Below are 288358 nucleotides of genomic sequence, written 5' to 3'. Positions count from 1 at the left end.
AATCAAACTTCTATTCTAGAAAATCTCATAGATTCTGAATTTTGCAGTAGCATAGGAGTAACAATGTTACTTCTAAAGAAGTGTGTTTCAGAGTTGGTCATCTGCGTTCAGAGTCTGTGTGGACCTTCACTGGGCTTTTAGAATCTCAAACTTTCAGAAAGGTTGAGCAAATTGTAAGTTGGGAGCCCCCCTGTTGTCTTGTGGGATGTAAGCAGGTCCTTGCTGGAGAAATAACTGGGGTATTTGGATATCGTTTCTAATACAGCGCAAGAAAGAACGTTTAAGAATTTACAATCTCCTGATATAATCAGTGTGTTTTTGTGCTCATACTTCAAAAAATATTGTCCTATTCTGACTCTGCAAAGAAGATGTTCTTCCACAAACTAGACCTTATTCAAGGTAAGTGATGAGAATGGTGTCGTATTTTGCTTCTTAGCTAATTACAGGTCTAATAGGTGAATCATCATCACACATTCATTGTATAACGACCATTTCTCTCCTATGCTCTATGTTTAGATGAAGTAAAATAACCTCTTTATTCTTTTATAGTATGACCTCATTGGATAAGCAGATAATAATAAATCATTTACTTCATTTTAGCATGTAATAAAAATGTCCGAATTATTTTTCTTCTTCTAGATTTTATTTCATCAAAGACAAAAATCTTTTGATTGTAGCTGCTGAGAAAAAAAAGAAAATGGCCTGAACTAGAGAGCTGCTAATTTCTACTGTGATTTCAGTTTCCTCTGGCCAGGAAAGTGAATGCTGCTTAGAATTAATGCCCAAAAAGGGAACCCTCAAAACAAGGCTAATAAATATTTCACTTCCCTTCTTATGGCTGGATATATACCCATCATGACATAGGGAGATGGGTGTCTTTCCACCTTGGCAGGTGCAGTACGTATGCAAATTTTATCCCATTTTACGTCTGTTTATAAATTTCCTAACATTTGGTCATCTTTGTGATGGGTCTTTAGCTTTTCTGCTTATGTGAAGCAAAATATTTGGCAGCTAAGTGTTTTGGTGAGTGGCCACATCTGTAAATAATACAAATTAATAAAGTTTCTTTGCCTTCCCCAAAGAAAGCCTGATTTATGGTGATATTAAATTCTATCATTAACTGAAGACAGTACTGTCTAGTGGGGTAGATGGCAAATTTCTGTTGGATGTACTGGGAGACCAATATAAGGCCATGTTTTGATCTTTCCCCCCCCTCCCCCCCCAGCCCTTGTGTGATTTGATATTTAAATTGACACATTTCTGGTGAAAAGCCCTACAAAGTAGAACACTGTAGATACTGCACTTCATTCGTGAAGCTTTATTAAAACAGGCTATTAACTGGAATATCATGTCTCACCCTGCGGATTCCTGCTAACTCAAGTGAAGTCAAGCACAGCTTTGGAATAAACTGAGGAAAGCAAGGTTTGTTTTAACACCTTTGGTCCCATAAGTTTCCTTTTTATTATGAACCACTGTGTAGCTGGAGCTTCTTTCTTGGGCAGGTCAAAGGTAGATCTCTGCAGCCCGGGCGGGAGGCCTAGGGGCTGGTGTGCCCAAAGAGCCCGGGATGGGACCGGGGATGCCTGGCTCCAGCTCCCAGCACCTCCGCCGTCTGTCTCATTGTGCAGAGTGCAGGTAACCCATCAGCAATTCAAACTTTCCAAATACTAATTATGAGTAATTAAAATCTTCATCAAGCCATTAACATGATGACACGTAAGCAGGTGACTGTGGCCAGTCAGTGCCGGCATAAATTACTGGCGACTTCTATTTTTAAAATGAAAAAAATCTAACAGCAGACACTTCATTCTGGGACGAGAAAAATATCTTTGCCATAGTGTTGTATTGTACATATTTTTCCACTTCAGTAATAAGGCTAGCCAAAAAGCATGAAAAAAAATCCGCAATTAGCTCCAGCCTTGTAAGTATAAATCCATATGTTAGCCTTTTAAAAAGAGCTATTTTATGTTAAATACATTAAAACTTCCCCATTTAAAAACTGAGCACCCATGGATTAGTTTGACAGAGAAAAACTTTTGGAGCGTTTGCTGAGATTTGGCTTAGTGTGGTCCTCACAGGAGTGTTACTGCCAGTTACTTCACCCAGCCTAGTCACAGCCCTGGAGCTCAGGGTCATTTGGTTTGCAGATGATGAATTGTGCTCGTCCGAACTGTGGCTTGTGGCTGAAGTCCCACTATGTAGTTACTTTGAGTCCCAGCAGAATTCACATGTTAAGTCTTACCCATCCTCAAACTAGCCTAGTTCAGATTGGAGGCATTTCTTAAAAACATTTAGAGTTTTCTGTGAATGAATGCAAGTCAATTTAGTGAAAACACATATGCTTGTAACTTGAGCTAACAGTGCAATGATGCAAGGCTGGGTAAAGATATTAGTCTCCCTAATGTAAGCAGCTCATCAGAAATGTTCACAAACTTACTGATCAAATTCAGCTTGTGAGGCCTAAAATTTTTCATTCTATGGTGCAAAATCATAAAATAGGCTTCTGCTTTTTCTTATTTATGCCAGAATAATTCCCCAAAGCATCTGTAAGTGCCTATTCCACTGAACGGAGAGGCCTGTGCATGATGGAGGATGCTAAAATATGAATAGGAGGTACAATTTTAAAGCAGTGCTAGTCTGCTGAAGCAGAGTTCTTCATGTTATCATGAATTTCTGAGCTCTTCCCAAAAGCTGCAATGCTGAATCCAATTTCTTGTTAGTTTTCTTTTGAAGCAGCTTAGATCATGAGCTAAATGATCTGATTAACTGAGTTAGCTGCATGTTGGGTTCTGCACAGTTCAGCCCCATCATGGGGTTCAGGGAAGTGCCTGATACGCCTCTTCATTTGTCTAAGGAAGGTATTAGTTCTTTTGCTTCTTTATTAGAAGCAAGTGTGCAACGAGAAAAAAAAAATGTTATAACACTGAAGAAATACTTATAGTAGAGTTATATAAATAAATTCTATCACATTTTGACTAATATTCCCTGCATTCTTCACATGGTTAATTTTTCATAGTTTTGGCTTGTACCTTTGCTTTCCCTGCATTGTTTTCTCTAAAATTAAAATATAAGTGAGTAAGAGCTTATGATTACTACCCTGTTAATTACCACCCAGACTCAGCTTGATTGAGCTGCAAGAGGTGTGTGAGGGGGTGGAGAAGGCTAGAAAGAAAACAGGCGAAAAAAAAAAAAAATAGTTGTATTGCCATAACCTTAAAATGCCTGCTGAAACACATAAAAATTAATTCTGTTGTGAAGAATATTGTACTTCCCATCCCATGGATACTGCAGTTAAGATACTTTTTTTTCCCAAATCTATTTATAGTTCCTAGATTATCTGAAATCTTTATGAAATTGTTTAGTACCCATGGTTACCAAAAGCATTTCATAAACTAACACAATCCTTGTGCGATGTGATACATCAGCAGGCTTCTCTTTTTCTTGCAATATTTTTCTTATACAAATCCTCACAGTTATAAATAATAACCTCCCAAATTATTAATCTAAATTATGTTTGCAGTAATCTGTATTTAATGTTACTGCTTCTGCATGGCTTTACCTTTAGCATGGTATCATGGCATTTTGGAAACATAAGTGTGCTTATTCTGATTTGTATTCAACTGAAAATAATCTATCTTTAGGACATACCATTTCTGAGAAGATGAAAAAAGGCTGAATTCCTGACTGAACCTAAAATGGAAGCCCCACCTAAGTCACGTTGCACAAATCGAACTCCTGGTTTACTTTCCTTTTCTACTGGAAATGTGAGTGTCAGTTGCTGTAAAGTGAAATGTAACAGTTGTTGTAAGCAGCCGCTGTTGCAGCTGTAGCATTGTGGTCCTGTGATACTCCCTTGTCTTTCCCGCTTTCCTTGTGTTTCCTTCCTTGCACCAGTGTCCAGGCAGCGTGTGAGCCTGACGTGGGGGTGCCGCAGCATCTCCTGCTGTGGCTCTGTGAGTGTTCATCAAAGGTTTTTCCACTATAAAAGAATTTCTGGTGAAGGGAAGCAAACTCACATAATCAGTATAGTACCATGAAATTAAAACCATTCTTTCTCTCTATATATACAAAAACTGTGTGATGGTACTATGAGGTATAGTAAGAAAAATTAATATATACCAACTCCATTAGTTTTTTTTTTAGTTCCTTTTCTCTTTTCCTCTGACAGTTTTCCCATGAGTATTATGTATATCTAATAGTCAAGTAGCAAAAGACAACTTGAAACACCTGAAACCTGTATGTGTGAGTAATTAGCAGGTACAGTTGGACTGCCAACAACAGTGGGTAATATTTTGGCACTAACAGGCAGTTACAACAGTTGGAAACAACTGGACATTTCAGTCTCAGCATTGCTTTTGTGTATTAATGTTGCCCTGTGCATTTTCTGCTTTTCTTGCTGACTACAGCTTGAAGTAAAACCTCAGCTGATCCAGGCAATCTACTTGATCCCAATTTACTCACTAAGGAAAAACAAAACGAAGAGTAAAGTATTTGGGGAAATACATTTCAAATATAAGGTTGTCTCATCCCAGGCTTGTATTGTTTTCCATTATAATCACTCTAGTTGTTTTTAAACAAAACCTTACAGGAATCCATTCAATTCACAAGGGAGCTACAAAAGTGTATTGTGTACATTTGTACACACTGCTTACTGTGTTACTTCTATTTATCTCCCCCTTTCAGATGTGTGTGTTATACAGTAAATACTGGAAACTGGAAATATTCTGAAATGCCTATTAGTCATAACTGATTTCTGGGAAGGGGCGAAATAAATAGTAAAATAGTAAATCTGTAACGCTATCTGTAGAGCATAGATCCTTATTCCAGTTCTGCAGTCTTTCCTAAGCAGAGCATAGAGACTGATAGGTGATGGTAATAGATAGGAAATAATTTACTTCTCACTGCAGCCATCATTTATGCTGTCACTAAGGGTTAGGGGACTGAGGTAAGGAGAGGTGCTTAGTGTCCAAACAGGAGGCAGCAGTTGCTCCTGCCCCAGCTTGGCCTTCTCCCCGGGGCTGCACCCGAGCACGTTCCTTTGCAAGGACTGTGCAGAGCAGCTTCTGTCACGAAGGACGAAACAAGCGCCCATGGTGTCTGTATAGGGTTGCTGAGGAACAGAGAGACTACTTGATCTTATATTGCAAACCTCTTTATATCTAGTAAAGAAAGGGGATTTTCCTTTCTCTTTTTAGCCTGGCCTTGATGCTTAACACACTTGGCAGAGGTAAGGCATGGAAAGTCTGTCTGTGGGTGGAACATATCAAATGTCTTGAGAAATAAGATGCCAACAGTTATAAGCTTCAGTCCTGATCTTCTACTTGCTTTGGGAACAGCATGTGAGAGCAGACCAGAGCTATGAACAGAAGTGTATGTGAAATGCCTAAGCAGAGCGAAATGCGGTGCGATTGGCTCTGTTTGCAGGCCTGCATGCTCGCGTGCTGCTCCTCACCCAGGCACGGCATCTCGCTAATGTGGGAAACGGGCAGCCACAGTTGAAGAATTAGCACGTGCTAAGAGTCGAGGAGGCCTCGGGTGCAAGGCGAGGTGCTGCCTGCCGGCTGATAGCCCCAGCTGAGGGGCAGCAAGGGCTGCCTTCCTAGTCTGCTTCTCCCGATGCACTTGTGCAGCCCAGTTCAGTGCAGCCGGGCGCTGAAATCACTGCTCGCTCTGTCCCACCACAGGCCCCGCACGCTAACGCTGCCTGTAGCAGCTGCCATGCAATTTAGGAAGCTGTTCTTCACTGCTTTCTAGCCAAATCTTTCTTCACAAACTTCAATTCTAGGTTATCCCAAGCTAGAAGGTTTTTGTGTGGCTGCTTAGGATATGTAATTTCAGGACCAAGGTAGGATGACTGAGTGTACATGGGCTGTTGGCAGTTTGGCCTCCATGTTAGATGAGCAAGGCAATTGGCATGTCATGACCTTGTCTGGCATGAGGGCAAGCTGGAGGATGAGCACACTGTGCAGATGAAGATAAAGCCATGAATGAGCTTTCCATTAATGTCACTGGAAGTCTGTCCATAGGAAGATCATGCAAAGGTGATACTTCTCATAAATCTTAAAGATAGAAGAAACACACGAAACATGTCATGAGTGTCTTGAAAGCAAAGACTGGAGGGAAAAAAAAAAAAAAGGAACGGCGAGAAGTATGTTTCGCGCTATGTGGGCTCTGGACATTGTTCTTACTTTACAGCACTGTTATCTGGGTTGCGTGAAATCATTGCCAGTATGGACCTAGATGACTGAAAAGTTTTTTAACTTTCATCATTTGAACTATCTATCTAGAGTGTAGTATAAATAATTTAACTGCATTAAGAATGAATGAAACTGTACGTATAATCACAGAAAAAAGATGATAAATTGGAAGAGAACTGAACGATGCCCACTCTGAATATGAGCTTTTGGATCTATAGTGTCTATGTTTTAAAATCCATGCAATCAGTGTAATTTACTGATGAATAAACCAGCAACTGACATCTAAGAAGTGTTTGTGAACTTCGTATAGTAACAGGAACAGCTCGGTTTATTTGCAACACTGAACAAATACTTTTCTAATTGTAGGGGGCTTCTTGCAGGTGACGTTCTCATCCATGATATGTTTGTGCCCATGTCTGGACACTCATAACTGCCAGTCCACTTTCAAATAAGCACTACTCAAGAGAACTAACTAGAGTTTTGAATTTTACTTTCAGGAGTCTCAGTTTACTCCTTCTTCTAAACTTTTTCAATTTTACCTTGACAAAAATAATGAAATAATAAGGTTCAGTATCTATGATGTGAACTAGCCTTTTATGACTTTTAATTGGCATTTTATGGAAGACAGTGATGAGATTTCCCGCCTTGTATTAGAATTCTTTAAGATGCTTTTGAATTACTGTTGCACTCAAATTTCTACATTGCAAATTAAGATTCTGTGAATTGTTTTTAAAGAGAGATGAAGTTCCCAAATCTCCCAAATCTTTTTCTTTTTTTTTCCTCTACTGAAGTGATTATTCTGTTTCTTTTGTTGTTATTTGAATGTGAGTTTCATTCCAAAGCCAAGTTTTTCCAGTTGCTTACTTGGGAGAATGAATCCTGAAAGACTGGCTAGTTCAAACCTATCACCTACATTTACATAGGACTCACTGGAAAGCTCATTCACAACATGGACTTTGCATCAACCATAAGAGAATTCAGCTTGGCTCAAAGTATTGCAATTTTAACACAATGCTGTTCCTCCCTCCTTTTTTTTTCTTACTTCAGTTTCTTTTATTTGCATCTTTGGACTTCTTGCCCTTTGCTTCACTTTATCTCCATTTTGGTTTCCTGTGAATAGGTGTTGTTCCCAGTAAAACTGGATTCAAGTTAACCTTTTAGAAGCACATTTTGGCTAGGTTTTGTATTAAATAGCATAAGTGCATTTGTTTCTTATTTTACATTCTCATATTTAAGGTGAAAATCTTAAAAAGTTTTTCAACCTGAAAATGAACACTTTTGTGACTTGATTTAATAATAAAAAGGAAGAAAAACACCTAGAAGTTTTTTTCTAATCATATAAACCTGAACAGCTTTGTGCCATAAATCATACTCATAGTACTGTAATTTCAGACTATAAATCTATAAAGTATGTATTAAAAATGCAGTCCGTGACTCTTACTGTGCGCTGGGATCACATTTTTCAAACTTTTCCAAGTATGACAAGAAGTCTCCTGTGAAGGTTTCTGGTATTAGTACTACAGAATGTGTTGGCAGTGTTTGGGTAGAAGTCCTGATACTACCTGACACTACAGGTCAGTGGTCAGAAGCGGAATTTTAATGGTGGGCCGAACTAACAGAGGGTGTATATCGTGGTCTGTGAACGATAATCATAGTCTTGATCACTTGCAGAAATGCTTAGTTTTGGGGTGGGTTTTTTTTTGCTTTTTTTCAGGATGTTCCTTTGAAAGACAGTGTGTGGCATTCTACTGAGTGCTGATCATGACGCTGAAGTCTGGCAACCTCTACATGCCACGACGTGGTCCTGGGTATGATGAGCAAAGAATGGGAGCTCCCTAGAAGATGGATAATTTACCTCTAGCCAGGAAAATGCTGTAAGTTATTTTTGTATTTATTAATGCTGGAAAATAAGTTATTTGCTATGTTAACAGAGTATTTTCCTGAACTTTTGTCATAGTAAGTCTTCATCTCAGCAGACGCTGATCTTACTTTCTCAAAAGCCTCCTATCATCTGAGACGAAACTGCCTATTTTAAGTCTCAATTTTATCTTTAGCTCCATTCTTTGTATTGTTAAAGGCTTGGACATCTTTTAGCCTAGCATCTCTTGAATATACTGAAACAAAATACACCAAAGAGGACTTTATTTCAGTGGGAATTAGTACATGTTTCCTTTTTTTTTTTTTTTTTTTTTTGTTTGGTAATTTGTCTTGAATTCATCAGCAGATGCAAAATCTTTTCCTAAGAGCTTTTTTAAAGACTTGCACTTGCTCACTTCTTCACTGTGCTATATTTTCTTTAAGATCTCAGGCACTTTAAAAATGTGTTATTGATAAAGATAAAAGATTTTTTTTTTCTTTTTTCTTAATAAAATTTTGGTGACTTTGGCCTCTCCTTTATCATCATGAAGTATGTAGAAACTCTTCAAGACAATTGTCCTGAGTGCTGGAAAGCTTTAAATCTCTGGTAATCAATTTGCCATTGTAATTGGCGAGTAAAAGACAGGACCAAACAAAAGACAGACTCCGAGTCAGAAGGTGAGGTACCATCAGATAATGTAGCTAAACAGCAAATCCAGCACAGATTAACTGTGAATGATTTCTTGACCTGTCATCTTTTCTGTAACCTGCTTGTCAAGGTGAGGTGTTTTATCATCTTTCAGGTAATACTGATTTTTACTTTTTCCCTAAATGTTTAATCTTGATTTTTTTCTTTTTTTTGTATTCAGTTCTAATTAAGATTTGCTACAGTCTGATATGCCTGCAGGAATGCAGAGAGCATACTGCACAAAAGAAAACTCTCCTTGGATCCTGCTTCACTGTTTGTTTTCTTTATTTCTCTTTTGCCACCTGAATGAGCTGATCATTGCTGCAATTTCTTTTTCTTTCATTTTTCTTTTTCTTAGCATTTTTATCAATTTTCTAATGTAAAAAATGGAGTATAGGATTTATATGAAGGTCTTAGAATGACTCAACTATTGGCTTGCTTCTCTGTAGCAGAAGGCTGTGGTTTCCATTTCCACTTCATGTACTAGGCTCATACCCAATGCTTGGCACTGTATCTCTGTGACAGGGAGTGTTTCATTACAGGAGATGTCATCCAGAAGATGACATGATGAACTTGACTCTATCTTGTCTCCATCTGGAAAATGAAACCCCCAAGGAGTACTTCAAAAGCAGCAGAAGTTTACCTTAGAGCCCTGCCAATCTTTCAAAAATAAATCCAGTTCCTGTGGGATTGTGAGATGTTGGTCAGTACAGTACAACCATGTTTCTGCACCGGCATTGTCCACACCATTTTCATCATTGCACTGCATCATTTGAGACATTTGTACAACAAGATTTCAATTAACATAGCAGGAATTTTTCTTCAGTGCTAGGCACAGCAAGTGTAACCAGTCCCAACTTTGCTGCTGCCTCCTCTTCCCACCTTTGGACTGGCTCATTCTTTCTGCAGCTGCTGAGTGAAAGACAGTTACAGGAGTCAGTGTGTGGCACTGCTGGAGCATTTAAATGCATCTGTCAAGAAGAATCCTGTAGTTGATTGCACCTTTTTCAGTGATACTGAGCAAGAAATTCTGTAATTATGGTACATGATGGAGGCAGTCACCAGGGACCCATATTGACAGTTTATAAATCTCTGTAGCAAAGGATCTGGGTATATCTAGACAATATAGAAGTTTTTTGTACATTAACATATTCTGCTTACAATCTATAGTTTAAAAAACAAACAAACTCCATCTTCCCAAAGTCTACATAGTGGCTGCCAGCTGTGTGTGTTCTTATTTTGTCCATCTGGCCTTTTTTTTTTTTTTTTTTTTTTTTTTCCCTGAGCATTTCCATACTTGGCTGTAATCTTCCAGTTCCCTGCTCTTGTGCCCTTTTCCCACCACAGCTTCTCTTTGAAGAAAGAAAGAAAAAACACATTTCAGTTCTTCCATCCCCATTTGTTTCTTTTTCATTCTATTTGAAAAATTCAGAAAATATTTGACCGACCGTACCTAATGAAACAGTGATAGATGAGGAACATGTACACACATATGTACATATGCTATATAGATACTATCTGACTTTTCTCACGTTTAATCACAGGAGCATCAAAACTTTAAAATGCGGTCATGAAAATAGTTTGAGTGTAAGCATCAGGCTGATGGATACAGTCTGCTGTTATGGGTTTATTCTGTAGCAAATGTAAATATTCTCAGCAAAGTATACAAAAATACAGAGGTTTAATGTGTTCTTGGGACAACTCACTCAAAAAATGTGCAAAACTTTTCTTATTCTCCAGGCTAAAAAAAAAAAAAATCAACAAGTGTTTATTGTATTGGTAAAATAGGTACTAAGCAAAGTTACAATCACTGATACCTCACTTTATTACAAATATTCTGCAACTAGGCTGCTTAGGCATTTTGAGCTTCAGTAGCTTTGCATATTAGAGCACCTGCAGCTGAAAAAAGCAGGAATAGAGACATGCTGTGAAGTACTCATCTTGCTGATGTCAATGGAAAACTCACATGTTCCTCTTTTAAGCACAAATCTGATTTTAGAGAGCAATTAAAATTGTATTAAAAATTTATTTTAAAGGTACGTTATTGTGGCCTGGTATTCCGAGGGCAGGGGATACCAGGATCATACCAAGGATACAGCATATTCTAAGCCCCTAATAGTCACAAATTCCTGGCAGTCCCTTTTGAGAGCTGAATCCTCTTCTGCATCTCAGCTCACGAAATAGTTCTTAATGGAGCTTGAGGAAAATCACTTCAATTTCTCCTGAAAGGAATTGGCAAGTAAGACAAAACATGTTGTTTTATATCATCAGGTAGAACATCTTACATCTTTTCAAGTAACTTAGAGTTTCATGTAATATAGTCTTTTTCTCTGCACTGCACCAAAAAAAAATGCAATTGGAACCCCAAATTATTTGGTAAATTCTTCTTAAGATCCTTAATCGAAATGAGGGCTGCCTTTTTCAAGAGAGTCAAATGCATGAGCAAAGTCGCAAGTAAAATAAGCTGTCGTTAGGGATTTTAAGTAGTTTTCTCCTTTAGGGAAAAAAAATGAGAGTTAGGTGTTTTGCCAAACTTTTAGTGAGTTAGAACACAAATTTATAGAAATCTTGAGGAAAAAAAAGCAACCTGATGTTATTCAAAGTGGGATTCACCAAAAGGTGTTAAAGTGATGGTGTAAAGGAAAAAAATGGAATTTTGAATAGCAAAGAATTTTCCATCTTCATTGCTTACTTTATGGTTTTCCTTTTTTATGTTGTGTAGGTATTACTAAATTGCAGGTAGCAGATGGGATTCTTGTTCTTCATTAGGCTTTAATATTACTTCATATATATTTAAAGTTTGTAGCAGGTCTCATGAATTCAAATAAGATGTTACAATCCACAGCCACAACTGCAATAACAATTTTACAGTTTTTAGAAAATAAAACAGCAGCCTAGGTCTTGGCATATTAATATTTATAGACATCAGTCATCAAGGAAGAAAAATACAATTTGGATATGATATTACAGTAAAATGGATAGGAAACACCCTATATTAGAAATGATCCTTAACTTCCCCATCCCTTCTCCCAGAAATGGGATAGGACGTAGGGTTCACAAAACAGAAACATGATGCAGGGAATAGGTATTTGTCCTCAATTTGCAATTCTTTTCTACACTTAAAACACAGAGAAGAAAAGCAGGAATTTTAAGCCACTAAGAAAGCTATCATTTTATGCAGATCAAGAAAATAGAACTGAAAAACAGAACTGGAACTTAAAATTTAACTGTTTCCCTGTTCTTAAATATTCTTCATGAAACCCAAACACCTGAAGAGAAATATGTTCATGGCAATAGAAAGATGCTTTGAAATATGTTCATGGCAATAAATATGCACAGAACTATATAAAAATAAATGAGGTACATATTTTATTGATTTTTAAATGCAAGTAAAATGTTATGAAATGTGATTGCTCAGATTGTTGAGAAAGAACCAAATCTCTGTTCTGTTTCCTAGTGAAATGAGATGGATGGGTAAATCCTGCAGACCTGAGGCATCTACTGTACACCTCTGCCCGTCATTTTCTTGCATTGACAGGTAAGATATTAAAGATCTGATGTTTGTATTTATTTCACAGTGAATAAGGAAAACATGAGGGGTGTGACTGTGACCAAGTTAGTGTGTGCATTTTAATGCCACAGTTGTAGTTGTCTGCCCGCACTCTCCACGTGGGCGTCATCTCCGGACAGGCAGGGACGTCTCTTGGAGTGCACGTCAGGTTTACACAAGCAGCGAGCTGGAGACTGGCTTCTTGCAGCCCGTTACCCACATCCAGCCCATCAGCTGTGTAAGGCCCTCTGTGTTTTCTCCTATGATCCCTCTTTGTATTTTGTCTCATTATTGTCCTCCACGTTTGGTTTGAAGGAAAGGAATCTATTCCAGGTTTCTGTACATAACTGTTCATTAACCAAATTTAGATTAGAACGTAGCTAACAATCATCTTATGAAGTTATCCTCTGACCAAGCCATCAAAAAGTGAATTGTGTGTAGGCTGGTAGCTTGAAAGGATCCTTTTGATCTGTACTAAGTCTCAGGCAGACTCAATCTGGGTATGAAAACATTTGCTCCCATCAATTTGTTGGGCTTCACTCCAGCAAAGTAATGCTTTTGCAGCTCCGGCTGGGAAGTCTTGTCTGTCTATTTTCGGAGTTAGGGAATTGCAGTGAAATATGGAAGATAGTATATAAAAATGCAGTAGCCAGGAAAGCTGAGAAGAAATGGCTTTTCATCTGTTCGTTTCAAAATGACAGCTCTCTGGCAATGGAGAAGAGGAAAATTGGTTTCATGATGAGATGATATTGCTATTACTTAGAGGGCCTGAACTTAAGGCACTAGGATTCTGAATGTATTAGGTTGTCTTTTGAAAAACTGCAGTGAATTTCTAGAATAACCTACAATTGCAGGAGGGATGTTACTTGGGAAAAAAAAAAGGAACTTTTTTTTTTGAAAATGCAGCAAAAGCAATAGTTTAATTCACTGAAAGTATCTTGATCATGTAGTATATGAAGAGTTTTGAGTAGCCGCATTATTATTTGTCATAAAGTCTTTGAGTTCCAAAAGATTTATTGAAAACACATGATGTTATTTCATCATTCTTCCATTTCAAATATTTTGCACTTAATTAGGCAACACAAACAATATGTGACTATGCTGTTTAAGTTTAAAACCAGGTTTAGTCAAAGTTAACAAGTAATAGGCTTTCTCATAGGCTTAAATATGAGGCAGATAATAGTAGGTAAATAGTTCTAAATAAATAATGCATTGATGGGAAAAGAATTAGCTTGCGCATTTTTGGTAATGCACAGCAGAACCAAGAAATAATTGTTGAAGTTCTGTTTATCCAGGACAACTGTGTAGTGAAAGGCAATCGGTTGTCCTTGGGTACTGGTGTGGATGCATGCATATTGGGAGTGATTCAGCATCTAGTGATGGATTAGCATCAGTGATAGTGATAACTAGTGACAAAGGGAGTTAGACTACATTTTGCGACCTAAGATCGTGATCATGCCATCTTCTGAGCTGGCTTTGAAAATCAAGGTCAAAGTAGGCAGTAGCAAAAACTCTGTAATACTGTTTTATGTCTGTAAATATCATGGGTGTCTTTGCATCCACAGGGAATGTGTTTTATATTTGCTTAATAACTCTGACAGCTAGCAGAAATCTGCCATAACTAGTGAAAAAGGTTATTGCATATTAACTTCTTACAGTTGCCTAAATAAAACAGACGAGGCAGTCAATTTTTCGTGGACACAATGACAAGTGAGAAGACTATAATTAGGTTACTTAAAAACATTCATCTGCACTCACATCTAAATCCTAATATCTTCTGTGTAATAATATAACATTCAGCTGTATGTGAGGCGATGTTGAGACCTCTGTGCTATGCTGCTATTAGCAATCCTAACTAAGTACTGCTCAAAGAGGAAAGATGTTTTAATTCACATCTTCCAGGCAATTATCAACCAAACGTGACAGAAGAAAGACAGCTGAAGAGGAGGATATACTCTGTGACTTACTTTGTTGCCATGAGGTGTTTTTCCCTTAGTTATAGTTTCATGACTCTGCACTACTGAGGTTGATAATTTACAGTACACAAGAGTGATAGGCTTGTGTAGAATCCGGTTATGTTTGGATCTTAAAAAGAAATGGGGAAGTTGAAATGTGTGTCATGTTCAGTTTAGTGAATCAGATATAGTTCTCCAGAGAGACCATAATGTTCTGTGAGAAGATCTAATTGAAATGTACTGGCAATGCATTTGTTCAAAACAGCAGTGCTTGGGAGGGACGTGTTCCCTAGTAACGCAGCAGTGATACCAGTGCAAAGTAGCTTTGCCCGGCCCTGCAGTGCACTTAAACTCTTGCAGAAGGGCTGTGCTTGCACCTAGAAGATTTTTTTTTGCCCCAGCAGCATAGCTTCGTTTGAGGAAACACTATTGTAGGCCGGACATCTGCGTGAGTGTTTCGTGCCTGCAGCATGGCTTGGCGAGGACTAAGGAATCAAAGCAGGAGCAGGCCGGGAGGGGATGGCCGGTTCCTTCCGAATGGCTGGCTGCGTCCGACAGGAACGAGCGTCTGTGGCAGGGCCATACCGCAGCGTGGCCAAGCAGAGCTGGGCCGCCCGCCCCGGGCACGCAGCACCGCTGCTCCGCACCGGCATCGCGAGCCAGCCCTCGGGGACAGCCCAGGGCCCTGGCCCGCCGTCCGGCCTGGCCCGCCGTCCGGCCAGCGCCACGTCGGGGCTGCCGCTCCCCCTCGCGGCTGAGGGGCCCGCGCAGCCCGGCCCTGCCTAGCGCTGCGGAACTGCAAAATACCCTGCTCCAAATGTGCTGGAGAAGTGTGAACAGTTGCTGTCAGTACAGCTTATGCTCCTTTAAGGAACAGCACGTTTATTTTCATCTTTCCTCCCAGCCATTTTTTTCTGTTTGTCACTGATAGCAGCAGCTGTGAGCGTGAAGAAATCAAAGCAGGCAGTGCTTAAATGCAGTAATTTACCTGTGTCTTGCGTCCAGAGCAAACACTCTGAGTGGCTGCTTTGATGCCCAGTCACGCTCGGGGGGAGGCTTCAGCTTCAGCCCCACAGATAACACTCTGTGCCTATGGTTTCCTGAGGATCATTATGCTGAAAGCAACCCCCTGAGCACTCCTAGTTTCCAAGTTGGGTGCCTGCGAAGTATTTTGAGGGCATTGATCTGTTTTCATCACACCTAGGTTAATCTGTCCCTCCAGCACCTTAGCAGGCGTGCAGCCTTTAGAAGCTGTTTCAGACTGCTCCCACGTAGGATCATGGTAGCAAACAAACAGCACAGCGGAGCCAAGAGCACTGGAACTGCAGAGCAGAGGGGTTTGTTGTTGAAACTTTTATCTGCCAAAGTAGTTTTTACTTAGTATACAATTTAAACGTGCATGTAAATTCAAAAAGCAATGATATGCTTTTGGAAAAAAAAGCCTGACTCGAGAACAAGCATATCAGAAATTCATATGTAATTTAATATGTGTTTTTACTGTGCTGTTACTCATCAAGTGGGAGCTATGAGATAAATTGATTTAAGGAGAAAAAGTGACAGATACATAATTCTTGTGTTTAATATTAAAAGCCAGACTGAATAAAAGCATACCAAAATAGCAGAAAAATGTGGGACAGTAGCCTGAGAGAGTATATTTGAAGAATTTGTGGAAAAGAAAGGCAAGTCAAAAAAAATATGCTAAAAGAAAAGCTTGGGTATTTTCCTTAATCTTGTATAATTTCGTCACATCTAAGAGTTAAAGTTTGAGCCATAAACTTTGCTTCCTAACACTGGAAGCAAAATGTAAATGGGAAATAGATTATAAAACTTTGATTCATCTTACTTTTATGCCCACATGATGCTTTCAGTGATCAGTATTACTTGAAATACAGTTTAATGCTAGTTTTTAAATTTTTTTCAAGACCGATGCTTAGCATATGATTAGCACTGTTATTTGTGTCCTCATCATCTTAGAATATGTATTCAGGATTTTGTTCTCTTACCACTTCTTTGCTGAACCAAATAAATGCTTGGTTTTTGTTTAGGAGGAATTAAAAAGAGGGCATTCACAATGAGAGCTTGTTAATTTTTTAAGAGTTTTATTTTCTGCCCCAAAATCTTGGGTAGAAGACAGGTCTAAGGATTGGGATAGGTTCACAGCTTTATAGTTTTTGAAAGGGTATGCGCACATTTTAGAAACTCTGTCTCTTGACTATGAAGTTCAACTATTGCATTCAAAAGCAAAGTTAGGAAGAGGAAGTAGGGCACTGTGTAATAACAAACCTATTTAACTTAAACACAGAGCATTAGGAAATGGTGAGAGAAATTAGTATGGGAATGGTGAGTAATTTGACTTGTTTGTCTTCTGCTCGACTGTGTGCCCTAGGGTAGGATTTAAAGTACAAAAGAGCACAGAGAGGCCTAAAAGAGCAGTTTTGAGACCGTGTTCCCAGGTCCGACCCTGAGTTGTCTTTCAGTGGACGTTAGCAAGTTGTCAGCCAGGAAATCCTTTGTAACAGCAATGTCATAGTAGAGCAGATCTGTTGGATTTGGGTCCCAGGAAATTGATAGACATGATTATTTTTCATAATCATTTACCCTACTCAGCAGGTTCATTTGTCAGGTCTTAACCAATGTAGTTCTCATCGATCCTGTCTGAGCAGCTGGAACACTGATCTCGGTATGCAACAGCACAGTTAAAATAAAGAAAATGAGCTGAAGTTTAATTTGTTGTTTTTGTTTTGTTTTAAGAAAAAAATATATTTTTTTAAGCTAATGTCATGAGCTTCTGAGTAAAAGTCATCATTTCTTTTAGTGCTTATGAGACAAAATACTAGATTAAAACTAGATTGAGATTTTCTACAGTGTGATTGCAGAGTGCGCTGCTTGAGGCCAGAGTGGGTCTGGTCTGCCCTAACTGCTTGCAAGTGGCACGAAATGCTGCTTTTTCCTCAGGATTTGCATTAAAGATGTGCAGCTCAGTTCCTAAGTTGTTGTTATTTGTACTCAAAATGTTAACGCAGGACAAAAGATTTTAGAAATCCTTTCTTTGTCAGTTCACTTTCAGTTGTAAGAGAAATGGCTAAGCAGAAATAATGTGGTAATCAGGTTGCATATTAACTTTTTTTAAAAAGAAAACTCAGCAAGAGGCAATTTGTTATTAAAAAAAAGGCGTAATTCAATAGGTTTCTCCAGTAACTGCTACCCGTAAGTAAGATTGTACTTCCTGAAGTGAGGAAATACTCTGACTGCCCTTTGATCACAGCGTTTTCTTTATCCATACTAGAGTTTTAGGTTTCAAGGATTTTGCATTTGTATACATTTCATAGGACAAATAGCATGTAGACATTTTATATAGATGAAGTACTACCTTTATCTTAAATATCTGGAGAACAGAACAAAATATGGTGTTAAAGGTGGCTAACTATATAAGGTAGCTATAAAAAAGACAGCAAAATGGGGCAGAAATGGAAGCTGAGACAGACAACTTTGGTTGACATGTATTATATGCAAGTAAAAATGCATTTTCAAGCACATTCACAACTTTTAGTCTCCTATGTGACATTAATTTACATAAATTATTCTCGAGTGTATCAGACAATTCTCAATGCCAGAATGAGCAGGAATGAGGAGTGACTCACATCTGACTTTGTTAGGCCTTTCTGAAGCTGAAGCAAGCATATTTCTGTAATGGTCTCTGGGGAGAGCTTGTTAAAAGTATGAGTGAGTTAAGGGAGGTATTTTAACCTCCTCTTCTAATGACGTGACAGAACAGGAGACAACAGTAAACCTCAAGTTACTAGTTTCTGAAGCTGGTGATTGAAGACCTGTAATTGAGAAGGCTGTTATCATACATAGAAATAACGCTTTCGCTTTTGCCCTGTGAGGGGTGACAATAAGTTACACGTAACAGAAAAAGCCTTATAAAACGACTGATTATAAAATATTACAATAGCTAGCGTAAACATTTGCTTAATATATTTTGCAGGTGGAAAGGAATAGAAGAATGATAATTCCTTCAGTCGTAGGCTGCGTAATCTTGGCATATAAATATAGCCTTCACCTGGGTGCATCCTCTCATGATCACTCCTCACTTATCCCATTGATCCCTCTTGTGCTTTGTGCGTTCTGTGTGCTCCATAATCCATTTATTCTCTCTATGACTTTGCAAACAGACTCCATAATATTTTGAAGATTAATCCTATAATTAAAGGACATGGTTAAATAATGAAAATCTGACTTGCTTATTCTTAAGCAGCATGTACAATCGTCAACCACTAAAGAACATCTAGAAGCATTTTTCACTTGAAGTAACATAGTGTAAGCTAATATTTTCAAAAGAAGGCTTACAGCAGCTGCTGCATGACATACCAGATAAGATATTCATACTTATGTGGTATTATGCTCAAGTTAAAATATACTTCATGAGATAAAGTTTAATTCATCTCTGCTATTGTTATTTAATGCTAGAAATACCTCTCTTGCTTATTAAACAGGAAAGCCTTAATTTTAAGAGTATGCCAGGGTAGTATCTCACAACTGATTGAAGGTGCGGTATGCACTGAATCAAAATCTAAATATCCAACAGCACAGGTTGTTCCAAATTCTGTTTGAAGCCTATTCTGCCTATAGACAGGCAGGCCATAAGCTCGCTTGAGTGGAATCCTATTTCTTCAGCTACTAATTTGTTCTCATAGCTGCCTTCATCTGAGAAAGTCGTCCCACATCTCCTGCCCTAACAAAGTCTTCCTGCTGGCTGAACAATAATAGACTAAATAATCCTGCCTGCTGCCAGTGTTCAGCAAGGCACAGATGGAAGCTCCAGTCGTCAGATGTGTGGGCAGCAGAACACACTGCTGCTAGTCATTTGTGCTGAAGTGCTTCACCTGGGGGATAAGTTTATCCACTTGATCTCTTCAATTCTGGCTTGAAATGGAGCTCTGATGATGACTTTTTATAGTTAATGGTCCATTAGATTTCATTAGGACTTCCCTTAACTTGCAGGTAGGGGAAACAAAAAAGACATATTTAGATCAAAGATTAATTCTTTATCACATTTTTTTTTACCCCCCCAAAAAAGAAGAAGAAAAAAAAAAGTGTTACAAAAATACTGAGCAGGCTACTGTCTATCCTGCAAGTAAAACCCCGAGGCTAGAACCGACTAAATCGTAACAAATGTTTCACTAACTGCCAAAATATCTGTAGCAAGCATGACCTTGTTGGATAACTATGCACATGTAATTCTGAATAAAGTCGGGAATGTCATATGCATATTTGAAAAAGGTTGAACAAAATATTGCAAGCTATTAACCCTCTGCAGGGTATGGAAAGGGGAATCCCAAGCAATGCGAGGGAAAGAAAAAATGATGGAAAGAGTTTATTGAGTCTGGGACCTTGACTGGGGAGGAGGGGATCAAGGGAAGACTTAGGAGCTGCAGGTGTAAATTTGATGAATGTCCCAGGTAGTTTGAGCCCTGCTCAAAAGTTCTTGGCATCAATATAACAATAGCAATCTAGCATTGTTGAGCTACTATGGTAGGGTGAACTGTCACCCCTAGATATCTCCCCTTCTTTTTCTCCCTCTCTCTCTCTCTCTTTTCCTGTTACCGTAAAATATTTCTCATACCTCTTGCTACTCTTCATAAGGTCAAGTTGTGGGATGTGTTTATTAAGTTAAATTAAATTCACCAGGTTGAATGAAATTGTTCTGGTGTTGTTTTGCTGTGGTTTCTCAAATTAACACAATTGATTCGTATTTTTTTAGCAGCTTAGTCAGCTCTTGTAACATATGGTCTGTAATTAAATTCCCTCTAAATAGAGTCTATTTTCTTAAAACATTTAAAGGGAACAATTATCTACTACAGAACGTAAGAGGAAATGACCTCTGAAAATGCTGCAAAGCAATGATATTTAGTTAAATGTGATAGCATAATATGTTTTTGATGCTTGTTGAGATTACCACATAATAAGAAATGCCTTTTCAAATGAATTGAGGACAAATTTATCATATGCTGATGGATCTGTGTTAAAATAGTCTGCCTGAAAAATGAAGTCATTAAAAAACAGAAATGCTACCAGTTTTAGACTTTGAAATCTAAGCTGAAATATCTAATAGTGTTTATATCTAGCAGGGTGCTGCAAAGTCCTGGAAATCGACACAGGTACTTGCCTGAGTCAAAAGCAGGCTAAAAAGGAAATGTAAAAAGAAGCCTCTGATAGATGAACAGGAATTTGGCATTAGATTTTTTTGAAGGATGTGATGTATGACTCTTATTATCCAGATGTATGTCCAGATGTATCATATGGTCCATATGATGTATGAATCTTATGGTACAGATCAGGACCAGTGAAACTCCCATATTTATTCCATATGATGCTCCAACTTCTTTCTTTATATCACCCTTGTAACAAACTTTCCTCTGAATTGTGCTGCATTTAGTTTAGAAGATGGAGTCCTGTTCTCTTTCCACATAATTGTTTCTTTGCTGCTTTACTTTCCAGCCCAGTGTCTCAGCTGAAGCAGGGATATTTGTGACACATCCTTACAGGTAACCATTAAAGTATAAATGTCTCTTATTTTGCAATGCAGTTAATCTGAACAAATTCTGGTCAATCCTTTTAAATGGAAGCCTTTGGGCCTTATGTTTGCCACTTCGATTTTCCCATAGTACATTAAACTGGAAACATAGCGTTACCCTCCATATAACAGCACCTGGACAAGTGCAGCACTGGCCCTTTCACCTGAGATTACCAAGATGACCCATAAACCTCCCTAGTCAAAGAAGCTGGGCTTCTTGCAAAGTGACTAATGTCTTTCATGTCTCTCTTAATTCTCTTCTTTAAAGATGATGGTACATAATTTGCTGAAGTTTATGATCACCAATTTCTGAAAGCATTTGCACTTAAGTATTAAATGTGGAACTCTTACTTATATACCAGTTGCAGTATATATTCATATTTTATTTTGAACTCTAGCTATGAATTTTAATTCTTCTTTCCTGAGACCAGTACAAAATGCAGTCATACGTTTATACTGTCAACATGGGAACCTTGAAACATTTTATAAATGACTGTCAGGACTAGAGGAAGATGATGAAAACAGGTGGGAGAAGGATACAGTTGTGACTGCAAGGTGTGAATACAAAAAGGGTAGTAATTTTAAAGCATGTGCTGTGATACAATGAATACAGCAATTCCTTTTCTTAAAAAGATGCCTATGAAGACTGTGGTTACACTAACAGCTCACTAGCACAGAAGATGAGTAGAGACTAGCGCTAGAACTTGAGTTAGGAGCATTCAGATATTCAAAATTTTCTTACTAGAAATTGTACATGCCTCTGAGAGCAAGTTAGACAAATTGAGTGTTACATGAATATGAAGTAAGAAATGCTCAAACAGAAAGAAGTGTTTGAACGTTTATTTTTATGATCCAGCAGGACCTGTCTGAAAGAGAATAGAATAAAAAATGTATCTACGTTTGTTGCAAATTTTGAATGCATGTAGGTATACATATAATTCTCATTGTAGATGCCTAGTATATCTTTTTTTTTGCTATTTATAGTGTTACAGCATATGAGTTTTGCTTTGCATCCAGATATGATTGCAACTAATTTGTTAAGCAGTTGAATGGTTCTGCTACCACCAGTTTCACATCCTCTTGTTTTGGTGCCACCCTTAGATGATAATAGCCTTTTCTTATCTGACTCAAACTTTCCAAAAATAGGAACCAAATGCATGTGTACTAACCCAAGAATGACTTGCCGGGAAGAAATGGGAAGGATGACCTTAAAGGAGAAGAGATGCATCAGTATGTATTTAGAATTTTTACATGGTTCTAACTTTTTAATAACCCAGAATTGCTATTATGTATCATATAGTGCTATACATTTTTTTAAAAAAGTTTCTGAAGAATTAGGGATTTAGAAATCCTTAAACTATGATAAATGTTGAAGTCCTAGAACAAAAAACAAAAGCAGTGTTCAAAATTCAGGTGGAAGGTAGCTGTGTTTTAGGACCAGGTACCGCAGCCATATCAGCTTTTCTTTTAAGCCATGATATTTAAGAGATTGAAGATACTGTGCTTTCCACATCCTTACACAGAAGGGCAACCTTTGAAGCACTAGCTCCCTTGAGATCAGAGGGAACAAACAACTGGGATCAGTACCCTCCTTTAATAACCAATATGAGAAGAGTCGACTTTTGGGTGCCTGAGTAGCTCTGGCTTCTAATAGTGCCAAGATGTTTATTTCAGTTAGGCTGTTTTAGGGATTCTCAGCATCACTGTTACTCAAAACCTTGTCCTTAGGCTACATTATTACAGCAGCTGAGTTAGTAACTTCATATGTTCTGTTTTTACTGATCTGGATTGCATGGGTAAATCATTGCCGTTAGAAAGTACCTGGAAATACTTATCTAGAAGATAAGTATACTGCCGATGTGCTGTAATGCTATCACTGCTGGGGTAGTATTATGAGTTACTAGTAACATTGTGTTTACTAAGCTCTAATAGTTTTTGAAAACTGGGTTATAACTCATGAAAATGTTCATTATTAAACTTATGGAAAAAATCATGTGTGAAACTGAGAAGAAGCATAATCAGTTTTCTTCCACTTCTATAGATAATATGGAAAATCTTCTACAGCCGCCCATAATCAGCTATTCAAATTAGATAATAGAAGATAACAGCTGGAAGCAGGGGGGGAAAAAGCTAGAAATTCCAGATGTGGTTTGAAGAATATGAAATGAACCGAATATATTGCAGAAGAAATCCTTTCTATTTGAATTTCAAATTCTGGGTTTCTGCTAAATTCAGCATGATGCAAATTAATTCTGGCATAGGAATGATTCAGAGCCTTTATAGTCCAAGGAAATATTTTCATTGCTTTCCTTAGACTTTTGATCAGTCCTCAGTGTGGAATTTATATAGGCTTAAAATTTCAGCAGTAGCTTACACAAACATTGTTTCTGGTGTTACCAAATGCTCCAGAAGCCTGATTATGATACGTGTTTGATTTCTGTTATGCCATATAGTAGCTGTGTCAGTTAATTAGCTATCAGCAGAAAATCCCTTGTTTGTACAACATGTTTACATTGAACTTTTTTTTTTCAATTTATTTATTTAAATAACTGAACTAAAGTGGCATACAGGAGAAATATGAGATTAGTTTATTAAATGCATAGCATACAAATGAAAGATTGAACCACAAAATTAGTTCAGCTAAGACTTCTGCAAAGTGACAGAAAATATACAATAAGTAACTAAGTGCTCTCTCTGTCTTTAGTTTTCATTCTAAGTTTTAACAGTGAGGCTGTACTTAAAAACAATGAGATATATTTATTTAGATTTAGAATCTGTATTTGCATAAGTAATATTTGATTACGTATGTAGTATACTGATGCTGAGTTTAATCTAAAATATGGCAGTACATTAAATGCATCTAAGGCAAGCCATATTTGAACAAGGATCTTTCATACTTTCTTTTTTCTTTAAAGAAGACTCCAAAGCATATAATGTGTAGTCTATCTCCATATTTTCCAGTAAAGCTGGAATCATGTCAACTTTTTCTTTTTCCATGTTCTCAATAGGTAAAGTGATGAAAGGCCAAAGTAAGGGAAATTCTGTAGAGAAACACATAGGACAACTTGCATGTTTTGTATGAGTAATTCTTTAGCTCTGTGATCTGGCTGAACTGGAAAGAGGTTTGATTCTCTCAAGTTCATTTCCTAGGTACTATACTTAGAGTACGCAGTTCAGAGGGGGAAAAAAAAACCACAACTGCTTTTTATCTGCCTTAGAACTCAGGTCACTCCCTCGTAGCAGGAGATTCTTCCAGGGTGCAGTGCAGAGTATTGTTCCATTTCTGTCAAAGCATAACTCTCAGGGCAGATGATAACTGAAATATTCATCGTTTTACAGAGGTTTGTCCATCTATGGAGTTATCTTTATTGTGTATTTGATTTTTGTTGTTGTTGCTAATAGTGTTTCTGTCGGTAAGTTACGGAAGTGAGATTTACTTCCATCTTTTTCACCTTTATACAGCAGAACTAGTGACATCTATCATTAATATCCTTACTTAGGTCTTGAAATTCTCAGAAGACTGTTGATAATTCTTATGTATAAGCTCCTTATTTTCCATTGCTTATTAGGCAATGTGTGTGCAAGAATGATTTGCTGTGTTTTGTTTGCCAGGTGACCCCTGCATCGGTGCTACTTTGCACATTGTGCTCTAGTTTGTGTGGTTTATGGTTTCTCCTGTCAGGTGTGTGGCTGTTCTGGATCAAAGTGATTTAAATACTTACGGGTGAGTCAAGCTTTTTTTCATATACATTTATTTGAACTGAGCAATGGAGCAGTCACTTATTACTCTTCCCCTCAAAGTCCTTTATAACTTTTTACTCCAGTGCTTGCAGAACATTTTATTATTATTCTGAGTGTCTGAGTCTTCTCAGGTGTTTTTCTAAATGTACTTTGCCACCAGATATCCAGAGCTGCACTGTGGTTTTCCATTTTTGCTTGTCATGGTGTCCCTGGAAGCAGCGTGGACACAGAGGGTAGCCCTGTGCATGCCTGTTTGCCTCCCAGATCTGGATACTTCATCCCATTCCTCACCACTAATGGCAGGAATTATCTCTCAGGGTATATGCTATACAAAATTCTTATCTCGCTACTGCTATCCCAGGACAGGTGTATTTTCTCTCTTGCTTTCCAAATTTTCCTCTCTGGAAAAGTGATTGCAAAGGGCATCTAATGCCCTTCTGTGCAAATGTAAGGAGAAAGTAAATGCATGTTTGCACAACTGTCCCTTGCTCTTTTCCTGAGAACAGCAGAGACGCTGATAAGGATACTAAAGAAAGATAGGGAGACAGAGATAAAACAGTAGCAATTTTCTAGCCAGAGGAGTCTCTGGCTTAGCCAGTCATAGTGATAAAAGTCTAGACATGCTTCTAATAAGGCCATTATTAACTCACCATAATTATTTTACCTTAAGGTAATACTAATCCATCACCATGGCATTACTATAAATAAAATATCATCACTTCACATTTTCTAATAAGTTAAATATATTTTGAAATTAAATAAGGTAGTAAAATTTGTGATTCCACATAGTAACACATAGTGGTTGTTACTCATCACAGAAACCTCTCTTTTTAAATACAATATTAAGATTCAGTGATGATAGGAGTTTCAGAAGAGAAGCATCATCTTCTCATATCTCAAAGGATAACTGATAAAATTGCAATAAAACTAGCTCTGCAATTGTTCAGTGCACATGGAAAATGGATTACTATGTAAATTATCCTACTGTTAAAAAAGAAGTCCACTGCATAGCACAGATGTCTTTTCACTGTTATATTTCCTCCCATTAGGCAACTTTGCAAAGTCCGATCTTGCAAAGTTGCACAGAAGGTAATGTCTCATTCCCTACTAAGCAGTTTTATTAAGGCCAAAAGAAAGACCTAAAAAGCCACTCTAGCAATTATCAGAATTTATTCTGATATTACTGTATAATATCAGCGTTTATTATATAACTAGAAATGTCTGAAAATTTTGAATATATTCAGCTCAGGAATTCCAGTTCAGGTCCACAAAATTCAAATTTTGTCTTCCGCAGCTATTGTAGAGATGAAGTAGAGGATTAGGATTTACTTTGGCTGGTGGTTTCAAGAGCAATCTGCAAACGTTTACGTGCTTTACTGCTGTGAAACTGAAGTAATAGTTTGCTTTATTTGCGCTGCTTCTCTTCATGCAGCTCATTGGATCCTGAAAGGTAGGCTGTATGGGCCGAAAAAGGACAATGTTTACAATTACATACAGATGAGCCATGCAGCTGAGCTATTGCATGTCCTGTAGTGATGGGAAGTGATGGTATAAACCAGGGGCGATTACTGCATATGGGTAAACTCCTCCAAGAAACCACACTTCCAAGAATTACTGCAGCTTCCTCATTACCCCTTCCTCAGAGCTGTGAGTGAGGCCATTCACCAGGTTTGTAGTAACAACAGTGCAGTGTAAAGGGTGCCCCAAAGCCTTCTTGTTCGGGACCCCTTTGATTCTGACTCTAGGTTTCCAGAGTAGTAGTACAGAGTTGGAAGCTCATTTAAACTTTTCATTTGAAAACAGTAGTACTCAGCTGAACTGACATCAAAGTAAATTGGCAAATGAGCTATGTAATTGGTATGCAGTGTGCTCACATTCAGGTCACTTGGGCAAATAGTGTGGCCTTGCTCACCAGGCTCCTAGAAGCTGCTGAAAATAATTCAGATATATTGTGCTCCTGGGCCTTCTTCCTTCTCCTGTCCCAGAAGGCTTGATTGATGGGAGAGAAATATTCAAAACTGGAATTTGTGAAGGTTACTGAAGACTTCAAAAGCTCTTCATTGCCAAGCTGCTGGCTTCTCTGAAGGAGTCGTCAGAGATCAGTGCCATGGAATAAATAGCAGCTAGCCATAAAAAAAAAGGCCATTCACTGAAATGAATGATATACAGGCAGGAGAGGTGCTTGGGAATGTAGGAGGTGAAATACAAAACCTCAAAATGGGATCAGAGGGGCGCTGAACAGGAAAAACCCTTTGGGATGCCTAAGTGAATAGATGCATCCTGTATTAACATTATTAAATTAGTGACTCTTACATCTATCTATCTATCCCAGGGTTATATGTCACTTGGAATAAATGCGCATATTGCTTTATACATAGTCCATGTTTCAAATTTAAGTAACATTTTGGACAGTGTTGTGCAAATGATATTCCTGTTAAATTTGTAGTGTATCATGGTAACAAATGTATTTTAACATTCCTGTTTGGATTTCATATTGTGGGTTCTCAGCCACATGCCTTTTTCTTCTCTCATTTTCTCATTAGTGAAAATTAATATTCTTGCATTCTGCCCTTCTTATCACTTTTAGACAAACAGAATCCATCTGTGCTGTGTAGTCACTTGCTGAAAGCAAATGAACTTTCCTTCTCAATGCAATGTGATAATAGTGTCAATAAATCTTCTCATGATCTTATTTATCTTGCATTGTCAGCTGTTTGTGAAGAGCTGTGAAGGATCCTGTGATTATCTAAACATAGGTTAGAAAATATTGGCAGAAAAATATTAAGAGCTTCACCTGAATGAATGAAACTGTGATCTCTTCCATATCCCTCAGAATATGTCTCCTTGGCATTTGTCTCATTTAAACCAATATGTTAAAATTAGGCTTCTAAAAAAGATGGATAGGTTTTCAGAAGTTCTGGAAACCTAAAAGCTGTCACTGAGGTCAGTGAAAATTTGGATTTCCAGATTTTCCAAAAGCCAACCATTGTCTTTGGTTTCTAATGAAGGAGACTATGGGCACTTGTGGATTTAATCATGTTGAGAGTGGGTATAATAATGTGGACATTGCTCATACTGGAGGAATTGCCAGTGTACTCCAGAGAAAAGTCTTTGCTGGAAGTTCACAAGGAGTATCTTTCCTGTTTTAATATTGTACTTCACTTTGCATTAAAGATGCAGAGCTAAGGAGTTCTGTGCTAACACATTAGCAATGCTTTCTTACATTTTTCTCATTACTTTAAGATATCATTGGCTCACTCAGTAGAACGATCTAGTGTTTCAAAATCCTGGCTTTGAAAAATCTTGGCAACTTCTAACTTCTATATTTCTGACAACTACCTTTAAGGAGCATTAAGGATTCATTCCCTGCTATTTTTTTAAGTAACAAACTTTGATTTCTAACGAGTAATGATGATATCAAAGGTTAACAGCAGCAGTTCATTGTGCCATGGATAAGCCTTTGTTTGTTTGTTTAAGGTCTGATTTTGATTGCGCCTGCTGGAGAATTTACAAAAAAAGGCAAAACTTTATCTGCCTCTGCCCAATCTTCAAAGGGGTCCCATACAGAGGAGGCATGAGGGAGAAATCACTTGTTCTGCATTACTGGCCATCCTTATTGCAAGAGCGTACAGATGTGTCTCTAGGAAGCCAGTAAAGCTCTGGGGCTTTATCTAAGCAGACCAAACCTACAGCAGCATCTGCTTCATTGCCAAGTTGTGAAAATATTCCAAAACCTTTAAGAAACTTAAAAGTGTTTATGAAACAGAGAGGATGATTAAGTGAAAACGTAAGAACAAATTATTTTCATGGTTCATGTTTCTGTGTTACAAAGTCAATACAAATCAGGAGGTAAAATCTTAGTGCAAAGTAGATGATACGAGCTACAGTGCTGTTATGGTAATTTCTGTAAGTCTATGGTAAGTCTTTCATGTCTATGCAAATTTTAGGTGTTTGTTTTGTTGTTTAGTTCAATATTATCTCTAACTCGTTCTTAATCCGCAGCCTGAAAAGTCAGTGGGAAGCTTTACAGTGTCTTAATTTTGTCCAGCCACATATACGTGCTGGAGTTAACTCCATTTTCAAAAAGATCCTTAACTGCTGCAGCCAGACTAGCTCTTGTGTCTGGGTGATGATTATTTTAGGTAAAAAAAAAAAATAGAGGGGTAATAACTATTTTAGGTAAAAAAAAAAATATTGGCAGCAATAATTTGTTGGATTTGTTCCTTCATTTTTAGACATTCCTCTAATAGTAACACCACCATCTCCAACAGTTCAAAAACATCTGGTTTACAGTGTTAAACAAGCCCATTTGCCAGATGGATGATTAACCAGGCTTCCTGTTACTTAAATTAAGTATTGAGCTAAACTAGAGCTAAGTTATTCATTCTAAGGCTTTTGAACTGTGTCAGAAATTACATAATAAATAACTGGATGGAATCTTGTAGAACGGCAGAAAATAGCGAACAAGTGATTACTGGGATGGCATGGAAATGGATTTGGCATGGACATACATGTATTTGAAGAGAGATGTGGATTATTTGGTAACCTCTATGAAAGTGATTCAATTCAATTTCTGTGCAGGAGTTAACAAGGTTGCACATCGCTGAATGATGCTAGCTATTGATTTTATGCAAGATTCATAAATATGAATTAGTTATTAAGAAATCTTGTGTATTCTCAGTACTACTTGTTTGTGTTTAATCTAACAATCTCTGTAAATATGCATCCTTAGTCCAGGGCTTGTGCAAATCAGTGCAGATTTAGTGCAAATCAAGTCTAGCTTTCATGCTTTCTTCTAGCATTAAGTTCACAGAAGCTGTGGATTGAAACATAAGCACAGTCTCTTAGAGACCTGTGTATGTGGGCATGCTTTCTGTGTGCCTGGACTGGAGATGGCTTGTCGGGCAAAGATGGGAAGGAGGAATCCAGAGAAAAAGGAGATCTCACGTATGGAAAAAATATATGTTCTTTTGTACTTGTTCACACATCCATCTTGACTGGTAATAATACCTAACTATTTTCTTGTTAAAATAATTTTTATTGAAAATGCTATTGTTTTGGTAGATCACATAGAGTAACTTTTTGAGACAGCCTGTGAAATCTGAAGTTCACAATTGCTTATAGTTACAGAGGGCTTGATGAATAAAGCTACCAGTATCATACATCAATTTAAAATGAGCAGATGTGCAGGATTATTTTTCAATTAATAACTTGAGATAGCCATTTCTAAATGTCCAAAGAGTGCAGCAAAGAGAGTAGCCTTGGTAGAGATGAAGTGCATTTCTTCTTCTCTTAATTTCTCGACTAAAAAATCTGAAAATATTGGTCCTAGGAAAGAAATATAGTTTTGAATAAATATGCAGTTAGGTCCTGTTGCTGCTGAATCTCATATATTTTAAGAATTTCTCAAAAACAATACTTTTTGTGTACTTTTCCATTGCCTCCAACAGACCTGCGTGGCAAGAGACTCATCAGGGATAAAGAGTTGGTAAGTATCCCAACTATGTACTACTTAAATGTTAATAAAAATCTTGGAATGTATCCTAAAGGAAACATGGCTTTGCAAATCAGGACGGGCTTTATTTAGTATAGCAATTTTCTTTAGAGATTGCTCATTAATTCTTTAAATCAGCATATGGTTACAAGTGTTTACTTAAGTTTATGCAATATAAATTGCATAACTACAACTACTACTCAAATTATTCATTATGAATAATGTATTTCAACAAATATAGGCCTTTTATGTGTTTGCAGTTGATTTGCAATCAGTTCATAATTCTTATGTCTAAGCTCATTTTGTTCAAGTTGTTTACTAGCTCAGGTTACATGAAGTGGAATTTTACGTAAGTCCAAGTATTTATTATGCAATTTTCAGGGTCTGTGACTTACTGCTGGAGATGCTTTTTTTTTTTTTTTTCTCCTCTTTTTTTTGAAAGTCTCTGTGAGTCTACCTGTTAAACAGCCTCCTAAAATGTGTATTATGTTCGGGTTTACTGTGCAGGTAGTGGAAAGAGAAGTTTAAACTGCTGGCAAGCACTTTTCTGCTTCAAATCATCTTGAGTAAATATTAATATGTGCAATTGTTGTGCTATCTTCTAAGAAAGTTTTGTTCATTCTTTGTAAATGAAAATGCACAAGTCCAAATATTCATCACCACATTAACAGTAGTATGTGTGGCTTCTTTTTTTTATGAAAGTAGTAGAAGGCAGAAGGGTTGCTTGTCTTTTTCTTGAAGGAGTGGTAGCAATCCCTGGTCTGGAACAGGCAGCCACCAGGTTTGTGTTAAGGTCAAGTCCTGTGGAAAACTTCAGAAGTTTCTGAAAGGCCTTGAGACGAACTGTGCTTTGAGCACGAAGGCAGGAGCAGCGTGGGAGACTTTGCACCCAGTATGCAAGTGGTCAAAATGGGACAATTTGACTCCAGCATTTCTATCCATTTTCATCAGCCAGTGCCAGGCATATGCTGTGGGAAGGAGCAGCAATTAATGTAGCAGGTATTTGTCCTGGAGTGGCATTAATTTGCAGTAAGGCTGCTTTAGCAGAAAGGGTAATCAAGTCATTACACACAGCCAGGGAGAGCTGAACAGGGACTGGTGTCCAAGGCAGGAGGTTGCAGCCCGAGCTCCCTGATGAATGCCAGAGGGTTTGTTTGGGCTCTCATCTGGGACTGCTCATTTACAAGTGCCTTCACAACCTCCCTGGAGCAGGGCTGGCTCTGGTGACTGCCTGGCTCGCTCTTTGTTTAAGATGTATATATTGAAAGCTGTACAGCTCTTCAGAGCTTTCATTCACCTTCTTCTGAAGAGCCACTTAAATATGCTGTGCCATTTTTATCTGTGGTCTGTGTCATGGCTGGGTTGACTTATATTGTGATACGGTTTTCCAGAGCTATTTTCCTCTCCTGATGAAATGTCCTTGATGTGATTAGCTAAAATAAGTGTCTGTAAGGAGGCTGCCTATTAATATGCTTTGTAATTAATTATGTCCCACATCTTTGTTCAAGTGGCAGAATGAGAGTCAGCCTCTCTGGTGCCTGGGACCCCCTTTGCTGTGAGGTAGGGGGAAAGGCCCTGTCAGCAGGGGCTCTGCATCTCTCTTCCAGAGCCCTCCAGTCTCTAAGAAAAATGACTCATGGATCAGTTTGCTCTGATCCCCTCACTAATATGGGGAGACTTGTTACCAAGACAACTGTTGCCAAGACAGACTAGTTTCCCTTGGGAACAATTTCCTTGCACTATTTCCGTAGAGTGAACCGTCTCCATGGTTCCCCCCACAAGGAAGTTCCCCCACAAGGAAGTTCCATTCTGGAATATGAGCTCACATAGGCAGCCAGGAGCCAACAGGTAGGGCAGGTAAGCCCCATGATCCAAGAAGAGTTTGCAGACTTGTGTGGATCAACACAAATTCGTGCTCTCTGAGACCATACATGCACTGTGCAGACCTGGGCCCCGAAGCCTGCATGGCAAACCTTTTCAGGCCAGGACACCAAAGTGAACTCAGAAGCTTACAGTAATTTTCAAAAGTACAGCTGGGAACAGGCGAGATCCTTAGGGGTATTCTGTATTTTAGTACGTCACTATAACAGTTCTTACAACTTATTTCAGTGGCTCTGATGAACATCCTTGTGTGTGCTGAAGGCACTGTATTCCACTGCCGGTCCCTATCTGCAATAAGCTTGTGCTTTTTGGAGAGACTCATAGGTGCTCAGAGAACCTCTGTGTTCCTGTTGAAATTGCTTCTGGGCTTTATATCACCTGACAAATTCTGGGTTTTTTATCATTGGACATTTAATTTCTTTAATTTCATTAGTGGCATCATGTTAACACCTGCAGAAGTCAGGAACCTCTCATGTTACAGTGGCTTCTAAAGCTGATGATGCAACACCTTACCACTTCTTTATTAGTTTCCAGCATTTGCATTAAAAAAAGCTGGCTCAGTGAAAATCTGCTTTGATTGTTGTGTAATAAGAGACAAAAATGCAACTGAATGGATGCAAAGCGTTTGAATGGCTAAGCTCCTTTCCTTACAAACACAAATTTAACACTCCTGTTGTCCACCAGAGGTCACCTGCAGGCCACTTGATTCGTTATTGACTGTACTTTGACTTGCCTAGTTTTTAAATTTGCCCCGTTCGCCACTTCTGAACCAGCGGTCCAGATGCATGGTGCAGATGCATGACTCTACTGTAGACTTCAAATCTTATCTTAGAATCATTAATATTTAACACAGAAAAGCAAAATCCCGCATAAACATAAGGAAAATCACACGCACACACAAAATTATTTAATTGGCCCCATAATTTGTCTAACTCATCTCACTAACTACCCCATAGCTGCCTTCTGCCAGTAAAAAGGGTGAGATTTGGCATATTACAGTGTTATTCCTATTTATCTGTGCTATGACTTTGCTCCTAGTGTGTCTTGCTGTACAAGTCCTCTGCTCTCTAACAAGCAAGTGATACTCTCGCCTTTTAACGCATGCACTGGACACAGGAGATCCAAAGTTACTTTTTATCCTTAATGAGGATTGAACCAAACTATCAGCCCAACATAGTAAGCAGCTATTCAGCCATGTAGTCTCTAGGGAAGATTGACAAGTGAAAAGAAATAGATGAAAAGCTTCAGCTCTGCTCTATACTTCTTACTGTGCACAAGGATGGTTGCATGGTAGGTTACACAGGCAAGGAATAAATTACTATTCATTCAGAAGAAAAAGATCCTGCTCCAGGACATCATCCATTTGTGTCTTGCTATGGGCTTTAATTAAACTTAGTAGGTGCCTACTAAGAATGATGCCCTATAATGCCTGGTCTGAGATTTTTCTGAAACCAGGTAATTCCTAGGGTTTTGTTCTTCAAAGCTCTTTTATCCTATCTCTACTTGTCTCAATGAAAAGTCTGAAATACTTTTTAAACTCTTGGTTTGGAGATAAGAGCAGTTTGTTGGTTTGACATCAAAGAGAATCAATGAGCTTGCCGTGCATCTCAATCCACTGCTTTAGCCATATATCTTTTGCAAGCTTCTGGAAGCTGTCACCCTGCTATGTCATGATGAAAATAATTGGATGTGGTTCCCACTTCTGTTTTTCCCATAAGATGCTGCTGCTGGTGAAGAATACTCAAAGCTGATGCCCCTCCAAAGGCAATGCTGAAACTTCAAAAGCAAAGTGTTCTTGCATGTTGGGCTGCTCGCTTCTCCAAGCGATTCTTCGGAGAGCTGCACTGTGTAATAAAGAGCAGCCAGATATGAGACCATTCCTCAGAATAAGTGGTATGTAGACTGGTAGCTGAAAGTGTGTTTAGAAATCTAAATAATGAGGCACTAAATACTCCCCTGGGAATAAAGAGAACCAAATAATTCTGGCAGAAGGGAAGGCAGCATAGAAGAAGGAGGAAAAAGATGGAATTACATGTCCAATAAGGAGAAACTTTTAATAATTTGTGAATACTATGCCATTTGTCTGTCTTTATTTGACATTTGATGTAGGAATTTACAGGAGTGGTTATAGATACTACATATAAACATGCTGCTTTGCCACAGGTGAGCAAAATTTTTACTTTGTGACAAACCACATGTCAGTGAAATGCTCCTCATGATACTCTTTTGCATCTTAAGCTGGTGAGAATGAGGGAAATGGAAATTGCTGTTGTCCCCAGGTATTTTGTACTTTCACATTTGAAGGCAAAGAACCTTCAGAGAAGTTCAGGAAGGAAATACAGACAAGACATTATTGTGGGTTGCAAGGTTACAAGATGAGCCTTGGATTGTGAGTGTTAGCATATTTATACCAGGGTCTGATTCTTGGCCAAAATAGCATGGGTCAGGTTCCTATTTTGCACGTCCCTATTTAAAGAAATAGATCTCTAATTCTAAATCTGTATATAATGATCTTGGCTCTACGATGTTTTTAGCCATTCATGGCTGACAAATAATGCTGTTCTGAACCGATTTTTAAATTTTGATTTATTGCAATTAAACTCTGGCTCCTGAAGGCAAGAAGTGCAGAGGCAGTCTGACCAGCCACAGCATCTCCCTTTGATTCCACCAAGTTGGAGAACAGCCCCAGAAATAGGATCTTGGGTACAAAATCAGCCCTGCCTTTGCCACGAAGATGGAGAATTCTGGTTGACTTTTGCTCCTGGAGTTACCTGGCAGAGCAGCTGCTGTGTAAGAAAGTTTTCTGCTGGCATAAGTGTCAGGACACCTTCCTCAGCACTTAATTTTGTTGTTCATTTCACAGAGGTAGCCATGGTAGTTTCCCTGTACGCACTATTGCTGCCACTCTCGTTTTCATGTCCACGCAATAGTACCTTAACTAGCTGTACAAATCAAGCTGCACTGAAAGACCTAATCTAATCAGTAGCTGCGTCACTAGCATTATAGGAAGACAAGTGTTAAGAAGTTTACTTAAAGGTCGAAAGTTTTATTCCTTCATCCCATGTTGTTTCTTCAAACCTATATTCCTGCTTTTAAAGACAAATGGGTAGGTTTGAGTTGGCCAAGGGTTTTCCAGGGATAATTCAGAGCACGCTGCAGGGAAGGCAGTCACTAGGCTCAAGTAGGATGCAAGTCAAACTGCCTTCCCCCTCCTAGGTTACTCAAAAATGGATCCATTGGCTGAATAAAGCAGAAGAATCTTGTAGCATAGCGAATCAGCAGGAGAATGGCTGAATAAAGTAGAATCTTGCAGTGAAAATGTTAAGTGCCTGCAGGTGTTGTGGTTTTTTTTCGTTGTTCAGTTTTACTGTAAACACACAGCCAGCGTCCGTCCAAGGCTAGGCAAAGAGCAAAGGGCTTGCTCCCAGAATGCCAAATGCAGTACCCATTAATAGGGGTGATAAGGCTCAGTTAGGCAATAGCTAGGGTTGTGCAAGATAGAGATAAGCTATTAAACCACATCTTCCCAAAAGAAAGCAGAGAATTACAGAGGTTAATGGAAATGTGGTCAGTTTGGTCGTCATCTTTCCTTTTTTTTTTTTTTTTTTTTTTTTTCTTTCTGGATAGGGATTTCAGCAGGCTTGTCCTGAAGATAAAAATCCAGCAAGTTTGCATTTGTGTCCTGCTGCATTCTGTTATCCTGGCAGGATACAGGATGTTTTTGTGACGTCCCATGCCAGTAGTACAATAGAGTTCTCTGTGCTGATCAAGTAAAGGTCTTGGTAACTAATACAAGCTTTTGGACTGGTAAGTATTTGACCCTGCTAAGGCTATAGGCCTCTTTTAAGTACGGATAGGCAGTTGCCCTATTGGAGAAGAAATTCTTGAAATAAGAGTTCCTACATCTACTTCAGAACTCGCAACCTTCTAAATGTAAAAGAAGTTTCAGTGCAACTTTGGGGGTCTAATTCTGTTCTCTCCTTTGATAAACTCTGCAAATGTGTTAGTCTTGAGACACAAGGACTATATCATTGCATCCACAGTGATTCTCCAAATGTTCTCTATCTCCTCTAAAAATGTATGTGGATAGCAAAATTTTGGGGGGTATTTCAGCTCCCTAGGATTTTACCCTGGGAAATCTGGAATATTGTTTGAAATTCTCAGATGCTTTTTTTCTTTGAACCATTTTTGTTGCAGATTGCTATCTTTTTCATCTACTAGGAAACAGTGTTGCAAAATGTAATACAAGAAGTAATCTGCAAAAGGTAAACAGGCAGTTCAGCTCTCCTAGGATAAAGGACTGGCATGTCCACTTGGTAAACTTTGTAGATACCTGCATATTACCCTCCGAAGGAGGTGAATGCAGGCAAAAACAAAGCTTTATGTGAAGGGGAATCTCTCCAGTGAGATGACTTTTCTGAAAATTTAACAGTTTGTTTTCAAGTTTTCTTTTGCTGGGCCAATATTATGAGCGTTCTTTTGTTGCCTTCATGGAAGATAGCAGAGATGTCAGCTTTTCTGGTACTGGGTGTTTAACATAATATGGAGTAAAAAAAAAAAAAAAAAAAAAGGCAAAAAGAAATCAGCAGAGGCATGGGAAGATGTGGCTTGAGACCATAAAACTAAATAAGAAATACAAACCTGGAATCAGGCTTCTCAATCTTGTTGACTAAAAACTTTTCCTTATTTTATTTTATTATACACAGTTGACATGAACCTTAAGGAAGCAGCACAGAGAAGTATATGGAGAAGTGGCACTTTTTAAACTCTGATTTTTAATGATAATTTTCTTATAGTAATATGATAGTGATTATACTTTTTATTGTTCTTTATCAGATGGAATACAGCAGGACTGGCTACTCCCTGTGGGCAATCTTTTGTGAAGCTTCATATAAAAAGAAGTAATTGAAAGGTGTTTTATAATTCATGCTGGATGTGACTTTTCTCTCCTTCCCCCAGTATGTCAACCTAATGATCCTTCCTTGGACTTGTTTTTGGTTTCAATTTGGCCGATGGAAGAGAGAGAACATCAGGCCAATTGACTTCCTTGTGTGCCTCATTTACTCTAAAAGTTTGTCAGCTGATGTTTGTGCTAGGGTTTTTGTTTGTTTTTTTTCAGTTAAATGCAAGCTATATTAGACATTAAATTTGACCCCCCATATTAAATCAAGGATAATTCTGTGGTACAAGTTGTCAACATGTTATACAGAACTTTTTGCCTTATGGTGCTAGTGTCTGTTTATGTTCTGCTCAGAAAGGGCAGCAAAGTATTGCACTTCTGAGATCCAGAATTACTATTCAGCACTGAGGCGTAATACTGAGGAAGAAATGCATCTTACTAATATATGAGCTCTGAAAGGAAAGGGAATGGGGAGCAGTCATATCATGACTACTTAAAAGCACTTAAAACTTTTGTAATTCAAGATATGGGTGTCTGTTGCTAGTGGAGCTGCTATCTTGAGAAATACTTAAATCTAAGTTTACATACACATTAATCCTGATAGCTGTGGAGAGAAGAGTCTCAGGAGAGGTGCAGTAGCTGAAGGATCAGTCTCAGACTGGAACTCTGTATGATGCTGTGGGCATAAAGCTAAATCCTTTAAATTTAGACATACAAGAAAGAAAACATTAAAATGGTTTTGCAGATGACTGTTGCTATTAGGTATTTTCATTGCATCTTGAGATTTTGAGAGTCCTATAAGCTTGGTTGGTTTTCTTCCAGTTTTCATACGTACAGATCATGCAGACACAGTCAGAGGCTAAATGAAACTATTTAGGTGGTACTCCTTGTTTTTGCTGTTTTGACCAGAGAGAGGAGTGTATTTTGCCAAAAAAAAAAAAAAAAAAAAAAAAAAAACATTTTTTGATAATCTCTGGGCATTTCTTGGAATACAGGAAATAAGGTAAGGATTTAAAAGCAACACAAAAGAGAAATTAAGCCCAAGAGCCTGGTGGTAAAATATATTTGTTGTGGAGTTTAGCTCATGCAGAAAAATAGCAAAGGTCCTTATTCATGCAAATTGGTCTTGGTCCTAAATGTGGGAGATGTGATACCACAGGCTTTTAGGATATTCTTGATAGTAGCTACTTTCAACTAAAATGAAACTACAGAGAGCCAAACTACAGACTGGATTAAGCAGGAAGAGATGAATACCAGGATAGTGAAGGATCATGAAAGGACCAGAATTTTTATCCACATTCAAATTGCAAAATTTGGCAATTAAAAAAAAAAAAAGGTTTTTGTGCAAACTTAAAAGTTTTAACCTGAGAACAATCTTTCTCTTTTGCTTAGTTTAAGAAGGCTTTAAAGCTAAACACCTCAATAGAAAGAAGGCTTTGGTGCAGAGCATTTGGTGCTGAGGACCTTGCATCTACATTATATTCTTCTTAAGCATATCTCCTTGACAGACTGCCAACCAGCATTTGAAACATAGCTTCCTGCTCATGTGGCCTAGTATTTGGTCTGGCCTATTGACTTACACTATACTTCATGAGCTCTTGAAGACAAAATATGAACCAAGGTAAATGCTATGCTTTTAAAAATATGGAAATGTTTACTGAAGATAGGGCATTTCAAAATTAGTTCATGTAATATAGTGATTTTTAATAAATAAAAACAGGCTGATGGCCAGCTGGCTGGAGAACAGCTTTGCAGAAGAGGCCTGGGAGTCCAAGTTGGTCATGAGCAGCAATGTGCCTATGTGGCAAAGAAGGCCATTGGTATGGTGGGCTGTGTTAGGAGGAGCATGTCCAAGAGATCAAGGGAGGTGTTTTTCCCCTTTGCTCAGCACAGGGATCCAACATCTGGAGTGTTGGATCCAGTCCTGGGCTCCCCAGGATAAGAAAGAGACGGAGTCGCTGGAGCAAGTCCAGGGAAGGGCTGTTAGGATGATGAGGCACTGAAGCATCTCTCTTATGAAGAAAGGCTGAGCGAGCTGAGATTGCTTAGCCTGGAGAAGAAAACTCTCAGAGATCTTTATCAGTTGTTTAAACATCCGAAGGGAGGGTGTAAGCAAGACAGGGTCAGACAGAACAAGAGGCAGTGGTCACAAGCAGAAACACAGAAACATCCTTCTGAATCTAACTTTGTCACTTGTTGTGCTCCTGTGAGAGGTAATGAGACTTACTAAGTTGTCAAGTGCCACCTCCTCAAGTGTTTGTGGAAGGTCTTGCCTATGCTTCCAGCACACCTGTGAGTGCACAAACATGGGTAAGAGGCAAGGCACCTTCCCATCCTTTTTCTCACTTTCTCTGACGCAAGATTAAGTGCTGTTGTATAAAATATCTAGATTACAGAGTCAACCATAGCAGCTAAAATGCAAGGACAACATATCTGATGGCTGTCATGCTTGTTCACAATAAACAGTAGGGTTTCTGTGTTTGGCCAGAGACTTCGCTCTCACCTAACTGTACAAAGAGGCTGCATATGCAGCCTGGAGAAACTGAGCAGCCTCTGGTATATTTTACAGAGCAGTGTAAAGTGTAAAATGAAGTGTAAAATACAGAGTTGTCTTAGTGTAGTTTAGGAGAGCCCTGATGTTACAACAGTTTAATGCTATGTCGGTGTCACAAAAAAAAAGATATTTTAGGCAGTAATCATCTACTTCATATGCCCAAATCACTTGCTTTATGGGTCTGCCTGTGTAAGTAGTGACATTTCTATACAGCAGGTCATACGGGTATAGTGCAAAAGTAATTACTAGCATTGGTGGATGGAATGAATTTTCTAGAGTATGAAATATCTGCTGATCTGCATCGTATTCTGCTTGTCATTACTGTAACACATCTGCAATTCTCAAGCGAAGTTGGTGTCCTGCAGCTATGAAAACGAGAGGCTTTTAAAATTTGCCTGGGAGTTTTTAATGAATATTTATTATATGGAAATGCAGCCTATGCTGCAATATTCAAAAAACAGATTTGGGTTGATTTAGGACACAAAAGAGACACTCTAGGGAGTAAGTGAAGTCCTGTTGTGCTTCCAGGTTTAGGACTCAGTGATAATTCAGTCTCCAGCACATTCATTTTGAATGAATGAAAACTTGAATTCTACTGTGAGAGTGTGTCCAAAACCACTGTGATACTTTTTTTTACCATTTAATTTGGAGCTGCACTCAAAGTCATGATGTATTGTGCCTGCAATTGGTCAGCCAGTAGATTACAGTGACCTAGTTCCTGATTTTCACATGGTTTGGAATAATATTTTGCAGATGTGAATGGTTCTGATTCCCCTGTCAATCACCTGAACCGTCATCTCAGCAGCATCCCTTGACTGATGTTCAAGGTCTTCACAGTGAGAAAAAAAATGAATATGTGCAAACGACATGTCCAGAACCACTATGGAAGGCAGCAGAGCCAGAATCTTCAAGCAGCAGCAACTCATTCCAGAAGGACAAGCAGATCTTCTCAGACTGGAGAAAAGTCCACAAGGCAGAAACAAAACCTGCAAGTAGTAAGTGAACTTTTACTGTGTATTGCTGTAAGGTGCTATCTGGTACACCCTGAATTTTGTCCTTCTTCACAGCATGTTAGGGACACATTTCTTCTTCTTTGGAAGTGTTTTCTGTTTGCTTTCAAGAGAGTTACATCAGCCTCTCTGACCGATTCACTGTTCATGAATTACAAACTGATCTGTATTTTCTGTTATACCACTGATATAGGAACTCCTCATTTGGTGCTAACATGACCTCTGCAGACCTTCAGAGTAATTCTTCAGAGGGCAGCATTCATTAATCAGCTGCTGGATTTAGCTTTATAAGACACAGCTCTAATTCAGACACTGTCAAGTCTGAAAATGCAGAATTCCTGAAAAGCTCTTTTTCTTCTCTTTACTTTTCCTGTGGCTTTTTTTAATTTGGAACTACAAGAAGACAGGAAGTGATTTCATTCAGTAGCAACTTCAACTTGCAGCTTTACTTTTTATATGTTTTTGATGTGTTACAAAGGAAAGGAGTGGACAACTTATGCTCAGAGCTCAGGAGAAGTGCGTCCTTAGTTCTGGCATGTTTGCTGCTGTGGAAGAAGGCATCGCTTTCCTCGGCCTGTGCTCCGGGCTCCCGTGAAGCGTGCAGGGAAGCGTTACACAAGGAAGTCTGTGGCCTTAGCACACTTCAGTGGCTGTGCTCTCTGGCCCAGCACCTGGTGACATAAGGGCGGAAAAGTGATTCCCAGATTGTAGCTTGGCCGGTGTTCTCCAGGGAGAGAAAGGCTGCAGGAGAGCCTGGGAGCCCAAGTGCAGTCCCGTGTCTCATTAAAGCTCTCTGGCAAACCTCTGAGCATTTGCAGCATGAGTGGCTCTCCTGGATTAGCTCTAGGGAATGACTGTATCCTGAGGCACCTGCACTTACTGTCCCTTGTTATGGTCTGTGACCCTGGTGGTGTTTCAGGCATCGGGAGTTTGAGTTGTTTAGAGGGGGCTTCAGGGCAGACAGCGTGAAAGCTGTTCCTGGGCTGGCTCTTGGCTCCCTTCGGTTCGGGTGTTCAGCTCATCCTGCAGAGCTGAGCGAGTGCCTTAATCCTGCAAGAGGCTTCTGGCAGCTCTGCACTGGGAGGAAGATCCTGCTTTTATAACTGGTTGGCATCCTCTCCCAGCCCTGCAGAGTGTTTAAATACAGATAAAACTTCAAGCAGCTGGAGTGTGCTTGGGACCAAGTGTACAAAATGTGAGAGGAATAGTCAGCCCACACTTGGGTGTCTGCTTTCAGGAAGCCTGGGCATGCTAGCATTTTTTGGCTTCTAGCTTGCATCTGCTCAGCAGTGCTGCAGAGACTGAATCTCAGTGTGTTTCATTGCAGCTTTAGCAGAAATCAGTAGTACAGAGCCACAAAAAACGTGTGAGGATGTAAATTTTCTCTCTGAATTCTGCTTTGTGCAGCCTTCACCCATGCCAAGTGTTATTCCCAAGCATATTTTTCATTCTGAGACAGATAACTGAGGATTATAAAAGAGCAGAGGCTGCTCTACTGCAAGTTTTTTAGCTGAGATGGGCACAGCACTTCCCAAATGTAATTAGAAATCCTGAAACCTCTTATGAAGCAGCGTAATTTCTAAGGAATAATTTGGTGTTGATTATGTTATTCTACCTTGCCCTTTAAGGGTGCTGTCACCTATGCAAGCACGTCGCACTCAAATGTATTTGGGTCAATGCAGCTTTTCTTATAGATCACAACCTTTTGATTCCTCCTCACACCTTCTCCATCCTCCCTCCCTCCACAGATATATGTATATACAGAAGCAAGATAAAGAGGGTAAATTTTAGGAAGGAGAAAGGAAGAAGAAATGGAGTATTTGTTTTAAAATTTACTTAGGGGCACCTGACAGCTAAGCTGAAAAGGGTGATATTAATGGTGTCTCCTAAGCTAAACAGATCTTATGATTGTGCACCAAAAACTAGTAAAGCAAATATTGCTGTGAAACCTCACATTTCGCTCAGTGCACTGTCATTTTCTAATATCTGGTATTTAGCTTAAAAGTGCAGTTGCAACATTTGGAGAATCTCTGCTTTCATTTTCAAGACCAAAGCGCATTTTGAGTTTTCATGGCAGTGATGGAAAAAAAGCTTACAAGGCTCTCATGTGAAAAGCCCTATACAAACAAATGGCTAGTTTCTTTTTTTTTAATCTCATATTTTGAAGCCTAACTTAAGGCAGATCCTCTCTTTTTTAACGAATGAAGATCAAGTGTCAGGAACAGCAGGAATCTGTGTAGCATGAAAGGTTGCAAGCCCATCACACAGTAGCAGCTGTAAAAGCTATTTAAGGAATGTTTCAAATGTTCTGTACAAGGCTTAAGTGTATTATATGTCAGTTCACTTAAAAATCATGTTCTACCCACTGTGTCATGTTATAGGCAGCTTTTTCAGTGCTTCTGTATACTGCCATCCTGATTTTTATCTTTGTCTAATGCTGTCAGAAGAATTCTGAGTTTGGCCTTTATTCTAGCAAATTGTCTCAGTCCTTGGTAAGTATAATAGTTTACATGGTTCATCTCAGTTTCATTGGCTCAGAATGCTTTCTTTGGAAAGGTAAAAGAAGCATAAAATGTGTAGGTTACTAGAGAGTTGTGCCCCATTTCTGTGGAAATATAGCTGGGAAAAATAGATGCCAGAACAGGTTCATGGGGGGATCAGTATTAAGAGCCCCAGAAGGGGGTAGGACTGAGACTGTGAAGATTTCATGCACTCATTAGAGCGACACATCATTTGTGATAACGCTGTACTGCAAGGACGATTATTTTCTGTAGGTTTTGAAGTTTATTTTTAAGAGTTAACACTTGAGGTCCACTTCAGCTTCAGATGCTTGCCCAAGATGACTGTGGAAGAGGGCGGCCGTTGCGAAAGGGGCCCCGTGTGCTCGGCCCGGCGCAGAGCCGGATGGCAGGAGGCAGCTGAGCCCGTGCAAGGGTCATTGAGGCCCAGCTCTCCTGGCTGCACCCGCTCTTCACTCCGAGAGATTTCTCGCGTTGTGCAACGTGCACACAGCTGCAGTGGCACCGTTTGGCCCTGCACGTGGATGAAGACACTTCTCAAATGGCTATGAAAGACTAGACCTACTGTGCTTATGTTCTGGCTTGAATCCCTGGAGCACTCTGGTAAGCCTGAAGCTACCTTAAGGACATTTGAAGCTCTCCTGTTAAGTGCTGGCTCCCACCCAGCAGCAACACCTGACAGGCATATTGCTTCCTGCTTGTCCAGATGTTAACCTCTGTTGCAGTTGCTTCCCTCTGAATTGAGCACGGCAAGATACCCAAGATACCATAGTTTTTGTAGAGGCTATAGCCTGCGTCCCTCCCGTGAATGTGGGCAAGAATATTTAGGGAATGATTGTAATACTTTCTGGAGTTTCTCTTGTATTACAAGGAAAAGAACTTTTAGGTTTTACAACAACGTACAAAACCTCTGAAAACGCCATAAGGAGTAACCCTCATGGAATAATAAAATCATATTTTAAAGTTACGTAGGTGGCACCCATGCTTGTTGAATTTCTCAGGGTTATTAAACATTCTCTCTGATTTGTCATGCTAAATTGTCTGCTGTGCTTTAATAACCTGCTAAACAGTTTTATTTTGAATTGTTCCAACCTGAAGCACTATTGAAGATCTCCCAGTTCGTTTCAGGGGGACTTTGAGCTTCTAGGGGTCTGTTTGTTCCCTTTGGTTTTCTTTCTGTTTCTCTGGATCTTCATCTGTCTCATTATCAGCATGATGAACTCTAAGGAGTTCTAGTCAGCTAACTAAGAAAAGAAAATACACTGCAGAGTGGAAAGAAAACAGTTGGAAATGTTTCCTAATGGAGCTTGCACCAGAGATTGCAATGAGCTGTGCGTCAGCATAAATAAAATAGCAGTATCTGTTATCCGAGACTGGCTTTTCCTATTTTCCTTCTCAGTATCTGATAAAGTACCTCCTCCCACTGGTTTCCTAGACCTTCTTTTGGGTTTTCTTTTATTGTCTTTTTTATTTCTGCTCAACTGCTGGTGTGCCTAAGGTGGTTTCCAAAACACAGTTCCAAAGGATACCTCAGAAAATCTGAAAGCTGCTGTTGTTACTTTCTGGACTCAAAGGAAGTTACATATTCCTATCTTATGATTCAGTATTCTCTCAATCATTCTGTTCAGCAAAAAAAAAGGATTCTAGAGGTTTTTTTTTTAAAAAAAAAAAAAAAAAACTCACTTATCTAGCGTGAAGCCCCCAGAGATTTACGCTCAGAAGCTATGGATACTTTTCATGGTAATTGAAAGTAACAAAAAGCCATAATATCGGTCCAGTACCTGAAAGATCTATGCTTCACCTTTGTATGCACTAATAAGAATCTGAAATATGCCATTACAGAAGAAACAGATTCGGTATAATAAATACTGTATACTTCAGTATAATTAGCTAAAGCATGTAGAGTTTTGGTGTTCAATCTGCTGAAATGTTCTGTGCAAAATGAAAATCCATAATGCCTATTTTGTCTTAATTTTCAGCTCATAACAGCAATAAAAATCATAATATGTGATGTTTCCAGGGAATTCATTGCCACTTTGGTTCCCTGCAGTAAGTTGCAAAGCAGCTTCATTTTATTGTGACCATCAGACCTGAACAGCAGCTCGGTGAGTTTATTATTTTGCTGTATAACTCTATTTTGTGCCATGTGTTTTCAATAATGAGTTTTTTGCGAAGGACTTTGAATTTCAATCACGAATGAAATAAATGTTGACAGTGCTTTTGAATATATATGTTGAAACACTTATCAGTGAGACATTAGATGGGCCATTTCCCAGCAATAACAACGTAATAACAGCTTAGTGTGGTGTTTTTTTTTTTTTTTGGCTATCTGCAAGCTTGATTATCTTTATTTTAAATTGACAACAAGGGCCAGGTGGCTGTCTATAAGGGCAAGATATGAATTATGAGCAAATGTTTCCAAGGTAATTTTGGCCAGTGGCTGTTCAAGCATAAATTGCTTCCTATTACCGCTTTCAATAGGAGGGACACTGTACAGCTCATCTCCATGGGAACTATAACACAGCAGGATAGTTCTGTGGTTACTATTCTAGTTACTATTTCTACTAAAAAAAGACATATTTAGCCCATTGAGACACTACTAATTGACAGTGCAATGGGTATTTTTGTTGTGTTGTTGAACAAGATCCAGCAACTACTTCTCATGCTGTCATGTACTATTCCCATACTGGAGCTACATGCCTAGCAAGAAGGAGCTCAGCCTCATTGCCCTTCACTCTTCATGATTTAGCTTTCTTGATCATCTCCTCAGTCTTGCACTTCATTTCTTGGCACCTCAGTCTCTACCATGTCAGACATGGTATCCACTGTGGAAGGAAATAAGAAGAACGCTTGCCATTCTCTCGTTATTCTTAAGTATTCTTTAACTGTTCTGTCCAGTTGCAGTAGCTGAAAAGCTGTAACTTTTGACCTGTGTTCTCTACTGTAGGCTAAGCTCAGTCTGTACTTTTCAACTTCTGCATTGGCAGGAGCCTTTAAATGTATTCTTTCTGGAGATACAGGTAGTGTTAGCGATAACCTCCTGTGTCAGAGACTAAGAAATAAGCTCTGATAAAACTGCAGTATGCCTCTCCCTTAAACAATTCCTTTTTTTTTTTTTTTTTTTTTTTGCAGAAGTCCATCCCAGTTATTTCTAACTTACCGAGACAGTAAGCTCCTCAGGTCCTGTGGTATGCCACTGTGTGCATCTGCGGTTTAGAGCAAGTGCCTCAAGTACATGAGAAAGGAAATGGATATAATATGAAGATAGGGGGTAAGTAGATTTTCTGTTAAAATAGTTTCAAGGTTACCTATTTTTGACAGGACAAAACCATGCCTGCTTCTCTCACAAAAGCTGTGACAAACCTTGCCCTTCCTTATCTGGATGAGTATAATTGGAATTTGCTTTTCCTGGAACAGAAAATAGGAACAGAAAAGGACTTTCTTTTTAACCTTTTTTTTTTCTCTTCTTTCTTAAACTTAAATTTTATGTTCTTTGCTAGCACAGTGCTATGAAAGGATAGTTCAGTACAGTCTAGGGAACAAGCCCTTAAAATCAGGTCCTCTGACCTTTGTTCCCTGTCACTGCTGTCCTTTTCTTTGGGAGTCTTGTTAGCTGTACTCAGCAGTTCCTTCTCCTTCTCCATCCACTCACCTACATTTGGACTTAGAGGTGCCCTGGGCCCCCAAACCCCAACGTGCGAGTAAGCTGGCAGTACCTCACTCTAACTGGAGGATAAGCATCTAACAGGGGGAATGTAATGGCTACTGAGCTGTATTTATGTTTATGAACAACCCCTGTTTAAGTAGTATGAGTCTTGTGGGACACACAGCAATAATACCCAATAAATAGTGTAGTTTCATCCCTACTTTTTTCACTCATAATGCACTTAATAAATGTACTTTAACTAGTATAAAAGTGATTTTTATTGTTGTTTACTTTCTTACCTTTTAAAGTGAGAGAGACTGTTTTATTTTGATTTCTCCCAGTTAATTTAACCCAGATGTGGTGAAGAGGGCACATGCTTCATTGCTTGCTGCTTAGTAGGAGATAAAGTTTAGAAGGCTTAAGCTGATGTTAAAAAGTCTTTTTAAAATGGACTGTAGGCACCTACATCTGGTCTATTTTAACAGCAGCAGAGCAGTTAAATTGCTGTAGAAATATTAGGCAAATATTGGAAATTATTATCATTCGGAGTAGGCAAACATGGAGAATCAGCTGCCTTCCATGCAATTGCAGTGTCAAGGACAAACTACAACAGCAGCTATCAGGAATTTGCAGCAACATGATACATTTAAGATTAATGTCTCTCAGGCAGCTAAACTAAACTAGTGTGGTTATATTGCATTCTCTTGTGTATGAAAGAGCACTGTATAGCTTTATCCATGTTGGGCTATGATAAAGTTGTTTGTAACGAGCTTTTCAAAGTGGTGAGCTGAGGGAAATGAAGAGTTCAGCTCTTTTTCAGGGGGTTAGAGATTTAAAGGCTATATAAAAGAAAGTGATTCCAGCTTTGAAACCTCCTTAATAGTTATTAGTATTCAAACTACTTATGTGAGGACAGCATGCACAGCTGCTACTTAAATAAGTGATCTTTCTGGGTACACTGGCTCTTTGAACATTAGGTTCCTTTTTTTCCCACATTTTCCTTTGCTCCTAGCTGAGGAGGCCCATTGGGTTAGGTTTACTGGCACTGACAAAACAGTGTAATTCATGCTTTCTACGTCACCAGAAGGACTCTTGTTGTTCTGATTCATGTACTTTCCTGAGAAAGAAGGATCTGAGTCCAGATGAAACGCTGAAGTATCCCGGATGGTTTCTGCTGGTGCTGCCCCTCCCAAAGGCATTACCACAAAGGGCTTTCCTATGGATTTCAGAACCTTGAGCCTCAGAGTTATTGAACAGTGATGCCAGCTTGTAGAAAAAATATTTGCTTTCTTTCTTTCTCAATCCTTAGTCTATTTGTTTTCTTAAACCTCTGCCACTTCACAAAGGAAAGTAAATCTAAAGAATTAGTAATCCGTAACACTGGATGATGTTTTAGATCTCTTATCAGCTTCTGTTGTTTAAATATAATCTGACTCATGGTAGAAAAAAAGGGTACTGAAACATATGTTTCTTTGGAGGCTAGGTAAAAGATAATAATTTATACAGCTTTTCCCCATCTTAACCCATCACAAGCCACATTTTCTTCATTGCACACTTCCCTGAATGGACAGAGATATGTTGCTGGTGGGGTTTAGTGACTTCCCTACTTAATGACTGCAATACTTATGTAAATCTTTGATGTATAAACTGTGTTAGCTGCAAGAAATAATAGTAATTTGCTATAGCTTATAAAGTTGCTTGAATATTAAAGTATGCATGAATTCATATACAAATGATATAACAAAGTGGTATTAACCATTACAAATGTTACAGACTTGCCGAAAAACTGAATCTATAGGAGATGCTATAGGACATGCTGAATTCACAGAAACTTGGACTACTGATCACTTAAAATGTTTCTTCTCCAGTCTAGGTTCATTAACTTCATCTTGACACAGCAGAAGCCTCTCAGAGCTGTAGCCACCTCGGAGCTCAGCTGCCATTCGGAAACGGAATTACCCGTGTATTGACTGTGCCAAATTGGTGCCTGTGCCATTCCAAGGATGCGACAGGATTCCGAAATAAGGTAGGGAACCTGCAGGATGCTACCTAACCCTTCTTCACTTACATAACACCAGTTGTTTTCAGCTGCTTCCTTGAGACAGTATAGAAGTAAATGTTTCAGCTGGAATGATTAGAGGTTTTATAAAATGACTCCATCTGCATTGAAATCCTTGTTGCACACCAAGCAGGGGAATGTTTTGAATCTGGGTCTTTGGGTAACAATTGTTAAAGTTAATCATTTGGTAAAGGGACATCGATATCTCCACAATTTGCTTGTCCTGTTCTTATGTATATATATAGATAGATATATGTATACATAGCTCTCATTCTGGGAAATCATAAGACAACTAGGCCAGCTACAGAGACGACAAAAAAAGTTTAGAATTCTGATTATCAAAGCAGACTTTATCTAGAAGGCAACAGTGCTTTCCCTAATTTATAAGAGCACCTTTCCTTCAATGAAAGCTACTGGTGAGCACATATCATTTTTACTCTTTTAAAACAAGAAGAATCTAGTTACGATATCAACTAGATTTATTGCAAGTGTCTTTCTTTAAATTTCTGTATCTTTTGTATGAGTATATAAAGCTGGAGTTATATGTTCTCTTCAAGATTGGGTTTTTTTTTTCCATTAAGAATAGAAATTAGAAAGCTTGCTTTCTGTTCTTATAAAAGGAAAAAAAAGAAAGGTCTCGGCCCTTAATATTGTTCTCGGTCTTTGCATAACAAGTGTGTAAGGAAAATACACAGGAAAATCATTCGTGCCCTACTTATGCAGTCTCCACTTCAGCACTTTGGCATTTAACAAGCAGCACACTATAAAAAGGGGACTTCTGAGAACTTCTCTTTCATTTCACTTTGAAACTGAAAGGTAAGCTGAATTTGCTTTTTATAAATAATGAGGACTTCAGCTAGATGGCAAACCTGTTCCTTTTCTTCTGTGGTTGTATTTGCATTTTTTAATTACATTTTCTTTTATTACTGTTTTTGTACTTTGCTTATATTAACAATTCTACTAGATGAGGAGATGCCTGAAGGACACCAGATTGCAGTGACTGATGAAGGTCATTAAACCTGAAGAGTTGTTTTTCCATCTTACTATGTGACTGATCAGGACTCTGACTCTGCATCATGATCCAATTATGAGTTGAATGCGGTAGTCATTCGAATGTCATTCACTGATTGATCAGCATCAGAGGAAGAGTACCTGATGTAATTACATTTCCTTATCTCAGGAACAAGTATTTCTAACCACCTACAGCAGGTCTCTGTTAGAGACTTCAATAGTCTGTTCTCTGGAGCCAGTGGCCTGCAACTGTCAGATGTCTGAGGTCCAACCCACAAAACTCCCCGATGCTTTCAGTACACGTGTGTTCTGAGGTGCTTTTCATGTTCTCACAAAGAGTGAATGTTCTTGACAGTAGGGACAGAAATCTGTGCAGCTTAAACAGATTCTGTGCACAGTTTAACTGCTAAAATTTATGGCACAATTGAATAGTTTCGTGATCAAGAGCGTTTTCTTCTGCGCTCATTTCAGTGAGACATTTCTCTGTACAAATACATGTGAACTTTGCCCTTACAAATAGCCATTTTTGAGGTGGATTTATAATGAAGCCAAAAGCCTACAATAGAGTCAATCTGGAAGACAAAAAGCACACTTCAGTCTTTAAAGCACTCTCCAGTGTGTTAATGTATTTCTTAGGGAATTATTCCCTGACAAACATGTTCTTGACTCTATTTTACAGCTGCCCGGAGCAATCATGTTGTCCTGTTCATTCTACGTGGTCGCAGCAGTAGCAGCTCTTCTCGGGTCCTGCCATGCAGAGGAAAAGTGCGCAGGAATACCCGGGCTGCCGGGTGCTCCCGGGGCTAACGGGCTGCCTGGAAGGGATGGAAGGGACGGTCTGAGAGGAGAACCAGGGCCACCAGGTAACTGCAGTGCTTGTCTTCACTCTACTCCACATGTACTAAGGAGGAGTACAGGAAGGAAAGAGATGTCTTGTTGTACATTATCTTTTCACTTAGACAAAGTAAGGCAATAGTACTTTTATTTCAATGCCTATGGGTTGCCAGTTCCAGTAGATTTACAGAGTGATTTTTTTGCTCTGTAATCAGTTGTCACCTATTTGCAGTCCAAGCTAACAACTTCCTGTTTTGCAACAAATCTCTTGTGATGAAAGCTGCAAGAAGAAAGACCCTCAACACAGAGGAGCAAGAAGAGGGAAGAACGGAACGGAGGAAGTGATCAGTTTAATTTTTCTTTCTGAAAGATAAGATTCTTTTCTGGTCAAAGAGAGGAAATGAACACGTTATAAATACTTATATATATATATATTTAAGTATCAATCTATATATGCATATATATGAATATATTAAAGTATCAATAAATATAAGAATTGATATACTTTATATGTATTTATCAATATATTAATAAATACATATGTATGTATATCCAGTGCTCTTATTTTCACAGCAGAAAGATTTTTTTAAGTATGAAGAAAATATTATTCCAATAAGTAGGAGTGTAATTAAAGAGCTTCTGATATGTTTTTACAGTAGTGGAAGGCAGCATTTGTGATAGCAGTCTGGTAAGGAACACACCTTAACCTTGTATAATTTTATCTCCAGAAAAAATGCTTTTTCCAGGTCCTGAAGGTCCCAGAATATGCATCTATTGGAAAAATATATATATAAAATCATTTTATTTTCGTGCTTCTCTTCCAGGTCCCGTAGGACCCCCTGGAGGTGCAATGGGGCCTCCTGGAAGAGATGGACCTCCTGGACCTCCAGGGCTCAAGGGAGAGCGAGGAGAGAAAGGGGAAAAAGGCAACACTGGACCACCAGGTAAAAAAGGCTGATTTCTGTGTAAAGGCTCTCTGTTGAATGCACTGTTATTGGGTCAAATATTGCACTTTAGAGTCAGTGAGAAACACATAAGACAACTCTAAATGTCACCAACATTCTGGGCATCTATATTCCCCTCCATTTTAGATGTGAGCAGTGGCAACGCAATCACACGAGCACCCTCATGACTTCCTTCTGCATTCAAGTCTGCTGTTGCCAGTGGCTGTTTGTATGAAAAAAAGCATCTACCTTGGCCATCAGTGCTGGATTAGCTGTACATGTTTCACACAATGGAGGGTGCAGAAACCCTCCTATACTGGTGTTTACGGTTCACATTAAAGTAGGATCCCACTGTAAAACTACAAAGGATCCATTAAGCTGACTGAAAGTGGTACGAGCTGAATTCTGTTTGATGCCGTAACACAAGTTCCCTCCCCAAGCTCTCCTTTGTGCCTGGTCAGTAACAATCACTGGAATGAAACAAATTCTCTTTGTCAAAGACACAGTCAAACACACTATCTTAGCATCTTTGCACTTTCACAGGTATGTCAGAAATGTGAGCCTGCAACCTAGAAATATGCATCCCATTTCTCTCGCAGCTTTTCCTAGGCCTCCTTTATCTATACGTGAATTATCAGCATTTTAGGGGTGGGGTGGGTATTAGGCATATAGATTAACTACCCTGTGAAAAAGTAATGGGGAAATAATTGTTTTCCTCTAGGTGATGCAAGAGAAGCATGTTATGCATGAGTTAGCTTTCTAAAGTGATTAGTTTTGTTCAGTGAATTGTTCCTCTCAACAGAGCCTGATTTTGGCTTGATTGTATAACTTTTTTTTTTCTTTCTTTTTTTTAATCTGTGTAGGTCTACCTGCTTCTCTTGACACTGAATTAGGAAATGTTTTAGCAAGTTTAAAACATCGAATTGGCAGACTGGAAGGCGGTAATGTTTCTGTTTTTACTGTTTTAGTTCACAAACAATTTTAAAAGAAAGACTGCGCAAAACATTTATAATTTTTCTATTTTTCCTGGCTCAGAGATGAAGCAAAACTTGGCACTCTTTCTGAAGTGCACACAAATAAATAGGGCTGATACCATATATAAGGAAGTGGTAGTGGCACGTCCTTGCTTATAGGCAGTGATGGCAGATGGTTGCATGCAACATAATATACTAACTAATGAGTTCATAAAATTTTGAACAGCTTCTTTTCTGTTCATCCTTTCCTTCATTTTCATTTTCTTGCCCTCATCACTTTCTTCTTCCTTTCACTTCACAAATTTTAATTTTCTCCTCTCCTCTTGATTTTTCTTTCTTCACTTTCCCATCACTATGCCAGAGGAAATAAATAAATAAATAGATAAATAAACCTAACTAGCTCTTTCCTTTTCTATTTTTAGTGCTTACTTTGAATACAAAAATAACAGAAGTAGGAGAGAAAATACTTGCCAGCAATGGGAAGGAAGTTAATTTTGCATCTGCACTAAAATCCTGTGAAGAGGCTGGAGGAACTCTTGCAACTCCCATGAATGAGGAGGAAAATAACGCTGTTTTGGGTATTGTAAAGCAGTATAACAGATATGCTTACTTAGGCATTAAGGAGAATGAGACTTTAGGTCAGTTCAGCTATATGAATGGCATGCCTGTGAATTATACCAAGTGGCACCAGTATGAGCCAAATGGCAAAGGGAGAGAAAAATGTGTGGAGATGTACAAGGATGGAAGCTGGAATGACAAAAATTGCAACCTGAATCGCCTCACAGTCTGTGAATTTTAAAAAATGACATTTCAGCCACCTGAGAATATGAAGAACATGAAATATTGTCTCAGCTTTGAACAGTAGAATTTCTGCAATTTTTCAATGCCAGAAAATGTTAAATGAATCATGTTATGTTTTTTGTATCCTTTAAAAATTGCACATGATTAACTTAAATGCATCAAATTAGGCACATTAGAATTATCTCTGTTATAGAGGGTTGGAAATAACTCAGAGTTCATGGTTTATGACAGACACTGTCTCAAGGTGTTGTGCCTATATAGAGATTAGAGGGAGATTCCTGAGTCAAAGGTTTATCTTGGAATATTAGAAAAGTCAGACATTAAAATATTCTTTTGCTTCACAGTGCAAATACTTCCAAGCATTTATTTTTGCTTTGAGAGAGAGGCACTGTGGCTGACCTCACTGTAGCAATGATGGGCTCGGGATTTGTACATCGCTTTGAAATGCAGGGCTTGTGTTATGCTGTATCAAAGTGTGCGTTGATAAATTCAGCATCCGTATAGTAAAGGCACCAATTACAGCTCATTTTCCTAGTTAAATCAGAAGGTACTGTCTATAAAACATCAGTTAAACATTGCATTTTATCTATGTAAACATGAAAAAGTATATAAAACATTAAATGTTGCATTTTGTCATTAAAAGATTACATTCCCTCACACTACCTCTCTCTTGAGTTTTCATTATTTAGTAACATCTAACAAGCAAACCTTCTTTAATCGGTATTTGTCTTTCAAACATACAGCTGCTTTTTTTTTTAGAGCAAGATGATTAGCTAGCATAAGCAGATATCATGCTGGAGAAAGAGCCCTAAAATTCCTATACTCACGTGGCCTTTTATGATCCAATCCATTTACACAGATCTCCAACAATATTTGGGGTATCCTGTTCAATCGGCACTGATGTATTTCAGTTATATCTCTGCTTACAGGATGACTATACAAAAAAAAAATTAAAAATTTTTAGTGTTTTAAAATCTCATAAATGACTTACCAGAATGTATCACCCGGCTTTAAATAGATCAGCACTTCAAAACATTTTGATCATATTTTTTGAGTCTAAAGCTCATCTTTTATCATGTCAGCAAGCAAAGATTGTAAGCTAGGTTTCCAAGTTCAATTCTTTCTTCCTAAACCATTAAAATTACCAAAGCAAAAACAACCACAAAAACAGACAGACCCATGCTGCTTAAAAATAAAAAATCCACCTTCCTCTTATGTTGTTGAAAAGCTGCTAGGCAGTAGTTTCGTCTATATGGTCTGCAATGTGATTGGTAATGCCACTAAACTTTTCAGTTATTTTCATAGTTATAGCATCATACTCCTTTCTTCTTTTTCTGTGCTTTAGCATTCCCTTTATACCATTCCGAAGTGGGCCTCCTTGTTCTGTGTCCAAAATCCTGACTATATCTCATGTATAAAACAACATATATCAAAAAGAATGTCCCTCAGTTTCCTGCCTTCTCTTCAAACAACTGTGCCAACTTTTCTTTTTGCACATGGTCTTTTGTTCCCTAACTTCAATGGACTGAAAGTTGTCCAGGCTCAACTGTCATACATGGACAAAATAAAGAATATTTTCTAATAAAAGGTATGGTATAGATACTCTAGGAATTCACTGATTTTTCATTAGATTTTTATGTACTTTGAAAATTTAAATTTGGGTGAGGATATAAAAAAAAATTAACTACCTATTTACCCACTGAATCCAATGTTATCATTGTGCTTATTCTTTTCCATTCCATCGAGGAGCAGAAAAAGTAACCTGCATACATTATACACAAGGTAAATGCTAGCTACAAGAATAACATAACTCAGTTTAAATGACATTTAAAATACTTGTAAGTATTATTTTCAGTAAAAGAAAAAAATCTAACTTATGAGTTTATGCATTAATGAAGCCCTTTTATAAAATGGAAAAAAAAAACCCTGGGTCAAATAGAAGCAGAACAAATTGTTTCTCCGTCTGTTTTAAAAGCTAAATGAGTTTGATAAAATCTTTCCTTAAAAATACATCAAGCAAAAATAATTGCTGGTGCATCAGGACACCAGGCACAAGACAATTGGATTTTTTTTTTATTAATTTATAATACTTTGCTACAGCAAAACAACCTAACAGCAGGGCTTTTCAATTCAGACAATAACTTTTTTCTTTTCTCAGTGTTATAAAAACAGATTTTGAGAAGCAGGGTCTTAGAGCAAATAAAATGTTTAGAAGCTTTCAGTCCTGTGTTATCTTATAACTATGTAATTTGATTAGGTGTTTTAGCTTATAGCTGTTTGCTATGAGTAATTTGTGCATTCAAACCCTCTCATATCCCCTCATAATCCCGATTGCATGTAAGGAAATTGACCTTTCTAAAGTAGCTAAATAAGCTAAGTACAGCCTTGGTGGCCTTTTGATTTTTGTGGAAAAAATGTTAAAAACAAGCCTCACAGTTCTTGGAAAACTATTTTCTAATTCAACCCTAAATGAACATAATTGATAGGACAGGGTCATAGGGCTACCCTATCTTGTATAAATCATGATCAGTACCTCCTTTATATATATGTGTGTGTGTGTGTGTGTGTATATGCAGTTTTATTTTGGTTTGTTTTTGTGTGTGTGTATCTGTGTTTTAATATACTTCGCTTCCAAATTAAATACAGACATTTGTCATTTGTTCTTTTGTTCTTTTCAGGAAGAAGTACTTAATGTCGCAACATCCTAGCAGTGCAGTGAGTACCACGATGGATAAAGGTTAATCCTGCATTTTACATTAATGGGGGGACTTACACTAGCAAAAGAGTAAGTGGAAAGGGGAGAAATACTTTCCATCAGGAAATTTGATAAGGATGGTGAAAAAACTAATGGCCTATTGCAACTCATGAACCAGAGGAAAACGATGTTCATGGGCGTATTGTGCAATGAATTAACAGACACGTTTACCTGGGCCTGAAAGAGTCAGGTTGCAGGCAAATTTCATTATCTGAAGTAGATACTTATAAAATTGTATTAATCCACAGTCACACAAACAGACCAAGATGCTTGGAAATTAGAGTAGCCGATGTTCAGAATAAAGGGCTGAAGGAAACTTGTTTGATGGAACCTGGCTGCAGCTACCCAGGCCTTTGCACGAGGGAGCCACGCAGCGAGGGCCCACACGCCTTGCAGCAAGACGCCCTGAGGATAGTTACATGAGTAAAGGCTACAAGGAGCAGCTTAACCTTCCTTTGGAGTCAATTAATAATGGAGGCCAACTGCAGAGTATATAGGAAAAAAAGCATTTCCTCTGGTTCATAAGCATAAATTGTTCTTTTTCCTCCCTCCCCTTAGAACCCTGTTTTCTTATTAAGAATCATTTGTGAGACGTGTTATTATTTTCCACAGATTATAAACACAAAACTACTGTTCCTTCCTGTGTCTCTCAACTGAGTTAATGCTGCATGATGTTCCAGGGGCAGCTGGTGACCTTCACGTGTAGGTCAATAGACCAAGATGGCAGTTGCATCAACATAACTACAGGTAAAACTAAGACTTTTTGCTCTAATGTGCTGCTCCTAACTTCCCCCAAAAGCTATGCTAAAGCTTGTCTTATTGGATGTCCATATTTTTCGGAATTCTTTATTTCTTGTTCTTAAAGCTTAACAAAAAAAGCCTCGTTACTGCTGCCAAACTCAGAACCAAGGTGAACAGTGAACATGCAGGAGGTCCCACATGCTCTGAGCTCTCTCTCACAGCCCCCAGCATACAGGAGCTGCTGGGAACAGTTTGACAATAATTTAGAATAAGACATGGAGAAAAGGGGATTGCAGAAAGGACAGGGCTGTAAAGGGATAGAATGGAAACAGCAACAGCAGAACAGTATAGAAACAGTGTAAACAGCAAATATAAATGCGGCCTGGACTATTTAAATACAAACTGAGAGACTAGGGGAAGACTCTGTGGGGTTATTTGTTTTCCCTCATGATGCTAGCCCCACCTCAATCAGATTTCTGGAGATTAAATGTACAGAGGAAAAGCTAACACACAGGCTTGTAGGAGAAACCCAAAATCCAAAACTGACATTAAACTCTGTATTTCTCTAAGCAGAGAGGAAAGTACTGCCGACTGAAGCCTGTCCTTAGTATGTTTTGTATTTACCTCCTTAAGTTGCGCAACACAACCTAATCTCAGAATCTCCATAATTTGTTTCATTAGCATTTTAATTTAGTTATAAAACTGCTCATTGAGAGATGGAGAAGCATGGAAAAAAAAGTCATTTTAATACTCAAAAATTCTGCCTTGTGTCAGTTTTATAAAATATCCTTGCGTCTTGCTTAGCTTCTGGGGCATACTGCTCAAAGCCAGATCAGCAAGTAGTTTATAGGAATAATTCTTACAGATAATGTTAATATCAAGCTATTGATCATAAACAAGAATGATAGAAATGTGAGTATGTAGAAGTATCTATTTCCGCTTGCTCCATCTTATCAATATACTGATAAAGAACAGAAGTTTTAAACATACAAAATCAACATCAACTCTTTTCAGAATGGATCTCTTGCACAAAAAACCTGATGTTACCTCTATGTCACCCTGCACAAACCGCACCTCCTTCCAGATGAAGTTCAAGTGCCAAAGTTCTCCTGACCATGGCTGCCAAGGTCCAAGTTTTGCAGTTGACCTTTACCAGAGCTCATGTGGCCCCCAGGTAATAGCATGTCCTCATATTCTCCCTTTGTTTTTCATAAAACAATTGGAAAACATCAGCCAAAAGAATGTTAAGAGCATTAGGTCAAACACTCAGAAGTTAGGAAACTTTAAATTTAGTGGGAAACTTTAAACAAAAGTTGCTCATGCAAATTTAAATTGGCCCTGTTCTATCAGGCTACAAATGACCGGGTGCTGCATATTTATCTTTTGCAGAGTGGGGTGCCCGTTGCAGCGCACGCGCTAACGTGCTCTGGGAATCCATGGGGCGAGCATGGGAAGCTTGGGGGTGCAGGGCATGGTCTGCTGTGTCTGTGGAGGTGATCCCGGCTCACTTCCAAGAATTTGGTGGGTTATTTAAGTATGGGCTTGGGAGGCTGTTACTTCTACCAAAGCCACAGATGTGCCACTGCCATTTGGCTTGGTTTCTGTTGTCATGAGCCTCTGTTGAGGCACAAGCTTTCAGTAATTGTCACTTACTATCCCTCAGTCTCCAACAAAAAAGAGTAGTGCAGAGATGCTGCTGGTGCATGTTATATTTCCTGTGAACTCTGTTTTTGATTATCTTCAGTGACATTTAAAAGGGAATTATGTAGGAACATTAAATATTTAAAACAAGTCTTGACAAATAACTTTGCTTTACTCTGTTTTTAAGGTGAAAGTATTTTTATACAGCAGAAAAGTACGCTCAAATATTTTCCTCGCACTTTATGTATGTTTGCCTCTCGAAGAAAACAAATCGTTAGCACACAATTAAAGTCCTTGACATTTCTATTCATATGCAAATTTATATCACATTACCTGCTCCCATAGATAACAAAATAAATCTCCAATTACAGGCCCTATATATTAGACCATGTAGTGAAAGTTTCTTATTTCATATTGGAGCAGCTAGGTAAGTTGAACATATTTAAATAGCCTTTAGTTTAAATCATACCGAATGCTTAAACTGCATCAAACACCTTTCTATTTCAGAACTTTTCATTGTCTTTTAAATTTTTTTTCATGAATATTGTATCCTACATTCATGGAGTATGTCACTTGAGATGTAGATGCTTTAAAAGATAGATTATTGTTGTAATGAAATAATAAGTCTTAATAATTGTTTCTCTCAAAACAAACAATTAAGAGAATGTGTTCCATTTTATCTTAACATGACTTCTCTCACTAAAGCAGACATATCTATTGCTCCTTTTTAAAATTAACAAAAAAAAAGTTTTTTTCCTAGGGGAAAATAGCAGTATTGACTGAACAAAAAAGAAAGGATTTGAAAGGGGTGGGGTGGGTTTTGGTTTTTTCCCTCTCTATAACTTAGACTGCTAATGCACTGCAATATAGATTGCTTCTTCTGAGAAAAACAATATTTGAGTTATAGCTATAAAGTTATGTTATTTCAAATATCAATGACATTCATTTCACTGAGAACAGAGCTTGTGGTTCAAGGAAACTTTGAGAGAGCAAAATTTTGAAATGTTGCTATTTTTAAACATAGGAATCTACACCAGAGAGTAGAAGTTTGTTTTACAGTTGGCTTCAAATAATGCTGTCACCACAGTTGTTCCACAAGATTTTTGGCCTGGCGGTTTTGCTCACACACTATGTTCAAGGTAACCCTGTGGCAATTCCTTCTGTGCCTGATTTCACGCGCTTGCGTGAAGCAGGGCTAGATGAAGGCTTCCCACCAGGTATTTGCAGCTACCTCTATTTTTATTTAGATGTAATGTTGTATTCCATTTTTGTTTCATGAACCAAGTGTCATGTTGTGTCATTTGTCATGGGTTCTACCACCTGATATAAAATAATTAAGTATTAGTTTCTCTATATCAAGATGTTTATATCCCTCCTACCTAATCATTTCAAATGGGTCACTCACAGAGGAAAGATATCATTTTCTAAAATGTAGGGAAACAAACTTTTTGCTAGTTCAGGTGTTAGTTGTGTGATCAGCAACTTCAACAGTTTGAGGGACCCTGTCAGCAGTTTTAAGAAAGCATTAAAAGTCAGCTGAGCCTGTTGCACAGCTGCCAGTCTTTTGCCATGCAGTGAGGAACAATCCAGGGATTGTTATTGGAGTTTTCCATTAGTTTCACTGCTCCACAGTTATTTTCCAATAATTTATTCCCTGTTTTTCCAAAGATTAGTGTGTGAAAAATGCCTTGTTAAAACAGATAATTAGGCTAAAAGAGATCAAACAAAACCTTTAAGTTCATATTAATTTCACACAGCTATCTTTTTAATTTCAAGATAATGTGTAATAGTTGTTTCTGTTTTCAGACTCCTCATCACTTGCTGATAGTGAAATGGAAGATGTTATCCTTCAGTTAGACCATCGCATTTCCAGACTTGAAGGAGGTAATTTATCTGCCTTTCAGCTACAACAGGATTGGTGGACATAGGCAAAACGTGCAGGAAAAAAGCTTCCTAGCAAACAGCAGCATTTTCTGAGTTTTTGTTGCACTCCCTTTGTGTTCTGTTCCTCAGTAAAGAGGTGAGTGATTAGTTACAAATTGTAGGAGGGGTATGAGAATTGTTTCCATAACTAGTGAAAGATGCCTAGGTAAGAGCAGTGAAACATGGATGCAAGTCAGAAACTTTTATCAAACAAATTCTTGCCTCTGTAAAAGTGCTCCCTTGTCATCTCATGCTCACATATAGCATGTCACATATAGACCAAATGCTAAAAAAAATGCTGTAATAATCCCAACAGGATCCTATCTAAGGTTCTACTCCCTGAAGTACTGGCATGCTCTTACACTCTGTAACCATCCCAAAGAACTTAGGAAAAGAGACAAAGAAAAAAGTTACACGGTTGGTCTAAATGTGGAATTCCTCATTTCCTCCTCTCCATCCTCTTGGTTCTCCTCATTCATTGTCCATAAGTATATCTTCCTTTCCGGCCCACCCCCCCACATCTTTTCAGATTTCTTTTTTTCTTTGTTTTCCTCTCCTTTCCTTTTTCATAGGTTAAATCTGAAGTTATGGAGGAATATAGACAGTCAGAACTACTATTGCTAGCAAAAGGACTAGAAAACAATACATAAGAGATTATCCTCTTTTGCTTATCCTGTAGCCCTCCGTTTGGAAGAGAAGATAACCACATCTGGAGGAAAAATATTTGCTACCAATGGGAAAAAAGCTGACTTCCACACTGCGGTGCAGAAATGCAAAGAGGCCGGGGGCTCCCTGGCCGCCCCGCGGACAGAGGGCGAGAACGCTGCCGTGCTCTACTTGGTGAGGCGCTATAACACGTACGCCTACCTGGGCATAAAGGAGTCCCTGATTCCAGGCAAGTTCCACTCCCTCGGCGGCGCCGAGCTGAGTTACACGCACTGGCACGTAAGGGAACCGTCCGGCAAAGGGGAAGAGGAGTGTGTGGAGATGTACACTGACGGCACCTGGAATGACAAGAAATGCAACCAGAATCGCCTTATTGTGTGCCAGTTTTAGTGCCTCCCCTTGTGCTCTGTCCTATCCCTCCTCTCTACCCTCTTGGTAGTTATCAAACACTCATAATGCAGCATGAAAAAATAAAAGTCACTCCTGGCTGTTTCAATTTGGCTTTTAAACAAGCGCCACCCCCAAAGGGGAGATTATGGGTAACCAAAGTGCCCATTTGCGAGTTTGTTATTGATTGCTTCTCCTGGGCCTGCTGAGTCCCTGTTCAGGTCTGAGTACAACAGACTAGCCCCATGTGGTGTGGGCAGAGGTGCTGCGTCCCCACCTCATGCTCTTTATCATTGACTTTTTTACAGCAACTGTAAAAAAAAAAGTGAGTTTTCACACACACCCCCTTGGTCAATGAGCCTCAAAGCTGAATGTGTTTTAATCCCTTTTCCTAAACTTCTCCCACCAAACCAATGCATACAGCATTGCTGTTGCTCCCCTGCCTTTCTCTAGCTCTTTGCACCTGCACCATGAGTAAGCAGTGCCTCTAGTGTGGCCTAAGCTGTAAGCACAAGGGCTGTAAGCACCTGTAGATTTGCTGTGGGAAAACTTTAGAGGCAGCAGCTCTTTGTCCCTCTCACACCTGCAAAGCAGCCATCAGGAACTACCTGATTCAAGCCCCTCCAGCAACTGCTAATCCCATTCCTGACTCTACATTAGGAGCTCAAGGGACCTGCTTGGAGCAAGATGCTTCCAGCCTCAGCTATGCACGTTGCTCTAAATAAAGAGCAGCTACGTTCCCGAGATGGCTGAAATTCAATGAGTGGAGTATTTTGAGTGCACATGTTCACCACTTGTTCTGGGATAAGGCATAGGTCTTCCTGGCCCAAGTTCAGCCCTCTGCTTCGTGTCATAGTCTGTGAATTACTCTTGCTGCTGTTGTGAGCAAATTAAACAACTTATCTTAGAAGTATTTAATAGGGATGATCAGTACATCAGGACTAACGGCAAATCAAGACATCTTTGTTTGAACAGTGTGGAGTCTGCACATTGCCTACACTCACAAGTTGCTTAATACATTAATTTTAGCAATATCCAGTTCCTTCACCATGCCCTATGTATTTAACAGGATTATGTTTCCCTGTTCCTGGATCTGTAAAGTCATCCTAGCTATGCCAAGTAAAATTGGGAGCAAAATCCTTGGTTGAGCCCATGGATCTATTGAGCATGTGAAGAGTTCACAAGCTGCTAACTAATGCTCTATTTATTTCAGACAACCTAGTCAGAATATTAATCTCTGCTATGTCTTATATCAGACAAGGTCTATGTAGACTGTTGTGTTGCTATGTTAGCCCGGTTTGGAACAGGCACGTAGAGGGGAAATGGGAATCAAAAGTCCATAGGGACTTTTACTTTCAGAGTTTTCTCACTTATTGCAAATGTTTTAGAGCTTACCAGGATCCATCCACAGTCATCAGCTCCCCCGCCCACAACTTCAGCCTTGCGTGACTCCTGTTGTGAAACAAGCCCTGCCACTAAGCACGAGGAAACAAGAACCCAGGTATCACCTCATACAGTAGATTTCCACTCATCATGTTCCAGAAAAGTTCACAATGATCAACATCAGCCTCAGACCAGCACTGAAGCCTCCAAACATTTAAAGCAATGGTAAGTTTTTAATTTTATGCCATCTACTTCAAGATTTTAGGTTTTGGTGCCAGATCATCTCCCTGCTTATATACAGGGGTTTAGAGCCACAGCAAAATTTGAGTTAATTTTAAATAGCTAAAAATGACCTTGCTGTTCTTAGTGTACTTCAGATGAACGCGTGCATGTCCCAATGCCACCCACTCCCCAGCATTTGGAAACTTCCATGTGGGGGCCTCCCCAGGAATGAGTGAAGCATTTGATGTGCTACTCCACAATGTAGCTAGATGCTACCCTGTCACACCACACAGTGAAGATTTGTGGTCCTCACTGAGGATCAAAAAGCTTGAGTAGAAGTCACTCTTACTTGCTGGGAGTTCTTCCCTCTAAAGATCTGCCTGCAGCAGAGGTGTGAACCGGCATTCTGGGTCCTCTCCCAAAAAGCAAAAGTTGGGGTTTGGGCACCAATTTTTCCAAAATTTGAGTAGGAGGGCAGTAGAGCATTATCTGCGTTGTAAAAAGAGGATTCATCCAGGTCAGGCAACTCTATCATCTATGGTAACTTCTTAGTTATTTTCTGAAATGCTTCTGAACTTGTTTCAAAAGCCTAATCTGCTCCGTATCCTGAACCTGGAGGGTAGTTATACCTGCCGTGACTGCCACTTGGTTAACCTTGCCCATAGCAGCTCTTGCACCGGCGCTCACACCCGCCCAGCTTGCTGACAATCCAAACAGTCATTTGTTGTTGAAGTTTGTCAATTGAGAGCACCACTTCTACAGAGGTCATGATAATGCACTGTAAGGTTTAAAATCTCGCTCATCTTAACAGCTTTGGGAAAAACAAGATAAGCAGGTTTCATACCAGGAAACTTGGGGGGAAAAAAAAAAAGGAATGTGTATCTGGCAAGATCAAGTAATATCAGCAGTGAGATGAAATGTCAGTTTGGGGGTCAGATCTTCCTCATTTATCCTTCTGTCCTTGTACAATGGAGGAAAATTGCCCCCAAAGACAAATCACACTCAGAAAATTTTATTTTGGAAATCCATAAAAATAACCATTACACCCAAAGGGATTCTTACTGATCATTATTTCCTGTAAAAATATCCTAGCTGTTGTTCTGCGCAGTTTCTAAGAGATTTATTATTGCCAGTTAGCTGACTTTGAGCCCTTGAAGACTTCAGAAAGGGTCTACCCATCTGTTAGGGCAGGTGCAAAACACCTCAAACAAGTATATTATCCTAATGGCAAGGAGGCAGTGGTGCAGACATCAGTGTCCTCAAAGTGCTCCTGACCCAAGCTGCACTCTGGCCCTCCCTTCTTTCCTTGTTTTCAGACAAGTGCCTCCTCTGAGCAAATGTACTGTCACTACAGCTGGTTTCAAAGAGCCTCTGAAAGGAATTTCTCTGGGTTTGGTACTTTCTACTCAGTGTAGTAGGTACTGCAACAGCCTGACCATACCTGTGATTTTTAAAAGATTTAGATTAAGCTTAGTTTGTACAAAACAAGTATGCGGGACCAAAATAAAGGAGGACTGGGCATGTGAACCCATGGATCTGGAGCAATCTTTAGGGTACCAACCTTCATACTCTGAAGGCTCCATGTGCTGATCAGGCTTTTTTGCAAATATGATGATGTATAGAGAAAACCAAAGTGGTTTCCAGGGGGAGGGGGGGGGGGGGGAAACAAAAAACAGGGGCGGGGAGCCATCATTTATGCTTACAAGTGATTGTCTCCTAAAGCAGTTCTTGAGCCTGGGTAAACACCAACTACTGCTTTAGTGATGTGAAACAAGCCCTAAGTGTTAGTGCTCAGGCAGGACTGCTTCAGTATATCTTTGCAAGGATTGTGCCTCTTTAAGAACCCAGGGGGAGGCAATGCAGGCACCGCGGTGCAGAGTTACCTGCGTGGCTGCAGCGCTCACCTGAGCCTCACGCCTGCCAGGGAACCTGCACAGCCCGTGCTTTCTGCCACAGGTCAAGCACCACCTCTAACACACAGACCAGCAACGGAGGATGGAAGCCCATGCAAAGCAACCTGGTGTCATCTGCGAGACTTGCAAGACACCCCTAGGACACTAGAAAGGTAAGAGCGGACAAGAAAGCACAGAATTGCTACAGGGTCATCACACGGATTCATCACCTTGCCCGTATTTTGCATTAGAGAGAGGCAGAAATTACTTCAGATTGTCAGGCTGAGAGAAAGAACCAAACATTCAACTCAAATTCAACCACTTATGAACAATTCTGAAAAAAAAAACAAAGGGATAGTAAGCTTCCTTAGAAATATCTAAGGGAGCAGGGAAAAATATCACAGTTGCCATTTATGCAGTTTGTATTAAGTTCACTAATAGCAAAATAGCTAGTTGATTAAAAATATACAGTCATGTCTACAAGTGCATTGCATCTGACAAGTCTTTATTTTGCCTTTAAAGTTAACAGACCCACAGCTTCTGTAAGTTCATTCAGAAGTTTTTAAAGGCTAAGCATTTCAGAATAGGAAAAGTTGGTTTTACTTACAGTTGTATATAGCTCCTCTCTGCAACAATTTCCAGGGTCAGAACACTAATATGCTTGTGGCAGAAACACCAGGAAAACACAAAGCCACTTTATTAGATCAAGTATGAGAAAAATTGATCAGAATTTACATATTTAGGAAAAGTGATTTATGCATATTTTAAACAGCACCAGAGAAGCACTTATCTGTTATATTTTAACTTTTATTGTGGTCGCTTGCTTATGTGGAAAAGCAAGGTGAAGAACAATGCAGCCAAAGGCGCTCACAGTAAACCTCCAGTGTTCTGCACTGTCTTTGTGGTATTAACTATGTTGTGTCTTCATCAGACATTTCTTTTTAAACATTTTTAATGTGTTATTATACATCACATTACACTTCTGTACCCAACCTTCATATTGTTTTCATAAGCTGGATTTCCACCTCATTAGTGGCTTTACTCACAGAATGGTAAATAGGGAGTTTTAAATAAAAGCAAACTACTAGAGCCTTTAGGAAGAGGCTGAAATCCCTTTAAAGTGAATACTGAAGTATTTGTTATAACTATCTCTTTAGTCAGTTGCAAGTTGTAGAGGGCATTTGTAACATAAGCAAATTCAGAGAGACCGCTTTGAATATTTTATGACTCAGTATTTTCAAACCTCTGCCATGACCCTTGTTACTCTGTTACTCTATTTGCAAAGTTTAGCCCCTTGAGGGATCAGTACATGTTATTAGATCTGTCTGAGGTTTTATATAGTTAAAATATGGCTTTTTCTCTATGTAATTTAACATAGCCGTTTGATTTCTCTTTTTTTACAAGTGTTTTTAATGATATTTTGACTTACGGTGATAGTTATTTCTCACCTGTCACCTTCCCTTTGAGTATAACACTGGGCAAGAACTCCAGATTTCAGAGCTTTTCATGTTCTTCCTGTTTCGTACACCATTTTAACAAACGGTCACAAAAGTTGTACAGGAACTACTGAGTTTCCTGGTTCTTAATAGCCCTGTACTGTAGTAGTAAGCAGTGACACTTCTTACAAGTCACAGTGCAGACATCGTAGCAGTGATAACCTCTTCAGAAGACAGGTCTAGGCGCGTGTAATTACGTTTAATTATCAGTAGGAAGTTGTCGGTTCTGTATGAGAACAGCTACACAGTAGCACTTGTTTACCCTATTCCAAGTCTAAAGATTCAAATCACTGTGTTAGGGGCACAGGAAGCAGAACAAGTTGTTGAAGTTTTGGCCATTTATTTGTTCCTTCATTAGGATAACTATGTGCATGGGAGAGATGTTTATCTTTCCAAAACAGGAAGTGTTCTGCAGCTCCAGCTGTGCTAAAGCCACAGGGAGTCACTTTGTCTAAACGGGCAGCTCACATCTAAAACATTATGCAGGAGGAGCTTTAGGAGCTATGGGCTCTGTTTGTATAAGATGCTCAATTTCTGGTATCACATCTGGTTTATCTGGATGCAGTTAATTGTTATATTTTAGTAGGATTGACGGCCTCCTAAAATGTCAAAATATTTGTGTAAGGTAACTAATATCTGTACTCTAAAATTTAATATATTTGTTAACACTGTCAATATGCTTTACCCCATCTGACTGTATTAGTCTCCACCAGGACAGCAGGCTAGTGATCAAGCACTTTGCTTACTCAAAGACTGGTCTGTGAGCAAGACCCAATATTCTCAAAGGTCCCAAGCTGCACAGAAGTTACTTGTACTGTCCACTGTGGATTTAGTGTGTTTTGGTAAAATGCAAATCCAAGCTCCTACTAGAGGCTCAGGCCTCTACGGATGGGGAGAAGTAAAAGGGCAGGATGGAGTCTCAGCTGTGTGTTGCTGAACAGACAGCAGCGCTGCCAGAGCTCCTGCAGAAACCTGCCTCAGCTGCTCCTTTGTAAAGCCACCAGCTCCACCACTCCGTGGAAGGGTAGTTTGTGTCCCCTGCCAGCCCAAAGCAGAATGAGGACAAGAGGCCAGCAAACAAACTGGAGTTCCTTAGTGAGGTGCCTGACAAATGCCCCCCACCACTACCTGCTTCAGGGACAGCAGAGTCAGACCTCCCAGTTAACAGGTGTCCCCAGCCACATCCTGGTACATGATGTTTTTATTAATGGGACCCGTATGCCTGTGTGTGTCAGTGTCTCCTTCCCTTGCGGTGTCAGAACATATAGGAAAGAGCCCAGTGCTGTTGCTATGCATTGCAAGTGAAATTGGAAACAGACTAGGCCACTCAGCACAAAATTATACACCATATTCACCTGCTTGGACATTAGTCTGCTAGTTTCCTTGGTATGCTTCTATAAATACTCAGTCATGCAAGTCATGCATGTGTCAGAGCTTAACATATGGCTATGCTTGCTTTACAGACAGTTAGCAAAGGGTTTATTACTCAGTAAGAGCAGCTTTAGGTAGTTTACTGGGTGGGAACCTCAGCATTTGCAACCCAAATTCCCACCAGCCTGAAGTTACCACCTGCCAAAGCCATTTAGGAGTCACAGGACTTGCATAGATTCCTTTTTCCCAAAAACGTGTAAGTCTGGTTTACTGCATTGGGGGAATACCACACTGGGGAAAAATGAAGAAATGGCAGTTTTGGTTAGAATTGAAAATGAAGAAACAAATAGTCCTTACTCACATTTCTTTTTTGCTTCCAGCTGTGTCTTTTGCTCTCAGGTGCTTTGATTGACATTTAATGCCAATTAATGAGAAGGAAATTACTAATGAGAAGCATATCCTGAGACAGGAGAAGATATAATTAAATTTGCTGTTATGAAATTGGCCTTGTGGACTTCAATCCGCTCTGCATTTTGGTGACTGCATTTAAGAATCTACTAGGCTCCCCAAGGAATATTTAAAACCTGTTTTTTTTATATTCCCAGGTACTAGTCAGCTGTGCTAGATTTGTGACCTCTCCAAATGGGGAAAAAAATAATTCCAGATAGCCAAGCACTTTGAAGTCTGAAGCCAAATTAGATCCCAGATCATCTTTCTGCCCCATGCAAGGAATCTTCAGAGGAATCACTCCCCTGAGCAAATATCTCAGCCTGGCCGACCATCGCCTCCCACAGGCATCTCACCCGAGGGCCTTTGCATATTCCTGTGCCCCACGAGCATGGAAGGCTGCTTTCCAAAGCTTTACAGGTCCTCTGCAGCCTGCAAACCAGCCTGTTTGACACAGAATTATTGCAGCCCCTCTAGCATGTGGCCTCATGGCAACACTGAGGCAATGTAGCTTTACTTTTTCAGTTGTGGTAGGGGGAAACAATGCATCATTTTTTTCAGAAAGTTTTTTTGTTGTTGTTTTGTTTTGTTTTTTACTCTTCTCTAAAACTGAAAAATATTCATGAGTAACTTGGGGGCAAAAATCCAAGATTAGCACAAAAAAGATCTAGCTTTTTTTTTTTTTTTTCTCTGAATATAGGCTAGAATCAAAGATAACAGTCAATGCAGCAGTGCTTGCAAAAGGCATGGCACATGCTCTTAAATAGCATCAACTGGTAGGGCTAAATTCCCTGCAGGGCGGAAGCCACAAGGCAGCTGTCTTCTCTGCACCCTGCCCACCCTGTTTGCAGGCTAAGTCAGTAAATCACCCCTTTTTACAGCTGCTATTTTTTGTTGTTGTTGTTTTTTGATTGTTTTTTTCTAATCAAAAATTAAAGCTTCAGATCAAATGGCCCAAACAGAGCATTTCCTGGCTTTTATGTTGTGACAGGTTGTGGGGTTGGCAGACCAACATTTCTCCTAAATATACTGTAAAGCAAGTGTGTTCCCTGCTTCCATAGTGTTCAGCAACACTTGTGTACCATGGTCTTAAAGACATTACATTGCATAAGTAAAGTTGTGGTAAGATAAGAGGAGCAGTGAAGCAATCTCCACTCTTCAAGACTTGCATTTTTACAAGGCCTAATTTAGATTGCTTGATTAACTGCATATGTTTAATGTAGGCAGCTTCATTCCTGTCTGTCACAGGGTTATAATTTTATTCTCTGTGGAGGCTGAATCACAGAATCAGGATTGTTTTTAGAGAATTCAGTCCACCTTATGCTATGAAAATCTTAGAGGCCAAGCAAATAGGCCTTATCAACATAGTCCAGAAAGAAAAGCCTTCCTGTGGGTAACTTTGGGCAAATCCAAAATCACATATTGAATGTGGGACAGAGCCAGAAACACACCTTTCTCCAATAGACCTCTGTTTTTATCTCCCTATTTATTCCTTCCTGATACAATTACATGTCTTACCATATAATTCTCTTAAGTTATCATTATTGCCTTCATCTCTGATCCTTGCAAACACCCTTACCCTTCTACCCAGACATTATATTTTTGGGAGGGAGGTAGAGCACCCTTCACTGACGTATTTTATGTGGTTTAGAGACCAAATTGGATGTACTCATGCACTGATAAGGATTTTCACTGCAACAAATGTACAAAGATACATTGATAGTGTGTTTATTCTAAAAGAAACACTACCAATTTTGTTTCTCAAGCACTGTTCGGGTTGACAATATTTTGAATCATTCATTCATGCTCTTCTGTAACCAAGAGGAGTTTGGGAAGATAGAGGGGCTGCTGTCTGTTTGAAGAGATTATTAATCACATACCAGGACAGCTTGCACACACCAAACACTGCCACAAGGCAGGCCTCATTAACTGAACTTCCAGACCTTGCAAATGAATGGAACAGGCTGGTTGACGCAGGTGAGCAATGCTTAGAAGGGTTGAGTTGTGGCTTCCAACCTCTATATTTAATAATTGCACAGCACCACAACATAGCAGAATCACATCAGTGTCTACATTTGCACTGGGGATAGATTCCACTGTCACAAATTTACATTATTTCTAAGATATCTTACTGGAAAAGATGTAAATTAGTGATACTGATACATGGCATGACCCTCCCATCATATGCAATGTAGCAGTTTTCTCATGAAGAGTCCCTAACATACCCCATACCCACAAGACTAGCAAAGAGCTGCGTGCTCTGCACTCCTGCAGCACCAGCCAAGAGCCCCAAGCCTTAGAACACAAGAATCCCCCGAGGCACCTCGTAAGGAGGTGAAGGGCAAATCAACAGCTCAAGAGCTCAGATAAGGCTCTCTGTCAGAGTTATTAGCCATCAGCAGCAGTCATGATCAGCAGTCATTCCTAAGAGTGACTGATAAAATTCCCACAGCCCTCCCAGTTCCTCTTGCTATAGTTCACTTGCATGTCATTCAGAATAAGCAGCATCTATATGTTAAGCAGACCCACGTCTGTGTCAAGAAATGTGCAGTTCTGCCCATTTGCCAGCTAAAGCTCATGTATCTGACAGTCGTAATACAGGGTAACAAGGCCCTCAGTAAGTAAACTGCTCTTGACAGCCTAGGATCACAGACTTAACGTAAGTTAATACTGAAAAAGGAGCCTGCCATAAGGTTAAAACACCACGTAACCTACTGAGCGCCACAACAGCCTGTGTTAGAACTGGTAAAGAAAATGGCACATCTGAGCACAAGAAAAATGAGCAAAGCCAAGCAGCTATGTTATAGCTGAGGTGACACGTGGGATGAGGCCACCTTCCAGCCCCAGGCCTCAGCTATGCAGCCCAGCTGGCCAGGCAGCAGCCCTCACCTGCAGGCCTCAGGCTCTGAGCAGAGCAGGTCTCACCTGCACCTTCCTTATTGGCCACAGGTGCCCAGGATTGACTTTAATCTGTGCTTTGAAGCTTCACATGAGCTTGCAAGAGCTTTGGCTCCTAAGGGAGGTCTCTGCGCTTTTGAGAACTCAGACCACAGACACTAGTAATTTTGGGGGAGAAAATGTGTTTTCTACTGGTGAATTTTTTCTCTCAAAAAGCCTGATGTGGTACCTCAGCACAAAACAAGAGGGTAAACCTACTCAGAAGACTGGCACTAAAGAGTCAATACCTGACTAAGTAGCAGAGCCTCTGTCTGGAGGCTGCCTAACAAATTTCTGATCTTCGTTAAGGAGTATCATCACCAAAATCCTCTGGAATTTGTTATCAAACACCTGCTCCTTCACTGCATGGAGTGAAGCAAAAAGCCCTTTGTTGATGGTGATTTTAGCGCTCTTAAGGTGGAATAAAATTCTTGTAACTCACCAGTTCTCCATACATACTCCAGTTCTTCTACTCTCTCCCCAAATAAGCACATTCTATTGATCATGTTTCAACGCTTCTTCTTGTAAAAGTGAAGATTTTTTGACAAAGGCATATCTTACCACCAATTTGGAGCAAGAATGGACAAACCTGAAATATTCTCTTGTGAAAGCTAGGCCAAATTCCTAGGCTGAAGAGAGCGATGACGTCCTTCAGGAAGCTCCTTACTGCCATCTTGGAAGGGCAGGGTGTTGGGGTAAAAAGCCTACCCAGCCCCCAGCCACAACCTTTTATAGTCGCCACTGGCTTCGTTATAGTTCTCACGTGCAGCTGTGGTGTTTGAGGAGTTCCCACCTCCCTCCTTAGCTGTGCTGTATCTGTCACTGCTCCTGCCTCCTTGCAGTTCCACTCAGCACGATGCAGCCCCTTCCTAGCTGGTCTGCTTTGCACAGCTCAACACGTGGCAATTACTGGTGATGCTTCTGCTCTGCAAGTGCACTCCACTCCTCACTAGGTGCTAAACTCCTTTCACATCCTAAGCTCACACATGTTTCACTAAACCATTTCTAATCGAAATCAGCTTTAGAAAGATTTAGCAGTTTCTTTAAAATATATTTGTGGTCTTTCTCAAAGCATGAAATTCTTTACTGAGTGACCACTGCAGCTCTTTGGCAATCACAAAGTTTCTAATGCGTGTTTTGGGTGAAGATAAAAAAACAGATCTATTCTGTTGGCAGATGATTCAGTTTTCTATTAAATCCCGCATATGCTTTACCTGTGATAGCTAACAGTATTATTTTGTTTTGTCTAACCATGCCCAAGTAACTTCACTGTGTGAGACTGAGTGGATCTGAATTTTGCTTAATCGATCAGTTATGCTGAACTGAGTATAAATTAAGGACTTGGAAACTATCCTGATACAAACTAATCCTTAATTATAGAAAGCAGTTTTTCTCCTGCTTACTTTCCATCTCACTTGTTTCTCTCTGAAGACGTTTTTATCAACTCTGCTCATTATCATTATTGTGTGCCTACTTGGTAGGCAATTTACCTATTGGATAAATACTAAATATTTACTAATTATATTCATTTTTTAAACAAAAAAAGTCCTTTACTCTGATATCTATGCGTCTCGTGTAAGATGACATCATTAACTGCAGCTAAACTGCAGAAAACACTGGGCAACTCAAATGCAGATAAAAATTGAAACCTTTGACTTTCCATTGGCCTTCACTGACCCACTCTGACTTTGCCAGTGCCAATGAGAAAAGCCAAAAGAACAAGCGAGTGTCCCACTCCTGCTGTGGGAAATGAAGTTGACCACAGCTGAGAAGTGCCAGCTTTAGTAACTGTCTCGGAGGGTCACATAGATAGCAGTGACTCTTGCTTGCTCCTCAGCCTGGCTTGTGGTCTTCTCTTTCAGGGCCCTAGGTAAAACAAGCATACCTATACCTTCATATTGCCTTTACAAGAAAGTAATGATGAATATATGGTTTTGTTTTACAGATTCAAATTCTTGATATTGAGGCAATCATGGTGGAAACAATCTTGGCACCGTGGGAAATCGCGCTGGTCATCTTTGCCACGGTGCTGATCATGAGCTTCCTGATGATGCTGCCCCCCACTGCCATGGTGCTCTGGAGGATGAAGTCTGCGCCTCAGATCTCACTGCACGGGGCCGTGTGAGCCCGCCCTAAACACGGGGTGATCCCCATAAAGGATGGGCAAAGCAATAAAAACTCTCAAGATCACATCACCCAAAATGATGTTTGTCCCCAACTATTGCTGCCGCGTTGCTGTGAAAAGAGAATATGTACAATTTTCATTTATTTACTGTAGTTTTCCACACTTTGCCTTCTGCTTGTTGGCTACATTGTGATTACTTGCTCAGTACCCAGACTTACTTCTTCCCTTGCATTTGCATTATAATGGACTGAAGAGTAAAATAAAAGGAAGCCTTGTCTACTATTTCCTTAACTAATTTCAGTAAAGAATGCCTATTTATATTACACTGTAAATAATACCAGAAGTTTAACTAATTGAGATGACTGACAGTTATGCAGGTGGGCATAGTAAAGGAAAGGTGAAATACAAGGCATCTAGTCCCTATCTTGTCTGATTTCAAAGGTGCTGACCTAAATGTTTTTTCTCTTTTCTGTCCTACTGTATGATGTCTTCTCTTTGCATACCCTGAGTGTAAGGACATCAAGCCACGGCCATGCCAGGGTGCGAGCAGCAGCGTGAGGGACACGCCAGCCTAACCACCAGCCCTCAGTTAATGCAAACATACCGTGGATATTTGCCTGAATTACATTATGCAAATTTACTCAGGGAAATAATGTGATTAAGTGTGCTTTAGTTGTAACTGTATCCTATAAGCTTACTTGTTTGACTGCCCTTTCTCACATATGAATAATAACTTGGGAGGTGGAAACAGAGCAAAAGTGCTTATCTGTAAGCACTCTTTTAGCTCAAAATATATGGAATATTAAATCTTATGGCCTTCCAGCCTAATTCTTCCGTATCATATGATGCTCATTAGTAAGATTTCTAATAATTTCTGTTACTTTACAAGACCAGTGGGCTTGATTTTTCTCATTAAAAAACAGCAGTGGATCTCTTCTGTTTTCTTGGTTGGTTTTGGAAGGCCGCTGTGAATTTACCAGGAAGGAAAGTACTTTTTTTAACAGCAACAGAAAAGTGATAATGGAAAGTGCTCAGTGCTTCAGGATTGAGCAATGGCTGATAACGTATTGGCCAGAAATAAAAGAGACATTGTAAGTTCATTTAATATGGGTTATATGTCTTCCAAAAGTAAACCCACCAAGGGCTGAAAAACAGTGGCTTTTCTTAAAGACTGCAACACTTTCCTGGGCAGCTCTGGCTGGGCCGTAAGGAGCCGGGGCAGCAGCTGGGGTGCAGCTCCCCGCTGCGGTACCAGCCCTGCGGCAGGCGGGCTGGGCTTGTGTGATTTGAATGACTATATTGTAGACCCTTAATTCTGAACACCTGAAAGAGAGTCTGTAATTCTCCTAAAAAGTGTTACATATACCTGAATCATGTAAATGATTAATAAGGTAAAAGTCAAATAAATGTCATGTGCAACTGCGCTGCCTTGTCTCTCTGGTACGCATGGGGAGGAGGTGAAGAAGAGACAGGAAACACAAGCAGACGAGCTGCAGCCCCGGCATTGGCTGCATCAGCTCTGCTGCTCGGCTCTTCAGCCAACAGAAGTGACTTCCAGCAAACCCTGCGGGTGGTCCCAGTGTAGATGAGGCCGGACAGAGCTGAGCTGCGCGATCAGGCGTCTTCACAGCTCCCGTGCAGGCTCCTCCATGCCACAAACAGACGTGGCTTCCTGCTCATCGCACGTCTCCTCACAGATCACTTGGGGGCTTTGGTTTTGCAGATTGGGTACACGTGTGTGTGTGTGTGTGTGTGTGTGTGTGTGTGTGTGTATTTTTGCATATATGTGTGTGTGTGCATCTATGTATTCTTTCTGCACCACTGGAGGCGGCAGCCACCGTGTCTGGCAGCCCCAGTAGCTGGCAGAATCTTTCCAGAACCACCAACCTCATCAGAGAGCTGACGAGAGAAGCCTGAGGCACCTGGTCACAGCTCCTCTCTGAGGTCCTGTGGCGACTGCCTTCTCTCTCCTCCCTGCAAAGGGGGCATGGTGCAAATACCTGCTATTTCGGTGCTAGTCCATTTCTCACATTTTGTGCGCAGCCAAAATGTTACTTTTTTTTTTTTTTTTTTTCCCCAGCAATTTTACTAAGTTGCCAGATACACAGGACACATCCTGAGCGCTAGACATGCAGTGAGCTGTACCTAAAAGGGCTCTTTCTCTGTGGGATGTTCTCCAGCTGACACATTCAGAGGGAAAGCTGCTGCAAACAAACAGCTTCAAGCTTGTGGCTCATGACAAAGCCAGCACTTTCAACAGCTGTGTGTACAGTCTGATTAAACCCCAACCAAGGAAATAACGTGGGAATAAAGCATTACATCCCTGCAGTCAAGAATTGTATCACTTTAGCAGCCATCCCAGCAGCAACAGTAGCGCTATAAGCACCTCAGTATCATGGCCTTCCCCAGCAACAATGGTTCTAGCAGAAGAAAAATTCTGATACCTGTTACTGTATTCAGCTTAAAGATGCAGTCATTAAAGAGTCATCATTCTTCTTATTTAATTAGACAAATTTAAGCCATGAAAACGTGATCCTTTTTTTGAACCATCTCCATGAGTTATGTGATTAGGCTTATCCTATATAGCCTTATATCCATAGCCAAGAGCTTAGGTCAAATGATGACTATGATCTTTAATCTCTTAATTAAATAAAAGCTATACGTTTAAATGTCTTAGCAATGATTTCACTGCCCACTTATTCATATCAAAATACCCATGGCAAATCACAACCCCCCGGCTGGTCCACGGCAGCGGTGTTTTGGTCCAGCCTGCCCCGGCGCTAGTACCCGCATGTTACGCAGTTGGCTTTGTGGTCTTGCCTGGAGATGTCTATCCCTTCCTCGCGGAGCTCTTGCAGGAGGATATTGATCTGCTCTTTCTCAGCTTCAGCAAAGGCGATTGTGTGCTGGCAGGTGCTGTTTTCAGGGAAATAGGCAGATTTAGCGCCACTGACCGCCACCTCCGAGGCTGGAAAGACATAAGCCAAAAACACAATAAGCAGCAGCAAACACTGATTTACTTCACCCTGCCCAGCACCTTGACAGGTTTGCGCAGCATCCCAGTCTGAAGACAACTGGCATTAAATTGGAATAAAAATGCCCATCCTGCTTGCTTTGTTAATCCATGGGAAACAACTCTAGCAACAACAAAACACAGTGGCATATCTTTCACTAAGTAGCAGAGAGAGGGAGATTGGGCTTTCTGTATACATATATGCCTGATTATATTAAAATTAGGGCAATAACAACAACAGGTTGTTGCTGATTCAGGTCACAGGTTGCTCCTGGCAGCAGCACGAGTGGTGTGAAACACCCCGGCTGCCACATGACAGAGGTGACACTGGTGATGGGGTTGATGAGGTACCCGTGGGGACCTGCGTGCATGTGCAGGGCTCCTTTACGCAAACCAGCCTGGGGCACCAATGTGTTTCAGACGCACTCACGGCTGCAAACAGCCAGCTCGTTCCCGCCGATGTACTGCGTGGTCCAGGCAAAGCCCGTGGCGTTTCCGCACTTTTCATACAGCCTTGTCCTCCGAAGGAACTGGAAGTTGTAGCCCTGAGGAGACAAAGTGGCAACCGGCCTTGTCTCAGGCTGCAGCACAGCGGTGCTAACCCGCCGGAGGAGCATGGAGGGCAATGCAAACACCACTGCACTGCCTTGCGTTTGCTTGGGTTTTCAGAAACAGGGTCCTGAAATGTGCTGGGAGCGCTTGCTGGTGGCTTGAGCCGCCAGCTCCCATAGCAAGGAAAATGCTGCCATGGTGCATCTTGTAAACTAGAGAAGGAAGCCAGGGCCCTCGTGGCAGTAGAGCCTCTTACCTTGTTGCACATGGGCTTGCAGTACTGCAGGCCATCAACGGTGACACACACCAGCCCGCCGTTGCGGGGGGCTAGCGGGCGTGGGCACAGGGCCAGCGGCTTACAAACTTCTCAGGGCATTTAAAGCAGGAAAAAAAAGCACAAAAACACAAAAGAGTAAAAAAAAAATGAGCATAAAATAGTTCCTCCTCCCTGCGCACCAACCAGATTAGACCATGGGCATGCTCACTGACCCGGGAATGGGTAACAGCTGAACCTGCCACTATTTGAAGCTGACAAAGTGTGTAATTTTTGTCGATTTAAAACATCCGTCCTTTGGGAGGGGGTCAATTTTTACCCAATTTTTCCATTAAAACCCTCTGTGATCACAGCTCGAGGCAGTGTCTCTGTTCCCAGCACAGACACTCAGCTCCATGTGAACATCGGGGCGAACAGGCCTGGGTGTCCCTGGGAGCCGATCGAGCTGCACCTGCAGCTCGTCATTTCTGCTGCCTGAAACTGCTGCATCACTTCTTAGAGATGTGCACAGAGCACTGGTTAAGCGCCTCTCGCTTTCAAGCTGTCCTGTCACAGAAACAAGAGAGTTTCCTCAAGACATGCAGACAAGTAATGCTCACTAATGAGAGGGTCTTTTTGAGGATTTTTTGATATTTCTTTTTGTTTTCCTCATGGCTTCTCTGCTTGGCTTAACTGGTTTGTTAACACTCAACAAAGGTAAAGAGCTTTGGGTGTGTGGGGAGGACTCACATTTTTCTTGAATAGGTCGAAGAATATCCAGCAGTTCTTGAAGTCGCCAAGCAAGTAAATTGATGGACGTTGTTTCCCCTTCAGTGACCATTTTATGGAAACATTTTGAGTATTTCTATGGAGTTGGAGGAAAACCAAAGAGGCTAAGTTGTAGAGGAAAACCATTGGTGTTCCTTTGTAAAACCAGTGGTTAGAAGAGGGTATTTTTATTTCTGTATATGAAAAGATGTCTTTAAGAACAAATATATATTCGTTCCCTACAAATTATTGGTTGTTATTCCTTCTGAATGCTAGCGTCTCTCACAGTTTTGTGTGTGCAAGGTATCTTTTTTTTTTTTTTTACTCTAGCTATTCCTAGATAGCCCTATAAAGACAAACAAATATCTTCCTTTCTGTGTGCCTGGATACAAAGAAGCACCCATGCATGTATGCATGGATGGTGAAGATCTGTGGCAACCTGAACGCAGAACACCAGGACCATTTTGAATTGACACAACAACAAAGAAAGCACAAGTAGTGCATGGTTTCCAATAGCATAAGCTGAAGGGCTGCCTTGCAGTGGGGCGTTGGGGGGAGCTCTGCTCCCTGGGCTAAGAGCTTCTAGAGATATTATTGAAAATGCCGAATAAAAAACATAAAAATTAAATAATACAACTCAAGTCCCGGCGGAAAGGCCACAGGCTGTGCTGTCTCTGCCCTTGGCCACACCGTTTCCCCTTGCGACGAGCTGACGCTGCAGGCAGAGCAGCCGAGGCCTCGGTGAGGCGGGGAGGCAGCTCTGGGGTGAGCGCTGAGGGACTGGGCGCTGAGCACGGCTCTCATCAGCGTGTCAGGAATGACGTCATGCCCTGCCCTGGCATTTCTTTGCCCTCCCTCCTGCCCTCAGTGTCCCTGAAGCATGTAGATTATTCAGCCCTTAACAATTGAAGGTGGGATCGAAGGCAGTATGTGAGGGAAAAAGAGATGGTTTATAGGCAAATCAGCCAGAAGGCATGGCAAGGTACCAGCTAGTTTATGAACCATATCTCATGCCTGTGTGTGCGGCTCAACACGACCCCGGGAAATGCATCTAGGGTGGTGATCAGTGGTGCAGAGTCTAGTTGGAGGCCTGTAGCTAGCGGGGTCCCCCAGGGTCAGTCCTTGGTCCAGTCCTGTTCAATTTATTCATCAATGACCTGGATGAAGGCCCAGAGTGCTCCCTCAGCAAGTTTGCTGATGATACCAAACTGGGAGGAGTAGCCGATACCCCAGAGGGCTGCGCTGCCATCCAGAGGGACCTGGACAGACTGGACAACTGGGCGGTGAAAAACCTCATGCAATTCAACAAGGCCAAGTGCAAGGTCCTGCACCTGGGGAGGAATAACCCCAGACACCAGTACAGGCTGGGGACTGACCTTCTGGAGAGCAGCTCTGCAGAGAGTGACCTGGGTGTCATGGTGGACAACAAGTTGACCATGAGGCAGCAGTGTAACCTCGTGGCCAAGAAGGCCAATGGGATCCTGGGGTGCATTAAGAAGAGCATCTCCAGCAGGTCGAGGGAAGGGATCCTGCCCCTCTACTCAGCCCTGGTGAGGCCGCATCTGGAGTATTGTGTCCAGTTCTGGGCTCCACAGTGTAAGAGGAATGTGGAGCTGCTGGAGAGAGTCCAGCGCAGGGCCACAAGGATGATCAGGGGCCTGGAACATCTGCCCTATGAGGAGAGGCTGAGGGAGCTGGGCCTGTTCAGCCTGGAGAAGAGAAGGCTGAGAGGGGACCTGAGCAGTGTCTAGAAGTACCTCAAGGGAGGCAGCGAAGAGGATGGTGCTGGTCTCTTTTCACTGGTGGCCACCGACAGAACTAGAGGTAATGGCCACAAACTGAAGCACCAAAAGTTCCACAGAAACTTAAGGAAAAATTTTTTAACAGTGAGGGTGACAGAGCGTTGGAACAGGCTGCCCAAAGAGGTTGTGGAGTCTCCTTCTCTGAGATCTTCAAAACCCGCTTGGATGCAGTCCTATGCACCATGCTCTAGGTGACCCTGCGTGTGCAGGGGGGTTGGACTAGATGACCTCTAGAGGTCCCTTTCAACCTTAAGCATTCTATGATCTCTGAGGGCTTTGGACTAGGAGGAGCAGCTCTAAAGTCGCCACAGGCTTCTGCTTACCTCAAGCGTCTCGGTCACATCGGCTATGCTTGCGCCTTTACAGTCACTGTGGCTGGCAGAAGCACCAGCTTCACTAAAATCTGAAAGACAACCAGAGGAAGAAGGGCAGGCACGCTGCTAGTTAATAATAACTACCAGAAACCTTGCGAAACTGTGGTACTGCTTTGTGGCCACTACTTGGTCTAGCTGAGGTTATCAAGGCTCAAATGTGAACAAACCAGGCAGCTATTGATTTCTTTTAAACAGTGTGTGGTTTGTTCGTCTGCTCGGGGCTACTTGGGGCTTAGGTCCCCAAGCAGGATGCCTGATTTCCCTAAGTGGTATTTAAGTAACCATTACTCCTCCACAAGCACCATAGCAGCTTACCCTTAAGAAGCCCGGCCAAACCTACGACGAGGAACGTCCTGGTGAGCAGGCGGGAGCACAGAAGCATCTTTTGTAGGTACCAGGGACCAGCTACCTGCTGCCGGTGGCCTCTGGGAGTCTGACTGATGGCATCAGGGCCTGCAGCTGTGTTTCTATGTGCTGCCGGTGTTTACTTGGCTCAAGCCAGCGCAGCAGCATGATAAGCCATGGCATGATAAGGCAGGTATTACCCAACGTGCTGGGAAGCTGCTGGTCAGGGTGCCAGCATGTTGGCCGGGAAGGATGGGGGTTCTCGCAGTGGGGCTGAGCTGGGTTGGCTGCCCAGCTGCTGCCAAACCTACCAGGAAATTCTCAGATTAGTTGTTTTACTGTAAACACTTCCAGGGTAGGGACACGTTCACACACATGCTCATATTGACGGCCTAACTATGCCTGAGAGCTCAGCAATGTAACTCCCTCTCCAAGCAAAAGCCCAGAAGGGTGGTCATGGACAGCTCGATGGGCACCCCGGGCCCTGCAGCAGCTCCTTGGTATGGAGGGCAAGTTATGATCAACAGGTTGTTGAAGACAAATTAAACACAGCAGCAACAGCAGCAGATGGGTAAAAACATCATGGGGGACATGAACCTACTTTCAGTGAGTGTATTTTATTATTTATTGAATGGTATTTCCATAGGAAGGAGGTTTTCAATAGTGAGGCCATGAATCTTGTATGAGAACTGCTGAGTAGCTACCAAAATTGTCACAAATATTGTGTCATTTCTACTCTAAACATTTATTATTGGATTAATTCAAGTACCCTGATAATGCTCATACACTGGAGATGTGCTGGCGCTGCAGAATGCAGGGGTTGGTGGCGAGCCGTGGTCTCCTGCCACGCTGCCAGCAGGCTGCTGCACACACACGCACTCCCTTTGCGAGGCTGGCACGGCTCCCGCCTGCCCTAAAACAGTGCAACGTCACCCGCGCCTTCAGCGATGAGGCTGGGTCTTAGAGCCCTGCATCACCTGGGGAGGAATAACCCCAGACACCAGTTCAGGCTGGGGACCGACCTTCTGGAGAGCAGCTCTGCAGAGAGGGACCTGGGTGTCATGGTGGACAACAAGTTGACCATGAGGCAGCAGTGTGCCCTCGTGGCCAAGAAGGCCAACGGGATCCTGGGGTACGTAAAGAAGAGCGTCTCCAGCAGGTCGAGGGAGGTGATCCTGCCCCTCTACTCAGCCCTGGTGAGGCCACATCTGGAGTATTGTGTCCAGTTCTGGGCTCCACAGTACAAGAGGGATGTGGAGCTGCTGGAGAGAGTCCAGCGCAGAACCACAAGGATGATCAGGGGCCTGGAACATCTGCCCTGTGAGGAGAGGTTGAGGGAGCTGGGCCTGTTCATCATGGAGAAGAGAAGGCTGAGAGGGGATCTGATCAGTGTCTATAAGTACCTCAAGGGAGGCAGCGAAGAGGATGGTGCTGGTCTATTTTCCCTGGTGGCCACCGACAGAACTAGAGGAAATGGCCACAAACTGAAGCACCAAAAGTTCCACAGGAACTTAAGGAAAAATTTTTTAACAGTGAGGGTGACAGAGCGTTGGAACAGTCTGCCCAGAGAGGTTGTGGAGTCTCCTTCTCTGGAGATCTTCCAAACCCGCTTGGACGCAGTCCTGTGCCACGTGCTCTAGGTGACCCTGCGTGTGCAGGGGGGGTTGGACTAGATGATCTCTAGAGGTCCCTTCCAACCTTGAGCATTCTATGATTCTATGATCACATATAGCCAATGGAAGACTCATGTATGGCCAACGGTCTTGTTTTGCATCTCTCTCACACACGTGTGAACATGCGCACACATCAAGGTGTTACTGTTAGCATTAGACCAGTTTGTTTTGTCTGCAACTGTTTTCGCTGAGATAGGCCCATACTGCTTTCTGGTTATGTTGCCCAACATGTTTATACAGCTCTCTTTCTGCTTGCTTTTTATTTAGTTTTGCCGGTCTGTTTGCTTCTGCTTGTTGCCACTGTGAAGGCAATGAGAGGTGCTCTTGCATAAACCAAGCTGTGCTTTGATCCTGTGCCAGCACAAATCGTGACATCCTTCTTATTATTACTATGAAGATGCCCTGTATACATTACTGACAGGTAAAAAGGTTGGTAGAAAAACAAGGCCTTAATAATGTATGCTAAAATTTATGTTTCATAATTTACATTAAATTTATGTTTCATAAGGTCCAATAGGACTTAGCTTCAAACAGTTTACTTCTGGGAGGCTGGCAGTTACACACCACAGTCTTCTTTGCATGATGAGCAGTATCCAGCTGGGAAAAATAGCCTATGGGCACTTTTTGCCAGTTCACAATTCATTCTTTAAGATGCAGCTGCACACTAAGATATTCTCCTGCCAAACTGTATCCAGGTGTTTGAGGAAGGCCACTGATTATTGCATTAAATCTACAGAACAAAAGCTACACGCGGACATACTTACTCTTCCCAACTCATGTAGTATGTGTATTTACTATGCGCATGTAGACACATGCACATGTATGTATATGTATGTGTATATATATATATATATATATATATGCAAAGTAGCATAATTACTAAAGAGGAAAAGCTCCAGGTTTGAACATCACTGTATTCATGATGTACTCAACAGTTTTTCTTTAATGACCATCAAAGCCAGGTGCTCTCTTTCCGTCTCCATACCTGTTTGGGAGATGCTATGCAGAGAAGCTGGGTTTGGAGAGAAATCTTGGGCAGCAACATTTGTCCAGTGCAGAAAATCTAGCAAAACACTGCTTAAACTGTAAAGCTAGGACTGAGAGAGAGAGAGAGACAGAGTGAGTGTGGGTGTGCAGGCATGTGCGTGCACGTATATTTTATTGTAGGGGAGCCTTCTCATGTAGGATTAATTTCATTCCTGTTGCCCCCTGCCAAACAAAACCAGTTACAGAGGATTGCAAATGCTCCTCCACACTCCTGATTTCCATAAATCTAGGATCATCCCACACCCCTTCCTCAAAATAGAGTCTGTTTCTCGACAGGAACTAGCACATGCATGCTAGCAAGGTAATTTAATTGATCCAATAATAAATGTGCAGTGTAGAAAAGACCACATTTTCGTGACAGTTGTGGTAGGTAGTCTGCTCTTCCCATCACGAAACGACAGCCCGAGGCTCCGTCTAGCTCCGTGCACCAGTGGAGGGGGTAAAGAGCGGAGCAGCCACCGCGCCAGCCCCATGCGCCTGTACCGGGCAACTCGCATCCCGCACAGTCCCGCTCCCTCGGCTGTGCCGGGACACACGGCCACCTAGCGGCTCCTTCCTCGGGGAAACGCCGCGGAGAGCCGGAAAGTCCAAATCTTAAACTCATACCCTATCTGTTTTTGTTGATGTTTTACAGTTACTTCTAACCACTGTATTTTATTCCGAAATTACATTAAGCCTAATAAGCTTACAACAGTGTAAGTAAGTGGCTGAGTTCAGATGGAACATTATGCAGTAACACACATGCACAAATACATGTACACACAGGGTGGTGCTTTTAAATACATGGTAGGAAAAAAGCATTTTATTGAATGATTGTTGTTTTACAGGAGTACATGTTTCAAAAACACAGGTAATTGAAACACAGCAGTAACAGCACATACCCCATGAAGAAGATTTAAATATTATGCATATGGTAACACCTTATACAGAAAAGGCTGAGATACAGTTATGCAATATGCAGCCTTCCTACATTAAAATGATCCACAGACATATTCAGTGTTAACTCCAGTAAGGAAATTGGACCTCAGAATTTCCCACTGTGTAATCAGACACAAGAGATCTACTGAGCCATTGCCCATGCAAGATTTGAGGTTCAGCCATGGTTTGTGTACCTGAGTCATGTTCTGCTTTTATCACAAGAACCAACAGAGCAGCAATAAAAAATAACCCATTCTGTTGTATTCTGCTGATAAAAAAAAAAAAAAAAAAAATCAGACTCTGCCTTTTATATCTTAGATAATGAAAGACATTGAGGGCTAAAAAAAAAAAAAGAAAGAAAGAAAAATCAATCTCCAAGAAAATAACCTTTTCTTTCATTCCATTTAAAAACTGAAATTCTTTTTGTTGAGTACACAGTCGTAAAATTTGATTTCTGGAAGTAGCCTCAGCGTTATTGGACTTTCCTTCTGTTTTAAAGGTAGACTGTTATTGTCAAAATACAAGTTTCTTTGGTATCTCCCATGAGAATTCCTTTCTTCCAAAGTGACCATAACATGCAGTCTTTTGATAAATGGGCTTTTTTAGGTCCAAATCCCTGTATGTATAATAATAATAATAAAAAAAAAGAGAGAGAGATGGGGCGAGGGGGAGAGAGAGAGAGAAAAATTCTTCATGTTAAGATACTTTATGACATTTACCACAATGGCTATTTCATGCCCTCAAGCTAGTGACCGTATTCTTGAGATGCAAACAGATCAGTGAATACGCCCAATAGGAGAACCATAAAAGTGGAAAGAAAACTTAAATCTGAAGTACTTTAGAGCTAGAGAGGAAATTCTTAATTATGGAGAATTATTAATTTTAACTGTAATTAAAATAATATTAGCATATAATAAATAAATTTAATAGAAAAGAAGGAATATCTTCAGTTTTCTTTTTAAATAAATTTTTCTGTTTTTCACAGCACTGTAAAAGCAAGCTAACATTCTTGGAAGCCAAAACATACTTTATTTCCATTCCATATACTATATAAGGCCAAATGCTGAACTGTATATGCTATCTTAGAAGCTACAGCACACTCTTTTTATGGATGGTAGATCCATAAAAAGTTAAAACTGTGAAGACTGCTTAAATATATACACATATATATATAAGCTTCCTTGGAGTATTCCCATGTGAGCTCGGGGGGCTACTCTATCACTGCCTCTTCATATCTAACAGTTTTGCAGGGATCAGTTGTAGGCTGTGATCGCAGCCCCTACCTGTGGGCTGCTCTTACTCTACCTGACAATGACTCCAGGCCGAAGGTCGAAATTTTTGCGCACGATGTCCAGGAGCTCCTTCTCTGTTTTTTGGGATGTTCCATAAGTGAATAGTGAAATGGACAGCGGCTGAGCTACTCCAATGGCGTAAGAAACCTATGGCAAAAGAGACACTATAGCTTATAAACAAGGATGGACCCTCAGTCAGCAACAGAACAAAACATTCATTCATGAACCATCTTAGGAAAAGTACAGCCTCTCCTTTATTTCCTATAATTACACAAACTGTATTATAGAAAAACAGAGAAACCTTTGAAAATTCTGACCTCTCTGGTAAGTTTTGTCCCCTTCACCCAGTCATCCAGTGCTCACCTCTATGACAGCCAGCGGCAGAGAGCTGAGGGCTCAGTAAAAGTCCAGGAAAAGTGCCAATAAAACGAAAGCTAAGCTTCAAGGAACTTGTGCTGTGAGCCGCATCACAGTGGTCCTCAACCAAGCACATCAAGGTCCTCCTTTCTCCGACCCTAATTAATTTCCAGGACTGTCTCTAGTATTCTAGCATCGCCTCTAGCTAGGTTTATTCAAGGAAAAGCTGAAAAGGAAACGTTGTTAAGAAAAGCTAAACTCAGGCTAAAGCAAACCTGAACCAGAACACGGCGACAGAGCCCAGCCTTCACGAGGGATTTGGCCACCCAGCGGGCTGCGTATGCTGCCGAGCGGTCCACTTTGGTATAGTCCTTGCCAGAGAAGGCTCCACCTCCGTGGGCTCCCCATCCGCCGTAAGTATCCACAATGATCTTCCGACCAGTAACACCAGCATCACCCTGCATCAGGAGAAGAACTCTGCCATTTTACAATCCCCACCACTATAATCCTCAAACACAGATGTAAATCCTGCTGAAGAAGGCCCCAAACTATAAGGAACTCGGGCACGTGTGGATGCTTGTGTGTAGCTAAGGAATGAACTTGTCTCACTGAGTTTCAACCATGGCTATGAATGTTCTTTGAAGTCATATTCACTATTCACGAATAGTATTTGGTAGTCAAGCAAAAACTTGGATAGTTTGAGCTTCCAGTGCCTGTTTCAAATATAAATATTTCAAGCATTACAGTAATTTTGGTGGTACTCATACCTATTTTAAAAAGCAACCTGTCTACTGTATCCTAATGAAACATAGAACACTTGCTAAGAAAACAATATTTTGTATTGAAATTTTATGCTGGGTTAAGGAAACTTGGATCAGGCTGCTGTGTCTTTTGGCCAAAATTTGAAGTTATGTGAATATTTGATGTTAAAGAACAGACATGATTATCTCAACGTTTACTATTGAAAAATATGGTGCTAGCTAACACAGTTAGAAATAGGACAGCATCCAACAGTCCAGCATTAGACTGCCATACAAATATATGTGAAAACAAACTTTCAACACTAAAATATTTATATTTTAATTTAAGCAATATACTATGTATAGGGAGTTAGAGGTAATTGAAAATGAGGAATTAAAACAGACATTTGCAGATCAGTATTCTAATTCTAAAATATTAAATACAGAAGCAGAGATGACTGGTCACATGGCTACCTTGATTGATACTTTTGACTACTTGATACTTGCGTTGGATCTTGACTCATCGAGCAATAAGTAATTATCTGAACCCCAATTTCCTAAGTGCTTCAGTATTCCCGTGTAATTGGAAATATGATCAAATCTGAAATTGCATCTCCACCTGTGCAGGCAATTTTAAAGACTTTCTATGGACTATTATGCCAATAAAGCTCAACTGCTGCAATATTTGCATAGCAAACATAAATGCAGAGCCAAAACTTTTCTTAAAAAGACTGAATACAGAGGAAAACCTTTAGCACTGTTTGTCCAGTTTGTCCAAAAAATCCATGAGATATAGACATAAATCGCAGATAGCTGAGCTTGTCTAAAGGATCTTTCCCTCCAGTAGTTTGCCTGTTTGATTCAAACCTCCATTTCTCATAGCACAGACAATTGTGATGAGAACAACTTCTATGTTATTAAGACTTGACTGTAGAAATGAATAAGAGGATGGCACAAGTGAAATAAAAAAAAATCTCTTTTTAAAGAGGTTGAAAGAGCACAAATGAATTTGTAATGTGTGTGGAAGTGATGAGCTGTAACATCTTCATGATACCAGCAGGTGCTGCTGTTGAGAATATGGTGTTTGCATGCTGCAAAATTACTAATTTTGGCACAGACAGAATTCAAGGTATCATGAAACATGTAAGGTGCATGAACATGTAAGGTGAAAATCCCAGTAAGTGTGTTTTCTTTAAATGAACAGAGCTGGAATTTGAGACTTCCATAGCTAGTTTTGTTAAAAAGGAACATTTAGTAATTTAGTAAACAGAAAGTCTGAAATCTAACAGACAGGAAATGGCTATTTTTTGGTTGCCACAATAATCACATTAATTGCTTAAGTCCAGAGATGGCCTTGTCAGGCCATGGACACACAAGCAGATTGACCTGTACTAAGTAAACTTATCCCAGTTTTAAAAAGCTGCAAACATATGCTGCAATGTGCCTGTGCTAGTATGTGCAAACACAAGCTATACAATTCCACTGCAAGAAGAGAAAAGGCACTGCAGATGGGCTTACAGCTAATTATAATTACTTTTTTTTCAAAATCATGCAGTTCAGTGCACTCCTGAGAACTTTTGTATGTGTAGCCTTCTTGGCATGTACCTATTATTGACACACGGGTTGACTTGCTCAGTTTGTCAGATCAGTGATTTGTCCTTTTCTAAAATGTAAATGATCCACGAAATTATAGTGATATCAGCAATCTGACTATATACAGATAGTCACACAATAAGACAATAGTGATTACCATCAACACTTTCCTATGTATGCCATGACACTAATGGAAAGGTACTGCACCATGTAAATAATTCTGGCAAATTTCACTAAAAATGATTATTTGAGAAGCAAAGAAAAAACAAAGTCTGCTCGGGTGCTCCTTTTCAGAAAGGAGATTTGAAGTTTTGTTGGAATAGTTCTGGAGGGAACTGGAAGCAAAATATAAAGAGCTGTAAATTTGTTTACAAGAACCAAATCTCTGTTAAAGTCCTGACAGCATAAACTCGTCTGGCTTCTGTAAGTGTACAACCTAGCTCCTGCAATGCCTAGATAGAGCAAAAGCAACATTCCTTTCCCACCTGGAAATTGGGAGGGCTCTGGAGGGGCCGTTTTCCGAACTGATGACTATCTAAGGTCTCACACCTTAGGACAGCCATTCAAGGAAAGCCATTCAAGGAAAGTTGAACGTTTGTATAAAAACGTGCTTATGCCTGATGACAAAGACAAGCTATAAAGTATCAGTGCAATAAGATACAAACCTGAGGCCCTCCAATAACAAAACGTCCACTAGGCTGAAGGTGATAAATAGTCTTCTCATCCAAGTATTTTGCAGGAACAACAGCTTTAATCACGCTGTCCTTTAGGGTTTTGCGCATAGTCTCCAGAGAAATGGATTCGTCGTGCTGAACAGATATCACAATGGTGTGAACACGCACTGGGATGACTGCTCCATTCTCTTGGATATACTGAACAGTGACCTGAGCAGAACAGGAAGAAACAGGAAGAAAAAAAATGAAGTTCATTATTGGTCTACACCAAACTCCATGCCATGCTATCCCAGGAGTTCATTGTAGGAAAATGGTAGAAGGTCACTGCTTACCTCGCTGCCTCGGTATGAGAAATGAAGCCTACTTTTTCATTCGTAATGTATTCAGTGGTGAGGGGAGAAAAAAAAAAAAAAAAGAGAGAGACCCAATAGGCATAATCTGTTTACTTATGAAATTGTCCAAAATTGGTCTTTTGATTGGTAACTCCAGCTAAACTTCCACGCTGCAGAGGAATTTTAGGCACTTCTTCAAAAAGGACAGCCCAAATCACTACATGCAAATAGACCCTTTGTATTTTCTGACACTTTTTCAACCAGAACTAAGCATTTAGCTCTGCAAGGTTAAACGTTTTTTCATTGGTAGATAGTTGAGGGCTTCTTGCACTCTGATACAGGTTAACCATTTCCAACAGACAAGGATACAGTAGCACAAGCATTGGAAATGCTTTATTTTCTCCTTCATGTTATGTAGCAGGAATCCTAATATTCCAAACATCTTCAACTGCTCTTTTTAAAAATACTTAGGATTTTTGGAAAGCAAAAAAGTGATAGTTTCTAGCAACTTGGACTATATAAAAGTGATTGGAATACTACTGTGTTGACAAAAAGAGTGAAACTGGTATGAAACTGATATTTACCTGTGTCTTAGAGTCAGGTCTCAGCCAAGGAAGTTCTCCAGTGCGTCTCAACTCTGCTAGCTTGGCATTCAGTTTATGAGCAAGAATAATCGTTAGAGGCATACATTCTTCTGTCTCATCTGTTGCATAGCCAAACATCAAACCCTACAATGGGAGGAGAAGAGACATTTCAAAGCACTGAAACCTTGAAGAATCTTGAAGACCACAAGATTTCACCTGAGACAAAAAGTAAACAGCCCTCAGGTTTATTTCCACTATTTTACATTTTTGTCCAAGAAGCCAAAACACTGATCAGGTTGCAACATGTAACAGCAGAACAAGCAACAGACCATGTTTCAAGAATTTTTCATTGAGGGCCTGAAAATATTTACATGTAGAAGGAAACGTGGACAAAATTCTCTTTTTTTTTCTGAAAAAAACAGTCTTTTTCATAGAAAAAAAAATCTATTTGATCAAAACAGAATCTCATGACTATTCCGTGACACAAAAGGTATTCTCATTTGTGATACAGAAGGTGTTCTCATTAGTGTGAAAAGGCTCTAGAGAGTCTAACGTATAGACACATCTATACAGCAGCTTGCACCTGATATTTCTGGTATTTCTCCTGTGGAACAGAATTTGACCACTACACCAAGGAAATACAACACTTAGGTACGTACCTGCCTCACATTTGCAATGCCACAAGCTTCTAGCCTGTCCTTGGGGAAGTCATGGCTTCTACTATTACTCAGCCACACTCCCTACTTCAGATTCTCATTTATTAGACTTCCTTTCACCTCACCCAGTGGCGGTTGCGATACAAAAGCAATAAAGGCAGGAAGCTACTCAGATACAATGGGAAGGAAGGCCATGAAAGTGCCAAAGAAAGTCAGATACCTTTTTATTTGATGTAGCATTATGTCCCCATGACAGCATAAAAGCATTTTAATTTAATCCTCTAGGGTTATTTGAACATTATTAGCTTGGCTCCTAGACTAAGATATCTCCATTTATGGTTCTCAACAGTACTGCTATAAAGTAGATATTAATACTAATGAGAATGACTGTAAATGTTAAACACATTCATACTGGCATCAGTCAGATTATGGAGTTTTTACGTTAGCATCCTTCTCTTGGGAACACACTGTAATTATCTACATATGTTATTTAGCTCATAGAAATGCAGCTTGGACAGCCTTAATTACGTGGAACCCCTACTATAATAAAACAGATCTCTGCCGCTGGGAAATAAGTAAGCATTAAAAGTATTCTGGCATATTTGCCTTCATTTTACTAATGCTGCAGACAGTTGAAACATCACCTCTATTTTTTTTGCTGTGTAAAATCTCAAGAGCTCTGTGCAAGTGTTAAGATCCTTTGTTTATCTCACTTTAGAGAAGTCTAGCCGCAAGATGAATGGTCTGAGAAATCTAATGCTACTCAAAGAAAAACTTGAAATACGTTAGCAAAAAAACTCTGCTAAGTTCTCAGGGCCACATCCTCAGCTACCAAAAACAGCTGGAGCTCTCCTGACGTGTCATTACAAACACTGTGGGCCCTCAAAGAACTGGCAACTGTTTTCAAAAAAATATGGTTTTGTTTTCCGGGCTAGTCCAAGATGGAAGTGTGCAGTTCTTGATTTAGAAATCAAACTTCAGACAGTTTTTGATTTAGAAGATAAGGCAATGAGCTAAGTTCTTTCCATTCAAACAACTTTGATGTTTTAAATGTGATAAGTCTTGTCCACCTGATCTCCAGCACCAACATCCTCTTCATTCCTGTGTAGATGAACACCCTGGGCAATATCAGGTGACTGCTGTTCCAGTGCCACTAAAACATTACAAGTCTTGTAGTCAAAGCCTATTCAGAAGGAAGCATAGTGGTGAATTAGTTTTTTTCTGTCATAATTAAGGAAATAGGGAACCTTACACCAAAATTTTCATCCTGAAGGACACGACATTCATAATCCATAACCTAATTGCTATTTTTGGATAAATTTTGTCAGTATGATACTCCAAAACCTTTTTTGGGGAGGAAGGATGTACACAGGCTTACTTTGCTTGCTTGCTCTTGGATATTCAAAATCAGAAGGAAGCTTTACCCCACGAGGTATTTGGCCAGAAGCTATAAAGCCAGGAATGAAGCTAAACATTACAGTTTTAGCATAACTATCAGATCACCACCAAAAAGCAGGTCCCCTGCTCTCCCTTCCATCTCTGCATTACTGCTAATCCTCTCTTGCTTTGAGATCTTGTGCAAAGTCAATTCAGTTTATGAACTGCTACATGTAGAAAACTAGTCAAAAAAGTAAACAATGAGCCTCTCCCAAATAAATAGTATTAAAAATATCTATAAAAATTCCTGTGAGGTGATGTTTTCAGTAACTGGAGGCTATGATCTCTGATATACTACCTGTAATGGAGGTACAAGGAGTTTTAATGGAGGTACAAGGAGTTTATGTACCTAAATTCTGAGAACCACAGAAGGAAAAAAAAGATCCAAGATCTGCAGCAGATCTTGACATGGAGCTTTACTTTACATTACCCTCCAAGACAAAGATTTTAAAATGGGATTCAAGAATTTCCAGATGATTATGCAATATTTTCCACCTCTTTCCCTAGGTATATAAAGAGTATCTTGCTTCTCTCCAAATCCTATTTTTCTCAAAACTGTAGCTACTGTCAGCTGATGACTGAACTCATGCACATAGTTCATATACATATATATGTACATATATATACACACTCATATTATCCGTTTGAATAATATTCTTCCTACTCTCTGAAAAAGGCTAGAGACGGAAAACATAGGTCTGTGTGCAATTTTTTGTTTTAGTTTTAGTTTTTTATTTTCTGCAAAGGTATTGGTTTTTTACTGGGTCGCTGTATTTTCCCTTAAAATTATCGGTGACTAGGATAGAAAAGAAACTTATGAAATATTACGTTTGCCATTACTGCTGTTATGTCATACTGGAGGTAACCTGCAGATGTGCCACTTCAATATTCTCCCATCATAATCTCCCTGGAAAATATATAGCGATTAAAGGATTGAAAAAAAAATGTTGTTAACCAAAAGCTCTTAAAAGATATGCTTCATGGTGACACTGTTTGTATTTTGAATGTATAAATAATGAGATACACTGTGAACAAGAAAGTGAAATATGTCAGGGATATAAATTACTTTGTCCTTTTCATCACTTGTACACAATCTTGACCTCAGCACAGGAGTTCGTTCCAAATTTCAAAGCATCTTGCACAGTGAGGACCTGCTTTATGCCTCAGAATTGCAGGGGCTAACACAGGATGAATATATAGTGAGAAAATAAAATGAAGCAAGTTTCTTCTTCCCTCTCTTTCTCACCAAGATGCATCAACTTGCCAAATGAATAGCAGAGATTCAAGTGCTGACAAGTTTGAATGAGTGGTAAATTCGGTGGCTAAATTTGCAATTAACTCTATTCTCCCTTAACAGTACATCTCAAAGCATGTCCTGCCTGCTCCTTTTAACTAACACATGATGTTTTTTCTACTTTCTACTTCTACTTTTGGGAATAAACCCAGAACGTGCATCATGTTGCAATATGCTTTCATACAGTATATTCAATTTTTATTAGGCTTGCTAAAGTCCAGATTCAGAAGTGATGACAGAACTGTCATGCAGTTGTCAACTGCCTCCTATTCAAGAGTTTCTTGATTTTTTTCCACCAACCTTTAGCTGAATCGTCATAGCCAATATGTCTAATTGCATCTCGGACAACTCGCTGATAATCCACAATAGCAAGAGATGTGATCTCCCCACAGAGCAACACCATCCCTGTCTTACACACCGTCTCTGAAAAGGGAGATGAAAACAGGATTACACAAACAGAATAATCCAAACCACTCTCAGGAATAAATATGTTTGTGATGATGATGATTTAAAGAGAACTACTGGGCATTTAAATGATACGTATTTTTGCCCGTATTATTAGCAGTCTTAGCTCCTTCAACAAAATATTTTCATATTCACCCCAAGTCTGAAAGTAAGTAAAATCAAGTATGTTCAATTTACAGCTGAGGAAATCAGAACACTGAGCTTGGCTCAGTGATACGCCCAGATGTTCAGGGAAACATAGCATTCAGATGCAATTTCTAGGACCCTAATCACTCTCGGCTTCATATTTGGGCCAAATAATCCTTAACAGCGACCAGCTATTTTGCAAACTTGTGTCCAGTCTGACACAAGGAAGACTATTTCCATCAGATGTAGTCATGCAGTGAATGAACCAGGCTCAAGAGCTCAGGGTTGATGGTATAACTCTCCGCAGAGAAATCAGGAAGAAAAAAAAAAAGAAAAAGAAAAAAAAAAAGCAATTATGTGCAACTAAGACTGAAAAAAAACAGCACTTCACTATTTTTTTTTAATAAAACATTAAAATTGTCCTTGAAAAATACACTGTAAAAAAAAAAGAAAACTGTTTCTCCTAGGAATATTATACGCACATACTATATTAACTATCCTACTCTTCTACAGCACATACTACCTTTCTGTAGGCTGCTCAAAACTCAGTCTTCAGAAAAGCTTTTATTGTTTCTTCTCATCTCTCCTTCTAGAGAAGATTGCAATTTTTACCTAATTATTTGAGAGTAAAATGAGTTGGCACATGACAGGATCAAATTTTGCAAGTTTGTCACAAAAAGCACAGTGACTGGATGTGTAGGTCAGGAGCTAAAACAAAGCAGCAAACTTACCACAAGCAACCTTGGCATTTGGGTCCTGTTTGAGGTGGGCGTCTAGCACAGCATCACTGATTTGATCGCAGATTTTATCTGGAAGACATCAAAGTTGTAACTCAAAACCAGAACCCTCAAACAAAACATGGAGTGTTTACATTGTTCTGAATAGGGAGGGGACTCAGCAAGGAACTCTTTTATTGCTTATTACTAAAGTATTTAAGCTAATTAAATGAAGAATAAAGGAATATGAAACACACATATATAAACATGCATATATATATATATATACACACACAGCCGCACGCACAATAGGGAATGGGGAATTACTGGTGTAAATTAATATGGAATACAACTTCACCTATAGTTTTCCATACGTAAGTGAGAAACAAGTATGTTATGCACAGATTTACCTAGGAGGCTAAGAAGCTTTACTTGATACTAAAAAAAAAAAAAAAAAAAAAAAAAAAGATGAACTATTGTATACAATGCTTAGCTGTTGCTGTAACATGAACAGTTAAAAGCAAATAAATCTCTTGACTTGCCACTGCGCAACACAACATGTTGGAAAGCAACGTTTTGTATGGCCACACCATTTGAGATTTCTAACACATTCATTCTCAAATCAAAATAAATTATCTTTTAGTTTCAAGAGAAAAGTGAAGTTTCAGCTAACAGCGACAAAGCAGAGAGTAGACAACTAAAGTGATTCTGACACTGTTTTCTCTCATATTAACCATTTGAATACAGAAAAAAAAATCAAAAAAATAGAGAGTTTTAGAGAGTTTAGGCTAGATTGGATCCTTCAGTCTCTTGGAAACTGTTTATGGATTACTGAATTTGGGACAGCTACTACAAAATAGGAATCGGATAGGAATCAGATGCCATTCTTGAAATTTAGTTAGAAGTCTAAATGAACCTTGTTTAGTATCTCTTGAAAATTTCCATTTCTACATGAAAAAACAACCACTTCTACACCAGTAACAATCTTTGTCCCTGTTCATGCGACACAGAAAACATCTCACCTTCATTAGATTTCAGTAGCTCCAGATTTGTGCAAGTTCCCTGTTGGCATATACAAGGATACCAGGATATGCATTTTTTTTTCCCAAAACACCCAAGAGGTTACCAAACATGACTAATTCATGCTCATTTCTCTTTATGACACTTACTGGGTACACAGAACCTTGTGTTTGTTGGCTTTGCATGCTGTGGTTATATCTAATTTATGGGTTAAAGCTTCCTGGAAATGTCCCTCAGGGAGCATTAGCTCTAATAAGCAATAAAACCAATGAGAATGTAGCAGGGGGGTTTCATGTTCTTTTCTAGAGAGTGGGAAGGGATGGAATGAAATATACTAGTATTCTACACTATTTAATGAATATTGACAGATTCCATTTCCTTTTCAGAAGTGAAATAATAACAGCAAACATTTACAAACAAAGGACATAGCCTGCATTTACAGAATGGAAAACTTTGTCCTGGGAGAGTATCATCTGGAAAACTCATGATAGAAAACTAGGTGAAGACCCATCCACAGAAATGAAATTATCTCAATTTATAATTGGTATTTATAATCTCAATTATAGCATTAGTGAGGCTGTTACAGAAATACAAATTCTTTGTGGTAGTATTTCAAGGACAATGTTAAGAAGCTGTGGGAAGATTTCAGATAGCCAGAAGAATGCCCCAAGACCAGAAAGCATATCCTATAGGATGAATCCTATAGGATTAATCAAACTCAACTTAGTTCTGAAAGGCTGAAGAAAAGGCAGCCAATCAGGGGAAATAAATAGGTATTGGGATCACAATCCCCAAGTACCTAAATGTTACATTTTTTTGATGAAAGAAGGGTTCAAAAAACAAAATCTTAGAAATATGAGAGTAATGAGCCATTAAAACCATTCATCCAAAAGAATGTAGGACTCTCTATCTCTTCAGATCCCTAAAGGAAAATTGTGTATCTTTTTAAAAGTTTTTTTCATTATCTGTGTATGAAAGAAGGTCAGAATATAGCAGGGGTCTTTTTTTTTTTTTGGCCTTTAAAAACTAAGTGAGGATTTTCATAGGAAAATAATTAATCCAAATAATACAATTTGCCATGCTGGCAGTAGATTTTTTGAATGAAAATAGGTTAAGACAAATCAGGCTGACAATTCATGCCATTTCAGATTGTTAGTATTGCTCGTGCATCTAGATGCACTTATTGACCAATACACATACAATTATTGAGACCTGAAAGAGAAATCTAGCTGGATAACCAGCTGATTAATGCATTAAATCAAAGGAAATTCAGCTCTTACTCAAGGTCTTGAATGCAAAATAGAAGGCAGTTCTATTTTTAGCAATGCTTAGGAGGCTTTGAGCACCCTTCATTCTGTTATTTAAATTTCTCATCTCAGCTGTTCAAGTTCTCTTATTAGCTGCTAAATATGACAGGATATGTCATAAGGGACCACCAACTAAGAATTTGATAGAAAAACACCAGGAACTTCTTACTTGTCATAGATCTGAATCCTGCTGATGCACACCTTCCTGTAGTGATCCCCTAGGGAAGGACTGGAAAAAATGGATGTCTAATCTAAGGATTCTTGACTGAGCAGGAAAGTATTAGAAACCCATGAATTCTTACAAGAAATCCCATCATCCCATATAGACCCATCTCATACAGCAGTGATGCCAGGTAGCTGTACAAACAGCTCTTGATGGCTGTGAAGAGAATGCACACGTCTGGGAGAGCTGACAACAAGCCACACTGAAATGCCTGGGTGTCGAAGCATGAGGTAAGGAGACATTCAACAACAAAGGTGATCTCCACTAATTAAGGGAATCTTCACATTGCATGTTTTCCATATAGTTGGACATAAATTTATGTGAATAAACTATATTAAACAAATAAGAGCCTAACATTCAGGTATGAACTTAAAAATGAACTACTCTGTAAGCAAAAATCAGTGACAACTGCAAGTTCTCAGGATATCCCCAAGAGTTTGCTTTCAAGCAGTCAAAAAAGAAAGATGTATGAACAACTGTAACCACTAAAATTCTGTTTCAAAAAAGCTCTGCCCTTTGATGCAGAGCAAACAGGTTGAGCCACAATTCTGACCTTGATTGAGTAGTAAACGCAACAAACACTAGACATTTCAAAAGGCATGGTTAATTTTCTTAAAAGACTGTGAACATCATAATAACATTAGGTAGCTATGTCTTTAATGATACCTTATTCACATCAACACAAACTAACCATTTTAATCTATAAAGAGGAGCTGAGCAACTCATGGTATCTTGATGAAAAACAAAACTTCCAAGATACGCAGATACTTATCAAGAGCACCGCATCAAAATAATAAGCTTTTCACCCCCAAAAGAATCAAAGGAAAGACCTGAATAGCTGACTTTTCCCTCTATTATATATTTTTGGTGTTTGTATTTAAAAGACTCTTGAGGAGTGCTAATTGAAAAAGGCAGGGTAGTTCAATATTAACACTATGCTGTTTAAAGAAAAGGCGCCAAGGCATATACAAGATAAGCTTGTATACTTGTTCTTTTTGTTCAATACATAGTTTACGTAAGCATTATTTAAATGTTAAGTATATATAACATTGTTAGGTGTAAGACATATAAGCATCTACCTGCTGGAGAAAAAAAATATCTGTTTTCTGGGGTTTTTTGTGTGTTTTCATCCTGCAAAAATCCACCCAAAAAAGTATATTTGTTTAATATGGATGAAAATCTAAGGTTGATTTCAGTAGATAATATTCTCTTATGTTTCTAAAGACTCCTTGATACTTACTAGAGAACTGACTTACATGTTTGCAGGCAATTCCACCTGAAGTTACATCAGAAAAGAGGAGGAATTAATCCTAAGTGGTTTGGCACCTGTAAGACATTGTGGGTTAGAGCAACACACAACGTCTTCCAAAGCACAGTGAGGCCCTTGTGCAGCACAGACACATTTCCAGAACAATGCAAAATGCAGTAGGGATTAAACACAATTATCGAAGAATAAACTCTCTTCCCCATGCTGTTATTTTATGCCTTTTATTTTATTAATAAGAGGCAAGCTACATGTAAGGCTTCTGGGAGTTTGGAATTGGCTTCACTAAATTCCAGAATTTGAAGACTCCCGGAAGGAAGTGCTAAACTTTACACATAGATGATTTGGAAGAAGCTGGACAGAGAAGATGGAATAATCAGGGTCCTGTATAAAGTTTCTTTGCTGAGTATGAGTAAGATCGGCATATTAATTTTTGCCTACCACTAATTGATTCTATGGAATTTGAGCTTCTTGGTTACATGGAACACTTAAGCATTGCATAGGTATGTGGCAGTTGCCTATACCTAAATACGTAATTTCTCCCTCTTCATTTCTTGATGTCTATGTGACAGCAAAAATCCCCAACTAATGTAATCAGAACAAGTTAAAATTCCACCAGACAAGGATATGGTTCAAGATATTTACTTACATAAGGTCCTCTAACAAAATTACAGTATCACATACAAAAGAGAAGCAAATAGGAACAGACTTATTATCCATTGGTTATCAGTCAGAGGACCTCATAATATTCTAGCTCTACTGACAATATCAAAAGCCCAAGTACTGCCTCAGATGCCGATGCCACCTTTGAGAAACATCCAAGATTTTACTACTTAATGACAAGCTAATGGCAATCTTCTACACCTTTAGTGTAAAACCATAGGCAGGAAAAAGGATGGGTGGCCAGGATATAAGAGTGAATATTATAAGGGTGGCTTTGCTGTCAAAAATTAGACCTACTGCCAAGACCTTTAAGATCTATCACTGTGCTGTGTTTGGGAACAAGAATTCATACGGCCACACAGAGTGACTTACTGTCAGCCTCCCTTCATCTAGAAAATCAGGAAAAATTGTGGTGGATGTAGGTTTAATGTTGCTTAGAAAAGTATAAGCATCATAGTTTTGAAAAAGTCTCAGTAAGTTACAATTTTCACTTTACGCTCCCTCACCTACACTAAGCCTCTTGTGTTCCTTGGTGTGCAACTGGAAGTAACTAGAGATCTGTCTAACAAATCATAACATTTTCCCAACATCCTGCTGAATATTTCTGAACAGGAGAAGGATAATGCTCTTTGGAGAAGGTCTAGGAGGGCCAATAGATATTTTAGGAGTAGAGAGGAATATAAGAGCTGAAAAACAGGTTCAAATCCTAAAACAAGAAGCAAGACAAAAAGTGAACTGTGGAAGCAAGGTAAGGGACAAAGCTAAATCTGTGTGGACTAATCTGAACTAGAACTCCTCTTGTTCTGGGACTTACCTATTATGGCCCCAAATAAATTAATGATTAGGGTAGCATGAATTGTGACCTCTCATCTTCGGAAATAACAATTAAACATTATTTTTCTGATGAAATTATATTTCCCATTGCACTAGATGTAATTATATATAAATTTGAGAAGGGACCTATGTCCCAAGGACTGAATGTGTCTGTCATTTTCTGACCTTGTTACATGAGAAAGAACCCCAACTGGCTTAACCTGATGTAGCTGCCCTGAAACTGAAAAAAAGGTCCTCAGTTGCATCAGCTGTGGACTCTTTCTGAAGAAACACAGGTAATCTTGTAGAAATGTATCAGAATTATAGACATAACAGTGGTTTTTGTACTACTTTTTCTTTACTGCTTTATCATCACTCCAATTTATGATTTATTCGTATAACATGACTACAGACCTGAAAAAAAGCCTGGTCATGGCAGAAGGTACAAGATGCCAAATAGCCTTCTAAAATAAATACACTTTTCGGGACATCAAATAGCCTGTTGTCCCCTGGCCTCCTTTGGGGGAACACTTCTGTTGACATAAAGTACATATTTGTGGCAGGTGAACATTTGTTTTCATAAAAACCCTGAACTAAACTCTGCTGACCATACTATTTAGCAAGTAACTATCCACTATTTGCTTAAGCAGTCCATATATTGCATCAAAAGACAGATGATCAAATGCGGAAAAAATATCAGCAGCTCTGCCACGTACAGCTGCTGAGACCATTGAATTCAAGGGCTTTAAAATAGCTTGCTTAAGAGATATTCTGGAGACGGGTGACAGACAGTTTCAGAGCATAGCATGTATGCAGGAGTTTCACAGAGCCCATAAAGATATGGAACTTGAGAAGCAAGTAATGCATTCTTATCCATATGTGAAACTTGAGCCTATCAGGGATACAGTAGTGTCTCCACTGTACCACTGGAAAAAAAAAAATTGGATGAAAGGGAAGGAGCAGCAAGCACAAATCCCACTGCCCTCCCCAGTGTAACACACACCCTGCAAAGGCACAGGAACTTCTGTTGGAAACACCCTCGCTATCACGTCTCTACAGTCTATACCAACAAGGTCCAATGGAAATAACAAAAGAAGTGCCCTGCTAGGAATCCCTTCTGTAACAACACTAATAGTGAACAAATTCTTTGTCATGCTTTTAAAAACAGATTGCAAATAAAAATATTATGCCTCTTACATATTTGCCATAGCTGATTTCTTACCTGGATGTCCTTCTCCTACAGACTCTGATGTGAACATGAAAGCTCCTTCATCATCCAGCGTGTGATCACATAAGCCATCCACCGGCCCATTCATGATTTTGATGCTTTTCTGATGGATTATTCAACAGCAGTTGAAGAGTTCTGACTTTAGTGCCTTCTTCTTTTAAGGGAGAAGGTTCTATAGCAGCAGAACTGCTATTGCTTTCAGTCACTACCTCTTACGCTAACTTGAATTTCAGTGTGTGAAATCAGCACGTGCTTGTAGCTGGCTATGTGTGCAGGCAGTATGCATGTGCCTTTGCTCTGTAGCCCTACCTGGTTTGATCTGTCAGGCCCTGTGTTCCTCCTATATATGGAAAAGTGAAAGTGCCTAGATAATCATGTGAGAAAAATGGGAGAGCCCATTTCCTTGCAGGGGAGTTAGTTTAACTTTGCGATGTTTCACCAATTAACTCAGCTCTTGGAAACATTTTGGATTAAAACCATGCAAGACTGGTAAAGCTAAAAATTCAAGTGAGCAAGAAATAATGCAGAAGTGCTGGTTGTTTTTCAGTCCAGCTCCTCCTTTAGTTTGACTCTCCCCTAATTCAGGGATCTATGTTGTATTTCCAACCTTTTGTTGTGTTTTAGAGAGATAGATAAAAAAATCTGTAAATGCATGTCTCCGTAAAAGGCTGGAAGAAATTTGTTCTGCATTATATGATTGTATTTTCTTTTTTCTTTTTTTATTTCTTTAAATGTAAAATTCTCTCCTGAAACATTTTCATTTTCATTCATTCTACATGCACATTTAAGCAACATCTGATAAGATCTAGTTTACGAGCAGTTTCTCATTTACACAGATCTCTCCCTTTAATCTTTGCCTTTCTTTTTCTCTGTCCTCTCTTCCTTTAGTTAAGATCCACCCTAATTCTTTTTTATATCGTCTTATATTCCACGATCATTAGAGATGCACTAACTGCCATAACTTTCAGTAAAGGTGGCTGAAAGGTCACAGATATTTTTACTGGATGAGGAGAGACGGAGGTTGATTCATTTTTGGAATACAGCTTACTTCAGCTTGAGAGAAAAAAATCAACATATTTGTACCTGGGGAACAGACATCCCATTGCAAAATCCATCAAATCCAAAGAAGCTGTTGCTCAGTTTGGCTACCGAATATTTCTTCTACAGCCAGATGGTTAGTGTCTGGAAGATACTGTTGGAGTGACAGGCATAAAAACAGGTGGCATTTTGTGGATTTACATGTCTGTAAGTTAGTGTGAAAACTCGCAAGTAAACATACCTATGAAGCAGGCTCAGAAAATACCGGGCACTACCGAACCATTACTAAAAATAGTGTAATTATTCTTAATTCATTTACACAAATCATTCTGGTATCCATTTCAGACCAAGTCATTGATCTACCAAAATCAAAGGGAAAATTTACTTTACCCCAGTAACCATTGAATCCTACTCCTTTAATCATTTATTCAGATGTGCACGTGAAGTACTGATACGTGGACCGGAACCGACAACCTACTGCTTGTTCCATAGCGCTTGCGATTTTGGCAGCAATGAAATCCTTACCACTCTTCTGTTTAGTAACAGAGCTACTTTATATCAAACTCTTGGTCAGTGTTATTTAAAAGATCACTTCTCATAACTCCTTGAAATTAAATCTCTGTATTCCTACAAATTTGTGTAAGAATTTAAGAAAATTTTCACTTTCTGCCTACATTCCTGAAAACAATAGCCAATTCCTGTGAATGTTGACCAGTAATCTGCTGTAGCATTGGCCCATCTCTATTTACCATTGACATGGAATAGGTCATTTTAAAGAACATTTTGTTGCTTTTCTACTGCACAGAAGCCAATTCACAGAAATGAACAACAAAGCACACTGGTTGCCCTTAATGCAAAATTCACAAATTAAATGCATGCTATAAGGTATAGCTTTCCTGGGAGTAAACTGTCCTCACCTCACTGACACTAAAATTCTATCCCAGTCTGAATAAATAATGCATTAACAGCACCTACAAATCTGGAATATTACAAAAAATTAAAAGGGCAAAAAGTAACTAATTATATTAACCCCAGTTAATGGATAACATTTAAAAAGACTAAATTTTTAAAGTAAAATAACACCAGTGAGAGTCATTCCTTCTTAAATGCAAATGCTTTCCTTCACAGAAGCACAGAAAGATGTGGTGGGATGGATAAAGCATCTGTGACAAAAGTTCATTTTGGACACGGAAGAGTTTTCATTCTAGTTCTACAAGTTATCCTCCAGCAAAAGCAAACAAGATTGAATATTCACAACATGAGTTCCACCCTCACTTGCTTCTGATCCCCTTATCTTGGCTTTCAACCCCACGTGAGATTTGGAAATAGGCGTTCAAATTTTTTTAAGGTGACAGGCAAAATGCAAAACCAGGCCTGTCATAATTCTGTTATTGAATGGAAATGTGCTTAAAATGCTGAAGAGTGTAATTAATTTGACACACAAGAAAACAGTTTGTAGGCCTCCTGTTTATTTTGCCTTTGCAGCTCCTCTCTTAGGACTATGTCTGGCTAGTTAAATGCACTGGTCCTACAGGCCTTTGGAAGGTCAGCTTCATTAAAATAGTGTCTCCCTTGGTAGTATTCTAGAAATGCTGCACAGCTGCATTTCACATAACTTGTGTAAAATCTCCTGCTTGAACTGTTTTCATGTGTGGTCTTACTATCAAAAACAACACATCTGCTTCATGACCACGAAGCATCCCAGTATGTTCTTTTCCCAGATATCTGTGACCGGCTCTAAATCACTCTAGGGTTAGGTAATGTTTAATTTGGGTTCTTATCCCAGACAATTTGATTTGTTAAATATTTGTAAAAAGGTAAGATTGTGCTCTACCATCATGTGTTATTAGCCCAGATCTTCTACCTATGCAAAAAAAAAAAAAAAAAAAAAAAAAAAAAAAAGATTGATAATACTATTTTTCTCTGTTATATACTACTGATAATAACTCATCTATTAATGTAATAGGCTCAGAAAATTTCTATCGACTTTGTTGTAAAATTCAGCTGTTTTGTGGATGAGCCCAAAGAAAGTCAGTTTATCTGCTAATGTCTTTATAATTCCTACAGTGTTCGTGAATGTGTGAAATATCTTTATACTACATTCTATTACGTTTAGTCAGAATATGCTTAATGGGAAAATCCCCTTGGTCAATATATCTCCTGTGCATTAAAGTGATGCAAAACATAGGAGAATCATGACATAAAAATAGCACTATCCTTCTGAATATTCCTCTAAGTATTTATTCACATCAACAGTGTTGACTCCAGCCACTCAAATAACAACATGAATAACTGCAAGAGACACCATCCCATGATTTTGCTCCTTTTAGCTCCTAGTAGTTCTGCAACTAGACTATATGGTTTTACTGCAGTCTTGAGAAAGCCCTGAAGATAACAAAGTGAAAAACATGTAACTGAGAAAAGAATTTTATGAATGGCTGCTATTAATGCTGCTGATTCTCTGGACAGATATGACTGAGAAATTGTCTTGACCCTAGACCTTTCATGACATATTCTCATCAGTTTGTTTTAGCTGCTCACCTTCTCCTTTCCTGCCTATATCTACTTTTCTACCCCATTTTCCTCCCCTCAATTTGCGTTATTTCATCTCCTTTGGCCTATTTAAATATGTCGTCCTTTCTTTTTTATTTTTTTTTTACTGCCTCTCTTTTTTTCTAACTTTTTACTGCCTCTCTTTTTTTCTAACTTTTTACGGCTTTCACTGGAAGCCGTATAGATTTGGACTTATTCGCTCTTACTGTTTTGGTTAACTCTTAGCAACCTATTTTAGGAAAAGAAGAGAAGTCATGAAAACACTCCTGAGAGCTTCTAAATAGTTAGAATCACAGTCTTAGAAAACCATTGCTTAAATTAAGTAATTTGCTCCCTGACCACAACTTTCAAATGGAAAGGAAAATGGCTCAATTTGTAAAGATCACACATTTACATAATAAAACATAAAAAATCCATTATCATTAAAGGACCCAGATTCATGCTCAACTTTAACAACAGAGAGAAATACTTCATGCATACAAATAACACACATAGGGAAGTGTTTTTCTAAATGAGTCTGTTTTTTCCTCTCATTCACATTATCAGATATGATTATACTAAAGCTAATGGTTTAGCAGGCAGCTAACAGTTTAAGTTTTTATCCTGGTAATTATTCTCAATTTACAAAATAATGCAAGACATTCATTCCTGATTGATGCCTATGGAAGGAAAAGATTCGTCCAAGTGTTTTCAAAAAAAAATGTAAAGTTAATACTCATTTTATTTGTGCTATTTATTAATAGTTCATGCAATATAAATGTGTTTTCAAGGATTTACTGCAGTTGATCCTTTGCCTGATATTGTAAATATGAAATTATATTCCCTCACAGGGACATCTTTGAGGGTTTTTTGATCTGTTTGATCTGATTTAGTCTGCATACTTGTTTTGGGGAAGGTTGCAGAGGGAGATTATTCTGTCTTGTTTTATCGTTACCGTAAGTTATTGTAAGGAAGGTTTGTTTCATTGGGTTTCTTTTGCATAAAGCCTGACAAGCCTGGTCAGAGCAATAGAGGTTGAATATGAGGAACACAACACAAAACTCCCACCTGTTGCAGAATACTCAGCTCTATCTATCATTACCTGAAAATCTAAGTGGCTCAAGGCCTCTCAGTCATGCAGGTGTAGAATTTCACTGGCTCATAGACATTCATAGCAAAGTCCAATATTATGGGACAGAAAAACAGATTCTGATCATAGAAGGAAAGGGGGCAGCAATGAGTGTTAATCTTCTTTATTAATCTTCTTCATTAACATGATGAGTGTTAATCTTCTATCACCCATCATTCCTCCTTTCATGTAATCTTTCTCCTTTTCTAGAATACAGAGCCTCTTGCAATCCCTGCATGCTACCATGAGCAATTCAGCTATTTCATCCCTGAGTTTTCTTACAACTTTCTGGATGAATGCAAATTTCAATCACAATAATTTCTTAATGCTCATTTTATCTAACTTACTCAACAGTTACTTCAGCTTCAGAGAGAGCCTCTGGTGAGTCTGCCATCTGCTTTATCTTCCACTCCTCCAATTGTCTTTCAGATTCTTCCAATATGAACATCAAAGAAAATAATTCCTTTTGTTCCTCCTCTACATGCTTGTCCATTTTGCAGCTCTTTGACCTCAGCTTCTCTATTCCACAGACATCATGGAATCACGAAACAGTTGAGGCTGAAAGGTCCCTAGCCAAGCCCCTGCTCAAAGCAGGAGCAACTCAGGTTGCTAAGGCAGGGCCTTGTACGTGAAATAATCACTTCAAGCTGCTTCTTAGGATACAGTTGAAGAATATAATATATATACACTTTATATAATGCCTAAAATAATGAGACTAAAATACTTTTAAGACCACATCTTCCTTTCATTAAAGTCAACAGTAGTCAATACTACTGTTCCTGTTCAATACCTGTTTCACAGGGAACAGTTTTTCCTTTGAACTGGAAACCAGCATGGAATTCAATACTATTTTTCTACTTTTTTTATTTTTTAGCTGATCATATTTAAACCATCCCTGTGATCATTGCCCAAGGCTCTGGTATTAACAGATAAATGTCTGTTTACAAAGACATGTATTATTAATTCACTATAGATGGATACCTCTATAGGGGCATAGGGAATAATTTCATGCACAATAAAGATAAATTAAAAAATTGTCTGTGTTTTCTAATCAGTCTTCATCAATTAGAACTGGTATACCATAAGCAAATACTTTTTAATTTTGTTGCTTCCTATAGAAAATGTTAAACAATCCTGATATAAATTTAGGTATGCCTTTAATCCTTGTCTGTTTTTCCCATTCAGGTTGCAAACTTTAAACACCAATGTACTAGCATTTGCTTGTATAGTGCCCTATTACAATAGAATCATAAACTCTCTGGGTCCTCCAGAAATGATAAGGAAGTGGATGACAGAGTAGAGCCATATTCCATCTTTGCCTCAAACAGCAAAAGGCTTTTCTTTAGTAAAAGTAACAGTGTGTAACTTACATAGCTTTAGAATTTAGCTAATGATATTTATTTTCATAAATTACCCATTCATTGATTAAATTATGCCTTGAATTGAAATGGAAAAGTCTTTGATTAGAAATGTCTCCCTTTAACCTTAAAGCAAATCCACATGACACCCCTGGATGTCTCTTCCATTCCCATATTACAAGGGGTGTGATAACACCTAAGATATTCATACACCCACAGTTCCTTGCTGAGGAATATTTAGGACTCCTTCCTGTTAAATGATAGGTCTGTTCGTCTGTGCAAACTATACCATTATGAACAAACTAAGTTCCAGTACAGCCACAGATCTATAAATCAATTTGGCAGTTTCCTAGCAGCTTGGGATCTTCTGCATTCACGTAGCTTGTGACATTATTAGTGTACAGACTTTCTCAGTGCCTTAGGAAACAGTCTTTTCCTAAGAGAGCTTTTGCTGCAGTGGTTTGTAGATCTTTACAATACAGGTGGTCTTTAGACTTTGAAACAAATATTGACTCTAGTACATGAAGTCAGGTTTCAGAAGCCTATCTGCAGGAACACAGTTGTGGAATCTGCAAGTTCTGGCTTCCTGACAAGGGACATTAGGTTAAATTCAGACACTTTGGACTTTTACAAGATAGAGAAAGCCGGAAGACTTTTCTTTCTTGAGGTGTAGGACTATAATTTCTTGTCTTAACCATTCAGTGATCAGAAACCTTCATATAAGCCTGCATTGTGTAGGGGAAACTAATCAATATTTACAGAGATACCTCATTTATTTTCCCAGTGAAATTACTTAGAGGCTTCATTCATCTGCATGATGTAAGCAAGCACATCTATTTGCACAAACAATTTTTGAATGCTTTATACATATATGGCTTGTTTCACAAGCAGTACTGTGAACAGTGCTCGAAAAGCTGGATTTGCTAATCACATTCTATTCTGACGTGAGTGACGTACAGGGTACTTCATGTTAACAAAATTCCAGGGAGGCAATTTTAAACCTCTCTTGCAGGTCTGAATAACTTAAAGAGAAAATCTCTTAATCTTTAAAAAGTCTGGACTTACTTAGACTAGTTGTTTGGAATTTAAAAAATACTTATGATGATTAGATCCTAAGAGAATCTAATGACATTTTTAATAGCATTTTCTACATAATTTTCTCTCTTTTTCTTCAGCCTCTTAGAAGAAAAGACTCCTCATCTAGTCTACACAAATCTCTGACATTATGGATTTGCTACAAAACAGCCCTTCATATTCCAATAGGGCACATTATGGAATGTTTCAATGAGATATTTGATAGTGTGTTACATGAGAGATTTGGTATTTCACGGAAACATCAGCAGAGGTCTGGAAGGCATTTCAAATACAGTAGTACTCTAAAAGGGCTTCTCTGGATAAATTATTGGAAAAAATTATAGTGTTTCTACTTGTTTAATTCATAGTAGCAAGATTTTTAAGCAGCAACAAACACTCTAAATTTTGCAGCTTTGAGTAAAATTCCCATCTCATTTTAGAGAAATGAATGAAGTAAGTTTGTTCACTGGGTCTGGTATTTAACACACAGTAGATTTTTACATTCATTTTGCATGACTTAAAAATGACTGCACAGTGCAGTGAAGTCCAGATTAAAGTCTACATTTCTATCTGAAGAAAAAGATATAATGAATATCTTGCAACAGTGTTATTCATTATTCATAGCCATGGATTATTCACAGCCTTTTTGGAAATGTTCCTACCATTACTGCTGCAGAGCCCAGGGAAGGTTGCCATTCAAGTGGCAATTTCAAATACTTAACCTTGACAAATATACTGGCAAACAACAATTATCATTATCTTCCATTTATATTGGAAAGATTTCATTACCACTAGGTGTTTAGCAGTTTCAAATCATCATTTCTGAAATAAAACACAGACACAATATTCTTAGATGTCTGCTTAACCAGAGGACATTAGATAATGCATGAAGGTACATAGCATCAATGCTAGGGCATAAATGGTACTAAGCAAAAATACCTATAGTAACCACAGTTCTCCATGATTTCAAAGAAAAGGCTGACACAGGCTCCTGAATTCAGTTAGCAACCTGGTATCCAGAGAAAACTCTGGGAAATGTCAGCAAAAACAAACTGTGCAGGTGAAGATATTGCCCCCTCTCTATCTTTGTTTTTGCTTCATTTTCCAAAAATGATTAAAATCATTAGACTAAGACTTGATTCATAAACAACTAAAAGCAAACAAAAAGTTTTAAAAGCACTTTACAAACAGTTTTCCATATGCATGAATATACATATATAGGTACACACTCTTTTTCTACAGTGTGTATAAAAATTCATGGGGAATCTATTCCTATTACTTTCCCCACTTCTAAACAAGTGTTTTGTCATCACAGGCTTCTTGAAAGCACTTAAAGCACTGCCTGAACACCACCTACATCATGATGATGCCTTGAAATGAGATGAAGGAGTTGTTGTTTAGAATAATTAGGCTTTGAACATTTACAGTATCATGGAATCTGTAAAATTATTGTCATAAATTTTCATATGTATTCTGCTGAGTACACAACCAAGTCATGTTCTCTTTGTTATTAAAACAGAATGTTTATCGAGAGAAAGAAATGCAAGTAACGGCATTGCAAAAGTGGGAAAAAAAAGTCATATGCGGGATTATAGACGTTTAACAAATATAAAAAAATAGAAAGAAATGAGACAATCTTTTAATGATCCTTCTAAATTAATTAGCAATAAGAACATATGTATCTAGTGATTTTCCTTTCCTCGTGTTCTTGGTATTTCTGCTATTGATGGATAATTGGCTTTCTACTGGAAAATACGGAAGAGCCACCAAAGACTGCTATACTAACAAACATGCTTCTGCTAGAAGTAGATATATAAAAACTTTGTCTCTGCTGTGAAGGCAAATTTCTACTCTTCTACTGCCGAACAGCATTAGGTCTATAAAAGAGCTAAGTTGAATTAGCGAGGTATAATGATACTTCTGGCTACCAGCAACGGGAACACTTTTAGGAAGGAGAAATTTCAGGACCAAGGATTTCACACCTCTCTTATGAAACATGTGAAAAGGTCAAAAAACAACAAAACCAAACTTGAATATGATCTGATAATGTTTGCAATATGAATGAAGACTGCAAACTTCAGAGTTTGGCTCTTATGAACTAAGTTTGAAAATTTTCCATTTCTGCAATGCAGAGTATTCAAGTTAGACTCATTGCAAAAAAAAAAAAACCCACATTACTCCAGGAAATGTAGCAATGATGCTAAGTTAGCTTCCTCAAGAAGGAACCTCCCATTTCCATTCTATAAAGGGAAACTCTCAGAAGTCTGCAGCTATACTAGACAGGAAGGAGAAGGAAATAACTATAGCAGCTGTTCTCTTTGCATCCTGAACCCTACTGCATCTGGGTAGGGTATTTGTTTATCTCCTTCTACTTCCAGTCATATTTTCTTATCTCTTGGCTTTTTCTTTTTATCTTCTTCAATTGTTCCTATTAATGAATTTTTACTATGAATGTCTTAGTGTCCTAAATTGATACCTATCATTTATTCTTTGTTTCACGGGTAAGTGGTTGTTTCCTTTTCCTGAGATTGACACTGGGCTTCTGCTATTTCTTCTTTCTTACATGCACAATTCAAGTTGCTTGAACAGACTTCACAATGCCATGACCAGAACTGTTCCTATCGATTTTACAATAAAAAGAAGTATTTGGCTCATATGTATTAGAAGGTACGGAAAATTCAAACCAGAGAGTCTTCCTCCTCAGAAATACGTTTGTATTTTGACAGCTATTATTCTGAAGTCGAAGCTTGTATTTTCTGCTTTTGAAAATAAATTTTGAAATTGGCATCCATCATAAACCAGCATTATTAAAGGTCTTCTCCAGCCATAATGATTCTATGATTATTCTAAGATAGCCTATCTTTTTTATGCCTTTAGAAATCTTAGTTTATGAGAGTACTAATGCTATGTCTACAACTGCAGTTCATTACTAACCACTTGCCACTTACTACCAATAGCTTAGCATCCCAACAGCAAAGGTCAGAAGATAAGACATTTGGCGATTTTGGCATTGCCAGTCAGTTCTGTTTAGTTACCTGTCTGCTTCTGCAATACCCCCAAAAACTGTTGCTGGGATTCTCTAAGTCTTTAGAAGCAAGGTGACTGCAAGGTGACACAGTGACTGCCATGTGTAATCATTTTTTAGTCACATACCCACACATTCCCACATAGCTGGCATGAATGTTTTCCCAGGACTCAAGCAGGAGTACCGCCAGTAAGTTCCTTATGCACACAGAGAAAGCTAGAATATGAAATTCATTTCCAAATTTTTAATTTGCAAATATTTGAATCTATTCAAAACTGAAGGCTTAATCTGGGCAATGTTTATATTGTTGAAATAATTTAAACAATAACATTTTATTTTACTAAATTGCACTAATTTATTTATCCTTCTCAAAAAAAAATTCTAGTCAATATAGTTTTTTTTTTAAGTGTGAAAAATATCAATAGTATATTACTTCCAGCTGCAAGAACTTTTACACATTTAGGTAGCAACTTGCTTGTAGTCACGGAATAGCGAAACAAGAGCTGTAGCTGCTGAAACAGACGTTTGAAGAAATACAGTAAAGAAGAAAAGGAAAACTGTCTTGACAATACTGTATTTTGTGTCATGAGTCAGGCTAAGTATATAGGAATATGAAAGTCTGGCTGTACTCCTGTGATCTTCTGTGCCAAGTAAAGCTTGGGTGAATTCTCAGACAGATTCTTATTGCACATAACTATACTAAGTTTCCATAGGACAGTGTTGGGAAAAAAAAAAGTTGGAATAGTCAGAAGACTCAAATGGAGCTAGCAAAAACCTAGTTTTGACCAATGGTGAAAACTTCTACCCTAAATATCCTATATTAAGAGATCATTGCCCAGAAAAACTGGGGAGATAACAGTGTTGCAGTGTTCCAGATGACTGATCACAATTCTTGTTGAGAAACTTTCTTAAATACATTTTAAATACAACTAAAAGCAGTCACACTTAGCTGAAGCCTAAGTGAGAAAAAGAATAGCAATGGTGCACCTTTTAATGTAGGCTCAGATACATATGCTCACTGAAAAAAATGTTTAAGAACAGCTGCCTCAGAACTTCATAGGAGTCCCAGCCCTGGAAATTTTCAGCTGTCAGTGCCTAGGGGTAACTTTTCAGTGTAGCTAGGTTTACAATGAAACAAACAACAGATCTAGTTTCCAGGGTAACAACTATCAGCTAAATAAATAGCATTTTTTAAACTTATCTACTACACACATCAGCAGCAAAACCAAAATCACTTAAGATAATGAACCAAAGACAGGTGTGTCTGCATTCAGCCAGTTATTTCTGCAAGAAAGTCCATTCAGGAGGTGGGGTAGAAAAGAAGCAGAATGATTGGAGAAGCCCACAACACTCCCAGGAATGTGACTTGAACCTGAGCAAAGGGGAGCTGCACTGCCCCTCTGCTGCAGTGGGCATGATTTGTTACTGGGTTCCTCTCCCCCACCCTCCCTGCAACAATTAATCTCTTTTTTATTTCTGCAGCATTTTTCCCAACATGTAGTTGGAGTCAATCAACCATATTTTAAAACTAAAAATATCAGAAGTTTAATAAATCCAAAATGAGGTCTCAGAGGTAGAACTCGTGTATACAGAGCCAGTCCTATTACTATCGATTTCAACAAGAGCTCTTTCAGCAGCTTCAGTGAGAACCAAATTGAAATCCTTAAGCTATTTCCTCAGTACACCAGAAATATTTTTTTTTAAAAAAAAAAGTTTGAAGCAAAAACTAAGAACAACAAAAGCAACTGCATTACAGAGCTGAAGAAAATGGTTCAGTTTATTATGAAAAGCCAAACAAAATATGTGATCAAGTTCAGACACCCGTCATCCTCCTCCCACAGGAAAGGCTGTTATCTTTATCTGGAATCTGCTAGACCACATCTAAATTAGAGAAAGCACTAATTAAAATAATCTTTTTGTCCAGAAAACAACCTGCTGAATTCAAACCACCAAATTAAAATAATGTATTTTTCCCAACAATTTTCTCAAGATTATGGGGAAAAAGTCCTCTAGAGTAGCCGCTCCTGTTGTTCTAGATCTAGAAATGACTATAAGTAAAAAATGATAAAATATCCTTTAAGAGTTTGTTAAAAAACATTCCCAAACTTTCTATATAAGCTTAGCCTAGGAAGAGTGACAATTCAGAGAAAATTGGTATGACATTCCTAATAATTGATTTTTTTATATATAAATCAAGTCTAAGCTTAAAATAGACCAGACACAAAAAAAGGGGCAAGAGCAGGCTTGATTTTTAGTGAAACTAAACTCTGTGTACCAGCAAGAAGCAATTGGTAAACCTTCTCTATCGGTTACACTTTCTGCCTGAAAGGATTTACTTTCCATGAATAAAACAACCATGCTTAGTATTTATTATAAATCAGTTCAATAAAAGGACTTTATCTTACCCCCAATGAATTCATGACCAAACAGTCAAAACACTAACGTTAAAAACTGATGCTCTGGAGTTCCTTTTTAAAACGGCTATAGGTTTTGGGTGCCCTAAAACTACAGATAAGATGGAAGCACTTTGCCTCTCTATAAAAGGCCATAACAGAAATAGTTTTTCAGTATTTAGCATCTTCTAAAATAACTTAGCTCAAAGAAAACAGCATAAATCACTCTAGCGTGACAGTAACTATGCTTTTTAAAAACAATTAAATGAGGGACAAGTCAACTGAGATGCAAATCCACAGCATTTAAGTTGGATATTTAGCCAAGAACTCTCCCATTCCGTGAATCAGAATCTCCTTCTTAAGACTTTTGCTTCATTGTGACAGTTCAGCTAAATGGCACATTTATCTTACATTTCTCCAAACACTATTAGTCAAATAATATCTATATAAACATATAAACAAAATAAATTCTTCCATCATAGGGAGTGAAACAAATATGCAAGATTGCTTGAGGGTTTATAATGATAATATCAGAAAAACAATAAACAAACCACCACCACCAACAAAACCAAACAGTCGCACTGGTAAGATATTTAATAACATGCATTAGCCCTTTTTAGAAAACAAAAACATGATTAGGACTCCATTTTCTAGCTGTATTTACTAGGCATCATTGTTGAAGTAAAGAAAGTAAGGTACTGTTAAGTAAAGCAGTTGATAGGTGACCACACATGTAAGTAATTTGTAATAGTAAAGTTCAGAGAAATTCAATTTTACATTTAATCCCTACTAACTTCGATCAGTTTTGTACATTTGACAGTTTTCATCTATATCCATAAGCTTTCTGTTGCTGCAGTTCATGCACCCAGTTCTCACAACAAGCTGACATGCTAAGCTTTTGCTTACAAAACCATCGTTGTGACTATAAAGGAAAATTATCCATTATAGGAAGGAGGGCTTTTTACTTGTATCTTTTCTTCTAAGAGAAGAAAAGAAGAAAAGCTTCTCTCACAGCAGAGCTCAGCTTCCATCTTGGTGAGCAGTCTGGTAGATAAACTGATTCATTTTGACCTATTCTGGGCTTGATATCCCTTTTCACCCTTAACCTGCAGTACTGCTGGAATGAGAACAGCTGTGAAAGGCCACATTGCTACCAGCACATTCTTTGAAGGCCTAAATAACTCTGTGCCTGCTCTGAGGACAGGAAAGCAGACAAATTGATAATTCTTCTGTCAATATTTAGCATCATGTTTTCAGCAACATTTTCCATCGCCTGCCTCTGAGTTCCATCTTCTTCATTCCACAAAAACAGTTTCAAAGGAAACAGGAAGGACAAGAAAGTGATCAGGAGCAGTCAGCATGGATTCAGCAAGGGGAAATCATGCTTAACCCATCTGACAGCCATCTGTGATGGAACAACCGCCTTGGTAGATGAGGGGAGAGCAGTGGATGTTGCCTACCTTTACTTCAGCAAGGCCTTTGATACTTTCTCCCATAACCACCTCTTAGGCAGCTCAGGAAGTGTGGGTTATGTGAGTGGACGGGAAGGTGGATTAAGAACTGGCCTAATCAGTGGTATAGAATCCATCTGGAGGCCTGTAGCTAGCAGTACCCGGGGCGTCGGTACTGGATCCAGGCACTCGGCAATAAGTTAACCACGAGGCAACGATGGACCCTTGTGGCCAAGAAGGACAGTGCGATCCTGGGGTGCAGAAGTGTTGCTAGCAAGTTGAGGGAAGTGATTGTCCACCTCTACTCAGCCCTGGTGAGGCCACATCTGGAGCCCTCTGTCCAGTTCTGAGCTCCCCAGTTTTCTGGTTTCTTACCACACAGTCTGTAAGTGCTCTTTCCCAGCTGCTGACTAATCATCTTCTCCCCAGGACAAGAAGGACACAGATCTACTAGAGAGAGTCCCTCATAGGGTTACAAAGATAATTAATTGACTGGAGCATCTCCCTTACGAGGGGAAACTGAGCTGGGCCTGTTTAGCCTAGAGAAGACTGAGGGGGGATCTTACCAATGTGTACAAATATCTTAAGGGAGGGTGTCAACATGGTGGGGCCAGACTCTTTTCAGTGGTAGCCAGCAATAGGACAAGAAGCAGTGGGCACAAACTGAAACACAGGAATACCTGAATTTGAGGGGAAAAAAAAAAAAAAAAAAAGAATGTCAGGATAACAGAGCACTGGAACAGGTTGCCCAGAGAGGCTGTGGAGTCTCCTTCTCTTCAAATATTCAAAACCTGCCTGGACATGATCCAGTGCAATGTGCTCAAGGTGGTTGATTGGATTATACCATCTCAAAAAGTTGCTTCCAACCACAGTGATTCTGTGATACTCCACAGCAGGTTGCAGTTGAGAAAAAGGCAAAGAGTATTTTAAGATGCCTTAAGAGCAGAAGTCATTTTTTTGTTTTGTTTGTTTTGTAATTATAGTTCTAAAGCTACCTATAGATTGTTTTCCATCCTAATAAACTACTGAGCCAACAACTGTTTACTCTGGTCCCATACCTGATGTAAGGATTCCTACACAGGAAGCTGTAAGAGATCAAAACAGTAGACCCATTCACATCAAATTCTGTAAATGGGTAATTCCCATTAAGACATTTGAATACCCTATATCTTCTCTACATGAACAGATTAATATAAAACAGGAAAGGAGAAAGTAAATCATAATCTGTCTTTTATTTTGACCTCTGCTAAGAAATTTTTTGATAAAAGAAAATTCAATACTATCTAAAATGAGGATGAGAAATAGCAACTGCAATAAAATAAAGAAAATTCAAAGTTAAAATAAGCAAAAAAGGCAAACAAAAGTTGCAGAACTCACAGTTTGTGGCTGGTACAGACACTGGTGTGTTTTCTTTAGGATACACTCTAGTGGATGCATATAACAAAACATAAACAGGAATATTATGAAATGAGAGAAAATAAGAGCCAGATGTTGAAAATAGCTAGAATTATCTAATAGTAGGTTTAAAATACTCCTATAAACTAAACAGAATTCCTAATCAAATATGAAGTTTGAAATTTTCAGTCAATATGATGAAATAAAACATAAATGAACATGATTTTTTGATCAATTTTTGAAATTTTAAATCTAAAAATGAGTTTGCAGAATATATACTTGCGCAAAAGCTAAACTCCATGTATTTATAGAGTTAATCGATTCATCTGAGATACGCATAAGAAGCAGTGGTACATACAGTGTTTATAGATGTAATTCAAACTGCAGTATCCTAAAGTGGGGCCTCTTAACTGCTGCTTAACATAAGTGTAATCATACCTGTGACAAAATCTGTTTACTGGAATGTGAACCATTCATTGCACACTCACACAACACATTCATCCCCCAGAAAGATTCTCAATGCTTTTGCTATTTTTATGGAAATCGTGCACGTATACCAATACAAAATAAATGTAGATACCAGAGCTAGACCACCTAGTCATACAAGTGGTCCCATTGTTCATTACTCAAAGAGGTACACAAATATTCATCAATATTTATGCCTGGGAAATGCTATTCTCTTGCTCTAATAACAAGGTTCATATCCAACATACAAATTAACAGTGTCTACAGTAAAAGTTATATGTCAATAGACATCTTTTTTTTTTTTAAACGGATGGTCATCAGCCTTATTATTTTAAGGGAAAAACAATAAATTATAAATCAATAGCGATCACCTTAAAAAAAAAAATTCATACCACTAAACTACCACAGCAGAATAAATTTAGGGCAGAAAAATTTACATGATTGGTCTTTGCCTGTTGAGTGGTTTGATAGTTTACTGAAGACAGAAATACTTTAAAAGTCAGCTATAACATAATTGAAGCAGCAAAATGAAACTATCCCCACAATCTCATTAATCCCAGAACAAAAGAATAGCAAAGAAATTGACTTTGCATTGAATTTATAATGAAGAGTATTTCATTACACAATGCTGAAAACAACAATGTTAATTGTCCAACTAACCTGTATTAATAGAAGAGAGTAAGATGGACAAACATATTTTAAGCCAAGACTTCATAATGCTTATGTCTTTTCCATTTATAACAAACAGACATTAAATATTCCTGATAACCTGTACCAAGATATCAATGATCACAATAATTTATTCTTATAAAAAAATGTAATCTTTAAGTATTATAAAAAAGGTTTTCATAGGCAAATATAGATCAGTATAAATAATAATCCATAATTTTAAAAAGTGAATTGGTGAAAAACAACGTTATTTAAAGAAATGCAATACAGACATACTGATTTGGTAATTCAAAAGACTTATACAAGATTGTTTTAAGAATTTACTAACCAAAAGTGGTATGTAGATATTCTTGTAAGACACTTGCAATTAAACTATATCACATAATGAACACAGTAGACTATAAAGTCTAGAGTAAGCCTCTAATGTTACAAAACATACCTCATGATTTTTAAGTTAAACAAGATTTTTAATATGTCTGTCTATAAGCCACAGAGAGCTCAATTTACCTCTTCCAGACAGCATATATCTTATGATTAAATTCTGGGGTTGTGCTAGTTGTGTAGAACTTTAAATCGTTCATTCTCCAAATCACAAATCATTCAAATCCTTGGAAAATCCTGTTTCAGTATTTTTTTATTCTTTTAATTTTGACTCAAGTTATCATATTGTTGCCCCAAGCCCAAGATAACCTAGATTATTTATGTATATAAAAAAATACATATTTATATTAAACTTTACATTTGTGGAATCATTAGCTAATAAGTAGAAAATATATTTACTGCTTTCATATCAGTTACAGTTTTCCACTGAGTCACCCACACTAGCTAGTATGGTTTAAGAACAACACAGAAGCACTGCATGTCAGAATTAACAGACTTTATACAAATACCAGGAAAGCACACCAAACAGAAACAACAGATATATAAGCCAATTCTTTATATAAAATACATAATTTAAGTTATTACACTTCAGAATTAACAGATAATGTTTAGAAAATGTGTTTTCTGCTTTCAGATCAGTTGTCATTTTTCTTGTTCCAATTCTGCCATGAAGTCCGTTACACTCTACAATCAGAAAAAAAAAAAGGTTGTCAGTTGCTAGCATTAACTCAACTTTGAATAAAAATATTAATAATTAAGAACACATACCTGAAGACAAAAGTAATAAGTGTATGTCCACTGATTATACATAAAACTGAATGATTTCACAGGAAATCATTATGCATTAAATATACTGCCATGCCTTACAAAGTGAGGCTTACTTACTTGAGTGAGTGTCCTCTCACTTCTCTGGGCTGTCAGGTACAAAGATTAAAAAATTGAGCATAAAAAGATGCCTGTATAAAGCAGCATAGCACCATATTTCTAACAGTCATGTAATCATGGGGCTCAGATAACTTGCTTCTCAGCAGCCTTAATGAGCACTGAATATCTGATCTTGGATGTTAAAGGTTTGCCCAGGTATCGCTGTGCAAGACTGCATTCTGGTGTACAAACAACATACTTCAGACCATCAGAAAATATATGTTTGTTCAGTCACTTGAAAGCAAATATCTGTTCCTAAGGGAAAGGAAGACTATTGCCTCTCTGAGAATACTTATAATCTCATTTGTATCACATATGAATACAAAAGTGCATCTTGAGAATTTAGTCAGCTATTGCCAGTCTTTTAGACAGCAGCCCAGGGACAGTTTGGAAATTATAGCCAAAATAAATTCCTTTAAACCCATAGGTAAGAACCAGCACAATCTTGACTGTGATAGTTCTGGCCTCTGATAATGTTAAAACAGATAAACAAGTCTTTAAGAATCAGTATTCTATAATCTCAATGTACTTTCTGTGTACTTACATCATACTGTCCATTCTCATCCAGCTCCTCAACTCGGGTCAGATTAGGTGCTCCGAATCTATCTGTTAGTTCAGCTATTGTCTTTTCTTGCTCCTATAGTAACAAAAATGAGTTTTCACTTTAAGGCACTCCATATCGTGAGTAATTATTTATAAAGAAGACTTCAAATATCTTAAAATGACTATACATTACAGTATAGTTGCATCCTACACAAATGTGTTAGTATGTAAATAAGGTCTTGGTACTCTCATTATCTTTTTTTTTTTTAATGGACATATTTTTATACTATGATGTGCTCCATGTAAGAACCATTCACATTTAAAAGCTATACTAAGATAAACTTCTCAATTAGCACTTTATATTCTTATTGAAGTATCAGTAAGAGCCCATATATTTATATGGATCCATATAAGCACTTTTCATACAGTATAAATTCCCGAGAATTACACATCTTATGATTAAATGACATCCCATGTTAGAATCATAATTCTTTATTGAGGTACCACAAATGGAATTTACACTGACACACACTGACTAATGAATAGACTCTTACATTAGATCCAAGTTAGAATACTTTTTCACAAAAAAAAATATCAAGGACAGCAGGAAATAAACTGACCTTAAGCTAAACTACGGAATAGTAGTTTATTCTGAATAGTAACTAAACAAACTTTATGGAATAGACCAAAAATCAAGTATAAAACTCAGATTGGAAGTAAATGGTTTGACATTCTTTTTCATTTTCACATAATTTCTTAAAATTATTCCTGATGCATTAGTTCAATGCCTGTAGGCCTCTGCCTTGCAGTTTGTATTTAATGCCTGCATCTGAAAAAAGATAGCTGATGAACAGTATTTTCAAGTCCCTGACTAAGCTTTGGATTAAACCTCTTGATTTTTCTGATGCAACAGCCATTTCTCTGCTTTCTCTTTTTCTATCCTCTGCAGTTCCAATTCCTCACGCTCTCGTTGCAACTGTTCCTGCAGTCATTTCATGAAAGGACAAATTAGATGGAAAAATAACACCAAAGCATGCACTACCCTCCCTCCCCACACACATATAAATATCCATTTATCTTTCCCACCCCATTACGTTAAAATATACTTCATGACTGAAATATATATATATTAAAAAAAAAAGATACAAAGCATAAGACATAACTGCAATGTTAATAAGATTAAGTCCTTTCAGTGTAGGAAGGACAACACGGTTTTAATACCACAGGAGGAAGAAAAAGACAACTGAAAATCGAAGACAACTGTCTTATTCTTTAAGCCCTTTATCAGCATGTTTCCATTATCTCCTATAACGAGGATTAAGTTCTCTGATACTTTGCACAGTATCCAACATAGAAAGATGAATCCATATACAACAGGAAAGGTTGATAAGCTACATTGTTAATATGAAGCTTCATCATCAACCTTTACAATTTCCAATCAAAAACAATTGAATGTTTTCAATACAAGGTGTTTATGCTATATGAGCCCAAAATTCTGTTACAAGAAAACACCAGAATCTGCACAGTCTAAGCATTCACATTCAACAGCACTAGTGGCTTCAGAATACTACAAACACAGCTATGTTGTAGTAACTGCTTTTAACATTTCCTTTTGGCATGTACAAGAAAAGCAAGGTTGAGTACACGACTAAAGCAGGAATTATAAATTATGTTTAAAAAAAAAGAGGCTAATTCTTCTGTATTGTTTGACTTCTTTCCTACAATCTATAAGAAATAATGTATTATTAAGTTTTCTGTGATTTATCACTAGACACAACCTCATAGTCTCTATTCAATTTACTCTTTTAAACAGTTCATGAAATCCTCAAGGAAATGATGTTTTTTTTGTCTGCAAATTAATAAATTCCAAATTAAAATAATAATAATAATAAAGCAAAAGTGAAATGGAACAAATGCAACTTACACTAGAATTCACACTAGAATTCACACTAGAATTCAGCTTAGCATGCATGGAAAATTGCACTTCTGTTTTTAATGTCATGTGAAAGTCAGCTGTGTTTAAAAAAAAAAAGAAAAAGAAAAAGAAAAGAAAAGACCAATAGGAAAACTTCCCTCCATTATCAAAGCAACATAAGTAGCTGAGGCTGTTACATGGGAGGCCAAATACATGAGACTCCTCTATAAAGAACAGTTAGAAAGGCACACGCATCATTATTTCTCACATTTCAAGTGCACACAGTACAGGATTGGAGTTGTCTTATGCTAACAGAAGGCTCCAGTAGCCCAAAACACCTCTTTGAATAAGGCTATACCTTAAAAAGGCAATGTTCATTCAGCGATTCATAACCACTTGCAGGAATGTGTAATTGTGTATACATTAGCACTACGTTTTCTGCCATACTGATACTACAATGCATGCAATAGCTTGAGAAAGTCAGTTATAAATCCTGGACCACCTAGCAGAAGTCTGTCAAAAAAGTTGCAGTGATTTCTAGCTTTATTTGCATGAGCTCTCCTGCAACCTAGGGAAGATGGCTCACTAATTGTAAGTTACTTCCACTGAAGTCTTAAATTGGCTGCTCTTTACCTTAGGCTCCACCATCTTTTTAAACAACATCTTACCACATATACTGTAAGTTTCCCTTCCCATCTGCTGACTAATCATCTCATTCATTATTTTGAAAGGTTAAAATACTGCTTTTAGGTCTCCTCCTTTCAAAATCATTATATAGAGATTAGAAGTATACAGAGTGCTATGAGATGCCACATCTACTATTATGATTAACTATTATTAACAGCTATTCACCTGACGTTGTTCTTCAAGTTTCTGCTGGATTAGAAGTTCCTCTTCTTTCATTTTTTCTAGCATTTTGACTTCTGCTAGGGCTGCCTCCCGTTCTTGTTCCAGCTCAGCCCTCTCCAACTTTCTCTATTATCAAATAGGTAAAACAAACACAATTAAAAAAAAAAAAGAGAGAGAGAATGAAAGAGAATAACTAATATAAATTATATTGCCATGAAAGTTTTTGCCTGAGGTAAAATCCACCTTTTGTTCTTCATCTAAGATTCTCCTGTAATTATAAATCCAATGTGCCAGGTACTCTATTGGGTCTGCTGGCCGATGCTCTACAACTTCGGCCAGTCCCCTTATTAAGCAACTTCCCAGGCATCTCTTCAGGTACTGGGACTCCATTTACACCTAGTAACAACAAACAGACATGTGTTAACCATCAAGTCAGATTTAAACTACAGTTTTTAAGAATTGACTCAAGCACCAAATACTGAATATGGCATTACTCTTTATTAATACTAATTTGTATGACAGGTATGGTCCAAGGATGCAAGTTAAGATCTCTTCAGACATGCTGCTAACCCACTGTATGAATTTTGCTTCTATTTCCTCTGTTATACATTTGTCTTGCCAGACAGCTATCTCTTCAAAAGAGGACATAACTTTGTATGTGAACAATACACAGATGTTACAATTTCACAGAGCTACAAACTTAACTAAAGCATTCCCATTAACCTTCTCATTTGTTCTTTCAAGAAAGTATGTCATAACCAACAACTGTGAACTGACTGAAATCAGTTGTATTTCTTGGTTTTTTTTTAAAAAAAAAACCAGCAAAATAGATGGGAAACCTTTTATGAACTAATTCTCCTTCTTTGTTACTGAGAAAGAATAGATGTACATAAGTTAGAAGACAGAAATTAAAAATACTATCTTTACAGTATTTTTAAAGCTGGTTCAAAGCTGGCAGTGAGTGACATATAAGCTATGCAAGCAGAAAGTCTTACTGATCAGCTATGATGGAACAGCAGTGTAATTATACAGGCAAAAGGCATATTTGGAAAGGAGAATCTTGTATATTCTGTGTCATGAAGTAAATCAGTTAGTATAGATTAGTTAAAAACTGCAACCTCCTCACAGCTGAGAATGAATCAATTAACATAACAGAAAAACAAAATCGGCAATTCAGTTTTAGTTTAAAACAACCATTATAAGGGACTTTGCATGAAAGAGTTGAAAAATTGTCTTCCTTCAGAAAGGGAAAATTTAAGCAAGTTGATAGAATAAAAGAGATTCTCTGCCTCAGCTCAGGCTGGGCTGTCGTTCATGCCTTGTTCACAGAGCTGGCCAGAAGGAAACACTGCTGTCACACTATGCTTGTTTACTAACAAACTTCTCTACAGCAATAGTCAAATATGCTGGTATGAAGAAAAGAGACTTTGCTTGTTGCCTGATCACTGGGTGATCAGGTAGTTAGGGAACAAGTGAAGCAGGCAGCTTAACACAGACTATTCCAAACAGGATTTACAGGTTCTGCTATACATCAGCCATGAAAGTGATATACAAAATAGGGTTGAGGCCTCAGAAACATCTATACTGAACTTGAAAGTATATGTTCTATGTATGCTTAGTCCGTATACACATAACCTTCGATACAAATCCACAGGAAATACTGCTATATCCAGAGAGCATTCCAGTAACTCATCCAGATTTTGCTAAGAGTGCATATCATATACAGTTAACTCTTTTAAGATTTTATGATTTCCTCAGTCTTCAAGTGATTTTGCCACACACTTTTAAAATATATTTACTTTCTGCATCTGTTTTCTGGACCTGTTTGGGGGGAAGACTGGCTTAATGATTTCATCCATTTCTAGAACAAAAAAACAGATAAGTGTACAGCAGATAATAAGCAACATCTAGTTATTCTACTATATATGAATCTTAAAAGATGATGAACTGGGAAACCTCTTTTTCTGTTTTCCTACAACTCACCATTGATATAAGCAAGTTATTTATATTTAATAGTTTCAGTTCTTAAAAGCTGCAGTGATGGGTAAGTTACACAATGTACCGTGGAAGGGCAAATACACAAAAACCCGTGTACAGTCTAGGCATTGGGTATTCCAAAACTGCCTGGAAATAAGCAGGTGTTAGCAGGTGAAAATAATAGGAAAAGGCAGCCTCCCTCCCTGCCACTACCGACCGTTCCTTAGGCCCAAGGACTCTGCTCTCCGCCCGTTTCCCCGCCGTAACGGAAGTAACGACCACAACAGCGGCCGCAGCACGCGCGGCAGGACGCTGCGTTGCGTTGCTAAGCGACGCGGCGGCGTGCGCATGCGCTCTGCACGAGGCAGCCGCTTGGCGAAGGGGCCGGCGCAGCGCCACCCCGCGGGCAGCCGCCAACGCGGAGCCGCCGCGCTCTACATCGGTAAGGAGAGGGGCACGGGCGCTTTGGGGGAAACAAAAGATTGCCACGAGCTAAAACGGGGTAGGCTTTTTAGCCAACCACAGGGTATTTTTAAGCAAAGCTGTGATGCTCCGTGCTTAGCCTTGCACAATGAAAGACGACAGATCTTTTCTCCTAATTGGCAAACATCTTGCCTGACACCCATTCATCTATTTGGCCAGGTTTTATTGGTAACTTTTAACCAGGTAATGAAAAAGCTCAAATAATTTACGGCTTAAAGAACAAATAAAGTGTCCTATTACTTCTGAAGATTAATTTTACTAGAGCTATCTGGAAGTTCTTCCCTGGCAATATTTTCCAGAACACAAGGCTGCACCAAAACAATGATACATATCTTCCGAAGGTCGTTTTTCATAATGAACCATATAATAGGCGTGAAGGCTACACCACGAAAAGAAGACACGCGGGTCGCAGCATCTCCTCTTGTGGCCACATGAGGGCCTAGGGCGGCCGTTAAACGGCCATTAAATCTGCGCAGGCGCACAGCGGCGCAGCGCCACGCACGCGTCGCCCCGCCCCGCGCATGCGCGAGGAGGGCGCGGGCCATGGCGGCGCGCGGGGTCCCTGCCGAGGCCTGCGTGGGGCAGCTGGTGCTGCCGGGGGATGAGCTGCTCCTGCCTGCGCACCCCGACGAGGACGGCGAGCGGCTGCCCCTGGGCGCCGGCGCGGCCCGGCGGGGGCGGTTGCTCTGCGGCCCGGGACTGAGGCGCGGCGGCGCCGGGCTCGTGGTCACCAAGGGCGGGCTGCTGCGGCACCGCCCCGGGGGCGGCGGCGGCGGCGCCTTCTGGGTGGACTCGCAGCAGAAGCGGGTAGGGGCCGGCGGCGGCGCCACGGCAACGGGGGCGGGGCGGCGGGGACGGGTGGCCGTTAGGCGCCTCACCGTGCGCTGCCGCGCCGCGGCCGTGCCGCCGAGCGCGCCTTGTCGCTGAGCTCTCTCGCCCCGCATCTTCCTTTGCAGTACGTGCCCGTGAAGGGAGATCACGTAATAGGAATAGTGACGGCCAAAACGGGAGACCTGTTCAAGGTGGATGTGGGTGGAAGCGAGCAGGCGTCTCTGTCCTACCTGGCGTTTGAAGGCGCAACTAAAAGGAACAGGCCGAACGTGCAGGTAACGTGCCTGACTGCGGGTGACGGTGCTTCAGCTGCATCACTTGTTTCTTATTCCCATAGTCTTGCTTCTAGTATGTTTTGATAAGCTACTCTTGGAACTCATGTGTCTTTATGAACTGTCTGAAAGGAGGATGCAGTTTATTTGTAACAGTTTCATCTGGGCTGAGCAGCAGATTAAGTTTATGCAGTAGTGTGCATCCAGGAGAGCACAAGTTGAGGTTTTAAAACAAGTTTTTAACAGTGGTAGAACACTGTGTTTTGGGGGTTTTGTTTCCTATGTTTTTTAAATGCTGGTATGAGAGCAGTTGTGTAGTGAAATACCAGTAGTAGGTTGTAAAACAGACTGTAAAGAAAAATTAAATGGGCTAGTATGCTTTTTTTTTTTTTTTGGATGATCTTGATACATGAGTGTGTTATTTAGCCTCGACTTTTAACATTCTTAAAGTCTGAAGGCAGGAAGGAATTCACGTTTGGTATTTTAGAGAGAGGTAAAGAAGGAGAATTTCAGAAAAGAAAATTCTGTACTTATTTTTTATTTTTTGAAAATAATTTCATTTCAGATTTTAGCAGTGATACAGGGAAAGTGTTCCTAGGGAATGTTGTCTTTAATGGAAAAAAAAAATACTATTACACAAGTTCATTTTTCTACCAACACTATTCTAGAACTATTTGGTGTTCTGTTGGGAACATCTTTATCAAAGAGTATTTCTTGTAGATATGGAGTATTCTCTAATCCTTTTCACTTCTGGACACTCCTTGTTTCAGGTGGGAGATCTTATTTATGGTCAGTTTCTTGTAGCAAATAAAGACATGGAACCAGAGCTGGTCTGTATAGACAGCAGTGGAAGAGCAAGTGGCATGGGAGTAATTGGACAAGATGGCTTCCTCTTTAAAGTCTCCTTAGGTTTAATAAGAAAGTAAGTATTGAGGAAAATCAGTAGTCACTCTTAACATGCAACGTTCTAGGTAGGAAACCCACTTATTCCTCTGAGTGGTGTAAATTATTCAGTAATCAATATGCATAATTGTTTTAGTGTGTTTATATCAGTTTATCAAATATATTAAAATATATATAATCCAATAAATGGATGTTGACCTGAGGAAATCAAAATCAAACAATGGTTTCAGATATATATCTCCTAGCTGGGAATTTAAAAATCGCATAATGCGTTCTTTTTTTTTTTTCCTCCTGTTTAGTTGGATGAGGGTCTGCTTAGATAGGTGATATCAGTTTGGCTGAAGCTAATTAAACATATCTTTTTCTCATCAATATAAATGATTTTCTTCTTACTTAAAAGATTCTGTAACCAAAAAATACATGCAGATGATATGCATGTATTTTTAAATGATATGCAGATAAATTAAAATCATACTTCAAAAAATAGCGTTTTAATCTAGAAACCATTTCAGAAACTTCTAAAGTGACCCCAAAGTTTGGGTTACATTTTGTTAACATAAACACAAGACCTTTCTGAGTATCAGAGAGTACTGGATGATATGGATGAATGATAACCAAAAATATTTAGGAAGAAGAACATTAAAATATTAAGACCAATTTCCTGTTTCATTTTCATTTGGCTTTTTTTTTTTTTGTCTGGCTATTATTATTTGTCCCACAAGTGGTAGTTGCATAAAGTTAGAGGTGTTACAATATGCTTGATGCTTGTCTTTTTCAGTATGCCGCTACACAAAATACTTTACACTTACTGCTGTGTTATTGTAAAGCAGCAGCAGAAAAGCCTTGTTTTGAAAGAGGCATCTTTTGCTCAGGGGTCAAATTCATAAATAGCAACACTAAAAATGTCACTTTGACAAACAGTGTGATTTTAGAATTTATTAAGTTCTAGAACTATTATAATGTATCAATTCTCTGTGAATCTATAAGGTATTGCTTCTGAATCTATCTGGTATTACTTCTGAATCTAAGTTATCAGAAAAATATGCTTATGTATGTACACAGATGTTTTGTATGGGGGCGGAGGAATTAAAAAGTCACTGTTTTGGGTGCATATAGAAATTGATCATTTAGCTTTTGGAACTGCTTTAAAAGCTTCCATATAGCACTAGTATGGTTTGGTTATTGACTATTAATACTGTAGTGTTTATCAAATATGGACCCTTATTTCTTCTCTGACTTTTTTTTTAATCTTGATTACAGACTTTTGGCTCCTAAATGTGAAATAATTGAGGAGTTGTCACAATTGTACCCTTTTGAGCTGGTGCTGGGAATGAATGGAAGAATATGGGTAAAAGCAAAAACAGTTCAACAGACTTTAATTATAGTAAACATTTTGGAAGCCTGTGAGTATATGACAGCAGAACAGAGAAAGCAAGCACTTGCCAAACTGTCAGGGAATTGATTGAAGAAACCCATGAGGATTTGTTTCAGATAACTGTAGGGTGGGCTATTTTTATATTCAGGTTTATATTAAAATCATTTTTTAAATGAAGTCCTAGACTCTGGTTGTCATTCTCTTCCTCCTTTCTTTATCCCCACACCTTGTTCTACCTTATTTACGAACTTTGCTTTTACCCACTTTTGTAATTATAAACCTTCATGGTTATGAATTCTTTTGACAGATGTGGAGACAGTTTCTAAAAGCTTCCAATAATTCTGTGTTTTGAGGAGTAACTTCCCCATCAGGGAAGGTAGCTGTTCATAGAAATAAACTATTACTGCTCTTGGAGAAGCAGTGCACCCCAGTTCCTTAGGTGCACCATGTTTTGTAACTCTTAATAAACTGAATAGCTTGCAGGTTAATAGCAATAATTAAGTTAGGAAAAAATACAATTGGAGCAAGCCTAAGTATTGTGTTTATTCCAAGAGGAAAGAAAACTCTCCCCAGTTACTCCCAGGTATAGCAATCACATTGTTGCATCCAAAGTTCAGCCCATGGCATTTGACTACTGTTTTCTTTGGCATCTCACTCATTTAGAAATTGGTTCAACAAGGAGCCACTCTTCTGACTCATCTTTAATATGCTTACCTAGGGCTTCCCCTGATTCAAGAAAAACATAACTAGTTTCCATATAGGCCTAATGATTCCAATTCAGGATTCTCTCAGGGAGAGAACAGGCACTTACCCCTAGTACCTACCATTTGGGCACTGTTCATCAGGCTTTGTAGCCTTTCAGATGTCTGCTTTGATTTTTCACCTGTCCCCTTTCTTCTTAATTGAGGTGCTCTTCATTCATTTTCTATAAATCCTTTTAGGCCTATAACCTCTCATAGTACACGAGGAAAAGAGGCTGTAATTTAATAAGGATTTCACTAGCCTTGCTATTTATTCTCTGGTGCTTTATAAATTTTACCTAAAGCCCCTGTAGATTGTCCATACCATTTTAAAAAAAAAAAAAAAAAAAAAAAAAAAGCAGACATTAACAATAACAACAAACTATACTTGCAAAGTCATACTTCAGGGGATTAGATTTTCTGTTTTCTGTGAATGCTCTTGGGTCCCATTTATTTTTATTTTAAATCATCAATGAAATGGATTACATTCTGAAGAGTTGGGGCTTTAAATGCAATTAACCCTACCTCTCCCACTTTTACCTCTCTAAATAGCCTTCCTTGCTTCTGAAAAGTCTGAATTTTAAATATACTTGCAGGATAAATACAAAACCTCCAACCTAAAAATGCTCCGGTGGTAGCCCAGCATAGCAAACAGTGACTTTGAAAGTTCTCAACATTGTTAGTGCCCTATTTCACACCACTAATTAATCTCTCCCACTGCCAACTGCTTATTGCCCACATAGAACCTTAATTAATAGTAGTAAACAAAAATACCTGGCAAAATTAAGCTGAAGGAGGATGGGAACAAAATGGATGTGGGGGGAAAAAGGGTTTATGGCAAATGTATTTAAGTGCATTGTTAAAAGTAGGCAGTACTGACATTTATTTATCCTGGCTGGAGAAAACTACCTACCTTGCTGCAGGCTTTGACAAGCTTTACCATAACAAAATACTCGGGCAAAACCTGAGCTGCATCTTCGTGATCTTTCATGTTGTGCCTCATGGTCTAAGCCAGTATCAGCAAAAAGAGTGACAGAACTGTAATAGGATTCTGGGATGAAAGCTTGATGGTGAATTGATTACAGATGCTGATGAAGATTTTGTTACAGGAAGTCCCTTGTGCTTCCATTGAAGGTGCAAAAGCCCATGTGTTTCAGGAAATGGAACTTACAGAACTGATGCTGTGGACTTGAAAGTATTTTACTGGCCTCAGTATCTTTCTGTAATATTTATTTGCACAAAATACTTACTTTTACATGTAAGTCATCACTTACTATCATTCACCTAAGAGATCCAATGATTATGTATTGGGTGTTCTGTTACATGCATATATCCATCCTGATATCTCAAGTTGTCAGGATGGAAGCTAACAAAAGAAATGAGTAACAATTGTAAATATCAAAATGGAAACAGCCTGTATTCCCAAAGATGAGCACCACCTCTTCAAAAGAAGTTCACAGAGAACAAAATGGAAATACTACATTGGAAACAGGAAATTCAAGTTGTGATCTTACCTAGGCGGATGTTTTGTATTGAGACCGAGAGTATATGCAAACATGAAGTACAGACATGTGGCATAGGAACAGAGAGTGTGATAGTAAAACATTTGTATTTTAGCTGAAGAAGGTTACACAGAAATACTGTTCATTGTAATGAGATTAAGTTTCAGGCTATGGTCAAGGTTTGGTTGTAACTCTGCTGGATGAAATGTGTATTGTGCACGGCTCCGCATTACCACCAGAAGGTTCAGCTGAAGTTCCTGCCAGAATTGCATGTGGATTTGTTTCCTAACCAAGCTCTGTCAGAATGACCCAGATCAGCTTGAACAGTTTTGATTAGATTGTTTTGTTAATCTAACCCAGATTTTTTAGCAAAGAGGTTACGGAATTTTTCGCGCAGGTTTCAAAGCCCAAACTTGTTAGAGATTTCCCTGTTCTCTTCCTTAGTGCTTGAACACTTCATTCTGAGGAGCAGCTAAATCGACTGGCGTTCAGCAGGCTATTGTAAGTTTAATAGATTAGCCACCTCCAGGAAAAACTTTGCATGTAATGTTTTTAAAATGTATTTATGCGAGTTTCGCTACCCATATGCAAACAGCTTGGTGGGATTTTCCGACTGACTTATGAGCCAGAAGCACATAAGACGCCTGATAACCTTATCTGGCCTTTGCAAAACCTTGGTTGCCTGTTGCACTGTGATGATGAGAGGCTTTTCTGTGAGGCAGTGTGTTTATTAGGCTACTGCCAAAAGAGATTTGCATGAGCATCTGTATTCCAGCAAAGAAGACTTAGTAATTCTTTGTTTCCTGCTCTTGCCCAGATGGAGGGGTTTGCACCAATCTGTTCTGGATGTTTCTCTGTGAACTGTTCTTGTGGGTGAAACTGATTTCAAAAGATCCTTTGGTTTATTCAGTGACTGCTACACCCTGGTCTTATTTAAGATAATCTAAAATGCTGTCCAGGATGCCTGCAGATAGACTTTATTTCCTGAGAGGTGCTTTTATGTCCTGAGAGTTCGTATAGGGTTGAACACAAGACACCACCACATGAATACCTACAGCCATGTGGCCCCCAAAAAGCAGATGCCTTTTGCTTGGTCCCTGAAGCCTAGGTCAGTTTGCCTCTTGGACGTATTTCCAGAAGCAAATGACATGGAAAATTTAAGCTGTATTTTTTTGTGTCCACGTGCATCCAGTCATATTGGCACAACACGGAATAGTCACGTGTCAAACAACGCCCTTGATCTAAAGCTGATCTATGGAAGCATGATCCAACACGAAGCAGAAGTAATTACCTTCTGAAGTAACATGTAGGTTTGTCACTCTGTATGTGAATTGAAAGTTTCGTAATATTAGAATCTTGTTTTAGCACAGATACTGATACAGTGCATGCGGGGTGAATTATGCACTGGCATGCTACAGAAATTTAATTAACTGATTTACAAACCTTTTGCAGAATGATACTCTGCTTCATAGTTGCTGTGTAACTGAATTATGAAAGCAGGAAGATAAAGGCTCAAAGTGCTTTTAACGTACACTATTAAAAGCCTGAGAACTGCCTGTTGCTGTGTGAAATATATTTTAGTGTGTGAGAGGGACTTTACCTATGACTTTTTCAGGAGGCAGGGTGTGTGAATAACAGACCTGAGTAGGTATGTGGGAAAAAACAATATTCTAAAATGTGATTTTCTCTGAAGGGAAAAACAAAAACTTCCTGTTCAGCTTTCCTGCCAAAATCTCTGCCTTTCTAAAGGACTGACCACACTGGCAGCCTGATGAAGTCAGACTATTTGCTGCAGGGACTCCACTCACAACCCAGTAGTTTAGTGTTCATGGCCTCTTTTCAGAGGTTTGCTTCTGGTATTTTCATGATACAATTTTTCTTAGAGTTCTGTTTCTGTTAAATTTGAGCATGCATTCAAGGGATTTCACTGCCTTATAAAATATGAAAATATTCTTGGATGAGATCCAGATGTGTCAGTTCACGTTTTTCTTCCTAAGCTTTTCTTGTTACTGCATAAAGTTTTCTTGTTGAAATGAAGTCAGAACCACTTCAAAGCTCATTGTTCTCGCTGGATGCCTTGTAATGCACTCCCGCTAGGAAAAGGGAATAAATAAAAATATGTTTTAATCTTGTGATAGTTTTCATCCTGAAGAACATAGGCTACTCTTGAAGTCCTACATAGGCCTACATAGAAGGCCGTCTGCCTGATTTTTTGGGGTGTAACATGCATAAATGTCATTAAGAAAAAAGGTTTATTATTTTATTTTGTGCACTCACCATGGCAACAAAAATAATGGAGCTACAATTTGCCACTGCCAACTGTTGACAGCCAAAACCATTGTAAAAATCAGAAGAAAGGAATGTTGCCAGCCTGCAGAAATTGCTTTCATTGCATGATGGTGGGTGACAAAATTCATCAATCTCACGTTACTGCCATAAACATGTTTTGGGGTAAAATTGCCATGTCACAGTGGCAGAGATGCGTGTACTTCAATGCGGGCTGTGCTTCAAAGCAGTGAGGCAGCTCTCGCAGGGAGCCTGGCAGTGCCGCTGCTGCCGCACGCTGCCTTGGGTGCTCTTCCGAGCGATGCCGAGCACCCGCGTGACTGCAGCGCTTCCCGCACAGCGAGCGTGGCCCGTTAACCCCCGCTGCCGTGCTCGCTGGATCCAAGCGCCGTGACAGCCGCTACAGCTTGGGGCGTCATCCTGCAACAGGTTAAGCTTTGTGCTGAACCCCGGGGCCCTCATCAGGAACCCGCATACTCGGAGGGTAAACGAGGGTAATGGGGCAGCGGGAAGGTGTCCGAGGGCCGTGCGGGCGAGTCTTTGAGCTCCCCCCTGCCCACCCGGCGCAGCCCGAAGGCGCCTTGGCTCAGCGCTGCCGTGACCCGCTATCGGCGGCTTCGCCCGAGCAGGCGCATTCTTGACTCCTCACTGCGCGTTTGCAAGTGCCTGCCGTAATCACGCGCCTCGAGGGACACCCGCCGCGTTCGCGCCTTCAGCCCGGCGCTTGTGCCGCCCTAAACCGATATAGAGGCAGGGCCTGCGCGGGGCGGCCCCTGCGCGGCCCGGCCCGGCCCCCGCCGTCCCGCAGGGGCCTGGCGGGCGCGCAGCGTGCGCGGGGGCGGCGCGTGCGCGGCGGCGGCCGCGGGGCCGCGGAGCGGGGCGCAGCGCTGTGAGTGCGGGCGCGGGGGCGCGGGCCGGGGCGCTGCGCCCTCCTTGCGGGTGGAGGGTTGGGGCCCTCCTGGGTTTTGGAGTCTGCGGGAGGTCCCTGGGGCGCCCGTGTTGTGGGTTTGGTTTCTCGTTGCTAGTGGGTCTGTGGTGCCCTCTTCTTTGCGCGTCTCTGCAGGTGGCTGCAGTGTGCAACTGCCTAGCCTTGGATCCCCACTAGCCCTGTGGATTTAGGCTGCAGCGGCCTCGCATGAGGACTTTGTGAGGTTCTGTGCTTCCTCCCACGTGCACGGCTGTTTCCACGTCTCCGGTTGAGCAGAGGTTTAAACTTTGCCAGGTACAGACCTAGCTGCTTTTGAAAGGTGCTCTGAAAGCACACACAGAGTTAGAAGATCTCTGAACTTTGTGCAAGCACCTTTGCCCTCCATTGTTCAAGAGGGAAGGGCAGTTGCAATGTTGGGATTCTTGAAAACCTTCTCAGAGTGGGGCAGGTCGAATGGTTTAAGAGCAACCTTCCCGCATCCCCTCCAAGGACGGAGGGTGGTTGCTGGCTTGACACAGCAGCTTTCACTTGAGCTAGAGCTGGGCACAGCATTGCACCAAATTAGTGAAATGCGTGCAGATTTGGAACAAAACACATGACTCTTGTTCTCAGCAAAAGGAGTGATTGGTTGCAGAATCTTTCTATGACAAAAAAAAAAAAGTAGAAAAAAAAAAGTCCATTGTGCTGTGCGAGCTACTTGTATTAATGACTTCAAAAATGCTGGGAGACTTCTGTATGGGTCTATTGATTTTGATATTTGTGGCGTGACTGAGGTAGGGAGGGACTGCTGACAGCTCTCGAGTTCCATCTGCACTTAAAGATGGGGAAACTTCAAAGTCAGATCAGGACGTTGCATTTCATTGCCCTGAAGGGTATGTAAGGCCTCATCACGTCTTGCTGCATGTCACTAGATCATTCTGTAAATATTCTTTCTAAGAGATTTGCAAAGATACTTGTAATCTGATGACTCATTTCTGGAGGGGAATGTCTTGTAAAAATAATCAGCTTACTTTGCGTTTTGGGATGCAGGTCATGACAAAGCTCTGTGAGATTTTTAGGCTCAATGTGGAATGTCTTCGGAAAGTTGAGAGAGGGAGGGCAGAGAAGGGAAGGGAAAGCAATGGTCAAACCCAACCAAAGAATGAAGATTTCAGGCTGGGGGGCATGCTAGTGCCATCCAACTTGTGCGAGTGCCCGCTGACTGTTCCCACTGTTGCCCATGAGTATTCTTAAGAAAAGCATAGAACTATCTCTATGACTTATACTGACCCTCAAAAACACAGATTTTCCAGCACTTTTTTTTTTTGACACAGCTGTGATGTCTCCTGTTTATACTGATAAAATAAATGTTTAAGGATAGCTATCCTCTTAATCACATTTTTTTTTGTCTAGTTGTGGGTGGGAGAGAAATGAGACATCTACAAAACTGTGTTATATTTGATCTCCTTGACATGAAGTGGATGCCATCAAATGACATTTACAGAAGAATTAAGACTAAGCTTTAAAAAATACTGGTTAACTGAGTACTGGCAAACCACAAAACAACTCACCACCATCTTGAGGTCTTGTGGTCACCACAGAGGAAAAGTTCTTCCTGTGTTTGTTTGTTGGTTTTTTTCAGCTTGTTCTCTGTAAAGAGATATGTTCGTGTACCTCTGGAGCTTTGAAGGAGTGGGGATTTTAGCAGGGTTGAGAGTTTGCCAATCTGGGAGTCCCTGAGAAAATTAGGCCCTTTAGTGAAGGGATGTTATCAGTAAAACTGGTAACTACCAAATAAACACTGGGTTAATCCAGCCAATCCCACCAGTACAGTTCTCTAATTGGAAACTTTTTTCCAACACTGTGATGGCTCCTTAATTGTTTCCAGGATTGTGTATGTTGTTCTTGCATGCTGTGGTGAGGAGGTTACAAGTAGAATGGAGTGAAGCATAGAGGAAATGCTTATTATAAAAGTGTACAAGACGCACAGAAGTTAAAATTTACAGCCACGTTCTCAGCTGCATGGATGTTTTCCATAGTTCCTGTTCATTATACCCCCAGCATAGAGGGTAACCATGTGTTTAACTAAAAAGGAAAAAAAAAAGTGACTAATTAAGATTTAAATTAATATTTAAATGTTCAAAGCAATCCTGCCGTGGATTGGACAGCTGCTTGTTGCTAACGCCCCCACGGGGAGAGCGTGGCACATATTGCCTTGCTTAGAAAGGCCGCAAGCCGCCCTGTGACCGCGTGGCGCTGGCCTCCTGCCTGGCCCTGCCCTGCTCCGGCGGCGGGCGCTGCTGGCCGCGCTCGCCCCGCTGCGCGCGGACACGGACACGGGCACGGCACGGACACGGGCACGGACACGGCACGGACACAGCACGGAGGCGCTGCGGCGGCCGCGCTCGGCCGCGGGCTGCATGGGTGCTGGTGAGTGCGCTGACCCAAGCGGAGGGTGCCTGCGGGATGCTGGGTCCTGTCTTTCCTCTGGGATGTATCACTGGCTGTTTAGAAACTGAGGTGCTGATGAAAAGCCAGCAGTGTTCGTATTTTCGTAGAGTTTGTTTTTGGAGCTTCAGATTGCTTTAATTAACTGCCCCTAAAAGGAGATGAAGCTGCTAGTTGCAAATGCTCTGCTGGATTCTGTATTGTCTCTTCACTTGCATTTCAACGAACCAGCAGTGCCAGGGCTCAGCCTGCCTTACGAGTGAGTGTTTGAATAATCCTGGCTGTTGTTTCCCACATGGATCATTCAGAGCGGCCTCTCATATGGCATTTGCTTAGCGGGGGGAATTTCAGTACCTTCATTCAGAACTGTCTTTTTTTAATGCCCCCGCGCGTTCAGTAGCTGAGCAGGCTCAGCCTTTGGAGCCAGTGTCTGTCACTGAGCGGAAACCAAAGAATTCAATTAAACTGAAGAGTCCTGCTGACTGAGTTTAGTGATCTCTATCAACACTAAAATGGAGTGCGGTGTGAAATACCACAGTGACGCTGGCCTACAGCAGTGCCAATAATAGTAGTAAGAGCTATGTGAGAACTTGCTCATTAATCAGTCAAAAAATTTGGTAGACACTCTTAAGTGCACAGAACTATGCAAAGGATTAGTACTTGGTTTCCTCCCCTGGCTCTTCTCCCCCGCCACCCTTTCCCCTCTGCAACTAAGATTTAGGAGAAAAACAGGTCTGGACCAGACAAGAGTCAAGCCCAAAGAATAGCTGCATAATAGCTGGAAGGGCTGGGAGGGAACAGGGCAATAGCCCGCAGGTATGCCGGGGAGATTTTAAGTGTTAACGCTGCATTACAGCAATAAACTTTGAGTTACGTCTTGGTCATTACAAAGGCTGGTGTCAGGATGGTCTCTGGTACGAATCAGAAGCAGGTATCAAAAAATTGTCATTGCAATATGATGTTGTGCTTAGGAAGTGTGTAGAGAAAGCAGATAATGACAAGGAATTTCCCTGTGTTAGAAACAAGCAGGGAAACGGGGTAGACTGTTCTGTTATCTGCAGTTATTATTACGCATGTTTCCTGCTCAAGTTCTTGGCTTATGCGTGTTTCCAGATAACCAAGATACTGTGTCTCCCTTGGAACTAAATATGGTGCTAGAAGAATAAAACAGAATTTTTGTTTGTCTATTTTTTTAGATGGTAGTTGGTTGCATTTGTTCATCAGTATTATTCGGGAGCTACTTTTGAACATGGAAGTGGAAAGGGGTTTCTTTCCTGAAAATTTGAAGCAGTGTGGCTCTGGCACAAATCTAGGAGTTCTAACTGTTTTTTTCATTTCTTTCTACCTGCAGCTGTTTGTGGGGATAAAGAGTGGGGGTGTCCAAGGTTTGCTGCCAGGCATACTTCAAAGAAGTTACATTTTTCCTATATATATGGAAAGATTCTCTCCTGAACAGAAGTACACATGGATGGCAATACCTGCCAAAGCAGCACATTAAGGAGCAGAATTTTGCAGATGGCTCTGGAAAAAAATCAACTCTTGATGTTGCCTAATCTGAAAGTGGAGTCACTTCGCAAATCCATAACCCTTTGTAACACATAACTGTTGTGCTGTAAATGCACAGTGACTTGTTTTTTACTGCCCAAACCATGGTGACTCTTGTAGCAAATATTGGTTACAGTTGGATCTTGAAATTTGTCCATGATGCAGGGCTAAGCTTGCTTTCCTGCATCCTCAGAAGTGATACCACCTCACAGGAATGTGGCTGTCAGCCCTCTCCAGGCTTGTGAAACATACACAAGGGTCAAGACAGGGCTTCGGGAGCTTTCCTGGGGTAGGGTGGCTAGTGAGTAATGAAACTGCTACCAGAATTGGGGTACAAACAAGTGATATGAGCTGGCACATGTAATAGCTTCCATTGCAATGTTGCTTGTTATTTGTTATCAAGTCCTGGGTATGAGTTAGTGGTTTCTTCCTGATGTGATTTGTGCAAAAACTGCTTTAGTAAAAGTAGAAAACGACCAGTTTTTAGAAGTTGCTGTCCAGGATGTCTGTAATGTTGGCTCACCGTGCCTAATAAAACAGTGAAAAGCCTATATTATTTCTGCCTGCAGAGATGGATGCTGCTCAGATGTTGGCTCCATGTCTGTTTATAATGTGGAGTTGTAAGAAAAAATATTGCCTGTTACACTAATATGTTTGTGCATAAATATAGACGAGAGGGAGAAGCCAAAATCTGAGTGTGTGTATATGAGTTTTTTTAAAGTCTTCTGCAATATACTTGTAAAATTCACTGTGTACTTTAAATAAGAAAAAAACTCTTTTATACTACAAATACATTTTTAAAGAAACCACTGTCATACTGTAATGATTTTAATTTAATAATTCTAATGTAATAATTTTAATTTAGTAATAAAATAATTTAAGTAAATAAGAATTTAATAATTCACTGTCTATCAAGGAGGTCATCTTGTTATGGGTTGTATTTTAATACATAAACTTTTATCCCCTTCCTCCCCATTGTAGTTGAAAACTTAAGTCATGAAAGTAGCAGATATCTTGTAGTATCCTGATGTAGTTCAGGATCAGAACTGAAATGTCATCGACATCTTTTTCTGAGCTCCCAGTTCAGAGCAGAGGTTCACAGAACATCTCCAGGGAACCCAACAAGGTCTATTTACTGTGTGAGTTTAAGCCGGATCCTCCTTGCCTGCCTCCATCTGTGCTCAGTAGTTAGAGCTGCTTTTTTCTTTTACTTTCCAGAAATGTCCTTCCTGTCTGACATCGGGCTCTTCACTATGGGCATGTGGTCTGTTGGCCTTGGAGCTCTCGGTGCAGCTGTAACTGGCATCGTCCTTGCTAACACTGACTTGTTTTTGTCCAAGCCAGAGAAGGCTACGCTGGAATTCTTAGAGGAAATAGAGCTAAAAACTTTGGAACCAGGTAAGATTCTGGGCAATTCAGGCCTCCTTCTTTGATGACTGGGTTTATTTAAGAACTTTTGTAAGAGTAGTGTTGGAAACTCTTAAGGAAGTATGTTTAGAAGGGTTATTTTTCCCTACATGAGGGTTATCTATAAGGGAGACAGAATTTTGTGCAGACCACGTAGGTCGTCTCAAGGGTTTTTCTGAATCTTTCCCAGTTATAGGAAGTAGATGGATATCCTTGATAGGAGATATTGCTGGTAAAGGAAAAGCCACTAATACTGTTATTTCTGGAAGGTCCTTGTTTTACATAGAAATATAGTTGGTAAAAAATTGCACTCTGTTATACATATAAAAATTTCTCCAATAGAACTTTCTGTGAATGTGGAATGCTCTGCAATGCTTTGTGTTTGTCCTTAAAGCATTCACCGCTGTAAGCAAGAGTTTCATGATCTTTCTCCTGTGTAAGCAGAACAGAGAACATTCAAAGCTGGTGAACTATGGAAGAAGAATGGTGCAGTGATCATGGCTGTGCGAAGACCTGGATGTTTTTTGTGCAGAGAGGTACTTGGTGGGCTTGGGGATTCAGCAGGAAGAGCGGAAATCTACTCACATAGTTCCCTTTAGGTAAAGGCAGGTGGTAAATAGGACAGTCATCAAATACATTGAAAGTATCTGAAAGATCTTGTTTCCTAGTCCAAACTGGATTCCAGCGCACAACCTACTTCTATTTTTTCTTCCTAGCTAGTCTAAGTGTAGAGCATTTTCCTACAGAAAGCATTTGATATCTGATCTTTACGTCTGCCAGGACTTTCTACATCTGCCCATGATAATTTGGGATAGAGACTACAAAATTCCAATTGGTGGTGATTTGTGTGAGCTTGTTGTGTTCCATGTGTTCAAAATAAAACTCTGCAATCCAGGTAGTGTCTGGTCAAAAGTAGCCCCAAATTAGCTTGGCAGTAATCCAACAGACAAAGATTATCAGCAAAACCCTGCACAGAGGAGAGTGTAGAGTCCCTCACTCTTCTGGATGCTTGATGGGAGGCAGGAACGTGAGGAATAAGAAGTCAGGGAGGATGCCTTACAGAAAATCACTGATTCCTCACAGTCTCTTCAAACTGTTCCTGCTCCATCACAAGTCAGGTTGGGAAACAAAGTTGGATCCTTAAGTTGTTATTGCAGTTCTTGTCTGTAGGTGGGAAGAGACACTTAAAAGTATGATTTGAATGTTTGAATATACATAAAAGTATGATTTGAATGAAGGTTCCTGGGACCAGCCATAATTGGCACCTTGGCCTTTTTTTTTTTTAATATAGCTATGGAGGAAAAATATCTATTATCTTGTTATTCACTACTCTATAATATGGAGTAATTAATATGGTAGTCACTTAACTAAGTGATCAGTTCCTTTCAGTAATAATTCCACAAGTATGTGTAAAGCCCATGGAAGGTGAAAGATTAAAGTTCTCAGCTTATTTGATCAGAAATAGCATAGGCAGGAAGAGAATGTGCTGCCAACCTGCCTGACTGCAGACAGGAGTTACTATCAAAAAAAAAAAAAAAGACAAAATTGTAGTTAAAACCATTCAGAAAAAATCATAAAACATTTTTTTCAGGGGAAGAGGAGAAAAAAAAAGAAAACAATTAGCATATCTACATAAACAGAAGGGAAAAATCTGTAAAGCTATGATGCTTGAGGCTCACACTTGCTTGAAGCAGCCGCCACTCAGGGCTTGCTTATGATGATGATTCATACTTTTCCATTTCCTCTTGAAGCGTCATGGGTTTTGGAATGCAGCTTTTACCCTTTCACCTATTGATGACTTTCACTAATGGCCTCTCTTAACCGTTACCCACTAATGTGAGCGCTACCCCTGCTCAGTAAATTCTAAATATGTGGCAAGCCTTTGTTAAGGCATTTCATTACCTGACTGAAAGCATTCATGTAAACTGTATCCTTTCTTGTGTGCCTGTGGAGTTCTGTGAGGGAATTTTGTCCAGGTAAAAATGACCTCTCTCCATTTAAGGTTAGGAACATATTTACCATGGACACTCTGGTTTATTTAGGTAATGTTGTTCCTGTGGGAACAAAGATCAAAAAGATTTTTTTTTTTGGATCATTTTCACTGTGCGATGTTGGAGGGAAAATGTATCTTCATTCCAGTACTTATTTTAAATTTGTATGGTGTGCTGTGGTAGAAAGCCCTCAAAATGCTTTGCAAAAAGGCTGATAATGACGTGTTTTTACTTGGAAAAAAAGGGGGGGAAAAAAAAGGGATGTGGAATTCTAGCCTAGCAAGGTTAAACGATACGCAGGCAGTATCTTTCACTGTCCTGTAAACACCTAAAAACAGTTGAAGGTCCAGCACAGGCAAGATAAATGGGGCTTTGAGTTAAAACTACAATTTTTCTAGGATTTTACTGTTATCAAGTAAATGCTCAAAAATTCTTCTTTCCGCCTAATAAAGAAAATCCCAGCAAACCTGATGAAGGTCTCTCTAGGAGCAGAGCTAGGTTGAATATCTGCTTCTCTATTTGTTTTGTACGTCACACTAGAATTACATGTATTTCTGACACTCTGAAATTCAAGGCGAAGCTTTCTACTTCCACCCATTGACTGATATTTTTTTTCTCTTGTCTCAGGAGGCTTCTGAGCTCTCCTCTCTGAAACCTCAGCTTTCCAAGCTGGGTGTCCCTCTCTATGCTGTTGTGAAAGAGAAGATAGGGACTGAAGTGGAAGATTTTCAGCATTATTTCAAAGGAGAAATCTTTCTGGATGAAAAGGTATCAGGAACGCAGTGTTCTATATCTTTCTGTGTAAAAAATAAATAAAATTAGAAAAACTTATGGATGTTCTCCTTGAAGAGCTTGTATAACATGGCTAGAGTGTGGTCTAAACGGAACAAGACCTAGTAGCATTGTTAAGAAGTTAATAAGCTTTGCTTTTCTATATTTATATATCATACATGGCTTACAGTCTTGTTCTCTAGCTGTGTGCTGATAACATGTTGCTGCAGGATTATTCTTCCCCTCCCCTTTAATAGGTAAACAGTATGACCTCTTAATAGGTATTCCTTGCTTCCACTGGCTGTGTGACTCGCAGATGTTTATGATGTGTGTCTAAAGATGGAAGATGTAATTAGTTCATCATGTACAGCCCAAATTGCAGTGATGTGGCTTGTCCCACAAAATCTTGGGCCTACTCCAGTTCTATATTAGAAGGGAAGTTTAGAAATTATTAGGCTTCTGAAGAAAAAAGCATGTCAAATATTTAAAAGCAATTGGAAAGAACTTTGTTTTCTGTCCCCACTCTGCATGTTTGAAAGAATACAATACTAGCATACCTAAAGATGAGTTTATTAAAATAAAAACAAATAAAAAAATGCAATACTGTGGAAGTTAAGGCTGTGCAGAAAGTGAGTTGTCCTGCAGTATGTTAGAGATGTGTTCAGATGCAGTCTATTTTCAGCTCTCTGCCTATTTGCTTTCTTTTGTTGGAACTCTTCTTGGGTATAGGGTTCACTAGTTTCCTGAATTTAATTTGTGAGGGAAAAGTCCTTTTAATTTGCTTTGTTCGTTTGCTTGCTGAGATTTTTCTGTTTCACTGCAGAAAGGCTTCTATGGCCCTCGCAGACGAAAAATGATGATGTCTGGCTTCTTCCGCTTTGGAGTCTGGCAGAATTTCTTCCGTGCTTGGAGAAATGGATTTAGTGGTAACCTGGAAGGAGAAGGATTCACACTGGGAGGAGTATATGTGATTGGGGCAGGAAGACAGGTACTGCGGACCTTTTAAAAGCCTTTCATGTTTCCCAAGAGCCCAAAGGCTTCTTTGGTGCAGTTGTTTTGTTATTGATCTTGTGAAATCCTCTTGCTATGGAGAGAGACTAGGATCAGTGAATGAATTTCCTTCTTTTTGTCTCTGATTAGGGTGTTATACTGGAGCATCGTGAGAAGGAATTTGGAGACAAAGTCAGCCTTCCATCTGTTCTTGAAGCTGCTGAGAAGATAAAACCATAAGCTTCATAAGCTGGAAAATAGTTGCATATTTTTCTGATTACAGCTTGAAATGTAGAATGTATCCATTTCTTGAACGTGCAGTTTAATTGCTTCTTAACTATATAGTCATCAATGCAGTGAAAAGATTCTCCATTAAGATGTAATAACTAATGAAAACTCTCATGGGATTTTTTTTATTTTATTGCCCTTCAGGTGGTCAGGATTTCAACTTGTCTTTGGATCTGACTGTATTAATGAAAGGCTGGGTCTAAAATCTGACGTAGCCTAGATGTTTTCAGTTAGAGACAATCAGTTGAAACCTGTCTGTCTAGGGGAACAAAACCCCGTTAAAGCTGGAGTAACTGAGTATCAACTGAGGTTGAAGGATAATAAAAACTTATGTAAATAAAAAGTCGTTGCTTTTTGCTTGTTCGCGAACCTGTAAATGCATCTATTTCCAGGAAACTAAATTGTGTTGGCCTAGTATTCTGAGATTCTGCCTTTGAGAGGTTGCCACAGTATCTATCCAGTAAGTTTAATTGTAGTTAACTTCTAGCTCTGGGTTTTTCAGTTTTTTGTGTGATTCCCTGTAATGAAGATTAAAGACTTCTGATGTTGACTTAAAAAGGTAATTGTGATATCAAGGTGAGTTACTTTCATGTAGTTAGGATTGTAAAAGCAAAGGGACCAACATGAGAGCACATGAGGCTGTGTTTGCATCCCAGCTTAATTTCTGTAATACAGTGGCTGGGGTGTTTCTTCTAGAAACAGATGCAGCGCTGCACAAGAGGATCCTTGAGAACCATTACCAGACACAGCCGGGTATATACATAGACTGAAGTTTTTAAATTGTTAATAAAAACATTCAAGGACAGTATGAGTTTTGCAAAACATGCTGATGTTTCAAAGTCTAAACAGAATTTTAAAACTGTGCTTGTTAAATTGGATCAGATCCTCAAGGGATCCAGCACATTCTTCAGTAGTTGAGGTATATGAAAATCTTGGTGTCTTTGGGAAAATGTCTGAGCTAGAGTACATTAAGCTAGCAAAACCATTAAGCTAGAATTCGTGTGTGTCTTGGCAGGAGATTAGACTAAGCAGCAATTCTGCTCTCTTCGGGGTTTAAAAATGACCACTTCTTGACTCTGGCCAGATGTCTTGCAGTGACAAAATCTTCTATGCACATCTGTGTCTCCTCCCACCTTTGCCTTAGAAAATTCAAATAGATGCTTGTGTGTTTTTGCTGAAATATACTGATTCTCTGGGTGAGTTTAGCTGCTTAAGTGTTACATAAAGGTTTCTGAGAGACGTGACAAACCCTATAACTGTAAAAATGCATTGGACTGCTGTGCAGGTGCAAAAAGCAAGAGAGCTTTCCCTAGTAGAGAGGTATGCCATTTTAATGAGAGTAGCATAATAAAAATTACCTTCTTCCCCACCATCTGTTTTTAGTCTTTCCTTTTTCAGAAAAAAAGGTTGGAAGGAAGAAAGGCATGAAGAAAGGCTAAAGGGAGGATGTTGAATCCAACTTAGGAGGCTTTATTCTGATTTCTCTAGATGAGAAATCTTAAATCATCTATGGTCCCTCTAATTTGGGGGATAAATGAAAAAAAAAAACTGTATGCTGCTTCTAGTTTTTAGGTCCCTGGTGTTTGTAATGATGTCCAGAAAAGGCACTGGGTGCTTGGAGATACAAAATGCCCGAATGGAAGTGGACTACTTTGAAAGGGATCCAGAAAAGACACAGCTGCCAAGGGTTTGTTCCAAGAAATAAGGATCTGAGGGCTTTTTGTCCTGGGTCCTATCACTGAAAGGAAAGGCCGGTGTCATGAGGCCTTGCTTGATGACTGGTTCCCAAAACTCTTCCTTTACGAAACTATGTGTGAAACACTATGTAAATGGATGCTTGTTTGCAGTTGGCATATTGTGACTTGGAGTGCAAGTGGAGGGAAATGAGATGCTGAAGGAAATTTGAGAGCTACTGTTTCTTACAGTTGCAAGCCACTATTAATAAAATCTCATTTTTAAGAATCATAGAATCATAGAATGCTTAGGGTTGGAAGGGACCTCTAGAGATCATCTAGTCCAACCCCCCTGCATACGCAGGGACACCTAAAGCACGTGGCACAGGACTGCATCCAAGCGGGTTTTGAAGATCTCCAGAGAAGGAGACTCCACAACCTCTCTGGGCAGCCTGTTCCAGTGCTCTGTCACCCTCACTGTTAAGAAATTTTTCCTTAAGTTCCTATGGAATTTTTGATGTTTCAGTTTCCGGCCATTTCCTCTAGTCCTATCAGTGGCCACCACTGAAAAGAGACCATGACCGTCCTCTGCACTCCCTCCCTTGAGGTATTTATATACACTGATTAGATCCCCTCTCAGCCTTCTCTTCTCCAGGCTGAACAGGCCCAGCTCCCTCAGCCTCTCCTCATAGGGCAGATGTTCCAGGCCCCTGATCATCCTTGTAGCCCTGCGCTGGACTCTCTCCAGCAGCTCCACATCCCTCTTGTACTGTGGAGCCCAGAACTGGACACAGTACTCCAGATGCGGCCTCACCAGGGCCGAGTAGAGGAGGAGATGTGTGAATCACAGCTCCTGCTGAGGCTTCAGTTTTCTTTCCAGTAGGGCCTAGAAGGCGTTGCTACTTGCAGAATACAGCTCTTGCACAAAGACAGGCTAAAAAGGTACTGGTCTCAGAGAAATCTGCTTTTGTGGCCTTCTTTCAAGGGCTGTTTATGCATTTCACATAAACGTGAAATGTAAAATGCAGAAACAGTCCTTGAAGTATGGAATAGAAGTCCAATAAATTTTAAGAAATTTAAGATAAAGTTAAGTGCTGTTATAACTTAGTAAATCTAGAAAGCATCCCCTCCAAGAGGAGGGTTTCTGGCATCACAGTTTTGTCTGCGTGTAATTGGCTTCTATCTGGTGTGACCGAATTGACCCCTGATTCTCTTAAATCAGCCTGTTGGAGGTCTAAGATAAGGTTGCCATGGCCACTTAAAGCAATAATGTTTTTTTCAAGTGTTTTGTAATCCCGGAAATAGAGGTAGAAAGCCATCACGTCCAGTGTTTTAATGCTTCATCAAAGTTAAAGGTACTGTTGGTATAAAAACATTTTTTTTAAAGGCTCCTGTATTCATTTTGTGAACTGTTTGTTAAAATATTCATGAAGACTGAAAGTTCTCTGCACCCTGCCAGTTTCAGCAGCAGCAATGGCAGATATATGGTAAGCACGTGAGACCTCTGGAACTGGGAGAGCGTGTTTTGTGACTGTTAACAGTGACAGTTCATGTAAATAGCTGGAGGAACAGTGTATTTCTTCTTGATTCTACAGTTACGTAACCCAAACTTCAAAGTTTTGTTACCTGTCTTTCACAGATTAACTTTGGAGCCACAAATTGTCAAAATGGCATTTTAAAAATCAGGAGAATTATTACTGATAATATGTTTCTTAAAGCTTACTTTGGGATTATTTAGAGCTGACTCGCCCCTTTTGAACTCCATGTGAACAAAATACAAATAAAGATGATGGAAAATTCTTAGGAATTGTTAATAGGAATTTGAGATGTGCAGTTTTAAGGAAATAAAATGACTGAAAAGTAGTAAATGAAAAACAAAGGGACTCTAGATGAATAATGCTGGAGCCTGTATAAGGTTGGAATTAGCTGGTTTAAGAAGGTGTTCCTACTTTAAAAGCAGAACATTCATTAAAAATGTTTTTTTTTTAACAGTTGTTGATTTTGATGTAGCAACAGCTACCTCTGCTGGCCCAGTTTCTTAATAGTTATACATATTAATATTTTAAAATTCTTTTAACCCAATATATTTGCAACATCTCAACCGCTCCTTCAAAACTACATCAAATATGACATCACAATTCAACACTCAGTTGGCTCCCAGAAGCTGCTTGAATTAAGCAGCTCTAATAATTGAAAGTTTGTTTATTCTGGGCTTGAGAGAAAAATGAGCAACAAACTCCTTTCCAGTCATTTCTTTATAATCAACTTTCTTCATAGCACTCTTTTTTTTCCCTCTCTTCTCTCCACGATAAAAACAAGGTTAAGAAAAAAATGGAAAATGCTGTGAAATCAATGGACTAAATGTAATGGAGAATGGTGTTTTTTACTTTTCCTTTTAAAAATACCAATTATGTTTCCTATCTGCACAGTCATTTAAAATCCATTAGAAAGATGGTCTGGCTCAGAGGGCATTTTCTGTTTATTTCCTCCTCTGCAATTCGTGCCAATTGCAAATATCCCTAGAGAGAAGAATGCCGAAGGGTCCCTTTCCAAAGTGTTTTCTGTGATGCATTTTGGTAGAAATAAAAGAAATGAACGATTTCTTTCTCTGTTTGAACCACTGGATGGCACTACGTCCCCAGCCTAACTGAAGGCCAGTAGTATACCAGAGATTTTTTCTGCAGTAAAAAATTTGCATAACAAATATGCCAGAAGCTGAACACTGTAGATTACTACTACACTAGAGGAATTCTTTTGGGAAAGGCATCTGTTGCAGCAAACTTATTACTCATGTGGACATTCACCTTCTTAAATAAGGGAAGTAAAAAATATGCTGTGTTGAATGGTATGGTCTGCGCTATATAAATGAGTTTGGTGAGAAAAAAAAATATTGACGAACTCACTGTAATCCTCACTGATGTTTTGGTAATATTCCTTTTGGATACAGCTAGTACCTCAGTGGTTTCCTCTATCCAAAAGCACTCTTTGTCAAATGCTTATTCAGTGGAGGAGTGGAGAAGTGCAATGGCCACTTGATAACAGTAGAGGGACCTGGGAAAATGGAAAAAAAAAAAGGTGTGAAAATCTCTCTCTCTCTCTCTCTCTCTCTCTCTCACACACACACACATGATTAATTCCAAGGGTAACTGCAGATTTCCAGAAACCCTTCTGCATAAATAGGAATTTCCTCTACTGCAAGGTTGTGTTTGCTGCTGATAATGCTGTCAAATGTACAGTGGAATTAGTAAATAGTTGTGGACTTGGTACTTTTCATTACTACTACTCATTAATTTCAGGAAATGTTTTGTAATGGCAAGAGGAAACAGCAGTGACAAATTATGAACTTAGGCCTGTACATGTTCATTTAAAATCAAATTTTCCATTTTTGCTTTTGCAGTACGTTACACTCTAGTTTAACTGCTGAAGTGACTGTCTTTTCACTGGCCCTCACACTTCAATGTTTCTGTGATGGATAGCATTTTTACCCTAACTTCATCAGCATCAAAGTGAAGCATACAGAACAGAGATAGCGCCAATGGAAAAGGTAAATAATTTGCAAATTCGCATGGAGATAGCTTTTTCCAGCTATCTCCATGTTAACACTGAATACAATCAAATCAACTACCCTGCAAATCACTAACATGAACCATTTTGCAAGACTGCTTTAAACTGCAAGAGATCCCTAATCTACTGACTAGGGTATACCAAGCAAGAACTTGGAATGCTGGTTGTGCTGGTGATTCAAAGCTAGATTGAGTTAATAGAGAAGGTGATAGCGGGGACTTGCACACTTACGTTTCCTAAGCAGGAGCTACTCCCTAAGTCTGCAGACCTTAACTCCTGAAACTGTCTCCCCTGCCAAATCTTTGCTGCTACTATTGCATCCTCTGTGTTCTCATCTCCTACAGAAAAAGCATCCTGGAGCTTTCTGCCTTGGCTCTGGGCTTCACTGGGGATGCAGCTCAATGCTCTGCAAGATGATTGAAGTAGGAGCTTCTGAGATGGGGAAAGAATCCCTTCTAGCTATTTTTACCACCTTAATACTTAGAGTGAAATTTCCTAGCTCCCCTTACTCACTTATAGCCTCCCCAAAATTTAGATGCTTCTTCTAACATCTTCTTTCAGATTTACCAGTCAATTCAATTTTGTTTTGGCTTCTAAAAAGTCTTTAGGAAGTTCAGGAAGGTCTGCAAACAGAGGAGCCTAGGGGAGCTGCTAATAGTGCAACAATCTTCAGAATAGATGCCTTTTTCCAGTCTCAAATCAGATACCTACAAGGGTGCTTGGGGGCAAAGGAAGGTAGCTGAATCTAGCTGTGCCCTTGGAAATGTTCGGCCTTTCCTGCCTCTGGTTTAAGGCACTAGTGATGACGCCTGTGCATAAGACGTTCACAAATGTAATCTCTCCCAATCGTGAGATTGTGTGAGAATCTAAGCTTTGAAGAAATAAACAAAACCTTTTTCTTAACATTTCTTTTAACAATTGCAGACAAAGACTAAGAAGGAATCTTGATAATGTGACCAGCGCATGGCTGATGACTATCTACGCTATCTGTATGCATCCTCAAACCTCATCAAACAGATGTGAGAGAGGGAATTGTGCATTTAGAACATATTTATGGTGTATTTATTACTATTAGGGTGTATTCTAAGCAGCACTGTTTTAGTTGTCAGCCTTCACCCAGCGGAGGGTGATCACGTAAGTGAAGCACTGAGCTCACTTTATTCCCTCAACCATTCTTACCCTCTAGGCAAACATTCAATGAGACTGTGACCATCTCCATGAGGAACTGCTGCTACTGTTTCTAAGAGTGAAAAGGAAGCCCTGAAGCTCTAGGCCTGTAGCAGATGAAGTCTAGAGAACACCAGAAGGCCTGTCACGCTGCCTCTGGCCTTGAGCTACCTTCCTTAACTTTCACAAATGTGTGGTAGTTTTCATAGTTAGTGAGACACTAAAGAAAATACTTTTTTGCTTTATCATTAAGGAATAGAGAGGCTACCAGAAGCCTTTCCTTGGGTCAAAAGCCATCATAAGACATGAAGAAGGGAATGAGGAACTCCATGGAGACAGTGAGTCATTGCCTATGCTGGAAAGCAACTGGGGTACAAAGCACCACCCCTGAGGAAAGCTTTGCTTTCCCATCCATGGCCATGGCTTTACAGCTAGTTATTCAGTATACATCCTCATCCACATTCAGCCTGCTTCTTGAAATCCCTTTCCAAAGCAAGCCTTACTGCTTTTGATCTGTGTGCTTGAGTCTTATGGACAGGAGGACGGTAGGGCCTTTTTTCCATAGTGCAAGAAGACAGGGATGCTCAAGAAGGAAAAAGTAGATTGAGACAGAGACGCTGAAGTAACCAGCAGGAGACTAGAAGGCATTTCCTGGATACCTCAACATAAGGATGGGTTTGTAGGGAAGCTGGGGGGCCAATCTCCCACAGGCAGCAGGTTGAGAAGGGCAGCATCTCCCCACATGCGAGGCAGCACAATGTCCTGAGGCATGAACTCGACCCAGGTGTGAGCTCTCCCTTGCTCACCACACAGCTCTAAAAGATATGACTCAGCTCCTCCTTCCTTTTCCTGCCTGCACCTTGAAGGGAGATTATAAAGCCTGGGAAATCCTGCTGACTCAAGATACTCTTTTGGGTGTGGGTGGGGAAAAAGTGGTGTTTTGCTAGTTTTTTTCCTTCTGGTGTTCTAGCCTTTCAGGTAAGCTCAGAGTGTACTCTAAGGCTGCACTGAGGTTGCTGTTCCCAGTGGGCTTATTCTTATTCTGGGAGTCCCTAAGGAATAAGTACTTCATAACTGCAAGACCTTGCCCGTGGGGCAAGGCAGGACCCTGGCCCGGGAGGGTGGTGTGTGCAGGGCGCCGGCAGCTTCCTAAGCGTCCTCCACGGCCCGGCCGATGCTCTCTCGACTGGAAAACTGACCCCGAACAAATGCTGGGGGGAGCTAAGAGAGTTAGTGGCTTTGAACCGCCCTCGTGGGGCGCAGGGGAACGGCCGCTGGGGCGCGCGCGGCGGCGGGGCGACCGTTGAGGGGCAGCCGTTGGGCGCGAGCGTCCGTTGGGGTGCTGAGGGGCAGCTGTTGGGCGCCAGCGGCCGTTGGGCGACCGTTAAGGAGCAGCCGTTGGAGAGGGAGGGGCGGTTGGGCGGCGAGTGGCAGCCGTTGCCGCTGCCGGGAAGGAGAGGCGAAGGCCGCCGCAGCCCAGGCTGCGCGCGGGGCGGCCGAGCTGAGGTGGAACGAGCCCCCGCGGGCGCCTCGAAGTCAGCGGAGCGGAGTCGCGCCCAGAGCCCGGGTGCGAGGGGCAGGCGGGGAGCCGGAGCAGCAGCGAGCCCGGCGACGGAGCGAGGCTTCCTGCGAGCCGCCTTTGTGTGTAGCGCGGCTGCGTGCGCGGCGGCAGGCGTGGCCTGGGGCGCCGGGCGCATTTCCTCGCTTTCGGACGCCTAGCGAGCACGGAAGGTGCCGGGGAGCGCCCCGCTGCGGTGCTGCTGAGCTGTGCGGCTGCCCCTGCTGCCGCTCCATGGACTAAGCCGGGCAGCGGAGGGACCCCGGAAAGCGCCGCCGCCTCGCCCTCAACTTGGCGAAACTCCGCGAGCGGCTGCTGCCCGGTGAGTGCCCCTCGTGCCCCACGGCCCGCTCCCCCCGCTGCCGCCGCGGGCCCTCGCGCGGGGCACATCGCCCGCTCCTCGCTGCCCTCTGAAACGCCCGCGCTCTGGGCACCCTTGTCGCGAATATGAATGAGCGCGGAGCTCTGCGCTGCGATATCCCTTGCGAGCTGGCAGCCATTTAAGCGCGTGTACGCAGGGCGCCGGCTTTGGGTGTGTGCCGCTTTCTCGGGACGTCTCGGTAAAGCTCGGTTTCACAAGACGGGCAGAGAGCAAGCGTTCCCTAGCCGTGCTCCCCCAGTGCGAAAAGAACACCCCCCCCGGCTCCGGGAGTTTGGGGAAAGGGGGAATGCAGCGATTCTCTGGCAGGCTCTGCCATTGTCCGCTTCCATGAAAGGAAGCCGAAGGAGCTGGAAGAGCCTTCCTGTGAGAGCTTCCACGGAGTTGTTGTTGAGCGAGGTGCCCCATGGAGCAGAGGCCTTCCCGGGCAGGGCTGCTGCGGGGTCGCGGTTATTGGTTCCTTCCTCCACGTTGCACCAGGTGCTTCCAGTGCTGCATATTCCCGCACCGGCCTGCCCTGCCCAGCCGGGGCCGAGGCCAAACTGTTGTAAACGGAAATTACCTGGTGTGTGGGGGCATGGGCCTTGTTTAGGTTATCGTCTTTAAATACTTGTAAGGTGTGTTAGTATGGGCTCTCAGAAATGCTTTGAGCGTCCTCACTGTGTTGCTCTGTGTGGGTGAACCCTTGATCACCTTTCAGCTGTGGTCCTGTTTTGGCTCTTGCTGCATCTAAAATGGTGTATTTAAATAGGGGAGGGAAAAGCAGGAAGACTTGCCCTTTTCTCACAGGGGACATGGGAGTATTATAAGCTGTGGATTTAGAATCATTAGAAGTGACATCATATTTGTGTTTTTGCCTCCCCAGGTAGATACCTGGCACCATATTAATCACTAGTTCCAGTCTGGTCATTTATATTCTGCCTAGTTAAGTTGTCTTTGTAGTTTTAGGTGGATATTATATTGCTGCCTTGTGCTAGTGCTACAGAGTGCTGCTGAGAAGCTGCCACATTGAGTTTCTAAGAAGAAAGCTCAAGTAATTTTAATTGTTTGTGGGGAGAGGATTTTTTTCTTGATGCAAGCTTTTTAGTGGAGGAAGGGCAATTGGGCTTTTTATTTGCCTTTTACTTTACTTTTTTTTTGAGAAAAAGTTTAAGCTAGATTGAAAAAGTCTTGCTAATGTGCAGAAAAAGGGCAGCCTCCTTGGTGTTATGCATGTTGAATATCCTTACTGGAATTGTTGTGAGTGTAAAATAGACTAGACTTTTGCATGTTGTTGACCACACATTTAAGTTAGTCTAAGTCGAGTCTGAAGATGAATGGTTTTGTTTGGAGTCTTTTTGAATGGAGAACGCTGTAAAAAATAAATTACTTTTTTTTTTCTTTCTTTCTTTAACTGCCTTTTATATGTTTTGGGGGAGGACGTGTGGGAAGGGATATTTTAAGATGTTTGGCAGGTTAAGATTTTCCTAGTACCACACTCTTTTTGTGGGGGAGGGAAGACCTAGGGTTTAGGACACAGCTCTGGTTAAAATGGAAGGAAACCAGCTCTTTGAGGATGGAAGTGCAGAGTATTTCTTATTTAAAAATGTTCAATGGGATGATCATCTCCTTTCAAGAGTCTCTATCAGTGAGTTAGATGTCAGTACTCGCTTTAGCATGAAATAACCCAAGATACAGCTAACAATACATGTGTGCAAATTTATGTATTTAAGTCTGGATGGGTGTTTATGAGAGACTGCTACAGCTATCTGCTTGACTGATAGTTTGTATGGAGAGGAAAAGGTGCAGCAGGAACTCCAACAGTCTCTTCACTGGTATGAAATGTGACTGAGCTGGGCAGCAGCTTTTTTAAATAAATCCAGGACATCTATATTTTTGGAATGATGTTCTTTGCCATATGGCTAACGACCCTGAAAGAAGATGCTATAAGGCATGATATGTCCATCTAGTTTGGAGGGAGAGGGAAAAGTGTTGCCTTTCATTAAAAGATCTTCATGTTCAAAGGTACAGTATCAATAAACTAGCAAGTTTTAGAAATATCCTCCTAAAAGTATGGAAGTGATTTATAGTAGTGTTGAAAAACATTGTGCAAAGAAGCTACATCTCTGGCTTTTTCTGTATTTTAGCTCCTGGTGTGTCATTCCTAGGTAGGTAGCTTGCTAAAGCGGAGGTCTAGAACTAAGTCAAGCATTGAATGCTGCTGTTCATCTGCTTTATGTTTTAAGAATGACTTTCATTTAGTGTATGTTGATAGTTAACTTTGTGTCAAAAAAATTTTGTCTGTGCTCCCTAGGTAAGGAGAGCAAATCGGAACCCTTACTTGAGTCTTAATTTAAGTTTTATTCTCGTTTCTGGGTAATAGCATAGTGTTTTTTTTTTTTTTTTTTTTTTGCTCGCTGTTTTGTGCTATGTCGAATAATTAACCTTATGCTATTTCCCTAGTTTCTGACTGCCATCCTTCTCTGCCCTGCTGAGGTGAAGAGAGATAAGCAAAAGTATCTTATATTTTGTAAGGTATGCAGGAGCAATGTCTGTGCAAGAGCTCTCACATAGCCTCCTTGACAGCACTGAAACTGGGTGTGTTCTGGCCAGCTCTTTACCAGATTTATTTCTTGTTAAGAGATCATAAAAGTCCTATACTCTGAGCCCTGAAGTGCAGTGTGTTTGAGGCCCTTCCTCTGGGTTTTAAGGATGATTCTTTCATTATAGATGCAATGGAGTAACTGTTGACATGGAACATTATGAATTTATTCATATGCAATTAAATGTGTAGATAATTTGTATGAAAAAGCTAAAAAGGCTAAGCTCTAGTGTGTAGCTGAGGGGTATGTCCCTTATATGTCACTTTTGCCTAGATATTATATATAATTGTAGTTTATGAAGCATTGTGTGAGTAGTAATCAATCATTACTTGTAAGTATGTGATTTGGGAAGAGAGAGGAAAAGCTTCTGCCAAGGTCCTGCTACAGTAAATTCTCTTCCATCAAGTTCTCTGCGCTGTATTAGGTGTGGCAAAGTTTGAGTATTGTTGAGCATGAATAAGTTCTTGTTCTAATTCTATGGTGATTAGATCAGTGGTTGGTGGGGAGGGGAGCAGAGTTCATAGGGCTATTGTCAAAATAGGATCCTTCCTTTGTGAAGATGTCTGTCTTTTGTCAAAAAATCCACTTGCATGGTGTATGGTAAGCTCTGTGAGTTGCAGATGCAAAGCACTGAGGCACTTATGTGCAAGCTCATATGTGTGTGTGAAGAATGTTTTTTTTTTTACTTTTTTGTGCCATGCTACTTTGCACTGTGGCTTCCTGGGTCAAAACTTCCTGTTTCTGGTAGAAGGGGCCTCTAGACTTTCTCGCTTTGGCATCTGTCGTGTCTTTTCAGGCAGCTAACAAGCTACAATTTACAAAATGAACAAAAACATAGTTTTCATCTCCCTTTGTCAAGCTTTTTCACAGAAGCACCTAAAATAAAAGCTAAATCAGAACTTTTTTTTTTAGTCTGGAGGGAATATTGCATTGCTTTTTCAGGTGACGTTGGACTGTACCTGCCAAATGATAGTGATAGCCCACTTGCAGAACAGTAGTGATGGTAGCTCGTGTCAGGAGAATTAACAGCCTTCCACTCCGTAGTGCTGCTTGAGAGTGCTTCTCCTTGACCCTTTGGATCACCCTTGGCCAAGAGCACCTGACCAAAGAGTTAGTGTTAGGATCAGTCGCTTGTTTTTTTTCAGCTTTCTCTTTCTTGTGCTGTTTCGGGGGGAGCAAAGCAGCAGCTTTGAGGCAGGGAGGGGGGCAGGCTGTTTTGTTTGTTTGTTTTCCTTTCCTAGAAGTAAATCTCATAAGATATCTGTAAGTATTGATCTTTTATCCAGAGTGCCTACTTAAAATTAAAATTGTTTCTGTGTCTTGACTGATATCTGTGCAACTAAAAGTCTTAGTGCTATTTTTATCCTTAAACTGAACCTGAATGTCCCAGGCAAGTCTATAAGAAATAGATCTTTGCTACCTCTTATTTTTCTAACAGATATTGTTAGACATTTTCCTGGTATTACAAAGGAGCTTTTCTGGTGTATGGGTGTGCTTTCAATGTAGAGAGCCTGCATTTCTAGCAAATAATGATAGTTCCTTCTTGTAGAGACCAGGGAGGTAGTTAACTCTCCCCTTGGCCCTGCCAGTCTAAGGCACTTGCTGCAAGGGTGCTTACATATGACAATTTGACTGTTTTGTGTGTTGTTCTTTTCTTTGGTTTTTCATTCTGTTTCAGATAGGTCGTCCAAACCCAAACTTGTTCCTATGGCAAATAAATCTTTCTCAGCAGTCTATGTTTTTTCCTGGTTTAATTGCATTTGTTTTCTGCTTGAAGACTAAATATTTGGTATTTGTTTCTCTGGGAAAGGTGTTTCCTCTAATTAATGTGTATACTTAGAGGTAACAAGGCAGCAGCTTCTTGCTGCAATTGTAATTATAGAAAGCAGAATGTGCTTGTGGAGGCAGCTGAATACTGTGAATTTTAACATTTCAAAACGTGTAGTTTGTTCCAGGTCTGCTTAGCAAGAGTTGTCTATTCTTGCTTTTGGGCATCAAGTCAGTGCTGAAACATCTAGTTTGTCATCTAGAGATCACCAGAATAGAAAATAAGGAATAACATCAAGTAACTTATATGTGAAGACATGTTTTGGACTTTGGTCCCTTGTGCAACAGCAGGTGACTGATTGCCAGGATATATGGAGTTGATTCTCCTGATATTCATTTCCTCAACTTTCCATTAAATAGTACTCAGGGAAACACTTAATACTCATGTGGGATATGAATACAGAAGTGGAATGGCATATAATAAAGGGTTCTAAACATAATAGCCTACTACTCTTTATGAGGATTAATTTACTCCAGTTTGACTACATTGCAAGTCTGTGGAAGAATGAGTTGTGCCTGAAGTAGTTTGCCATTTTAAAACTAATGGATTAATGTGAAAGGCTTCTTGGAAAGCAATGAGTAAACTTTTTTTTTTTTTTTTTACCAAAGAGTACAGCACACTGAGATTGAAAAGGGTTTTTGACAATGGTCAAAACAACAGCCCCTCCTGCAGAGCGGAAGGGAGTCCAGCTATAAAAACTGGTCCAACTTGGACAATTAAGGGAAGGTGTCTTCCTGCTCTGGTTTTCTTTCTGGGCTGTGCTGCTTGTGTAACTAGCAATGCTGTTGGCCTGTTATGAGAGGAAGTTTCCTGTGTTGACACAGTTTTTCCCTAGAAATAAGTTTTCTCTTTTTATTAGATGCATGTTTTCTGATTTGTGCAAACCTTTGTATTTTCTCATTTTGCCAGAGAATTTGCCCTTAGTTAATGCAGCAACCAAAGTCAGTATTTTAAGGAAGTCTGACAGTATCATTTCATAGCCTCTGCCTTGGTGGTGTAGTTGCACCATGTTGTTCTTGGCATCCTCCTCGTGAGGTGGGGAACTTGTTTTTGCTGGGTCCCTGGGGAGGGTGCCGAGGCTGCCAGTGAAGGGATGGCTGCGTTCTCATGACCTGTTGCCTGTGGGGAGGAGCCCCAGCCTTACAAGAGCCCCTGAACAGCTAGGACTAACTTGTGGTGTGTTTTTTGTTTTGTTTTCCTTGTGTTGCTGTAACATGTGCAGGGTGCTCAGCAAACCTTTTTGCTGTGTCTCATGAAGCATTAGCTTGATTTCTACGTCATTGGGCCAAGAAATGTGTTTGCTTAAAGAGCTGAGCTGAATAGGCTTGTGAATGCCATTTTATTTCTTTTCTTACTAATATTTTCCAGTGTTTTGTTACAGGTCTACATGTTAGCCCTCTTGAAAGTCACTCGAGTCTATTTCCTTATCAAAAAGTCGTTTGATAGGGTGAATAATTGTCATACAGATCCTGAGCTGTTTGTGAGCCTACAGAGAGCAATTTCTGTTGTGGCCCATGGGCTTGATATTCTTGCGAATGACAAGTAAAACAAGGCTCTCCCAGTGTTTTAAATGCAGCCCACATTATGCAGAGTGGGTTGAGAGAATGCAGGCTTTGAATAAATGACTCCTAAGCCTACTGCTGTTTTTGCTCTGAAGAAACTGTATCCTGTGGTGCTTGGAAGGAGTAAGGCTTGGAATAAGAGTATTTCTGTATTTGCAAGTATGTGTCCTGTGAAGAAAAACAGAACAATTTTTGGATTCAGCTCCACATCATGTCCCTGGGATGTGGGTGCAGCATTGTTTAAGCTAAACAAGTGGTGAGCATAACTGGTATTGAGCAGATGCATAATCATTTCTGAGCATGCTTATTGTAAGGGAACAGCTGACAATGTTGGAATTTTCTTCTTAATTTAGTTTGGTCTGGTTTAAATTGTGAAAAATATCCTCAATACAAAATATTCTAATCTACTAAGAAATGTGATGCAGATGGACAGCCTGTTATACTTGAAGTAAGGGGCATAGCTAAGAAGGAACAGATGGTATAATAGTCATATCTATGATCATAATCATGTTTTTTGTTTGTTTTAGGAAGAAAACAAGGGGTAGGAGTATCTCTTGGATAGGGGTATCCTTTTTGGTTGAAATGTAACATGAGACTAGAACAAGTGACATGTCTGAAAATGAAGGAAAGCCACCGTATGCCTAAAAGGGTTTGAGATGATTTTCTCTGAAGAAAGAGTAGATATGTCAGCAAAGAAAGTTGGTGGCTTCCTGTCTTAGATAAGTTGTTATTTTTTATGACAAAAGAGTAGAGGACCAGTTTTGCCTTTTAAACATTTTTGCCTGGATGTAAAGGAAGGAGTGGGCAATGTGTGCAGAGTATGCCCTACAACTGTAGGGTCACTAAATGATAAAATTATTCCTAAATCTGAAACTTCTGGCACCTAAAATAAAATGTATACTTCATAAGAGTTCCAAGATCATCTATAGAAGCTGGAGAGAGAATTACATGTTTGCTTTAAATTGAGCCGTTGAGTTTTGATCTGCTGGCTTTGGCCTTACAGGAGGTGGAAATATGCTTACTTTTATGAGGGGCAGTAGAAAATAGCTGAAGAACTTCGATTAGCTGAGGTTCCTCCAGGGCTTGTTTCAACAGGAGTTGCTCTCCGGTGTGAGTAAATCTCTGGTCAGAATGCCTGGGTACACTTCCGCATGTTTCACAATATCTGAAAAGTAAAGAACATGCCTTATGGTTTGTATGCCAGGTTTCCAGTATATAGGCAAGCTCCTATTCAGGAGGTGAAATTGTTGCTAGTTTTAAGTTTTAAGAAAAAAATCTTTCCCTTTTAACTTTCCCAAAGATGTTAATAAGCATTCACTGAATTTTAGTGATATCTATAGTGTCCATTTTGGTTATCTTGGTGTAATCCAACTGAGTTTTAACTTGTATGAGCATGGGAAACCTCATAGTGCTTTCTACTTTAAAGTTTGTAAAAATCCCTTCATCTTGTACTTTTCCTGCCGTCTACAATTCTCGAATTACATTACGGAGTCTGAACCTTAGAAATAAAGTCTGTTTACTATTGTTTCTCTCTGGTTCTCCTGCACATGTTTGGGAAATGACTGACTCTCGAACTTGGCTTGTGTGTGGCCTTTCTTTTTGCCTCCTTTGCTGTGTCTTGCTTAAGTCAAAATGTACTTTATTTGCAGTCATCTACTTTGACAAGCAGAATACCCTGTAAACTTGGTCAGAGATCTCTGCATTTTTAGTTGATTTACATAACGAAGTATAGTAGTAAGGAAAAAAATAAAGGGCTTCAAAAGGAGTGTTTTCTTTATGTACCCTGGAGCAAAATATTCCAGGTAAGTGCTTGCTTACTGTGTTAATGAACCTGAAGTCAGCAGAGTGGAAGTAGCATAAACCTAGTAAAATTCAATGGATAATTGAGTTTGTACCTTTCTTCAGTGTCAGTGACTAATACTACTTGCAGATTAGATTTAGAGGGTTAATACTTGCATACTACATCGATATTATAATTAGGGTGAGCTTGGATAAATTTAATTTTCTACTTTTCTGTTCTTTTAGCATAGCTAGTAGCTTTTAAAGCTAAATATTAGTAAATAGCCTTTACTCCTATGCAAAACTGAGGCTGGCCTTATATCTTGTAAACTTCCCTGTGAAGAACTGGAAAAGGTGGCAGTGTTGTGTTCCTTTGAAGTTCGTTGTGGTGGTGCTCCCTAATTTTACTTTCCTTTTTCAAGTCTTGCTTTAGTCTATTTCCATTAGTTTAAGAAATGAACAAGAGCTTGGCTCCTTGAATTGCAGTGCATAGTGTAGAGCTTTTATGCAAAAGTCCTGCTGACTTTTGGTCATGCGGTCAGCTTAAAAGAGTTTGAGATGGTACTTTTTGGTGCTTGTGTCTGAGTTTTCTGAATTGAAGATGTGTATATTAAGAATGTTAGTCTGAATTGAGGGTTTTCCTAAATTGCAGTCTGTAATGTGGTGAATAGAGGATCTGTTCTGAGGGTTTGTTTGCTGCAATTTGCATTGTTCCAACTTGTGCTGAAAATACTTTCTCAAGTAATTGAAGAGACTGGAGTCCTCAATGTGCAGTAAAAGTAAGAGCTTCCAAAGACATCCTTTTAAGAAATCTGCCTTTGGTCCTGTTTTCTGACTTCAGAGATATGTTACCTGCCATTGCTTTTTTAGTAAGATAAGGATATCCTGCTAGCAATGCATCTTGCATTGAGTGTTTCAGGCTAAACCTCTTTTTTATCCAGGAATAAGCATCTGTTTTTGTGTACTTCTGGATTGTAGTTGGTATAAATACACTATGCTCTTATTTCTTAAAACTTGTGTTTTGTGTGAGGCCTCAGAGTTGCTTGGAGACTAAATTGTAGAAGTGAAGATGATGCAAGCTTGCTTCCATCTCTACAGAAATGAATTGATTGATCAAAACTCCACATCCTCTCCTTTTTCTCTGTTTGATCATTTCCTCACTGTATTCACTGCTAGCATTAGTCTGCCTATGGTGAGGTGAATTAGGAAGACTGATTCAGGTTAATTATTTTCTTAATGCGTTGTAGAGTCACAGGCTTGATTTGACTTTTACTACCTGATTTATGAGGTTGTCTGCATCTCTACAAGAGTAGAGTGATTAATGATTGGGGATTTTGCAAGGAGAGGGCAAGAGGGGAGGCAGGGAGTTGAAGCACAGCTTCCTGTGGTGACAATATTGGCTGAAGATGTGAAATTTCAGTGTCATTTAAGTCTGCTTTGTAAAGCTCATGCCACATGAGGTTCTCTACTTTTGATGACCTCAGTCAAAGGATTGTTTAGATCTACAGACGTACATTCACATTCCAGGAGTTCCTGTTTTCCTGTATCTTGTCTTTGAGTATTTGTCTGCATATCTTAAATTGAACAGTAGATGCGTTACAAGAGTTGGTCTATATGCTATGAATATCACTGCTGTAGCATTTTTGAGGCAAGAATAGAATCAGTATGTATAGAAATGCTTTTCAAATGTCAGTATTCTTTTGCTGAATGGCTGTCTTTTCACTGCAGCTGTAAATGCCAAGACAAAATTCTATACTCTGTCAAACTACAGGGTTCTATTTAACTTTCAGAAATTCCTGCTGTCTTGAATGAGTGATAACCATCAACAGATTCAGTGTGACTTGCTTAGTCAGAAATACAGTAGGGAAAGTTACTACTCAATGCTGCCTATGCATACTCAAATCTTCAAAGTGCTTTGCAGGCTTGACTAACCCTATGCAGCCTATGATGTGAATTAAATGAAGTACAGATGTATCGTGCTCCTAGACTAGTAACGGAGGGTTGAGTGCCTCCTACCTTAGGAAGCACTGTCTGCCTTTGCATTTAGTATGTCAGAATGTCACTTCCATATTAGTAGTAATTATACTGTTGCACGTGGCATTTCATGGTTCAGCAAGACAAACAAAGGCCTCTGGAGGAGAATAAGGCAGTCAAAGGTCAAATCTACTTTTAACATTGGCATTTCAGAGGGCAATATCTGTCTGGGCAGGCCCTTCCTGCTGGAGGACAGCTTCCTGCAGCAAAGAACCATTGCTAATGCTGGACTCCCTGCCATTTCAGGGCATATGCTCTTGCTTTGCTTTTTCATTCTGTTACAGTCTTCTCATTAGTAATGATTAGCATCTTGCTGATTGTATGGGGAAGTGAGGAGAAATGTTTTATAAGCCACTGGTGAAAATGATTAGTGATCTGAGGAACAATAAGGATATTTCTGATCCTGATGTTTCTGTGAGTAACTTTGCTGAGATTGAGGCTTGCCTTCAGTTGTTCCAATGCTGAGAAGGGCAATTTAACACACAGACTTGAGGCTGTTTTTAATATAGATCCTGAAATACTTGCTTTTCTGCTTCAAATTATTTTTTAAGGCTTATTCTGTTCGGTAGAACCTTATTGTTACAGTATTTAATGATGTGAAGCACTTGGTTAGCTAAATGCCTTCTGCTCCTTCCTCTTTGCTAGTGGTAGCAGCAGAGAAAGCAACAATTCTTGTTTGTAGTATGTGCATTTTAAAACTGCTGCTCATGTCTCTTGCCAGAATTCTAATTTTTGTGGAGGAGGGTCGAAGATTGAAGAGCCGTGAAAGCCTCAGCATGCCTGCGTCTAAAGAATGTGCTTGCGCTGGCATCCACTGTATTGCTGTAATTCAGACTTCTACTGATGCAAATGGAGGCTTAGACTCTTTAGATAAGTGAGGTTCTGCTTTTGTTCCTAGTGTTCCTTCTTTCGCCTGCTTCTCCCAGATCCAGCGGGCTTACTCTCTTGGACAAGTCAACCTATCTTTTTATGCAAATAAGTTGCTGTTTGGAGCTTAAGACTTTATTTTTAATTCATTTATAGCATAGAATGAAGTTGGAATAATCTACCATTTGTTCTTTTTCTAGTATTCTCCATTATGGGTTTAGGACACTATAAAAGTCTTTGAACAAGCATTCCTTCACTGTGTCTCATAGTAAGATTCCTAAATACTATTTTGAAGCAAAGCTGAATGGGTTGAAAAGGTCAGTGACTAAAAACTAAAGCTCATGTGAGGAAAGCAAACTGTCTACATTTTAGCAATGTACGTTGCAAGACTCAGCTGACCTGTATGACTGGATTACACATAAAAATGCTTTCTAGTCACTGCCTGTATGGCTGTGAAGTAGAATTCTGTTTGTTTTAACAGAGGCTGTCTGTCTTTTGCCATAAATGAACTATGAGCATTAGAACTTTATGGGAGGAAGGCATAAAAGCTTGTTTTCAATATTTGTTTAAAATTGAATAGGGTGGTTCTGTGTTGTGGTGAATCTTCACACTCTCCAGACTGAAGTTTGACAAGTCCTGTTGCTGAACAAATGTGCAGTATATCCTGTAATCTTTTTATTGCTTTGTTGTTTCTCCAAGCCCAGCGGAATAGTTAATTCTGTGCGTTCTACTCTTTTTTTACTGTGACTGTTGAGGAAACAGTGCTTTAATTCTGATTTAGACTCAGTTTTACTCTATCCTGTGGTGTTTTGTCTATTTCTTGTTGCTTTTAAGCAGCCTTTTCTGCTCCAGTGCTTGAACTTAAAAGTCTGCTTTGAGTAGTTTTGTACATAATGGTATCAAAACATGGTAGACAGCCCCTCCTGTTTCTGTATTTACACTTGTAACTTTTACTGACAGCAGCAAAACTGATACTCAGCAGGCTTTTGAGGGCTGCAAAGGATGTGCCTGTTAATCTAAGGAATTCATGGAAGTTATGGTTGTGGCAGTAACTGGAAAAAGGGAGGGTTTTTTAGCACACTGTACAGTTGACAAAATGTGGATGCTGGCTTGCTAGTGTGAATAGGTCTTTGTTTATGGAGGGGTAGGAGTTGAGGTTCAGTGGTAGAAGCTGATAATGGAGAAAAACGTTGGTTGTGCATGTCTTTCTGTTAATCCCTGGAAGGTATATGAAGGTATAACTGTTCTGCACATTTCTATTTTATTGCACTCCTTCGTACTGAGGCATGCTGCCGAATTATAGATCATCCTATATGCTCTAGCTTGCATGAATCAGTCTGACAAGTATAGTTTCTATTAATTTTAAATCAGAACTGATAATTTGCTTTATCGTGAACCTATAGATCATCTTAAATTGACGGGGAAAAAAAAAGGAAAAAAATATCCTGTCAGTAAGTGTTTTTTTTTGTTGTTGTTTTGGGGTTTTTTTTTGTTTGTTTGTTTTTGTTTTTTTTTAGCCTTAGTTCTGTACTTTGAGGCATATGATTTCCCAATTGTTTCTCATAGCTAAAGGTCTTGAACATTTCTTTCAATTTCCTGTGCAGTCTCAGCACTTCTGAAAACTGACCCCATTTGCTTGGGCATCAAAGAAACTTCCTGACTGAGTCTGAAGGTGGCAAAAGGGCTATCTGGATGCAAAGAAGGGCTCTTAGTCTGCTTCTGAGTGGACGCTAAGCCTAGAGCCGAGAGACCTCAGGAGGGAATATCAGAGCCTATTTGGGATCTCTCTCTGTAATCCCTTGGCCTGAAGTTGTCTGTACTGTGTCCTTGTGTATGTGTTTAGCTTCAGGGAAAAAGTTCTAAATGCGGTGGGGGCTTGAAATGTCAAGACTTCAAAAGCAAGCCCTTCCAATACTACAAGGCTGATAGTACTGAATGAAGGGGACAGATTGTGATTATACCCAACTACTCTTGGTAAACTGTCATCTGAATTTTTCTGTTTTCGTAACTCTATATGGAGTTTTCTTGTTAACCATTCTTCAGGCTCTGCTGGTTAGAATTGTTTATTTGGTTGGTTTTTTTTTTATTTTGTATCTTTTTTTGTTGGTTTGTTTTTTTTTAGCATGTTTGCAAATGTCCAAGTCAACACAGTCCATAAAGTCAGTTTCTTAGGTGTTTGAAAAATCCCTACTTATTTTTCCATTCTAAGCTTTCCACTAACATCTTACAGGAGAAAAACACAGTACATAGTGTGGAAGCAAGAAAACAACTTTGTGAAGCAAATCCCACCCCTCAGCCCTTTTATAGTGGTGTGGCTTTTGTTCTTAACAAGAATAAAACTACACATGGATTTAGTAAAGAAACATTAAAATATGAAAGATATAGGAAGTACAATTGCCTGTTGCATTTAACAACCTATAGACAATAAGGCTTTCCAGGTAACCACTTTCAATATCTTGTTGAATGGGAAGTCTTTGGAATGTGTGCTTAGCCTTTTGCAGGTATCCAAGTTGCTGTCTGTAAATAAAATGATTTTGAGGGAATGGGAAAGCTGATGAATGTCAGTTTGCTGATGCTGGTCTTAAGTGTGTAGCAAGTTTCTTTTTCAGGGGTGTCTGTCACTGCAAAAGAGTGATAATAGATTGGACTACTAAGCAACAAATACTTGGAGGTTAAAGGCAGCTAAGGTTTCTGGGCTGACTTTGAACATCTGAACTGATTGGAGTGCTGGTTAGTATAGTCCTTTTCCAATAGAGATCTAGACAGGGGGAGGAAAAAAAAACAATAAAACAAAACCCAAACTCTTTAGTTGTAGAAAAGTAAAAAAATATTTCACTGACTTTTTTCTTACTTTCTGTCTTGTGCAGACATTGTGCTATAGAAGATGCACTATTACCGATACTCTAATGCAGAGGTCAGCTGTTGGTACAAATATCTGCTCTTCAGCTACAACATTGTGTTCTGGGTGAGTACCAAATGTAGAGATCAAAATGCTTTGGTCATTGGGCATACCTCAGTTTCATTAGCTTCCTGCAAGTTCCTTTAAATGAGTGGATAACTTTTTTTTACAAGAGAAAGGGGTATATGGTATATTTGGGGTATGTATTTTGGAATCGAAGTTACTTTCCATTTAAGAAAGTTACTATTACTGAAAATGATACGGATACTAATTCCTCAATCTTTCTCTTCCTCTTACTCAATGTGACTTTTGAGTGAAGATAAAGGAACAAAGCAGAGAAAACTGTTTGCCTTATTGTCTTTATGGAGATGGGGAAGGGATGCTTTGAGGATTCGTCAAAAGAAAATGGTTGTTGCTGACCAGGTCTATCTCTTAAGTAATACAAACCATTAAATATTAGCGTGTTTTGGTCACAGGAAGGTTAAAGCTTCCTTTCCTGCTTCTAGCTGATACATTGTTTGCATTTTAAAGGAAGTCTCAGACCTTTTGATCTTTCTGTTGGAGTGATGCAGTTGTAAATGTATTATGCTGAAGAGATGGGGGAAGTTGCCAGAGGTGTGTCAACAGCTGGCTCTACAGTGCAGTTAAGATCTTAAAGATCATGCTTGCAGCAACGATATTGCCTGATACAGCTGAAATCCTAAGGTAGTAACTAGCTTGCCTGTAGAGTTCTTTTGCTATTGTGAATGTGGAAATCAGATGTGTGATTTTTAGGTGTGTTTAACAGACAGTGAAGGTCACTGAAGCACCTAATTGCCATACAAAAGAAGAGTATTTAAAGGTGACCACAGCATTGCATTAGAAAGTGGCATGTTAGTGAGAAGAATTAAGATGAGGCTATTGGTTAGTAGAACTCCTTTTCCTCAGAATTTGTAGTCAAGCCTTAAGTTCATGCCTAAAATCATGGAAGGACATAGGCAATCATGAAGTGCCCATGTAGTGAATTGCCCAGTGCGTGGCAGCAATAAATCAGAGCAGCAGCAAAGCTGTGTGCTTTACTGAAATAAAGATTCTACACAAAGATTAACTGGCCACAGTATTTGCCATAAATCAAGTCTTTGAATGTTAATGGCAATTTTTTCCCCTAGTAACTGAAGGTTTTCTTAATAGCCTCATGTGTCATAAATAATGTTCTCCTAAGCTACTAGTTCTGTACTTAGTTTCCGTCTACTAATAGTGTAGTTTCCCTGTATCTGTAGTGAAATGTGGTGTGATGAGTAGCAGCGTATGTTGTGCTTTCTTTAATGTTCTGGTTTTCAGAGAAATAACTCATTTAAACAGATGCTCTTAAGCAGATACTCTATTCAGGTATGTAGAAAAATGGATAGACTTTTTCATGAGTAGTGTAGGATTGTTCTAGAACTGTATTTCCTTTCTAGTGAGCTTATTATGAAACAGCATTACTGTTCCTGTTGAGTAAACAGTCTTTATTTAAAAAAAAAAAAAAAAAAAAACTTGTTTCCTAATGTCTTTACTAGGAAGACTATCAACAGCTTGCCCCTATCTTTTTTACAGAAATGCATTTCATCTTTGTTTTCTTCTTTCTTTTTTTTTCATTCCCTACAGAAAATGATTGTTTTCTTCCAAAATTTTGTTCACTGTATTCTCAGTATTCTCAGACACTGTATTCTATCTTCAGCCATGCAGCTTTTTGCTTGTTTAGACACATATTAGAAGTATGACTGGAGCTTGTCAGTCTCAACTCATGGCACAGTTTATCCACTGGCTGGATGATCTGCTTCTGAATAAAGATTTTGTTTTTCCACTGTGCTTACTAAAGATGTCACATGTCAGACTTCTGACTTCTCTTGCGGTTGCTCTGGAGATAAGATCAGTGGCTCTGTAAACTTTGAAGTTAAAACACATTGTATCTTTTATTGACTAGTTTACAGAATATGTAAAATTAAGTGAATGATTGCTTTTCTTTACGGTTTGCTTAATGCTTCAAATGTGGTTCCTGTAAATGCAAATGTAGAACGAATAAAATGCCAAACTCAAAACTCTTTTTTTTTTAAAAAAAAAAAAAAAAAACTGTAATTGTATTTTAATAATAGAAATATATCGTATTTTAATAATAGAAAGCCTGGAGCCAAACGAACCTTTATAAATCATCTGTAAATCTTCACTTTTCTCCAAAGTTTCTGTCGTATGGGCAGTGTGACAATGCACTATTCAGTTCAGCTGGTTTATCAGTTGCGCTTGTGTACTTAAGATTGGTTTGTGAAGATATTTCTCAGGTCTTTGTGCTTGTCTCCTTACAAGAAAGGAATGGAGGTCAAGGAATGGTTTGTCTTTCCAGGCACGGCTTTAATGCAGAATTCCTGTTTTCCTCTTGCTTTTAAAACATGCTAATAAGATTGAATCTTTTGAAGTCCACTGATCTGAGCCCTGATGAGGCCACGCTGCAACTGTTAAAGCTAGCCCCAGAGTGAGTGCTCAAAAGTCAAGTAAAACTAGACTGAGTTTTAAAGTTGAATTTTAAAGTGTTTTTGTTTGCTTTCAAAATGGCTTTATTTGGCACAATAATTAAGAGTAGTAATAACAGATAAGGTTGATTCTGGCACCTTTCTATGCCGAGTCATTTTGCATTTGAAAGATGCATTCTGTAACTATCATGGATCTCGGGGGCTCTTGTGACTGACCCAGGGTGTAGTGCTGTGTTGTGGTGTGGCTTGTCACAGCCCTGTAGTGCTCTAAACCTTCAAGTCCCCACTTTGAAAGCTCTGTGTGATGAGTGGAAGTGTCTCAGTCTCCTCTTGTCTTTTGTGCTCACTCTTCTGTCTCCAGTTGTGTTTTTGAGGTAGTCCAAGAATTGTTCTTGAAATCCAACTGAAGGATGGCATGCGCTCCCTGACAAAGCCTGCAAGTAAGATGCAAGTTCAGTGTGTCTCAGATGAATTGAGAGGACATGGTAAAATAGCTTTTGGCTGTTGTCAACTCGATTTCTAATTCTGTCTGTGCATTTTGTGTATGGCTCTTCAGGGTTTGGAAGAAGCAAAAGTTTTCACTTCTGCTTTAGAAGACTCTTAGCAAACCTTTTTGCTTTGAACATAGTGATAAAGGGGTAAATATTTCTTAAACTCTGAAATAGAATTTTGGGCTAGTTTTCAAGAAGTAAGAAGAAACAGTAGTGTCAGACTTTCTAGACTTTTGCAATTTATGTAGTCGTTCAGGAACTTCTAGAGAGGCTGTGCCAGGAAAAGAGGAAAGTATTTACTGTCATATTGCTGACTTTTCCTCTTACAGTCAGAAAACAAAGAAGAAAGGATAGGAAAGAAGGGGTAGGTCATTGATATGCCAGCATGGGTGGAGTTAAGATGTTGCAAAGGATTGTCCAGGGAGTAGAGAAAGTGTTCTTATGCATAAATTTTGCACCTGCCAAAACTGAACTGTCAGTGCGAATGCATTCCTATAGCTTCTAAACAGCAGTCTGGCACACAAGTAGTTTGTGTGCAATGGTCTTATTGCAAGAGTGTTATTCAGCTGCAACTTAGGTGTGAGAAACCAATTGGATTCAATTTTCTCAGAGTGATTCTAATAGTTTAGTCAAAGGATTTTGAAGTGTGGTTAGGAACAGATAATGTTTAAACATTAAGTGCCCTTTTATAGTGTGTCTATACACCTATAGTTCCAGGTTTTGGCTTCTGCTTCTCCTGAGCAGAGGTTAAAGCCCAATGCATTATGTTAATATTGTGGGTTTTTCAGTTCGAAAGCAGGAAATGCCCAAATGCTGGTTACTGGGTTTAGTTTCCCGTTTGAATGGGTACAGTGGTGTCATGTATGTTTCCATCCAACCTGTCAGGCAATGGCTTAAATGACTAAGGCTTAAAAATGAGCTTGTGTGCTCATTTTGTTGCCTTGCAAATTAGCAGTCTTGGTAATCATACCTAAAATTTCACAGATATATATTTTTTTCAAATATAAAAAGTTGTGGCTGGCTCTCTTGACTTAATACATGTGGTTTGGCTGCTGCCAATGAGAATTTTGAAACATTTAAGTCAATTGGAATAAGTTTATTTCTTACTTATGTTGATTCTGCAAGTTAAGTTCATTTTTCTGCTGATTAACTCATTTTTATTTGCAGATAGTTTTCATAGGTCCTCAAAAATGATGCTGCAAAATGAAGTATCCTGAGCAACTGTACCTGAACACTTTTTAAAAAAGGAAGCAATGTTCATGTTACTGGTTTTAAATGTGACTTTTTGAGTATAAAGAGATGTGGTGTGTCCCCCTTGTGTGCTTATCCCTTCCTTCTGCTGCTACTTGTAACTTTTTAATGCTTAGTTGTGATTTGGAAGAAGTCATGAAAAGGAGCAATTTGTCAGGACAGTTTCGCATCTAATCTTGGAACTGGAGAAGCAGTAATGAATTGCTGTTCATTAGCTTTAAGAAATAAGGTTCTTTTATTCTGCTTTTATTTTTTTCACTCACTCCTGAGTGTCTCCATACATGTTTTTGGCTTTGCAAAGAATTGTTTAGCTCTTGATATTTATCCCTTGCTCTTTGCTGATATTGCAATTGTTTTTATTCAGACTACAAAAGTGGAAAGTCTACAGAAATCTTCTCAAATGCTCAAGTCAGTGTTTTTGAAGAGCCTGAGTTAGCATTGCCTAATTGGATTCCTGAAGCCTCCTGCTCTGTAGGCAAGGATAAAGCATGCTAGTGCAAAGCTACTCCATAACCAATTCCAATTTAGCTGGGGTAAAAATGAAAGATTGTCCAAAGGGGACAATCTGCTTATTTGGAAACAATGTTAGCATACAGAATGTGGAAGACAATATCTGTTTTCCCAGTTTTTAATTTCACTAGAAGTTATTTCTCAAGATCTATCTGTCTAAGGAAAGGAAAAGTTTTATCCTGTAACAATTGTGTGAATTATCTTGTTTACTGCAAATTGTAGCAGCTGAGTCTTGCCCTGACTTCCAGCATTCCTGGTGTATTTGGAAGGAGGAAGGGCAGAAAAGCGTCAATCTCATGCACTACGTAACAAGTGGTGTACAAGAAATTAATTTATTGATTACTTGTTTGCTTCTCTGAGAAGTCACTATGGTTAGACTTAGGGATGATCTGATATGTTTTGATTTTTATACTGTTTTTAAAGTCACTATGATTTAGTTCAAAATTTAAATGTGTTTAGCTGCATCAGTCTTCAGGAGTCACTGTGCTGTTGCTTATTAAGCAGCATCTGGAAATTTAACTTATTTAGCAATGCTTTGACCACTTGCAGCTTTTTCCCCATGTGTAAGCAACAGCTTTGATTTTACATCTGAGTGTTTAAGCCCATGGTATGATACTTCATGTCCAGAGGGGTATGCACCACTACTGGTGTAATTTTTATAAAACAAATTGAGTGACTGCCCCCTCTTGGCTCCCAACAAGAGAGCAGACCTGAAACAGTTTTATTTCTTGAGCATGATGTAGCAACAGGAAATCCTGCACCACTTCAAATCCACGCATCTACTGTCTTGTGCAAGTGCAAGAGGATCCCATTTTCTGTTCTGTCTGTGCCTATAGGGAGTAACCTATAATGCCCTTTAGCTCATGAGAGGTGGTCCATTTATTAGAGAAAAGGACCTCTTTTTCAGGTAGGCTTTTGCACTTGAACTTTACTTGTCAGTAGAGATAAAATCTTGGTTTGACAGTGGGAAGGGGAAACAGCCTTGGTCCTTCATGTGATTAGGGAAGCTCACTATACGTCTAGCTTGTCATGTCAGGCTAGAATGTCATTTAAAGTAATGGCTGGGAGAAGGAATATTGGCTTTCACAGGCCAGTGGAGCAATAGTGTTGAGCATAATTCTTTTCTCTCGGCAATCGCTAGTAATCAGTTGTTACAAAGAACTAACTGCCTGACTCTCAGATAGGCAAAATGTTTCAGTATAGTAGGGAAATCTAATAGGAAGCAAATAATAGAGAATGGTTACCTGAAACACCTCTAGTAATGGTCCCTGAAACTCTGAGCCAGCCAGCATAGCCTTGTATTGCAATTTGTGCAAGAAGTAAAAGGGCTATTTGTGTGACTCTTCTTGCAGAAGTTGTGGAAGGTACTCTAGGCTAACTTCATTTTTAACAAGTGTGCATCTGGAATATATCCTTGGTCAGGAGGGGTGACTTCTGTTTACAGATGCATCCTGCAAAAAAGTAAACTTACCTAAATACTAAAGAAAGGACTGTCCTGTAGGAGCTGATGCTTATGTTGAAAGTCAGTAGTTTTAAGAGAAGTCTGTAAAGAGGAGGGTAAAAGAGTAGAACAATGATCTCTTGATTCATTTGAATTAATTTGATTTAGAAATATTAATTATTTGAACATTGATATAGAGTTTGTACATTGTTAAATTTGTTTGGTATGTAGTGGTCTATCCACTTACTAAGCTTAATTTAAAGGACCTTAAGGAAGTCAAGAAATGGAAGAAGAGAAACTCTGCAATAGAGGATAATGTAATGAGCCTGAAGTTAGGAAAAATCAACCATGGTTACCTTCAGTCTGAGGTGGTGCAGAGGAATGATAAATGAGGAATAATCTTCAAGTAGTGCATTAAATTATCTGATTTTTTTTTAAATGGTGTACAGCGGTTTAAAACAAGCTAATGGGCCAATGATAATTCCACTGCACAGGAACATGTCAAACTTAATTTAGCAGGGTGTGTTTCTTGCACAATATACTTCAAATATTTTCAGAAAAATAGTTCTTAAAATGTGGGAATGCTATGCAGTGAAAACTTTAAATCACCTTTACTAGAGTGGGGAAGAATTTCTTGTTACTATTTACTGGGATTGGAGGCAATATTTGTTTTCTTTCTGAGCAAGAATCCTACTGTCTACATGATTGGGTATATGTTTTCTCATTGACTAGTATATGTAATTTTTTTTTTTTTTTCCTCCCCTTCAGCTAGCTGGAGTGGCCTTCCTTGCAGCTGGTCTGTGGGCATGGAGTGAAAAGGTAAGCGTAGAAAATGATTGATATTACTCTGGCTGGCCCCCTCCTGACTTTCCTGCCCCCATCTAAAACCATTTTGCTTCCTCAGGAAGCAGTGAGAATTAAAAATAGTGTCTAAACAAAGGACTGTGTTCAGATGGTCTAAACTGAAATTAGCTGGAGTTTTGTTCTAGTTTCTAGTAGATTAAATTGTGGAGCGGGATGCTTAGACACCTTTGTAAACTGTGAGAAGGATTTTACAGAGAATTTAATCTTTATATAGTGTTCATAAACTAGTTATTTTAGAAAATACATTTTAAAAATATAGTAATGACCCCATGGATCCTTTTTAGAAAGGAATAGTGTTTCCGAAGAATTTAAAAGATAACTATTATATATACACACCAAGAAAAGCACACGCAGTAATAAATGTGACAGACTTCAGGAGTGTAGTATTTAGCCCTCCAGCTAATTCTCCTTCTGAAGACTGGGAAAAACTGTCTTCAAAAATTTAGATAGCACTTTCTGCAAGGTATGTTGAACTACACAGACTCTCTTGCTAATTTCTTGCGTGAAAAACGCAAAATGATCCAGGCTTGAAAGATAGTATGGTATTTTTCCTTGCAGAACTAAGAACAAAAGTGTTACTAGCCTTTCTCTCTGAGATTTTATGTCTTTCAGACTTCTTCCCTCTGTTTATTCTGCTGCTAGCCATTCTGTCTATTTCTATTCACAGCAATCTAAAGCAAAACAATTTCTTAGTGTAAAGATCTGGCTTGATAGTTACCAGTTTGCTAAGAAAAGCATTCTTCATAACTCAGCTTAGAATTTAAAACTCAACTTTAGAATTTACGTTACTGCAAAGGCAGGCCTGAGAGCTTTAGTACCATTTATTTTCTCTTTTTGGGCTGTCATTGGAGCCAGCTTTCTGAAGTAATGCCAGCTTAAAGCCATCTGTAGTCTTCCACCTTTCTCTCTATGGAGTTGCATAAGTGGTTGACTATGTAGAAGAAAAAAATTGGGGAATATGATCCAGCTGGAAGGAAAAACCTGGACCAAAAATAGTCTGTTATTCAGCTGAATAACTTCAATTGGGCAAGTCTGTGCAGACACATATGTACATGCTTCTCTTACAGGACAAGAGGCAATATATATGTGAAAATGAATGCTTTGCCCCCTTGATGTAAATGTAAAACCATGTCCTTAATATTATCACTGTGAGCAGTAGGAAGAAGTGACAATTACTATCAGATATACTGATCTGCACTGTAGCTTACAGTAAAGAGCATTGCCCTTGTGAAGCTGTGTTGCTGAGTAAGTATGTTTTAATTACAAACTTATTTAAGTGTATAGTTTCGTCATTCAGAATGACTATACAAAGAAGCTACCCTTGTATAGAGAAGCCTTGGGTTTCTGAATTTGTTAAAAATGAAATGATTTATTAAAACTTAATACTGAGGTATTTTTCTTCTCCCCATTCCCATACACACATTTGCACAACCAAATAAGTGTTAGGCATACCCAAGCAAATAAATCCTTGGTATACAGTGAGTAATCTAATTCCATGCAGAAGTATGTTCACGTATTCTGTTAGAACAGAATTTTCTGTCCATTTCTTCAGAGGGGAAGTTAAACTCATATTAAATCTCATTATTGCATATAATGTTTTCTGTTAAAGAAGCACATCAAATGTGTGGACAGAAATGGCTATCTTTTAATTACTTCCATTTGCTCAATGACCTTTATGGTACACTAAACTACTGAAAGGAAAAATGTTGCTAAATTTGTTGTTGGCTCCTTTTTGTCTTTTAACATCTGTCTGGACTATTTCTGGTGTCTGTCTTATTTAAAAATAAGTTGCTTAAACTTTACACCTTTAGTCTTTTGAATGGTTCATGAAATCTGTACCTTCTTACTTCAGTTTTTCTATGCAATGCAGATATTCTATCATATTAATGTCATCTTTCAGCGCTAGTGCTTTTGTGGGGATATGCCATATTACAAATGAAAGTCTCGGTGAGCAGTAGATGAGAAGTAAATTCCTGAATTCTAGAAGTCCTGCTGTAGCCATAAGCCTAAAGATAAATTTAATCACTGGAACATCCTATATTGTAGTGTATCTTGGAGTACATGGTGCTCCTTTTAATTTTTCAGCCCTTTGTTCTTCTAGTGAAAGTCATCTTCATTTTGACTTCTCAGCAGTGATTTGTCAGTATTTAAACCTTGTGTATACTGAAAACTGGGATTGTTACTTAGGGAGACATCATTGCACTTTAGAAATGGGTTCATAAACTTAAGGAGGCAAAATAGTAAATGAAGTCCTGTATCTGGATTGGAATAACCTGATGCAGCAGTACAGTTTTTTGGCTTGACTACCCAGAAAACTGCTTTGTGAAAAAGTGGTTGGTCATCTGGTGGACAGGTATTAAATATCAGTCAGCTATGACAAGGATGACCATCTGCATACTGGGCTATGTTAGTAGTGTGTCCAGTGAGCAAGACAAGAGATTCTTCCAACCACATGCAACAGACTGCATCTAGGGTATTGTGTCCAGCTTTGGGCTTCTCTGTAGAAGACACTGTGGTGAGTCCAAGAGATGATTATCAAGATGATCAGAACTGGAGCACGATACATGAGGAGAGGTTTAGAACCAGGTTTCTTTAGTCATGAAAGATAGCTGAGAGGAAGTTTTATTACCATCTACCTGCTGATTTGGAGGGTATATGGAAGGTGAGACCAGAGGTGCAACATGACAGGTTGAAATGCAAAAGATACATGTTGGAACACAAGAAATTGCAGTCAGTTGTTCAGTTTATTCTGCTTGTTTGGAGAATTTTCTTCCTTAAAAATGAGGGGGGAAGGAGTCTCCAAATTCATTTCTACTACAGCCTTTATAATCACTGTCAGTGACACTTTGAATTCCTGGCTGTTGGTTGCAAGGGAGGGCAGATCCTCAATACCATGTCATGGATGGTGGAAGGGAAGACTACCTTTAGAGGTGGAATGAGGCAATCCCTCAGATTATTTTTCTTGTTGCTCACTTTCTTTGTTTTGTCAGGATTTTTCACTTTGGTTAGATAAAAAGAAAGTCGTGTTTCAAAAGAGAATTTTGTGAACCTCAAATATGAACATTTTAAGTGTTGTGAACCAGCTATATCTGAAAGTGAATGATAGAGCCCAGTTTATGTGTGCTTGTCTTTGTAACATGCTTTGATCAGAGGAAGTTTTTTTCTAAGAGATGTTGCTTGAGCAAGAGACTGTCAGTAAAAATCTTATGCTTCAGTGTGGGGAGGAGATGACTAGAAACAATTGTGAAAGCTTCAACATCCTGTTCATGTACTGACTGGTTTCAAAGCTTACTGGTTGTAGAATATACTCAAAATCACTCTAGATGCTCTTTGCATTGCTCATTAAATCCCTCTTCTGATACAGGACTTTGGTTAGGTGAGACTCTGGAAAATGTCCCAGTAGATCAAACTTGAAGTTAGCAGTTAGCTTTTGTAGTTGTAAGGATGAAAATGTCACCAGTGAGATTTTGCTGCCTAAGCCTTTCTGAATAGAGAGGAAGACTATAAATCATAATGACCTCACCTTTTCATGGAGTATTTCAACTCTTTGTTACTAGCTGTTGCAAGGTGATTTTTCAATTCTAAAGTAAAATTAATTTTTCATTCTTTTGGACTGTTGATTTTAAAAAATACTCTGTTGTCCCATTGTTAAATAAATGATTCTAACAAATTTGTTAAGGAGCACATTGTGGGAGGGGAAATAAACTGTTATATGTCACTAAGATACTGCTAATGGATTTTTATCAGCTAATTAAGTTATTCCATGTCAAATTTCTTCTAATGCAATATTTCTAAGATGATATTTCGCTTATGTATGCACATAAAGTAACATGGATTTTTTCTATGGTGTTCCCTTGGAATGTGTTATTTTTCACTCCTAATCTAGTGCAAATACCTGAGTAGTGAAATGGCTTTATATGTTCTTAACATAAATAAGTGGCTGTTATGAATTGTGACCTCTAGATGTCTATTTGAAAGCTTCTTGTACTGAATATAACTAGATTGAGAATATATCCCTTAGTTGCAGGATGTGTTTAAGTGTTGCTTTTCTGCAAAGTTCATCTTGCTGTGTGAAGCTCCATTTCTTTTGTTATTGTTAAAGGAAAGGTTTTCTATTATTAAAATGGTTCTTTATTGCAAAATGAGGAATGCTCAGACTATTGCATGGCCACCTGCATGTCCCTACAGACTGTTTTTTGTTAATTTCTCTAAACCCTAAATTGGAAAGAATGAGAGCTTCATTGCGTTAGCCCTGTATTGACATAGACGCAGAAATCTGGCCTAAGATCTGGGCAGACAGGTGTGATAAGTAAAATTAAGTGGAGCATTAGGATAGTTAATAAAAATGCATGTTGTTTAAGATTGTAAGATGTCCCTTAGGGAATATAACTTTGCGGTGTGAGAACTATTTGAGGTGTGGGGGGTGAAATATCAGGGCTGTTTGGCATTTTGAAAGATTTTAGAGGAGCAGTCCGAAGTATGTTCAGTGACAGGAAAGGTACAACTAAAATTTTGTTCACCTCCCTTAATACATTATCCATAATGTGTTTTGTAGCTAGGATATTATGTCCCTTTCTGCCACACAAGTGTTTAAATGGTTAATATGAATGTTTTGAATATGAAGGTTTTGTTGGGGTTTAGGGTGTGTGGTTTTTTTGTTGTTGTTGTTTGTTTGTTTTTTAAGACTTAAACTGGTGTGATTTTATTCCAACTGACACTTTTCAAGTAATATAAAATACTAAATCTTTTGCCTCAAAACCAAGCCAGTATTCTGTGATAGCATTAAGCTTTTGGCACCATCTTGTGGAAGCTTGTTTGGCAGATAGGTCCAGGAAAAGGTATTCTATAAAGTTGACTACAGTGGGACTGTGCTGTTTTGTAGAAGGCTTAGTAAATCTAACCTTGCATTCAGTCAAATTCCTGTGCTGGAATGAAGAAAAATAGTACTGCAAATAACTCTTGTCACAGACTTCTCTGGAGGGTCACCTGTGAAAGCTATCTATGAAGTTGTAAGGGTTGCATGTTGTTCTTTGTCTATTTACCATGGTCCTGTTATAAAACTTCATGTAAATCCATAGCAGGTATTTGTGGGCTCACTGTGCAAATTACTTCTTGAACCTTTACAGATCTTGTTGAAAAAACATCTCTGACAAGCATATTGAATTTGCTTATTAAACATGCTTATGAAATGGGGATTTTTTTGGTCTCTGAAGGTGTACAAGTAGACTTGAGTGATTCACATGGAAATAACATGTTAAATGAAAAAAGTTCAATAAAAAACGTGCATGGTGGTAACCTTTTCCCTTACCCTGTTTTGGTTTTTCAGGGTGTGTTGTCTGATCTAACGAAAGTGACTGGTCTTCATGGTCTGGACCCAGTGGTACTAGTCTTACTGGTGGGAATAGTGATGTTTACTCTGGGATTTGCTGGTTGTGTAGGAGCACTGAGAGAAAACATCTGCCTTCTAAAGTTTGTAAGTAACTTCGTTATACTAGTAGATGATTATGCATAAGAGAGAAGCAGATGATAGACTAGTGAGCAAAACCAGAAAATGACTTTATAGAGCATGAATATTACAATATACATGGTAAATTTATTGTGCTGACAAGCCTCACTGGGAAATGGCATTTAAAGCAATGTAGGTTTAAATCTTTTTTTCCTCCCTTTTGGCAAATGTTTCTTGCATTATTTAATTCTTTGTGCTGTTACCTTCCTGCTATTCCTTGTGCTGGTATCTTTATAGTATGTGTTTCAAAATATAAAATAATGATTTTATTATCTCCCAAAATAAGGTATTCTGGAACACATGGAGTCAGTGAAGGCATTATGATTCCTTTCATTAGTTCTTGAGGAAAATGAAATCCCTTAAAAATTTGGAAAGAGTCTAGCTCAGGACAACAAGGATGCTCAGGGGCCTGGAACATCTGCCCTGTGAGGAAAGACTGAGAGAGCTGGGTCTGTTCAGCCTGGAGAAGAGAAGGCTGAGAAGGGACCTGATCAGTGTATATAAATACCTCAAGGGAGGCAGTGAGGAGGATGAGGGAGCCTATTTTCAGTGGTAGCCAGTGATAGAACTAGAGGTAATGACCACAAACTGAAGCACCAAAAGCTCCACGGGAACTTAAGGAAAAATTTCTTACCAGTGAGGGTGACAGAGCACTGGAACAGGCTGCCCAGAGAGGTTGTGGAGTCTCCTTCTCTGGAGATCTTCAAAACCCGCTTGGACGCAGTCCTGTGCCACGTGCTCTAGGTGACCCTGCATGTGCAGGGAAGTTGGACTAGGTGATCTCTAGAGGTCCCTTCCAACTTTAGGGATTCTGTGATTTAAATCTTCGGTGTGTTTGGTAAGCAAAATTAGGGAACTTAAATGATTAACATGAAATCTATCAAACATTTCTTTTTGGTACTGAGATTTCTTTTTTTACTTCAGATTTAGAAACAATTAACCTTGGAAAAAGCAATGAAGATTGAAACAATGCAAGCAGAACTTTGTCAGGGCTTCTTTAGTCTTGCTTTTTGTAGCCTCTTGTTTGTCAGTATTTTCATGCATGTGCAAAGTGACTATGATGCAATGTTTTTGTTTACTCTTCAGTTAACCAGACTTTTTTGGTGTATGCTTACTGAGATTAAAATCCTCACACAGTACTGCTATGAGAGGTGGCCAGCACAGTCTTTTTTGGCAGCGTTAGAGTAGGCATGCATTTAAACTGGATTTATCTTTTCTAATTTGTGACTTTGATTTTGCAGTTCTGTGGAGCGATTATGTTTATATTTCTTCTGGAGATGGCAGTGGCAGTTCTGGCTTTCCTGTTTCAGGACTGGGTGAGGGACAGGGTCAAGGAATTCTTTGAGAATAACATTAAGTCCTACCGAGATGATATTGACCTTCAGAACCTCATTGATTCACTACAGAAAATTGTAAGTTAATATCCGTGTTACTTTTGTGCCTTCTAGGAGAAGATGTAGCTAGAGAAGTTTTCCCCTTTGTGTATTATACCCTTTTATCATCCCCAGTAGTTAATGGTGCTGCTCTTTCTGTACCGAAAGCATTAGGGAGGCAAGACTTCTGAGTTACCATGCTCTTCTAAGTGCTAATGTAGCAGGTCTGCCAAACACGTATCTGCTTTTTGATGCCTTTGACTTGCTTCCCTGTTCTGATCATGATATTGCGGCATTTTAAAAAGCTAGCAACAAAACTATCTTGACCCCCCCTAAAAAAAATAAATAAAACAGTGTCTAGCCTACATTATTTTAGGAGACATGAGTTATGTACAGGGCCTCTTATCTTCTGAGACAGATCTCACAGTGAACCAAAGGATGGGGAAAGGCGGGTGATGGAATTAAACTAAGCTTAGGGATATGTTAGGGATAATTAAGATAATATAAGTTTTGTGAAGAGTGGCTGTGGACAAAGAAAAGCTAGAGACCTCCTGAAAGAGGAGGGAACTGTATTAGGTACCAGGAAAATCTGTGTGGCTGTATGTTTTAAATTCTTGAATTATGGTGAAAGGCTTGCACCCTAAATTATTGAGGTCGGTCAACTGCAAGGCATAATTTAGGAGCAGCTTAAGTTCCATTAATTCCAGAACTTGGACATTGACTGAAAAGTCTGGATTCTAGTAATGACACTGTTTAGGTCAAGAGATGTGTATGAAATACTTCTAGAGCTGACTGTCTTTATCAGTTAATTTGAATATGAATGTCAGAGCATATCAGTGTGCCATTGAAAATGAAAATCTTGTTAATTTAAAAGAGCATGTTCGCAAATAAATATTTGATCATTTTTTGCAGTATGTAGGGAGGCGAAAACTTGTTGATTCATGAAGATTTAAAGTTCCAGTCACAAATTTCAGGAGACATTCCCCATAATTCAGTTTTGGGTTGACTTGGAAATAATGAAAAACAAAGTATTTTTGTAAATTCTTGTTGTACCATTTATGGATTTATTATAATTACATATGGGAATTACATCTTCAGTGACAAATCTTACGATGTCATGTTGACACTCATTTCCAGCAGCAGTGTGCCAGACTAGTTTTGTTGATCTCGTAGAGCCATGCTATAGATTATCCACTAGCAGTACTACAGTACAAAATTAAATCTGCACAGCCTTTGGAAAATGAAAGTCAGCAGATACCATTTTGGAGAACTATTCAATGGTTTTATTGTCTTTAAAATAACCCCGAATGCTAAGTGTTTGTTTATCTGTTGCAGAACCATTGCTGTGGTGCCCAGGGCCCAGATGACTGGGATCTTAACATATACTTTAACTGTAGCAGTGAAAGCAAAAGTCGAGAGAAGTGTGGTGTTCCTTTTTCCTGTTGTATACCTGATCCTGCTGTAAGTTGTTTCCTGGCTTTGTATTGCTGTGATGTTGTGGAATTATGAAAGGAAGCACATCCTGAATATGGTGTGATGCCTAGAACTGTAAAAGAGCTTCTAAACTATCAAAAATACTATTGTGATAGAAACAAAAGAAAATGTCTATTTCATTCTTTTTATTATCAAACTGTGGCAACTGTCATACAGGTGGGAGTGTATTGTCACCACAAATTTTGTATAGTCTTGATCTGTAAGTGCTAGTGTTCTGCTACTGCTTTGCCAAATGCTCTTACAAAAATACTGATTTTGGCAGTTTTTGCTTGTCCAGGAACCTAGCAGATAGATAAAAATATTCTGTAATCATAAGTGCTTAGAAATAAATTGATATATTTTTCTTTTTGTTTGTTTGTTTGCAGCAAAAAGTTGTGAATACACAGTGTGGCTATGATGTCAGAAAGAAGGTAAGGTGCTAGGATGTTACTGTCTGCTACTAGATGTGTAGATATAACTATCTTGCAAATCACACTTAGTACCTGCATAGGCAAAATAAGTAATTATGTGGAACTAGTGATACTGTCAGTAGCCTGAAATTCTGGGAGCTAATTAATTGTGCTGCAGCATGCTAGTAGAGTAGGGGGAAATGTTCCTCTGTTTAAGGTAAATTTGTCTGGACTATGGGAAGGTGGAGAAAGCAAGTGATGGAACAGGTAGAAAGAAAAGTTAGTTTTGGAAAGGGGTAAAACTTGCATTCAGAAGTCTCAATTATTCTTAATATCTTTTCTGAATTCTGTTCTATGCTAATTATAAAACATAAGTAGGATTTGCGATTAGATACTAACATCATTGTCCTGGCATTCCCCGAGTTAATTAGGGCATATCTATGTCTGGAGCTTGGTTAGGAACATTAGCAGCATATGTGAAGAAGCATTAGTTTGTTTATAGCATGCCATGATATCAAATGGTGGTGTAACAAACCTGACTGAAAGTGATGTGTTTTCAAATTTTTCTCTGTGTTTAGAGCAAGAGCCAGTGGGATGATCAGATCTTCATCAAAGGCTGTATTCTTGCACTTGAAGCTTGGTTACCGCGAAATATCTACATTGTTGCAGGTGTCTTCATAGCTATCTCCCTGCTGCAGGTTGGTTGTTTTTGTTATGCTGTCTTCAATTTTACAAGTACAGAGCCACTGAGTAGTGGCTTTTTAAGTAGTTATGGAAGGGGACAGCAGATGTTTGGACACTTTGGATGCTTTTAGGTATAAGAACAGTTTGGCAAAAACAGCTTTTTTATAAGGATAATGAAATTGGTTTCCTTCTTGCAAAATTATGATCTTCAGAGAAATGGAGGTCATTTAAAAATGCATTAAATTATATATTGTGTGCAGTCTAATATGGTAGCACGTGTTAATTATTGTATATTTATAATATGCGGTTACATCATTAGGTGATATAAAAATATTTTATATTTTTAAACATATATAAATATAATGTCTTAAACTTCAGTGTGCTGTGAGAGATCAATAAGTAGGTCTGAACTACATCTTTTTATCACAAATAAGTGGATTTCATTATTTTCACATCCCTTTCTTGGGATATTCCTGAGACCTGCCACTCAGTAGGTCAATTCATATATCAAACTGCTCAGAAAGTCAAAAATAGAACAATAGGGAAGTTGGTGAACAAGTTGTGTATACGATATTAGCAGAACTAGGTGAGGGAATTGCTGTAGCCTCTTTCAGTACCCTGTCTCCATTTGGTATATCAGAGAAAGTGAACTAAAATGTAAAAGATAGTGATCTCATCTTTCCAAGTGGATCCTGCTTTTACTGTGGCAGTTGTTTACACTTACCTAAGTTGCAATCCTATGATGCTGCTTTGTTTGTAGTGGAAAATTATGAACTTGTTAACTCTACCGCAAAATTTTCCTTGTAACTGGAAGAATGTGTTGACCATAGCCCTAGCAAACAGGCACAACACATTTTTTCCTAGCCTTGCAACACGTCCCCTTATGGCTCTTTCTGAAATATTGTCCATAATCTGTTGGTAGCGCTTCCTTGGCTTGTAGAGTCCTGCTGTCCTGAAAGCAACATCTTCACTTAGGAGGATGCTCAAGACATAAAGCTTAATCATCTGGCAGCGCGTTGACTGAGCCTCTGAGACAAATTTCATTTGTATTTTCAGACTGGATCTTTGGGTGCTAAGCTGTTTCATGGTAGGATTGAGTTAGACATAATTTGTCTACTTGTAAAACTTGAAACTTTCCCAAAACTTCACTCCATTGTTTTTTTTTTCCTTTTTAATAATATTTTTCAGGAAATGTGCTGAGTTAAGAGTATATTTTCAACTTGTAAATTGGAATTTCATAATTCATTCAACTTTTCCAGGAAGTTTTCAAGTTGGATGTCTCCATGATCTGAGACCTCTTTCATTACCATTTATGATAAGAGCTTCATAACTCTTATAAGAGTTAACGTCAGAGTTTCGTAAGAGTTAGCATAGCTAACTGTGCACTATATATGTGTATACATAACAAAATGCCAAAAATTGACTGGATAAATCAGTTTAGCAGTGCATGAAAATGAGACTTTTATGATTTAGTGACATGTAAGTGCAAGTGTTACAAGACCCAGGTTCACTAGGCTGTGAGGATCCTTCTTTTCTGTAGAACATGGAGAGGTTTATATTTGATGCTTCAGGAGCATTCAAAATATCTTTTTATCGTCAATTATCTCTTCTACTAGATTCTGCTGCCATTATAGCTGTTTTAATAGAGTCTTTTGTTAGGACCCAGATCTTGACAGATGATCCTGCCTAAAAAAGATATCCAAATCAGCAAACAGTTCATGAATGTCAGTCCTTATTCACAAGAACAGTAGCGCTGAATTCAATACAGTGTAACTCGACCATGCAAAAAGTTGATTCTCATTCTGTGGTAATGACTAATGGCAACATGCTCTAATTTTTCAAGTTGTCCTAGACTGATACATTCAGAATGCTTCATCTCAGCTTGTTTTTTTGTCTTTTTAGATTTTTGGGATTTTCCTAGCCAGGACATTGATTTCTGATATTGAAGCTGTAAAGGCAGGTAATGCCTTCTGAATGTAAATGCACAGATCTGTCGCAAGAGAAGTATGTTTTACTGCTATTGGTTGGACTTCAAGGTGAAAAGTGCGCAGACCATGAAACATGCCTGTTATTAAAAGCCATATGTGGCTCTCACCTGCTCGTACTTCGTTACACACTGGTACAAAAAAGGATCTTGAACACACACACCTGTCTGCCTTTTTTACCAAAGGGATAACTTATTGCACCAGAGTTGCTCTTCGCTGTGGAACAAATGAAATATCAGAGGAACAGATTTTTGAAGAATGTAGCAAGGAGAAACACAACTGCTATTAAGTTTCTTGAACTGTCTTGAAGATTGTTCAGTTTTTACTCCCAACTGTTGTCATCAATCTCAGTGTTGTAATCACTTCTGAAGACATGCTGATCTCCTCAGTCTTGAAAATGTTTGAATATCTATGAAGACCCATGTTGTCAATGTGGCAAGATACTCAGGAGCTGTAGTGGTCATGGTATTTGAAAGGAGAGAAAAAGACTAATTTTCTAGTTTGTTTAATTCTCAGTTGTGCAGAAGTAGGGGATATTTTCCTCTGACTAGGAATAACATAGATGTCTCGGGAGCCAGGAACTTGTGCTGAACTTGAGAGATGGAGTAACCCAGAGATTTTGAAAGATCGTATATTTTCTTGAGGGGAAAATTCTGACTGCTATCCATAGTATTATATGTTACAAATACCTTTATTTGGGTGTGAGGGGGTGAATCCCTGATGCAGCATTTCCTTTCTGAAAAGCTTGTTAATAGCTTTTATTTATAGAGTAAGAAAACTACTTAGCTTTTTTTGATCAATAACATCTCTAAAAGTGAGGCATACAGAAATTTCAAAATGCAGCTATTTAGAGGTAGTTTTTCCTTGAGTGTTTAGGCCCATCTGTCTCATCATCACAAATTCAGATTGCTAATATCAAGGCTTGAGTCAACATCCAAAATACGGTCAACATGTAGACCCAAAACATAGTCAACATTAATCCCTTTTGAACTTTATCAGGGAATATAAATTTAGTAGAATATTAGAGCAGAGCTTTTCAAAACCTTTTTATGCAGTTGAGTCTTCAATTCTGTTTTTCTAATGCATGGTTCAATTGCCAGTCCAGTCGCAATATGGTGACTAGAACCATTTTCTTGGAACCATTTCTGCAAACTGAAGTATTACTGTTAAAGTAAAATTTTTCTTTGGCTTTACTGGAAGAAAAGCATTCTTCTGCCCCCGCCGTCCATTCTTGCGGCTTAATCTGAAGACCTGTCAAGAGTTTCTCAAACTTACTGAGAATTCTTTGCTTAGAAGCCTTTGGATCAGGATTATAGTGGCTACAAAGGTATTGCTCTTCTGTTTTCTGTGCCATGTTTGGCATAGTATCTTTAGCTTTAAAAGATAGGAGTATGTGACTGAAAAGCTCTTGGAAATAGTTATAGATGTCAATTTTACTGTGGACTGTATACTAACAAATTGTTTACTGCTTCCTATGACAGCTGTGTTTTTCAGGGAGAGCAGGTTTATTTACAGTGCCTAACATAGTATAAATTCTAGAAAAGTATATATTTTTATAATGGTATTTTGTTACCTATAGTCTGCCTGAAGGATTTAATGCTTGTATTTCCAAAGTACATATGACTTTATTAGGAAGCCAGACTTCTGCATGCATCTCTATAAATACCTTTATTTGCATTATGCATGTGATAACATTCCACTGGCAAAAGCTGATCTAGAGTAAGAATTTTTGGTCTCTATTGAGTGTCCAGACATTCTTCAAGCTTTTAATCTGTGAAACACCTCACACAGTGCTGTATTTTGCATGTATATTTCATTTGAGCTTTTACAGGTGTGTTTTTTTTTTTTTTTTTTTTGCCAGTGATTGAGGCACAACAGGAGAAGGAAGCTTGTTTAAGCATGGCTGATTTCCTTAGAGTAGCAAAGAACAGTCTGCTATTACTCATCTGAAAAACCTGAAAGTACAATCTGCAAAAGTGCACTGTGATTTAAATTTCGATATACAACAAGGTAAAAGCAGTAGATGAGAGCTTGCAAGGTCATTGAAAAGAGAGCAAGAGGCATTTCTTCAGAGCCTTGAATTTGAGCCTATTTTATCTAGTCCACTAGGAACAGCCAAAAACTTGCTGCTGGTGCTGCTACTTTGCAAGCAACAAAGCAGTGTTCAGTAACCTTTGCTTTAAATTGCTTGAAATTTTGTAAAGCCTCGTCATGCAACTTATTGTGTTTAGGTTATTTATAGTAATCTGATGCATGTAAAATTAGAGAGGGATGTTATATATTTGTATAATGTTTGAGTGAAAATAGTATTTAGGGAATATGTTTCTTTGCCATTTTTGGACCTAGTCAGCTCCTAATGCTGTGAAGTCATTTCCACTGTTGATATAAATCATTATAGCTTCACGAAAGCCAGTAGAATTCATGCACTAAAATTAACTGCTGACAAGGGCCAATGTCAGTGATCAGAATTCAGCCATCCCCACAAATACCACCAAGCTACTTGAAGACAAATGAGTATTCAGATCCTTTTTGAAATACAATTTAAATGCAAAACGGTTTATTTCAAGCATCACCTTTCTACCTTTTCTTATTGGCTCTGGCCCTGTTAGCAGCAGCAGTGTATCAGAACTTCAGTGGTTTGGAACCTAATTCAAGAAAGCAAGCTCAGTGTGTTACAGGGTCTTTAAATTCGTGGTCTTTTCTGTTTTTTCACAATGGATATACTGTGTTCATTCAGTATCACTTTTTTAAAATCACAACAATCAGGACTGTTTTTTGTCCCAACATATTTTAATGTATACCTCCACTGGTGGTATACATAGCTAGTGTAATTTCAGTCTTGGGCAATTTTCTTATTTTCTACTTAAAGTTATTTCTAGTGCCTTTTTTATGAGCCTGCAGTGACCTCATGCTGAAGATTTAGGTTATGCTTTAAACAAGTCCTGTCAGCAAAAGCACCTAGAGCGATAGAGGCAGGCTCACACCTGAAGGAGAAGCAAATCAACCACTTTCCAAGGAGATGTTGGTAAGTGTGAGGCTTCAGTGGTTGCATCTGGAACATCTTCACTAACACTACAATAGAAACAAGTTCTTTAACAACAATGTCAAATAGGAGATTAGGCTTGAATGACTGTACTGAGATAAGAAAACTTATCATTCAACATGATTGTTTTATTTCTCAGTTATAAGCGCAGTTTATTTCTGTGAATTAGTGTATTTATTTGTCAGTATGTTTGGCAATGCCACTGCTTTTTTGTTTCTGTTAATATACCTGGATTTGGACGAAGTTTCCCTGGAGGTGAAGAGAAGGGCTGAATCTCGAGTACTGAACAAAATGAAGTGACCAAAGGAGAGGCTCTAATCTCCTCATGAAAACCTGAATGTTTCTCCCAAAGGGTCTTGAGTTTTGGTGACCCCTCTATACCATGCCATGTAGGTTGATTTGTGCTCCAGCTCCAATGAGACTAATGCATTGACTTGTTTAATATACCGAGAATGACTTTGGTTTTTGTTTCCACACTCATCGCTTCTGTCATGAGTCATCATGCAGCTTGAATGTTGTTTAGAAGGTGAGGTTCTGTCTTTTCTTCTGTGATGGCTTTTATGAGTGACTTTCAGTATATTTTTGTCAAACCTTAAATTTGATTAAATAAATTTTAATGTTTTATACTGCTGGCACTTCTTTTTTAAGATTTGTATGCTGTCACTTAATATTTTGGGGGGGTTTAAACTGACTGCTGACACTGCACTTTGACTACAAAAATAGTAAAAATCCATTAATGTTCATGTGCGTATGGCTGAAAATTGTTGCTTTATTTTTGTCCTCCTGTTTTCTGAATATTAGAGTCCCTAGATGCTTTTGTTTTATGAATAAATTCTGAAAGAAAAAAGTTAAAAGCCATTATGAAGATCTGCGAACAGTGTAGAGATAAAATGATCACATCTAGATACTCAAAGCTACTAGATACCCATGATACCCATGACTAATACTGTCCATTGTTATCTCCTGTGGTATGCACAGTTCACGATTTGTCATGTCTGAGCAAGGTTCCTGAAATTACTGTAAGAATGCAGAATAAAAATTACTTACAGGTTTGCAGGAGGCATTTTGCATAAATAGGTGTCTGCTTTCTCTAGCATTTCTACAGTTAATGCATAATGTTTGTGCTTCGTTTTACTAAAACTTCTCATTGTGGAATGTTAAGGCTGGGTTCTTACTTGTTTTGTTAGTGTGAGAGCTTAAATGCGGTTGCTGCAAGTGTATACCTTGTACCAGATCCCAAACATATACTAATGTGTGTTGTGGTAACAACTCTATCTCATTCACAATCTGAGATTGTCTGAAGCTATATTCTTTTTTTTTTTTTTTCTCCTCATGCTGATATAAAAGGAGGGGGGTGGGAATACCCATGCTGTTGTGCTTTAAGAAAGAGGGAAAGAGGGAGTCACAGCCAGCACATTAGCTGTTTTTTTTTTCCTTCTCTCCAGTATGCAATCACAATCTGCTCATATCGTAAGTGACTTATCTGGAGTGGTTTTGGAGAGTGTTGTTTCTCCAGAGTATTCCTGACAGTGATAGTTGCTGAGGGTTAATTGCAAGTGGAATGGACTAACTAGTTTTAGTGAGCTTTGCAAATTAGAAAGCTTTTGTTGAAACTAGCTTTTACAACAAGAAGTCATAATGGTTGTTATGTAGGCCTAAGCAAGTCACACTCAAATTGTTTGAGAATTGGAAGACTTATTGACTTTTAAATATTCTCAATTTTATTATTTTTAAAAGACAACAGTTTGTTTTTCTAAAAGTAACTTTTACTGCTAGTTTACATGCATGTCCTCATGCCCTGGTTCAGAATCTAATACTTTTGCTTTTTTAATGGGGTCTTTGTGTCTTGCCAGTGTGATTCTGCATGAAGACTACTGCCTATGACTGTTTCAAAATTCCCTGTTAAAGTTGTGGAGTAAGTCCTGCTTTTTATCTTTTATCAAGTGAGAATTGTGCACGCAAAGTTGTTACAGAAATGTTCAGAGGCACTCATTTTACTATAGCAGTTCATTATCAAAAACTAAATCCAGGTTCTGTCACTGGAGATTACTTTCAGCCACTTTCAAATCTTCGCCCTCCCTCTCTTACCATCCCTCTTTAATCTGTATCCCTGACTGACTACTGTCTAGACACTGACAGCAGTTTACTGCGATCTGTGCTTCTAATGCAGGTATCTGGCATCATAATCAACTCACTGGTTTAGGAATATAGCTTGTGGCACAAACAGATAGAAACTCAGAGATGATTTTTTTTTTAAACAGGAAGTAAAAAAGGAGTAGGAGCTGTTCTTTTGGAGTTAATTTGGAGCAGAGGGAAGCTGATATGTTCAATTAACTGGCAATACAGACTGATACAGCAGGCACAGAGATGGAATAGCTGCTAAGTGTCCAAAAGTGATTTTTTTAACCTGCAGTCTGTGTCTAATACTGCTGTTTAGGCTGCTGGATAGAAGCTCTTCATTCTTTGTAGTAATTTTTAAGTTCTATTGATAGCAGAAAAAAATTGCAAATGGTATCCTGAGGTAATAAAACTAAGGCGCTTAAAAACTAGCATAGAAAAGAGGTAACTGCCTTATGCTTCTCAAATGACACCAAGTTAAGACCAATTTTCTGATGGATCTTATACCTACTGCTGTGTACAGCATTAACTCAAAGAACAGTAGTAATAATTAATAGTAATAATCTGTAGGTCAAATAGGCAACAAAGTGTAATTCTGTAAGCACAAGTTGGAAAATGGGAGCTATCTCAGAGCTTCAGTAGTGTTTATTGTGCAGCAGGGTGACAAATGCAAGGTCGTGTTGGCAAAGCTGGAATTTTATTGCAGTTGCTTCAACAGTGCAAGGTTGCTGTGAGGAAGGGAAGGAGGCTAATGGGGTGGCTCTCCTCTCAGAATCTGTAATGTTGTAACAGCTCCCTTGACTACGTTTGCATTGCTGTGATTGCAGAGTTGTTCCAGGGTTTCTTTAATCTTCTCTTCCTCAATTTCTTGTCTCAAATCACCTGAATGGGAGATTGAATGTTGAGTTTTAATAGCATGCAAAGGCACAGTGACTCCCAACAATTGTTTTAAGGTATGAGTCTTAAGTAGCTACTGTTTGAAGTCAGTTGCTGTGACTTAAAAGTCTTTCTCTCAACAGATACTCTTTAATACATAAAAGTATTGAACTGCTTAGGAACTTTTTCCTTTGGTTGACCTCCAAGAACAACTGATTGAACAGAAGGAATATATTACAGGATATATATTACAGGAGATGCTCTGACCTTTTTGCCCTTTATGGTATATTTTTATTAGTCTTTCATATGGGTAAGTTTCAACTCTTACTGTTAGTCTATACAGTACTATTGAGATACCTCTGGAAATAATATCTTGCAAGTCAGATCTGCTTTGTGAATACTGCATTGTTGCAGTGAAATAAATGGTTATGCTTTTTTTCATACTACCAGAATATCTGAGGATCTGACCCCAACATGGGATGTCTTAGCTACTAGCTCAAAACAAGCCCAGGAGGTTTTTTAGAGCTGTTGTACTCTCTGCTAGTATTAGACTAAATAAAAATCTATACACTGCAAAGGAAAATTATTTGTTCTCTGTCAGTACTAGCAGATGAAGAAAAAAGTTGCAAATATGAGGGGTGATATAATTGTAAGCTCACTGACTAGAGACTTAAAATGTGTCTTGGAAATCAGATAGGAATTCATCTACCAAGGGAATAATGGGGTGATTTATAAAAGGAAGCAGATATTTAGGCCAATTCCAAAATGATTGTAACTACAGGGGGAAAATGTGCTGCAGTATAAACTGCAGTATGTCTGGATGTCAACAGAGGATGGAACCAGAATTTGAAAAATCAATTTCCCCCTTCAGGCCTTTGCCTGAGATTTTTAATTTCCTTGGTTATACACTGTAGGGAACCGTAGCTTGAAACATCTGGACTACTGGTTTCAATATGATTATTTTCAGCAGACACTATTCTTCCAAAAGGAGTCTCATCTTGCTGGAAGTGCTTTAAATCTTTTTTAACAATGAGTGAAAGAAATTGAAACTGGGTCCTTCAGATGTTTTAGAGTACTTGTAGCACTGAAGTTGCTATTCCTTGAATCCAGCATTGCTAGGGATAACTGTTTTATCTCAACTCCTGGCTTGCCTATAGCACAGGCAGAACAAGTATATGCTTGTTTGTGAAATATGATGCAGACTCTTTTACTTCCTTGAACACAAAATTGCTGTGGTATGTTTAGGGCCTGAGACAGCAATACATTTGCACATGGTGAGTTTTGACAAAGAAGCTTTTATTCCAAGGCTGTGATTTTGCTATTTCAGGACCTGATTATGCCACTGGCTCTTGCTGGAATAAGGCCTTTTTTAAGTGATGGTTTAATCAACTTTTCATGAGAAAAGAAAGTACTTGATGAGAGAGTGGAGTGTTCAGTGATTGATAAAGAATGAAAAATGAATGAGTTCATTGTTCACTGACTCTGACTGACATTGTTCACAGTGACAGCATCACTAGTGACATGTTTATCATAGAAAACACTTGTCTTGATCATAAATAACTGTCCTTTCATCGAATACTACATAACTTACCTGATTTAAGAAGGCTGCACAAAAGACCCATTGAATTATATGTCACCTCAGGACTTGTATTCACATCTTGTAGTAGTCTGTGTAAGCTTTGAACTAGCCGTGACTCCTTAAAAGATTCTTCGAGGGTTTCTGCAAAATAAAATATTTGTTTATACCTGTTCCCCATCATTTGCAGCTCCCACAAATGTACACAATTTTACACTTCCACTTTATTCTCTCTTGCATTCTGTATGTCTTCAAAGATTATTTCTTCCTTTTAGTTTTGATTGATGATTCAATCCCTTAGTGTGTCCCTGTTTAGTTGTGTCTTTAGTTTTGTCTTTATCTAGATCTTTTCTCTCCTTTCGTCCCTGATCATCTTCAGCTCTTCCTGTTTTGCCAGCTTGCAGGTTTCTTGCATTGTATCATGCTGTTCAACATATTGTCCCTCTCCAACCTGGTGTTTTGATTCATAGAATTGTTAAGGTTGGAAGGGACCTCTAGAGATCATCTAGTCCAACCCCCCTGCACACGCAGGGTCACCTAGAGCACGTGGCACAGGACTGCGTCCGAGCGGGTTTGGAAGATCTCCAGAGAAGGAGACTTCTATCTTCTTTAAAAAAAAATAAATAATAATAATAAAAAAAAATCCAAAAGACACTTTTCAGGCAGTTTCTGAATCCTGTTGCTTTTGTGATCTGGATGACTGGCCTCCTTTTTATAATGCCGTAGAACTGAATTTAAACATGACCCTTGTATTTTCTTACGTGTTGTGTGGAGCTAATGGCATGACAGTGGTTTGCATTAACAATAAGGATCTTACACAGATAAATGCATTTAGAAGAAAAAATACCTAAATTGATCGTGGATGCTATTGTCAAGGCATTCAGAGCCTCCTTCTGTAGAGTAATGTGTTCGCTTGTTGTCATGGAAACCAGATGCTTCACTCCATGGGCTTCCTGCATGGCCTTGATCACTTCCTGTTAAAGCAAAGGTAAAATATCACGCCTCAATCTGAGTTGTAAATAACAGCAGAATGGAAAGAATTGCGATTATACTCTTCAGTCTTTGAAAAGGTTGAAATGATTCGCCTGCTGCAATGTAAGCTGTTTTTTTGTTTGTGTGTGTGTGTTTTTTTTTTTTTTTTTTTTTTTTTTTTTTTTTTTTTAAGTGAATGAATCTTATGACTAAAGACTTTTCCTGTGGTACTGATTGTGTGTTTTACCAGGTTAAGGCTGGTTTAATTTACCAGAAGGTACTTGCATATGTTCTTACTTTACACTTTTTTTTTCATCTCTTAATGGTTTTTGTTTGATCTTACTCCAGCCTTTCATTCAAGCATATAAATTAGAAAAGATTTAGTTGTAGTTTATCAAAACCTGTGCAGATAGTATCTACATATTTTAGCACTACTTCAAATAATAAATAAATTAAAAATAAAAACACACTTGGTCTGCCTTTGTAAAATTGTATGATTTGTAAGAAAAAAATGCTAGTTTCAATATGCCACCAGTGCCTTCTCATACAGATCACTAAATTCATCCATCACTTTAGGCAAGTTCCTTAAATCTTGACATTCGTGATACGTTTGGGTTATCTTTGTAGTTTTAATTTGAAGCAAATATGTTTATGGAAATAAAGCCTTACCACTTGCTTTACCAATGCTTGCCACTTGTTAAGCCTTATTTGAGCAAAAAAATTGGGTAAAATTTGATAGATGATATTAAAGTGCTGCTAGTGCCACATCTGTGGTGGTAGATGGCACTCTGCTTTCCTGTTCCCCTTCGCCTACTTAGTATTGAGGCAGGCTAGAAGGGTTTTGTGGAAAGCTTTTTAATATGATTTAAGCTATTGTAATGTGATATAGCAATGTGTCTGACATTTTAATGTCCAGTAAAATAGAAGGGTCTTAAAAATACTTGAGAAAGATAAAATAGAAACATAGCGGTAGTTCTCATACCTGAGATCTGTTGTGCTGCAAGATGGAGGCCAGCAGCCGATGTGCTTCTCCGCGGATGCCAGCGCTGTCGTTAGCGTCGCACCATTGCACGAGTCTGTTGAGCAGCGTGGGGTCTTGGCCCAAGATTTCAGCTGCGTCAGCTGAAGAGGAAAGTGTGATCAGGAAACACGTAATTTGGGCCCTTTTGCGTTCACAGAAATGTGAGTGTAAAATAGCCAGGATGGCTTGTTTTCTAGCCCAATATTCTTTAGGGCATTGGACTTCAGTGTTCTCTGACATCCTCTGTAAAGCAGACTTTTTAAGGCCTATTTTGGAGGCCAAGAACAAATTAAGCTGCTTTTGCTGCAGACCTAGCAGGTTTTGTTTGTTTGTTTGTTTTTCAGCCCTTCTGAAACTTTGAAGTACATACCAATGTTTGACTGTGCTGAAGCAGGGCTTAATGAAGGGTGGCATAAAATCTTTGAGAGAATATATTTTACTGCTATATTGAAATCTTCTCGTCAGTCCTTTATTTTACTTGCATTTGCTCTGAGACCTGTGTGAAAGCAAGAATTGGCTCTTCAGAGCATCTCCTTGCCCTTTCAGTGTTATTAGCAATGGTGAAGATTATTGCAGGCAGCATGTGTGAAAACAAGTCTTAGTACTGATTTGCAGCATGTCTGTAATTATCATGTCTTAAGAATGCATATAGGTGTAGAACTGCTTTTTAGGCATCATTAAAACTTCCTCCAAAGTTTGAAGGAGCCTGTTAAGTTGCCTTTCCCTGTGTTGCAGGGGCCTTGTTTCAGGATTTGGCAAAATTTCAGGATTTGGCACTTGGGCAGGATGAAATGACTAGATAACTTTTCCTAAGGAACTGAAACTAATGAGCTGCTGTAACTTAAGGTTTGTGCTGCTGAACTGCTCAGTATGTGGGAGCTGGCTCACAAAGCTTTCAAAAGTTCAACAGTAAAAGGAACATTGCTAATGCCAAAGATAAACTTTTAATGTTGTGTTGATCTAATGCATGGTTCCACATAAATGTTAGTGCAATTTAATAACATCTTGAAAGTGTTATGAGTCAAAAGTGGCTAAATACTATAAAGTTGTTTCCTAAGCAAAGGAAAATACTGATATGAGACACCAAGGACTGTGGAATACACTATTTTAACTAAGTATGCTAAACAGAGATCCAGGCATTGAGAGAACCTTGGTAAATACTAACTGCTTCACTGAATTCAGTTAGTTGATACTGTACTTAAGACTTTGAAGATATACAGTGGTAACTACAAAAGGGAAGCAGGAGAAAGATAAGCTTAAATTATGCACATTACTACTTCTTTTTGTAGGAGTCGAGTGTTTATCCACTTGGCCTTGAGAACATCTAGAACAGCTGTTGGGTAAAATGCCAAGCCATTATATCCCTATATCTCTACTGTCCTAATGGTTTGCAAGTTGAGTATATAGATACACAGCATTTCTGACTTGCCCCTCAGTTTCTGTCTCTGCCAACCAAAGTAGTTATAGAGCTTGTATTTACCTTTTTGTTATCCTAATTATTGTATTTGCAAAAATACCATGTGCTTATAAGGCTCCCATCTTAAACTTGGGAGTCTTGTATAGCTGTAGCTGAGGGCTTTCCTATTGACTTCATTTTGGTCATCTTAAACACTTGGTTGTCTTCCCCCTCCCAAATGATGATAAATCTGATGAGAGAGAGAGAGATATGGTAAAGTATTTTAAGGGGTTCTTAAATTTCAAAGGACCTATAAACAGTTACCTCCACTCTTTCAATCTTTTCCATGAGCTCCAGGCCTGAAAGAAGATGAACGGGGAGTTTCCTCCTTGTTTGGAAGGTAATTAAGAGGGGAGGAAAGTGTGAGCAATGTGTGTGTGGTTTTAAGAGGCTGAAAAGTTTCTCAAAGGGACTTGAGGCAGAACTGATGTTAAGATCCAAAATAGAAAGGATAGTTTTGGTGTACAAGAGCATCACCCTGCTCCTATTCCTTTGTCCCTTCCTTCCTGCATATTGTGTTTGTTCTGAAATATTTTAAGGATCAGAGAGAGTGTGAATCAGAAAGTCTGTGTCAGAAAACCATGTGACTACTCTGCATGTTTCACAGAAATGTGAAGTCAACCTTTTCCTCCTCCTTAGAGGAGAGGGATGAGAAAGCATGGACACTTCCTTTGTTCTTTCCACAATCCTGAGAGATTTCACAAGGCAAAGTCTCAATTCTCCATGATCTGGGAGCTTCTAGCCTAATTGTTTTGGGTTTTTTGTTTTTTTGTTTGTTTGTTTGTTTGTTTGTTTTGAGATAAAGTTAGCCTGTCATTACTCAATCCACACATCAGCTCACATGACAGAAAGGCTGCTCTTTCTAGGTCAGATGTTACGCGTTTGTCTGAGGAGATCACGATAATCCAATTTAGTCCGGAAAGCTTAAATAAGGTGAAGGAATGGCAAATGATACTGGTTTAAGAGGTTTGTTTAAAGAAGGGGTCTTGACCCAGTTCTCAAGGGGACTTCCTGAGGCCTACTAACAATGGATGTCTGTGGAACAAAGCCTGTTGTTTAGTCCAAGTGTCATTTAGTCATCGTTCAGAGGAATGGAAGGACCTTTTAATGATAAACCTGAAATTATGCATATAACTGAACTTTTCATTTAGCCGAAAGTCCTTTGGCTGTGTGGTGAGGTTCTTCTCTGAAGCACAGCAGGGAATCAGTTATTGTTAACATCTTAGTTAGGAGCTGATGTGATAGGTCTGAGTGCGTTTTTCCATAATTAGAAACACACCTACCTTTTCTGTTTTGCAGGTCACAGCATGTCCAGTGACTGTCTAAGTAACGAATTTACACTAGGTAATGCAATTAACTGATTTAATGTGGACCTGTTAGTAGATGTGTCTTTATGAGAGTTTCAGGCTGACTTAATTAAGAGCAATGAGCTATGGTTCCTGGATAAACAGAAAGTAATTAAAAGGGGAGACTTTGTGCCCACAGGCATAAAGGGTAAACATTAAGTATTATACAATTCTTTTTCTTCTCTGCATTTTGATACCTATAATGTTTGTATTTCTTAGTGCAAAATTCAGACTTTCTTTATACTGAGGTCTTTATGCCAATGTCTAATGATTTAATTCAAAGCTTGACAGGAGAAAAAGGCTGGATTTCTGTGTATCTAGCAGCATCCTCAGTGGCAATAATTTCAGTCAAAAAAAACCTTTGTATTTTAACAATTAATACAAAAGCTCAAAATCTTAATTTAGTGTCTTGCATATTGGAGATGGGTGTAAGTTGCTGTCAAACCAAAGTGGTGTCTGAAGTGGTTGTAAGTGACAGCAGCATGGAGTATAAGAGAGAATGAGCTTTTTCCCTTTCCGTATAACTGATGAATTCATGATTTAGTACTTGTTCTGTGCCAACTGTCAGTTCCCATCTCAAAATGCTGGTAATGTTTTCTGATTCATGCACATCAATATGGTATCTATTGACTAGTGTTCTAGAGCTGTTTCTGTGATGATTTGGAAAGATTAGGGCAGGCATCTATCATAAAAAAGTACTTATTTTCAGATGTTACAATCAGGTAAAAATGTGCTCGTCTAAGGATGAATTAGAATATTGTAGATTTTAATGCTATTGTAAGGTGCTGATTTTTCTTTAGTGCCTAAATACTGCACTTTTGTTTTCAAAATGCAGCTATATGCATAAAATGAGTACTGTTGCATTTGCATGTGTTTCTTGTCTTTCAGTTTTGCACAAAGATGGGCAAGTAGGTGAAACGATATTTCAAGGCTCAGTTGATTCAGTATTTAAGCAAGTAGTGGGATAAGACTGGGAACAAGGGTATGGAGAGACTAGGTGACTAATAGAAATTCATTTCTCCTCTGTCTTCTTGCTCAACCCCAACTCCCTTGGATCCTTTTACATTCTCCAGTTATGCTGTTCATTTGCTCTTCTGCTCATTGGCCTTGTAAATCTGCAGCCTGACTCTCCTCCATGGTACTTGTGCTTTGCTGATGTGTCTGCATTGGAAATATCTTCCTTTAAGCCTCTGCTAGTCCATGTTGGCTACTACATGTACTTTTATTTAGTTCTTTTCTCAATTACTCATCTATTTCTGAGGTTAGTGTGGGCTAGAATGGAAAACTTTGAAGCATCAATCACTCTTGTGTGTTGGAGCATCTCTCCAGAGTGAATGGAGTTAAGCAGAATACTGAGCCTGTTGTTGCCTCACACAACTCTCGTTCTGCAGTCAGGAAGGAGGAGAAAAGGTGACATTAGTAAAAAATTAGCAATTCCCTACCTTGACCATCTGCCAACATTCGTAGTGTTCCGAGAAGTTTAAACTGCACAGGAGGCGACTCTGACCTTAGAAGTGCCTGAATTCTTTCCGCCACACGTTCCTCCAGTATCTGAACCTTGTTAGCAACTAGAAAATGGAACCGGAGGAAAAAAAGGATGTTAAATTGGAGTTCAGCAGCTGCACGAATGTGTTGAGTTGACGTATCTTGCACTGAGTATTTTGCTCTTAGCGCTTGCAGATAATCCAATTTAAGAGCATTCTGACATGAATTTGGAACAATGTAACTGTTTAAGTCTGTGTATTTTGCATACACTACGATCTTAGTCCTGCCCAAAATGAAGTGATAAGAGGAAAAAGGAAGCACTTCCGTACCACCAACCCGTATTAGCCAAGTTCTGAAGGCTTTGATGTGCTTGCTTGTCTTTATAGAACTGGGAAGCAAAAGTGAATGACTTAACCTTATTTCTTGAGAATCAAGTTTCTTACATTTGAGCTCGCTCATCCTATGTTGTTCATGCCTTTCCTTCTGTGCTTTTTCTCTGCTTCTAAATCTTAATGTCTCTGCACCAGCCTTTAGTGGGGAAATAATAATCTGGAAGTAAACAGAGACTTGTCTGGAAGGAGTCCTAATGCTGCTTAACTCTACTAAGTGTTGCTTCCTCCCGGAACAATTTATCTTCAATCTCCTGTATGCCTTTTCTTTCTTTTGAAAGTGAAATATTAGGCAAGAAATTTATTGTATCCCTTTTTTCTTCCTTTTGGCAGATTGAGAAGCAAAGACTATTAGATAAATTAAAAACAAGTTATTTTCTTCAGGCAGCACAGACTCTCTAGTCACTAAAGGCTACTAAAGTATAACTTTTTACTACTTTTTTTAATAAGTACTCTTAAGATCACTGTTTGAATTAAGGGCATCTCTTGTGCTTGTCTGCAAGTGTTGGAGCGTATTTGATTCACTTTTGGTTTATGGTATACTTAGATTTGCACTCAGTAAGCATTTTCTCCATGTGATAGGATGTGCATTTCTTGCGTATTGCTAGAAGTGCTGTACTATTACGCAGGCCTGACTTTATGGCTTTCCTGTTTGTGTTTGAGTTGATAAGGAGAAGCGTAGTTTAGGATCAGAATTTGAAGATCCAAGTGCTATGTCTTGTCCGCATTACAGTTTTATATTGTGCCTATGCTGTTTTGTTCATCTTTTTAAAATGCATCTATTTCTTCAATTATTTTCTTCCATGCTACATAGTTTTGTGTCTCAGGTTTTCGATTTTTTTCTGAGTTTCATGTTCTGATTATATCGACTAAAAATCTGTGGAAGAAACATACATTTTGAAAGATCATAGATGGTTTGTAACAGTGTTTGGACAGAGAAGCCTTTGGTCTCTGCTTTGAGTTAGAGTATTGCCACTGTCCTTGTATGCTGTCAAGGGAAACTACATCAAATTGTTATTTTTCAAATAAAAACGTGGTATCTTTGCTCCTTGTAACTGTTGAATATCTTATTGATGAGAATTCTCTTTGAATCTACTCTTGCAATATGTGCAATGAGATATTGAGCTGAGCACATGGCTCTATAGAGAAACCACAGATTGACATTCTGAAGAAGGTAGTTATGTTTTACCTACCTAAATTACACTCGATTTCAGTTGGATGGCTTTCTTTTTCTGTCTTAATGCTATGTGTCACTGCTTCTTGCTGTTAAAGAACAGTTATGTTTCTTCTTACAATGGTCTGCACTTCAAGTTCAGTGCTTGAAACTGCTTTGCTGCTGCTTGTTGCATTTTGAAAATAGTTTGCAGCTGAAGGAAGTGAATGCTGTAGGATACATTCAGAGGATTGCCTAATAGGTACTGAAGGGAGAGGTACTTGTGGTTAGGGAATGAAATAGTAAAAGGTTGGCCCTGAAAACTGGAGAAACTCCAGGTTAGATTGGAAACCAGTGCTCAGTTATTTAAGCATGCTGTGTTTCTCTGTACAGTACCTTGTTCAAAGAAAACTTAGAGTAGTGAATGTATCCTGGTATTTCCCTCAGAAAGAGACTTCTGAAATTAATACTGCTGGGCTCTCTAGAACCAGAAACAGTGTTGGCCATTGGCCTCTTTTATAGGGTGCTGATGAAGTGCTTTCCTCTCTTGTGGCACGTGCTTCTCTGAGCTGCTTTCTCCAGCCTACCTTACAACGTAAGGCATAGGCCTTATACAAGTTAGATCTATGTCCCTATGTATGTTATGGCCAGCTTGAAGTTAACGTGGACATATATGTATAACTAGGAGTTTCTTCAGCAACGTCAAAATTTTAATTTTGGAAAATCGTGTTTGTATCATGCTATCATCTGAGTAGTGCTATAAAACAGCGTAAGGACTGCGTTAAAGGGTACTGCACTGTTAATTCTCTATCAAAAATTTTTGGTATGGATGTGTGTTTCCTTATGAAAGGAATAAATCTGAGATGAGAAGCAACACAATTTTCTGATGTGTAGCTAGAGCTCACAAGAATGCAGTTTTTAACTGTTATGCAGGCCAAATTTGCAATAAACACTATCTTTGCAGAAGGAGAACAGCAGATTTGTAAAATCCCTATCAGTTGTGATGTGACAGTTGCCATCCCACTTTAAGCCATAAATTCTGTTCTACACTTTTTGTCTTATATTGCTGTTCCCTGTTAGCGTAAACCAATTTCAGCAGCTCACACTGTATTAGGTCGCACTGTATGATATTTAGATTCTTTATGTAGTTGAGAAGTTCTGATGAATAATTCAAATGCATATGTTTCTGCAGGAGGAAAAAGGTCAATCTCTCTCAGAGTACAGGGGGCAGGAATTGGTGACTTGGACAGAGCTGTGCTCATCTGCGTGTCCCAACTTTACAAAGGTTCACAGTAAGTTGTGTCCTCGGGCTCTGTACCTGGAATAGCAAGGTTTCGAAGTGCGCTGAGTGCGGCGTGTTGAACAGAGACATCCGCGCTCTCCACGTGTTTCTCCAGAAGGTCCAGAAGCTGGTGTATGACTCCCACCTGTACCATTCGCTCACAGTTGCCATCTGAAGGGAGAGGAGGAGGCATGCAGGTGGGAGAGGAGGTGGAATGAAAGCAGTGACAGAAATTAGGCATGTGAACCCCACAGTGTAGGGAACCTTTGCCTTGGCTGTTTCTCATAGGAATGATACTGTAGCTCTGGTCCTTACAAATTTCAGCACTCTAGAGATAGAAGTGGATGCTGGCCATCTGTGAACCGATGGAGATCTATCCTCTGATAAAGTTTCGGACAACTTTATAGGGCCGGACCAAGAAAAATTCAAAGCCTTATCTTCGAACAATTTCTTCCTTGACACTACTGTGTTTTCCAGCATGCGCATGCTAGAATACTGGTAGGATTTTCAATTTCTCCATAGGGTTGGTTTAGTTCTCCAGGTCTGCTGATTCAAGAGATCACTGCAAGAGACTGGAGATCTGATCTAGCAATGGTGAGTTTGGTATTACTAATTTTGTACTGCTTTTACTCATTGGACAATAGAACTGCTTCTCATTAACTAATTGCCAAAACAATCACCTAGATTTTTTCTGCCTGTTCTGATGAGCCTACTTTCTGAAATGAGGTGACTGGAGTACTGGTTATTTTGTCTGTGTATATCCCTTTCTCTTTGAGATCTTGCTCTGCAGAGATAACTACTTTTGTTGTCAAAGATTCCTTAGCGCTGAGAGCAAATGTGCTGCTCTCAATAGAGAGTTTCCTTCCACTATTACAATCTCCACCTTTCTGGAATAAAGTGTTTTAAAGTTGCCATTTGGTGAATATATTGTCTCCTGTGGTTTATTGCATCTCAAGAGAATCTTCCTGACGCCATTTAACATTCTGTCACTGCTCTATTCTTACAGTTTTAATGCTGTTTATTATAACATGGCAAAATATATGAAGGCTGTTTAGGGAGACCACATCTTCAGCTGGAGCAAACAATTATCAACAAGCATATACCAATACAGAATCCAAACATAAGTAGCTTTATATGGTACTAGCTGTGTGAAGATTGATAGATTTCTAATGACTTGTGTGTATATCACTTAAATATGTATGGCCATATTTAATTGGTGTTAAAAACTGTGCTGATTTGAATGTTATTTCTATCCCAGAGATTTAGAAACTCTTCCATATTCCCTCTTGACTAATGCAACCATTTTTATCTGTTAGCACTTTTACTACTGTTGCATTTCATCTAGTATTTTTCCCTGTATTACAACTTATCCTAAATAAGAGTTTGTCAATTGCTTAAAAAAGAATATTTTTGTGAGAACTGTCAGTCTGCAATAGTTCAAATCTTACTCATGCAAGAGTCTTTTGATTTACACTTATGTATGTACTTCCTGGAGGTGGTGTTTTTGCTTATTTATTGTATCAGAATACATAAAGTAAGTTATCTAGTTCTCTGAAGGAATAGGTTATCTTGGGACAGAATTCTACAGGCAAAATACTTCGATCTTAGTATAGCCTACCCTTAACTGAGCTTAATTTCTCTCTCTTCCCTTCCTTTCAAGCCAAAGAATTGCAGAACTATATATATATATATATTTTTTTTTTTTCCCCTCTTCAACTAATGTGTAAATGGCCAGAATCCATTAGTGGCTGCCTTGCTTTGATTGCCACAGAGCTCCAATTTGGTTCTCTCTCCAATGGATTTTCACTTGGATAGCAGCAGAACTTTTAATTTAATGACTTGTAGTTAAAAGCCTGCTAGGAACAGCCACTTTCCTAGCTGCAAAAGCTGTCATCTTTTTACTGTCTTGGAAGTCATTTGATGCTGAGATCAGATTTCCATAGGATTTTTTTTTCTTAGATTAAAGGCTGTGCATGTGTCAGTGGCACATACTGGGACCTGAAAGAGTTTATTCTGTTCTATGAAATATCTAATGGGGTTGTGGGAGAGGTAAAGGGAGAATAGCAAGTGACACAGCCAGCTGTTCGGTTGAATAAATTGCAGATAATAAGTTTAAAGGCACAGAACATTTCTGTGGCCTTTGTAAAGCTGTGATGCACAGTGGCAGATTCAGAGCTAGGTAGTTCTTTAATGAAGAATGGAAGTCTAGAGAGGATCTGTGGGATGCCAGAGAAGTTTCTGCTTATAGCAAATATATTTGGCATGAAATATTTCCAGAGTCTCACTTCCAATATGCATGAACTAGGCAAAATGAAGTATGAAAGCTTGTATAGCCAGCTTATCCCATTTTTATGACAAAACCCACAGATTTCTTCAGTACTCATAGCCTGCCTTACTTAAAGCTTTGCAAGTCTCTGGTCTGCAAAAAAGCAACAGAGTTTTTGTTTCAGAGGCATGGAGCAACGAAACCCAGCAGTGCCACGCTCTCTTCCAGCTTGGATGGGTAGCAAGTAAACAATCTTACTATTTCTGTTGAAACTAGCAGTAGTCATTTTTTCTGTCTCTGTAGTTGCGTATGTTTGGATGCAAGCCAGGCACGAACCTTCTGGTGGATAACACCAAATCCCTTAGCAAAATTCTTCTACACAGACCTATCTCTGGCTCTATCAATGGAGAGAATGTGAGAAGTATGTATCATTTCTGTTTATAATTGTGGCCCCAAATAGTGAACTGTTCTGTTTCTTTGTTGGGGAAATTCCAATCAATGATGGAACTTAAGGATTGTTGCTATAATAATTAAGACCTTTAAGTTCTCAATTGCTTTGAGATTTTAGGGATAAGATGTAAATGTTCAGTTCTAGAAGCTTTGTTCTGTATTGTTCAAATATAATAGCAACATCAACTTAAGTTACTTTTGAAGGTCTGTGGCTTTTTTTAGGCAGATTTCAGGAATAACACAAGAGACTAAGCAAGCTAGAGACCTAGAACAGCAGTGTGTGTCCTCTGGAAGGATGGTGCTCTTAATAATAGATTGAAGGACAATTTACACTACAGGAAGATTCTTATATTTCATCTATTAATCCAATTTCTTGAAGTATGCACATAGGTTTGGAATAGCAAGTAGTCGAATACCATGTCAACTTTTCTATTTAATTTATTAATTAGCTTTTAATTTTAAAACTGGCATTTAAGCCAGTGCTGAAAATAGTCATGAAAGTTGTGTCTGCACTGACCCAACTGTAGATACAGCTACAACAGCAGGAAGCTTTTGCACCTACATGTATTTTCTGTACAGGAGCAATCACAGATGTATTGGATTGCCTGAGGCAATGCGTGTGTTTGCTTGAAGGAAAACATGACAACATGAGCACTGTGTTTATACAGTAAATGAAAAAATGCAATGTCTGAGAAGGACATAATAATCCATTAAAGGTTATTATGGACACAATCCCTTAAGGATTATTATGAAACAGGTTGCAAATGTGTCGCTATTAAGGAAGTAAAAGCAATGGAGCAGATAAATAAAGAATGAACTCCTTTGACAGAGGAGTTGCTATCTGGCCTGTCATTTTTTATTTATTTATTTATTACCTCCAAGAAGCAGAGAGACAATGAGATCTGACGCAGCCTTCACAATGCATGTGTCTTCAGCTTGTGAACTACCCTGGAGCCTCAGCAGGATCTCAGACAGCACCTCTTGCACACCTGCCTCCACCAACTGTACTTTCAAAGCATCTGTGGAGATCACAGTAAGAGCTCACTAACAACTTCTTTGGTCCTTGCCAAATATTTTAAACTAGGAAGCTAAATCCTTGAATTTAAGATGATTTCTTTCTAGCTATGGTGATTTTTTTCTTTATTTGTTTTTGCTTTTTTTTTCTGTTTTATTTGTAACAAACATTGTTATCAGAAAAATACCACCAGCATAACGAGTAAAACTTCTGCACTGATCTTTGTTTTTTTGTATTGCCAGTCATAAGTTTGAAAACTGGATGGGTTGTCTTGCTTTTCTTGATGGGTTCTTGTCAGTTTTTGCTACGCTAGGCATCTTCTGATACGTGATTGTCAAATTAATTTGTCCAAACGAAAACTGGTCTTCACTGCTTTTCTGTTTCAAACTCATATTCTCTCATGGTATAGATCTGCAGTGTCATAGATCCAAGAAAATAATTAAAATGCTCCTCTATTCCCTCCTTTCTTTGTTGCCTTCCCTGATAAATTTGTAAGTCTTAGACCAGGATTTCATATGTTCTTGGGGCTTTATTTCCCCAGAAGGGGTTGCTGGTTCCATTGATGGGATTCCACATCAAAATCAAAATGTTCACCTTAAACTAAATACTAGTACTCTCTCTCCCCTTGTTCTCGTAAGCCAACAGAAGCCTTACCATTTTCTGCAAGTGCCTGAAGAATCTCAAAGACAATTTCTAACCTCTCATGGCTCTCTGCTCTTCTCAATTGCTTCACCAACTGTTCAGCCACCTTTGTCTTGCTTAGAGCTTCCTTAGCTGTATCTGTATATGATATAAAGTAAGGATTTAGCATGTTTCTGTATTTGAATTCCTCTTCTTTACTGCATTTTAATGTAATTCTTCTAGCTATAACCCTATAGTAGCTGTCAAATTAATACTAGCCTAATTCCATTGATTCCACATGTAAATTCATCCACAGTATGATCATTTCCATTATCAAAATGGCATGTCACATGCATGTTTGCTGTACTAGTATATTTTCTGCTTTGATTAATTAGATGGTTCTGTCTAAGATTAGATGGTTCTAATCTAGCTGGTATCATAAACATCTGCAAGATGCATCTTGATAAATACACATTTTAAAGCTCACTGCTGTATAGCAGAAAATGAATAAAATTTGAATAGAAAATGGTATTCAGTAATATAAGAAATCTACAGAGGATGGAGCTGGCTGGAAGATAACAAATGTGATACTGTACCCGCTTTCCTACCTCTCACCCATAATGTATGGGGCAATAGATCAGCTGTAAAGTAAAACCTTACATGAAGTATGGTGGTAATTTCTGTGGCTACTCCATGATTGCGTATTAGCTTTATAAAAATGTCTGTGGGCATTCTGTATGTGCATGAAAGGATAATGGCAGAGTGAAAGTAACATTTTGCTGCAAGATATAAAACCTTTTACTTACCCAGGTCTGCAAGATTGCATAAGGCCAGTAGATCAACGTGGACAAGCGGTTCACTCTCTGCATAGTCAGTTAATATTCGTACTAGGGATGTGATAACTCCCACCTTCACGAGCTCTTCCTGAAGATCCCCTGATAACAGCAGGCATAGAGATTAAAGGTGGTTAGACGGGACCAATTTAATCAGTAGAAGGGGACAGCTGAGGTGAGTTCAGCAAGATAGTCTGCCTAATTCTTACAAATCTGCAGTTTTGTGTTCAGGCTAATGTGTGTTCTGAATGGGTGTGTGCATAGGAAGTCTAGATTTAGACTAGAGTTTTGGTTTTTATCACTTAGGAGGTCTAAGGATTCTATTTTTATAACTCTGCTTTGAGTAATTATATCATTGTAAATATAAGGGCAGTGAAACGAGCATCTCAGCTAGTAGTACACATTATTATCCTATGGTGTTTTTGACCTGAAGGGCAGGGAGAAGGAAGGGACCAGAACCACTAATAAAACGGAGTTTGGTGTTCTGCTATGAGGTTGGTTTGTTTTGTTTTGGGGGAATTTTTGGTTTTGGGAGAGGTTTTAGGGCATTTGGTGGGAGGCTTTTGAGGGGTTAGAGGGAATTTGAGGGATTTTTTTAATTCTTCGAGGGGGAGAATTGAGCTTTGTTTTGGGGGGTTTGGGGGTTTTTGTGCGTGTATCTTGTTATTTGTTTGCTTATTTTCCATTTTGGCTGTTTTTTCCTCTTTCCCTAAAGTCTTTGAAATAAGAAGCTTTTCTTGTACCTGGGTTATTATAAGATGCTCTTGGGAGGTAGGCTATTTCAAAGTTCTATGAGAATTACCGTGTTTCAGCCTTTTCAAGTTATTTGCTCCAAAAGCTGGTAGTCTCTAGGCTATATAAGTGCTTGAATTCAGTATGTCTGGCATCTTTATAGCCAGAGCTAGATCTTCAAACAGCTGGATAACAGTGATATCAGTGTAAATTATGTGAAGCCAATGAAGTACAGTAAGTCAAAATGAAAAATTTGAATCTAATTGTACATACTATTCTTGGGGTTATCTCCATCCAATTGCAGAATTAATGAGAAAGCACTATTTTGTAGATTGTTTTAAAATGCATGAAGCCTAAAATCTACAATCATTTTGAGAATGCTAAGAGCTGTGAATGCAGAATTTGTCAGTGACAGGTGCCTAACAGTGTTATGACACTTCTAAAGGTGTCTTGACTGCAGCTCAGATTGACAGCAAGCAAGAAGAACACTAGGAAGAATGTCCAGGTGCTATTGTAGGATAAGTGCAATTTAATTAGGAAAGGACTAAAATTATTTTTTCTATAGTGTCTTTATTGCTGCTGTTGATGTTTTTATCAGACCTTAGTCACAGTCATGTTGTCAAATCTCTGCTGGTCTGTGCTCTGACATGGCCATATGCTGAATGAGGATTGGTGTGTAGTAGTGGTATAAGTCCTGTGTCCCTCAGCAAATACATCCCTCTCATTTGCAGAAAGTTAGTAAAATCTATACTAGGTCCCTATTCTTGAAATTCCCAGGAACAATGCAGAATAAAAGATACTGGGTGAAAAGTTTCGTATTAACTCTAACAGACAATAAATCTTTTGAGTTAGTCTGGAATTTAGAAGCTTTAAAATATATATTTTGACGGGCAAGTAAAAAAGGGGTATTTCTTATGAAGACTGGTTGGTAAGCTGGTTTACTCCAAAGTCTGGAGAAATTTCCTATTTGCAAGCAATAATTCCTAGAGAAGAACTAAGACAGTATCTCTGTTGTGTCTGGTGCAGTGTGGTGGCTTTTTTTTTTTTTTTCCTCCCGGCATGCATTTCTAAAAACGTTTTGCTCTTATTGATACTGTTATTACTTTGAAAGAAGATAAACTCTCCAGGATTTTAGCCCAAGGCATTTCTGGTAAAGCTGACTGTTTGAAATCTGTGAAGTTCTGCTACTTCTGCAATTGGAGAGCAAGGTAATTGTATCCATTCTGAGAAAGATGTGTGGCCTTGAAGTCAAAAATATAGTAAGAATGCTCATAGTCAGGTGTTGTTTGAGATGCATTCAGCCTGCCAGTTGACCTGTGTAATTTATATAACTAACTAGAGATTGAAGGGCATCGTGGGTTCAGGTCTCATCAAAAATTGCAGTCTATGGAGCTTTTCATAATATTGTCTTATAAAATAATGCCCTACAGCCAGGAAAAAATAGAATCCTTTCTGCTAGATACTTACGATTGTCATAACAGATACGGCCAATAGCTCTCCCAGCATGAAGCAACATTTCTTGGTCAGTGCTTTCCAGGAGAGGTATCAAAGTTAGAACCAAATCTGCTTCAATACATGGTTTCTTCATTTCCTCTGTGCAGATAGAGGAGAGAAACTGTTGAATTTTGACCATAATGACATTAAAAAAAATTACAATTGCATGAGCAATAACTGGTAGCCATGAAACAAAACTCAAGATTGGAAACAGAGGAGATGTGCCATAACCTGCCTTGTAGTAACGCTTTAATGCAACGTACCATTCTTGGCTATCTCTGAAAGCACCTGGGTGGCTTTCACTGCACAGCGTGGATTGCCTTTCAGGATTTGTGCCAGAGTTAGGAAAATCCCACTCTCTCTGAGTAGGCTGAAGCATCTCTGCTCTGTAATGATAAGAGTGTTAACAATGTCAGCAAAGCAGTTTGCAACTGTTTGTTTACGTATGTTACTTTGCTTCAGTGGTGTTCTCGGTGTGTATCTTCGGGATCCAGGTCCTCATTTAACAAGGTACTTAAAGGTTGTCTCAGTCAAAATGTATGGGAACACTCTTCTTATATTGCAGGAAGTGTCTATGCAGGTGATTATTCTGGCTAATTCATGCTGAATTAAAGCACAGGTAGCAGAGCAAAGAGGAAAACATTTTCATCTTCTCTGACAATAAAAGGGAGCTTGCATGAGGCATGGCAAGTGAGGGATCAACATTTGGTTCCTGATGTATGGTCTAGCAATTAATTTATAGGTAGGCACAATAGCTTTTATTAGATTAGTAATTAGTCAATTCCCTTAGCTTTTTTCCATCAGAAACATAACTAATTGGCCTTATAAAGTAGTAAATTACCATCTGCCAGGAGATTTGAATAAATGCAGGTTTATGCAATTGCAGGAGAAATGTGCAGAAATCTTAAGGACTTTCTCACCAGAGCTATAAGTACCAGTTGATAATTGCTGTCTGGCTGATGGAAAACTTTTTATGCTGAGACTAAAGGAAGCCCAGGCTCTAAACAGTGAAAATAACTGTGTGGGTTGTTTCTACCTTTTGCTGTCTGCGTGCAACTAATCTAAACTGCTTACGGACACTTTCAATCATGAAGTGATTGGTTGATGTCCTTGGTGTGCAAGAATAGGAATATCTCTGATACTGCAGGTAGCAAACAGGATAACCAACCAAGCAGACGCCCCTGTTTTAACTGCTTCCAAAGCAGAGATTCATCTCTGAGGTGATAGTGATTTTTTTTCTACTTAAATGGTGACAAATAGACATTATTGTATGAAAACTGCAGCACACAGCGCTTTATGAAACTACAGTGCCAGCCATTTCCATACATCTCTTTGTTTTGCTTTGACTGTGACTACACACATGATGTGACTGTAACTAATAAACAACCCAGACATACTAATGCAGTAATCTGAGCACTGATATGTGCATGATTCAATTATTTTGCTTTCAACTGACTATACCCTGGTTAGTTTCAAATAATGAGCATTATTTATTGAATATTGATATTTCCCCATGCTTAAATATGGAGTGCTGGAGTATGTGGTGCAAAACCATCTTTTAGAAAACACATATGGAAATACTGTAGCACCATGCACTAATGATATGGTAAAAGGTTGTTGTTAAGTTTTAATGGCAGAGCTGCATCTTAAGAATTAAACTAAAATTTACAAAAAAGAGAGACTGAGATCTTGCTTTATATGTCAAAGTTGGCATTACTGTAGCTGTCAAGCTGTATAGCATTTTGTCTGCTTCATTTGGTACTAAAATGCTCATTTAGTGGATATAGATTTCTCACAACACTTGTACTGTATCTGTTTGCTTATACAAGGTGCCTTGCTTTTCCTGGCCTAGAATGCTGGATACATCTGCAGGTATGTCTGTTATGCATTTTTAAAAATAGACTAAAATATATTGCCATCACTTGTCTAACTACAAGCATAGTTTTACAACCCCGATGTGCCAACATATAGTAAATATAGTTCACCTGTTTTACTTGGGTCCTTGGATATCATTGAAGACCTCTTAAAATAATTCATTTTGTGTCTGGATTAAGTAGTATGGCTAATGAAGAAAGACCAAAAGGACTTGTAAACGTCTGAAAACTCAGATATTGTCATCTGAAATATTTACTTCTGAAATGATTTAGAGTTGTTGTCTTATTCATTGTGTTTTAAAACTCTCTAGGAACTATGAAGTATGCATGTGTGCTGTGTGAAGCGCACTGCTGCGCCAATATAGTCACATCACGATGGCAGCTGAGTAAGTCCCTGTGCCCTGGAGAAGAGAGAACTGCTGACAGGTGAAATGAGCTATTGTTGTCTCAATAAAGGCTAAGCAGATTCTCAATTAACAAACAATGAGCCCTTGATGGGCCTTTTTACTCTTTGCTTTTGTAAATAAGATGCCTGTGAAATGCTGAAAGAGCCTTGGGACTTGAGCAGAATATCCAGTTTTTCCATAAATCTATGGAACAGCATTAATAAGTTAACACTGGCTTAAAAAGTGGAAAGCAAGGTGAAGTCAATAACAGATGGTTTTTGCTACCAGTGTTCTTAATGTTTAGATTCCCAGTAGACTGATTTTTGAACTGATCCTTTAGAGTAAAAAGGAAAGATTTTCCTTGTCTCTTTGATTTGAGAGTATACAAAGAAAAAATAAAACTACAAAAAAGGCTGAGGGGTTTGATAGTTCTACCAATGATCACTTGGATAGATCCAGCAAAATGGTATTTATTATCATGGAGCTCTTCCAAACCCGCTTGGACGCAGCCCTGTGCCACGTGCTCTAGGTGACCCTGCGTGTGCAGGGGGGTTGGGCTAGATGATCTCTAGAGGTCCCTTCCAACCTTAAGCTTTCTGTGATAGATGAAAAGCACCAGGGAATGCTTTTATGTCGTGTAAATGGTTGTTAGAAAGCAGCATAGAGGGATACTTAGCTATCTTCAGTAAGAGACAGGAGAATCCCATTCAGACTTTCAAGGATCTTCTCTTCGGCATCTGCGTCACCTCCATAGAGTCTGAGGTGCTCCAGGTGTTTGCTCAGGATTTCTAAACAGAATGGGATAGAAAAGTGTTGAGACGGTATGCAAAATACTTAAGATTTTTGGTATTTATTTCCAGTGACAATGGTTGACCATAATTTCATCATCTGAAGAATTCAAATCTTATTAAATTATTAGTTTTCTCCTCAAGTCTGAGTGGGTGTTTGGTCTGCTTAGACAACACATAGCTTTTGTACAGCCATAAACACACAGTGATAAATTCTTTCTGGAAATAGAAATTAACATAAAGTAATGGTGGTGAAATTTGAAGGATATGATCCTAAATCATATGGTATTATCATATCTTTCTGCAACTTTCTATGGTCATTTTTAATTTTGAACACTCCAAATAATCAGTAAACTTTTTATCATTCCACCATTTCCAGGTTGTTCTAGTATATTGAATGATGCAGATTTCAACAAAGATAATTCATTTTATTCTGCCCTTCAGCCTTCGTCACCAGATAATCATCACTGTTATCCCAAGATAGCTTTGAAGATGCACTTTATTGAATGCTTTCTGGAAGTCCAAAATGCCCTGTTAACTATATCTCCTTTATTCATCATCTTGCCATCTCCTTAAAAATATATAGTTTTGGGAGGGGAAAAGAGAAGGATAGAAAAATCGAGCATCCTTCCCTCTGCAGAAGTCAAATTCCATCCCGTTTTGCCATGCGAAGAGATCAGACTGTAATTTCTGGAATTTTGAATGTAAAAGCTTTTATGAATCCGTGCCATTTGTACTGCTTTCTCACTTATTCATTCTGTAGTTGATTAAATGGTGTTCTGTGCATCAGTTCATTATTTGGCGATTCATTTTTGAATCCGTTTTAAACTCTGGGGAATACTATACAGTTCACGTAATTCTACCAATTTACCATTTATTCTACTGATTTGTTTTAAACCTGTAATGCCCTTTTAAGCTGAAGGTTGCTGCAGCTCCTTCTTGAAAAAGAAAGGACCTAGTGAGGCTAAAATTAATGTAAGAAATTACATATATACATGCACACACTGGGAAACCAATAACTGAACCAAGTGCCAGTAGTAGGACATAATGTAAAAAGCTATAGTGTATAGAACTATAGTGTTGTGGAACACTTCTGTCCCATAAGCTGTTACCTTGAAAAAGATGAGTCATGGCCTAGAAACATCTCAATGCTTGTCTAGGATTAATAGTTTATTGTTTCTTGTTTGATGGATTCAGTATTTTTCTCTCTCCTAAATGTGTCCATTAGTAATTGTGAGTTTTTTTTTTAATTATTAGAAATTTAGTAGAATTTAGTGCATGCAGGAACAGACTTCAGAGCAAGTAGTAGTATCTTGAGCAGTTTAAAAGAGGATTAGTGTTATTAAAGACCGTTATTGTCCTTTGAGGAGAAAAATTGTGTTTTGTTTGGGAGAAAAAAGTATTTATAAACAATGGCAATCTTATGTTTTTGTGCTCTAAAGAAGTTACCATCTTCAGAATACCTGGGTGTTCTGAATCAAGACCTCAAATGCATGCGGCAATTCATTTAATCTCTAGTACGCCATCCCCCCAGTCAGGGCAATTTTGTTATTTTCAGCTACCCTTGTAACATGATTTAGATGTATTTAAAAGTAGAAGTCAGTAGAATCTCTTAAATGGGAGGAGATTGTACAAATAGCAGTGACTAGAGCCTGCATAAGTCTGGGCACTCAGTTGGTGTAGTGCTAATTAGAAATCCAGGTGGTTTGTTATTTCTCTGGGGAGTGGATCCATTGAATAACACCATGCATGTGATGGCAGTCAAAGTCCTTGAAAATATCCCATCTGGTTACAGTGTGTTGTGAAATTAGTACGATAAGCAGCAAAATCAACCAATTAGCTGACCAAGCTGTTTTTATGCAAATCTTGTAAAAGTCTGTCTTTAGCTACAGCGGACGTAAAATACTGAACCATCCTTTCAAAACTATTGCTCAGGAAATTTCTCATGTTGTAAGCTGAAATTGTTTAATCAACATAGGACAGATTGCTCAATACTCATTGTCTTTCAGTCCTTGCATGTGAAATGGAATTATAAAGAAGATGCTGTAAAAAACAGTTGTTTTGTGGAGAGGCAGTTAGAACAGCACACGTGCAGACTGTGACTAGAATTGGCGAGAAAAGGGTATTTCTGTTTTGTAGAAAATTCTAGGTTGTTGACATTTTGTTTCATTGCATGCTGGAACAGAATGTTGACATCCTGGAACTTCAGGCAAAACAGAACAATTTGTTTCAGTTTCTTGCAAATCTGCTGGTTTCCCGGTTGGCAGCGAGGGGCCGCCTGGCAGGCAAGCTGGCCAGCTGGTCGGCCCGTGTGCCTGCCTGCCTGCTCTCCAAGCAGAACTTCAGCAGAATAAACATGTTCTCATGCCATATTTTATTTCTCTTAAATCAGCATTTTTCAACGGAAAATTATTGATCAGGTTCAGTAATTGACACTATAAGCAGGAAAACAGACTCCGAGGCCGATTTGGAAAGTTCTCATTTTACTCTTTCATTGGTGTGTGCAGAGTGACTCAACCTAGTCATCTCTGGAGTCGAAGCAAAACCATTTCTCTTTTTGAGCTAGATTATTAATTTGGGAAAAGAGGTCACCAAATAAATCCGCCTGCACTGCCCAGAAGAGGTGCTTGAGCTGCAGGGTGCAGGGGGGATGAAAGCAGGAGTTTAAGCTTGATTGGCTGGTAGTTAATGTTCTCTACTAATTACACAATATTTTATATAATCTATGTCTAGAAATTGTATAATTCTCAGATAGGTAGGACAGCTCTTTGACTTGGTGCTGTATGTGTTGCATTAAACTCCATCCCTTGTCCCCCAAGACCTTTTGTCAAGCTCTGAAGTGAAGAATAATAGGAGCACCTAGCAGAAAGTGGAAAAAGAAAACAGGTGAAGAATACAAGTGGGTCAGCATATGGTTGCTGTGGCTGAATGCAGCGTGTTGAATTTCTGAAGATTAAACACTAACCAATAGACAGCAGAGCATTGTGAGGGGGCAGGGAGCAGATTACCGTCAGTTAGCCTCTATTTCTATGGAGTTTCTTAGAATTCATCTTCTTTGACCTGCACTCTTCATTTTCCTTTGACTCTTTACTCCAGACTCATGTCAGAGGACAAACGGGCACCAGGGAGGTTCTCTTCAAAGCACTTTACTAATAGGATTGCCCCTCCATGATAAAAGAGTAGGCATAGTTCTCACTTGAAAAAGTGACATAAATGAGTAAAGAACTTGGAAATATTAACAGCTAGTTAGTGGACCTCTAGAAATGCTACTTTTTTTGAGTGGAAATTACATGGTTGAAGAACAGAATTTCACAGTGCAGTGACTGATACAAAACTAAGTGCATGAACAAGAGTCATTTTTTAATACTATATCTGTAAGAAATTTCTGTGTGTATGATCAGAAGGTGATAACTCATAGCTAAATTCAGGTTCGGGGTGGTAAAACCCCTGCACATTCCTGGTGTTAACAGAAATTGATACTGAAAAAAAAATCTCCGAAATTGAGAAAAATATCAATTTATTGTAAAATGGAGTTTGACAGAAAATAAATACCTTATTTTCTACAAACTTATTTTTAGGTAATTGAGTTTTGTCCATGAGGGCAAGCATGATTACAGGAAGGGCAAGGGGGGAAAAAAAGCTAGCAGTGGTGCAGGTGCTACTAGCCTGTGACTGATGCCGTGTCCTGCAGGCTCCTTAGGAAGAAAGACTGCAGAACCTGGACTGGAAACAGATCAGAGGAAGATACGACTGTCTTAGCATAACCTGAAATAGGTCAGGGAGATAAGTCAGACAAAAGCCAGACAAGTGCAGTCAGAGAGAACATATGTGCTTGAGAGATGACCCATAATATGAAAAGCTGCTTAGTCTTATTCTGCTAGGTTTATTCTTGTATTGGGGGATCGTGAATAAGAATAAATTTCACTTTAAGAAACAAAATGTTGCTGCAACTTTGTGTACAAGTATGCGTCCTTTTTTTACGTGCCTAATAGAGAACGGGTTTGTTTGATATGGTCTAGCATGGTAGATTAACATTGGAGCCTGAGCTCCCTGCTTTAACTCCCTACACAACTGGGCATGGAAAAAACAGCATGCAGTTTTACAAGACAGACATGCAGGAATAGCTACAAATATACTATGCTTAAAAATAATGAGTAATGCACCTATTTTTTTTTCTGCATGAACAACAATGTATTGTGTTTTTCCTTTGTTTCCCAAGAAGTTTTCCAATAGCAAGTTGGGAAACTTCCTGGTTTTAATCACAGTTCAACTTCTTCCACATGATTCCAGGAGGTGCTGGTTTCATCCATTATTGTGAAACATAGGGATGAATTGCTAGAACTGGCAAAGCTGTGTGCTGACTCTAGAGCAGTGGGAGCAGATAAGTAATGGGACAAACTGTGACAGCTGGGCATAAATTGACTGATTTTGTTTATGCGAATGAATAGAATCCCAGCTCTGTCACTATCTCACTGAATACCTGGTTTTCTGTATTTCTTACGCATCATGGTCTCTACAGGTATCCTTGATCCCTTGATCACATAGCTTCATTAATGACATGTATAGTAACTATCTTTTAGATTATGGACTTGGTGTTTGTTCATATTTGCTAGTCGTGTAGCACAGAGCAAAGGAAGCCTTTCCTTTGGCCATTGTATGTGTATGGAAAGCAGGCCATAGTCTCAGCCAAATGACATTCAGTCTAATTTTCTCTGGCTCCCTAAATTTAGCTTGAAGAGCTGTCAGTGGAGGAAAAAACAATTAGACTCTGTAGCATAGAAAACACTAATTTCCTTTGGCTCACAACTCCTCCAAGAGGCTTGCTTAGCCAAAAAGAGCAGCTGTGGGTGGGGAAAAAAACAAGCACCGCCTCCACCCCCTTCAAAACAAAACCCCAGAGCCCTCAACCCTCAAATATTTGCACTAAACTGTCTCTTTGGAGTGTAGATGGATGTTGAAGACATTAATATACAAGAGACCGGTGGTGTTCAGACCCCAGGCTGTGTGCCAGGGGCAGACACGAGGAGGACGTGCCATTTCTTCCCTGGCCCGGCGTTGTCATGTAATCCGGTTAGGAACAGGGACTGCTTGGAACACCACTTGCTTGGCTGTGGAGGGTTTGGTTGGCATGCAGCTGTTGTTGGAGCATGAAGATGCGGAGCTAGAGCCAGAACGTGCTGCTGCAGTGAAGAGAGCATGACCATGTACTGCCTAGAGAACAGGACTGGGTAGAGCGGAAGACCCAGCCACATGGCGTGACTGGAGGAGGGAGCCTCAACAGGAGAGGCTAACAGCAAATGCAAATACAAATGCCTGGGCATCTCTGTTCTGCTTGTATGTGGCATATGCTATTCGTTGTAGACATTCTCACATAGAATTAAGAGGGTAAAGGGTAAAGCTACCTTGTGATAATTGAAAAGACTTTTTCTTGCTTTTCTAGTGATTTATTAAAAGATAGTACTGTAATTCTCAAAAAGACAGAACTTCTGTCTGCCTACAGCTGCCTTGTCCTTGCTAATTTCTTGAGAGAAGTATCTTGCCCCTGCGCTGTTGAGTAGGTAAGGATGCTCACACAATCCACCATGAAGTTACTGAAATTCCTTATGAGTTGGGTAGTTTCTGCAATAACTCACCATATCACTGTATTAGGAACTTGTATTTATATTCTGGCAGCTTTTTTTCTGAGGATGTTGTCTGAAGTATTTTGTAGCACTTGGTGCTGATCTGGCACTGACAGGCAATTCAACCCCATTATATCACTTCCAAGGATGTGAAAAACATCCTTGGAAGATGGCCTCAAAGCTTATTGCACAGTGGGTGTGCTTAGTTGGTGGTGGTTGTTTTCTGTTTTGTTTTTTAATCCCTCTTTAGGGGTTTCTGGCTGCATTATGCAGTGTAAACCTATGTTTTAGGGCTCTATTTCCAGTTCTGGATTGCTCAGCAGAATCTGCTTTTTGATACTTTGCCTTTCTAATACCTATGACCCGTTATTTTTATAGTTACCACTCAAAACAAGAATCATATTTGCAAAAGTATTTAGCCAAATATGTAAGAAAACAGGAACAGGTGTCCTAATACCTTTGCAAATTTGATTCCAGCAATATTTTCCTCTATATATTCTATATATTTCTTAGCCTCTTAAAACATTCTCTCTTCTAAACAGTGGCTATTTTTTCAGTCTTAAGTGGATGTGCATTCCCATTTTCTTTGTGAAAACTGTTTACCTACTTCTCATCCATTAAATATTTCTATAAAAAAAATGCCACCCGTCTTTCCCAAAAGCATTTGTATTTCTCAGCATTTCGTATTGGATAAAGTTTTCTGTTTATATAGGTGTTGCTTTTTTTTTTTTTTTTCTTTAGATTTATCTAGATAGGGTATCTAGCTAAATTCTCTGCTGTCATGTCACAGTTAAAGTGTTTTAAAGGAGCATCTACCATAGTCAGAAGAAAAATAGTTAACAGATACAATGTGCTTTTTGACACTGTATCCCCTCATACATGGATGTAAGAAAGGAGTTGTCTTTGGAGCTTCTGGAGTTCCTTTAAAGCTGAGCAGATTAGCCCCAAGTATCTTCAGTCTAAAGAGGGCAATAGTTTTGGACTCTGATCTACAAAACACTTCAGTAAAATCAGCCTGCCATTTTATAGGAAGGAATATACTCTCCCTCTGGTTTTATTTGACTGAGTACTGAATAAAGTAGTTTTTATTTTAAATTGCCTGTTCAATAGAAAAGCATAAAACGCAAACTGTTTTTTTGATATTAGAATACTAAAATGATAACTCTTCCCAGGAAACACTATTTTAAGTTAATGTTTTGCATGTATGGTGGTAGAGGAGGGATCCAAAGCACGGGCATCAGAGTTCTAGGTGGTGGTGGAGGGAGCCAAAGCACAGGGATCATAGTTCTAGGTGAATGGGGGATGAAAACACTGGATTGTCACAGAACCAAAACAGTTGTTTTTCAGAATGTCAAAACTTGTGGCACAAACCAGTTAATGAGTTCAGAAACAAACAAGTAAAGATGAGGGATCAGAAAAAGCTGCATGCTGAGCAGGAAGCCTCTGAGGTAACCAGGAAGAAATGCTATGAAAGCGCAGGCAGTGAAGTATTACTGCCAGCCACTGTCTCTGCTCAAGTGTTAGAGCTGTGTTTTACAAAGCATAAAGTGCACACAGCTGAAAGGAAGCTGAGAGACTTTGAGGAGTCTGCTAAAAACTGTCTAGTTCAGGACCTGGTCTTTCCTCCTCTCAGCTGATACGGGTCTAGGTAAATTCATTGACTTTGTCTAGATCCTAACTCAACAAGAGTGGCTGAATTTCCCTCAGGTACTGCTAAGCAGCAAGCTTTGACTCTAGTTTATTAAGTGCCTCTGACATGCTGTTTTAAAAATCTATAAGAAAAAAAAAAGTTTGAATTAAAATCAACAACCTTGTGATTTCCCTGTGGCATTAATGTAATAAGGTGTAATGCTGTTGAAGAAGCAAACGGGGTATAGTAAGTTGCTAGGGAAGGCTGAGAACCAGACACACAAGGAATTAGCAATACTGTCACGGATGGTTTTAGTGCTGAAGTATGATATAGCCAGCACAGGCTATGTGTAAAAATTGCTTAAATTGTTAGTGTTTTATGTAAATGAATATTTGTTTTGAAATGGAGTTTGACAAACAGGCAATAAATGTATGGTTTGCTATTTGTTATTTGTTTATTCTCATCTCAAGGGCTCATACGTGAGTAGCAGAAACAATGCCGTAAAGAGCAACAATATAGGTAGGTGTAAAAACTATGTGAACTGCAAACATTCCTCTGAGCTATTTGCTAAATACGCCAGGTACACATAGAAGAGGTGGGAACAGAAGGAAAACGCTGCCCTAAGACAAGGCAAAGATCTGCTCTCTTCAGCTGTATCAGAACAGGAGCAGCCAGTCCCACAGAAATAATTCTGTTGAATTAGACCTGGGTTAGGCCAGAAGCAGTGCCAAAATGCCTATGTACTACAGGTTGGTTCTACCTCTTTGTTTATCTCTTATATTGTTGGTATAAGAACTATGGTGCTTTTAATTTTTAATCTGCTTTTCGTGAATGTCCCTAAAGTACCAAGAGGTTTGACTTCTTTTGAATAATTATTTACTTGACTAGTAATGTAATTCTAAACAGCTGCTTTCTTGTCAGACTCCACTTAGACAGATTATTTCACCTTTAAACATGTTGAGTAATACAGATTAGTTCAGCTGATGTCATGAGGTCTAATTGTGGAGCAAGGTACCATCATGTGCATGAAGGCAGAAAGCTCAATCTTGTGACCTGTCTACCCAATGTCTCAGTGATTGAAAGAATAATGGAAATTAAAATCTCAAAAGTATATTTCAAATCCAGTATGAATATACTTTTTTCACACAGAACATGTATAGTTAAAGGCTTGCACTCCATCTGTATGTAGGCTACTAGTGGAGTCATAAGGAGGCATATTCAAAGGCCAGACTGTTTAAATGCAGCTCCAGTCTTTTCTGTGGTGCTTTACAAAGCACAGTAAGAATGTACAGCCATACGTGAGTAGCTGCTTTGATGTATATTGATATATATATGATGTTAATGCAGAGTTAAGAATTTTAGTGTCTTAAAAATATTTAAATTCACGAAGGCTTAAAAGTTTCAAGTGCTTTAATTTTCACTTACCTCCTTAGAATTTGCCTGTGTTATTTAAACAAACCTTTGTTTGCATGTGACTGTCAAGCATTCTTTAAAATATGACACACATTTTGGGTCAGCTATTGTAATGCATTTATCCTTACCTTTTCATATTTAAATGATCCTAAATTAGTTTCTTATTTCTATCATCAAATACACTTGATGTTGCTATACGAGAAGAAAATGAATAATGTATTAGAGCTCACATCTATCTATGGTTAACAAGAGCTTTACTTACCCATAAAGGCTGTAGCTCTCGAACAGGAACAATGAAGAAGAACTGATCTGTACTGAGAGTCTGTCCTTTACAGCCAGCAAGCTATGAAAAAGGAGAATATTTTATAGCTTTCAGGCTGATGAACAGCCACAGCACGCTTGTTCTTTTCTCCTTCTCTTTTTCTGTGACCCTGCTCTTCAAATGCATCTAATACTCCATAATTACTTAATCCTCCACCACTGCTTGTTTCCAGTTCTTAAATGTCATTAACAGAAATTGCAACAGTAATTATCATACTGGGAGAGAACCTTTCAGATCTTCAAAATACTTTATATTGAATTTCTGTTTGTTGTCATTTAGGAGAATGACTATTGAACCTAATAAGGGAGAGAATTTTCAAGAACGACCAGGTCCTGTATCAGCATCTAAGCACAGAAGCCAAGTTTAAAAGGAGCGCAGCTCTCAATCTACCTTGGACATCTGGCCAAATTATATAAACACCTGAATCTTATCTGGTGGATGCTGAGCACTTGAGAAAGTCTAATACAAATTAATTTTGTCATTTTTGTTCCACCTCCCCCTGCAAAGGTGTGACTGAAGTATATAGGCATAGTCTTTTGTATTCTGCAAAGACAACAATAGAACCTAGAGCTGCCAGCTCCAATTTACCTTTATCATCGATGAGGTAAACATCTTCTAAATGTCTTTTTTATTTTATTTTGAAATTGTTGGACTGATGCTGTTTCAGCCACCAGTTTCACAAATGTTTTTTGTCTCTTTTTTTTTTTTTTCAGCCAAACTTACCTTACCTTGAGTGTTGAACAAATACAAGCCAGTTATATGATGGCTTAAATAATATATACTGTATTCTGTTGAGGATCCCCTACAGCCTCCTAGCACTGCTGTAGTATGTGTTTGAGCAGTTAATGCTATTTAAAGATTGTTCCAGCAAGTAGATTGAGCTTCCCAGTGTGGTGCCGCCTAACAGTCTCTACGTGTTGCAGCGTTTGTGGTAATAGGAGCACTGGGATCTAAATCCATAGCATTCTAAAACTTGCTGCACTGTTGTGTTATAATCACTGAAGGGAGTTAAAATCACCGATTCCTAAAGATAAAAAGCAATATGATAATGAGTTTAGAGCCTAGGGATCCTATTAAGGAAGTTGAGACTCTTTACTGAGTGACTTGCTAGATAATTAAAAAGCTAGTCCCTTCGGATGTCCCTATGGAGAGAAAGAGTAAGGTGAATGTGTTCTGCATTTCCCCCAGTCATAATAGCAGGTTTCGCAAAGTTGCAAATGAATTGGAAAATGAAAGTCCTGAGGTGAAGATTGCTTCATTACGCTGTATAATGTGAAAAACTGCTCACATGTTTGTCAGTTGTTTACTGTCACATTTAGAAAAAAGCATGCCCTACAGCTACTGGAGCAATAAGAAGTATGTTTGTTTAAACAGAGCCAAGATTAGTCACAGAAAAGTTGGGTGTTGCAAGGTGGGGGAGCCTCCTGCCAGCTCAGGACCTTACAGCCTGAGCTGCTTCTTGACCAGTTCTGGGTATGAGATCCTGCCGTGGAGTTCAGAGCACTTACCAGGGCGCAAGTAGGATTGCACATGCTGTCACTGTGGTCAGAGGCAGCACAATTTCTGAGGTGAAAGGGAGAGGGGTGAATATCAGCATCCTGTGGGCATTAGTCTTGCCAGGCACATTCAGCCTGCACAGAGGCTGGTTCCAGTTTATTTTTAAATGAATGGGAATTTTTCCAAGGATTTCAAAAGGACACTGAGTCAGAATCTTGAATATCTCTACAATGGTAAAAAGGTAAAATAATAATGACAGCTTTTCTCTGCAAAAGACTGAAGGAAACAATCAGGTGTAGGTTCATTATATTGCACAAGGCACTGACAAGCAGCCAGGTATGGAATTCCTGTGCCAAATGAACTGTTGTTTTATATGCAAACTAATCAGCTGCAACTATTACTGCAAAATAAGACAGGATGGGAATCCATGTGTGTACAATAGCAACATCAGGCTGAAGTGGTGGCCCTTGAATATAGCCCTGCCACCCTTAGTGTAAGAGGTGCTGCAGCACCCAAGGTCCTCACCAATGACAGAGTTGTGTTTTGCTAGGTGCTGTACAAATGCAGTGAGAGCAATTTTTGCTCCTGAAGTTGACAACCAACCTAAAAAATCAGGTAATATCTTGGAGAACAGAGGTGCAGTGACTTGTCGGTGTCCTGGCAGTGGGTGAGTGGCAGAGGCAGTGAGAGGACCCAAGGATGTGCCCCAGGTGAGGGAGATCCGTGTCCTGCTTTGGTGAAGCAGTAACTAGTCAGCACTGTTTTAGAGCCACAGTGTGTTGGTGTGGGTCTAAGCTGGTGGCTCTCCAACTGCCCAGCTTCTCAAGTGAGGCGGGTTCACATTCAGCAAGCAGGGACTATGGCCGGAGGAATTAAGGTAAGCTCATACCTCCTTTTCTCTGCATGTCCAGGACTGAGCAAGGTAAAGAAACTACTTTCTCTGTAGATACCTATGAGAACTTATTTTCAGCAAAAGTTAAAAGATGTGATCTATTATGCATAAAGGCTTTTATTTCTTTCTGATTTGATGGATTGCTTTAAGTAGTTAATCTAGCCTTTTGCCTTGCAATGCGTCTCTTTTCTGAAGGTTATTATTTTTTTATTTGTTTTTTGCAAAGTTGGAGATGTGGTTCATTTTATTGCAGCTTCAAGTAAACTGGCTGCTTTTCAGAAAGAAAATGTACCTGTATACCTGTGTTGATCTGAATGGTAAAAATACAGAAAGACATGTTGCAAAAGGCTGCTTTACTCTGGGGAATATACATTGTTTCCCTATATGGAATCATGTTTCTCCCCTGCCTTAGCATATTAGTGAAAGGATGTTTCGGTGTGATTCACAGATCTAGTAAACACAATTATTTGGGGAAAATCAAAGTTCTTTAGACAAGGAACTATCATTAACTGACTAGTCCAGCATGAAATTTCTGTAACTGTGATGAAAATAAACCTAAGGGAGCGGAAGGGAAAGTGGAGGAGTTAGAGCTGAGATTGAGAACATCAGAGACTAGAACAAGTGCCCATGATTGTGCTTCAGCAATTCTGAGGGGGAAAGAGTTGGAAATAAAGTGATTTAAGGTTCATAGTAAGCCTCCCATTTTCAATCGAGGGCAAAGCTGTGACTTCCTAGGATTTAGGCCTGGTGGCAGGGACCTATTGCTGGGATAGGTTATGAAATTCTAAGATGGACCGTCCATATTGGTAGATACTACTATTGTGTTTAGAGCTGCCTTTATGATTTATTATGAGAATGATTACTTGTTTTTAGCTGTAGAATGGCTGGTAACTACTACCACCAAAGGTTTTTCTACCATTAAAAGGTCTTATTAATCATAACTTTATGAAACTGAGGCAGTTGGGCCATCTGGACAATCTTTCTTTTAGACTGGTTTAGGTTGGCCGTCCTTGAGCTGATATGACTTTAGGATATAGTTTTTAGAGTAGAATTGTTATGTGTATTTACAGTGTTTGTATTCTAAAGGAATGTATAAACACAGAAACATGTCCTGGTGTATGATTTTGTATTGAACATATATTACAGAATCACAAAGTGGCTTTGCGCACTACAAAATCAGGTATTGTTAATGGACCATTATGTATGAACTCTTTCCTTTACATATAGCAGCTGCAAGACACAATGATATTTGTAACTAAAAATTGCTTTTATTTTAAGGCTATATCAACCCTATATTGAATTAGAAAAAGTGAAGCTGCTCAAATGCAGAAAAGGCCATAAGTACAGAAGGTCTGTGAATTTCTGGGAGACCATTGCCATGGACATCTGGATCTTGGTTGCAATTCAGGTTCAGAATTTCCACCTGGCCGCTGCCCGTAGCTGTTATCCTTCTAGCAGAAGAGTTTTCGTATTGCAATTCCAGATTGCAGTATCATTTTGTTTTATTGTACAATCTGGGATTTCTCCTTGTTAAACCAGGATATATTCTGCTTCCTTCATTTTATTTTTAATTCATAACACTGTTAGCTCTTCCCTTCACCCTCTTTGTCTATTTTTTAAATGCAGCTCTAACTTGAAAATGATTTCCTATCAACCATCTGCATCTTCCTGCAGCTTGATCTTTTCTAAATAGCCTATTTAATCCCTATTTTGCATAATGAATGTCTGTAGCACCACTCCTGGAGAATGCAAACACTGTCCATCTTGCTCTACAGTGGATTTTCTTTCTAGAAAATAAAGAGTTCTAATGCAGCATTCTTTTAACAGAATGCTAATAGCCAAAGAAGTATGGTCTCTGAATATTTATGTAGAACCAGTATAAAAGGTTGAAGTAAATTAGGAAGAAAAAAAGCAATAAATGACAATCCTAGGCACAGAGTCTTTGGTTTAGCTGAGTGTTCTATATAGGGCCTTGGGTTCCCTGGGAAAGGCCTGGAGTTAAGCTGGAGTAGTTAAAATAAATCCTGTGTAGCCCAGAGAAGCCTTCAATTTGTTATAATATTGCACCTACTTTTTCTTGGTCTGAACCACAGAATGTACTGGACCTCAATATACGCATTTTTTTCTCCAAATAAGCCTTCTGTTCTCTTGGCTTGCATTTGTGGACTGCTATGCAGTGGCACAATGTGTGGAAGGAAGAGTCCTAATAAACTGCAAGGAGCTCCACTCTTGTGAGTTATGGAGCAGACTTGTCTCATGGTCAGGAGAGAGGAAATGTGGGGTGCTGCAGTAATAGTACAGTTCTCTTATAATGAGAGAAGTGGGGAAGAGTTTAATCAAGTTGGTCCTGTTTCTCAGCAGGTAGATGGGCCAAGTGGGTGGAACTGTAGCTTGTGTTTCTAAGATATAACTGCAGGAGCTTAGCACAGGAAGCAGTAGTGGAAACTAGCACAGGAGCTTAAAAGAAAGGGGAAAATAAGAGCATGAAAACAGCATTGTTGGAAAGAAATGAGGAGGTGACCGTTACTATTGAGGGTATGCTGAAGGAAGAGAAAATGAGTAGAAACAGGGTTACCTCACACGCCCATTATAAGAGAGTGCACATTCATATTATGAGACTTGAATCTCATAGTTTCACAAACAGCTCTAAAGAATAAATTTTCTTTGTCATGTGAATGGAAGACAGCTGTGAATGACAAAGCTGCTAAGGTTTCTGTTGTGAAAATGAGTCAGCCGCCTGAATCTGGGTCTGGTGGGTTGGGCCTGTGAAGATTAGAGTCAAAAAAACAAGTCAGTTTAGGTAATATCCTGGGTTGTTCTTTGTCCCACAGTGTCTGACAGGAATAGAGAAGGTCTCAAAAAGGCTATGAGGTACAGATTGTTCAGCATGTTTTGTGTACTAACTTTAAAGACTTTGAACAGCCCCTCAGTGTCAAGATACAAAGTACTGAATATGACTTGCAGCAGAAAGTTGGGTGGTTTTTTTTTTTTTGTGGTTGTAGTTTTGCCACAAAAGGAGTGGGCAGCGTGTAAGGCTGAAAATTACAGAGGACTTTAAAGGAGAAAATGATGTCAAAATGTCGGTGGATTTACCTGCCCAACTCTTAACAACAAGAAAAGATTTTTATGGCTCCTTATGGTAAAGTATAAAAAGCCAGAAAACAGCCAAAGTTTCTTTTTGCAATTGCTGATCCACTCCTGTAAGAAAAAAAAAAAAAACCTTGCACAGTGTGGATGCAGAAATGCGCAATAAGCTTTGCCTTTAGTAAATCTGTAGGATTTTATTGCCCACCAGGATGACAAAAATAAGAAGTGTTTTAAATGAGCAAAATGCTATACCCTGAAAGAGACTTACATGATGCTGCTAAAGCAAGAAATTTTGTACATAAAGCTGATGCATCCTTTAAATGATTAACAATTTTCCTATCACTGGTCTTCAATTACACTAGTAATCAATTTAGCTGCCATAATGCAGTGTCTAATATGATGTGAAGTTGATATGATATGACTGCTGCTTTATGCATAATGCAGCTAAATTGTACCAGGAAGTATATTAAAGAAAATTAGCTCTCACATGATACGTTTTGATGCATTTACAGTGAGATGGAAGAAGGTGAACCTACTGAGCATCTTCCTAAGTTAAAATATATCTGAGGAAAGAAACTCGCATAATTTAGAGTGTGAAATCTCTTGGGTAGCTTATTGTAATGAATTTCATTGGAAATATGCCAAGCTCTGGAATTACTTCCTGTAGCAATTAGGTCATGGAATCTGAGAGATTCCAAAAGATACACAAAATGAATAATTCATGTAAGGAAGAATATTGAATTTTTACTAATAGATATGCATCTGATAATTTTATGCAGATAGCTGGATTTTGGAAAAAGTTTATGCTGAAGTGAAAGGAAGAAAAAAACAGACTACACCCTGAATTTGATAATCTTAACTTCTGAGGTTGCTATACATACTATGTTTAATCCTAAATTAACAGGTCATTATAAAGCCCATGTAGAATTATAGAATCATAGAATGCTTAAGGTTGGAAGGGACCTCTAGAGGTCATCTAGTCCAACTTCCCTGCACACGCAGGGTCACCTAGAGCACGTGGCACAGGACTGCGTCCAAGCGGGTTTGGAAGATCTCCAGAGAAGGAGACTCCACAGCCTCTCTGGGCAGCCTGTTCCAGTGCTCTGTCACCCTCACTGGTAAGAAATTCTTCCTTAAGTTCCTGTGGAACTTTTGGTGCTTCAGTTTGTGGCCATTACCTCTAGTTCTGTTGGTGGCCACCAGTGAAAAGAGACCAGCACCATCCTCCTCACTGCCTCCCTTGAGGTACTTCTAGACACTGCTCAGGTCCCCTCTCAGCCTTCTCTTCTCCAGGCTGAACAGGCCCAGCTCCCTCAGCCTCTCCTCATAGGGCAGATGTTCCAGGCCCCTGATCATCCTTGTAGCCCTGCGCTGGACTCTCTCCAGCAGCTCCACATCCCTCTTGTACTGTGGAGCCCAGAACTGGACACAATACTCCAGATGCGGCCTCACCAGGGCTGAGTAGAGGGGCAGGATCACCTCCCTTGACCTGCTGGAGACACTCTTCTTAATGCAGCCCAGGATCCTCCCAGTTTGGTATCATCAGCAAACTTGCTGAGGGAGCACTCTGTGCCTTCATCCAGGTCATTGATGAATAAATTGAACAGGACTGGACCAAGGACTGACCCCTGGGGGACCCCACTAGCCACAGGCCTCCAACTAGACTCTGCAAAGGTTCATTACATTCAAGGAGATGGAGTAAATAAGTATGTCAATGAAAAGATATAGAGAGCCTTAAGAAATAGCCTATTGATTAGGAATTGAAAGGCAACCAGTATTTTGTACAGCGATGGATGAGCTCCCTCAGCTACAGAGACTTCAGCTGAGGAGCAGAATGACTGATATGTCTTGTACTCAAGTAGCACAAAGCTGAACTGCAGCGTGCCGTGTAAGACCATGCCGTGTTTAGTACGGCGAGGCATAACATCAGGGTCTGACAGGAGCAAGGAAGTGTAAATAGGAGCAAGGGGCACTACATTCTGCATATCTTTTTGAACTAAGAAGTTCCTCCGTGACTGCTGCCGGTGGGCCTTTTAATCTATGTTAAGGCTAGAGCAGATCCCTGCAGATACTTAGAGAGCTCTAATTGCTTCCTAAATAGAGCCTGCTGTCTGCCAACCAAGTACCCCCCATTCTTAGCTGAGGGTCTGGCCTGAAGAGCTTCATTACTGCTTTGTAAATGAGATATAACTCCAAAGATACAATTGAATTAGACAGCACAGTCCAAGTGAGAGGGCCGCAGAGCTCTGAGCTCTGTTCCAGTTAACTGCAGTGTGAGTCCTTTCCTTCTTCCCTTTTTTTTTTTTTTTTTTTTTTTTTTTCTTTTCCTCCTTTGCCCTTCTGCTGCAAGATATATTTTTGCAGTGCTAGTATTCTGGAAAGCTAATTGCTGCTCACAGGCCTATGCACCATGTTTTTGCAAGGCAGCTTGTTCAAGGAGTCTTGACTCTTTTCTCTTTGGCTCGTTTAACTAACTTCATGCTGTTTTATTTTTTTTTTTAATGGTGGCCATTTCATTTTGCGTATGAAAAATATAGTGTGTCTTGTCACCTTTTGATGCATCTTGCTATTGTGAATGAGCATTTTAATAGCAGTAGCTATTAGGTATGTAATGTTTTGGTTTGGGTTGCATCTATGCTGCAGGCAGAATGAAATTAAAACAAGTCAAAAAAATAGATTTAAGAAAGTTGAAAAACTTGCATTAGTACTTATAATCAGACCTTTGTAATATAGAATTTCAAATATCCACTACTATTTGGAAGAAAAATTAGAGTGCTGCCCTTTCTACCCAGCTCCGAAATGTCTAATAAATTGTGCTGAACTCTGAAGACATCTACAGGCTCCAGCGTGATCACGTGTGCAACAGCTGTGACACAAGACACAAAGGGATAGACCTAAAGCAATCTTGTTGGGTGGAATTGCTATCCTGTGAGGCAAAAATAATCACTGGTGGGACCCTTCTGAAGGGCAAGTAGTGTTAGGAGCACGGAATTAACCTCAGGCTAGTAGAATAATGACTGATTACTCTATAGTTTGCAGTCCTTGACTTTAAATACAGATTTCTTTAGGCTAGCTGGCACCCCTTTTCCTTCTTTATTGCCAGCAGTACCTGAAGTGGAATTCATTTAACTTGAATTTTGAGGGGAGATGAAAAAACAAAACAAAAACAAAAAATGTCTGATGAGATTCTTCTCAATGTAAACTAGCATTTCACCATTTAAATTTCATCTTGCTATTGCTTTTACAGCTATTCAGCTGACAGTATAGTAAGATCGTTAATTGGATTGTAGCTCTTTTGCTGTGTTTCATTTCTTTAAGAATTTTTCATCTTTTTTTTTTTCATTCCTATTTTGCTCTACAGAACTCAAGTTTGCTTAACTTTCTGAATTAGGGCAATGTCTGAAAACATCAGTCCTGAACTAGTACAAGACAAGGTGGCAAACAGACAAAGGAGGTCCATACTGCACAGCATTTACAATCTGATTACTGATACTAGCCCCATATGGATAGGAAGGGAAAAATCATATCCACACTCCTGCTGTATTTGATACTTTGTAGTGAAACTGCAGCTTCAGGGAAATGATCTGTTAATCATTCTGATCCCTCTGCAGGTTGTGCTGCCTACTTTGAGGCAGCGTTTTGAGTTTGTCTTGAGGCCAAATTCGTTTTGACCCTAGAGGGAGCCACAGACTGAGCAATGGAACTGAAGGAAAAAATGGGCAGGTTTTTTTACTCCCCATCTACGAGAGAGGAGCTCCAAAGGGAATAATTCACAGTTCTTTTTTTTTTTTACCATTTTTCCAATTGACAGCAATGCACAAATCAGGCATGACTGGTTTGTTGTGGTTAGTGCTCTAAACATTTGCTTTTCACGTAACAGAACTGCATCCTTGCTGTGGGTGTTTAGAAGGCCTTGAACGCTGTCAGCTCCCCCCAGCACCACTCACTTGCAGTTTCCAATGTTCTCATTTTATTGCTGACACAGCAGGACTTGAAAAATTACAGATACTGTAAACACCCCTTTTGGAGGGGGGGAAAAATAACACAGAAAATGGTTATGGCTACAGAGTTCAGAGTCTGGAAGAAATGCAAGATTGCCATGTTTTCTGTTTACTATTTCCCTCATAATTTCATCCTCATATTTACAGAGGTATATTCTTTCTCTCTTCCCGCCCCCCTGCTCTGTTATGCAGATTGTGGCAGAATATTTCTGTGTAAATGACATGGGCAAAGTAGATAATATGGCTGTGTAATAAAATCTGAAGGGAAATGCAGTTCTGCTAGTTCAGCATTGCCGGTGAGTTGTTCAGCTTGGGGAGGGTGCGCATGCTCAAGATAAATTGTCAAGATTGGCTCATTTCCTCATCCATTTAAGGACTTTCCCTTTGTCTTAAAAATGGAGCTAAAATGGTTTCCTTTGTTTTTCCTTCCCTTCTCTTCCTTTTTCCATTCCTCAGTAGCTGGTTTCTAGTGACACTGCTTAAGCCAAAAAGTTGCTTTAGTGGAGACTAGAACAGAGTGCATCTAGTCCCAGAAGACCCTGTTGAAGATTAAAGGAAACTCCATTTTTAAATTTTAAACAGATTTAAAATCCTTGTTGAGGTCACAACTAATTAAATTGTCCAATTGTGTGGCAGTTTTGTGAGGTGACAAGAGCTGACCAAAAGCTGCTCTCACAATAGTCTGTTATTTTGTGCACGGTTGGTTGGGATGCAGTGTTGTACAGTAATGATTTGGGCTTGCTTGGAACAGGTGAACCAGAGCAACTAAAATGGGAGGGCCACAGATAGCAATGGAGCATTTGTTTTCTTCCTCCTAAATAACTCAAAATACTTCCCTGAAGAATGGGAAGACAAAGAATGTCCAAGTAGGCACCCTTACTTCAAATTTCCCGTCAAATAACAACCCTGGGAAGTTATTAATTCATCCCTGTCTTAATCAGATCTGGGAAAGGAAGGGAAGAAAAAAACCTTTCTTTTGCTGAATAAAATTTGCTTTCTCAAAGGGACCTCGTGGATTTTTCAAACTTTCTCAGAGTGAGAGAGAGAGTTTCTTCATGATAATTCAGACTGTTTATTCATTTGGAATATTTAAGGAAAGGTGAGCTGTTAGGAGAATGAATCCACTGTATGATGCTGATGGAAACACTTCATATGGACAACAGGTTCCACTGAGATAGTTAAGAAAGGAGCAGCTGTTCTGTCTCCATAACAGTCCCATGCTTTCCATGAGGAGGAAATATATATATATATATATATATATATTCTAATAGACTCTTTCTCTCTGATAGGTTTATAATTAGAAATTCTGTTCTCAACTATGCAAGAAGTTCTCTAACTTTTCCTTATTCTTTTTTGACTTATAACTATGGTGGGTTATACGACTTTTGAATATTTGCCTGTTAGACATCATCTACATCAAAATATGTTGTCACCTTAGGTCATTATAGGGATCCTCCTTCATAGAGGACTCAGACTCTAGCTTTCTCTCAGTGAAGAGGGTGAACAGAAAGCAAGACTGTATAGATGTCTGTCTCGCTAATCATCTTCACAGCCTTATGTGTGCTTGAGGCTAAGGTCCAAGTGTGAAAATAGTCAACTCTTAAAGATCACTAAGGATCAAACGTGAGGAGGGCATTATCATCTAAAATGATGCTTCCCTCAGTGAGACAAAAACAATATGGAAAGATTTTGCACGGTCATTCCTTCACACTGGATAAAGGGTCACAGGCAGCCAGGAAGGCTTTCACATTTGATGTGCCAATTGACAAAACTGACTCCTCAAAAAGCTTCACCACAGAGGGCAGGAAAGCAAGTGGAGAGACTTGGAAACAAACTGGTGTGGCAAAAAAGGAAGAGTTTTCATGCAGTCCATCCACCCATGATAGTGATTACAAGACAGCAGGTGACTGTTTTGTTTTGCCATCTGAGAGCTCCTGATGACTGTTGCTCCTTAACACTTCGAGAGAGGCTGTGGGAAACAAGGAGCTGCTGTCACAGTCCTTGTGGTCCTGGAGGGTACTTAGCACAGACATGTTGGCTGTTGTCAGCTTCTTATTAAGCTAGTAGGCTAGGCCTAATTACCTGAATATTTGATTGACCCCAAATAATCAAAGTTTGTACTGCTTGGAGCACTGTCCGGCTTTGTTGATAAGTGAAATCTCAAATGGCTTCTCAAGCGTTGCTGCTCTTTACTAACATGATCGAAAGTTTTCTGTACCTTTGGGACAGCAGATAGGCAAACTCTTGTGCTGCCTTTTTATTACATTTCCAAATTATCAAATCATATGTTTTTTTAGTAAGAGAAAGGAAGGGACTGGTAAAAACACTTCATTCTTCCCATTGGTGGTCTTTGATTTTTCTATACCATAAAGAAACATAGGGCTTAGAGCAAGCTTAGGGAGTGGAAAAAGCAAAGGAAGAAAGTTCATAGTAGCTGTCTGCTGTGTTCAAAGTCCCAATGTTCTGTGGCAGAACATCTTTATCCTGGACAAGAAACCAATAGCAAATTTTATGATGTGTCTTTCTACTACTTACGCCAAAAGGCTTATGCCAGAAAAAGTAATTCTTCCTTACTTATCCTTTTCTCCTGTCCACCTTTTTTTTTAAATTTTTTTTAATTTTACTTTTTTATTACAATTCAAAGTAGGAAGGCTTCAACAGAGAATTGATCAAAATCATTCCTGTGATTAGATGTTATCAATCCATTTTTTTTGAGAAATGATTTTTTTCACAAAATCTACTCTTTTTTTCAATTACCTTTTTCAAATATTTTGGGTAAATGATCTTCTAGACATAGGTGTTTTGTAGTATATTCATTTAATCTCTGTGTTCCTCCTATTTTTGTTGTATAGTTTCTCACCAAACATTATCAATAGTTGCCTGGAAAATTGTTTATGTGGTATTTAGGACCTTGTGTGTAGGGTCTCCTTTTGAGCTACTTCTGCATCTAAATGCACCTCCGAGATGGTTCTTGCCTCTTGTCATGCTTAAATGCACATAATTCTTGATGAAGAGTTTGTTCTTTGCACTTGTGATCCAGATTTGATTTCTGTTCTGTGAAGTCAAACAGAATAAGGAAGATGACAAATGGGTAGAACAGCAAAACTCCTTGCCCTGAAGCCTTTGTAAAGGCGAGTCTTTTTCAATTAGTGCCAAAATGTGTAGCCGCGGTTCTAATATAATTGAATAAAAGCAGGGAAGTAAAGGCTTGATCCCCCAGGCTCTGCTCTTTCTATACCTGACCAGGGGAAACAGAAGAAAGGAAGAGCAGTAAAGTATTCCTTCCCCTAGGCATTCCCTTGCCACACTTTTTTTTTTTTTTTTTTTTTTTTAAGGTGATGGAGGAGGGGTAAGTAAGTAATTTTGTTTTGGAAGAGAAAACCTCTACATAAGGGACCCTGAACTTCAGAGCCTTTATGTGAACCTAACTCTGTAAAGCCCAAGTATGATGGTATCTGAAATACTGTTTCAGCTGAACAGAAAGGGACTGTAGGCCTCCAACTGGACTTTTTGGATTTATGCTTCCAGGTAATAGAGACTTTTGAATTTTAGTTTAGACCAGTGGCATTTTCTGCTTAAGTTAAGGTGCTGGGAGAAGCAGATGCAAAGAGCAAACAAGTTCCTTTTAAATGAATGTGTGGGTTTACATGAAACCGGAATAGACAGCTTAGGGCGGAGTAGTGGCAGAGTTGAACTCATAATCCTGCTTTGCTCTGTGTGAAGCATATTTTACTTATTTCAAAGGAAGGTTATCGGAAGAGATGCCTTAATATGATATGTTTTTGAATATGAAGATCATGGAAGTTGTAGAAGAATTTGACAGATACAGGTCTTTAAAGCAGGTTTATTCTGTGGAAAAGCCTTATAATGCGATAGTAGAATGGCGTCATAACAAGCATGCAGATGGTCTGTATGGGGCTGATGCACAAAATATGTCTGACAATTCCTACTTTCACGGTTTTGTCAGACTTCAGAATTAATGTTAACTAAGCCTGAGCCTTCTTGGATTGGGTGGAGGTGATGTAGAGCTGCTATTATTACTATGATCATTATTTCATTTAACTTTAACTGTAACATTCATATTATTCAATCACACCGGACTGATACTCGGCTTTGTGGCATAGGCTGCCAGCACCTGAGCTGGGGAATTAACTGCATGAACTAGTAGTGGAAGAAATCTGTTGCCTACTGGTTGAATGTGGTTAATTAGGTCTGCTCTTCAGATCTGTATGTTTGTGTTGCCCTCTTCCATCCTTTTCCTAGAGGAAGGAGAGTACCCAGTTGCCCTGGAGAAGGGTCCTGGACTTGTGTGTGTCTGCTCAGGAGCTGGGGTGAGCCTGGGGACAGAAGTCTATGAAGGCAGATGTATGTTACCTGCCCTGACATTTCTTATCTGCAGTAAAAATGTACTGTTTTAGATTATATACCATTGCCCTAAATATTGTCACTTAAAGGTTAGTTATGGGTACAACTTTTCTTTCAGCTTTAGAATTTTTCATTTCTGCTCTCAATGTAGGCATGCAGCAGGAAGAAACAATATTGTGCTAGTTGTACAATACTAGTCCATTAAGTAAACAGACATCTCACCTGTCATATGGTCATGGTTAAGGTAGTGTGGCTGGTGAAGGATGAGGATGAGTATATTAGCAGTAAATTGAAATACCTTATGTGAAAAATGATCTAGGTGGATGATGGATGGACCATCTGTGTTCCCATTCTGTGATGGAAAAATTTGTGCTATTATAGATATCACAAGTGAGATCCCTTTCCTTTTCCTGAAAATTATTGGCTAGAAAGGCTAGCATTCTTCTCTGCTGCCCTCCTGTAATCTTGCTTTCAAGAGCCTGGAGGTGGCCCTCTGATCCCTGTATCACACTGTGTGCTTTCTCCATAAACAGTCAACCCCACCTCCCAGTGCCAGGAATGAGTGTAGAAAAGGTAAGTTGTATAAACATCACACAGTGGGATGCAGCTCAGCTTGCAAATGTATTGTGTGTTTTCTTAAGGCTCGGAGTGGCCACATCTCTATTGTCCTCAGAAGATGGCCTCTTTCCCACAAAATGTCACTTTTTCCTTGAGAAGCTGGGCACAGGCCGAGAGAAAGCTGGCTCTGGAATCCAGCAGGTGTTTTTTTCCCACATAATTAAGTGTTGGTTGGCTCTGGTGGTGAAATACTACTATTTTACTGAGTTCAGTAAAACTCTATTAAGTAGTGAAAGGTCACAATTTGCTTGAAGAGCAACACTAAATCTGTGGAAAATGAATTAACAGCAGGACTTATGGTCCACATGAACTGCTGAGAACAGACTCTTGTTTAATTAATATTAATTTACTATTTATAAAGTGATAATGAGATTCTTGAGGGTTTTTGTTGTGTCTGCTTTTAATTTTAAAGGCATCTTAATCAGTTTGCTGAATGACCGTATTTTTAAGTACTAAGTATGACCTCTGATACGACCTACCCAGTTGAAACTAGTTAATAGATTAGATTGGGAAACTACTTTCTGCCTCTTTCACTGCAGATGACTTTCTCCTCTTTGTCGGAAGAGATCGGTTCCCAAAGTGACATAGATATTGTTGGTATAGATGATACTTTTAACCATGACATCACTGCAAACCCCAGGACAACTCTTACACCCTTGGGAGTGCGTTAGCTCTGAAGGGGAATCGTTTCAGCAAAAAGTCTGACACTTTCTTTGCACTGTATTTCCTTCTAGTAAAGGGAGCAAAGATGATGGGTTCTGTCAAGAATTCCCTATTTTTAGCTACTTACAGTCAGGGAGAGTGAAGTGACCTATCTTTTCTCCTTCCCTTCTTGGCTTTTTTTTTTTTTTTTTTTTTCCCCTTTATCCTTCCCCTTTCCTCCCCGCCTCCTTTCACTTGACACCTGTTGCTGCTACCTTTGGTGGATGAGATAAGCAGAGAACTCTGTCAGTGTAAGAGAAGAGGAGCAGGCAATGCCTGTGAGGAGAGAGACAGACAGACAGAAGAATCCAAGCTCTCCTGGGCAGGCAGGTGTGGGAGAGCTCCTTTGCAGGGTGCTTGGTGGGGTGCTCTAGGTGGGATTTTGTCACTGTAGCAAGCCCAGGTGAGAGTGGGTTCGTCTCTGTTTTGGAGTTACCATGCTGCAGCAAATTTTGCGTGATATGTACATTGACCCAGAGCTCCTGGCGGAACTGAATGAAGAGCAAAAGCAGATCTTGTTTTACAAAATGAGAGAAGAGCAGCTGAGGCGCTGGAAGGAGAGGGAAGAGAAAGCACGAATGGAGGAGACCATGGTGCGAAAGACAGCGAGGTGCAAACAAAGTAAGCTTGGGGCTCTCCTTCCATCCTTAACTGGGGAGATGAGCGTGCAACTGACTGTGATGCAACGTGCATCTGCAAGAGGGAACTGTCCCCACAGGCAAAGGAGTCTGAGGCAGCGAAAATATTATGTTCCTGCTCCTCATCTCTCCAAAACTTTATCTGGGGAAGTATTTAATGTGGAAATGTTTCCAAGTGGCTAGAGCAGGAGATGAACTTCAGGTTATCTAGTTTTATTTCCTGATTCTGTCACTGCTTTTCTGTGTGATCATGAAATTTGGCTTGTTGTGAAGGGCTCATTGTAAGACATGCATAAGAACAGCTGCACGATATGAGACTAAACAGCTGGACATTTGTCCAGCTGTTGTACTATGTGTGCCACAAAAGAGCATGTCTAGGGAATTAGATAAGAATAGGGCGGGCATGTAAAAACAAACAGAATGAGCTGGATTTTCAGGCAACATGTAGTAAAAACAATTATGGAATTCCTTTCACAGGATGTTAGGGAAACTAAATGTATGTGTGTGCCTAAACAGCAAACAAACAAAATTGTAGAAAAAAAGTATCAAAGAACTTCTCCAATTTTCACTAAGCTTCTGGTTTTGGGTCCTAGTGGCTTTGACTAAACAGGAATATTTATTTTCTTGCTTACCTTCACCTCTTAGTAAGTGGCTTCTATGTGCTGAAGCCGTTAGGCTGATGCAGGATAGGAAATCGTTTTATCACGGCTATATAGTTACAATGATTCCACACTCAGCAATGAGATGTTGCAAATATCTGAGTCCTTTCCATATGAAATACCAACGATCTTATCCTAACTTTAAATCCAGTCAGGTCTGAAAATTAGAAATGACTGATAATTTTGAGTAACTGATTTTGAGAAAGTGCCCCAACAGCCTTTTTATTCTAATGTCGAAATATATAGCATTGCTCATATAAAAGCACAGTCAGAATAAAAGGGTTTGCTTGGAGCACCCCAGTAAACATGGGCTTCTGGATTCAACTGAGGACTGCTGGACTTCTGCAGAAGTTTCGAGCCTGTGAGTCTTGCCAAGTGCCAAGTATACTCTGTTAGGTAGTTAGCAATTCAAGGACTAGGATTGAATAACCATGTCCTTTGAATAAAACTAGCCTTTGAGACTTGCTTGGAGTTAAGAACTGTTGTGAAATGGCTCTAGTTTAAGCTACAGTAGTAGCCTTGAAATAAAGGGAAAGTTTAGGGCAAAGTAGTTGTTCAGCAGTAATAGAAGTTGAAACTGTGCCCTAACAGATGACAATGCAGAAGTAGAAAACATGATCCTGTTTAATTTCTGTTTTCTTCATGGTGGTGTTTTTACTCTGAATGGCTCTCTCCTAAGAAGGATGGAGTCAATATTGCTGCTCTTATGCAGTGCAAAAACCTTGTTTATTTTGATTGATTTGTAACAGAAAAAAATTAAAAATACAGTTCAAATTAACATACCAAAACCACGTTACAGTGCTGAGATCTAGATTATGCTTATTCTTTGAGGAAGACAGATGCAGAAAAATCTAACCGCAAAAATATTTATGGGACAATTTGTCATGGTGTTGACATCTAAATTTCCATATATAAATTATACATTAAACCTGCTCCATAGAGGAACCATTTCCTGGGTAATTAATTTTCTGATTCATAAAAAAAAAAAAAAAGAAAAAGAAAAAGAAGAGCGGCAGAAAAACCTTTAGATTTTTTGTTCTGGCGTAAGTGCTCCTACATACACAGGGAGTAAAACTACACAATGGCCCATTTTCATTTAACATTTTCCCTTAAATTACCAATTTAAGGTACCCTTTAGGACTGACTTTTTGCCCACTTTAAAAAAAAAAAAAAAAAAAAAAAAAAAAACTACTTTCCTCAGAAATGTATTAAAGCATGAATCCACCTTAGGATTCCACCTTTTTCCACCTTAGGAAGAAGAGCTATTTTAATTAAATTTGAAAGATAGGCATTTGATTTTACTGAAAATATTTTAACTTCCATGGTTTGACATGGGCCATTGTTAGAAAAGATAACTTCCATCTTTTAGACATGCTACTCATAAACTGTATAGATACATGTGACTGATTTCTGTTATGCAGTTCTATAATGTGGTTTCGCCTTGGAGCTAGTTCCATGTGGAGAAAATGTTCTATAAGTCAACCAGAAATGATAGGTATAATGCAGGAAAATGTGCAAAATTCTGTAGTCCATATGATTCAAAGGGTCAAAGTGGATAACTGTAGCAGCCCTTCCTTATTATTATTATTATTTTCATAAAAGGAATTTGCGTCAATTTTTTGGGGAACTTGGTTGGAATTGTTTACAGTCTGTATTTTCCACGGGTTTATTAAACAACTTTCTGGCTGTTTTCTTCCTACTTTATAGCATAGAATATGGTGTATTTTCTTGTCCAAAATCATGGCTACCAGGAAACCGGTAGTAATCATAATTATATATTCTTTATTCCTTTGAGATTTAAGGTTGTGGGCAGTTTCATCTGCAACATGTTCGTTTTGATTCTCTACTTTGTGACACAAGTTTTAGGTTGGTATTATTTTGTTGAGGTTGGCAATTGCCCTGATTTTATAGAAGTGACTGTCCTGTTAAATGCAGTGACGTTTGCTTTTCAGAAAACAAAAATAAGCCAAAACCATTAAATACTAAGGTTTAAGTACATGAGAATTTCAGCCAAATAGAATAAAAGCGTATGTAACACTTTCTTAGTTTCATTTTTCATTAAAAAAAAAAAATTAATTGTATCAGCCTTTTCAATAGTTGCTAAATTGGGCTTGCTTTTACATGTGTATTGCTGGGTTTCTTTTTGACCTTGAGGGAAGTTCAAAATTGAAATTTGTGTCAGCTTTAGCATCATTCAGTGCTAAAAAGAAAATTTTAGTTTGAGCCAAATTAAGTGTTTTCTATTATTCAATAATTTTCAAATTATTGTTGTCTTAAAAGCACAAAGCAATATCTAAAAGGGAACAAGATATGAACATCGTTTTTTCAGAATGGAAAATTTGTTATAGAAAATGTTGAATAAGCTCTTCTGACATTTGTTGTTTGTTCCTATCCTATATTTTTGGCTGAAAGCCTTAGTAGTACTTGAGTACTTTGTGTCCTCCCAAAACAGCAGTTCATAGTGCATTTGTTCAAGGTTGGAAAGTATTTCCCAGCTTTAATTAAATCATGACGATTGGCTTGTACTGGAGTGAACAGAACTCTTAGAAGTTAGTTCTGTCTGTCTCCAAGTCATTTACAAATGACTCCTTGGGCAGGTCTTTCGGGGGCCACTTTTTATTGTGTTATACCAAGATGCCTTCTCCAAGCATGCTAGAATCACTAAGGGAAGTCTCCTCCAAACTTCAAGATCCCTTTGGGATTTGTTCAGAGTTGACTGAAAGCTTAAAATGGCATCTTGGCAATTTGTCAAGAAATGTATTTATTTGATTGGGCAGGAACCCTTTAACCCATGTGGCTGGGCTGAACTGAGTGAGTGATGCTGTCAGTTTGGATTTTGACTCTAGCAAACCATCCAGAACTGTCAGAATACCCAAAATAAGATCACAAAAACTATTGAGCATTAGGCAGCTGTAGCATGGCGTTGTGGGAGGTGGGATGATGTTGAGCTGCTGCTGCTTATCCTGGCATTTATGCTTTGGGAACTGCACATGAAGTCTAGGCAGGAACTCCCTGTAGCAGTTGCACAGTTTTTCACCTGCCCTTAACAAGTGTAGCTGAGAGAAAATTAGGTAGGTTTATCATAGTATGGCTAGCAAATGATTTCTCTAAAGAACATTTATGTTAGAAAATTGTTAAAGAATAGGTGAAGGTACTTGCAGACTAACAAAATATCTCGATTATCATAAATAAATAGCTGGAGGATGCATCATTTGCATGGAAAGATTAGTATTGATATGTAAAGGTAGGTGGATGTACCTGCAATGGCAATGTTTCCACTCATTGCCTACATATTTTTAACCCCCCAAAATTGTGTTTTATTTATACCAAAACCTCTCTGCCTCCTGGAAATGCTTGCCTAAGGTTTTGCAGTGCCATCTATGTTCTTGCAATGACTCACTATCTTCTTCTCTGTATTGTTGCAAATGGGTCAAAACAAAAATGTCATAATTGAGTATCTGCAAAATTTCTGTCTCAGTTTGGTCTTGAATTCTGTAGAGATCCATCTTTTGTTTCCAATTCAAATATGTCTGAAAACGTAGCCAAGAGAACATTAGGAAGATTTTAATAATTTTTATTAGGAAGCTGAGCCAACTATTTTGAAGTAATTGGCAAATTTTAATGCAAGCTTCACAACCTATATAGCAGCCTGTGATATTATGCAGTTTTGTTAGGACTATAAATACCTTGGGGCCAGAACTCAGCTGCTCCAATTCATGTTTTGTGCAGCTGTGTACCGAGGTATGCTTCAGCAGTAGCTTCCAAACGGCCTTTTCACTTCTCTGAACCTGGGGCTAAAAAGAGCCCCCCAACCACCATATGACCTAAATACATAGCAGATGGAACAAATCCAGGAGGACTTCTCTGCCTTCCTAGGATGAACCGTAAATCTGTATTTTTTAGTGTCATAGTCTGCCCTGCAGCAGACCTCTGTGCTCTGCAGTAAAGCGGGAGTGCAGGATTGCTGGCTACCTGGCCTTGCCTCACCCGAGGTTTCCCTCACACGCGTGTGCTCCACCGTGCTCCCGTTGTCCGGCACTGGGATCAGCTGCTTCCGGAGGCATCTTGAGGCTAATGGGGCTGCTAAGGTGAAGGGGGTTTCTAGCTGGAAACCCTCTGCTCCTAATACGGGTTGTGATTATTTACAAGTTCAGGAATACTTGATATGGAAAACAGTGGTACTGCAGCTGGGGACAGAATGGGATTTGGTCAAGTTAAGACAATATTGCTTGGCCAATTTTGCCAATTTTCACATAAACAACCCAAACATTCAAAGACAAAGGCACTGGGTCTTGCTAGCAGGATTTGGAAGAAATGGGAAAACTCAAGTGAGCAAAAGATTTAGCAAAGCACTGAGGATGGTTCGTTAACCTTCAACTTCCATCCCGGTGCTGTGGTGCTGGAATATCTCCTCGTCATGGTATAGTTCTCCCTGCCTCGTTGGTCCTGTGTGCCAGATAAAAGAAGCAAGTGCAAACATGCCCTAGGGAGCCTGGTGCAGGAAGGATCTGTAGATATCATCTGTAGTTATCTGTATCATTCTGTGACAGAGAGCCCTTATCCTTTTCCCTGAGTTTCCATCTGTCTAAAGGGGCCATGCAGAATCATTTTTGTTCTTTCTGGGTAAAAGACGGATGCTTTGTGATAGCTCTGTGTGAGAAACCAAGCCTCAAATATAGCTTTTACTCTTTGTGAAAAGCCCTTGGACTTGGGAAGCAGAAAACATTTTTTTATAAGGGAAAAATGAATGGCACTGAGATGAATGAGTTCACAACCTTGCACTTTGATCTGATGCATACCTGCAGTCTTTTACAGGGAAAGGGAAATTAGAGTGGACAGACAAGAGACAACTTCCAGACTGCAGGTCATGAATTTAGTACACTGTATTTAAGAATAAATTCTGGGTATTATTTCCCAGTTGAAAGTAGGAATATCATATAATTGATAACAATTTCAGTTTGTCGTGGCCAAAGAACTAAGAAAATACTTGGGTCATGTTAGATGGACACTAAATAAATGCCACATTATTTTTGTGCTTGTTTTTTTACCTCTTTGTTTTCAGTCTGCAAACCTTGAGAAAGTACTGTGTGGCAATGCAAACATACTTACCTTTGTGTTATGTACAGTTATCTGCCACAGTTGTTAATTAGTCTTATTTGAATAACTGTTTTCTCCCTTAATGTTTTTTCTCTTGCAGTCACTCTTTTATTTGATCCTGCAGGGTTTATTGCAGCATAATTATTTCCATGGTAACAGACTGTAATTCCATAAATGTAAGATTGAGTTCATTATATGATCAGGAAGCAGCTGAAGAACTATGAAGGCTGATTTTTTTCAGCATGCTAGGATACCATAACACTTATTGATACATTAATGCAACTGAATTTCTCCCTCTGCAAATGCTCCTTTAAGTAAAAAGGCGCACAACACACTGCTGAAATCAGATGGTGTATAAATTGAAACTGGGGGTGACTAAAATGTGGAGGACTGCTTGAGATGTTTAGATTTTTTTCCTATTGTGGTTGATTTGTTTTCAGGATTGTTTTGCAGTTGGTGATATTTTGGGGGATATATTCTTGGAGGAGGTGGGTTAATGGTCCTCTGACTATTAGCAGAGGCAGACCACAGAATTAATTATAGTGAATCTTCAGTTTATTGTGGGTTGGGATACTTTCCACAAGAATATCATCATCATCTAATTATTCTATATCAATTTTAATGGAGTTATAGAAGTTAATGTTATGAAAACTGCATCCTGCCCTTTTAATGGTCTCTGAAATGTTCACAGGAACATTTCCTAGGTTGTGCTCCTTACAAAGAAGTGAAATTGTGCGTGTGTTTATAATAAAATGAAAGATATTAAGTAAAATGCATATGCAGACTTGTCCTGGGTAAGTCCTAATAACTGAGAGTTATGTGAAACTCACAACATCCTCATTTCTGTCCTAATCAGTGTGCTGCCAGTGCATGTCCTGCAGCTAATGAAAGTCTGACTGGAACCTCTTCCATCACACAGACTATCAAAATCCAAGCTTTGACTTTAAAGATGGCATACAAATAATTCCTTTGGAAAATCAAAGATGAAATCTCATGCAAGGCACCCCGTGTTTAGACCAAAGTACACCAGATATCCAAAAACCAAAAGAAAAGGAAGTCCCCCAGAAGCTATGGTTTATCTCTGGATGACAAAGGATGATCAGCTTGTTGTCATGGTAGTGAATGCTAATACAGCCTATTTCAAATGCAGAATAAATTTCAGGAGCTTCTAGTGCAGAGCAGAAAAAGGAAAAGGAGTATTTTCTGAAGAAGGAGTCAATGGATATGTGTACGATTGCAGAGCTTCCCAGATAGTGAGGAAGGAAAGTCAACTGCTGTGGTAGAAATCTGTAGCCTCAAAGTAAGGCAATTGTGTTGGGAAGGCCAAACCTCAGAGAACAAGAATATTTATGGAAATAGCATTTTTTTGGGGAGGGTGGAAAGTAAGCCAACTCGAACTGAATGACTGAATGCCATTCCATGTTTCTGAAATCATAAATCATAAATCAGTTATCTTTTACTTTTGTCAATTAGCACTTGAAGCGGCCTCTAATATTCCCTGTGATGCAAAGGTGGCAGGGGCTATCAGCACTCACTGATGTTTTGGCTGGAGTAAGCAGGCAGACCATGGCTAAATAACAGCACAACTGGGAGGCTTGACTCCAAATCAGGCCTCTAATGGTGCTTGGAGTAGCTCCCTTACAAACACTGGAGATGGATAACAAATGGGAATTGTCTAGCTGTTAAAGCAATGATGAATGAGCCTGGAGGAAGGTGGCTGACTCCAGCAGTATTCCATATGCTGCTCTTACTGTTATTTTAAACCACTTCTGATTAGGAACATGTGTGGGGAAAAAAGTCAGCTAAAACTGTTGTAAACAGAAAGCTGTGGCTCTCCTCTGTCCTGGTCAACAGAGGACTGGCAGGCCTAGATTTTATTTTTTTTTCCATTGTATAATTTCCATTGCTAGTCACAGCAAGGAAATTTGAGCTGTTTAAAGTTGAGGCTTGACTTAGCTCTGGCACTGAATACAGGCAGGATTCCCCCTTGCCATGCACCACCAGATGATCTTTTGCTTTCTTTGGAATCGATATTAATTTTGATTGTGTGTATATCTGTATGTGCAATTTTGCGTTACTGTTACTTGAAGCTATAGGTGCACAAGAAAATTTTCACTGCGATCCTTTTGAGCTGTGAGTTTTGGGTGGTTCATTTCTTGCTTGGTGCAAGGAGAAGGATACAATTTGCAGACCTCAAAGCAGGAGTGAGAGGGTAGGATTTGGGGGAACTCCATGAAAGGCTCATAGAGGGGCTACAGGAGAAGAGAATTGAATCTGGCAGAATTAACATTGCCATCATTGCCATTGCAGAGTTCTTTTTGATAAATTACTGGTAGAACTCTACAGCTGAAGATTATTGGTCTGTAGAGATGGAAAAGATTTGGTAAATTATTCAGTACATTTTCCTGCTAAAGGAGTTTGTTTCTAGAACACATTTACTTCAGCTCCTCCATCCGGACTAATTTTGGTGTCCACTACTTCCTAATAGTAATTACTCTCAGCCTGACACAGTCTCTCCAGGAAAATAAAAGTAGTTTTGTGGTCAAGGTGCTAGACTGGGAATCAAAAGACTTGATTTTATTTCCTGATTTGGTATTAAGCTTTGCGAATAGGCTCAGAAGCCAACTTCTGAAAAGAAAAATGAGGTTCCTTGCCCCTCTTTCACCTAGATTTCAAATTTAGTCAGGACCTGTCTCTTCTTTGAGATCATTTCACTTGAGAACAAGGCTTTGACAAAATATCTGATTTTGTAGGAAAATGTAGTGCCTGACAGCTTAAAACACAAACTGTTATATTCACCACTTGCAGGTAATTATTTTGTGCTTGAAATGTGGACAACGTGAGTATATGAATAGGGAAATATTAAGAAAATTACTTTTCTGTAAACTCAGCTCAGTTCTTGCAATTGGCTTAGTTAAATGCAAGTCCAGTAAATGTTAACCTAAAATACCTGACACTGACCACTGTGACCTTGTTTTCTATAGGCTATAAGGTAGTTTTTGTGGCAGAAATTACATTTTCAGTGACATATTTTCTCCCTGAGCTTCTTATTTCTTTTCTGTCCACTCATCATTTTTAATATTATTCTTTGCTAAGAAACTGCACATTCTTTTGATCAGATTGTACAGTAAAACCTATCTCCAGTTTTATGGGAAGTCTTAATGCAAGTTTAGAGGAAGTTTTGGATGGAAGTGTTGAGGTAAAATAGAAATGGTGCTTGGATGTGGGAAAACATTTCTCTTGATTTTTCTTCATTTCTTCTTTCTAAAGAAAGAAAATTAATAAAGGCACATGTGCTCAGGTTGAATTGGTTTAAAACTGCATTGGTGGATTGATCACATATGAAGATTTAGTTCTAACTCTTTGTCTTGTTTTACTCTGAACTTCAAATTACAGACATAGTGATTCTAATGTTGCAAATTTCCAGCCAATACACCTGAACTTCTGTGAGAATTTGATCTAGTACCTAATGCTTTTCTCTTTGTGCATGTGTGTGTTTGTTGCAGGTAATGGCAAACATGTGCAGTGGCTACATGGGAAGGATGGTGAGGTCTGGGTGTGGGTTATGGGAGAAGCCCCAGGTGACAAGCCCTATGAGCAGATATCTGAGGAGCTAATAGCAGAGCGAGCCAGGCAACAAGCACAGAAGGAGGCAGAAGAACTATGGTGAGGATTTAAGAATCTGAATTCAGGGTCCACTTGGCAAATTGGGAGACATGACCTTGTAGAAAGGTGGCAGGTAATGGTGGGTAAACTGGGTAAGTATATTGTGTGAACATTTGCCTTCACTTGCTTTGCGCATTTTTCAACAAATGAAAAATCAGAAAGCCTCCTACGCACACACGCGCGCACACACACACACACACACACACATACACACACACAAAAAAAAGGCAGTAAACACTCTTTTCAGGAGTTTTACTAAACTCTTGGCCAGTTTGTAAGTAAATGAAAATGAAGTAATCTGGGTTTAAGCTGACCAAATTAGCAATACCTGTTCTGTTATGTATCTATACCCACAATGCGGGATTTTGTACATAAAATCCTTTTTGCGATTGCTTTATTTTGAATGTTGTTTGTATTCTTATCCCATCAGTTCAGAAGCTGATTATAAAAGCTGCCATGCTGGTGTTTTGAGCAGGGCCAGCTACAGATTTGGGAGAGATTCAGAAGTGTTTTGATGCTTGACATAGCTGAGAAGTAGGCTGCTTGCCTGCTGCACTACCTTTTGTAGTACAGCACTGAAAAGCGACAGTTTAAGTGACAGTTTATTATTCCTTTTCCTGTCAGATGCTGCCTACTTTTAGTGTTTACATATTTCAACAGGGATTAAACTCTTCAACCTGTGTTCTGTGTTCCTCCTGTGTCAGGGCTAATAAACAATCTACTGCCAGAATTTAGCAGACATTTTCGCTGGTGCTTGAAAGACAATAGATTCCTGGTCATGCTTTGCGAAATGGGCAGGCAGGAAATAAAAAGTATAGGGTATGATTCAGAGACGTCTAAAATGTACTTCCCTGATATTTTTAGTTAATAGTGCTATTTTAATTACTTTATTTGTTATTTATTAATTAAATAATTTGCCCCAAAATATTGGTATCTACTTTCTGACTAGTTTCATCAAACCTTTTTTGTGGTAGTGATTTGTGGTGGTTCACTCGTTAAGTACATATCTTTGTGTATGTTTCTTTGTATATTTCCATTAATTTATGTTATTAGTTACGATCAGTACTTGTGCATTGACTAAAGATTGATTCACTTTTCCAGTAAGCGTCAATTTCTACAGTTATATTTATTTTCAAATCTTTTTCTGAAGGAGGCAAAAGGAGGCAGAAATTACAAAAAAATTCCGAGATGCTATGGCTCAAGAAAAAGCCAGAATAGTGGCAGAAAAATGGAAAGTAGAAATAGAAGATCGGAAGGCAGCCAAATTGGTGGAGGAAAAAATTCAGGAGGAACTGAAGGTATGCGTATAATTGTATTTAGGTTTTCTAATAGTGTTTTTATAGATTCTAAGTTCTTGTAGCTTTGGGGCATGTTTATTAATAATCATTATTATTATTATTATTATTTTAATCCTGTAATATATGAATGATGTGAAAAAATTGTGTAATTCATTCAAAAGTGTCAGGACAATCAAACTGGTTATTCAGCTAACACATTAACAGAATTGTTCAGTCAGCTGTACTGAATGAATCATGCTAAGAGGAAAAATGTATGATTGTGAACTGTGTCTTTTTAGGTGAGTATACTTGAATATATTTGGTGTATTTTTGATAAACTGTTCACATATTTAATTTTAAAATTCTGTCACTACTTCCCCAAATATATTGGTTCTTCTCTTATTCAGCATATGAGGGAAGTCTGGTTGGCTTTGCTAGAAGTTAATTTACCTGATTTTTATCAGCTTATGAATTTTTCATGAGCTCACAGTATTGTAACATTTATGTTCTTATAGGATGTTCAAATATGTTCACTTGAAATAATATCTCTTTACCTGCTCTTGTTGAAAAGAACAATTTGAAAACAAAAGAGGAAGGGAAGGGAAGGCCTCAGCATTTTACATTTCTATATTACTTTATGAAGATAAATTATTTACTCTTTATAAGGCAAGATATAGTAGTTTTAATGTGCTTTAGAGAAGTTTTCAGAGCCTCTCGAGCCTGGTAGGCGTGCTGTGGCCCTGCGCAAGATGGGTGACTGGTTTTCCATGGAGAAGGCCCAGAGCCCAGGGTGAGGAGATCCAGCTTCCCCAGGTGCCCTCTCCCTGACTGGTGGGTTGCTGCAGTTCCTGCCTTCCTGGGCTGGAGATTAAAGCTGTGGGAACCACTGAGAAAATCCTTTGTCCTTCCATGACGGGAGCAAGCTGAGAAACCACAGTGCCAATTATTGAGGGTTTGGTGGTCAGCTAGAGTCAGCAAGTGGCTCGTCACCTTGTGTGCTGGGGGACCACAATTTGAGTGAGGGCAGGGGACAGCACAAAGCGAGGGCAGTTCCTGTAGCCTCTTCTGCCCAGAGTTGTTGATTTACCTTTGCGCAATTACTCCGAGTTCATAGGTGAGAACAGAGCCTTTGAAATTTGATGTCAGTGAGTATTGAAACTCTACCTGTCAAGTGGTTTTATTAATATATGAATAATGTGTAGACTAATTAAACTCGCCTTCCTCTGCTCTCAGGAAAGCAAAGTCCTCTTGAGCAAAGACCAGTACAGGCCTGTTCACCCATATCTCTGAGTGATTTGCAGTTGATTTGCACTCAGTGAGGTAAATTTAATGTCCACAAGTTCACTGTTGCTCTTCTGTCCCAAAAAGACTATCTTAAAAAGCAGAGTGACTAACTTAAACTTTTAATCACCAGCAATCAATGCTGTTTCAGTTAAGGAAGTCTAGTTATTCAGTTTTAGGTACTATTTGAAAGGAATAGCATCAAATTCTGTCCAAATTTTTTATTGATGAAAAGGTAAAGTAACAGAAATCTTGTTCCCACTGTTGATCTGGGACCGAGGAGGTCTCTTCTTGTGTGCGGGATAGGGTCTAGACTCCTATTGCTCTAAGTAGGGTGAGAATTTGTCTCAGTTTTTATTTTAAATTTCCAATACTAAGCTTTGGTCAACTCTTCTGTAGCCCCGTTCAGAATGTTGCCACCATTTTTACTTTACAAAAGAAGTGGAGAGAAACTTTATTCTGCGACTTCTTATAAACCAAGCATTTGAAGAGAGCATTTACAAAAACTTAAATAGATGGACTATATTTTTTATTGTCCACAAATAATATTTTTTAAAGATGATTCCTTTATTGAGTGTGCTGCAGCATTTACTATGTTGACATCCTCAAGGACATCCTCTAATTAAATGAGTTTCTGTCACTAAGTCTGCAGTTGAATCTATGGGCTCTGTTAGGAGAGATGTGGAATGATGCCACCAGCACAGATCCAAATACAGGACTGGTCCCCAAGACTAGAGTGCCACCTTTGCTACTCAGAGAAGAAGCTTATCTATTACTTGGTCTGCAAGAGACAGTGCTGTAGAATTACTTAAAAGCAACAAGTGAATCTCAAAGGCTAATACAGAGGAGTTGTTAACCTTGCTGTCTGCTGGTTTATTTAAGGCTCACATGGCTTTGCTTTTCTGCCCCCTTCTTTCCCCTGCCTTTACTCCTTTTATAATTTCTATAGTGTAATTGAAGAAGTACATGAAATATTTATAAGCTGAATGAGTGGAAAGGTACCTGGACAGAAAGATAGGAAAGTTAGACTTCTGGCATCTACCTCCAAGTATAAAAAATGTACCAAAAAAAAAAAAAAAAAGAGAGATGTAGGGTAAAAGGTGAATTGGTGAATCTACGCATGTGTGACTGCAGTCATTGAAATTTTGAAGATATGTGCCTTTCATGAATGATTCAGGGTGTGGAATGAAATGCAGATCAGCAAGACCAATTTAACAGGTTTAAAATATTTAATATGTTGATAATTATCCTTCTGTAATGACAGCCAGACTATATATAAAGCAGTCTTCAAATTGGGAAGTGAAAAGCTCAGTCTCTGCTTATGCTTCATTCTTTTGAAGCATTTCGATTCAGAAATTAAAAGTCTGTATCTATTCTGCTGATGTGTTTAATTTCTGACTGTATTATGTCACAGGTGCTCCTTTTTAAACTACTCTTATTCCTCTTGACCTATCATTGGGACTTGAAGGCTGTGTGCGCTAGATAAATGATGTCTCCCATACCAGAGCGAATGATGATCTGTTTCCTGTGCTATTGGAAAAAGTATTGTATTTGCTGGGATTGCTTAAGCAGAAATGCCTTTTATTTTTATGATGCTAGAACATGAATGTCGACTGCTCTATTTTTGCAATTTAAGGACAGCTATTCTTTTATGCATCTGTTGCAAAGGATAAATAAGAGAGCCAATTACTATCACCCATCTTTTTGCTAATTCACATAGGCTGTGGGATCATAGACATCATTTCCTGCTGTCATTAAGAGTCTTAAACAGTGTGCAGAGCTAGGGCAAATTAAAGGTGTGAGCCTCAGTCCGCCAGGGCAGGGCGGTATCCTTCAGATACAATTAGAAATAACAGACAGAATTTCTCAGTTCTCACTTGATGTGTTCGCCTTATAGCATGAAAATATTAATAGTAAAGAACTGTCTGCATGACAACTTCACGTATCTGCTAAGTTTAATTATATAAGCACAGTCGACAGTAAGGCAAGTTTCTTAAAAAACTTGTTTGAAAACTGAAGTGTATGTTAAGCAAAAACTTTATAACAATATTTATAGGAATTATTGTTCTTCATGCATCAAAAATATTTGGTGGAAGTTTTAATGCTAGTAATGCTAAGGAGAAATAATCCTTATTCCCTTGATAAGCGTGAGTGTGACAGAGCATTGCAATTTCTTTCCACTTTTTTTTGATGCAATTTTATGGCCTTTAATTTCAGCTGGGAGATGATGAGTGAGGGTGGGCTTAAAGGTGTGTATTTAAGGGGTGGAATGGTCTTGGAAGTATTTCTGTGGATTTTCACACTCATAGTTCTATTGGAAACTGTCAAATGGGTTTGTAGCAAAGCTGATCACTGAGGTCTGTCCTGCTGTGTGAGCCTTGCTAAGGACAGGCTGTCTGAGAGCCCAGGACCCTGGGATTTCCAGATTCCCGTTTTCAGAGCTGGGAGTCCTGAGACTTGAATCACGAGACGAGCTGTGTCCTCAGCTCTGATGCGCAGCGTGATGTCCACCCTGGCTTGGAGGCAATCACTGATGGATCTCAGGAGGTTCACAGTAGATATGACACAGCATCATCTCTCATGGGTACCAAAAAATGCCTGACAAAAGACCAAGATGTCTGACAGCCTGAGGTGTAAAGGGAATCCAGATGTCCTTTTCAGAGGGGTCTGGTAACAAATGTGTTGTGTAGGTTTTGCCCCAAGCAGTGGCCTCTCATCCTGTAAGACTCTGCAGAGGACCCCAAAGAGCCATGGCAGCCAGAAGCTCTATTTTCTATTGGAAAAAAATGAAGTATGCGTTTTGGCCTTTCCCTGCTGCCTTTTTAAAATCTCTGGCAAATTCAGAGCGCTGACCTATTCTCTCATCTGTATTGGACTGAAACATTAGAAGCTAACCATAGTGAAGATTAAATATTATTTAGAAATGGCTATAGCAGAGTTAGAAAACATTGTGAGACATTTACAGTAACAAGTCTGTGGTAAATGCTCAACTGCCAGAGGCTAGATAAGATCATTTAGCATGTTCGAATTCTCCAGTGGAATTAAAGCTGGAGAGGATTACTGCTGCCTACTGAACTGCCCATGTAATTTGTTACAGCAGGTTGGCATTTCTTGGCAATTTGCAACCAAGTACTGAATTGCCACCTTCCAAATTATTCCGGAAGACCTGAAAGGGTCATGGCATATGGTACGATCTCTCTTAACTGTCACACAGAAGGTGGTATTTGAGAATTACTATAGCTTTCTGCTTTTGACTTTGATGTGCAGGATTGGGTTGATATGAAGAAGCAGATATGCTAGTTGCTGCTATTTTTCTAGGAGAGTAAATATAGAACTTTCATTCAGTTCACTGAATGAACATTCAATTATTCATTTTTAAGTACAAGCTCCCCTTTTTTGCTCCTGCTTTTAATGTTGCCCAATGTATTTGTACATACATGCATGCACTAATTTGAATAAATATAATTTATTTTTTTCTTTTAAAAAGGTTAACACTATTAAAATGCTCAGTTTAGATCACAGCAGTGTGGAGTTGTAGTTATTTTTAGTTATGTCTTTGATTTAAAGTTCCTTGTTCCCTCTAACAAAACAAACTAACAAGACAATTTGCCCAGGCATTACTGCATTCCTTTAAGAACTAGAATTCTGCATGAGTTCTATTTATGCTTTCAGACACTGCTGTCTTTTTACTACAGGTGCTTCAACCACAGCTGTTTTGAAAAACAAACCTGTGACACATCTCTTGTGTAATTCAGGGAAGCTGTTGTCAGAAAGTGTATTTTTGGTTGTTTTTTTGGTTGTTTTTGCATATTAAGCTTTCCCTAGAAGTTTATGTTGAAAGAAAACACTCTGATAAATGGGGATTACCCCTATTCCTGCCTGTTTCCATCAAGGGATGGCCCTGGTTTATTTGATTTGTAAGCAGTGAAGTTGCCTTTGACTTCACTGCTTGCCTTCATTGCCTGAAGAAGACAATGTTCTCCTTGTAAGAATAAGGAATAGCTAATTTCTTTGTCCAAGCTGCTTGGAACATAGTAATTTACTAGCAACTGAAGTATCAAGTTACCAACTCTTTATGAAATATGCAAAAAGAGAATGTAAAGCTTTTATTATTATGAAAAGTCTGCAGTTTTTGAAAATAATGGTTTCAAAAAGCACTGACATTTCAAATATAATGAGTGGTCCACTCAATCTTTCTAGGACTTGAGATAATGAGAGGATGATGTTAGAAATAATCAAAGGATACCGGCATTAAAACGTGAAAAAAATGACTGAAGAAGAATGCTAGGCATTTGTTTTTCAGAAATAATAAGAGCAGCCTAATTTATTGCTCATCATGTGTGATATGGAGCTATTATTCACTACACAGGCACATCATTATTAATATCCAATATTCCAGGTCTTTTGATTTTGTTTGATTAATGAGACAGATCCTCAGCTGTTGTAAATTGGTGGAACTCAGCTGAGCTAAATGGAGAAATGTTGATTTATGCTACTTAAAAGAAATGACGGAACAGCTGAATTCTTGCATAGGGTGGAGATGAGCATTTGTTCCACTTTCTCGCTCTGGTTACTTGTAATTAGTAAATTGCTTCTTCTCCATCTTTTTGAAATATCAGTGGACAAAAGTACATAGAGTAGTGTCTGCTGGCTGATGGCTACTAAGCAAACCATCCCTAGGAAACTCAAGGCATCTGTCCTTGTTTACCCCACTCAGATTTAAACTGTTATTTCCATTTTCCTGCTAATAAAAGTTGTCATTCTTCCTTAAACATGACACTGTGAGATCCATGACGAGAAGAGCAAAACTGTCCCGATTGCTGCTGCAGCTCTGGCCCTCCTTGAATTACTACATGCCCCAAATGACGTACAGCAATGTTTTGGGGAAAGTCGTGTTCTGAAAAGAATTTAAAATGTCATCTTTTTAGTTGCAAGATAGAGGGTAATGACAAATAACCTTTGCAGAGATGGAGAGAATTAAAAAGCCCTTTATTTTCCCATAGCGGAGACCAAGTTGCTTCTGTTTCCCAGGCACGCGTCCAAACACCTGTTTTTCCTCTGGGAAAATGTGCATACGAGTTCCTCTAATGGATGCTAAATGACAAAATCATTGTTTGGAGACTTGTGATATTACATTGGACCTTTGTAATAACAACACTGCAACATTGTTGTTGCTTTCGGTATTTGTCTCCAGGCAGGTGTTCAGATAGGACAGACAACTTTCAGATGAATACTTTTCCAATGTATTACAAAATGAAGCTATTCACTTGAAGGAGAACAGCTAATAAATCAATACATTCCTTTTACTGAATTAATATGCTGTTTAGAGTAATTCAGCACTTTTCAGCCAAAGATCAGGTGGTCAAGTTATAACAAATACTCTTTCATAGCATGAGCATTCCTATAGGTAGTGCCTTCAAGCACTGAACAGGAATCTACTTGTGTAGAATTGTGTATGTGAGCTGCTTTTTGCAGGTTTATCCGTGGTATCAGGAAAGCTCAGTGCTGGAGCAGGAAATTCTGCAACCCTCTCTGTAACCAGTTATTGTGCTTCGATTTCTGTCAGTTCATAATAAAGCTATGTCTTGCATGGAAGTGCTCTGGAAATTTTGTGAATGCAAATGGCGAATGTGTGTGGTGTTCTTGTCTGCCTTGGTGCTTCATAATTTGACTTGAGGGTTTTCTTTCCATGATACAGATAATTTTTGCCTGCACAGGTGAATGCCAGCCTGGCACGGCAGAACCTCAGATACATCTGAGTGTGATGAAAAATAGTTCCTGAAAATAGTTACATGATTAGTTATTGGTATTCAAAAAGCTTGGCAAGTTTTGCCATATGTTTTGTTGTGGATCTCCAGAGCCTACAGACCTTCTGAGCCCACTCACTGAGTTTTAGAAAATACCAAATACTAGAAAACAGTTGCATTTTTAAAAATACTAAACCACCATTTAAAACCACCGTTTGCAGCACTAGATTGCAAGATAGATTGTGGATTGCTTTGGTAATGCTGTGAATCCTGCTGTCATGGAAATTACAAATATGTCTAATAAGTTACATTTATTTTCAAAATTATAAAGTATTCCTTTCCACAAAGTTCAGAGTTGCATGAATATGATACAATAAAAAGGAAACTAAATATTTCTAATTCTCCTTTTGAAAGAAAGAGCAATCACATCGGAAACCAATTTTCAGGGTTTACATCACAGCACATCTTAAGAAAAAGAAATTACTTGTGCGCTGTCTGTAGTTGATGTATTTGAGTAAATGATTCTCAGTGCAGTGGGTTGATAGGACATGTTGGTACATTTGAGCAAATTGTCTGCCAATCTAATCAGTTGTTTTTTCTCTGTGCTGAGCTAACGCTGGTCCCTCTGCAGTGAAAAATAAAAATCCCTTCTAAAAGGAGAAACATTACGACAGTGCAGAGAACTTTTGAAATGCCACCTTTGGCCTTTAACAAGCAAGGAACTATTTAAGGAAGACAAGAACATCTCCCACTAAGCTGGCAATGTCCCCTGATTTTATTCACCTGCATGTCAGTTGCTTGACCCTAGAAATGTGTTAGGATTAACATTTACAATGACTCACATCTACTATGGACTTTGGATACTTGTTAGTTTAGGTTAGATAATGAGGCTTGTCGTTTAGGATAATTTTATTTGAGGACATGACAAACGAACACAAGGATCTTGATGTATGGAAAACATTATTCTCTGGCTATGATGAAACATAGGTGACAGTTGCTAAACCAAGCAGTTCAAACGATAAAACAGTTCAAAAGGAGCTGCAGAGCTCACTAAGATGCATCTGATGTTGGAGTGAAAGCAGCATCCCCAGTGGAGGGAACACCTGGGCTGAAAAGAGGAGCGCTGCTTACAGACTGTGATGGCTAAATAGCCACTACAGCTCTGGTACCACATAGATAGAATACATTTTCCTTATAAACTCCAGGCCTTAGACACTTAGGTGTCCATTATTCCTCTAGTACCTGTGCATCTCACATTGGAAGGAATACCTTCCTCAGAAATTCCCAAAGAGATAGGGAACTTCTATTTGGGGCAGGCAAAGAACACAAAGCCAGAAGAGATGGTGACTTGTCCAAAGTCAAAGAGCTGCTCTATGAGAGGAAACAGCTGAAACAATGTCTTAACTTTTGGCTTGTTCTTCCACTTTAATCACCTCCGTTTTACTTCATTTTCTTAGAAAAGAGAGGAAGAGGAAAGACAAAAAGGCGAAGAACAAATACGGCAGCAGGAGGAAATACGAGCAAGAGAACTGTATTTGAGCCTCAAGCAAGCTCAGCAGCACGGGCAACACAATGATGATGACCAAGAGTGGGAAGAACAGTGTAAGTAAAATCACCTCCACTGTATTAGCATATTTCTAAAAGCAAATAAAAGATGACCTATAGGGTGGAAAGGGGTGTTGGCACAGATATCGTCTACACAAAACAATGAAAAGTGATACATCATTTTGCAGGAAACTACTCTTATAACTGGGAATTGCTATGAGTTTACCAATTTTACCCACTTTTCTGAGTAAGAATCTATGCTGATACTTTATAGAAATTTTTCCAAGCAGCAGTGACAGTCACTGAGTTTATTACTTTTTGTCTAACCGAAGTTGTTATGTTTTGGCTTAGCAATAACAAATCTGGACACACTTGCTCAAACAGCTTGTCTTTAGCCATCTCTGAAGAGGTAAAATCTGTCTTTATCTGTATTTTAATTACCTCTCTATGGTGATGTGACCAAGAGTAATATCACTCATATAAACTCCTGTTGTTTCAAGATACGTGATGAGTTTATTTTATCACTTTAGTCATTACTTCAGGAGTTGCTGAAGACTAATTATTCAAGTCCTATTACCTACTATTGACGTAGTAGTGAATCATTCAGTACAAAATGAATTATATCCAAATACAATACACTTGCCATTTTGCAAGCCAATAGCAGGCTATCCACTTTTTTGATCAATAAAACCTCTGTATATTACATTGTCAGTAAAGAGAAGGTAATTATTCCCTGGAGAATTGCCTAAATCCAGGTGTATCTGTTTATTCTGAAAGGAAAACTGTAGATTTCTGTAGTCTGGGTGTTTAGAGTGGGTTGGTGGAAAAAAATAGCCCTTATAGAGAATGAGGCTTTTCAAATTAACATCAATTGGCAACTTCACACACATGTTGTGCTTGAGCATTTTCCAGCAGGTAACTAAAGAAAGAGAGTGCATTTGTAACCATTATATTAAAAAGCCATCCTGTTCATTACAGAAATTGGTAATAGAAATTCTATAAACATCATTAAAAATACCAGAAATAGCTATCATTTTTTGTACTTATTTTACACATTGAAGATGTAACTGAGCTTTTAAAACCATTCTCTCAATTTTTTTCAAGGAGAGGTGATTTTAAAGGGCAGGTACGAAAAATGCAGTAATAGCGTTGTGGTAGGAGGCAGAAAAGCAATGAAATATGAAAGGTCTTGACCATGATTTCCACAATGGCATTCTTGGTCTGTCAAAACATTTTCAGCTACGTCATCTTCTGACAAGTATCATCTACAACCATTATTTTTTCTTGGGGATACGTTTTTCGGACAACTGCATATGCTTGGAAGGAATTGTGAGCTCTGGTGCGGTGTTCTGCCCGCTGCGGTCTGCGCTTCGCTCCCTGCAGACACGTCCGCTCTCTGCGGAAGGGCGCCTGAGCGGCGCTCGTGTCACCTGGTGCTGTCCAGCCTGGCCACAGGACAGTGCTGCCCCGGCAAAACGAGCGCAGCGCTTGCTAGCTGGCTGGGCCACGGTTGGGTTTTGCAGCCTGCTGCAAGTTCTGTGCTGTCAGGGCTAATGCTGTTATCAGTAATTGATTTAGCATTAAACTGTATGCAGGCTAATAGGTAGAGTGTGTCACGTTATTGCTTATCCTCTGGTGCTCAACTCAATGTCTCAATTTATCCCAGCTGGTTTGAGGACTGAGAGTAGTTTTCTGTTAGTAAATGTGTGTGACAATTTAAGATACGACGATGAAGTGTTTCATGCCTTAGCTCAGACCAGTTCCTCCCTGGTTTAGACTGTGCCATCAGGCTTCACATCAAACTTCGTGAGCAATGTGCACAGCTTCAGTTAACTAAGTTAACTGAAAAAGCCAGAACTACCACAGACCATAAGTAACAAATAACTGGAAATGGGAACATCTTAAGCTCCTATGAACAAGCATCTTAGGTCACCAGATTTTTAACATTGAATTCAGTTCTAGGCAGTTGCTTTTTCTCCTTTTATGGTACTTTTCTCATTTTGTCTCCAAATATTCCTTTGGACCACTGAGAGGAAGTTTAGTCAAGATAGGCAGAGCTGTCAAGTTGTCATTTGTTTTTGCAAGCAGTGGATAGATGCATGAATACATAAGAGAGGCACAAGCAGATGTAATATTAACATGTCTTTGTCTCTACACAACTGCAATGAAAACCACATGGCATGTTCAGAACAAGGCCAGGCTTCTTTGTGTCTTCCCTCCTTGAAGTCAGCCCTTCATATTCAACAGTGCTGGGGTCAGTACTGAAGAGGAACAGCAGTGCTGGAGTAGCTATTGTGGAGAGCGCATGTGGCAATGATATTGATGACACTACTGATTTATTTAGTAGATGGAATTTAAAATGTGATGAGGATTCGTCTCCTCATCACGCTTTCCCTCAGCAGGTTTTTGCCAAGGCAATAAGCAGAGTGTTGCTAATATTAGTTTGTTTTGTTCAGTTCAGCTTGCTTTTGTGTCTTGCCTGATTGTGCCAAATAACAATGAAAGCCCTTAGAACTGCTGTGTTAATACATAATTTTAGTACTTTTTAATATATTGAATGACAAACACGGAGTAACATGAGTAATCAGTGCTATCAGGAAAAAAATGAGGTTGGAAGAGTAATTATATGCTTAGATTTCACATAATAGATACATACAGGGTATTATAGAGGACAGTAGTGAGCTGATATATGGTGCAAGTATATTTGCTTGCAAATGAGAAGATGACCAGAGGAAAAGATTGATTCAAAAATTCTGCTGTTCCAAACTGTTATTTTGTGAACCTCAGAAGTGAGCCAAGGCTAAATTTAGATAGAGGAGGGTATGTATTTTTCTTAGTTTTTGTCCTTTCTGCAAGTTGTTCCACTTCTTGTACTCAGTAAACACATCAAATGCCACAGTGTCCAAGTGTGACCTCCTTCCTTTGTATGAGAACAGAAAAGGGATTTGCAAAACCTAATGGGAAAAACCATAATACACCTCATCTGCTTGAATATTGCAAGAGGCATTCTGCTAGTACACTCACAAATCCCTGCAAACTGTATCAAGCAATGGAGTACTCACAAACCATCTCCAGACAGTCCTGGTTCCAGAAATATAAGCAGAGTTGAGTGACTTCCTCTATTCTTGCATGTTTTCCTAAGTACCCATTCTTGGTCTCTGGGAGATGGAATGCCAGGCTGACCTCTTATAGCTTCTCTTATATTATATTTATACTCTGCTACGGCTGTGCCTGTGAATTTGTTTTTATCTGAATTTTGCAGGATTTAAGGGGCTTTTTTGGTACCTGTCTTCTGTGGGAATTCAAGTGAGTTTGTTTACTGGCAGGAGCATTTGATGAAATGCTGAAATTTGAAGTGAATAGTCCCCAGTTCAGTTATGCATTATGTAAGGAAATGTTTAACCTTAAGTATGTGCTCATTGACTTCAATAGGTCTGAGTGCCTTGTTGAATAGGAATGGGATTATCCAGATGCTTTCAGACAAAAAGATTGCTGAACTAGAGTCATATTGTAAAATATCTGGGGGAAGTTATTTTCCATTTAGAGAACAGAAAAACACCATGTGATTTGCATGTGCACTCAAAAAATTTGAAGCATGAATTTTGTCTATTAATCATTTTGTCTATTAATCATGTCTGTAATATTAGTCATTTTCAATTGCTTATAAATAAACTTCAGATCAAGAGTTATTAACAAGCGTAAAGCTGAAGCAAAATCATTCAAAAATGAGGACATATGTTCATGGGGCATGTTTGTGTTTCTTTTTTCCTGCATCCACCCAGCTCTGACTGTAACTCACGGCACTTCTAAAACACAAAATAGATTACAGAAAATGGCAGCTCCTAATCTTCCACAAATGATATGACTCACTCAAGTTCAGTCCCACTACAGTATTCATTAATCCACATCTCTGTCAAAAGATTTGGTATTAGACCCCTGCTAGAACTGCAGATAGATTTCCACATCCTAAATGGAAAGAGAGAAGGCATAGTTGCACTCTTTCTCAAGGCATAGAAAAAATAGTAGAGCCTCATAAACTGCCCAGGAAATTAAGACATGTAGGATCAGAACAACTACATACATAAATTATATAACTTCTTAGTTGTTAATACTATGTTCACATTATAGGTCTTGTAGATGTACAAGCTAGCTTAAAACTATTCCTCTCTAGTAATTACGACAGTATAATTGTGACAGCCCAGGACTCAGTCTGGATGCTTTTACCACCTTTCCAGGAGGTTTTTAAACCCATTTTTAGGCCTGCAATAATGCAGCTACAATCTCACTTGTACATGATCCATATAAATTAAATTAGGCCAGGCATTTCTTCCCAAGTTACAGTGCTTTTGGATAGAAACGTGCTTAACTGTACCTGAAGAAGGGTGTCCCTGGTTGGTACGTCCATATTTGAATAAAAGACTCGTCATAGATCTGGATTGATGAAAACAGGCTGAGCTCTGAATTTCCTATACAAGCTTAGTACTCAAATCAATCACATTCATCATTTCCAAGTCTTGACAATCTTGATATTCTGTTCTAATGCAAAAGGAAGATGAAGATAACATAAATTATTTGTAGTAGTTCTTGGTGCTAGATAGATGGGCCTATTGTGATGATTCATGTATTTAAAGGAAAGGGATAATATGCAGTTATCTAATCTCTCTACTGGTAGTATTGACCAAAATTTGATGCTTTGCACAGGGATTGTGGCAGAAGTATACTTCCTGTAAAATAGGATATCTTCTGGCAGCTAGTCAAGAATAATAATCCATTCCTACTTCAGATAGTACTAGAAGCCCTAACTACTCCTGCTTTCCTTTTGTGAGAAAGGCTACAATCTATCCTGAGATATAACAATAAGTGCAGAGTTAGTGGTAGATATGGTCTTAGAATATTTGTGCTAGATTTGATCCAAGTTTTATTTCTAGAAAAATGAGAGACTGAGAAATGGAAAGAGAGAAAGGTAAGTATTCACTAAATTCCTTTGTCAAAAAAACTGCTAGAGAAATATCTCTAAATTTATGTCAAGACTTGAAGGAGTGGCTGTCTCGCTACGTACAAATGCGTGGGCTCTACGCGTGCAGGAGATGGCCCCCACGACACACAGCACCTTGCCTGGAGTGCAGTGGAAAAGCTTTTGTAGATTCTTGACAGCAACGCCTGGATGAATCTTCATCTGCATTACTACTTCCAGTCACCAAACCTGCTTATTTAGATGACAGGGACTTCAATTTGTTACCTCATATGAAGTCCCTTGAGCAGAGAGGTTTGAAAGAAAGTTAGACTGGGATAATGTGGCAGTACTGATTGACAGTGTGAGCTAAAGTAGGCATCTCCTAAAGATAGCGAGTCATGAGGAGAGAGGGGTTTCTGGCAATAACTATAAGGAGTGCTAAGCCCTCTATCAATTGAAAACTAGATTGAGACACCCTAGGCATCCTATGGTCAATGAGGTGATTCCTCTTTAACTGAGGTGACTGACCTTTAATAAGAATTCTTCATAACATGAGAGATAAATGTATTCATATACAAATGTATATGCGTATCAAAGACATGCAGGCTTTCCTAGACTTAGACAGACACATGGACATATAAATAGCATATATGCATATTACATGTCTGGCTTCTCATTTGCAAGGGATAAATTAGGGGCAACTTGTAAGTAATACTCTTGACCCACTGAAGTAACATACTTGGCTGAGGTAATCTTACTACTAAAAATAGCGACCTGTAGGACAAGGTTTCTCAATTTTCTCATGCCTGTAACAGACTTGTTATTGGATTAAGCTAAAACTGAAGGGTAAATGTTTAGTAAGTGAAACTGAAATTCTACGACTTCTATACATTAGAAGCATCTATTTAGCATTTATTCCAGTATCTTGGTTGGTTTTTAGTTCTGTATACTTTACTACCTGTAATACTATATATCTGCAGACCTCAAGGGTTTTTCCTAATTCTCTCATTTGTCTAGAGCATTTTGTTTTGTTTTATTTCTTTATTGCATTAAACCTTTCAACAATTTGGATAAATCCATTTCTTTTCATTGCTTTACTTCAGGATAGTAAACCACAGGCATGCAAACAGCCTAATGAAATGTCGCTGTCTGGTGCTATATCATGTATTCCTGCTCACAGGTGCAAGCACGGTAGAGGGAGAAATAGCATGTGTGCATTATGAATTGGATACGATCTGAGCCAGGATAGTCATGGCAGGATTGATAATTGCTACTGGAGGCAATAGCTTGTCTTTTTTAAAATATTTGCTTCACTGAATGTTAAAGGTTTGTTTTGCACTGGAATAATTTGACTGCCTGAAGTTATTTGTGTCTCAAAAAATCATCAAAACAGGGTTTGAGGCACCAAAAAAGAGCTGATATATGACAAATATTTGCAGTACTATTCTTGGTGTGTTTAAGTTATCACATTTTGAAGTCAGGATTTTAGTACATTGGTTTTCAAAAGAAAAACCTTTAGTGAAAGATGCCTGATCCATTGTGACCAAGGCAGCAGTCTCATTATTTGGGGTTATTGAAATTAGCTTTGGTTTACTTACGTAAACCTATGGTCAGCGCCAATGATAGGTGTGTGTTAAATCTTCCAGTACACATTCTGTTTTTCTGTATCCAATTTTGGAGGATCTCATATACTAGAACCTCATCCACAGCATCAGCTCGCTCTTTCTAATGGCTGTTCATTTGCTTATTGTTACTCAACCCTTTTTTAGATTGGGATTTTAAAAATGGAGTCTTCTGTGATTTTATTTTAGACACTCTAGCACAGATGAAATTATAGAATCATAGAATGCTTAAGGTTGGAAGGGACCTCTAGGGTCATCTAGTCCAACCCCCCTGCACACGCAGGGTCACCTAGAGCACGTGGCGCAGGACTGCGTCCAAGCGGGTTTGAAAGATCTCCAGAGAAGGAGACTCCACAACCTCTCTGGGCAGCCTGTTCCAGTGCTCTGTCACCTTCATGGTTAAGAAATTCTGGATTAGGTTCCATTATTAGTAAACGAATTTAAATTTCATGACAAGATATTTGCAAGGTGCAGTAAAGTTATTGCAAACTGAATTTTCTTGGATAATGACATTGTGATCAACTGGAGATTAGGAAAAAGTTTTTCTGATTGAAAACACACGTATTAAAGTTTCTGGTTAAAGATAGTATCTTCTGCTATACAGATGTTATGATATTTGTATATATTTCATGTGTATATGAAATAACTCCTGCAATTCCAGTTAAATGCATAGTTGCAATGAATTCTGCTAAACCCAGGTTTAAAATTAAGCAACAGTTCATATTTTCCTCTGAAACATAAAACCTGGGACACCTGCAGTGGAAAAGATGTCCTGAAGCAAAATCTCTCTTAATAGGGCCAAAGCAAGTGTCAGATCTAATCGCAGTATGTAGGGGCTCAGTGGTGTTTACTTATCCATATTACATCCAGTCTCTGTTATTGCTAGTGCTGGTCAGCTCGGTGATGGTTCGAGCCTGGTATGTTTTTTTCCTAGAGCTAGGCCTGCCTATAAGAAACAGGCTTATCCGCTTCTCCATCTGTTCGATGGTGCACTGTAGTTTGAATGTTCTTAATATCAAGCAATAAAGAGAACAGAGATAACAAACTGTTCCACCAGCGGCCATCTGTGTTTCTAAAGTCTCCTTTTCTTTCCTGCCCTTCCGTTTCCCTTCCTTGCCCTCAGTGCGTCGCTCCAAGGCCGCGGATGAGGAAAGGCGGCACCAAGCGCGCCGAGCGCGGGACGAGTATCGGCGGCAATCCTTGCGAGCCATCCAGAAGGGAAGAGTGGCTGGTCTGAGCAATCTGTTCAAGGGGACGAGCCTGAATAACGATCAGGAGGCAAAACTGAGCGACAGTCCAAGCCCTTTGCTGTCTCTTTCTGCTCCATCCAGGTTTGTTGATTACAAGGGTGACTGGAAATACAGATTTCTGCTGAATTGCTCCCGCTCCAGGCCTTATCATTTCAATGTGTTGTTCTTCAGGTGTTGGAATTCTCACAGTCATGGTTTTTGACTGTGACTAGAATGAGAATGTTTAAGCACTTTTTTATTTTCTTGATGTAAGCTAAAATGCCATTTATTTTTCAGATAGATTTCTTACTTGTCATTACTTGATACCAACAGAATTACTACTGTTTTAATTATAGTAAGACAGAAACTGAAAGAACGCCTTTGCATGTCACCATGAAGATCTATCTTTTTACTTTTGTTTATTTCTGAAGGAAAGCTTGTTGTCATTAACCGCAGACTATTGATGGGTTTTGAGGGTTCTTGATTATCTGAGAAATCAATTTAGTGTCATTTGGCTCTCTATGACCTGATATTTAAATATTAGTTTTAGTTCTATGTTACATTGTGCGGCAACGGCAGCTCCATGGCGGGTGGAGTAGGGGAGCAAAAAATATGTAGCCAGCTTCTCTACTGGGCGCTATGAAGAATGTGCACGACTCATCACATTAACTTTCCTTAAGTTTCCGTTCCACAGGAACTTAAGGAAGAATTTCTCAACAGTGAGGGTGACAGAGGCCTGGAACAGGCTGCCCAGAGAGGTTGTGGAGTCTCCTTCTCTGGAGATCTTCCAAACCCGCTTGGACGCAGTCCTGTGCCACGTGCTCTAGGTGACCCTGTGTGTGCAGGGGGTTGGACTAGATGAGCTCTAGAGGTCCCTTCCAACCTTAAGCATTCTATGATTCTATGATCACATGGAAGTGAAATTGTAGCACTGGTGGACACACCACATAAGCCTTCGTCTAATTCATCTGAAGAGCAGTAGTGAAAATCTGGTAATTCGGACTAACAACCTGAAGCCCCAGAAACCAATGGGGTTTCAAACTATAGACAAATCCATTCTAAAAACTATTTTACTACTGTTTTCAGTAAAATGAACTTGTGTAACCAAGACGCACTCTTAGCTGAGGTAGCCAGGTGCATTTCTGCCTATTTTGCTTGCTACTAGCTAAATAAATTACAACGAATATAAAGTAGTAGAAGCCATAAAGAAGACTCACAAATGGAGAATGCACAAACAGTATAAGACAGTTCAAACAAAACCCTCTATCACTTTCGTGGTTTTGGTGCACATAGCTGCTTCCAGTTCAGGACTTCTTGCTAGTGCAAAGGAGTATGCCCTAAGGAAAAACACACTTTGTCAGTTAGTAAATTGCAATAAAAATGAGGTGGAATAGGAAACCTGACTGAAATGTCCATTGCATATTTTGTGGTAAATTCTTTTTCAATTATAATTCTCTGCTTCAGAAAATATTTAATGTTCCATTGCAAATGGAAAAGCAGAATATTCTGCTTTTAATTCTAAAGAATGTTAGAAAATATTTTAAGGTTACAATTGTTCAAAGAACTATACCAAACAGATGTTACAATGAATATTCTTTATTTTGTAACTGTAAGTTTTGTAACTGTAAATAAAACTATATAATATAGATTTATTTTTAGATTGTCCCTTGATTTCGCACACTGCTAGTTCTTTAAATGACTGTATTTTGTAATTATTTTCTTTTTAATACAGTAAAATTTGGGAGCGTCCTTCTAGGCCCTTTTCCCGAGAGGTCATCATTCACTGGTTCAAAGAAGAGCAGCTTCCTCGACGTGCTGGCTTTGAGAGGAACTCCAATAGGGTTGCTACGTGGTTTCACGGTAATGCTGCTCTCGAATTTCTCATGTAGTAGAGCTGAGGGGAGACTTTCAGAATGTTAATTTTACTGTCTTTCCTCAAAGAAAGGAATGTCTACTGGTGCCTCATAAAGCAACAATTTTGCATCATTTTTATTATTAGCATATGATTTTCCTAATTCTGATTAAGTAGCATATTTTGTGACTTATATCACCAAGGTTTTACAGGAATATTTTAACCAAAAATTTGCTTGCTGTAAAATAAGAAGTCAGGCAGGAAGAATGTGACTAATATAGGGTGAAGACCTTTTCTTTGAACTGGAGTTTTCCTTTCAAAACTCTATTCAAGCCATGCCAAATAAACAGAAAGTTATCGGTCTCCCCCATGTTTTGAAGAATTTTGCCAAATTCTGTCATAGACATCAGCAGGCAACCATAGTGTTCAGATTCCTGCAGACATATGTCATTGGCAGTGGGATTCCTTTTGGCAATGAAAATACAGACTTTGTCTTTCTATAAGTTTTTTTTTTTTTCTGTGCTATAAAAAAAGGATTCTGGAGACTGAAACAGGTGATAATATTTCTGTTTGTTTGCTCTGTTTTCCTTTGTCCTGTAACCTTTCTCTTTTGCTTGAAATCTCCTTTAGCGTGTGATAGTTCTTTTCCATTCCCACTGGTGTGTAAGCTGTTCCTTTGAAAGAAACTTCAGGTATGTAAGATTTCCACTCATGTAATCGTGTTCTGCTTTTATTTATTTTCTACTGAGAATGTAGGAGAGTGTCAATGTTTTCCCAGGAGACCTGAACTGTAAATATTTTCCCAGGCTTAGTTAAGACCAAAATTTTATGATTGTTGATGTTGTTTATCCACATTATATTGTTGGAATCTCTCAGATACATAACAACTGCAATACGATATGGCAAAATGAGGAATTTATACATACTCTGTCTGTGTGGTGAGTCTATGGATATTTGCTAAGCATTTGCTGTAATGTTATCAGATCTCTACTTGCTTTAAGATTGAGAGTCCAGAGGCTGACATCACAGATGCAGAAACATGAAGAAGTTGCCCTGGAGGTTGTACCTTTAAAATATAATTGCAGTAGTGTGGTTCCTTGAGAAGTATTTAATTAGGAAAAGTCAAGTGGCAGTGCAGCTCCTGGCTGAGGAGTGCCACACTGTGAGGGAGCTGGTCAGGGCAAATTGAAGGATGGACTGAAAAATGCTGAGAAGCAGAAGCTGAGTGAGTCTGAGGCCAGAGGAGCCAGAAAAGACCATTTGCAGCTCAGCAATATCGTGTTGTCGGTGTCAGGAGATCAAGGTTTAATTTCCAAAGGCTAATATTGTTTTCGAGAAGAAACTGCTTTTTTTTTTTTTCTCTAGGAAGAAACTCTGCCAGGCTTAAATAGTAAGAATGGTTTTACAAATCAGATATTGTCAAGTGACAGGATTTAAGGCTAAATATTGCTAAAAGTCTTCTATTTTTGAGCACTTGAGTCTTCTCTCGAGTTTGCCAACAGCAACAACGCAGGGTATGTGGCTATAGCTGAACTATTGGAGATACAGCTTGTAAAATATAGCTTGTATGTAGTGTTTGCTGAGGGAAGCAAGTATGGCAATGGTTTGGTTTGAAAAATATCTAAAAGTCAATACTTTGCTACTTTGAATAGAAAAGGACATTTTTTCTTCTGCTGCCCGTGAAGAAAAAGCTCTCAATCACTGAATAAACGGATTTTAGGAAGACATGAAGCCAGTGTTGTCCAGCAGAAATACAACCTTTTTGATATTAATGATCTATTTTCCAATTCATTACTTCATCATTATGTAGCTTTTACTTGTGTTTGAGAAAGTGCACAGATAATTCTCTGCCTGTGTAAATTGAGCCCCAGGGGGTCTGGGATTTTTTCTCCCTTCCAGAACTGTTGTTGAGAGGTACTTTATGGGGAAAAAGATACACGATCTTGTAAAAAAAAAAAAAAAAAAAACCTCTAAATTCTGTGAGAGCTTTTCTGCTTTCTTCCACAGGCCTTGAAAGAGGCATCTAATTAATAGCTTTGTGCAAAGCTTGGTATCCAAAGTATCTTGAGCTCCAGAAGCATCTGGAAAGGAGTTGGAGAACACCTAAATGAAATAAGAGCTGTTAAAATAAAAGTCCTCATTTGCAATGTACCTGTTAGCTTTCATTCATTTGCAGGACAGTTCTGGGTCTCTATTTTATGCAAGAAAATGCATAAAGATAAAATGAAAGATTTAAAAAAAATCATAGTGAAATTTATTTTGACTAATTATCTGCAAACAGAAAAAAGAAAGACTTTTGGCATGACAAATACAGATTAGACCATGTCTTACTGTCTTTATTGAAACAATAGTCTGCTATCAGAACAATGTCTACTGTCTGCTCTGTCTTCAGAGAGAAAGAGCTGGTGCAGTCCTGGCAACAGTTCAGAATATTCATAGACTTGATGGCTTGTGACTAGTGGTGGGATAGACCCACATCAACACAGGTTGACAGCTTTTGTGCTATACAAAATCATGAAGGTAACCAGTAACAAATAGGTTATCCTCAGTTTTAGTTATCACTCCTGTTCCATACGGATTTCTCAAAAAAAAATGTTACCTTTGCTGGGAATTTTAGCAGTAAGAACAGATATGGAAGAAGTCTGGATGCCAAATTGTGCTCTTGTCAGCTAGTGTTGTGTTAGCAAATGGATCGGAGGCGTCCTGCTAGGCCTGAGTGGGGAAGCACGCGCCGCTCCCCCTGTTCCGCGGTGACGCAGAGCACATCAGTTTGCAAGGCTGCCGGTCCTCTGCTTTTTGTCATGGCTGGATTCAGGCACAGGGGTGAACAGTGTTCCTATCACAGCAGCTGCATGGGATGAATATGAGCCCTCTGCACTACCGAGTGGTTACTGTTCACTGAAGGAGACAAATCAGGCTGGAAAATCCAAGTGTCCAGCACTTGAAGGACAGGTAACAGGCTCAGTGTTTTTGCACTGCAGCCTTGAAATAGTAATCATATTATAATTATACTTGTAAGCAATTATAAGTAGTAATATATATACACATAATTTTATCGGATTAGTATAGAAGAACTAGTTCGTGCTTGCAGTGTTATATATATTCTATATGGATGGATATGCCAATAGCCGCGGGTAAATGACTTTATCAGTTATTTACTGTGAGATGATATACGGCATTTCACGTCACCAAAACAGATCTGATAGTGTTTTTTCAAAGAAGCACAGTATTTGGAGTTAAATGTTTGGCTCCTATGGTCGATGCCAGTATTTGATTAAGGATATCTCCAGTCAAGTCAGACAACGTAAGACAAAACTCGAATGCTTCATCTGCTCTAATTCAGTTCTCAACTTCTCCCTAAGAAACGAGAGGGTTTTGCTGTGTTCTTGAAATAAGATGATCCTTCATATGTACTAGGTTGCTCTGCTTAGCTCATAAGGATTGTTTTAGTCTGTCAGTTCTTTTGAAGGCTTTGGAATTGTTTTTCTAATGCCATTACAGTTCCAAAGTGTCTACACAGACAGGTTATTAGCAAACAAAATAAATGTTTTAGACTCATGCCTTTCCTTGGAAGGGAACGGAGTATCAAAGTGAGGTAATGTGAGCTGCAGCACGTAGCAAGGAGAAAGGAAGCACAAAAGAACAGCAGGGAAACTGTAGAATGAGGCAATTGAATAATTAATGTAAAAAGGCTAATTACTAATGTGAAATGAGCTTCTTATTCTTTTACAATACATTGTCCTTCTTGTCTGCTCCTTAACTGGAGGCTATATTCTGAAGATGTAGATGAGATAAATATGCTTTTTTCTAAACAGATCTTATAAAGCATAAAAAAGAGAGACTATAAAGAGTGTGTGACCACAGTAGTGGAAATAAGTTTGACAAAATGTTGGCAGTTCCAAGGATTCAAACGGGTCAGATGCAGGGTCTATATATTGCACTGTTAGATTAAAAAAAAAAAAAAAACCACTAAAAACAACCCTCTAAGTTCTCCTAGATGAGAAAGAATTTGTGTCCTTTCAAGTTGTGCTAGAGTTTTCTACTTATTTGTGAAAAATATGTATCAACTTTTTCATAAAGATTACTTCTAGGGGAACTCACTAATCTCATAAGAGAAAATATTTTGCTGTTAAAACTAAAATTGGTTTGCATTCTGGTAACTCCTTGCTTCCTTTATCCAAAACACTTTTAATGATTTTTTTTTCCTTTTTTTTGTGCTCCTATAAAGCAAGAAATAGTAAGCAATTATGATTTCATTTAATAGGCATAGTGGTGGCTTAGTCTATTTACCTGTAAATTTACATTACTGTTTCATGTTCCCATGATCTGTTCCCCTATTGAACTAGAATGTAGGTGACAAATTATTATTGCAGCTCTTTCGGACTTTTTTCACATTGCATAAAGTGAAAAGAGATACTTCTGAGCTGAAAGCACTGCTGTTCATGTTTGTAAATGCTATATCACTTGTTTAAAAACAAGTGATATAAGAACACGAGATATTTAGAAGAAATCATCTAGAAAGACTTAAAATGCATACATTTTAGACAAAATAAGGCAGATCAGCTGAAAGTAGAAAGAACTAACATCTACAAAGCTTGGTTGTCCTAGGGCTAGAAGAAATTGTGATTGTTTATGGTGACCGAAGAGAAGGCAGAGTGGTTTCCATCCAACAGCTTGAATCTGAGCTGCGCATCCCCTTTATATGTGTTGCAGTCCGTGGCTAAGACAGTGGATCATGGTTTCTTTTTTTGATTTCTGTCGTGTATGTTTTAGTTAGTTTATCTATGCCCCAATTGCACTTAAGTTATTAGCAGTACAAGATGGTCAGCTGATGCACATTTTTTAAAATACTCTATGGGATGTTGCCCAATCTGCACATGCCTCTCTGTAGCATACTGCAGGTGTCCTGTAGAGAACCTTGTTGCTCTTGGATGACCTGCAGGCATTCTGCTTGCTTTGAGCCCATATTTAGCTATTTACCAGCCATGCGTCCAGCTCTTGTTACTTTGGGTGCACAGTTACACTAGTAGACTTCACATTTTCCTGGCTTCCAGATCTTTTCTCAGCTTGCACCAGGCTAAGTTGCCTGCAGTAGTTTCTGTTTAAAGCACAGCAAAAGCTTGCATAGATTCAAGGTCAGGAAATTTTGCAGATCTTCCAGCAGATGCCATCACACTGATCCTGTTATCTTGCTATGCAAAGTATTGAAACCAAGGCACTATTGATCCAGCCTCCAGACAAAAGCTGACAAGTTATGAGTCTGCCAGCTCCTTTGAAACAAGGAGCTTTCCGTGCCCTCTCCAGAGGGTTCCTGCAGGTGTGGTGTGTGGTTATGTAGTGGGGAAAAGGACATGACTGTGCAAATTTATAAAATAAATTTTCCCTTCGTTTGCCAAAATTAAAAGGAGTGGCAGCTCCCTTCCTTTCTTCTTGGACTTCAGAAAGATCAGCCGATCTTTCTGCAAGCTGCTCAGTGAATGGGACTGTCATATCACAAACTCATAAATGTCCAATTTTTAAGAAGATGACTCCAAAAGAACTATGCAATTTAACACACCAAGTAGCATTGGTTCTGCGTGGATTACAGCCTATGTTTGCATCCCAGGTTAGCACCTGCAATTAGCCTTAATCAATGAGATAGAGGAGACAGATTTAAATCATATATAGTTTCACGAAACACACTCATACTGATATTACCACTATTTCTTACAACTAAATGCAGCAGGAAATTTGAATGAAGGTGGCTTCTGTGAAATGATTACAAATGGAACAGTTGCAACTGTGCATGTGTCCTTTGAAGAATTCTTTGGGTTTGAAGTAAGATGTGAACATTTATAGGTATTTCAAACCAAGGTAATAAAAAACATAATAATTCATCAGCCACACAACAGCTCTGTCCTATTTTCTCCCTCAACCTTGCTACTGTTGGCAGGGTGTGGGGGCTTTAGGAGAGCCTAGTGTGGAAGTAGCACCAAACAATTCTGTGTGCTTGCAGTCTGTGTCCAGATCTTCTCTTGCAAACTGGAATAGTCCTATTGATGAGATTTAGGATAAATGAAGGATTTTTTATGCTAGACTTTATATTAGAAATTGAATAATATTTTTCTGTTTTCTTCTCTCTGTAGCTTTTTCAGATCATCTTGCTGTCAGTTTGAGTCTCGTTGCTACCTCATTTATTTTATTTTAAGTGTTTGTAGGAAATACAGCCATTTAGTGAGCATTTGTGCTGGCTTAGTTGAGAACTGGATCAAACTCCAGAGGAAACCCAATCTGGATCATCATATGAGCTGCACTTGGTTATTATACTGCCTCTCATTCAGTGTGAAGGCTTTACCATCCCTTAATATTATTCTCATTTGACTTTCAGCAGTGCCTTAGTGTCTGGTTCACCTTATTGAGTGATTAAAGCTATCCCTCAGGAACATTGCACTAAATCAATATGCAAGAATGCAGCAAGCAGATGGAATGCACAGTAACTAACAGAGGTAGCTTGAAGTTCTCAAATCTAGGCAAGTGTGTGGGGAAAAAAAAAAATCAGTTACCCATATTACGCCCGAGTTATTCTTCCTTGAGCTGGAAAGAAAAGTATAGTTTCTTAATTGAATACAGAAAACTCAGTCAAACTTCTCTGTAGAAATCTTTGTGGAGCTGCTGTTTTAGTTTGTATATGGGAAAATACTCAAAATACAGCATGATTTAAATTTGAATCCTTTTTAGCAATAAAAAATCCCAGCGTGGAAAAATTTCTCCAAAGTCCAGTGAAGTTATCTGAAAGATTTCTACAACTGTCAGTAGATTTCAGATTAGATTGATATCGTACCTAGAAAATATATCAGTTCTTAAACCATATATAAATGGAATATATTTGACCAACGCAAAAGTATTTTCTTTCATCCATGACAAAGACATATGGAAGTTAAAGAGCACAGTATATTTTCTGGCCAGTTACCTGTTCTAAGTCTAGTTGTAAAATTTGAATTTCAGGGCTCTTTTTTTTGAATGAGCTCTTCTGTCACTATAGTTTACTATGATAGAGGTTATCATTGAGTTTTACAGAAAGAAAATATATCTTGATAGTTTCTTCAGCATCTGTGAGGTATAATGTTCTGTGTAAGCTGTAAGATGCATGCTTTTTTAAGACCATCATGGGCATGCAAATATATCTGTGTATATGTGTAAATTCTTTCATTTTGGATCTGTTTGTTTATGAAAACAAGAGGGATTAGCTGGTTATATTGGAGTGTAGGAGATATTTTTGTAAAAATTAAAATTTCTTTATTGTTTTAAAAACAAATTGAGAATGCATTCAGCTACTCTTGTTCTTTCTATGGCTGTTTTACAACCAAAAATGTTCTCATTAAAGTTTGATGAGAAGGCCTATGTACATTATGCTCACAAGTACTTGTGGTGGTTGAAAAGCCAGCTGAGTTATGTGATTGCAGTGCTCTGCCGATCTGACTCGGTATATTCACAGTCGTGCATCAGATTGTATAAGTTCTGTGGACCAAATCTATAACAATAGTCTAATAGGACAAATTTGTTCCTTGTGGCACTAGAGGCTGAACAAGAGGCTTATTGGGTCTTGGTTGGGGGCATGAAGAATCGAAATCTAACTTTAATATCCTCCCATGAAAAGCAAATTAAAAAAAAGCATGGGCATGTGAATATAAAAGGGCTTGGGGAAAACACTAACTCCAACAAATTAGCAACTTGTCAGAGGCTGTAATTCAATATTTTGTTTACTACCATGCCACTCAGTTAACTTGTGGATGTTTCAGTGCCCATTCATTGGGCAAATGTCCCTGCAGTGAAACCACTGAATTAATGATATTATATTCATAATACATTTCCAGGGTGTTGAATGACAAGTAAATACTAGAATAACGTAAAGGAAGCTAAATTAGCAGTACACCAGGAAGACTTCTCCGGAAGATTCTGAACAGTCCTAATTCTCAAAAATATGATTAGCCTCCCTATCATCCATTTATAGTTACTTAGTAGAATTACAAAACCTTTCCTACACAACTTCTTTGTTTTGCTAAGGTGTGCTGTATTTCACTATTCAAGATGTTTGTTCACAGAATTTTTGACATTTGCACAATAGTAGCTATGTATGGATCTGCACAGAAAGAAAGTGGCACCTGCTGGTTTTGTTTCTCAAAGTTCTAAGCCTTAAAAATTGCAGGCTTCTAATAATTTAGCACACGGCTGAATGGGCAGTTCTTCCTCCTGGGTTTCTTGTGTGGTTTGTGGTTTGGTGATGCTCTGATTTTATGGGAGTGCCCCATAAAATACAGGTAGTTCTGCTTCATTTTTATTTGTGTTTTTGTAGTCAGCCTCTGCATCTTGCAGCCCCCAGTTCAATGAACTCATGATTACAGTTTCTTTTTACTGCTCATTTTGCTACTTCTCAGTTGACTTTATGAAGTTTATGAGTTTCCTATTATCTACATAACTTGTTCTTTCTTGTCATTTAGTAAGTCTGGTGGACATGTTTGTAGGTATTTACAGCTATGGAAATAGTGGCACAGAAAAACTGCACTTGTGCTTCATGTTAGTCTTATCAGTTCATTTTGATGTAAAATCATGTTACGTTCCAACTCTCAGTAGTTCATTATTTTTATTGGAAGCTTTTTTTTATAGCCTACATGAAATCAGACTGGTTGTCTCAGTCCAGCCTGTGTGGACAAGGGCCTGTTTCTTCATCGCTCTCTTTTCTGTAGTCAGTTACATGATAGAAAAATGGGTAGAATGTATCGCAAAACTGCCCCAGAATAAATGACTGCACAAGACAAGAGGCAAAAGCAAACCAGACTACTCTGCCAGAGCTTACACTGATTTATTAAGTCATTTATTCAGTATAATGTCACAGCTTAGACCTCAGGCCAAGCGAATTAAATCCCGTTTTCTTCTAGCTGTGGTATGTACATGATAGAGCATATAAGTGCTGGGGTAACCACAGTGGGCTTTTCTTAAGGAGCATGCATTATTGCTCCTCCTTCTTTACAGCCTTAAACGCGGTCACGTCATTAGAAGAGGGGTTGGTTAGGGAAGAGACTGAATCTGCAGTCTGCATTTGCAAACTTAAATGATGGTTTCTCCAAGCACCCATGTATTCACAATTCAGAAGTTTAAGAAAAGGATATCAAAATCAAATGATTTTGATTTTACTTTACACCTGTTAGTGAAACCATATACAATTGATTTTAGCATATTGCCTTTTTCTTATGTCAAAATAATTTGAGGGTACTTGCTCAGGGAAAAAGTGCTCCCTAAGTAATATGTTAAAATGTGTAGAACAGAGGTGCTAAATAGAAAAGAATAGAAATAGAATAAAATAGAATTGAAGAAATGCATCATTATTAAAATCTCAGCATTTATTTTTCAACTAGTGTTTATGGAATTGTGTGTGTTTTGTAAAGTATTCCACACTCCAGTCAGTAATGCTTATTTCAGAGCTAGTCATATAAGTACTATTTTTAAAGGACTGAGTAACCTCTCTCCTTTTGATCTATCTGTCCTCCTAGTTAGAAGGTTATCTACATACTTATGAGACAGAAGTTCCTGTATGTCCAAAGGAACAAGTCTTTTTTCTTCTTTAGATGATTGTTAGATTTCTCTACAGATTTTCTGGTGAAACACTTTTATTTTGAAAATTTTAATCGAAATTCAGACCGTTAATCACAAATTGTTTGCGGGTTTTTTTTTGTGATGAATAAAAAAAAAAAACCCAAAACCTTTTGTCAGTTTTTAAATGAAAACATTTCCTTTTGAATGGCAATTTTTTGCTTTGAAATTTCATTTAACTTATAATTAAAAATGGTTTAAAATAAAAAAGCTGGAGCAAAAATATTTTAAGAATATTATGAAATGTTTTCAGTGACTAAGCCCAAAATTTTTTTGGATCATCAATCTTTTTTTTTTTTTTTTTTTTTAAGACTAACATTTTATTTGATTTTTTTTTTCCTTGGGATAAAAACAATATTTTTTTTCTTCCAGTTTGGGCAACTGTAATACTTGAAGTCACATTCTAAAGGAAGCATTTAAATACCTGGTTTTTATAAACATGTCATGTAGACACTTCTTCACTAATTCAATAATGAGACATTTATTTCAAAATAATCCTCTAAGACTGACAATACAGTTTAAACAGCTGTGATTTTTCATGCGTATTGTCTTCCACTTAAGGAAAGTGGGAAATGGTAGCATTTATACACACTAAGCAAGTGAGTAGGTGTTTACACTTTTTCTAAATGCATTTTGCATGTCAAATCATAGTTGTATGCAACACTACATATACCTCAATATTTAAAAATGTCTTCAATGACTGATAATTTAAATCGCAAAACATTTCTACTTTTATATAAAAAATACTTTAAATTACTTACAATTATTTAAAATCTTGTTTTAAAGGAACTTTTGATTCCAGAAAGAATACCCGCCAGTTCTCAACACGTTTCTAAATGTTGTGTGCTCAGAACTGCACCTCCCTCAGTGCTGCCGCATTAGCCGTTAGTGGCTTGTGGGAATGTCGACTCTGCAGGAATGCCAGCCCAGCCCGGGCTGTTGAGCAATGCTAGTCCATTCTCTTTTCCTCTCCCAGGTCCACATGGACCTGCTGAAGTCTAGTCTGGCAGTGATGCTTCAGAATGGGCTGAAATGATGGCAGGAAGGGGCTACAAAGAACTTCAACACTGAATTCTGCTTCAGCCTTTTACAGAAATCTGAAGTGAACAAAATCTCACTGTGATTTTTTTTTTTTATTTTGTCAATTGCTTTAAGTAATGTAAGTGCTACATTTGGGTAATATAAATGAGTGACAAGATTAAGAGAGGGGGCTTCCACATGATACCCACGAGCGATAATTCCCCCTTTTCCTCTGCAGCCTGCAAGACTTGTCATAATGCAAGTTTTGTCTGCCTGGAGAAAGGTTGGTGAATATTGGCTGCTAACTAAAAAACTACCAAGCTTTTCAATTTTGCACAAAACACAATATCAGAAACTACTGTACCAGAACAGATTTATTTCTTGATTGCTGGGCTAGGATCTGAGCTTAAATCAGCTGCTCCGCTCTGCAGCGTTTTTGTATTACTGCACTGTTCTGTTTCTAGCCTTGTCAGACTGCTGTAGTGAGGTATTTCTGTGGGCTTCACTCCTTAAGCATATTGTAGTGTTTCAGAAGATACTGTAAAATCTTAGTATCTGCTTTATGTATGTTACATCATTAATATATCACAAAAGTTTATAAATAGCCTATACAGTTAACTTTCTCATACAAAATAGAAATAAAAGTTCAGTTGCATATTTATCATGAGGAGGTGAACACATCCTACAGGAACAGTATTTGTACAAAGTTCCTTATTAGGATTAGTGCACAGATGTTTCCTCTGCAAGCCTGTTTTATCTGTCTTTGAGTTTAAGGGCACATCCATTAGTATGTTTTTCTATACTATTTGCAGGAATGTCAGCTATCCGAAACAGCATCTAGGATGCTTATACAGACCCACAAGTATTATTGATTTATCTTTTTATTTGCTTGTTTTTTAACTTTCCATTTTTTTCAGTCATCTAAGCAGTATAGAGGAAAACATAATGATCAAGAATATTTGCACTGTTTATGCTAGGCATTCTATGTAGGTGCTTGGAACCTTCCTGTTGTTGATGTTCAAATGACTTTACAAGAACGTAAGATTCTAACTTGGGTCAGTGCAAACAAGGCAACATGATGGTCCCTGAAATTTTAGTAATAACAAGTCATAGACAGTAACCTACAAAGTCTGGTTTGTAGAAACTACTGAAAATGGAATGGCTAATGGTTCTGTATTTCAAAATTGTGAGTGTTGAGCTGCTCAGATAAGATGTGAGAAAACAAAAATTAATGGAATTTAGCAGAGGTATAATAGGAGAAATTCAGTTCAGAAGAGCCCATTTCTAAAAAAAAAATGCAAGACATTGAATATGTGAGAAACTGGGAGGCACAAGAGGTAAAAGATCTTCGTTACCTCTTATATCTCCAATAGGCAACAGGGAGTATCACACAAAAACCAGAAGAGCTGGTTTGAAATCTTTTTTTTTTTTTTTCTCCTGGTTAATGCATTCTATAAGCTGATCTGGAAGGAAGGAATGAAAGAAACCAACACTCTGCTTTGAGGAGACATTAGTAGACAAATTTATAGCTCTATTATACCAGTGGTGTATTCAGACAAGTAATGCAAGTCTTTTATGTGCTGCTGTGCTTGCTAGTGAATATGGTGTAAATATTTTGACTGTGAGTACAAGGGGGGTTTGCAGTATTTGATAGTTAGGATATAGAATGAATTTCAAGGAAACAATTAAGGGGTATGTGTCGGCAGGGTGCATAGGGAATTAACTGTGAGCCATACTGGCAGCAAGGGATGTAACACATCTGATTGCTTGTAAACCTGAAGGAAGATGCCTCTTCTAACTGCATTACTCAGGGTTTTCAAAGATCCCTTGGGGAGTAAGGCACCTTTCTCCTGCTGAATTTCAATAGGCTTTTAATTGCTTTAAGGAATCGCAGCCTTAGGGAACCAAGAATAAATAAACCTTCTGAGGTCTGACTTTTCTTTATTCTATCTGGGCTGAACAGAGAGATGAATCTATATTATACATTATATTTTTACCTGATTCCTTTCTTTGGCGAATTTCTCTCATGCGCAGGATAGTGCTGTGCACAATATAAGTCTTCAAGAAGAGCTTATTTAGGGCATGCTGCGTTATCAATGTGTCTCATCCTCGCCTGAAGGGATCCCTTGCCATCAGAAAAACATTACTCCTCTGGGCCTTGATTTTCTATACATAGCTGTATTTAGCCTAGAGCATTATTTCCATGCTGAGCCAGGCCCACTGGGGAAGTAGCTGAGATTCACAGATGTGTTGTTCTGTGTATATCTTAAATCTATGAGGATGGCTGTGAAGGAGAGGAATGATGAAGAATGGGCATGGGAGTTCTGCTCACCTTTACACAGCACAGATTTATCTCTGCGCCAGCCGTTTGCTCTGTGCATTGCTGCTCAGCTTGAGCACAAACACGGTGTGTACCTGTAACACAGAAGAGGTTTCCCCCAAGAGGTTCATGTTTTCTCTTTGCCAGTATAGCTCAAAGAAGGAGGCAGCCCCTTACATATCCCTGAGTACTTGCATAACCTGTCTGTGAAATGGCCACTCTACCTCAGATATCCAGGCTACCTCTTGATTTCTTTATCCATCCCAGCTTTTTATGCATCCCTCTCATTGCAGTTCTACACAAACAGGAAGGTTTTGGTTTCTTTAACTGCATTTTAGGCTTGTATTTTTGTAATCTATTGCACCTCTTTTCTCCATTATCAGCACAGAGATTGTCTATTAGCAATAGCTTCTTCAATAAGGGTTGTGGACAGCTTGCTATTTGCTAACAACTTATATCAGATTACCAACATGCCGCCCAGCATGAAATGTTGGCGTTCTCTCCAGTTATAAGTAGGAAGAGCCCTTCATAGGAGCTCATAGGAGGACCCTTTGGCTTTTGTGACATTCGTGGCCAGATTCTGAAAAGACTCAACATGCTGGGATTGTGCGGTGGTGGTTGTTGTTGTTTTTTTAAAAAAGTCATTTATTTTGCTGCCTAAATGGGAACAGAGCTCTTTGAAGATCTAGTCCCATGTGAGTTTATCCTGCATTAAGAGCAGATGGTGAGTAGTTTCAACAGCTTTGTTTCTATTACCAGCCGTCTTTGATTTACTCCCTTGCCTCGCTTTTCAGTCTTTATTGCTCTAGTCTGAAATAGCTGAGGCAGAGCTATTGTTATCTCTTGGCCATTGTTGTTCTCACACAATATTTTCTCACACAATACTGTTGATCTCTTCTTTCACTACTGTTTTTTTGCACCATCTGCAAAAAGCATTGTGACCTTAAAGGGAAGGAGAGGGGAAGGATGAAATGTTTTTAATAGAGTGACACTGTTAATATCCTATTGCTGCAAATACTTGAGCGTGTATTTAATTTTGCATCCTACTCAAAGTGTAATCCTGGGGAGATTACAAAGTGTAACCTGGGTTTAGTATATCATCCTTTTGTTACTTCAGTTGCAGATTGGCCCATAAACCACTTTAGATGATAACAAAATCATTTAAACTGTGTGTGATGCTGATGGTCTCGGTGATAACATAAAGATTTCATTCTAGACATAGTTTTCATAGATGATTTGTGATCTCCTCAGTGAACACCCATAGCTTTGTTCAGTCAGCTTGAGAGTTCAAATATAGACTTCTCCCTGTGGGAGAGAGCTGGAAAAGCCAAGCTGATGAAGCTATTATTTCTGGAGATGTAGAGACTGCTCTTCTTGAGAGCATAAATGGTAGGTGCTGGGGTTCTCACACTGCAGAGAAGCAGTCACTTCACCTTCCCTCTTTTTAGGCTTTTGATACTTTTGCTTGGTTGAAGGAGCTGGATTTTTCTCCTTTTCCTAGGTCAGATTTGGGTGTTGATGTTGTGCATTTTAACACTAGTTTCAAACCTTTACTCCCTCACCTTAATATAGAACCTAAAAAGGTAGGATTTATTCTCGACCTTTGTTCCCCGTCTTTGGTTGTTACATTAGCTACTGTTTGTTCCTCACATATATGTTCCTTTAGTGTGGCTCAGAAATCTGACTCCCTCCATTAGATTCATATTCTGATTTGCAATATTTGCAACTAGACTTGCAACCTAGTGTTCTTGTACTTCCAGCAACTGGTATACATGCCAGCTCAGGATACTAATGCAGGCTGACAAACAACTTTACCCAGCCTGAACCGTTTTGTAGAGAGAGCAGGGGATTCTTCAGGAGAGCCAAGGCCCTGTGCTAACGTTGCATCCAAGTTAAGAAAAAATAGACAAAGTAGCTGTAACAGTTTATTTTTGGAATACTTTGGGTTTCTTCTGTGCCCCTGAGTGTATATAGAGAACACATACTGACCATTTCCCATGCCTAGAGAGTTATACTGCTAAGGGTTTTATTAAATCTTTATTTTTTTAATCCTTAAACTTTCTCCTCTTGCTGCTGTGCTCTGTTGTTGCTGCTTTTTAGTCTAGTAATAGATTTTAGTACTTAAGCTTGGTGCAATCACAGTTTGCTTTATGATTTCATACTCTCTTTTAATGGCTACTGTAGGCTCAAGTACTGGCTATTTCCATTTTACTATTACATTTAAAGCACAACAGTGATTTTTATGATATTATCCAATCTACATATTTTTAAAGTATTTGCCAATTATTTTTAGTTGGATGAATGGGATGAGGTTATTCTTTCCTAGAAAAGCAATATAGGACAGATTTCCCATTTCTTATTAGCTTTTGTAGTTTCTTCCTTGCTAGAGGGAATTTTTACTTGCACACTTTCCTTGTTCCATGAACATATCACAAGTGCGACATAATAAAAACAATGTAGGCAGAAAAGTCTATGAGGTATTTTCCTCCCCTTAAATCAGAACTTTTTATTTTGATGAAAAACATCCTAGTTACCTCAATCTGTTTCGTACAAATTTGTTTTTTATGGTGTTTAATCGCAAGTTGTTTCAGTTGTTATATGAGGTGAGGGGTGATCCAGCCTCAAATTAAACCTCAAATGGAATGGATTTGGAATTTTCTGGAAAAGCCTGCATTAGTCTTTTTGTTTATTTCCCTTTGGAAAACATTACATTTCAACTGGTATAGTTCTAGTATATCTCTCCAGCTTAGTTTTTCAGTTCAAAAAAAAAGAAGGTGGGAAGTGCTGAGGACATTGGTCCTTCTAACCCTTAGGCCATTTTATTACTATCATTCAAATTACAGTTTAGAGCTGGCTGTAGAGCTGGACAAACACACTCCTTATCTGGAGTTACCTGCTAACTCCTCATAATTCCTCGTGTTTACTCATTTACTTACTGTTTACACTTGCTGCAAACATAATGTGTTTCTACAAAGTTTAGCCTGTGAATTGTTCATGTAATGGCTACCAAGATTATTTTTATACGCATGTGGGCCTTGATCGAGTCCCTTTTAAAACAACAGAAAATTTACAATTGTTTTCCTGTATTTTTTGGACCTTGCCCCTAATTTTGATTGCTCTCCTAAATCACACCTTTCCCTAGTTAGATCACACACACACATCCTAAGATACATAAACAGGATGAGTCTTTCTTCCTATTCATTGATTACCTGTGAACATTCAAAATTGTTCAATTTTGCATGAAGTAAAAAGCTTTTCATAATTGCGAAAGTCCTTTCAGCAGGAATGCTCCCATTAACATTTACTCATGCCAATAACTGTGAGACTTGTTCCGTGAGTGAAACCTCACACACTACAGCTTTTGGGGTCAAACTGAAAAATAGGAAGAAGAAATGAGAGAGAAATGTGAGAGAAAGCATCAGGTAAGCAAATAGCTACGTTCTATGATGGAGGGATAAGTGATTGCTAAAAAGCATATAACAACAAGTTTTTATATATTGATTTGTACAATGTAAGGACATGGTCTAACTTTACTTGTATAATTAAATAATCTTAGAATTCTAGTACATTCTTTTGCCTTTTTGGCAAACTTTATCAGATTTTCTAGTTTGGATTTATGCTTGTTTATAGCATTATCTTAATAAATATTTATATATTTCATCTCCTGAGTTTTAGCCAAGGATGTATGTAGTATAATGCTAAGAGAAGGCTACCAAACTGCATAGTATTTCAAAACAGTATCCTCTTAGTCCTCAGACTGCTGTAAACTTCAAGGTAGCATCAAGATTTTTCAGCTGTTCAGCTATGTCCATTAAATTCACAGTGGACCCTGTAGTTGCCATATGATCCGGTATTTGAAAAGCCCTCAATTATGAACAGATCAGATGATTATTAACTACCTTTCCAATGATTTGAAATAATTGTCTTTAAAGTAAAAAAAAAATTATTTTCTGCCCCAGAAACCAAAATATCCATTTATATCTGTTTATATTCCTAATAATACATTTGTTGTTATTGCCTATACTATAATACATTTACATTTCTAAGTATTGCAACACCAGAATGTTTAAAGTGGATATGTAGATAATTATGACTCATAGAGTATGTAATGGGACAGATGCACACATGGAATTTGGGGAGATATAAAAATCAAGCACTTAAGCCCTAATGATAGTGCTTCTGTGCTTTCAAGGGAAGTTAGTTACACCTTTGCTTCTATCCCAAGCAAAACCTGGACTTTAACAGGTTCTAGTTCATTTTAGACAACAATAGTGTGTTTTCTCTGTGGCAATTTATTTTGCTTGGCAGGTAGAAGATGCAAGTAGATGCTTATGCAAGTTTCAGTGGGGTAGGAAAAAAAAAAAATATATATATACTGTTATGCACTTGGTCATATGAGGAGCTCAAATGATCATACTGGTAGATTGAATAATGAAGTATGTATTTACCTGATTTTTTTTTTCAAAAGTTGCTCTTCCCTGAATTAGCTGCTGCTTTTGATTCTGTGTGCAGACCCTGAGCTGGCACAAATAAATTTGCAATAACCCGAACTCAGTAGAGCAGGGCAGATTTGCAGCAACTGATGATATTTTGTTTTTTTTGTTGTTGTTGTTTGTTTGTTTTAAGAGATTAGTAAGAGTGAGAGAGGGGAAAAACTGCTTTCAAAGCATCAGAGGTTTCTTTTCCAGATAATATTTCTAATTAATATCCTAACTAGCACAAATAAGACAATTGGTGATTCTAAACCTCTTACCCGAGAGCCTTGGGAAACCAAAGTTTCTTGACTTCAATTCAAACAATTTAAAATGTCCATGTAGGGATTTCACAGATGTTGTTTATTTCTTCACAGCTGTCTTGGGAGTGAGCAGTGCCACTCTTTTTCTAGTTGCTTTGAGAATAGTATCATGTTTTGAAAGGATGAGAGGCGGCTTTCATTACAGCAATCTCCACCAGCTGAAGAACTGAACCAGAGAAAAACAAAATAAAATAGGGTGGTAGAGCGAGTGAGTGAACGAGGGGGAGGGGGAAAAGGGGATGGTTCTCATGAACTGCAAACAGTATCAGGAGAGAAAAAGGGAAGAAAGCAGTTGGTTGATAAATAATTACACTATCTTTAGGAGGAAAGAGAATTAAAACGAAAAGAACTTGGCCACGAGCAATGTAGCACCTCCCACCTACTCAATGATATAAAGTGTCTAGGAAAAAATAAGCTCTGGCAAAGAAAGAAACGTCATTTTGAAGCCTGCAGTGTGTTAGCTCCACTGGCGGGAGTTGAGAGGAGGTGAACAGATTGTTTTGCATTAAACTAATTAATGCTAAATCTATTTGGTATTTCATGCCTGATAGTGGTGGTCTTCCAAACCCTGGAAAAATCCTAAGTATGGCGTTCACCATATAATATAAACTTTGTTTTCTTACAAACACTCTGTTTTGACAGTTGTCAAATAGTCTAGGCCACTTGGTTCTCTAGGATTGCAGAGCACATCTCACCTCACTCAGAGAATAGGTACCTGTAACATCAAGCCACCAAATTACCAGCACTTTCTAATCTACAGTTGCAGTATAAATACTGATGATTGGAATTAATGCAGTGTTTGCTGATGACGGAACTATGTATTTATCCTTTCTCAGATTGTTGTTTGCCATGAGTTTGTTGCAACTACCTCGTCTAAGTTTATTTCTAGCAGAGATTTGTCAGCAAGCAATCATCACATCACTGCTAAGTCCTTTTCTTGTTTATTCAAATGAAGGCAATTTGAGAGAAGACTGGATTTGATTTCTTAAACAATGTTTAGTTCTTTTGGGCACATGACACCTGATTTTGGCATTTAATGATGCTGCTTCCCATAATATCATACTAGTATGGTCTTTCATTTGAACAAGATTTATTTTCAACAATTTGTTGTTCAACAAGTAAATTTGTTTCCAGTTTGCAAATTGCAGTAACTGACCTTGTCATCTGATAGCTGCATGCTGTTTCTGAACATATGCATGTTTGCATATGCATATGTCTGCTACCTGTTTTGCATGTCTGGAACAGAAATGATATAATACCCTCCAGAAAATAGTACTGTGCTTTTCTCACATGACACAGTCCCTGCTTTTAGGATCTGGATCCCCTTAGTCCCTTAGAATGCCTCCTAGAGGCACAATTTTCCATACCGACTTAGAGCATCCCACAATTTGGTCTTTTAGGTAGACCTTTCTTTGTACTATTTGGTAATCCTTGGGATATGGTTATCATTAAACTAAAACCAACATGGCTTTCAGGACTTGAACTCCATGGAATGTTCGCTAGGATGCATGTAGGTTCTTCAATGATAAACAGTTCCATTAAATATTACATGGGTTATTTTGAGAAATTTAGCTTCATAGGGAGGAACTTTGGTACATATACGTATACGTATACGTATATACACATGTTCCATGTACACATCCAGGATGGCCTCACGAATTCAACATCTGTTCCTGATTAAAGTGAGCATCTAGTATTTTGCAGGTAATTATGAGGCATAAGGTTATTGTCCTCTACCCCAGCCAGACAAATTGGAACCAAGCACTCTAGGTGGATGGCAAAACATAGCTCAGTGCTGAGTGCAATTCTTATCACACCTTTTCCTTGGTACTTCAGAATTTATGTTATATGCTGTTTGCAAGCAGAAGTCCCTATGGCAGGTCCAATATTATGCCCTAGAATCAGAAAGGAAAGAAGGGAAGAAAAGAAAAAAAGAGAGATGATCTTTCTAACAGAGATGACTAAACTGGGAAATCTGAAAGCTCCCTTCTGTTAAACTTTATCCCTTGCTTGCTCTGCACATCTGCAATTGTGATGTTTCTTTTGACCTGAAAAATGTATTTGCCACACAGCAAAGAAATGAATTCATCTATCAAACAACCACTTGGCGATTAGGGCATGGGGAAGGAGTTTGTTCCCTGATCTGTTGTTCAGAGGGGTTAGCTCGTAGGATATCATCGGATCACAGGATTACAGCTATGTACAAGAAGCCTCAAGTGACTCTTGGCTTCTCTTGTCCTGGAGCAAAGTGCATAACTCATCATGAACTGTAAAGATGAGCTCATGTCTGGTCAGCAAATACAATATCCAATCCTTTTTTTTTTCTTTTTGTTAGTACTTTGTTACTCCACGGCTACAGAGATTTTAACTACAGGAGGTTATTACTCTGAGATGCAATCTGGAAGATCCCAAAAGGACTGTGATCTTGTTTCTTGTTTTACTCTGTAACAATATTCCCTATAAATGTAAGAAATTGAACAGATAATCTACCATATCCATCTCTGTTAGCAGCTCTATTAATTACAAGATTTTTGTGCTTCAATGTGTCTACATGTATCTCTTTCTGTGTGCATGTGGATATATGTATGTACAAAAACAAATTCCTGGCACTTTATATTCCTTTCTTATGATGTGTAAAACAGCTGTAAAACAACACTAAGAACTCAGTCAGAAGTACTGCAATATAATTACAATATCAGCCAGGTATTACAAATTGAAATTGTAACACCAAACCATGTTAGTACAGCTAAACGATCACTTGTACAGAAGTCACTTGTTTGGTGGCTTAGTTGTGTTTATGCACTTTTCTAAAAAGTAATTTTTCCTCATCAGCTCTCTGTCAAAACTCTTACAGTTTTTTTTCAAAACTGGGTAGTAATTACAATATAGTAAAATACAGTGATCTCTGTAGCTGTAACCTCTCCTAAAACCAGCGCATTTGAGAAGCTAATACAATTTTAGTTTCACCACTGCTCTGTGTTACTTCATTGGTTGCTAAGGTCTGCCAAAGCTGCCATCCACATGACTGTAGGGTTATTTTTCTTGCAGGTATTATCAGCCGCCAGGAGGCAGAAGAGCTGTTAATGAATAAGTCAGAGGGATCGTTCCTGGTGCGAGTCAGTGAGAAGATCTGGGGCTACGCGTTGTCTTACCGCCAACAAAGTGGGTTCAAACACTTTCTGGTTGACGCTTCGGGGGATTTCTACAGCTTCTTGGGGGTAGATCCAAACCGACACGCAACCCTCACAGATCTTATTGATTTTCACAAGGTAATGCTTGCTGGCAGAGATCAATAGATGACTGGAGTGAATTAATAATTTAAAGAGGAACCATGTAATCGGAAACCAAGCTGGAAAGTAGAAGTAAGCATAGTGGGGAAAAAATATGTGCGTCTGTTTAGATATATAAATATGTTTCTACAATAGGCCTAGGTGTAACACTTAGAGCTTGTGTTTGTTTGGGGTTTTATTTTGTTGTTTGTTTGTTTTTTGCCTTTTTTTTTTTCTGCCGTGAATCAGGAAGCTTCTCATGTTCTTTCAGGCTTTGAGCATGTATTTGTGTAACCTTTGTGCCACATCCTTACAAGCGATGCCTGCTTTAAAAAATGGCCTGAGAGCTGACAGAGCTAAAACTTTTTGAGCCTCTTCTCTCTGCAAAATAGGACTAGAAATATCATAAGAAAGAACTTTTAATGATATTTCAGCATTTTTCAGCCTTTGAGGGCCATAACATGCAAAAACATAAGACAAAAGCATTGGGGCACAATAGTAAAAAAAAGAGAATATGGAAGGGTTCTTTTAAAAACTGTGCAAAGAGTCATTCCTTATTATTTACAGCTGTCTTAGGGGAATCATTTACTATGAGTTTTCAGTGAATTTCGATGGGTCTGAATTACTTACCTCTGACTCCTGTTTCATATCGCCAGACTGTCACTAAAAGGCAGCACTCTTTCTGATACTGTAGGTTGTTTTTATCTTCTTATATCTCCTTCTCCATCTTTTTCATGTTTTAATATTGCTTTTCTCTTTTAGTCACCTATAAAATTTTTCTTTCCCTTTGCATAGCAACCTACAGGTAGTTCAAATCACAGATTTTTTTGCACATTAATGTATTAATGTATTTTTAATGTATTAATGTATTTGAATCCACTAATTAATATTAGCACAAATTTTCAATGGCACAAGTACAAAAAAAATCAAGAAGAAATGTATAGTCAATAGGACCCTTTTACTGCTCTGTACGTTTTATCAAGCATTTATTCGTAATTGGTTACCTGTTACAGTTGAATTATGGTTTTCATTCCTATCAGTTGCTTTTTTAGAAGACAAGCACGTATTTAGACATCTGTAAGTCTTATTTTAATTGTTTTTGTCTTTCTAGGAGGAAATCATCACATCTTCAGGTGGGGAGTTACTGTTGGAGCCATGTGGGCAGCAGAAGAGCCCACCAGACTACAGCCCTTTATTTGAATAACTGATCTAGGACTGATAGGAATAAATTTTGGGTAGCTACAAAAATGTGTAGGTACAAAAATAAATGCAAATTACAAAAGGAAAAGAACTTTCAAAGCCACTTGTCTTGTGGCCAAAACTATCCTCATTAGAACATCCAAGATATTTCTATTTCATATCTGAAAGTGATAAATTGCTGGCAGATTACAACAAATGGGAAGTATTCCCAGAAATGTTTTCAGGGCTTGGAGACAGTTGCATTGAAAGCGAAGGTACTATCTTAATTTTCACCTAATGTCTAATATTGAAAATACAAAATTACATACTTCTAACAGCAACAAGTATGGAAAATATTCATAGAGTATTGTATGAAGTATCAATATCATTGAACAGTATTTTTTCCCAATGCAGGGTTTCTCAGTTTCCAATGATAGTCTCATCACAGTGATACACTTATGGTAACACAGTCATAAAATGTCACTTGGTAGTTTATGATTGCTTTAAAATGATTAGGTATAGCTAGAAACTTGTTATTCTGCTTTGGATCTCAGCTCTACGAAGTTCACTGTAGTACAAGTAGTCAGAATAAGGTTTGTTTAAGGTCTCATGCAGCCCAGATGTCTTGGAATAATTTTATTCCTCTAGAGGAAGTTACTTTATTCTGAAGTAGTTAGCCTAACAGAAGCAGTTACTAAGAAGAACAAAAAGTTTACAAATCACTCAGTGGTGGAAATACAGTTTTCCTGAATGGGAGTAAATTTGAAGTTTAAAGCAGTGCATTAAGGATGTGCAGTTCATTCTGGTTTGATTTGTACCAACCATCACAATTCCCACTGACCTTGTTTTGTTCTGAGCTTTTTGCCATGCCAGATACATGCTCAAGAGTCTTGGTTTTCTTTGGCCGTAGTTCCAAATATTTTTTCTAGATGAGCTACCAGTAAAGGACGGGGTGGAATGTGCATCCCTAGAAAAGATACAAGTAATAACATCACTTTGATGCTATTTTATCCTTTCAAAAATGTAATATGTTCTTGATGCATTTGTGATATCTCTACAAACTAAAAAGCATGAGACTAGATCTGAAGGCTGTAGATGTATGTAAAGTAGTTGCTTAGTGTTTGGACTATAAGCAAACTCATCACAACAGTTAATTTGGCCTCCTGAAGTGTGTGACCTGACAGCCCAGAGCTCGGTGAGTTGTATAGATGTAATCCTGCATTGTTTCCTTGGTCAGCTGGATGCTACTGAGATAGCCAATTTATAAAATATAAGTAGTGAAATAGTTGCAGAACAGATACTACTGCCTTTCTGTGCATCTTGCTCTATTCCCATGAGTGTCCACATAGAAATGCTCCAAACATCTCAGCTCCAAACATCTAGCATGCAGAGCAGTATTTCCAAAAGCTATGTTGTGTCAGTTTGTGCGTAACTGGTTCATTCCAAGAGTGCAGTGTGACATGAGGGAAATAGCTGTGTGCCCACTGGCTAGGCTCATAGTCATGCCTCTGGTAGGCACTTTCTTGGTACTATTTTCAGATGGACATTTTCTGGATCTTTTACGGGCCTGGTTCAAGATGTTTAAAGGATAACAGCTTATAATAAAGGAAGTCAGGACACAGCGAATTAGCAATGTTTATTAGCTGGGGTTCCTCGTGTGTAATGCTCAGAGATGAATACAATTGATCTTTTCATACTGATTAGATTTATTTACAGAAATAGGACATTTTTCAGCTATGTCTGATAGCTTGAGAAGTAAAGTGATCCTGCAGCTGGGCCCAGACCCAGCAGGATCAAGATATAAGAGTTGAGTTGGAATTTTGTTGAAGTGTGTTTTTCTGGAGATTACCTGGGGCTGGATCTTTAAAACGAAATACACCTCTGTAATTCTGAATATAGTAACACATATTTAGATCTCTAGTAATATCTATAGCCTCTGTTAAACACACAGAGTCCTTTGTAAAGAGAAACCTAAAGAGATAGGTCTGACCTGGGATTGCAATATACATAGTATAGGTATATGCAGACACTTGAATCCACCTACCAGAATGGTGCAGAGCACCATGCTTTTCAGACTTGGAATCTGAAAAATCCATCACAGTGAATGAGAAAATTGCTTTTTCTAATAGAAGATTTGCTAAGTGCTAGCTGCCTCCCTCCAGGGAGCCCCAGTATCTTCCTCCAAGAAGATAGCTCTGTGCTTGCTCCTGCTCCACAGGAATCTAAGAACCAGCTAAACCTCTTACTGGGATTCACAGCAGCATCTGTTTTGTCACAGAAGAAATGGACCTTTAGCTACTTTAAGTACTTCACTTCTTAACCTTAAA

General features: G+C 38.9%; 10 protein-coding genes across 14 annotated transcripts; 6 read left to right on the top strand and 4 right to left on the bottom strand.

Moving 5' to 3' along the window:
• Positions 1-50293: 50293 nt before the first annotated feature.
• On the top strand, positions 50294-53275 carry LOC104569109 (pulmonary surfactant-associated protein A). Its single transcript, XM_010216066.2, has 4 exons — positions 50294-50502; positions 51298-51417; positions 52281-52358; positions 52814-53275. Exons 1-4 carry the CDS (start codon positions 50334-50336, stop codon positions 53188-53190), a joined length of 744 nt encoding a protein of 247 aa, XP_010214368.2. The 5' UTR covers positions 50294-50333; the 3' UTR covers positions 53191-53275.
• Positions 53276-59401: 6126 nt separating this feature from the next.
• Positions 59402-61308, top strand: SFTPA (Pulmonary surfactant-associated protein A). The gene is made up of 3 exons (XM_010216939.2): positions 59402-59546; positions 60136-60213; positions 60932-61308. Exons 1-3 carry the CDS (start codon positions 59402-59404, stop codon positions 61306-61308), a joined length of 600 nt encoding a protein of 199 aa, XP_010215241.2.
• Positions 61309-75958: 14650 nt separating this feature from the next.
• LOC104569938 (uncharacterized) lies at positions 75959-80337 on the bottom strand. Its single transcript, XM_088526378.1, has 6 exons — positions 80256-80337; positions 79890-79969; positions 77747-77861; positions 77000-77106; positions 76622-76736; positions 75959-76146 (listed from the first exon to the last, which is right to left on the bottom strand). Exons 1-6 carry the CDS (start codon positions 80320-80322, stop codon positions 75959-75961), a joined length of 672 nt encoding a protein of 223 aa, XP_088382504.1. The 5' UTR covers positions 80323-80337.
• A 3997-nt stretch (positions 80338-84334) lies between these two features.
• On the bottom strand, positions 84335-218299 carry MAT1A (methionine adenosyltransferase 1A). Of its 2 annotated transcripts, XM_088526375.1 has the most exons (10): positions 218286-218299; positions 100702-100810; positions 94205-94282; positions 93183-93305; positions 91222-91334; positions 89496-89639; positions 88571-88789; positions 85848-86030; positions 85229-85362; positions 84335-84539 (listed from the first exon to the last, which is right to left on the bottom strand). In XM_088526375.1, exons 2-10 carry the CDS (start codon positions 100793-100795, stop codon positions 84437-84439), a joined length of 1191 nt encoding a protein of 396 aa, XP_088382501.1. In that variant the 5' UTR covers positions 100796-100810; positions 218286-218299; the 3' UTR covers positions 84335-84436. The 2 variants fall into 2 exon arrangements, with proteins under 2 accessions (XP_088382501.1, XP_010215239.1); XM_010216937.2 differs by lacking the exon at positions 218286-218299 and having other exon boundaries at positions 100702-101042.
• On the bottom strand, positions 118209-122251 carry DYDC1 (DPY30 domain containing 1). Of its 2 annotated transcripts, XM_088526465.1 has the most exons (5): positions 122092-122251; positions 121852-121974; positions 119974-120066; positions 119086-119178; positions 118209-118301 (listed from the first exon to the last, which is right to left on the bottom strand). In XM_088526465.1, the coding sequence occupies exons 1-5, from the start codon at positions 122236-122238 to the stop codon at positions 118260-118262; spliced, it is 498 nt and encodes a 165-aa protein (XP_088382591.1). In that variant the 5' UTR covers positions 122239-122251; the 3' UTR covers positions 118209-118259. The 2 variants fall into 2 exon arrangements, with proteins under 2 accessions (XP_088382591.1, XP_088382590.1); XM_088526464.1 differs by lacking the exon at positions 119974-120066.
• On the top strand, positions 124843-127863 carry EXOSC3 (exosome component 3). Its single transcript, XM_088526463.1, has 4 exons — positions 124843-125115; positions 125265-125414; positions 126182-126333; positions 127575-127863. Exons 1-4 carry the CDS (start codon positions 124852-124854, stop codon positions 127774-127776), a joined length of 768 nt encoding a protein of 255 aa, XP_088382589.1. The 5' UTR covers positions 124843-124851; the 3' UTR covers positions 127777-127863.
• On the top strand, positions 135515-142907 carry PRXL2A (peroxiredoxin like 2A). 2 transcript variants are annotated; one of them, XM_088526364.1, is made up of 6 exons: positions 135515-135554; positions 138336-138515; positions 138969-139060; positions 141143-141283; positions 142110-142274; positions 142427-142907. In XM_088526364.1, exons 1-6 carry the CDS (start codon positions 135545-135547, stop codon positions 142514-142516), a joined length of 678 nt encoding a protein of 225 aa, XP_088382490.1. In that variant the 5' UTR covers positions 135515-135544; the 3' UTR covers positions 142517-142907. The 2 variants fall into 2 exon arrangements, with proteins under 2 accessions (XP_088382490.1, XP_088382489.1); XM_088526363.1 differs by having other exon boundaries at positions 138966-139060.
• Positions 150754-183038, top strand: TSPAN14 (tetraspanin 14). 2 transcript variants are annotated; one of them, XM_088526376.1, is made up of 9 exons: positions 150754-150848; positions 164425-164522; positions 171404-171454; positions 176826-176972; positions 178247-178417; positions 179714-179839; positions 180238-180282; positions 180840-180959; positions 182848-183038. In XM_088526376.1, exons 2-9 carry the CDS (start codon positions 164442-164444, stop codon positions 182917-182919), a joined length of 813 nt encoding a protein of 270 aa, XP_088382502.1. In that variant the 5' UTR covers positions 150754-150848; positions 164425-164441; the 3' UTR covers positions 182920-183038. The 2 variants fall into 2 exon arrangements, with proteins under 2 accessions (XP_088382502.1, XP_088382503.1); XM_088526377.1 differs by lacking the exons at positions 150754-150848; positions 164425-164522; positions 171404-171454 and adding an exon at positions 174996-175066.
• Positions 188840-207208, bottom strand: LOC104568720 (rap1 GTPase-GDP dissociation stimulator 1). The gene is made up of 10 exons (XM_088526374.1): positions 207032-207208; positions 204806-204934; positions 204033-204158; positions 203239-203382; positions 199684-199818; positions 196781-196906; positions 192498-192637; positions 191391-191517; positions 190559-190687; positions 188840-188973 (listed from the first exon to the last, which is right to left on the bottom strand). Exons 1-10 carry the CDS (start codon positions 207195-207197, stop codon positions 188840-188842), a joined length of 1356 nt encoding a protein of 451 aa, XP_088382500.1. The 5' UTR covers positions 207198-207208.
• A 14466-nt stretch (positions 218300-232765) lies between the features above and the next one.
• SH2D4B (SH2 domain containing 4B) lies at positions 232766-286155 on the top strand. Its single transcript, XM_088526454.1, has 8 exons — positions 232766-232934; positions 244155-244314; positions 245465-245612; positions 254077-254221; positions 261864-262071; positions 263702-263829; positions 284632-284852; positions 285964-286155. The coding sequence occupies exons 1-8, from the start codon at positions 232766-232768 to the stop codon at positions 286054-286056; spliced, it is 1272 nt and encodes a 423-aa protein (XP_088382580.1). The 3' UTR covers positions 286057-286155.
• Positions 286156-288358: the final 2203 nt, after the last annotated feature.

Source organism: Tinamus guttatus, unplaced genomic scaffold (assembly GCF_059628265.1).
Source record: "Tinamus guttatus ecotype Peru unplaced genomic scaffold, ASM5962826v1 Tinamus_guttatus_pri_ptg000246l, whole genome shotgun sequence".
Lineage (NCBI taxonomy): Eukaryota > Metazoa > Chordata > Aves > Tinamiformes > Tinamidae > Tinamus > Tinamus guttatus.
The sequence above is the reverse complement of the archived record's forward strand: the minus strand, read 5'-3'. Positions and strand labels throughout refer to the sequence as shown.

Excerpts from the sequence above, each read along its gene's own strand:
- LOC104569109 (XM_010216066.2), top strand. The coding sequence starts at position 50,334 with ATGTTGTCCTGTTCATTCTACGTGGTCGCAGCAGTAGCAGCTCTTCTC. Across the intron at positions 50,503-51,297 it reads AGGAGAACCAGGGCCACCAG|GTCCCGTAGGACCCCCTGGA; the intron begins GTAACTGCAGTG and ends CTTCTCTTCCAG. Across the intron at positions 51,418-52,280 it reads AGGCAACACTGGACCACCAG|GTCTACCTGCTTCTCTTGAC; the intron begins GTAAAAAAGGCT and ends TAATCTGTGTAG.
- MAT1A (XM_088526375.1), bottom strand. The coding sequence starts at position 100,795 with ATGAATGGGCCGGTGGATGGCTTATGTGATCACACGCTGGATGATGAA. Across the intron at positions 89,640-91,221 it reads ATGTTGGTGCTGGAGATCAG|GGTTTGATGTTTGGCTATGC; the intron begins GTGGACAAGACT and ends CTCCCATTGTAG. Across the intron at positions 85,363-85,847 it reads GTCGCCGTGTTCTGGTTCAG|GTTTCTTACGCCATTGGAGT; the intron begins GTTTGCTTTAGC and ends CTTTTGCCATAG.
- TSPAN14 (XM_088526376.1), top strand. The coding sequence starts at position 164,442 with ATGCACTATTACCGATACTCTAATGCAGAGGTCAGCTGTTGGTACAAA. Across the intron at positions 164,523-171,403 it reads GCTACAACATTGTGTTCTGG|CTAGCTGGAGTGGCCTTCCT; the intron begins GTGAGTACCAAA and ends CCTCCCCTTCAG. Across the intron at positions 171,455-176,825 it reads TGTGGGCATGGAGTGAAAAG|GGTGTGTTGTCTGATCTAAC; the intron begins GTAAGCGTAGAA and ends TTGGTTTTTCAG.
- SH2D4B (XM_088526454.1), top strand. The coding sequence starts at position 232,766 with ATGTGGTTAATTAGGTCTGCTCTTCAGATCTGTATGTTTGTGTTGCCC. Across the intron at positions 245,613-254,076 it reads AAATTCAGGAGGAACTGAAG|AAAAGAGAGGAAGAGGAAAG; the intron begins GTATGCGTATAA and ends TCATTTTCTTAG. Across the intron at positions 263,830-284,631 it reads GGTTGCTACGTGGTTTCACG|GTATTATCAGCCGCCAGGAG; the intron begins GTAATGCTGCTC and ends TTTTTCTTGCAG.
- EXOSC3 (XM_088526463.1), top strand. The coding sequence starts at position 124,852 with ATGGCGGCGCGCGGGGTCCCTGCCGAGGCCTGCGTGGGGCAGCTGGTG. Across the intron at positions 125,116-125,264 it reads TGGACTCGCAGCAGAAGCGG|TACGTGCCCGTGAAGGGAGA; the intron begins GTAGGGGCCGGC and ends CTTCCTTTGCAG. Across the intron at positions 126,334-127,574 it reads TCCTTAGGTTTAATAAGAAA|ACTTTTGGCTCCTAAATGTG; the intron begins GTAAGTATTGAG and ends TCTTGATTACAG.
- DYDC1 (XM_088526465.1), bottom strand. The coding sequence starts at position 122,238 with ATGGAGTCCCAGTACCTGAAGAGATGCCTGGGAAGTTGCTTAATAAGG. Across the intron at positions 121,975-122,091 it reads TCTTAGATGAAGAACAAAAG|AGAAAGTTGGAGAGGGCTGA; the intron begins GTGGATTTTACC and ends ATTTGATAATAG. Across the intron at positions 120,067-121,851 it reads AACTTGAAGAACAACGTCAG|GAACAGTTGCAACGAGAGCG; the intron begins GTGAATAGCTGT and ends AAATGACTGCAG.
- LOC104569938 (XM_088526378.1), bottom strand. The coding sequence starts at position 80,322 with ATGCTTCTGTGCTCCCGCCTGCTCACCAGGACGTTCCTCGTCGTAGGT. Across the intron at positions 79,970-80,255 it reads TTTGGCCGGGCTTCTTAAGG|ATTTTAGTGAAGCTGGTGCT; the intron begins GTAAGCTGCTAT and ends GTTGTCTTTCAG. Across the intron at positions 77,107-77,746 it reads TCGACCTATTCAAGAAAAAT|TTTGTAAGCCGCTGGCCCTG; the intron begins GTGAGTCCTCCC and ends TGCCCTGAGAAG.
- PRXL2A (XM_088526363.1), top strand. Across the intron at positions 139,061-141,142 it reads GATGTTTTTTGTGCAGAGAG|GAGGCTTCTGAGCTCTCCTC; the intron begins GTACTTGGTGGG and ends CTCTTGTCTCAG. Across the intron at positions 141,284-142,109 it reads AAATCTTTCTGGATGAAAAG|AAAGGCTTCTATGGCCCTCG; the intron begins GTATCAGGAACG and ends GTTTCACTGCAG.
- SFTPA (XM_010216939.2), top strand. The coding sequence starts at position 59,402 with ATGCTGTCACCACAGTTGTTCCACAAGATTTTTGGCCTGGCGGTTTTG. Across the intron at positions 59,547-60,135 it reads AGATGAAGGCTTCCCACCAG|ACTCCTCATCACTTGCTGAT; the intron begins GTATTTGCAGCT and ends TTCTGTTTTCAG. Across the intron at positions 60,214-60,931 it reads CATTTCCAGACTTGAAGGAG|CCCTCCGTTTGGAAGAGAAG; the intron begins GTAATTTATCTG and ends CTTATCCTGTAG.
- LOC104568720 (XM_088526374.1), bottom strand. The coding sequence starts at position 207,197 with ATGGTCAAAATTCAACAGTTTCTCTCCTCTATCTGCACAGAGGAAATG. Across the intron at positions 203,383-204,032 it reads TCAGGCACTTGCAGAAAATG|ATGCTTTGAAAGTACAGTTG; the intron begins GTAAGGCTTCTG and ends TGATCTCCACAG. Across the intron at positions 188,974-190,558 it reads GTGCAGCCTTCTTAAATCAG|GTGATTTGAGACAAGAAATT; the intron begins GTAAGTTATGTA and ends TCTCCCATTCAG.